General features: G+C 39.8%; 6 protein-coding genes and 1 non-coding gene across 13 annotated transcripts; 2 read left to right on the top strand and 5 right to left on the bottom strand.

Moving 5' to 3' along the window:
- The first annotated feature begins 4,917 nt into the window (after nt 1-4,917).
- Nucleotides 4,918-24,765, top strand: MILR1 (mast cell immunoglobulin like receptor 1). Its single transcript, XM_043464610.1, has 9 exons — nt 4,918-5,179; nt 9,329-9,598; nt 15,554-15,838; nt 17,942-18,052; nt 22,953-23,042; nt 23,561-23,617; nt 23,745-23,813; nt 24,415-24,495; nt 24,630-24,765. The coding sequence occupies exons 1-8, from the start codon at nt 5,002-5,004 to the stop codon at nt 24,465-24,467; spliced, it is 1,113 nt and encodes a 370-aa protein (XP_043320545.1). The 5' UTR covers nt 4,918-5,001; the 3' UTR covers nt 24,468-24,495; nt 24,630-24,765.
- Nucleotides 24,766-52,414: 27,649 nt separating this feature from the next.
- POLG2 (DNA polymerase gamma 2, accessory subunit) lies at nt 52,415-68,266 on the bottom strand. 3 transcript variants are annotated; one of them, XM_043464523.1, is made up of 8 exons: nt 67,568-68,262; nt 63,095-63,221; nt 62,876-62,981; nt 61,900-62,073; nt 60,371-60,511; nt 58,047-58,127; nt 54,417-54,517; nt 52,415-52,618 (listed from the first exon to the last, which is right to left on the bottom strand). In XM_043464523.1, exons 1-8 carry the CDS (start codon nt 68,127-68,129, stop codon nt 52,453-52,455), a joined length of 1,458 nt encoding a protein of 485 aa, XP_043320458.1. In that variant the 5' UTR covers nt 68,130-68,262; the 3' UTR covers nt 52,415-52,452. The 3 variants fall into 3 exon arrangements, with proteins under 3 accessions (XP_043320458.1, XP_043320464.1, XP_043320474.1); XM_043464529.1 differs by lacking the exon at nt 60,371-60,511 and having other exon boundaries at nt 67,568-68,265; XM_043464539.1 differs by lacking the exons at nt 58,047-58,127; nt 60,371-60,511 and having other exon boundaries at nt 67,568-68,266.
- A 2,436-nt stretch (nt 68,267-70,702) lies between these two features.
- DDX5 (DEAD-box helicase 5) lies at nt 70,703-77,212 on the bottom strand. 2 transcript variants are annotated; one of them, XM_043464508.1, is made up of 13 exons: nt 76,866-77,212; nt 75,516-75,681; nt 75,233-75,329; nt 75,015-75,148; nt 74,828-74,893; nt 74,456-74,597; nt 74,213-74,373; nt 73,939-74,111; nt 73,535-73,645; nt 73,234-73,295; nt 73,085-73,144; nt 71,607-71,831; nt 70,703-71,409 (listed from the first exon to the last, which is right to left on the bottom strand). In XM_043464508.1, exons 1-13 carry the CDS (start codon nt 76,907-76,909, stop codon nt 71,006-71,008), a joined length of 1,845 nt encoding a protein of 614 aa, XP_043320443.1. In that variant the 5' UTR covers nt 76,910-77,212; the 3' UTR covers nt 70,703-71,005. The 2 variants fall into 2 exon arrangements, 1 of the variants encoding a protein (XP_043320443.1); XR_006268872.1 differs by lacking the exon at nt 70,703-71,409 and adding an exon at nt 72,331-72,444 and having other exon boundaries at nt 71,661-71,831.
- Nucleotides 77,213-77,631: 419 nt separating this feature from the next.
- On the top strand, nt 77,632-113,772 carry CEP95 (centrosomal protein 95). 4 transcript variants are annotated; one of them, XM_043464484.1, is made up of 20 exons: nt 77,632-77,972; nt 79,694-79,822; nt 81,099-81,206; nt 83,679-83,789; nt 87,754-87,859; nt 89,224-89,339; nt 99,601-99,732; nt 100,433-100,623; nt 102,232-102,344; nt 102,531-102,660; nt 103,267-103,420; nt 106,060-106,199; nt 106,960-107,049; nt 107,862-107,991; nt 108,754-108,923; nt 109,037-109,111; nt 110,662-110,814; nt 112,712-112,858; nt 113,113-113,184; nt 113,441-113,772. In XM_043464484.1, the coding sequence occupies exons 1-20, from the start codon at nt 77,954-77,956 to the stop codon at nt 113,615-113,617; spliced, it is 2,463 nt and encodes an 820-aa protein (XP_043320419.1). In that variant the 5' UTR covers nt 77,632-77,953; the 3' UTR covers nt 113,618-113,772. The 4 variants fall into 4 exon arrangements, with proteins under 4 accessions (XP_043320419.1, XP_043320414.1, XP_043320425.1 ...); XM_043464479.1 differs by having other exon boundaries at nt 100,430-100,623; XM_043464490.1 differs by lacking the exons at nt 77,632-77,972; nt 79,694-79,822 and having other exon boundaries at nt 87,754-87,875; nt 100,430-100,623.
- Nucleotides 113,773-119,676: 5,904 nt separating this feature from the next.
- Nucleotides 119,677-233,772, bottom strand: SMURF2 (SMAD specific E3 ubiquitin protein ligase 2). Its single transcript, XM_043464466.1, has 19 exons — nt 233,181-233,772; nt 165,426-165,464; nt 159,823-159,931; nt 155,895-156,028; nt 154,940-155,005; nt 153,178-153,262; nt 150,681-150,764; nt 148,206-148,408; nt 145,858-145,942; nt 141,803-141,961; nt 136,777-136,969; nt 135,424-135,527; nt 133,036-133,150; nt 131,106-131,284; nt 130,162-130,299; nt 127,059-127,179; nt 124,669-124,870; nt 123,403-123,478; nt 119,677-123,067 (listed from the first exon to the last, which is right to left on the bottom strand). Exons 1-19 carry the CDS (start codon nt 233,230-233,232, stop codon nt 122,968-122,970), a joined length of 2,244 nt encoding a protein of 747 aa, XP_043320401.1. The 5' UTR covers nt 233,233-233,772; the 3' UTR covers nt 119,677-122,967.
- Nucleotides 195,154-197,331, bottom strand: LOC122439435 (low molecular weight phosphotyrosine protein phosphatase-like). The gene has a single exon (XM_043464473.1). The coding sequence runs from the start codon at nt 197,189-197,191 to the stop codon at nt 196,715-196,717; it is 477 nt and encodes a 158-aa protein (XP_043320408.1). The 5' UTR covers nt 197,192-197,331; the 3' UTR covers nt 195,154-196,714.
- LOC122425712 lies at nt 201,428-201,553 on the bottom strand. Its single transcript, XR_006264978.1, has one exon. It is a non-coding gene; the product is annotated as a U6atac minor spliceosomal RNA (small nuclear RNA).
- Nucleotides 233,773-236,667: the final 2,895 nt, after the last annotated feature.

Genomic DNA, 236,667 nt, shown 5'->3' with positions numbered 1-236,667 from the left:
CAGGCACATCCCCCCAAGCCCATGACCATGACTGAAAAATGGAGGGAAGGTGCAGGTGTCTTGCCACCAGATGGACCAAACTCTGTGGCACAACTCACACCCGACTCACCCCAAGGGAGCAGACAGTGGGTCAAGTTCAAAAGGACCCTATTTTTGCTTAGTCTCTTCCCACATCCTATTCTATGTGCCCACCCCCTTCCCTTCTCCTTCAAGCACGCCCTCAATAAACCACATACTCAAGAAGGCTGTCTCAGGCTGTATTGCTCAGGAATCTGTCCTCAGACAGATGGGGTCAAACCCTCCATAGTCACCAATGCGTGATGTAGTTAAAGATGTGAGGGACTTCCCTGGTGGTCCAGTAGTTAAGACTCTGTGCTCCAAGGCTGGAGGTCCAGTTTCAATTACAAGTCAGGGAACTAGACCCCACATGCTGCAGCTAAAGATTCTACATGCCCCAATGAAGATGGAAGATCCTGAGTGCCACAACTGAGACCCAGCGCAGCCAAATAAATAAATTTAAAAAAAATAAATGTGAATCATGTCAATCTTAAAGTATTTTTCTGACAAACTTTTAACTTACCTTCTTTCATCAAACATCAGAGAGAATTACGTATTATATCTCAAGACTTGAGAATCAAGGCAATGAAAATTGGAAGGCTTCTGGACTTGATGGAGAATTTGTGGTGCAACAAACAGTTGCAGTTTGGAAATTTTGAACTCTTACGTGTTCATTTTAATGGAAGTGGTAAAATATTTGGAAAAGTAAATATTTGGGGGAGTTTTATGGTTGATTAGGGATGTGTTGTGCTGTGCTTAGTCACTCGGTCGGGTCCAACTCTTTGTGACCCCGTGGACTGTAGCCCGCCAGGCTCCTCTGTCCATGGGGATTCTCCAGGCAAGAATACTGGAGTGGGTTGCAACGCCCTCCTCCAGGGGATCTTCCCAACCCAGGGATCGAACCCAGGTCTCCCACATTGCAGGTGAATTCTTCACTGTCTGAGCCACCAGAGAAGCCCTAATTAGGGATATTCTAAGGTAAATTTTAATACTTCTATTTATTATATTTTATATTACATTATATTTATATTATATTACATAGATAGATACAATAAATGTTTATTAAATTTGAAGTACAATTGACTTATTATATTCCATAAGTTATTTCGCTTAGCATAACACCCTCAAGGTCCATCCAGGTTTTCGCAAACAGCAAGATTTCATTCTTTTGTGGGTGAGTAATATTTCATTGTGTGTGTATATATATATATGCTACATCTTCTTTATCCATTCATCTATTGACAGAGACAGGTTGTTTCCACAGCTTGGCTGTTGTAAATAATGCTTCAGTGAATATAAGAGTGCTTATATCTTTTCAAATTAGTGTTCTGTTTTCTTCAGAAAATGCCCCAGAAGTGGAGTTGCTGATCTCTATGATAGTTCTATTTTTAATTTTTTGAGGAACCACCATACTGTTTTCCATAGTGGCGGCAGCAATTTATATTCCCAGCAACAGTGCATGAGGGTTCCCTTTTCTTCACATCCTCACCAACGTCTGTTATTTATTGTCCTTTTGATGACAACCATTATGACAGGTGAGTTTCCCTGATGGCCCAAACAGTAAAGAATTTGCCTGCAATGCAGGAGACCCAGGTTCAATCCCTGGGTCCAATCCCACTCCAGTACTCTTGCCTGGAGAATCCCATGGACAGAGGAGCCTGGCAGGATACAGTCCATGGGGTCTCAAAGAGTCGTACACAACTGAGCGACTTTCACTTTCATTATGACAGGTGTGAGGTGATGTTTTACTGTGATTTTGATTTGCATTTCCCTGATGATTAGTGATGTTTAGCATCCTTTCATGTGGAGATTTTTTTTATTATAAATCTATAGTCTTATTATCAAGTAGAGATTTTAATACTGTTAGATTTATACTATTAATTCAATAAATGGAAGAGAAGTGAAAGATACTATACAAAAGAAGAACTATGGCATGATTTCTTCTAATAAAACAAAAATAAATATTAATTCCAAGAGAAAAATATAATATCTTAACATAAATTATTATATTAAAATGCATTTGTTATTTGAGGGCAAAATGAAAATAAATTAATTCTAAAGTCATTTAAATTTATAGAATCCTGACACTACTAAATGGTATTTGTAAAGATATATGGGAGCATATATACTTGGGCTTCCCTTGTGGCTCAGCTGGTAAAGAATCCGCCTGCAATACAGGAGACCTGGGTTTGATCCCTGGGTTGGGAAGATCCTCTGGAGAAGGGAAAGGCTACACACTCCCATATTCTGGCCTGGAGAATTCCATGCACTGCAGTCCATGGTGTTGCAAAGAGTTGAACACAACTGAGCAATTTTCGCTTTCACTTTCACTTTCATGGGAGCATAAATGAAATTAAACCAATGGACTAAATGATTTTTTTGTGATTTAGAAATGAAAAATAATAGAAATATTGGGTATAGGGCTTCCCAGGTGGTTCAGGGGTAAAGAATCTGCCTCTCAATGTAGGAGATGCAGGTTTGATTCCTGATTCAGGAAGATCCCACGTGCCTCAGGGCAACTAAACCCATACACCACAACTATTGAGCCTGTGCTCTAGAGCTGGGGAGCCACGACTTCTGAGCCCACATGCCTCAGCTACTGAGGCCTGAGTGCCCTAGAGCCTGTGCACTGCCTCAAGAGAAGCCACTAAAAGGAGAAACCTCTGCACTGCAACTAGAAAGTAGCCCACACTCTCCACAACTTGAGAAAAGCTCTCGCAAAAATAATCAGCACAGCCACAGGCAAATGATTTTTTTTTAAATATTGGATATAGAAAATATTGGATATAGAAAAACTCTAGCTGAGGAACTCGGGCTCAGAAGTTGCAATGCATCGGCTTAGCAGCCCCGTAGGATGTGGGATCTCAATTCCCCGATCAGAGATGGAAATCTCGTCCCCTGCATTGCAAGGCAAATTCTTAACCACAGGAGCACCAGGGAAGTCCCTGGGTTATATTTATTTTTATCAAGTTTATTGATACGATGAATTTCGGTGGACCCTGATAGTGCAGATTCGTCATGATTTGGGCCCTATGCAACATGTCAGGTCCATGAACTTTTTTCTTTTTCCACTTGAGACTTTGTATCCAATTTGTTGTGTAATCTTTGACAAACTATGATCCTTTTTGGGGGGCCTCGATAAGGTACTCCTAGTAACGTTTACTAACAGCCCTAAGAAGAACTTCCTCCAGTTTTCTCTGCTATCTTTGCTGTCTTTGCTTTCCTTTGTTGCGGTCTGCAGGCTTCCTCCCTGAGCTGAAAGTTCCACATGCAGAAATGCCCCAGACACGTCAGCTTTTCTGAAAGAGCCCCCATCCTCCTGGGCATGACAGTTCTCAAGCCAGGATGCATAAGACACTGGTGGGAAACGTCAAAACCGAAACCTCTGATTCCCTTTAGCAGAAATTCTGGCCTTGAGAGTTATGCCACCAGAGATTAAAGTGGTGGGGTGCTTTCCCCCCCTCTCCTTTAGTGAGAGAAATTGCCACCAATATCACCATATGATGTCACTGAGCGCTGTCTTTGTTGGAAGAGTGGGTGCCTGGGTAACTTTTACTGTTGGGAGGAAATAAAGGCCTTTTACAAACTGAGGGCTATGATTTGCTTCCAGACAGTGGCAGCAGACAGAGAGGAAGTGGGGGTGACGGCAGCAAGCTCTGGGCTCTGTTCAGACCCCCAGTGGTGTGGGGTGGGGCATGACTGACCACAGCAGGCTGGGAACCTGGAGAGCCCAAGCAAGGAGCCCCTGGAGCAAGTTAAGACTGGAGATTGGATGATGTTTTGGAAGAACCTGCATGCAGGCAGGGATGTGTCTCCCCCACGGAGAGGGCGCCTGTCCACAAGAACACAAGAGACCTTCAGGGTCAACCCTGAGTGGCAACAAGAGCCAGTAACCTGGGAATTCCCTGGCCGTCCAGTGATTAGGACTCTGCACGTTCACTGCGGAGGATGCAGGTTAATTCTCTGGTCAGGGAACTAAGATCCCACAAGTTGTGCAGCTTAGCCAAAAAAATACAAATAAATTAAGAAAAGAAAAAAAGAACCAGTAACCCAAGTGGCCCAGCCCAATCACAACCCCCACCACTCAGGAACCCCTCACCCCCTTTCCACTCTCCACTTCATGCTGGTGACAGCAAAATATGCATCCACTTGGCAGAGTCAGGAGAATTCTCGATTGGGTAGAAGTGAATCACAAGCCACTTCAGGGTTGTAATCTAGACACACTGAGGCTGCTGGGGCCCTGGAGAAAATTCAGAGTCCCAGGTTTCATCCCCAGGAAGCCTGGAGCAGGGCCTAGAAGCCAGCGTTTAACACAGTCAGGCATTTCTACTGCCGTGTTTCTCTGTGACTCTCTCTAGACAGTCAATATTGCTCCCCAAGACTAAACCAAACCTTCCACTAACTTCCTTTTGACCCAGGGTGAATCCAAAAAGGGATGGTCAGGTGGGTTTGCATAAAGACAGTGTTGCTGTTGTTTAGTTGCTAAGTAATGTCCGATCGTTTTGTGACCCCATGGACTATATAACCCACCAGGCTACTCTTTCCATGGATTTTCCAGGCAAAAATACTATAGTGGGTTGCCATTTCCTTCTCCAGGCAATCTTTCCCACCCAGGGATTGAATCCGGGTCTCCTGCATTGGCAGGCAGGTTCTTTACCACTGAGCCACCAGGGAAGCCCGTAGTGGCAACACTTTTTTTTCCCCACTGTCCGATTCCCTGCCAGCCTGAATTAGAAGCAACCTGCCACATCCCTCTCTGCCTACAGTGCTCACAGAGGCGCACAGGGTCACACCAACCAGTCATCTCACATCAGGCTAGTCCATACAACTCCGATTTCTTTAACTTGGTCGAAAAAGAGGAAGTTCTCTCTATGATTTACTGATGGGAGGCAGGGTGGCCATCAAGACTCCTTTGCCCTCCTCCCCGATTTCATTCAAGAGAGAATGTGGGGCTATTTAAACAAGCTCTTCTTTGGGGCATTTTTCTTTTTGTCACTTACCATTTCGAAGCTTGAATCTCCAAACCAAAACGCCATGTGGAAAAAGAGTTTTCTCGTGTTCCTTTTCTCTCTTTCAATTCAAAAGGTTGCACTGGATTGTGAAAGAATGAGAAAAACAAACGGTAAGTTTCATTTACTTCTCTGTTGTACTTAAGCCGCTTTCACTGAAACGATGAGACAGTCAGCTTTAATCGTGTGCCGTCATGAGCAGGTTTCTCTGTGCTTTTTGATGAACAACCAAAGAGGAGAGTTTTTCCACTTTGTATTGTTTGTTTAAAATGAAGTGATTTTAGGGAGGGAGTCAGAGAATCTTTCCTGAGACTAAGAAACAAAATGTTGAGATTGTTTTTTTTAAACAATTAAACGGTTTTTTCTTTCTCTGTTGTTTTTTCAATAGAAAATCAACACACAATCGTTGTAAAATAATTCAGGCATCACTAAAAACATATCCTGGGAGGCAGTTTATCATCATAGAGCCAGGCTGTTGTGGTCCTAACCTTGTTTCTACCCTTTTCCAGCTGGTAGTCTGGGCACATGATGAAAACCACTTTAAGCTTAATTTCTATCCTCTGTGAAGGGGGGAAAAATAAAGGCACCTCCCTGGGAGGGCTGTTGTGAAGACTGAGACAAGCCGTGTCCCTCAGCACAGAGCCGAGTGCATGGAGAGCCATCAGTAAATGCTAGCCCAGGTCGTGGTTGTTACTATACTGTAAAAGGTGAACGTTCTGCTATAAATAGATCCCCTCAGTCCCTCTCCCATCTCTGTGTCCAGGAGCAACCACTATTAACAGTCCTTTCTGCTCCAATATCAAAGCAAACAAACTCTTCTGTGACCTGTTCTTTTTAAAATTAACACGTCCCAGACATCTTCCTAAGAGGAAGTTGTAGATTTAACTCCCTTCTTTTCAACAGCTGCATGGCATTTCACCATAGGACTTAGTCATAATTCATTGAACCATCATTCCCTTATTGGCTGTTCCATTTTATTCCTTATCATAGAAACAGTACTGCAGTAAACATCCTTTGTGGACACATGAGCGTGTGAGAGTTCACGTAGGATAAAATCCTAGAAGTGAAACGGCTGGGTCGAAGGCCATGTCCATTTGAATTGTTACAGATAATGCTAAGTTGCCCTCCTAACACGCTGAACTGGTGCATGTTCACCAACGCTGACCACGGACATGGGTTAAGTGTGAGACTCTCACCCTCTCTCTCCCTCTCTCCGACAGTGGATACAACAAATTTTTTACATTTGTGTCAATCTGATGAGTACAAAAATAATATCTCAATGTTGTTTTAGTTCGTGGTTGCCTCATCACTCATAAAGCTGTGTTTCTTCTCATGTTTGTTGACTATGAAAGCTCCAGCATGCCCATATAAAGGACATTTAGGGATGGCAATCTGGCTGGAAAGAGAGGTGAGGTCTTATCTTGAATCTGAACTTACATAAGACTGAGAAAATACTAATTGTCCAGATCAAAGTGTAGATTGCTGGCGTTTTTGAGGGGTCTAAACCCCTCCTCCACCCAAGCCATTCCTCGAACACTATTTCTTCTTCTGGGAATTACCTATTCATATTATTTGACCATTTATTTGATTGCCTTTTCCTTATTAATTTGCTATTGGTTTATGTATATGAGGGCTTCCCTGGTAGTTCATATGGTAAAGAATCTGCCTGTAATGCAGGAGACCTGGGTTCCATCCCTGGGTTGCAAAGATCCCCTGGAGAAAGAAATGGCAACCCACTCCAGTATTCTTGCCTGGAGAATCCCATGGACAAGAGGAGCCTGGGCAGGCTACAGTCCATGGAGTCCCAAAGAGTCAGACATGGCTGAACGACTAACACGTTTATCTTATGTATATTAAAAGAATCCTATGCTTGTTTATGTTTTAAGTACTTTCTTCTAGGCTTTCACTTGTCTTAATTTTGCCATGGAGGAATTTAAAGTTTCAGAATAGTTATTTCTTTCAGTCTTTTCTTTATGGTTCCTATTTTGTGGGTCTTACTTGGAAGACCTTTTCCAACAGATGATATAAAAACATTTCTGTGTATTTCTCTTAATTCTTTTATAATCTTAAATTTTAACATTAGATTTTCTGATGAAGATTATTTCTTCCCTTGACATTTTAAATAATAAAATTCAAACATACAAGCTATCAGAGATGGACTAGGATTGTGGCAAAAAGATTCAGAAGGCCATTTAGAGAGGCTATAAGAATAAAATAAGTGTAATAGGTTGAGACACATCATATACGTTTACATCTATGAGTTCACAATGATTCTTAAACAAAAACAACGATAATAAAGGAAAAACATCTCACTGTTATAAGAGTTTCCTCACTCTTATATGAGGAAACCAACTCATTATTTTTTAAAATTGGTCAGTAACAGAAGAGAATCAAGCATTTATCCTCCCTTTTCTATACAAACCGAACTACAGTGTAACCAAAGAGTTGACAAGGGTATTTCTCTTCAGATAATTACGGGTTATAAATGAAAAAGAACTGGTATAACCCCATTTTGCAACCTCTAATGAAATTATCAGGGTGCACGTGTGTTCTCAGGTGTGTGTCTGACTCCTTGGGACCCCACGGATTGTAGCCCTCTGTCCATGGAATTTCCCAAGCAAGAATGCTGGAGTGGGTTGCCATGCCCTCCTCTAGGGGCATCTTCTTCACCCAGAGATCGAATCTGCATCTCCTGCCTCAGCAGATGGATTCCTTTACCACTGTGCCACCTAAGAAGCTCAATGAAATAATGCTTCTGGGTAACCATTGTCAAAGCCTGCTAACAAACAAAAAAGAGAGATAATCAGACATTATGTGCCTCCTAATGGAAGTACATCTACCCCCTAAGTTGCATTCCTGCTAAATAAAAGCTAATCTGAACTTCATCGAGCCTCGGGACAGGAGATGAACATGGTAACGGAGCACCATGCGAATGTAATTAAAGAAATCCAGACCATGGAAAACACTTCAGAACAAACAACTTGCTATCTTCAACAGATAAAGTGCAGGGGGAATAAAAGAGACGGAAAGATCTATCGATGAAAAAAGACATAAGAAACATTTCAACTAATTACAACAGACCATAATGAATTCTAAAAGAAAAATCAGACAGTTGGGGGAATTTGAACAGTAACTAGATATCTGGTAATATTTTTTAAATATCGCTAATTTTCAGGTGGGATAATGGTATTGTTATTTTTACCAAAGAGTCCTTACTTTTTAGAGATAAAAACTATTAATACGAATGTCCTCCAACCAAAGATCACTGGAGACACATGTGTAGTTGAACAAAGGTGGTTTTGAGGGAAAATGTGTACCATGGGAACAAGCGAGAGGGCATCCTTGAGTAAGATTTGTTTTAGGTAACTTGGAGGAAGATTTAAGGCAGCAGGATTTACTCTGAATTGGATTCTCTCTCTCTTTTTTTCAATTTATCTAGTTTCCTGACCAGGTATCAAACCGGGGCCCCCTGCATTGGGAGCATGGAATCTTAGCCATTGAAATCCCTGAATTAGACTCTTTTAGGAAATGGAAACAGCGACACGGTTGGGCATCTTAGTAATTCTCATCTGATGACCAGTGTGAGACTGATGCATGAAGCAGAGCCCCCAAGGCCAAGGCTCTGGGACAACCTAGACGGATAGGGAGGGGAAGGGGGTGGTGGGGCGTTCAGGATAGGAGGATACATGTGTAAGCTTTGGCCAATTCTTGTTGATACAGGGCAAAAACCATAACAATATTGTAATTATCCTCCAAGTAAGATAAATTAATTAATTCAAAATAAAATAATCTTATCTGAAGGATAAGCAGTGCAGGCAAAAACCGTGACTGATAAAGAAGCAGCTGTCAACCATACTAGCCAGTTTAGAGGGGTATTTGGCCATTTTTGTGTCTTAGACAACGTCCATCTGTGTTCAGACAGGAGTCATCTGGTCTTTTTTGTCTCGATCTAATATGGTCATAGGGGGGCCTTGTCTGGTACACACATAGGGTGTACCAGTGGCCAGTAAGTTCCAAGCCAGAAGAAAAGAGCTTGGTGAGGTCACCCGTCTCTCACTGGAAGAGGCCTCTGGAGGTGCCGAGACTTCCTCACACACTGTCCAGCCTGGATGCGCGGGCAAGAAATGCCCCCCACCTCTGGGAAGTTCACCAGGAAAAGAGGGTCCCCACCACCTCGACCCACAAAATGTGGGTTGACAACCACGGGGTTATTATCATTGTATGGTAACAAGGACTTTCTCTTGTGTTATTTTGTTTTCCAGAATTCCCTTCTCCAAGTTTGCACTCACAAACGGACACAGTCATGCGGGGTCAGAATGTATCTCTATCGTGTTTCCAACAGAACAAATCACTAGAGATCACCTATTTTTTGTTTCGGAATGAGAAATGCCTGCAAACCCAGGATGGAAAAGGTGAACCCGTGACTTTTAACCTAACAATCTCAGAAGCCCAGGATCTGGGCCCCTACAAATGCAAAGTCCAAGTTGCTAACTGTGCAAAATACAGTCATCCATTCAACTTCACATTTGTCGGTAAGTGGAACGCTTGTTACTAGGGGCCCTGTGTTTCCTGTTCTAGGGTGGACTCTGTTCTGCTGGTTAACACTCTCTCAAGATCCTAGCATACATGTCATTGAGATCTTGTTTAAGAAACAAGATCACTTGTTTCTTCATAATTCCATTTCACTTTCTCTCCCAAAGACGTTTAGTCATTTCAGATGATAATAGGCTGATGGCCTAAGACTAAAAGTCTTACATCAACAGTTGAGAAAGTTGTTGAAATCCTTTCTAAATGCTTTACTCTGGATTCTTGTCATATAGGCACACACACAAAAAAGACTTTTTCTCTAAAGATTCAAGTAAGAAGTCTTAGAACCAGTGTTGAACCCCGTGGCAAGGGTCTTCAGAGCCCCAGACTTTCCCCAGCCCCTCTTTACGACGGCCATCGGCCAGCATTCTTCCTGCCCAGCCACCTCTTTCCCTCCCCTTCCCCCGCATTACCCACAGCTTGTGGGATCTCAGTTTCTTGACCAGGGCTTGAACCCAGGCCACAGCAGGAAAAGCCCATTAGGCCCCCAGGGAACTCCCCAAGCACATTTTCTCTCCCATCTTCCCACCCCAAGCCTCTCACAGCCTAGCATTAATGGCCTCATCCATGATAGTGACCTTGACATTGGACTGCTGGGCGAGGGAGAGAGGGTTTCCAGGTAATATGTGTACCTGGAGTCTTCCAAACAGAGGACCCCTGACTTACTGATCAAGTATTTGAATGATTCTCTGGTTCTGTGCTCTCCAGCATGGTAGCCACTAGCCACATGTTGTTATTTAAGTTTAAATTCGTTAGTTAAAATTAGGTGAAATTAAAAAACACAGTTCCTCCATCTCATTAGTCACACTTCAAGAGCCCAGAAGCCATAGGTGTGGTGTGGCTGTTGTATTAGACAACACAGACACAGAACACATCCGTCATCACAGAAAGCTCTATTGGATGCCTCTACTCTAGGTCAATGGTTCTTAGCTTTTTAGGTTATAACCATTTTAACAATGTAATGATAGTGATGGATACCTTCCCTGAGATGTTTTCATGAGACTACCGATGCAAACTTCTGCATAAGACTATAAGGGATGCCATGGACTCTGGGTTAGAGCCATCTCAGGGACTCCAGTGGCACTACAGTGGTTAAGACTACAGGCCTTCAGTACAGGGGGCACAGGTTCATTCTCTGGTCCGGGAACTAAGAGCCCACAGCAGCCAAAATTTTTTTTTAATTAAATAAAAAAAAAAAACAAGAACCAACCATCTTAGGATAAATTTGAACACAAACTCAATTGAAGCCATAACTGTAAAAGAAATGTAAAAAGAAGACAACCATGTAAACAAGGTCTAGGATGTGGTACATAATGTGAGGGCAGTGCCGTAGCTGATAATATTCTCTGATGGTCAGATTCCTGCTGGACTGGGCAGCCTGGATTTGCAGAAAAAGCAATTCAAGGGGCATCAGGGTACCCATGTATACCTCTAGCTTCCTGTGCAAGGCTGAAGCCTTAAATCAATGGATTTGGAAAAAAAACAACCCAGTCTTCATTTCCTGAGCATCTGTCCCACAGATAGGTGTACAGTCTTCCCACATCCTGCCTTCAGAGTAAATGCACTCGTTTCCTGCAATGTGTTTCCAGCAGTAATTACACTGCCTGATAGAATTTTTTATAGATTATAAGCCTGTATCATCTTCATTTAAGTCAGACTAACATCTATTGAGTGCCTATCCCATGTGAATAACTGTCTTGCATGCTGCCAGAGTTTCGATGATACCTAAATCATGATCTTGTTCCCAACTCAGTAGGGATATGAGCCATGAATACAGATTCATTCATCTTTGATCCACTCATCGAATATTTAATGATATGCCCGATGTGCCAAGCCCTGGTTATACATTAGTTCCTGCCTTGGTGGAGCTTATAGTCTAATTGAGGTGGCATGAAACCCAAGTACCCAGTCAAATAAATTCATAATCACAAACTGTGTTGACGGTTATAAAGAAAAAGAAACTGGCACAGTGATGGAGAAAAGTTGGGGGGTGGATGGTGAATGGGGAGTGATTTCCTTAGAAAGGGTAGTTGTGTGCATTCTAAATCAATTCAGTCGTGTCCAATTTGACTATCGACTGTAGCCTGCCAGGCTCCTCTGTCCATGGGGATTCTTCAGGCAAGAATACTGGAGTGGGTTGCCATGACCTCCTCCAGGGGAATCTTCCCGACTCAGGGATCGAACCTACATCTCTTAACATTTCCTGCATTGGCAGACAGCTTCTATTTTTTGACTGCCCAGGAGTCTTAGCTGTGGCATATGGAGATCTAGCTCCCTGACCAGGGATTGGACCCGTAGAGTCTTAGCCACTGGACCACTAGGGAAGTCCCGCCAGATGGGTTCTTTACCCCTAGCACCACCTGGGAAGCCCAGATAAGATAGTTATGGAAGAAAAAAAAAGAAAAAAAGATAGTTATGGAAGGACTTTCTAAGGGGATGGCATTTCAGGGGACCCCTGAAGGATGAGAAATGATTTGCTACAGTGAGAGAAAGAAGGCTCTAGTCAAAGGACAATATCCTGTGCTGGGGGCTCCACCCTAAGGAAGAACTTGGCTGTTGGGAAGGGTGTCATATGCCACTGGTATGGCTGGAGGTCAGATGCGAGGACCGTGACCTCAAGTGAGACTGGAAAGGGGAGGGGAGAGCCAAGTCAGGCCTATGACCCCATTTATCCTCTTTGAAGTTAATTCTTCCTGGGTGGGGCAGGGCAAGGGTAGAGGCTGGGGATTGGCTGGGAGGCTTTTGCAGTCATCCAGGAGACAAACAGTGGGGAGATGGAGAAGAGTGGACAGGGTCAGAACAGACTTTGGAGGGAGAAACAACAGGGCTTGCTGAGTGATTAGGTTTGGAATCATAGGTAGTAAACATGAGGAAGGAGTCAAGAATGACTCTCAGGTGTCTACTGTGATCAGCTGATGAACAAGGAGTGGTGTCATTTACTGAGAGGGGCAAAAATAGAAGTTGTTCAGTGGGTATAAAATTTTGGTTATAGTTAACAATGCTGTACTATGCACTTAAAAATTTGTTAAGAAGGTAGATCTCTACAAATGACCCAGTTTCATTCATTTTTATGACTGAGCAATATCCAATTGTATATATGTGTACCACATCTTCTTTATCCATTCATCTGTCATTAGACCTATCAGTTGCTTCCATGTCCTGGCTATTGTAAACAGTGCTACAGTGAACATTGGGGTACATGTGTCTTTTTGAATTATGGTTTTCTCCAGAGAAGTCCAGTAGTGGGATTTTGGGGTCGTATGGCAATTCTATTCCTAGTTTTTTGAGCAAACTCCATACTGTTCTCCATAGTGGCTGTATTAATTTACATTCCTACCAACAGTGCAAGAGGGTTCCCTTTTCTCCACACCCTCTCCAGCATTTATCATTTGTAGACTTTTTAAAGAAAAATACTTATTTATTTATTTGGCGGCATCAGGTCTTAGTTGCAGCACATGGGATCCTTGTTGCATCGTGCAGGATCTTTCATTGTGGCGCACAGATTCCAGAGCCCCTGGGCTCAGTAGTTGGGCTCCTGGGCTTAGTAACCCGGTAGCACATGGAATCTTAGTTCTCCAACCAGGGATTGAATCTTAGTTCTCCAACCAGGGATTGAATCCACGTCCCCTGCATTGTAAGGTGGATTCCTAACCACTGGATCAGCAGGGAAGTCCCTATAGTTTGTAGAGTTGTTGATGATGGCCATTCTGACCAGTGTGATGGACCTAGAGTCTATCATACGGAGTAAAGTCAGAAAGAGGAAAAAAAAAATCATGTATTACTGCATATATGTGGAATCTAGAAAAACGGTACAAACGAACCTATTTTCAGGGCCGGAATAGAGACACAGAGGGAACAGATGTGTGAATGTGGCAGGGTGGGATGAATTGGGACATCGGGATCGATGGTGTGTGCTCTGCCACGTGTAAAACAGATAGTGGGAACCTGCTTCATGGCGCAGGGCGCTCCGCTCAGGGCTCACCCTAGAGGCGTGGGACCGGGGTGTGCTAGAAGGGAGGTCCAAGAGAGAGGGGCTGTGTGTATACATAGAGCTGATTCACTTCATTGTACAGCAGAAAATAACACGTGCTAAAGCAACTATACTCCAATTTATAGCACAGCGAACCCTACTCAATACTCTGTAGTGAGCTCTATGGCAACTGAGAGAGTGGATACATATATATATATAACTGATTCAGCTTGCTATAGAGCAGAAACTAACACACATTGTAAGTCAACTGTAATCCAATAAAAAATAATTAAAAAAAAATAAGGTAGGTCTCATGTTCTCAGCACAAAAGAACGAAATGAATGACTGAATGAAAACATTTTTTAAAAGAATATAATTTTAATAATGTTTATCTACCTACCAATTGATTCATTAACTAGCAGATTAACTGGAGTTCAGTTTCAAGAGGTTATGCTTGAGGTGGCCAGGAGACATTCAAGTGGATCATGAAATAAGAGGCAGAAAAAGTAATATGAGGATGGGATCAAGTGCTGGAGGAGACAGAAGAGGGAGAACTTTCGACTGGAGGATTTATGAAAAGTTTTATGGGGAAGGTGGCATCTGAAAGAGCCCTAAAGGACTCCTTTAATTTAAAAAACAGAACTGATTTATGGAAGAGTTACAACTCCCTTCCCTTGATCACAGTGATGCTGTGATGCCCTTTACCAGTCCTTTTACAAACTCTGAGGGAAGTTTACATCTTTCCACTAAATTTAGATATCAACCCTTATTCTAGTTTGAGTCATCTTATCTCAGAGAGAAGTCCATGCTCTCTGCTTCATCATGAATACTTCAATTCCTGAAAATTGCAGGAAGTAGATTTCAGGAAGTAGTTTTTCTTAGGAAGAACAGTCTATTGATGCTATTCCCAAACAAAGTTGCTCTTTGAGGCTCCCATCCCTGGGTACCACTCTATCAAGGATGCTGCCACCGGGATTCCTGCTCAGGGGAGGGAGGGATGGAGCAAGAAGACTCTAATTTGTTAGTTTCTTTCCTTTGACTTAGACAATGAAACATGTTTCATTGTTTCTGCACCCAGTTGTCAAATTGGCACACTACTGTTAAAAACAAAAGTATCTGCTTGGGAGTTGGCCCTGGCTCTGCCATTTATTAGCTATGCGGTCTCTGAATTTCAATGGACTCATCTGTGGAATAAGCATAATGCTGTCCACCTTGTGTGCTGCTGTGAAGTGAACCAAGATAACGTGGGTAGTGACCCCAACACATGAAGGATACTCATTATCTTTCTTTCCCTATAATCCTGTTTCATTAAAGCACTATATAACAAATTACAGAGCTGGATTCTCCCATGAAGTATGGTATGATCTGACAGAGCCTACCAGACTCACTCGTTTCTGGTCAAGAATTTCCCTTAACCCTATTTATCAGGGTTACTTCCTGTTTCGGGGAGGAACTGGAAGATAACTGAACAGCTGAATTCTACAAATGACAGTACAGTGAGAAAAGATGGTATTTTTAGATTTCCTTGATTTAAAAAAAAAAACTGTTATCTTACAAGGATTAGGACTAAAAGCACCTCTCAACTACATACTTGAAGCTGGATCTTTGACAAAATTATACCATCAACCACAAACAAATGGTGAATTATGATAAAAGGCAAGCTTGCACTCCAGCTCCTCAAAGCAGAGAGGATGCTCTCCACTCTCTGGCTTTCTCAGAGCCTGGTTCATGCCAGGATACACGGGGTTAACCACATACCTATTGATCTTTCCCCATGGAGCTTCTTGTGAGCAGTTTGACTTCACAAGAAGGGTGTCTTTCATATTTGGGTGAACAGCCAGGAATAGAGTAGGGCTTCCATCCATGTTTGTGGACGGAGTGAGGAAACCCAATCCGCTTAGCCATTTAACGTGCACTTTCATTTTTCTAGACCCAGTGACTGCACCAGTGCTGAACATTAGCGTCATTCAAACAAAAACAGACCGATATATAGCGCTAAGCTGCATCTCATTCAACGGTTCTCTGCCCATCGATTATATTTTTTTTGAAAAAAACATCACCATATCACCAGTTATTTCCAAGAATGTAAGGAAGCCTGCTGAACTTAACATAACCGAGAGTAACACTGCAGAAGTGAAAGAGTACAGGTGTAAAGCTAAAAACAGATTGCCTGACCATGCAAAATACAGTCAACCTGTCAGCATACCCTCAACAGGTAAGGGCTACCTGAACTCGTTCAACAGGGTCTGGATTTACTTCCAGAAACTGCAGCCTCTCCTCTGCCCACCATTTCCCACTTTGCCCACCTGCTTCTAAGTGCTTTTCCTTCCGTAGGGTCCATATGCTCTGATGTGGCTGCTTTCTGCCATAAAGGAACCATAGAAAAGCCTAGAGAGTGGGGCAGGAAGCGACCTTGTAGTAAGACTTCCTGAACTGAGTCTGTTTCCTGCTCAGGTTCTAAGCAATCACATTCGAATTTGTAACTCTCTTTGTTTTCACTTTCTTTTTTTAGGCACTATTTTCATTTATTTATTTATTTGGACCATGCTGGGTCTTCATTGCTGCTCACGCGCTTTCTCTAGTGGCAGCAAGTGGGGGCTACTCTTCGTTGCAGTGCACGAGCTTCTCATTGCAGTGACTTCTCTTACTGCGGAGCACAGGCTCTACGCACGCGGGCTTCCGTGGCTGCAGCACGAAGGCTGAGGAGTTGCGCTGCTCTGGCCTTAGTTGCTCCTCGGCATGTGGAATCTTCCCGGACCAGGGATCGAACATGTGTCCTGTGCACTGGCAGGCGGATTCTTAGCCACTGCACCACCAGGGAAGTCCTGCATCTCTTGAAGCTGCTGGGGTCTCTTGATTTTCTTGTGCTTTTTAAAATCGTTAAAAAAAACACAACTCACTTCTAACACCAGTACCTTCCTGCTTGGCTGTTGAATGCCCTGCTGCTAATGCTTGGTGAATCTAGATTTCTCTACTGGGGGCAAGAGCGGCTCCTGTCCCAGTCTTGTGTTTCAGAAGGCGCTGCCTGGATTCTTCTCAACCACACACTTTCCAATAAGCTTCCCATAAGCCATAGGGATGCCTGCCTGGACCTTGTATCTCTACTTTTCTGTACCTCACTCTAGGTTCCTAGACCTGAATTCCCTACCCCATCAGATCAGAACCCACCTCCCAGGGCCTATGCACGTCTCTTTCCCAGCTCGTCCACCCAAGGGCAGGCCACCGTGAGGATGTGAGCACTCCTGGACTCAAGCCAAGCGAGCTGTTTGTGGGGGTCAGGGACAACATTTGGCCATGCAGGCAGGGGCTGTCTATGTGTTTGTCAGGTTCCTTAGGGCGCGAATCAGAGCCTGGGTGGGATGGGACCAGGCCAGAGCTAGAGCCAGTTCTCTTTATAATGTCATGTTTCAGCACAGAACTCCGAGTCTGAGAATTCCAGATTTAAACCTACCCTTAGAGATGTCCCTGGCCGTCTAGTGGTTAAGAATCTGCATGGGTTTGATCCCTGGTCAGGGAACTGGGACCCCTCATGGTGCATGGCCACAAAATTTAAAAAACAAAAACCTGGCCTGATGAAGGGACACTGGTCAAGGCGGGAGGAGGAAAAGAAATTAGGTTAGCAAGGGTAATAGGCACACAAGGGCATTAAACACCTCATCCTCAGAAGATCAGAGCCCACATCTGGGTGTTCAGTGAATTCTAACAAGTGAGGCAGCCTGTTGGAGTCAGGCCCCAGAGTCAGCCTTTTGCCTACAAATCACTGCCTTCCATTCACTAGCTGTGTGACCTTAGAAAAGTCACGTACTCTTATTTAATTGTAAAATGGGAACTTTACTTAATTGAATCTTATTCTACTTAATTGTAAAATGGGAATAATACCAATGAGATACATAAGGCAATGCACATAAAGTGCTTAACACAATGTCTGCATATAGTCAATAATAAGTGACAGTTGCTGGGTAACATAGATCGTGCCAACATGACTAAAGACTTTGCCTGACAAATGGCCAGGCTGTTCTCAGATTTATGACCCTAATTATGTAGACAACAATCTGTCTGTTAAATGCTGTGCTGATTTTTTTCCTTTGTAAATGACCCTTGGTGGAAGATGGACTTGGTATGACTTTTAGAACTTCATTGACAAGTTAATTCTCAGGTGCTGCAGGTGTCCACATAGGGCAGAGACCCAGGGTTCATGGTATCTTGACTAACTTGGCAGACAGTCATGATCGATCTTTCCAGAACATTCCACAATTCAGTATCATTGGAAAAGCAGGTTGTGCAGTGACCAGTGAATGCTGTCTTCTTCTTCTTTCAGGAGGAGACTGCGGTCCATTCTGCCTGCAGTTCCTGCTTCCGGGGTTATTACTGGTGCTAATAGTAATCATCCTAATTCTAGTATTTTGGATGCTACCAAAGTACAAAGCAAGTAAGTTCCTTAGGAGCTTTGCCATTGTTTTCCCTGGTGGCTCAGACAGTTAAGAATCTGCCTGCAATGCAGGAGACCTGGGTTCAATCCCTGGGTGGGGAAGATCCCCTGAAGAGGGGAATGGCTACTCACTCCAGTATGCTAGCCTGGAGAATCCATGGACAGAGGAGCCTGGCAGGCTATAGTCCTTGGGGTCACAAAGAGTTGGACACGACTGAGCGACTAACACTTTCACTTTCCCTGGATTTTGGAGACAGACAGCAGGGGAGAGGGTAAGGAGGAAGGGAAAGGAGAATCAGAAATGGGACATGAAGAAAATGAAAAGAGAAGGAAAACATGCAAAATGAGAAGATAACGAAGAACTTCCTGAACTGTTCACATTTAGCACAGTTCTCTTTCCTCTGGTGAAGCCTTCCCTATTTAGATTGCTCGTGGGCGTGTTACCTGTGCGTCACATGGGGCCCCGTGCTAAGAAGACATTTTAATGCTCTGCTGTCATTGTCTTAAAATTTGTAATACCTTTTAACCTTTTTTTTTAATTTTTAAAAAATTCTTTTTCAAAATTGTAGTAAAATATGCGTAACAATAGAATTTACCACCTTGGCCATTGTTAAGTATACAGTTCGGTGGCATTAAGTACATTCACATTCCTGGGCTACCATCACCAGCCATCCACTTTTTCACTTTGCAAATATGACACTGTGTGCCTGTCAAACAGTGTAAGTCCCTATTAATTTCTCTCTCCTCCCAGCCCCTGGCAGACACCATTCCGATTCCTGTCTATGAATCTATTTTAGAAATCTCATGTAAGTGGAATCACACCATATTTGTCCTTTTGTAGGTGGCTTCTTTCATTTAGCACAATGTCCTCAAGGTTCATCCATGTTGTATACATGTCAGAATTTCCTTCCTTTGGGGGGACTTTCCTGGTGGCCCAGTGGTTAGGACTCTGTACTTCCACTGCAGGGGACGCGGCTTCAATCTGTGGTTGGGGAACTAAGATCCCACAAGCCTTGTGGTGCAAAAGATTTTTTTTCTCCTTCATTTCAAAAGCTGAATAATCAGTTATATATGTGTGTATATGTATTATACACACATAAGTATATATACATAACACAAACTTTGTTTATCCATTCATTCATCTGTCAATGGACTCTTTCTTCAGAAAAAATTCCCAGAAGTGGAATTGCTGGATTGTTTTTTTGTTGTTGTTGTTTTTGAGACTCTTCCATACAGTTTTCCATAGTGGCTGCAACAATTTACATTCCCACCAACAGTGCATGACAGTTTCCTTTAAGATGCATCCTTGTCAACACTTGTTACTTGTTACCTTTTTGATGGTAGCTATTCTGAGATGTGTGAGGTGGTATCTCTGTAGTTTCAATTTGCATTTCCCTGATGATTAGTGATTTCGAACATCTTTCCATGTGCCTGCTGGCCATCTGTATGTCCTCTTTAGAAAATGTCTATATAATTCCTCTGCCTGTTTTTAAATTGGGTTGTTTGGTTTTCTGATGCTGAGCTCTATGAGTTCTTTGTACATTTTGGATATTAACTCCTTATCAGACATGTCATTTGCAATATCTTCCTTCATTCAATAGGCTGCCTTTTTGCTTTGTTGATAATTTCCTTCACTGTTCAAGCTTAATGTAGTCCCGTTTGTTTATTTTTGCTTTTACTTCTCTTGCCTGAGGAGATAGGGCCAAAAAAAATATTGCTAAGACCAGTATCAAAGAGCATACTACCTATGTTTTCTTTTATGTGTTTTATGGTTTCTGATCTCACATTTAGGTTCTTAATCCACTTTATTTTTGTAGATGGTGTGAGACAGTAGTCCAGTTTTATTCTTTCACATATAGCTGTCCAGTTTTCCCAATACCATTTATTGAAAAGACTATCTTTTCCTGACTGTATATTCTTACCTCCCTTGTAAATTAATTGACCATATAAGTAGGGGTTCATTTCTGGGCTCTCCAGTCCGTTTCATTGATCTATGTGTCTGTTTCTGTGCCAGTCCCATACTGTTTGATTACTGTGCCTTCAAAGGACAGTTTGAAATTAGAGAATATGATACCTCCAGCTTTGTTCTTTCTCAGCATAGGTTGCTTTGTGTTTCCAAACAAATTTTAGAATTTTTTACCTAAGTCTGTGAAAAATCCCATTGTTAATTTGACAGGGATTTCATTAAACCTGTAGATTGCCTTGGGGAGTACAGCCATTTGCAATATTAATTCTTCCAATCCATAAGAATGGTATATCTTTTCATTTGTTTATGCTGTCTTCAGGACAAACAGCACTGATGAATTTCCTTCATCAGTGTCTTGTGGTTTCCCAAGTACAGGTCTTTTACCTTCTTGGTTATGTTATTCCTAGGTATTTTATTCTTTTTAGTACAGATAGGATTGTTTTCTTAATTTCTCTTTCAGATAGTTCATTGTTGGTGTATAGAAATGCAACTGATCTCTGTATATTATTAATAATTCCATATACTGCGGCTTTAGCTGAATTCATTTATTTGTCTCAATAATTCTAGTTCTTTGGTGGTGTCTTTAGGATTTTCTCTATATAGTGTCACGTCATCTGCAGTGACAGTTTTACTTTTATCTTTCCAATTTTGATTCCTTTTTTTCTTCTTGTCTGATTGCTGTGGCTGACTCCCAATACTATTGTGAATAAAGGTGGCAAGAGTGAGCATTCTTGTCTTCTTCCTTATCTTAGAGGAAATGCTTTTGGCTTTTCATCACTGAGTATAATGTTAGCCATGGGCTTGTTATATATGGTCTTTATTATGTTGAGGTATGTGCCCTCTGTACTCACTTTGTTTAGTTTTTATCATAAATCGATACTGAATTTTGCCAAAAGCTATTTCTGCATCTATTTAAATAATCATATGGCTTTTATTCAATTTGTTAATGTGGTGTATCACACTGATTGATTTGTGGATATTGAAATACTGTGTGGTATATCACACTGATTGATTTGTGGATATTGAAATGTCCTTGTATCTCTGGGATAAATCTCAATTGATCATGGGGTCTAATTCTTTCAATGTATTGTTGAATTTGGTTTGCTAATATGTTGTTGAGGATTTTTGCATCTACATTCATCAGTGATATTGGCCTGTGGTTTTCTTTTTTTTCTGGTGTCTTTGTCTGTATTTGTTGTTTGGGGTTTTGTTGTTGTTGTTCATTTTGGCTACACCAGGTCTTAGGTGTGACACTTTGGATCATTTTTTTTTTTTTTTTCAGTTGCATCATGTGGGATCTTAGTTGTACCACGAACGATCTAGTTCCCTGACTAAGGACTAAACCCAGACCCCCTGCATTATGAGCTCAGAGTCTTAGCCACTGGACCACCAGAAAAGTCCCTGTCATTGTCTGGCTTTGAGATCAGGGTGATCCTGGCCTTGTAGAATGAGTTTGGAAGGGTTCCTTCCTCTTCAATGTTTTATACAGTTCACCTGTGAAACCATCTGGTCCAGGATTTTTATTTGTTGGGAGTCTTTTGATTATTGATTCCATTTCATATTGAGTGGTAATTGAGCTGTTCATATTATATATTTCTTTCCGAGTTAGCCTGAGGAGACTGTATATTTTAGGAATTTATCCATTTATTCTAGGTTATCTGTTTCATTGGTGTGCAATTGTTTATCATAATCTCTTACGACCCTTTGTATTTCTATGGTTATCAGCTGTAACTTCTTTCATTTTTTTTTTTAATTTCTTGGACAATATAATATGGAATTTACTTCCATGGAGAATTCTCAGTGAAGTTCTTTAAAAGCATTCCTTTTTTTTTTTTTAACTGAAGGATAATTGCTTTACAATGTTGTGTTGGTTTCTGTCACACAACAATGCAAATCAGTCATGACTATATGTACATCCCTCCTTCTGGAGCCTCCCGCCGATTCCCTACTTCTTCCATTTTTTATTTTATTTATTTGAGCCCTCTTTTTTCTTGATGAGTCTAGCTAAAGGTTTATCAATTTTGTTTGGCTTTTCATAGAACCAGGTCTTCATCAATCTTTTCTACCGTTTTCTTTTAGTTGTTATTTCACTTATTCCTGCTCTGATCTTTATTATTTCTTTCCTTCTAACTTTTCTTCTTTCCTTTGGGTGTAAAGTCAGGTTGTTTATGATTTCTCTTGTTTCCTGAGATAGACTTGTATTGCAATAAACTTCCCTCTTAGGGCTGCTTTTGCTCGGTCCCTTAGATTTTGGATGGTTGTGCTTCCATTTTCATTCATCTTTGGGTATGTTTTTTTATTTCCTCTTTAATTTCTTTAGTGACTCATTGTCTGTTTGGTAGTATATTATTTATCCTCCATGTGTTTGTGGGTTGTTGTTGTTGTTGTTTTGGGTAGTTTTTTTTTCTTGTAGTTGATTTCTAGTCTCATATGTTGTGGTCAGAAAAGATGGCTGATATGACTTCAATCCTCTGAAATTTATTGCATCTCATGCATTTTTAAAACTGGTCTCCTCTTCCTACAAAAATCTGAGGATCTTATAAAAGTGGAATTAATATTCTTGAGTACTTGCCAGGGCTAAATGGAACTCAGTTGGGTAATTTAGTAGCTCTTGCAGATATTAAGACGCTTTTTACAGGTTATTCTTCTCAGTGAAGGAAAGAAAAGATATCTCTGACCATCTCAAGCACAATCTGATAGGCAAAGGGTGTTATTTGCAGATCTGAGAAAATAAATCAGAAGGACTCCTGGCTTGAAGAAGCAGATGCTATGGTCTCCTAGCTGAGCCCACGATTTCCCTTTAATAGACAACACTTTAGGCCATCTGAGGTTATTCTTCCAGAACTTTGGGGAATTCTGCTCCATAGAGGAGCAGGGGGAAAAAAATTGTGGCTGAATTGGTTTATTTTAATGATTCTGCACCAACTTACGTAGGAAAAGCGATGAAAGATAGTGCACCCAGAGTCTATGGAAATACACCCATGGAAGCTGGAATATATGCAAATATCTGTGAAAATCAAGCAGGTAAGAGAATTTTGTTTGAGAGTTTGGTTGGTTTGGGGTTTTTGTCTTTTAAATTTTTTTAAGGTCATACAGACACATGGGTAAAATACTGAAGAAGCTGAGTATAGTGTCTCCCTCCTGCCCCAACACTCAATCCCACTTTAAAAATCCTTCTACAGATATTTTATGTGTGTTTTAGCATCTAAGTAAATGGTAGCAATGGTAGCATGCCATAGATATACCATTCTACACCTGATTTTTTGAGTTAACAACGTATCTTGGAGTTTGGTTTTTTTAAATATCAGTTCAGAATGATCCACACTGCGTTCCAATCACTTTTACGATCACTTCTTAAAGCTGGCATCATTTACTGCTTTATGGTAAACAGACCCAGCGCCTTGGCCAACAGTGAGAACAACCCAGCCAATGCTGATGCTGACTGAGGGCCAGCCTGTTCCAGGCACAGTGCTAAGCGACTTATCTGCTCTGTCTGGTACAAACACCACTAACTCCCAAATGATATCATCCCCATTTTACAGATGAGAAGCCTGTTCCAGGCTTAGAACCAAAGCAATGTGTTTCCAGTGCCCAAGATGGTAAGTACTCTGTGCAAAGTCCAGAAGCAACATGCCATTGTAAGGGTAGCTGACTAAGCCGCTGCCCTCAGGAGATCAGATATTCGGACCATAGACCCAATAATTCTGTTTCTTGTCTTTTACCCAGGGGCTGAATACTCCCAGGAGATACATTATGCTGCCCCCATGTTCCAGCAGGTGGCACCAAGAGATCAGGGTGAGCCACAGTTTGGGATAGGAGACACTGTTGAAAGGGGTCAGTGGTTTCTGTGACGCCGTCATTAGCTTTAGGAACCCAAGGATGGGATGAACGGGGGCAACAGACACACCCTAGGAAACCAATAGCAACCAGCACCACAGCGCCTAATAAATTTCATCAGGAAGTGGGTGGATGGGGAGGAGGAAAGGATATGGTAGGGAGTGTATCACATAAAAAGAAATCCAGAGAGAACAATGCAAGTGCACCTCTAAAATGCTTTCAAGAATAAATCACATAATGTAGTCCAGGAAAGAAAGACAGTTAATACTTGGTTTTATCAGGCCCCCCAGCTACCAAAATAGAATTTTAAAAGAGCTTCTATAGATATATATCCAAGATTGAAGGCAAAAGGAGAAGAGGGCTGCAGAGGATGAGATGGTTAGATAGCATCACCGACCTAATGGACACAAGCTTGAGGAAACTCTGGGAGATGGTGAAGGACATGGAAGCCTGGCATGCTGCAGTCCACTGGGTTGCAAAGAATCAGACATGACTTAGCAACTGAACATCAACAACAACATCCTAAGTTTACTGAATTATTTTCTCTTTTATGTTACAGAAGACAGTAATAATTCTAAAGGTGGATATGTCTATTCTGAACTTGTCTTCTGAGATTTAAAGATGTAGGCTACATCTCAGGGTAAGATGCTTTTTACAAAGCTGATTTCCATAAAGAAAAAGCAAACTTGATTGATACTTTAAAAAGTTTCACCTGGTTACCCAAAGTGACTCACTGTTTTTCATGCTTAAACACTATTCCTTTGGCTTTTGCAGGTACATACAATCCTGTCATCAGACAAGAGTTTTGTTAGGTGGGATCCTGACTGACAGTGTTTACATGCTTTTGCCATTTTTTGGCAAGGACTATTTCCCCCATTTTCACACCATTTAATAAAGAATAATTTTTTGACTACTGTGTTCTTCTTCTTTTTTGTTTTTATTAGTTGGAGGCTAATTACTTCACAACATTTCAGTGGGTTTTGTCGTACATTGATATGAATCAGCCATAGATTTACACGAATTCCCCATCCCGATCCCCCCTCCCACCTCCCCCTCCACCCGATTCCTCTGGGTCTTCCCAGTGCACCAGGACCGAGCACTTGTCTCATGCATCCCACCTGGGCTGGTGATCTGTTTCACCATAGATAATATACATGCTGTTCTTTCGAAACATCCCACCCTCACCTTCTCCCACAGAGTTCAAAAGTCTGCTCTGTACTTCTGTGTCTCTTTTTCTGTTTTGCATATAGGGTTATCATTACCATCTTTCTAAATTCCATATATATGTGTTAGTATGCTGTAATGTTCTTTATCTTTCTGGCTTACTTCACTCTGTATAATGGGCTCCAGTTTCATCCATCTCATTAGAACTGATTCAAATGAATTCTTTTTAATGGCTGAGTAATATTCCATGGTGTATATGTACCACAGCTTCCTTATCCATTCGTCTGCTGATGGGCATCTAGGTTGCTTCCATGTCCTGGCTATTATAAACAGTGCTGCGATGAACATTGGGGTGCACGTGTCTCTTTCAGATCTGGTTTCCTCAGTGTGTATGCCCAGAAGTGGGATTGCTGGGTCATACGGCAGTTCTATTTCCAGTTTTTTAAGAAATCTCCACACTGTTTTCCATAGTGGCTGTACTAGTTTGCATTCCCACCAACAGTGTAAGAGGGTTCCCTTTTCTCCACACCCTCTCCAGCATTTATTGCTTGTAGACTTTTGGATAGCAGCCATCCTGACTGGCGTGTAATGGTACCTCATTGTGGTTTTGATTTGCATTTCTCTAATAATGAGTGATGTTGAGCATCTTTTCATGTGTTTGTTAGCCATCTGTATGTCTTCTTTGGAGAAATGTCTGTTTAGTTCTTTGGCCCATTTTTTGATTGAGTCATTTATTTTTCTGGAATTGAGCTTCAGGAGTTGCTTGTATATTTTTGAGATTAATCCTTTGTCTGTTTCTTCATTTTGCTATTATTTTGCCATTTTTTGGCAAGGACTATTTCCCCCATTTCCACACCATTTAATAAAGAATAATTTTTTGACTACTGTGTTCTTCTTAAGTGCATCCTGGAAGCTTACGACAATCATCTCCCCATCCCCATGTCCACTGAAGCTTCAGAAGCAAACACACAAATCAAAGACCATGCCTGAATTCCAAAACAAAACTCGGTGACCTTGAAAAGGTGTCTGAAGGAAACAGCCCCTGCAGTCACCTCTGGAGAAAGGCAAGATCACTCAACGAGTGATATATTTATTATCCACGACCACTAACATCTGCTCTTCGCTTCCGGAAGCCTGCAAGTTCATTTCTATTGATTCCCATGGACTTTCTCAGTCCTCAAGATTTAGCTCATATCAGAGGCGTGCCTTTGTGTGCTGCATTTCCGGTCAGCTCTGTCAAGAGGACAGCCCAGAGTTGAGTTGGGGGAGAAGAAAGAAATGGATTAGTTTCCCAGGATTCCTGTAACAGATTACCACAAACTGCTGACTTAAACCAACAGACATGTATTTTCTCACAGGGCTTCCCTGATAGCTCAGTTGGTAAAGAATCCACCTGCAATGCAGGAGACCCGGTTTGATTCCTGGATCGGGAAGATCCGCTGGAGAAGGGATAGGCTACCCACTCCAGTATTGGTGGGAGTGACTTAGCACACACACACAGTAGATTCAGGAACTACCGAGATGATCCACGTTGGTCTTATCTTGAGATTCTTAACTTATTAATTACACCTTCAGAGACCTTTTTCTCAAGTAAGGTGATATTCACGGGTTCCAGGTGTTAGGACTTATGGGGGAGCCTCCGTTCAGTCCACTTGAGGGGCAAAAATATTTCTGGTTTGAATCTCTCATCCCAGGAGTTATAAGTGAAGTCCAATAAAGCCAAGAGGCATTTCTGGGGTTCAGGGCACAAAATAACTTGGCCAGAATTGCTCCACTTTGTTCTTCTTCTGGGGGAGTTGCCTGAACCTCAGTCTTAACTATTCTCAACAATGGACTTCTGACTAGAAAAATCATAGTTATCAGCTAATTAGACGCTAACTCTAACATCCTTGGGGCCGGTATTATTAACCTGATTTTACAGGTAAGGAAACTGAGGCTTAGTAATTAGGGGTAAGTAATTTCACAGGGTCATCCCCAGCTTGGTAAGTGCTTGAACTGGGACTTAAATCCACTTAAATCCCGCACTGGCTGCGGGAATGCATATTCAGGGTGCGAAGGGCTATGCTGTGCACACAGGTCCAGACGAATCTGAGGGTTTTGTTGCCATAAAGCAGCATTCATGAGCTTAATTTCCCCTTCTTTCTGTGGATATTTTTATTGAGTTGGCCAGTAAGTTCATCTGGGTTCTTTCCATAAGATGTTATAGAAAACACCAAACGAACTTTTGACCAACCCTAAAGATGGCTGAGCACCAAAGAATCTATGCTTTCGAATCGTGGTGCTAGAGAAGACTCTTGAGAATCTCTTGGACAGCGAGGAAATCAAAACAGTCAATCTTAAAGGAAATCAACTCAATATTCATTGGAAGGACAGATGCTGAAGCTAAAGCTCCAATCCTTTGGTCACTTGATGCAAAGAATTGACTCACTGGAAAAAAGCCTGCTGCTGGAAAGATTGAAGGTAGGAGAAGGGGGAGGCAGAGGATAAGATGGTTGGATGGCTCACCGACTCAATGGACATGAGTTTGAGCAATCTCCGGGACATACTGAAGGACAGAGAAGCCTGGTGCGCTGCAGTCCATGGAGTCACAAAGAGGAGGACACAGCTTTGTGACTGAACAATATTTGGGGGAACTCAGTATATCACAGAGGCTAAGGGTGAGGATATCCAGACTCAGGGCTAATTGTGTGACTCTGTGTAAGTTATATAAAATCCTGGGGTTCAGTTCCCTCAGTTGAGGGGGTGGGGGGAAGAAGAGAGGGACAGGGAGAAATATTACCTATATCATGGAGCTGCTGTGAGAATTAACTCAGGTAATGAATGTAAAAGGTTTGGAACAGGGCCGGGCACAGAGTAAGAACTGAAAAAAAAAAAAGGCTAGCTGTTCATAGTATGCTCATCCTTAGCACGTGTCATACTAATTGGCTGCTCCCCTTAGAAATCTTCAGTCTTTGAGGTCATAAACTTAGTTACTTGGCCACCATTAACCTCTTGATGTAGTAACCTGAGCTCCTTCCTGAAGCAGAGCCTGAGGCAAGGACTTGGTGCTCGTTGTTTATATGAGGGCCCAGGGAGAGTGAAATAGAGAAGCCAACACAAGAGGTGGGGAGGGGCTGGCGAATCAGTGAGCACCCCAGTAACTGGATTTGATCCTATTAAGACCACCTGAGGTCTCAAATTGCCTTGATTCATGGACCTAACATTCCAGGTTCCTATGCAATACTGCTCTTTACAGCATCGGACCTTGCTTCTATCACCAGTCACATCCATAACTGGGTATTGCTTTTGCCTTGGCTCCATCCCTTCATTCTTTCTGGAGTTATTTCTCCATTGATCTCCATGAGCATATTCGGCACCTACCGACCTGGGGAGTTCCTCTTTCAGTATCCTATCATTTTGCCTTTTCATACTGTTCATGGGGTTCTCAAGGCAAGAATACTGAAGTGGTTTGCCATTCCCTTCTCCAGTGGACCACATTCTGTCAGACCTCTCCACCATGACCCAACCATCTTGGGTGGCCCCACACGGCATGGCTTAGTTTCATTGAGTTAGACAGGACTGTGGTCCATGTGATCAGATTGGCTAGTTTTCTGTGATTATGGTTTCAGTGTGTCTGCCCTCTGATGCCCTCTGACAACACCTACCGTCTCACTTGGGTTTCTCTGACCTTGGACGTGGGGTATCTCTTCACGGCTGCTCCAGCAAAGTGCAGCTGCTGCTCCTTACCTTGGCAGAGGGGTATCTTCTCATGGCCGCCCCTCCTGACCTTGAACGTGGAGTAGTTCCTCTCAGCCCTCCTGCGCCCGCAGCAGCCGCTCCTTGGAACTGGGGTTGCTCCTCTCGGCCGCAGCCCCTGAGCCGTCACAACCTGACACTCTCGGTCGCTACCCGACCCTGGGCGAGGGGTAGCTCCTCACGGCCAGGCTTCTGCGCGGTCCGTCACAGCCGGACCTGGAATGAAACCTGGGATGTTAGGTCCATGAATCAAGGCAAATTGGAAGTGGTCAAACAGGAGATGGCAAGAGTGAGTGTCAACATTCTAGGAATCAGCGAACTAAAATGGACTGGAATGGGTGAATTTAACTCAGACGACCATTATATCTACTACTGTGGGCAGGAATCCCTTAGAAGAAATGGAGTAGCCATCATGGTCAACAAAAGAGTCCGAAATGCAGTACTTGGGCGCAATCTCAAAAACGACAGCATGATCTCTGTTCGTTTCCAAGGCAAACCATTCAATATCACAGGAATCCAAGTCTATGCCCCAACCAGTAATGCTGAAGAAGCTGAAGTTGAACGGTTCTATAAAGACCTACAAGACTTTTTAGAACTAACACCCAAAAAAGATGTCCTTTTCATTATAGGGGACTGGAATGCAAAAGTAGGAAGTCAAGAAACACCTGGAGTAACAGGCAAATTTGGCCTGGAGTACAGAATGAAGCAGGGCAAAGGCTAATAGAGTTTTGCCAAGAGAATGCACTGGTCATAGCAAACACCCTCTTCCAACAACACAAGAGAAGACTCTACACATGGACATCACCAGATGGTCAACACCGAAATCAGATTGATTATATTCTTTGCAGCCAAAGATGGAGAAGCTCTATACAGTCAGCAAAAACAAAAACATCTGACTGTGGCTCAGATCATGAACTCCTTATTGCCAAATTCAGACTTGAATTTCCCTACTTGAAGAAAGTAGGGAAAACCACTAGACCATTCAGGTATGACCTAAATCAAATCCCTTATGACTACACAGTGGAAGTGAGAAATAGATTTAAGGGACTAGATCTGATAGACAGAGAGCCTGATGAACTATGGATGGAGGTTCCTGACATTGTACAGGAGACAGGGATCAAGACCATCCCCATGGAAAAGAAATGCAAAAAGGCAAAATGGTTGTCTGAGGCGGCCTTACAAATAGCTGTGAGAAGAGAAGAGAAAAGCAAAGGAGAAAAGGAAAGATATTCCCATTTGAATGCAGACTTCCAAAAAATAGCAAGGAGAGATAAGAAAGCGTTCCTCAGCAATCAATGCAAAGAAATAGAGGAAAACAACAGAATGGGAAAGAGTAGAGATCTCTTCAAGAAAATTAGAGATATCAAGGGAATATTTCAGGCAAAGATGGGTTCGATAAAGGACAGAAATGGTATTGTAGTTAGAATAGGGAAAAGGAATCCAGAATGGCGGTGGCCAAAAGACCTGGAAGGGAAAAGCCTACGAAAATAGAACAAAGGAAGGTCTCAGGACCTGAGTGAGAACCTCAGGTAAAACAAACAACACTCCTGCCTAAGCCCAATTTGCATAGGACAGGCCCAGGGGGAAGAAAAAAACATAGAAAGAGGAGCCAAAGCCCTCTTCCCTCTCTTTCTCCAGCAGGATGGCGCACTCTTCTCTTCCTGTCTTTGGATCGATGTGCCCTCACACCTCGAAAATGGATTTTCCTGCTATCATCTAAATAAAATAGAGCTGTAAGACTGAGCTGTAACACTGATTAATTTAAGAGCTATAACACTGGTCTGTCCAAGGCCCAAGAGCTGTGACCCGCCGAGAGGGCTTCAATGTCCGTCACTCCAAATTTTTGTTGTGACGAGACGAAGAACCGAGGAGCATACACTTGCCTGACATCTATGGTGCCATGACTCAGATTTAACCTGGCTGAAACAACCTCCACGCGGAAGAGGCCAAGCGCAGCAGGAGCCCAACTCAGCGAAGCTCCCGGTATAGAGGCGGAACGCGAAGAAAACCCAGCGCAGGGGAAGGCCCATTGTGCTGGAAACCGCGACAGCAAAAAACGAACTCAGCAGAAAGCCCACGTGGCTCAGCCTCAGATTCCAGAAGACCTCCGGTTAAGGTAGGAGGTCCTCGCTCCTATGGCTGGAGGGACATGCCTAACAATTACAATCTCTCGTTTCTTGTTTTCTCAAACCCCCCCGGGACCAGGCGGGCAGCAGTGGGTGCAACTGAGGGACTCTGGAGAGGCTACTCTTCAGTATGTCCCAAAGGCACTATCTGGGCCCCAGTAGCAGTTACCCAAGCTGGTGGGTTCTTCTGCCCTACTCTTCTCTGTGCTAAGAATCAAGCCAATGGAGACTGAGCACTAGTCAGATATCTAGCAAATTTTCCAGTAGGCTATGAAGGGGATTCCTTGGCACACATCTTTCCCACTGCTTTTTCCTCCTGTCCTTCAGCTCTCTATCCCGGGACTCTAGCCCGGCCAAATGGATTTGTTAGGATTCAGAGAGAAGCACATGCTTCAGGGTGTGGGCCATTGCTGAGGGCAAGGGCTCAGGTCATGAAATGTGGCCTAAATTTTGTGAGAGCGTGGGGTTAATTCATATGCTAATGAGTGGGAGGATCATCCCAGCCACTGGGAACCACCCACTCCTCCCTCTGTTGACAGTGCCTTAGAGCTGTTCTGCCACCTCTGGGTGTGTCTTTTGGCTTACAGATTGGTGATTAAGGTTTACTTGAATTTGACTTGTCCTGTTGGATCCAGTTGACTTTAATCGTTATGCATTATGCCCATGTGCTATGTCATTCTTCCAAAGGTTGTGCTCTGCCCCCCCCTTCCTTCCTGTTTCACGCTCCTTTCCTCAGCCCCATCCCAGCCCACAATGTTGCCTCTACAATCTTCTAGAGGGACAACGAGAAAATAGCTGGCCTTGGGAGGGAAGTACTGTATAATATCCAACCCCTTAGTCCTACCTAGCACTGGTCACGCTGGAGACCTTGGGGACGCCCAAACTCCAGCCCGGGGGTCCCAAGAGGTCATCACGCCTTGACCTGCCTAGGGATCTGGTCCTCGAAATGTTCTCACACCTCAGCCTTTCGGGGATCTGCTAGTCCCAAGGGTCCCAGGAGGCTGTCACGCCTTGACCTGCCCGGGGATTCGATCTCTAGGAGGCTGTCAGGCCTCAGCCTGCCTGGGGATCTGCATCCTGACCTGGGGACACCTGGCTCTCAGGTTGTGACAGTACTGGGTAGGATAAGCTTCAGAAAGCCTATTAGTTTTTTTTTTTTCCTCTTCCTTTTCCTCCCTAACATGACTGTCTTTCAGATGGGAAATAACCAATCCACTTGCCAGCAGATGCCCTTGAGATGCATCCTTGATAACTGGAATTATAATGACCCTGAGCACATCTGGGAAAGGGATCATTTTCTAATCTGTAAAGGCAGGACTGAAAGAAGCCCAGCAAAAAGTAATTAGCTATGCCCGGGTCTCAGCAATAACTCAGGAGCCCAATGAGAACCCCGTTGCTTTTCTAGAAAGGCTAAAAGAGGCCCTCCAAAAGTTTACCGATTTGGACTTAGACTCTTACGAGGGGCAGGTGATTTTAAAGGACAAATTCCTGTCCCAACGTGCATCAGATATCAGAATTAAGTTACAACAGCTACAGCAGCAGGACCCTGCTGCCTCTGCAGATGAGATGATGCAGACAGCCACCAATACCTTTTGTAACAGAGAACAGGAGAAGGAGGCCAAGGCCCAGGAGAGGGAGAGAAGAAAAGAGACAAGGCATGCCCAGATGCTGGCCGCCCTCCAGGGAAGCCCGATGGCACACCCCGAGCCCTTGAATGACAAGGCATCAGGCAAATGCCTAATCTGTAGACAGGCGGGGCATTGGGCCAAAGAGGGTCCTAACCTGACAAGTCTCCTAGAACAGCTTGCCACAAATGCCATCAACTGGGACATTGGGTGTCACTCTGCCCTCGGGACCCAAGAGCCTCAAGGTCAAGCCTTCCCTCATGATGGTTGAAGAGGGCTGAAGCGGGCCCGCTCCAGCCAGCCCGCCTGTCACAGATAACCATCATGGGGCTGGAGCCAAGGGTGCAACTGGTTGTTGCAGGTAGGTCCGAGAATTTCTTGGTCGACACAGGGGCTACCTACTCTGTCTTGATCTCCTACTCCGGAGCCTTCTCCTCCCAAACCTGTACCATTTTGGGTGCTACAGGAAAAGCAACTACTAGAAGATTCACCCAAGCACTTCTTTGTTGCTGGGATGGACAGATATTCTCCCACCAGTTTCTGGTGGTCCCTGAGTGTCCTGCTCCCTTAATGGGAAGAGACATACTCACTAAACTGGGGACCGCCCTTGTGATGGGAAGCTTTTCAGCCCCTAGGGCCCTACTCTGGTTACTACTGAGGAACCCATTACACCTCCAATAGAGAACAAAGACTATGGGAGGACAAAATTAACCCCCAGGTGTGGGACCAGGGGATTCCTGGACGAGCCCACCAAGCTGAACCGGTCATCATTGTCCTCTGAGATCCCACTCGGTTTCCTAACCAGAAACAATATCCTCTCAAAAGAGAGGCTCAGGAGGGACTACAGCCTTTAATAAATAAATTCCTTGCTTGTGGGCTACTGGTCCCCACCAGTTCACCATGTAACACCCCAATCCTCTCAGTAAAGAAAAAGGATGGAACCTGGCGAATGGTTCAAGATCTCCGGATCATAAATGAAGCTGTAGTCCCACTCCATCCCACAGTACCCAATCCCTATGTAATCTTGGGGGAAATCCCACCCAGTGCCAAGTGGTTTACAGTCTTGGATCTCAAAGATGCATTTTTTTGCCTACCACTGGCTAAAGAATCCCAATATCTTTTTGCCTTTGAGTGGGAGGCCCCAGGAGAAAAACACCAACAGATGACTTGGACAGTATTACCTCAGGGGTTCAGAGATAGCCCCCACTTGTTTGGACAGGCCCTTAGCCGGGATCTCCTAGATCTGCACCTGGGACCTAATGGGAAAATATTACAATATGTAGATGACCTACTAATCTGCTCTCCAGATGAGAAAAGTGCCTAACAACATGCAAATCAGGTTCTAAATTTTTTGGCAGAAAGGGGATATAAAGTCTCCTGTGCTAAGGCACAGATGGTCGAGACAAAGGTCACTTACCTGGGAGTTCAGAGTACACATGGGTCCAGGAGGCTGTCCTCTGATCGGGTACAAGGAATCCTCCAGTTGCCCTCCCCCCCAACTCGAAAACAATTGTGAGCTTTCCTGGGGCTAACCGGGTACTGTAGAATCTGGATACCCAACTATGGTCTAATTGCCCAGCCCTTATATGAAAGCTTAAAGGGACGAGATGATTCAATCCCACTAATGTGGGGAACTCCTCAAAAGGAGGCAGAGGCTACACTAAAACAGGCCTTAACTCAGGCACCTGCCTTGAGGTTGCCAGATCCAAAAAAAGCATTCCAACTTTATGTCCATGAAAGAGAGGGAATAGCCTTGGGAGTGTTAACTCAAAGGTTGGGATCTGAGCCCCAGCCTGTAGCTTACTTATCCAAGAGACTTGATCCAACCGCCCAAGGCTGGCCCCTCTGCCTTCAAAATCTTGCAGCTATTGCAATCATGATAGAAGATGCTTTAAAACTCTCCTTTGGGGGCAAACTAACTATTTTTACCAGCCACCAAGTAAAACAACTCCTAAATGGGAGAGGCCATTTATGGATGTCTGATCAGAGAATCCTCAGATACCAAGTAATACTGATGGAAAATCCAGGCCTCACTATATTCCCTTGTGAGGTTCTTAACCCAGCCACCCTCCTGCCTATCCCCGAGGGCTCTCTCCCCTTTCACTCCTGTCTAGAAACCTTGGACCACTGGACAAAACCCCGAGAGGGATTGTCAGAAGATCCTCTGACCAATCCTGAGGAAATCTGGTACACTGACGGAAGCAGCTTTGTCTTGGATGGAAAAAGAAGAGCTGGATATGCAGTAGTCTCCAATTTTGAGATCATAGAGGCTAAGCCTCTGCCACCAGGTCAAGCTACGACATGCAGCGCCAGTTCAACAAAGATATAAAACTACAGCCAACCACGGAAAACATCAGTCACCCTTAGATGGACACCGCTATAAGGACTCTGAGGCCTGAGACTAGCAAGAGGGGAAGGCCCAATACCCTTTGCCATCCCAGTTCAGCAGGAAGTAGCCAGAGAGACCTCGACACCCCTATTCCCGAAGAATTGGGCCTCCTATCCCTTGAGGGGGGAATGTTTGGTAGTTAGAATAGGGAAAAGGAGTCCAGAATTGCAGTGGCCAAAAGACCTGGAAGGGAAAAGCCCACGAAAATAGAACAAAGGAAGGTCCGAGGACCTGAGTGAGAACCTCAGGTAAAACAAACAACACTCCTGCCTAAGCCCAATTTGCATAGCACAGGCCCAGGGAAGAAAAAAACATAAAAAGAGGAGCCAAAGCCCTCTTCGCTCGCTCTCTCCGGCACGATGGCACGCTCTTCTCTTCCTGTCTTTGGATCGACACGCCCTCACACCTCGAAAATGGATTTTCCTGCTATCATCTAAATAAAATAGGGCGGTAACACTGAGCTGTAATACTGATTTATTTAAGAGCTATAACACTGGTCTGTCCAAGGCCCAAGAGCTGTGACCCGCCGAGGGGGCTTCAATGTCCGTCACTCCAAATCTTTTTTTGTGACGAGATGAACCAAGGAGCATACACTCACCTGACAGTATGGACCTAACAGAAGCAGAAGATATTAAGAAGATGTGGCAAGAATACACAGAAGAACTGTACAAAAAAGATCTTCATGACCCAGATAATCACGATGGTGTGATCACTCACCTAGAGCCAGACATCCTGGAATGTGAAGTCAAGTGGGCCTTAGAAAGCATCACTGCAAACAAAGCTAGTGGAGGTGATGGAATTCCAGTTGAGCTATTTCAAATCCTGAAAGATGATGCTGTGAAAGTGCTGCACTCAATATGCCAGCAAATTTGGAGAACTCAGCAGTGGCCACAGGACTGGAAAAGGTCAGTTTTCATTCCAATCCCAAAGAAAGGCAATGCCAAAGAATGCTCAAACTACCACACAACTGCACTCATCTCACATGCTAGTAAAGTAATGCTCAAAATTCTCCAAGCCAGGCTTCAGCAATACGTGAACCGAGAACTTCCAGATGTTCAAGCTGGTTTTAGAAAAGGCAGAGGAACCAGAGATCAAATTGCCAACGTCCATTGGATCATTGAAAAAGCAAGAGAGTTCCAGAGAAACATCTATTTCTGCTTTATTGACTACGCCAAAGCCTTCGATTGTGTGGATCACAATAAACTGTGGAAAATTCTTCAAGAGTGGGAATACCAGACCACCTGACCTGCCTCTTGAGAAACCTGTATGCAGGTCAGGAAACAACAATTAGAACTGGACATGGAACAACAGACTGGTTTCAAATAGGAAAAGGAGTACGTCAAGGTTGTATATTGTCACCCTGCTTATTTAACATATATGCAGAGTACATCACGAGAAATGCTGGACTGGAAGAAGCACAAGCTGGAATCAAGATTGCCGGGAGAAATATCAATAACCTCAGATATGCAGATGACACCCCCCTTATGGCAGAGAGTGAAGAGGAACTAAAAAGCCTCTTGATGAAAGTGAAAGAGGAGAGTGAAAAAATTGGCTTAAAGCTTAACATTCAGAAAACTAAGATCATGGTATCTGGTCCCATCACTTTATAGGAAATAGATGGGGAAACAGTGTCTGACTGGATTTTTGGGGGCTCCAAAATCACTGCAGATGGTGACTGCAGCCATAAAATTGAAAGACGCTTACTCCTTGGAAGGAAAGTTATGACCAACCTGGACAGCATATTAAAAAGCAGAGACATTACTTTGCCAACAAAGGTCCATCTAGTCAAGGCTATGGTTTTTCCGTGGTCATGTATGGATGTGAGTGTTGGACTGTGAAGAAAGCTGAGCACCGAAAAATTGATGCTTTTGAACTGTGGTGTTGGAGAAGACTCTTGAGAGTCCCTTGGACTGCAAGGAGATCCAACCAGTCCATCATAAAGGAGATCAGTCCTGGGTGTTCATTGGAAGGACTGATGCTGAAGCTGAAACTCCAGTACTTTGGCCACCTGATGCGAAGAGTTGACTCATTGGAAAAGACCCTGATGCTGGGAGGGACTGGGGGCAGGAGGAGGAGGGGACGACAGAAGATGAGATGGCTGGATGGCATCACCGACTCGCTGGGCATGGGCATGAGTTTGAGTCAACTCCGGGAGTTGGTGATGGACAGGGAGGCCTGGCGTGCTGCAATTCATGGGGTCACAAAGAGTCGGACACGACTGAGCGACTGAACTGAACTGACTGAGGTCTCAAAGTCCAGTTTGTCCCTGGGTTTCACAGCATGCCCTGAATCAGCAGCCTTTCATTTCCTCTTCGCAAGCTTCTAAAGCAGCTTGCAGAAGCCAACCAACCCACAATCCATATAATTACCACTGCTTCGTGCCTTTCAAGTGCTAGAACTATTGCATAAGCTCGAGCTTCATTATCTACCTCTGCCCTCTTCCCCATTGCAGGGGAAAGTCTTAGTAACTGTGAAGCCATAACATGTAAGGATTATCTCCACTCCCCTTACCACCAGCAACAAAGTCCTTGTTGCTATTCATCCTGGGAGCAAACCTGTTTATCAGGGCTGCTTTCTCCAGCCTTCTGATAGTCTGATAGCCCTGAAAACAGAGCCTGAGAAAAGGCCTTCAGTGGAACAGAAGGGACACCAGCTAACAGGCAAGAGGGACTGGAGGAAAAGCCAGAATGAGGTGTAAGGTTGAGCTGGGCATTGCTGCGGGGAACTGGGGCTTGATTCCACTGGAACTGTGGAGTGAAAAAATGCCTCTCAGAATTATCCCCTTGAGGACAGAGAGTGAGAAGCTCCTATCCATCGGCTCCTTTCCCCCGCTGGCTGAGGGCTGTCCCCAGGAGGTGATGCATGTGGGCGTTCCAGATGGGCTTCCATTGGCCTTTCACCCGAGGCACTGGAAAGTCCCGGGGTAGAAAAGGAGTAATATGTCTTGAACACTTAAAGCAAGAAAGCTGTCAACACAAAGTGCGTGAGGCTGCAGATGCAGCGGGAATCAGAGGATGTGACTGCGGGCTGCTCTGCCATCTCTCAACATCTCCTTTGTAATGACTATGTTGTTTAGTTGCTTGTGTCTGACTCTTTGCGACCCCATGGACTGCAGCACGCCAGGCTTTCCTGTTCTTCACCATTTCCCAGTGTAACGACTATAATAACGACAATAATAATAACTGCCATGGGCTGAGCATATAGCAGGTTCCGGGCACCGTTTAGTGTTTTGTGTACTTCTCACAACACCCTCCTCACACAACCCCAACTTTCTGTGGCCTCCACCTGCACCTATCTGCTGCACAGTCATTGATCCTCAGCCCATGGCTTTTGGACTGAATTGTTTAGGAGGGGAAGGGGAAGAAAAGGAAGAGGAAGAGGATCTATTGAGTTTTCATTCAATAGTTACATTTTTTTCATGTCTAGAAGTTTCCTTTTGGTCTTTTTTTTTGTTTGTTTGTTTGTTTGCTGAGCCGGGTCTTGGTTGCAGCACGTGGGCTGTTTAGTTGGGGCATGCGGGATCTAGTCCCCTGACCAGGGATGGAACCTAAGTCCCTTGCATTGGGAGTGCAGAGTCTTAGCCACTGAATCACCAGGGACATCCCTGGTTCTTTTTCAAACCCACATATTCTTTTTTGTTGTTGTTGTGAAATAGAGTATGCATTATATAAAAATGCATAAAAATATATATCCACAGTTTAATAAGTTCTATTAAGTGGACACTAGCAACAGAATGTTGTCAGCAAACCAGAAGCCCTCTGCATAACTCTTTTCAATCACAATCCCAATTCCCCAACTTAACTACCCTGTTATGGGAATCACATTTTTGCTTTTCTTTGTAGTTTTACCACCTAAATATGCATTTCTAAGCACCATCTTTAGTTTTGCCTGCTTTTTCGAAATTGAATGTAAATGAAATCACATAGCATTTATTCTCATGTCTCATGTCTTTTGCTCAACATTGTGTTTGAGAGGTTTACCCAAGATGCTGCATGTAATTGTAATTCATTTATTCCTCTGGCTAAGTTCAGTTCAGTTCAGTCAATCAGTTGTGTCCAACTCTTTGTGATCCCATGGACTGCAGCACACCAGGCTTCCCTCTCCATCACCAACTCCTGGAGCTTGTTCACACTCATGTCCATCAAGTCAGTGATGCCATCCAACCATTTTATCCTCTGTCATCCCCTTCTCCTCCTGCTTTCAATCTTCCTCAGCATCAGAGTCTTTTCCAGTGAGTCAGTTCTTCACATCAGGTGGCCAAAGTATTGGAGCTTCAGCTTCAAAATCAGTCCTTCCAATGAATATTCAGAGTTGATTTCCTTTAGGATTGACTGGTTTGATTTCCTTGCTGTCCAAGGGACTCTCAAGAGTCTCTTCTGCAACACCACAGTTCAAAAGCATCAATTCTTCCATGCTCAGCTTTCTTTATGGTCCAACTCTCACATCCATACATGACTACTGGAAAAACCATAGCTTTGACTATACAGACCTTTGTAAGTAATGTTTCCACTTTTTAATATACTGTCTAGATTATTATTATCTTGCTAAGTAGTGTTCCCTTGTTTGAATACACTATAATTTATCTATTCTGGGCTTCCCTGGTGGTTCAGTGGTAAAGAATTTGCCTGCAATGCAGGAGCTACAGGAGATGCAGGTTCCATCCCTGGGTCAGGAAGATCCCCTAGAGGAGGGCATCCCTACCCCCTCCAGTATTCTTGCCTGGAGAATCCCATGGACAGAGGAGCCTGGTGGGCTACAGTCTATAGGGTCATGAAGAGTAGGATACAACTGAAGCGACTTAGCATGCACACACACAGCTTGGGACTGTTACAAACAATGCAGTTATGACCATTCTTACATGTCTTGCACATGTCTCCTAGTTCCCACGTGCATGCAATTATGTTGAACATACATAGGAATGGAATTACTGGCACACGGGGTATGTTTAGTTTGCTGATTCCTAAAATGTTGACGTTCACTCTTGCCATCTCCTGCTGGACAACTTCCAATTTGCCTTGATTCATGGACCTAACATTCCAGATTCCTATGCAATATTGCTCTTTACAACATCAGACTTTACTTCCATCACCAATCACATCCAAAACTGGGTGTTGTTTTTGCTTTGGCTCTCCATTCTTTCTGGAGTTATTTCTCCACTGATCTCCAGTAGCATATTAGGCACCACCGACCTGGGGAGTTCATCTTTCAGTGTCCTATCTTTTTGCCTTTTCATATTGTTCATGGGGTTCTCAAGGCAAGAATACTGAAGTGGTTTGCCATTCCCTTCTCTAGTGGACCACGTTTTGTCAGAACTCTCCACCATGACCCATCCATCTTGGGTGGCCCTACACAGCATGGCTCATAGTTTCATTGAGTTAGATAAGGCTGTGGTCCATGTGATCAGATTGGTTAGTTTTCTGTGATTGTGGTTTTCAGTCTGTCTGCCCTCTGATGGAGAAGGATAAGAGACTTATGGAAGCTCCCTGATGGGAAAGACTGAGGGGGAAACTGGGCCTTGTTCTGATGGGCGGGGCAATGCTCAGTAAATCTTTAATCCAATTTTCATTTGATGGGTGGGGCTGTGTTCCCTTCCTCTTATTTAAGTAGGAAGTGAAGTCACTCAGTGTCCAACTCTTTGTGACCCAATGGACTGTAGCCTACCAGGCTCCTCCCTCCATGGGATTTTCCAGGCAAGAATACTGAGTGGGTTGCCATTTCCTTCTCCAGGAGATCTTCCCGACCCAGGGACTGAACCCAGGTCTCCCGCATTGTAGGTAGACACTTTATCGTCTGAGCCACCAGGGAATTTATTTACCTGGAGCCACACTATGGTGGAGGTAATGAAAATAATGGTGACCTCCTTCAAAAGGTCCCATGCACACACTGCTACACTCATTACCCCTAACCCTGCAGCAGGCCACTGCCGACCCATGCCTCCACCAGAGACTCCTAGACACTCACGGGCAATTCGGGGTCAGTCTCTTGTGGGGTCACTGCTCCATTCTCCTGGGTCCTGGTGCACACAAGTTTCTCTTTGTGCCCTCCAAGAGTCTATTTCCCCAGTCCTGTGTAACTTCTGACAGCTCCACGGTGGGGTTAATAGTGACCTCCTTCAAGAGGGTTTATGCCATACCCAGGTCTGCTGCACCCAGAGCCCACTACAGCAGTCCACTGCTGACCCACACCTCCTCAGGAGACCCTGGAATGGGTGAATTTAACTCAGACGACCATTATATCTACTACTGTGGCAGGAATCCCTTAGAAGAAATGGAGTAGCCATCATGGTCAACAAAAGAGTCCAAAATGCAGTACTTGGGTGCAATCTCAAAAACAACAGAATGATCTCTGCTCGTTTCCAAGGCAAACCATTCAATATCACAGGAATCCAAGTCTATGCCCTGACCAGTAATGCTGAAGAAACTGAAGTTGAACGGTTCTGTGAAGATCTACAAGACCTTCTAGAACCAACACCCCCAAAAGATGTCCTTTTCATTATAGGGGACTGGAATGCAAAAGTAGGAAGTCAAGAGATACCTGGAGTAACAGGCAAATTTGGTCTTGGAGTACAGAATGAAGCAGGGCAAAGGCTAATAGAGTTTTGTCAGGCAAATACACTGGTCATAGCAAACACCCTCTTCCAACAACACAAGAGACGGTTCTACACATGGACATCACCAGATGGTCAACACCGAAATCAGATTGATTATATTCTTTGCAGCCAAAGATGGAGAAGCTCTATACAGTCAGCAAAAACAAGACCAGGAGCTGACTGTGGCTCAGATCATGAACTCCTTATTGCCAAATTCAGACTTAAATTGAAGAAAGTAGGGAAAACCACTAGACCATTCAGGTATGACCTAAATCAAATCCCTTATAATTATACAGCGGAAGTGAGAAATAGATTCAGGGGACTAGATCTGATAGACAGAGTGCCTGAAGAACTATGGACAGAGGTTCGTGACATTGTACAGAGGGCAGGGATCAAGACCATCCCCAAGAAAAAGAAATGCAAAAAAGCAAAATGGCTGTCTGAGGAGGCCTTACAGATAGCTGTGAATAGAAGAGAAGCGAAAGGCAAAGGAAAAAAGGAAAGATATTCCCATTCGAATGCTGAGTTCCAAAGAATAGCAAGGAGAGATAAGAAAGCATTCCTCAGTGATCAGTGCAAAGAAATAGAGGAAAACAATAGAATGGGAAAGACTAGAGATCTCTTCAAGAAAATTAGAGATACCAAGAGAACATTTCATACAAAGATGGGCACAATAAAGGACAGAAATGGTATGGACCTAATAGAAGCAGAAGATATTTAAGAAGAGCTGGCAAGAATACACAGAAGAACTATTCAAAAAAGATCTTCATGACCCAGATAACCATCATGGTATGATCACTCACCTAGAGCCAGACATCCTGGAATGCGAAGTCAAGTGGGCCTTAGGAAACATCACTACAAACAAAGCTAGTGGAGGTGATGGAATTCCAGTTGAGCTGTTTCAAATCCTGAAAGATGATGCTGTGAAAGTGCTGCACTCAATATGCCAGCAAATTTGGAAAACTCAGCAGTGGCCACAGGACTGGAAAAGGTCAGTTTTCATTCCAATCCCAAAGAAAGGCAATGCCAAAGAATGCTCAAACTATCACACAATTGCACTCATCTCACATGCTTGCAAAGTAATCTTCAAAATTCTCCAAGCCAGTCTTCAACAGTATGTGAACCGTGACCTTCCAGATGCTCAAGCTGGATTTAGAAAAGGCAGAGGAACCAGAGATCAAATTGCCAACGTCCGTTGGATCATCAAAAAAGCAAGAGTTCCAGAAAAACATCTATTTCTGTTTTATTGGTGATGCCAAAGCCTTTGACCGTGTGGATCATCATAAACTGTGGAAAATTCTTCAAGAGATGGGAATACCAGGCCACCTGACCTGCCTCTTGAGAAACCTGTATGCAGGTCAGGAAGCAACAGTTAGAACTGGACATGGAACAACAGACTGGTTCCAAATTGGAAAGGAGTACGTCAAGGCTGTATATTGTCACCCTGCTTATTTAACATATATTCAGAGTACATCATGAGAAACACTGGGCTGGATGAAGCACAAGCTAGAATCAAGATTGCTGGGAGAAATATCAATAACCTCAGATATGCAGATGATACCACTCTTATGGCAGAAAGTGAAGAAGAACTAAAGAGCCTCTTGATGAAAGTGAAAGAGGAGAGTGAAAAAAAATGGCTTAAAACTCAACATTCAGAAAACTAAGATCAGGGCATCTGGTCCCATCACTTCAAGGCAAATAGATGGGGAAACAGTGTAAACAGTGGGTGACTTTATCTTTTTGGGCTCCAAAATCACCGCAGATGGTGACTGCAGCCATGAAATTAAAAGACGCTTGCTCCTTGGAAGAAAGTTATGACCAACCTAGACAGCATATTAAAAAGCAGAGACATTACTTTGCCAACAAAGGTCCATCTAGTCAAAGCTATGGTTTTTCCAGTAGTCATGTATGGATGTGAGAATTGAAAGCTGAGCACCAAAGAATTGATGCTTTTGAACTGTGGTGTTGGAGAATACTCTTGACAGTTCCTTGGACTGCAAGGAGATCCAACCAGTCCATCTTAAAGGAAATCAGTACTGAATATTCATTGGAAGGACTGATGCCGAAGCTGAAATTCCAGTACTTTGGCCACCTGATGGGAAGAACGGACTCATCTGAAAAGACTCTGATGCTGGGAAAGATTGAAGGCAGGAGGAGAAAGGGACGAGAGAGGATGAGATGGTTGGATGGCATCACCGACTCAATAGACATGAGTTTGAGTAAACTCTGGGAGTTGGTGATGTCCAGGGAGGCCTGGAGTGCTACAGTCCATGGGGTCACAAAGAGTCGGGCATGACTGAGTGACTGAACTGAACTGAACTGGGGTATGTTTATCTCCAGTCCAAGCAGATAATGCCATACTTTCTACCAAAGTAGTTCTACCACCTTTGCATTCCCATGAGTAGTATGATCTTCCCCATTTCCCTATATCTTCACCAACACTGGTGATATCTTTGTTTTGGTTTAACCACTCTTGTGGATATATACTGGCATTTCGTTGTGATTTTAATTTACATTTTCCCTGATGACTAATAAGGTCAAGCACTTTTACATATATTCACAGGCCATTTGGATTTCATTTATAAGGTGCTTGTTTGTGGTACTTGGCCTACTTTTCTACTGAAGTGTTTTGACTTTTTCTTATTTTTTAGTAGTTGTTCTCCTACTCTGTAGCTTGATTTTTCACCATCTTAATGGTACTTTTTGATGAAGTTTTTTTCCTCTGTTTTAGCTTACAGTTTTTATTATAACCAAGTAGATTTACCAAACACAGAATTCAGTAGACTTAAAATTCTATTGCATTATATCATGCAAAACTGATTTCTGGCTTGTAATGATTGGTGACTGCAGATCCACTTTTATTATTTCTACTGAATATTATTTCCCATATAGGCTTTCATACATTTACATATTCTTTTAACTTTTTCAGGACATATCATCTTTTTTAAAAAATCTATTTATTCATTTATTTTTGGTTGTGATGGGTCTTCACTGCTGTGTGAGGGCTTTCTCTAGTTGTGTCGAGCAGGAGCTACTCTTCCTTGGGGTGCACAGGCTTCTCATTCAGCACATATCATCTTATTTAATTCTTGCATTGTTGGTTGGTTGGTTGGTGTAGTTGCTAAGTCATGTCCAACTCTTTTGTGACCCCATGGACTATATAGCCTGCCAGGCTCCTGTGTCGATGGCATTTCCCAGGCAAGAATCCCGGAGTGGGTTGCCATTTCCTTTTCCAGGTTGATGAAGTTTTAAGAACTTGTTGTGCCTGCTGTGTCTTTATGGTGGTTTTTTTTTTTTTGTGAATGTTTGTCCAGATGAATAGTTTTTCATCTTGAGGTCATACAAGCATTATACTACTATCTACTAAAGGCTTTTCTTTTAACTAAAGGCTTTTTTAGTTACTTTCATACTTCAGTTTATATCAGCCTGCAATTGTTTCTGTGATGTGAAATTGGCATCACATTTTTTTTAATGTTATTATTTATTTCCGGCTGTGCCAGGTCTTCGTTGCTTTGCACGGGCTTTCCTCTAGTTGTGGTGAGCAGGGGCTACTCTTCGTTGTGGGGCACAGGTCTCTCAGTGCAGAGACTTCTCTTGTTGCAGAGCGCAGGCTCTCGGTGTGGAGGCTTTAGTAGCTGCAGCATGCAGGCTGTACAGTGCAGGCTCAGTGGCCGTGGCACATGGGGTTAGTCGCTCCAAGGCACGTGGAGTCTTCCCAGACCAAGGATCAAGCCTGGGTCCCCTGCTTTGGCAGGCAGATTCTTATCCACTGCACTACCAGGGACATCCTGGCGTCTCATTTCCCCTGCATGGACATGCCCCGTTGCTGCAGCACTGTCTACTGAAAAGGTCGTCCTTTTCCCCACTAAACTGCAATGTCATCTTTGTCACTAATCAAATGTTCATATACCTGTGGGTTTCCTTCTGGGCTGTGGGTTCTGTTTCACTCTTCTATACTTATCTCTCCTGTGTCAATGCCATACTCAGCTTTTAAATAGATCACAATAGCTGGAAGAGCAGTTTCCCCACCTTGTTCTTTTTAGTCATGTCTTAGCTTTTCTTGACCTTTTACATTTCTGTACTTGGCGAGGCTTGTGGGATCTTAGTTTCCCAACCAGGGATGGAATCCATGCCCCCTGTAGTGGAAACACAGAGCCTTAACCACAAGACCGCCAGGGAAGTCCCTGCATTTCCATACAGATTTTAGTCAGCTTACTAGTTCCTTACAGAAAAAACTAAACATAGTACGGATTTCTATTGATGTTGCATTGAACTTTTAGATCAGCTTGGGGAGAATTAACATTTTTATAACACTGAGTTTTCTGAACTGCAAGTATTTCGTCATTTGTTTGTCTTCCTCACCTCTCTCAGTAGTGGTTTATCATTTTCTATGTAAACAATCTTGCATACTTTTTGTTAGATTTAGTCCTAGGTTGTCAATATTTTGAGGCTATGTTAAGTTGTATTTTTATTTCGTGTGGTGGCTATATAGAAACATAATCACTTTTCTTGGTCAACTCTGTATCCAGCAACCTTGCTAAACTCCTTCTTCAATTTTTTTTTTTTTTTTTGGAGTTCCAGTGGGCTTTTATTGAGATAAATTAACAAATCAAGATTTTATCCACCATCTTTTCTTTCAAATTCAGCAGAGACTCTGGTCAACATATGTGCCCTCTTCAATTTTAATAATTTGCCTAAAGGTCTTCTAATTTATCTGTAGGTTTTCTTACAATCTGGAGACCAGACAACTACTGATGTTACTGTTAGGGTTGTTGCCTTCAGGACAACTGCCTCACCCAGAAACTGGAGACCAGTGGAGTGTGGAGTTCTGCCATTAGAGACACTTGCTTTTCAGCTGAAATCATTATCTCCCTTCTCCTTTCCAGGTCCCATGGACATGCGTCTAATTGGTGGAAGATATTCACAGTCATACCCTGGCAGCAAGGGAATTGCAATTTTTCAGGTTTCAGACCCCACCAAATAGAAGGAAGGTTATGATGTGGCTTAAGAGAACCAACCAAAATAACTACCACTTTAGCCAAAATACCAATCAAGACTGAGGGGAAAATAAACACATTTTAAGACAAAGGAGGTTTCTCAATTGCATTCACACTGAAAGAAGCACACAAGGCACTACATGAAAAAGGAAACTGAATACAGATTCAAGAAGCGTGTGGGGGTGGGGGGTGAGGAGTGAGAGAGAGAGAGAGGTATATAAGGTTTGAAAGCATTATAAAATCAGCAGGGTTTTGAAGGTGTGTTATGGGTATATGGCTAAACAAGTAGAAAATGTAAATATAACATGAAAGAAAGTCCAAACATAAATCTAAATACAGATGAGAGTTTAGTATGTGAAAAATATGGCATTTTAAATCAATGGGGGAAAGAAGGAACATTCAATACAGTGTACAAATTGAAAACCGCATTTAAAAAGTTAGAACTCAACTTCATTTTCTTTTCCACTTCATTCTTTACAACAAAATCCATTCAGCTAGCTCAAATATTAGAATACCTAAAAATCAAGCCACAGAAGTGGAGGAATTTTATAATAATCTTTAAGAGGGAAAGGCTTTTCTAGGTATGACTCGTGATCCAGAACACATAAATGAGTATTAAATTTAGTTAGATGAAACATTTTTAAATTTTCAACTAAATCAAAAGAATGGGGAGGGGAAATAATTTTAATCCATGTCTCTGATAAAGTATGATGTTCTACAATATATGATGAACTCTCAGAAATCATTAAGAAAAAGGCCAGCAGCCCAATGGAAAACTGGGAGAAGGCAGTATATGTATGGTGACACCAGGGCAGCATGAAAACCCTGCTGGGATGAGGAGCTGCAAATAGGTGTGCTCTGACCAGTTCCCTTCAAGCATCTGTCCCTTCTGCTCCTGCCGGTCCCAGAGCTGGGGATTTCAACCTAAGGAGACAGCCTTCTCAGTGCTGCTTCTCCTAAAGGAGATAAAGGGGAGAGCTAACCACAGGAATGATCAGCAGTGAGTGCTTCAGTGATGTCTGAAGATCCTGCATTCTTATTTCTCCTTTATTGCCCTGGAGAGACATGCACTAGTCATTGCCTTTGACCTTCCCCATTACACGCTATCAGAAACAGTAACTAAGATCTCGGATAGTGTATCAACTCATAGGTTAGGACAATTAGACACCTAAGGATTACAATGATCTCCAAGCACATCTCCCTGGCCCCTCACACATACTGTGGAGGAAGGCACAGAGGGGAAGGGCCAGAGCAGGACCCTCTAAACGACAGGACTAAGGAGGCATTGCTACCTCTTGCCAGGTCTAAGGAGAGTATTGTTACCTCTCTTGTCCTGGCCACCATCACCTGGGTACTGTCAGAGCTCCTAATTGGCCTTTCCACTGCCCTTTTACTCCTTTAACATTCCACTCTCCACAGTGAGCTTTTCAAAATAACAGAATGTCCCTCTTCTGCTTAAACTGTGCCCCCTCCTGTCCCAGTGGCTTCCAGGCTCCTTACTGTGAAGTAAGCACCCTGCCCACCTCTCTGACCTCAGCTTCTCCCCTCGGCTCTGCCCCGCTTTATGCTCCTTGCTAGTCCATGCTGCTTCCCTCCTAAGGGCCTTGCCACTTGCTACTCCCTTTTGCTCAATGCACTGTCCCAGATCTTCACACAGCTGGCTGCTTCGCATCATTCAGTTTCAGTTGAAGGTCACGTCCTCAGAAACTTCCCTGATCACCCATGTAAAGCACATCACCCTAGGCGTGATCAAACACACCATCCTGTCCTATTTTACAAGACCATCGCTACCCAGAGTTACCTGAAATTGCCCATGCACCTCCTGGCTTACTGTCTGACCCCGCCTGCCCATCCCCAGAAGGGCTCTGTCTGTTTTGCTCACCATTGCATCCCAGCACCTCAAGTTCCTGATACTTGGGTGCTCAAAAAGCTTTTGCGAATAAACAAAATGAACAGATACATAACACATGTAACAGGCTAGTCTTCAGGAAAAGCACAACTGTCCCTGGCATTTAAATCTGAAATTTCTCCCATGCTTTCTCACAGGAAGATATGATGTAACACAGCAACCATCAAGAACTTTTTTATGGTGGCATGAAAGATGAATTTCATAAAGCTCTTTATTTTTTTTTAACCTGTCCCGTGGCATGTGGGGTCTTAGTTCCCCACCCAGGGATCAAACCTGTGCCCCCTGTAGTGGAAGCACAGAGTCTTATTAATCACTGGATTGCCAAGGAAATCCCATAGAGCTGTTTCTAATAACATCTTTTAATATATATTGGTGTGGTATAATACCTAAGAAGGGTATTTGGTAAAAAAAATTTTATTAAATGCAATTGGGTTGGAGGGAAGTTCTGTCAAAACCATACCATCCAGATATGGAGCTCTCTGATAATTATTTTAAGATCTTTTTTTTTCTAATGTGCACCATTTTTAAAGTCTGCTGAACTCGTAACAATATTATTTGTTGTTTTTTTTGTCCAGAAGGCATATGGAATCTTAGCACTTCCTGCACATGGGCTTCACTATTAAGAGAAATAGTATGTCTGTCTGGGACAGGGCTTGAATATATTTATTTTTAAAAAGTTCCATAGGAGATTCTGATGCATAACCTCAGTCGGACACCTCTGATCTGGATAATCCTCCATAAATATTACTTACCCCGACTGCTGTTTAGATATTCCACGTTGCCAGTTAGTGCAGTCAGCTGACCTGAGACCAGGAATGCAATCCTCCGGTGAAGGCTGAGGCCCCAAGAAGACAATGTACCTAAATAAAGGTACCTGTGGGTTGGACTGAGATTTCTTTAGAAAAATAATTCTTAAAGCTTTTTAGATTTTTACAGTTATACCAAAATCAAAAATTGGACCCCAAACTACAAAAATGAAATTAAAACTTTTCAGGCAGACCTATGGTGGGAAGATTGGTGTTGCAGTTTCTGAGAGTGCTGTGGTTAGGATAAGGCAGGTGAGCAGTTGTATGGCATGACATTCTAATTTTATCTCTCAGTATTCTTGAGAATTGGAGTTCTTGGGGGTGAGATACAGATGTGTGATAGAAGAAGTTCAAGTCAAAACCCTAAAGTCCTAAAGGGGCATGAGGGGACTTTTGGGGGGTAATGGAATGTTCTATATTGTCACATGGTGGTGGTTATTATACACATGTCAGAACTCATAACGTGTACATTTAAAACAAATAAATTTACTGCATGTAAATCATATCTCAGTAAAGCTAAGTCACACACACACACACACACACACACACACACACACTTGCCAGCTCTGAACACTGAAAAGGTCTAGAAAGAAAGACCACCTTCTACTAATGAGCACCCCTGGCACCTAGGGTATAATCTCCAGTTTTCCAACAAAAGGAACCAGGGCTCCTCGGAGAAACTCTAAACTATACGATCTCTCTATTAGATATTAGATACTAAGGAAGCTCTCGAGCACTACTGCAATTGTGTCAAAAGGACTTGAGACAAAAGATAGGACAACTGTGTGTGAAAAAGAATTAAAGAGGGTGAACCCAGCATTTCTCCCACCTTTCCCATACCCCTAAGCAAACAGTAGATGAGATATTTTCCTTCATACAAGTATTCTAGCTAATAAATAAAGAAGGATGATAGAATCAGAGTACCAGCATTTTGATACCTCTTAAAAACTGGCTGATCTGGGCATTGGTCAATGATTGCTGGTATTCCCCCAAGAGAAAAAAACAGACATTTACTGCCTATAATCTTGCCCACCTGCCGCCCCACACCAAAGTGATCAAGCCTCTGGAGTCAATTTCCAATCTATAGGAGATATAGAGGAATAGGCTAAACTAAACCAAGGTGATACAACTTGCAAAATCCAAACAGTAGAAAACACTGTAATAAACGTTTCATAAAAAAGTACAAATGAGCAGGAGAGTGCTCAAATCTATAAGGATAACAACCAACTTGAATAAAGTAGACCTTATTTGGATCCTGATCCAATTATGAGACAGTTTTTAATAGAAACTAAGTGGATATGTGTTTAGTAGTTCAGTCGTGTCTCTTTGCAATTCCACGGGTGATCCTACCAGGCTCCTCTGGTCCATGGGACTCTCCAGGCAAGAATACTGGAGTGGATTGCCATTTCCTTCTCCAGGGGATGCTCCTAACTCAGGGATCAAACCCGGGTCTCCTGCATTGCAGGCAGATTCTTTACCATTTGAGCCACCAGGGAAGCCCATAACTGGATATCTGATATTACAGATATGATTTTTTAAAACTTTTTATTACTACAACCCTCAAATATACACAAAAAGCAGTACAATGAACCCATGTACCCATAACTCAACAACTCAGGACTATCCCTATTTTTCACCTATATTCTACTACTTTTTTAAAACTAAATTTTAAAACAAGTCTCAGATATCATAATTTTTACTCAAAAATATTTAAGTACATGTCTTTCAGATAAGGATTTTTTTTTCTTTTTTTTTTCCATTTATTTTTATTAGTTGGAGGCTAATTACTTTATGATATTGTAGTGGTTTTTGTCATACATTGACATGAATCAGCCATGGATTTACATGTATTCCCCATCCCTACCCCCCTCCCACCTCCCTCTCTACCTGATCCCTCTGGGTCTTTCCATTGCACCAGGCCCAAGCACTTGTCTCATGCATCCAACCTGGGCTGGTGATCTGTTTCATAGACAATATACATGTTTTGATGCTGTTCTCTCGAACAGATAAGGATTTTTAAAAAGAAAAATAAAGCCATAATATCATGATTACACCCAAGAAAATTCTCAATAATTCCTTAGTATCATCTAGTGCTAATTTTTTCAGGCATGAAAATGGTTAACAAAAGATCCTGAACTAAAATGTTTACAAACGAAATGATAGCTGTGACCTGCTTTGTATAATATGGAAGGGTGGTGTTGGGTGGATGAGGTAAGACTGGTCATAGGTTAATGGCTGTTGGTACTGGGTGATATGTACATGGAGTTAATTATACTACCTTGGAGATGTCTTTGTGTTTGAAATTCTTCCCAAGAGCAAAAAATAAAAACCTGCTAGGTAAGGTCAACTCAGACAAGTTAGTCCACCTTTCAAGACATTGTACACAAATTATCAGTTGGGATATCTGCCAAGTTGGCAACGACAACACAGTCAACACAAACATAACCAGCACACAAAAGTTTATAGAATCAGATACTAATATTAGATTATGCCATTTAACATTTATTTTAGCTTGCTTTTCAAAAATCAATAAATGTTCTAATTTCGTTTTAGGTTAATCTTTGATATCTGAGAGTGTGCATAAAGACCTTTTCTTTCCTGATAACAAAACCCATTTCAGAGACTAAAAGACAGTACTATAGCACCAAAGGATAAAGTATCTTTGATCCAAATTAATCATGATATCCTCATGCCCTTGGACAGTGACTGGCCTAGTAATGATCGTGTGATTCAGTTCTGACGAATACAAGTAAACAAGCCTTCTGATTAGGATGTTTGGGAAAGCGTTTACTTTCCTAATTAAAAAGGGAGAGTCGTGGCTCAATAGCTCTTATCTCTTTGACTTTCTCTCTAACTAGAATGTAGCTGAGGTTAGAAACAGAGCAGCCACTTTGTGAGCAAGAAGCAACAAGTAGAAAGATAAAAACCATATACTAAAGATGATGGAAAGACAGCAAGAGCCTTGGTCCCTAACTACTATAGAGGAAAAAATTACACCAGCTCTGGATAGTTGAACCCCTCGATTGCTTGTTATCAGAAAAACAAACCCCAATTTGCTTAATCTAGTATAGTAGTATTTTTCTTACAGTTGAAAATATTCCTGATACCATGAAATACATCAAGAAGTAGCAAAAACAATGAAAAAACAAAGCACCAAAGACATCCACTTCTTAAGTGCAAAAGGGTTCAACAACAACAAAGTTAAATGAGACAACCAACTTAGGAAAGGTGAATATTTATTATACAAATATTGAAATCTATACATTCTTAGCTGATGATATATATTTAGTTAGAAAGTCTTTTACTTTGGATATATGCATCATTTCCTTCATTGTGGTGTCTCTACTTCTCAAATGTATTAATCCATTCTCCAAAGTAGCTTCAGTAATCAACACTGTGAAGAGGATACTCATTTCATCATATCTAAGAAAAAAAAGTAGTTAACCAAAACATATGAGCACAAATATAAATTGGAAATTCACTACATTACCAGCATTAATTACTCTGGAATCAATGTCACTTTCCAGAGCCACAAAACTCAAAGGCAGTGCTTGAGAACTAAACCCAAAAACAGTTTTCTCAAGTTTCTGAATCATTTTCAAAGTAAAATCTTCAGAAAATTTCTGACTTATTGTAATAGCTTGGAAGCCATAAAAGAAAATAAAACATAAGAAATAAACAGTCATTAAAAGAAAAAGAAGAAAGAAATATTGGCATCTCAACACATCATTTGGTATGATATTATGTATGAACCTCAGAATAACCTCGGCTTTTGGTATGTGGCTACAATCCAAGAAAATTATTTTTGACCCAACTCTCTTACACGACTACTATAGTATTAAGATCCAGTGCACAACAAATGATACCAAAACCCGTGTTTAATATACAACTTAGTATGCTAACTTACAGTTTCTAGTTTAGCAATAACTGAATATATTCCACACTGGCCTTCTTTTTGCTTACCCAGTCACACACTAGGTCATTAATATTTCTCTTCTTTGTAGGACTCCACCAGAAATTATTTATTTATCTACTTACTTGCCTATTGTCTACTCTAGCCCACTACAATGTAAGCATCACAAGAACAGGAAACTTTGCTCTCTTGTTTGCTGCTGTATCAAAGTACATAAAATATAGTAGGTGCTTAATATATATCTGGATGGACATATTCTGGGACAAAGAAATAAATATCCTGAGACATAAAGCCTTTGCTATGTAAAGAACAAATGTAACTTGATAGTGTCCTTAAGACTCAAAGGGTAAGATTTTAGATCTGAGAACACTGCAAGGTTTAAGTACTACTACTTCATTTTATGTATGATAAAACCATCAGTTGTTCTATCTATAGAAACCTGTTTTACTTCTGACATCACCTGAAAGGTATATTTAACAAGTTACTAGAGAACTGAGGAATAAGACACTAAGCTTCACAACTTATCACCTAAAAGATATGTATTTGTCACAAAAAGCTAAAAAAATAACAAAATAAACCCAAAGTAAGGGGAATGAACTGTTTTATTGAAAAATAGAAGTCACTGGAAATAGCAAAGCTAAGACTAGAGACAGGGAGATCGATTAGGAGATTAGTTCAATAATTCAGCCAAGAGATACTAGTAACCTTAACTTGAGTAGGGGCAGTGAAGATTGGGAGATGTGGATGTGAGACACATTTAGGAGGAAGACAAGAGTCAGGGATGGACTGGGCGCGGACAGTAAGAAGAGGGATGCGTGAAGGACAATATCCAGGTTTCAGTCTTAAGTAATCAGGTAAACAGAGGCACCGATCAACTGAGAAAACCAGTTCTCTGTTCTCTGGAATGAAATTACCTTCCACTCAGCCTGAGAATGAACCGTAAGAACCAGCAAGAAAAAGGCACTCCACTCAGGTTCCCACAGTCCTCATTCAACAACTGCATCTATTAGGAGTAATTCCATTCCTGATAAACTGAAAACCTCAGGGACACATAGTCCTCCTTCATGGTAGGAGTCTTAAGGTTTCATGTAGCACATGGTTAAATATACCTGATGAGTATTGTTTCCTGCTGTAGCAATTAACTAAGGGTATGTGGTTCTGTAAACGGAACAGTTAGGAATAATTTTAAATTACATTATATATACATATTCAGAAGAGGTTTGTTACTCATAAAGTAAAGAAACATCAGATAATCAAAAACTCTGAATAAATACAATTTTTTTTAGCAACCAAAAAGATAATTCTCACTTTGAATAAAGTTGTTCCAGTGAAGACTGCACGGTTTCCAAATAACCAGGCCACACAGAAATTCCATTCTCTAGTAATTCATTAAATAGCCCTTGACAAACCTGAGGAAAAATACAAAAACTTTGAATATGAAACAGAGAAAAGTAGCTAGAAGTATTACTCTAATTTTATGAAACCACCAACCATCTTTTTCAATCTTTAAAATGGGCATAAATCCCTTTAATTACACAATATTGTTGTACTTATAAACTGTATATTTCTTAAGAACTTATACACTGCAAAGCGTGTTAGTTGTTTAGTCGTGTCTGACTCTTTGAGACGGCACAGACCATAGCCGGCCAGGCTTCTCTGTCTATGGAGTTCTCTAGGCAAGAATACTGGAGGGAGTGGCCATTCCCTTCCCCAGGGATCTTCCCAACCCAGGGATCGAACCCAGGTCTCCTGCATTGCAGGTAGACTCTTTACAGTCTGAGCCATGAATACTAAATGCAAATCTCCAACATTTTTATATTAAATAAAAGAATTTTTATTATTATCATCACTCAAAACACAAAAGCAATACAGATTCTATCAGAAAAAAAGCAGTTAAGTCCATAGGGTTATGTTAACTCATCTGAGACTTGAAGACTGAAGAGAAGAGACATCAAAGAAAAGTAAGAAGAAGCCAGAAAAGTATGAAGAAAACTAGGAAAGTGGTATTCCTGAAACCAACTAAAGAAAATGTTTCAGGAACAGAGAATGATTGATTAGCATCAGTGGAATGCTGGAGACAAAAGTCTGATGGAAAATACAGAAATAATAATGAGTAAATGATAGTTTACTGTTTTCTTAAAAATAGTGATGCAAAAAAAAAAAAAAGAAAGAAAGAAAGAAAAATTTTAAATGCTCATAACAATCCAGAACTAAAAACCCTAAAGCGAGATTTTCCTCACTGGTGCTGCTGACACAGGATGTTTACCAGTATCCCTGGCTTTCATCAGATGCCTGGAGCACTCTTCCTCACCTTGTGACAACCGAAACTGTCCCCAAACTTTACCAAATGTCCCTGGTGGGGAGGGGAGGGTAATGGTGAGTGGAAGGGTCACGTGAGAGCATGTGCTTGCGCTAGCATCAGTAACACCTGGAGGGCTTGCAAAACACAGATGGCTCAGCCTCACCCCAGAGTTTCTGATTCAGCAGGTTTGGCAAGAATTTGCATTTCTAGCAAGCTCCCAGGGAAAAGACCAGAGCAAAATGGGTGTTAAGGTACACAGTATTTTGGGGACAAATGAAAATATAGATATTAATAAATCTTGGAAAGTAACAGGAAAAAGGCTAATATGAATTTTAGTAAGTTAGTGGTTGCCAGCAGAAAATGACCTCTTCATAACAGAAGGTGGAAAAGGAAAGAAAAAGCTCTCAGCATGATTAAGCCCAGGTGCAGACATGAGGAAATGAGAGTCCTCACGCCACAGACGAGTCCACAAACAGGCGCAGCCAGTTTGGAAAGCAATCTAACTGATATAGTGAAATCAAGGCTACATGTTCATTTTATCCCAGAATCTGATCCCTGTAAAAATAACCCACAAAACCTCTTCCATAGTCCAGAAAGTTACAGGCATGAGGATTCTCTCTGTCATAAAGCTGAGGAAAAAAATTAAAAACAGAACATGATACTATTCCTTTGGTAAAACACCTGAGGCACAAAGTAATACTATTATTCTTAAAAACAAAACAGAAAAGGGCCTGCAATGGTCCTTCAAGCAAAAAAAAAAAAAACTCCCTAAGAACTCAGTACCTTCTGGGGTGTTTGGGAAGTCTTCCTCAATCCTGGGGACAAATGTGGAAATCAAGCCATTCTCTTTCCCTTTCCCTGAGGTCATTATCACCACCTTTCCAGACCCTCCCCAAGAGCTCGAGAAAGCCCGTTAATCTTTCAAGAGTCCTCACTCCGTCCTGGATGGTCTGAGTCACCCAGACAGAAATGACTGCTGAAGGGGCCCTGGCTTTTTTAAAGAGTATTTAATTTGACCAGATATATTAGAAAAATAAAATAAGATTGCAAATCTAGAGCTTGTGCTGATACCAACAAGTATCAAAATGTTAAGTTGGCCAATAAACACATGAAAAGATGCTTAACATCATTCAGTATTAGGGAAATGCAAATCAAAACTACAATGAGATATCACCTCACTCCCGTCAGAATGGCCATATTCAAAAAGATCTACAAACAATAAAGGCTGGAGAGGACAGGGAGAAAAGGCAACCCTCTAGTACTGTTGCTGAGACTGTAAACTGATACAGCCACTTTGGAGAAGAGTACGGAGATTCCTTATAAAACTACCACATGACCCAGCAGTCCCACTACGGGGGGTATACCCTGAGAAAACCACAATTCAAAGACACATGTAACTCAATGTTCACTGCAGCACTATTTACAAAAGCTAGGGCATGGAAGCAACCTAGATGTCCACTGACAGATGAATGGATGGAGAAGATGTGGTACATATACACAACGGAATATTATTCAGCCGTAAAAAGGAATGGATTTGAGTCAGTTCTAGTGAGGTGGATGAACCTAGAGCCTGTTACACAGAGTGAAGTCAGAAAAACAAATATTGTGTATTAATGCATATATATGGAATCTAGGAAAACAGCACTGGTGAACCTATTTGCAGGGAAGGAACGGAGATGCAGCTACAGAGAACAGACTTGTGGACACAGTGAGGGAAGGCAAGAGTAGGAACAACTGAGAAAGTAGCATTGACATATAGGACACTGTGCTGTGCTGAGTCGCTCAGTCGTGTCTGACTCTTTGAGACCCCGTGGACTGTAGCCCGCCAGGCTCCTCTGTCCACAGGAGTTCTCCAGGCAAGAATACTGGAGTGGGTTGCCATGCCCTCCTCCAGGCATCTCCCCAACCCAGGGATCGAACCCAGGTCTCCCACATTGCAGGTAAATTCTTTACCATCTGAGTCACCAGGGAAGCACAACAATACTGGAGTGGGTAGCCTATCCCTTCTCCAGGGGATCTTCCCAACCCAGAAATCGAACCAGGGTCTCTTGTATTACAGGTGGAGTCTTTACCAGCTGAGCTACCAGGGAAGCCCATATACAACACTATCCTGTGTAAAATAGCTAGCTAGTGGGAAGCTGCTATATACCACAAGAGCCCAACCCGGGGCTCTGTGATGGGCTAGAGGGGGGATGGGAAAGTGGAGCGAGGTTCAAGAGCAGGGGGCTATGCATATAATTATGGCTGATTCGAGCTGTTGTATGGCAGAATCCAACACAACACTGTATAGCAATTATCCTCCAATTTTAAAAAAAAGTGTTAGAAAGAGAAGAGGTAAGAAATTATTCACTAGACTTCTGTACAAATATTTTGATCACCAAAATTATGCATACTCATTAAAAAAAATGCAATTATGACTAAGCATGACATTAACAGCAAAATCCACACAAGTGTATTCAGTTTCTTTAGTATGCTATATTTCAAATTGCATTAATTAATCACAGTATTTACCCACAGTTCATTATTTAGTTTAAAAAAATTTTAATGAATAAAATAAAACTTAGATGGCAAACTACTCACTTACTTGGAATAAAGGTTATAGTTGAAATCAAGACATTAAAACTTATTTAACCCACCTGTCTTAGTTCCACTGTTGGGCCTCGTCCCACATCCAAAGCAACTTTAATAGGGGCCAAACAAGGGTGAAGTTTAAGCACCTAAAACAATTTAAAGAGCAGGGATAAAAAGGACAAGCACTAATAAACATGAAGCTTCTTAAACAGTTGAAATTTTCTGTGTGAAAATGGAAGCCTGCTGAGGTCATAACAAGTCATGTAAAGATGCATCAGTTATCTGCATTCAGATGCCATAGATTTCTCCACTTAGGCATTAAGCAGAAACACATTCACTTGATACTCTCCCTTCTCCTGACAACTCCATCTTCCCTCAGTCAAAACGCCCTTTCCTGGAATCACTGCCTTCACTACCCAGCCTGTGCCATGTACCTTATCACTTGCACTTTCTCCTGCCAAAACCCATCACTCTACACATTCATTCAGCCATTCAACACTTGGCTCGAGAAACAGTCCTAGGTGGTGGGGACAAAAATCCCTGTCCCTCACAATGGGAGAAGATAACAAAATAAGAAAGTAAGATATTTGAAGATAGGAAAGGAAAAGAAAGTGAAGTCACTCAGTCGTGTCTGACTCTTTGTGACCCCATGGACTGCAGCCTACCAGGCTCCCCTGTCCATGGGATTTTCCAGGCAAGTGTACTGGAGTGGGCTGCCATTTCCTTCTCCAGGGGACCTTCCCGACCCAGGTATCGAACCCGGGTCTCTCGCATGCAGGCAGACACTTTACCGTTTGAGCTACCAGGGAAACTCTATATTTGAAGGTAGTAAGTGCTTGAAAAAAAAAAAAGAAAGAAAGAAGATATGTGTTGGCAAGGGGTGGGCTAGGGGAGGGCTGTTTGCAATTTTAAATAAGGTGATAAGACAAAGTTTCCTCTCTGAGGTGACAATTGAGCAAAGGTTTGAAAGTGGATTGAGGGGCAAGACTTGTGTGTTTGGAGGAAGAGCACTCAGACAAAGGGAAGAACTAATGACATGGCTCTGGGGGACACCTAGCATGTTCTAGAAACAACAATGATGTCTGCGTTGCTCGAGCAGACTGAGTAATGTAGAGATGAGTTCGAGGGCAAAAAGAAAAACGTTTTGTAAAACATTTTAAGGGGCTTGAGCTTTTCCCCTGAGTAAGAGGAGCTTACTGGAGGGTTTAAAGCAGAAGAACTGAGTAACATGTACTGTTCAAAAGGGCCACTTGGTGCAGAGAGGTGGGGATGATGGTGGCTTAGATCAGAATTCAAGCAGGGGAGGTGGTAAGAAAAGGTCAGATTCAGGATATATGTTGGAGACAGAGTCAGAGAGGTTTTGCTGATGGTTTGGAAGTGGGGTATAAGAGAAAGAAGGGATCGCCCTTGTTTGTTTGCCACACATGCCCCATAAATCCCAACTCCCAGAAGGGCCACATCAGACTAAATGAACACTGCATAATAAATCACTAACTGTGCAGAGTGGAGCTACAAGCTCGTGGTGTCTGATGCCAGGTGAGCACTCAACATGTTAAAACTTTTGATTTGGAGCAGCTCCCTGTCAAGTTGAGGGGAACAGGACTATTCTAAACTCTTGCCACTTAAACCCCTACTCCTCCACATTTTAAGCTAACAATCTTGCTTCTGAATTCCCCAAGAAAACAAAGGATGTGAGTAAAGCTTCCTTCAAGGGCCAAACAGTCCCGGCTGCCTATTTATACTATTGTTTTTCCTCCCTGCTGTTTAAAGTAACCCTTTCAAGACAACCCCCTCCCCAACATGTATTCTTGATTCTGTCTTAATCCTTCTTGTTTCTTCCAAAATTTTGCTCCATTAGGCATTTCATTCTCTCCTACAACTGCAACCCCTCCTGTCTCTCTTGACTTTGAGCCCGTAAGAATGCTAAAACTGCACATCCTAAAATAAGCTGTTCCCTTGACCCAAACCCATGGCTTGCTCCTGTGATCCAGTGACCAGCCACTTGGGGTCAGACCAGAAGCTGAGAGGTCAACACCACAAGTTTGGCTGGTCTGTCTTACTCCTATTTAACATTCTGCTTCTGATGTAAGTGGAAGCCATCAGTGAAAAGGCTCAGGGGCTGAGAGTCAGAGAGCTGTCTAGCTGCCCAAGATCAAACAGAAACACCTTTGGGGTTACCCAGTAGGGATTCCTGGCTCTAATTCTGCAAGAACCTGCTTATTATTCCTGTGGCCACATTCTCAAAGAAACCTGAAAAATATTTCAAATACTTGCACTAAAAAAATAATTATTCAGAGTTTATGTTAGAAACCAAGTGCGCTAACATAAAAAAGAGGGGAGAAACCTGTATTTTTAACTTCCCAAGGCTGTCTCTGAAATATCAAAGTACCTTTCTATGAAGATCTTTCTTTCTTGTAAAGGAGTTCTCTGTTAGCTGGAAAGAATCATAGAGGTAGGCCAGCATGCCTTGGTCTAGATCTCCATTTATAGATAAAACAGAAGGAACCACGTTTTTCCGCCCGTCTCGGCCCTCAATAGAAAAGTACAACAAAAATAAAGCATTATTCAGCAGAATAACACCTCCTAAAATCATATTTTAGACTTACAGAATCATAATACAAACTGATCAATCAACCTAGACAGACTGATGAAAAAAATTTAAAAGTTATCATTTTGGCAACCCTCACAGTAATCACTGATTTGGGCAAGAATGATGCTGTAACACAGCAGGTCAAAATTTGGTGAGAAACAGGTTATTTTCACATAAATTATCTGCCCACAAAAGACTTAATTACTTGTCAATGAATAACCTCAAAATACTTATCAGCTTTACAATGGAGAAACCTGGTAGGATCATCTTAGTCAAGTGATAAAAGTTACTATCACCAGTAACAAACTGCTATCACATGCCTCCTGACATGATGCCCTGAGGAGAGGGTAGCACCATTGCTGTGGCATGCCTAGCAAAAAAACACATGAAGGAAACTTCAACCAGGGGACGTTCTACAGAGCAACTGGCCTGTACTCTTCAAAAATGTCAAGGTCATGAAAGACAAGGAAAGACAAAAGAAACTGTTCATCTGAAGGGGACTAAGAACACATGACCGGAGAAGGCAATGGCACCCCACTCCAGTCCTCTTGCCTGGAAAATCCCATGGACGGAGGAGCCTGGTAGGCTGCAGTCCATGGCGTCGCGAAGAGTCGGACACGACTGAGCGACTTCACTTTCACTTTTCACTTTCATGCACTGGAGAAGGAAATGGCAACCCACTCCAGTGTTCTTGCCTAGAGAATCCCAGGGACGGCGGAGCCTGGTGGGCTGCCGTCTATGGGGTCACACAGAGTCGGACACGACTGAAGCGACTTAGCAGCAGTAGCAGCAGCAAGAACACATGACAACTACTTGAAATACAAGATCCTAGATTGGATCCTGGACCTATAAAGGGCAGATTGGAATAACTGGTCACATTTGAAGGGTTCTGTGGATTTGGCAGTAATAGCAGATTACTGTTACTTTCCTGATCATAATGACTGCACGGCAGTTACATAGGTGAGTCCTTGTAATACTTGAGAAATGTATACTAACATATTAAGAAGTCTTGGGCCAGCCACCATGCCTACAGTTAATTCTCAAATGGTTCAGAAATGATCACAGGGTAGTCCAGTGGTTAAGAATCTGCCTTCTAATGCAGGGGACCAGGGTTCGACCCCCGTCTGGGGACTAAGATGCCACACACCGTGGGGCAACTAAGTCTGTGCACCACAACTAAGACCTGTCACAGCCGAAAATTAATAAATAAGATTAAAAAAAATAATAAAATGTACAAGTCAGCGGTTTTTTTACAAAGTACATCTTCAAAATGTTCATGGTGAGAGAATCTGGGTAAAGGAGACACAGGAGCACAAGGGAAAACATACGTGCAATTGAGCCACACTTCCAGGATACGTGTGTAAAAGTTCATGATCTCCTAGATTCCACAGGGTTTCTATTGGCTCCTTTCCCCAGGGAAAATTGTAGTAAAGTTTGTTTCCTTTTCGGCCTGCTTCATCCTGACAATCTCCACTGCTGAAGTTAGATGGACTCACAGCAAACTGGAAAGCAAAGTTTGTCTTATTAACTTATTAAAATAAACATTAAAAGTAAAGTTGCCTACAGCAACTGAATGAAATGGGTCAAGTTCCATATAAGAACTGTTAAGTTTAATTAAATATGAGTGTATATACTGCTAAAAATACTGTTTTTTAATCTGAAAGAATTACAGAGAATAACTGTGGATGCTATCTAGCCTTTCTGTGGTCAATTAAAAAGAAGGGAAGGAACCATGAACTTAGATACAGAAAAAAGTATCACATACCATTCTCATCCTTCCACAAACAGCCTGAGTATTTGTGATCATTTCATTTAGTTTAGGTGAGTATTTGGAGATTCTGAGAGTTAGAGTAATAAGACAACGGCAAGACAAAAATGCTTACTTCAGCTTTTCTCTCTTAGGCTTACATTGAAACCTGACTGTAAATTATAGGACCATTTGACTAATATGGAGAGTTCTTGGAGGTTGGGAGGAAAAGCTAAAGCTATAAGAGTGGGCAAGGGTCAAACTCTATACCAGTCAGGAATGCCAGGTAAGAGAAGTTGAGCTTTGTTTTGTTAAAGTCTTACGAACAAAAGTTTCTGACCAAAACATCAACAAATACTTTACCAAAGTAACTTTGTCTTACAGAATAATGAAAATCACTACAAAGAGTTTTTTTATATGTACTTGTTAATTTTTATAGCTGTCTCATAAATATAACATAGCTACATCAAATAAAATTTCATTTATTACAGAGTATTACTTCTTACTTAGACAATTTGTCTATTCATTATTAAATTAAAGGTTAATTATTGTAGTACCTTTCTCCACCATAGGAGTCGATGACGTAACCAGAAATCAAGCCACTGGCTTGCAGTTCTTGCTGAAGTAAACCATACCAGAGAAGCTTCAGTCTTTTCACCGATTCTTTGGATATCAGAAATATAAGATAATCATTTATTTGAAAATCATATAATCTATCCCAAAGTGAAAGTGACTGTTTAAACACAAGGCCAAGTTATTTGCCATTTTCTGTGTACCTTTTAACACCATCAGGTGTCTGCTTAGTATCAGAAACAGGGTGAAAACACACTCCAATCTGAGCAAGGCCAAAAGGCAGCCTCTTGTTTATCAGATCCAGGTAACTAACATAGTGCTCCAAGGCACCTGTTAAAAAATAAATCAATCATTGTATAAACCCAATCATTTCAGTCAATTTATAGACAAATTAATAATATAATGCTAACACAGCAGTAAGTATAGTAACATGGAGCTAAAGTAGATCTTAGTTGATTACCACTTAATTTCAAGTAGTGCTCTCCAACTTTTTAGTTTGAAGATTTTCAAATCTACAAGAAAGTTGAAAGAATAGTACAATAAACATCTGTAAATCCTTCACCTAGATTCACCAACTGCAAACATTTTGCCACATTTCTTTTTTTTGTTCACCACAAAACATTTCAGCAGGCACCTCCTAAAATTAAAAATATTCACTGTACACCTTTATCACACCATTAATCATGTCATGATTTCATCTAACATATGATCAATATTTTATTTTCTGTCACCCCAAATGCCATTTATTACTGTCTTTTTCTCCCTAATTAAGGTTAATGCTCTGCATTTTGATTAGATTTCTTAAATCACTCTAAATCTAGACTATTTCTCTGACTTCTCCAACTTTGCTTTTAATAACAATGACTTTTGATTTGAGTACAGGCCAGTCACAGATTAATCTCAAATTAGACTTGTCTGAATATTCCCTTATGATTTAATTTGGTTAATCATTTTTAGCAATAATTCTACATAGTTGATATATGTTATGTCTTATGGAATCCTAATAGGAGGAACCTAGTATCAAATGACCCCATTTCTAATGAAACCAGATTTAGATTAACTAGTTAAGACAGTGAATATCCATTACCCACTATCTTCCCCAAAAATCTTCCACCCAATCTTTTAGAATTCACTGATGACCCCTGCTTGAATTATTACATCAAGGATTACAAAGGTAGTTTTTCTATTCTAGCATTCCTTCTATACTTATTGCACAGCTCCTATTAAAACAAACTCTCTTCAACTCCTCTTTCTACCAAGAGCCTTATTTTTTCATTAACTGTGGATTAGATTTTTATTTAATGTGTTCTCATCCATTACCATCAATATTTATTTTAATATTCAATTTGTCCCAAACTTAGCCAGTGGGAATCTCCTTCAAGCCAGCATCTATGTCCTTTTAACATAAACCCACTCCTGCTCCTTGGAAGGAAAGCTATGACATACCTAGACAGTGAATTAAAAAGCAGAGACATCACTTTGCCAACAAAGTTCTGTATAGTATAGTCAAAGCTATGGTTTTTCCAGTAGTCATGTATGCATGTCAGAGTTGGACCATAAAGAAGGCTGAGTGCCAAAGAATTGATGCTTTTGGATTGTGGTGCTGGAGAAGACTCTTGAGAGCCCCTTGGACTGCAAGGAGATCAAAGCAGTCAATCCTAAAGGAAATCAACCCTAAATATTCATTGGAAGGACTGATGCTGAAGCTCCAATACTTTGGCCACCTGATGGGAAGAGCCAACTCAATAAAAAAGACCCTGATGCTGGAAAAGAAGAAGGGGATGGTGAGAGAGTGGGATGGCATCACTGACTCAATGGACATGAATCTGAGCAAATTCTGGGAGACAGAGAAGGACAGGGAAGCCTGGTGCACTGCAATCCATGAGGTTGCAAAGAGTCAGACACAACTTAGCGACTGAACAACAACACTTAGTCTTCTAGTAATTTTTTGCTTTCTAGCACCATAAACTGTCCCAAAGTCACCTTATATTGATTGTCCCTGCCCCAGACCTGGAATGAGCCATTTCTCCAAGTACTGGTTCCATTTAGAAACTTGATTCTAGGTGTGCTCATTGCTATTGTCATTGTTTCTAGGCCTTTTCAATGAAGAAAGCTAGGAAATATGCATTTTTAAAATAAGTTCATACTGATAGTCAATTCAAATTACAAAGTTTATCCTTATCTGCTTTGTATCTTTTTTCTTACAGTGAAAATCTTGGTTCCTAATATATCTATCCATGGGTCTATTTGCTCAGAGTTGGACACAACTGAGCAGGCATGCACAAAATACATGTAAAATAGTTGCAGAACTATAATTCCAACATTTCTAATTAGAATAAATCAAAGTTCAAGATTTCTTACACTTAGATTATATCCCACTAAACGATAACACTGTACTCAACAGTTACTTGAGATTTCCACTTCCTGTAATAACTGGCAAGCTTGTTGACAAGAAAAGCTTGGCAAAGAAACTTTAAAAAATGACACAAGAGAGCTATCAAGGCAGTAAGGACTGAGGGTCCAAGATCTGGAAAAAAAGGAACAGCAGAGAGGTGAATGCAACATTTAGTGTTGCTTTTCCAATCTGAAGTAGCAGAGCTGAGAAGCTGAAACACTGACATCGTATGGGGCTGGTAAGTATAAAAATTGTAGTCCAAAGGTCATAAGAAAGAGAGGCCCTGGCAACACCCCAGCCTTTCACTAGGGGCACCTAAAGGGTTGCCTTCCAGGGGTAAAGTGAAAACGAAGCTGTCAATGAACTTTCTGGATAAATATGCCCTAACTGCCTGCCCAAAGCAAAAGTAATCCCCACCTGCTAGCCCACAGATAGAAGAAAACATCACCCAGAGCCTCAATTTATCTCTATAATTAACACACAAATTACTTAGAAAATCAAGAGAAAAGTCCAAATGAACAAAAGTCCAGAGTAACACAGATACTAGAAACAGACATAACTGAGTTATCAGACCAGACTTTAAAATGTGATCAGTGTGTTCAAGAAAGTTGTTAACAAGATGGGGGAAGTCTAACATATGTGTAATTAATCACAGGACAGAAGAGAATAGGGCAGTAGCGTTCTTTGGAGATATAATGGCTGAGAATTTTTAAAAACCATTCATACTTAGATCAATTCAGTTCAGTCCCTCAGTCGCGTCCGACTCTTTGCGACCTCATGGACTGCAGCACGCCAGGCCTCCCTGTCCATCACCAACTCCCGCAGTTTACTCAAACTCATGTCCATTGAGTCGGTGATGCCATCCAACCATCTTATCCTCTGTCGTCCCATTCTCCTCTCTCCTTCAATCTTTCCCAGCATCAGGGTCTTTTCAAATGAGTCAGCTCTTCGCATCAGGTGGCCAAAGTATTCATACGCAGAGGCTACCACAATAGTTCAGACATGAAATAAAGAAGGCAAGGGCATGGGGCATAGAAAGAAATGGCAAACTGGTACTTGAAAGCTAGAAGCACTAAACAACCAAAAGATTAGGCAAGTGCATGGATTTAAGTTTCTTAAAGAGAATGTCTGGCTCATCAATAAACACTTTGATGAATCTAAGACAGCTATGTTTCATTTTCTCAGGGGAAAGAAAAAATTGATTTGTTTTGGGACATGGTAATGAAAAGTGATTTAACTTCCCCAAAGTAAAACCATCATGAATAATTAAAGTAGTTCAAATCAAAATTGTCAGATTTACTCAACAGTTTAAGTTTGCCTTATTTTATTAAGGAAATCTTTAAAAGGTTATAATATAGGTACTAATTTTCAAAGACCATGGACACTGGTTATTTCAAATTACTTCCTAGTACCGCTTAATAAAAAAAAATGGCAAGGATAACATGTTGCAAAGATGAGATGCTGTGGCAGCCAAGTCTGTCCTATTAAAAAAAAAAAAATCTGATTCCCCCCTCCTCCTCCCGCCCCCGCCCCGGATCTCTACTATCAGGTACTATTTAACTTTAAAGGTATACCATGCCCTACTAAGTTCTGTGTATTCACTAAAGAATCACTTAAAAACTTGATCAGTCCTATTATTCTGCCAATTCAAAAACTACCTTAACGGCTCTTCAAACAACATATTATGCACATAAGTTTTCGTAAGAAAAACTGAGGGCATTTTCTTGTTACTCTGGAAAAACGAGCTCTTTTTTTTAAAAATTTGGCTATGAGGCATATGGGATCTTAGTTCCCTGACCCGGGATCAAAGCCACACCCTTGCACTAGAAGCTTGGAGTCTTAACCACTGGACCACCAGGGGAAATCCTAAAACGAGCTCTTAGTAAGTCTTTTGTGTGTTTAAAAGAAAGAAAGAAAGAAGAGTAACTGTGGAAATACTTGTTAGTATTTTAGTAACAATGAACCAATGATTCAAACACGCGATTTAACTTAGGTCCTAATTCTAGGACTACTCAATTGAACCCCAAAATACTAGGGTTGCCTTGGGAAACTGACAGCTTTACTAGATCCTTGAACCAGATTCTTTAAGAACCAATAACGATCCCATGAACCAGTTGTCTCCAAGGTAGCAAGACTATCAATAAACCCAACTACGTCAAGAAGACAGATTCAGGTAATTTCCTTTCCACGTGACTAAAGGGCCAGTTGCAATTCGTGAAATCGAGCGAGATTGCCTTTCCACCCCGACACCTATTTTGAAGCATGAAATCGTGAAGCATACCGTGAAGAAGGTTCTCCCGTAGTTTCCCAGAAGTGTTTAGTAAGTTCTCAAGAAATGCTACTAGCTGTTCCTTACTCAGCTCTTTGTCTTGCAAGATTTCGCGCAGCGTTTCTGCAGAAACTAACCTGAAGCCATTGTCCACGGGCAGCGAAGGACCTGGTTCACGATGGAGGGCGTCTACCGGGAAGACCTGCTCCCTGAACACCACCACCGAGGACCACCATTCGGCCGCCAGGTTCTTCCGCAACTCTATGCCCAAGGGGCCAAGGCCGGGGTGGCATCCGTTCAGAAGAGAATCTCGGCTAAGCTGCTGCTTGGTGCCACTGAGGAAACGTCTCTTCTGACAGATCGCTACCAGCTCCTCACTCCCCTCACCACCAGACTCGGGGGCTTCTCTCGGCTCGTTTCGGGGTAGCTCCGCTTGCGACCTCACGGGCCCTACGAAGGAGCCGGTCCCTTCCGACAACTGCTCCGGCTGCCTCCCATCTACTTGACCCCGAAACCCAGACAAGAGGCACCGGCAGACTCTCTGGCAGGCTCTGATGGCTGGAGCAGAGCGCATCGCCCTCGGGTGTTAAAGAGCAGAGTTTCCTAGTAACTAGCAGATCCCAAAAAACCGCCACAACAGTGCGAGCCCGGGGGTCCAACTGGGCAGGTGCGACGGAAGTGAGCGTGAGCTGGGACCCGTCCCTCCCACGGAAGTACGTCACTACGTTCCGGCCGCCGCCGCCCCGTCCCTTTCGTCCAGGCGAATACAGGATTCCTTTTTCCTCAAGGTCTAGATCCTTCAGACTGCTGTTCTTTTTTCATTCTTTTTTTTTTTTAATTAGTTGGAGGCTAATTACTTCACATTTCAGTGGGTTTTGTCATACTTTGACATGAATCAGCCATGGAGTTACATGTATTCCCCATCCCGATCCCCCCTCCCACCTCCCTCTCCACCCGATTCCTCTGGGTCTTCCCAATGCACCAGGCCCGAGCACTTGTCTCATGCATCCCACCTGGCAGACTGCTGTTTTTAATCCGTCCTCAGCACCGAAAGATCAGTTATCTTTTTACTATCCCGCTGTTGCCAGTAGAATCAGCTTTATTTGCTTTTGCCAAAATACCTAGGTGTTCTGCAAATTTCCGTTTAAACACCTTCTCACTTAAATGGTAATTTGTATTCTCAACGTAGTGTTACCAAAAACATTTTTAAGGTTGTAGTGGTAAATGTTGAGAGACCCAGGCCTCTCGTGCATCTCTACTAAAAATGCTGTCGCCATCCTCCCTGCCCTCTCCCGGATAGAAGCCCTTGGCCACTTGTACCCATCACCCGGAAACATTTAAAAACCGACAGTGGCCCAGTAGTATTAAAAACTCTCCAGATTAATGCGCAGGTGCTAGACAACCAAGCACTGGTGTACACTTAGGTTGTTCTACAGCGGGCCCTTCTTAAGGCCCTTCCAGAACATACTTGTGACTTAACATTCCCGTTTAAAAAATACGACCCCTTAAAAAACTGCCAAAATAGTGGGAAAGTGGTACAGCCCAGATGAAAGAAAACGGTCGATTTCAAAAAGCATGATAGTCCTACTTCCGACTTTGCTATAAGTGGCTAAGACGACTAACCCAAGTGGAAGAACAAACTACTGTATTCTACTAGAATACCAGGAAAAGGCAGTTTGAGTACAGTCTAGCAAATGAATTGAGAACACAGAACAGTGAAAATTCATCACATTAAGTTAACCTGTTAACAGGTTCGGAAAACTGTTCCATACAAGAACATGTCTGTTAAGAGGTCAGTGAAACAGTATATATGAAAAGCAATTATATTAACAGCAAAGTTGGGCAATATTAACATGTGTTTTCCACTCCCAGAAAACACACACGAGGCCTACAACGCGAATAAATAAAAGAGAGAATGGGGAGAAAAATCACATTTATTAAGACAACCACAGGCTGGACACAACACACATGCTAAAAAGTGGACTGTCTTTTAAAACTTACTTCAAAGGTAAATAGTTTGTTTTCCACAGCCCCACAATCATTCCCGTGTTTACAAATTAAAAGGCCCACGTTAGACATTAAACAGTAATAAGTACTCCAACCTACCCCCAAAAGCTCCTTTTAAGAGTCATTATGAATGACTTATCATGCTATTGAAAACTATTACTAGAGGGTCAATCAGTTTTCAATGTCAGTCCTAAAAATACCATTCCTTCTCTTGTCCCTGGAAAATTCGTGTTTTACATTTTAGAGGTAAGGCATTAACACCAATTAAAGCCTCAATAACTAATTTAAATGAAGTCTCATAAAAACCTATCCTTTCCTTGCAAACATGAGAAGACATTCAAGTGAAGTATTAAAGTTGGTCAGTTAAACCTAAAGCTACCCACCAGATCTTTTTAGCAATGAACCCATGTTGACCCTAACAAAAGGACCTGTATCATAGTCACTGTGCTTTGGGTAATGTGGCTTCCTCTAGCTTAACCATTATATTCGAGGATTTCTTTCATGCTATTTAACATTTTGCAGTCCTCCAGAACTCCCTGAATTATTGGACATTCATGACTCCTAGTTTGACTAGTTAAAAGCCCCAGGAGGGCTATGAAGACTAGCCTTTCTGTACTACACCTGGCAAGAGAACACAGAAAATAATTCAATCTTAGCTTGTGGCCAACCATCTTTTAAGGGTGTAGTCTCTCAGCCTCAGTAATTAATAATATAGCCAGGAGCACAAATATCATCTATCAAAAAGTTATTTGAAGACTTTTTCCAAATTAAAAATTTGCAAAAGGAACAGTCCTCCATGTTCTCACTAAGCAGTCTAAGTTAAGGGTGGGGCTATACCCGTGTTTCCTGTTTTAGTATCTCCTTTCACCATTCTAAGACTATTTAAATGACTCACCTGATTTGGGGAGGCACCAAAAGCCTTTATGCAATTTAGCCTATAACTGCTAATCAATCTAAATCAATTGCATTTTAATCCTTGCAATAGGAATAGATCACTAAGGGCCTTCTGATCTCCCCACTTCCCAAAACGAAATTATAGAAAGGAGCAATTTTAGTTTTATGATTAAAAAAAAAAACGACCATCTAAGCAAAGTTTTACATGACATTATATATGTAAAATAAAGTACCATTTCCACTTAATTCAGTCTTCAAATATTTTTTATTGGAAGGCCATGCATTGCCTTCATTTATTGTATTTCAAATCACTGTACATTTACTTTTGTGAAAACACTGCCTGCATTTTCTAGTACAAAAAAAACCTAAAAATTGTTTCAGGAATGTAGAGAAATATCCAACTTAAATAGCGAAAAAGTGCACCATAATTACTGCTGCACTGCAGTCATTTCTGCATTTCCCATGTTTCTTAAATAACTATCTTGTCTGATAACACACAATATAAAGAGCAATTATGAAAAACAGACATTTACATATACTTCTAAAGTCTTACTGAGAATATCCTGTTGGCATTGGATAACCAATCATAGGCGCAGCTGCAGTAGCAGGATATGCATATGCCTGTTGGTTCATACCATTGTGCATATTTGGAACGTTACTTCCATATTGCTGAGTGCTATCATAACCGTTCTGGTAAGTCCCTGTTGGATTACCAGTCCTAAAACTGGTCTGTATACCAGCAGACACAAAATTACTTCCAAAGCTCCCATTGGTGTAATTCGCAGCACTGTAAACACCATTCTGAGTTTTTGCCCCAAAATCTCTCTTAAGCAGACTAGAGTAACCGCGGTCATAATTTTCCCTGTCTCTAAATGTATTAAATCCACCCCTTTTGCCCGCAGAGTATCTGTCCCGCCGGTCATCCTTCATGCCTCCTCTACCCCTGGAACGACCTGTCAAGAAAAAAATTGCCAAATTGTTATTTCCATGGAATCAATCGTTAGTAACAGAAAAGAATGTGGTAGCTGTATTTGAGAAGTATTTTCTCAACTTCTTTTTGCACTCACCCACCAATCCCATTTAAATGGATTTGTCGACTATCATGTGACCCCCACACCCACCAACACTTCTTACCAAAGGTTGGTCTTACCTGAACCTCTGTCTTCGACCAACTGAAGCAACTTAGGATTAATTGCTTGATTAGCTTCACGAAGCACAGAGATAAGGTCGCTCACTTGCTTTATGTTATTAGGTGTAAAGAAAGTGTATGCTGTGCCTGTTTTGGTACTGCGAGCAGTTCTTCCAATTCGATGAATATAATCCTCTGAGGAGTTAGGGTAGTCATAATTGATGACAAATTTCACATCTTCCACATCTGTAAGGTGTTGCAGTGTGGCAAAATAGCAATGTACAGGGTTTTGCACACCACAACAGCCAGACCAAAAATAAAAAGTTAGACAATTGTATTCCCAAGAAGGTATGGGCTGCAAAAAATACAGTTAAAATGGTTATCCATTCCCTGTAGGAATACCATTGAGGTTGAAAGGGGGGAAGAAAAAAAAAACAAAAAGCACACGTCATCTGTATACCTTATCACCCACCCAATGATGGAGCGTGTCAAAAGGACGTGTGTATTTCCTAACAGTCCCAAATTAGCAAGTCCCCTTACAGATCATCAAGTGACATCTGAATGCTTCTGCGCAGTAGGGCCACTTAAAAGTTCACAGCAACCTCCTCGTGTGCTTTCATTTTGAGGACCTTTCAACAAAAATGTACATGGTCCTTTGTGTTACACACTTATCAGAAGTTCAAAATTCTGGCCACACTGCTTGTCTTGCCAAGACCTTACAACCGCAGCTGCAAGAAAAACATACCTGTCCCCCAAAAGTTGTTTTTATGCACTGTGTCTCGTCTAGGCAAGCGCTTCCAAGAAGCCAGGATTCACTTGAGAATGTGTCTCTCTCTGGCAGGTCTCGACATGACGACTACTGTGTAGGTGAGGGAGGAACTTTCAAAGCACTGCTTTTTTTCCCACTGACTATGTGTGAGAAGTTGCGCCTGCTCTAGATCTTATGTGCCAGTACTCACCAATTTGTAAAAGGCTTTTAGTACCTTTTAAAGCTGCTCTCTCCATTTCAAACTTGAACAAAAATTTCATTGAACATTGAAGTTTGGAAATATTTCTTCGACATTTCAGCAAACTCACTGAAACTCAAAGACCCACAGATCACAGTCAACAGTTTGAAACAATGCTGTACCATGGCAGTCATGCAAAGCATGGGACAGAAGAAATACCACGGCAGTGAACTGTGAGGATAACTTCCATTTTTTTCCCCCGGAGAGAACAGTTTACGGGGCAGAGGTGGTATGTTCTGCCTTTTGAAGATTACTGGCACACTTTCAGCTTTTCACCTCTCTAATCGACTGGAAGCAGCCAGCCGATCACTAGTCCTCCATCCCCCTCGAGTCCTCCGATTGTCATGCCTAGGCCTTGCCACAAAGACTGCACCTTTATATGAAAAAAACTTAGAAAAAATGCAGAGGTTAAAGAAAGCAATAAACTTTCTTTAAAAAAATTATATGGGTATCTTCTGGGAAACCAAGCCATGAATGCGAGTTTGTACTAACCTAGCCCTCTGGAGGCCACATCTGTAGCAATCAGAATAGGAGCCTTTCCATGTTTGAATTCTGCAAAAGAAGGCACATATACCGCCATCAGTATGAACGGTATTCCAAGTGTATGGGGTGGGCATGGGACCCCGCACTTAAATACTTACCATTTAGAACCCAGTCACGTTCCTGTTGACTCTTGTCACCATGGATACCCATGGCAGGCCACCTAAAGTAAAGAAAAGTTACATTAAGAGACTGGCATTTAAAACCTTGTAGATTTTAACCATCTGCTTTAACTGTTTTGGTCACCTGAAACAAGGTATACACAGTCTTTCCCATACATGTATACTACCAGATCATTTCCATCTTTGAAACTCAGATCTATCAACCCTGATTAAACTTTGCCCCTTCTCCTGAACTCAGCTCTAATAAATATCTGCTTTAGTGGAGAACAACCACACATACCCATCTCTCCTCATTTTTCTAGTGAGTTCATCACATCTTCTTTTGGTTTCAACAAAAACAATGGTTTTATTCTCCTTTTCACTCATGATCTCTTCCATTAGACGAATAAGCCTTGAAAGAAAAAATATTCTGAATCTTAAAAAAAGTTCATGGTTAAGAGCGAAACACCAACTTTTACTCACAGGGCTACAAGTTAAAAAGAAAACATCTGCTTAACCTTTTTAACTGTTTACCCTTTATCCTTAAACCATAAAACAATACTCTTTCTGTTAAGGAAGCAAAACAATTTTCAGCATGACAGATTTCAAATTAGCATTTAGATTCCACCCAACTGAAAGTCACTTTTAAGATGACTTGTGAAAGTGACTCAACTTGTAAAATTGTTTTCAGAGTCAGTCACTTACTTTTCATCCTTTTCTACGTCATGACACACATCCACAATCTGAAGAATGTTGTGATTTGCACTGAGTTCTAGTGCACCAATGTTTATATGAATATAATCTTTCAGGAAATCTTCAGCAAGCTGTCTTACTTCTTTTGGCCAAGTAGCACTCCACATTAGGGTTTGCCTATCAGGCTACAGATTTTTAGATTTAAAAAAAAAAGAAAAGGCGTTGTATTGTAAGCACAAATTTACAGCTTAGCTTGAAGACATGACAACATTTAAAGGGCACTCACTCTGATCTGGTCCACAATCTTCCTTATTTGGGGTTCAAATCCCATATCAAGCATTCTATCTGCTTCATCAAGGACAAGGTAGGTGGTTCTTCTTAGATTGGTTTTCCCACATTCTAAAAAGTCTATCAGTCTTCCAGGTGTTGCAATACAGATTTCCACACCTTCAATTAAACACAAATGTTACCATGACATCCAGAACTTTCTGCATAATCAGTGACAAATAAAACCTTTTTTCTTACATACCTCTCTCCAAATCACGTATTTGTGGTCCCTTGGGAGCACCGCCATAAATGCAAGTAGACTTCAAGCGACATGCTCTACAGTATTCAGCAGCTACTTGCTGTACCTGTTGGGCCAGTTCCCGAGTAGGTGCCAGCACCAAGCACTAAAAAAAGAGAAAGTGGAACACCTTTAGCAGAATCCTGAATTCTACTTTTAAAGTGCTAATTTACTATTGCTACACTGGCAGATGATTTACATTGTCAATACCCAAAGCAGCTTTGTCCCTTCCTACACTGAAAACTATATATATAAAACCACAAATTTTCTTTTGCTGTATAGTCTACAAATCTTTATACTTTTAACCAAGTTAAGAGAATACATATGTACACTTACAATAGGCCCATCACCTCTCTCTAGGAATGGCTGATGATTGATGTGGACAATGGCAGGCAGCAAATACTAAACAAGGGAAAAGAAAACAAAAGAAGTCATATTAAATATTAAAAACACTTCTGGTTTAATTCCCAACCCATTTTCTTCAGGACCTGTCACATAACTCAAAAAGGTCCCCCAAACTTACAGACAAAGTCTTTCCAGATCCAGTTTGTGCTACCCCAACCATATCCAATCCACTTAGAGCAACTGGCCATCCCTGAGCTTGAATAGCTGTGGGTTCAGTGAAGTTCTGCCTTGCAATCACGTCCATGACATTTGCTGTAATATTAAGAATTAAATAAACATCAATAATGCCAAGAGAAAAGAATTTTTTTTAAAAAGGTGGGGAAAACTAGTACTTACCAGGAAAGTTTGCCTCATAAAAATTCAGGACTGGCTTTGGGCAGTTATGACCTCTAACTGTAATTTCCTTGCTTCTTCTGTACGTCTCTACCTCTTGCTACAAAACAAATTATAAAAACTCAGTTATATCTCATGAGGACTCCCCCTAACTAAACACACGACCAGTACACCCCTAAAATAATCATTATCTACATTAACATTCCTTTTAAGTTTGTAAGACATTTCTAGTCAAACTTAAAAGTCACTGAGTTACAGGCTGAAGAAACCACATCAAATTACTCACTGCTGTACGCCTAGCCAAATCGGGGTGTTCTTGATAAAAATTCTTCTCAAATTTGGGCAGCTCATCAAGATTCCACTTCTTTTTAACCAGTTTCTCTCCAGGGTTTCCAAACTTCTTTCCAGATAAGGGCCCTGCCCTACTTCCTCCAAATCGAGGAGCACCAAACCTAAAATTAAAGGAAAAAAAAAATTACATTTTCAAACATGTACAGACTTATTTTTTACCATTCCTGCGCACATGCTAAAAATCAATGAAAGACTCTGGAGGTGGAAGTGCTGTCCTCAGTGATGGTCATTCTTTCAAAAGCCACAGTTAATACCATATCTCCCTCATTTCCCGTTATACGAAGTACACACCATTGAAAACAAATCAACAGCCCGGGATTTACTGGGTCGGAAACTGGTCGGCCAAGCTCTAGAAGTTCAGATACAAGGACAGACAACAGCTGGTGGCTACTACTCTTTCCCACGAGCAAAAAATTAAATGCCTAAAAAAGCCAATAAAGTAGAAGCTTAACACCGATGTTATTAGTAGCTGTCCTGAACCAAAGAGCTCTGGTTTTAATAGGTAGCGGAACAACACAGGCAGTGAGAGCAGAACACGGAGGGTGGTCTCGGGGACAGTTAGGCAAGCCACTCGAACTGGGGGATCCCTCAAAACGGCTTCCTACCAAGGTAGCAAAATTATATAACGAAAGGAAAACGAGGAGGAGGAGCCGGAGACTACCGGGGGAGGAGTCCCGGCCCGGGCGGAGTCCTCCGGGCGGCGTTCCCGCTGGGGCGGCGCTTCCCCCTTTGTCTCGCATTTCTCTCTGCGCCACATTTTCTCGACGCTGCCATTTTGAGCTCCTCCGCCGGGCGGGGTAACAAAGGCGCCGCCGCCATGTCCGCCGCCGGCATTTTGTACCCACGGCTCGGCCACATGGCCGACTCCCGCGGCGCCGGCCACCCTCCAACCCTCGCCGCATTAACGGTTTCGGAGGCGGCCCCCTCGTCACCCACAGAATCCCCAGATTCCGTAAAACTCCTGTAAGCGTACACCTAATAGCAGCGACTTCGCCTCGAAGCGCTGCGCTTTCCTTTCCTCGAGAAATGTGCTCGAAATTCTCCCAACAGTTGCCAAATCATCAAGGCCCCGATACCTCTTCCCAAACAAAAAAGAATCTTGAAGGCCGTTAACAAGAAAATTCCAGTTTTGGACAAATATCAAAATGGCGCAAGCCCCTTTCGGTGGCGGAGGCCCAAAAATAGTCTTTAGAAGCCGAGTTCCCCCCGCCACCCCACCCCCGCAACCTTCATCGGTCTCCCATCCCCCACCCACCGGGCCTGACAGGTCGGTTCCCACACTCACCCTCGATCCCGGCCACGGTCTCGGTCACTCGAATAACCCGACATGGCGTCAATGGTTGCGGTTGGCGGGAAGCGAAGCGGAGAGAATCGGGTGCGACGAGTCGCTGGAGGTGGCTCCGGCGACGGCAAAGCCTTGCGGGGGCGGCAGCGGCGGAGGAACGACGATGACAGAACCCAAGGCTGCCCAACAAGAGACCGGTGGAAATGAATGAGGTGCCGGCCGCGTCCCGGCAGCCGGTTTTATAGCCTGGCCCGCCTCCTCCGCCGCAGAGAATGCTGGGAGCCGCTCTATGACCTAATCACTCCGCCCCTGCGCAGAGGTATTAACGCCTGCCGGCGTTCCGGGATTCGCCATTTTCTCGCCCCTCCCCCCCGGGCCCTTAGCCGATTTTTCGCCCCTTTCAAGGATGGGACCTGCCCTACCCCCACCTCGCCGTCCCACTGGGATGCCTCAGCCTGCACTCTCTTGACTTCACCGTTTTCTGGTCTTTCACACTTCAGGGAAACCACTGCGCCCTTTTCCAGGTCTAGCCCAGACAATAAAACGCCCAGCCCTGGTCAACCCACTCGGTCCCCTTGGAGATGTTTACGTCTCCAAAGAGCTTTTACGCCCATTACTAGGGGCAACAGGAAGGCGGAGCCTGCCATTGTCACGTGGCTGCCCCCGCCCACCGAGTGAGCGGGACGCACTACTTCCCCATTTGGCGTCGGCGGAGGAGTACAAGACGAAATAGCTCACCGGAAGTGCCGTGCTAATGCCCCCGGGAAATCTGCCGGGGCTGCTGGGTGACACGGGTTGTCAAGCCCACCCACCCCAGGACCCCTGAGCGCGGTCTGGCTGGTGAAAAATGGTATCTAGAGCTCGCAAACCGCCACCTCGGCACGTGCTGCCAGAGGAAGTGCTCCCGCCGTGACCAATCAGCAGCGAGAAGCCGTTTTAACGTCCCTCCCTCTTTCACCGCACCCCTTCCCGGCACTTTTGTTTGCTTCCCTTCCTGTCAGCGCTGGGTCTGCGCCTTGCGGCCCATTCAGGACGCCGTCCCGCGCGCGCGCCCGGCTAGGAGTCCGGCGGCGACTTGCCTCCGCGACATGGCCGGCTCAGAGGCTGGTGAGTCTCTGCCTGGAGCCCCGTTTGTGTGTACGCTCAAGTCCCTTTTCAGTCCAAGTCCTGAACGCTCCTCCCCAGCTTATCTGAGGCTTCGGGTGGGTCTGGGTTGCCGGCGGGGCTCGTGAGACAACCCGGTCGTAGTTGGCGGGTTCTCTGGCTGGGGCTTCTCAGCCCCGCTCCCTGGCGCATTCGAAGTTGTCGAGCTTGATTTGGGGCGGGGAGACAAGGGCCCTGCGGTGAGGCCTGCAGCACGCGGGCATGTTGGCTGTAAATGATCAGAAAATGTCTTTCCCTAGACTGTTATTTTCTAGGGAATGTGCCCTCTGCTCCTGCATTGCGGGGCCTGAGACTGAGTATTAGCGCTCTAAAAATCTTGTTGTCATCCCAAAGCAGAATAGTGGTGGATTTTCCCGCTTCAGTGCTTTCTACGGTTACTGGCTTTGTGTAGAGCCGTTTTTGGAAAAGCGAGCTGATTGGGTTGTCTAGGACGCTTTCATCTTTTTTTCCAAGACAGCGTTCAAACCAGTTGTCATGGTTTGGTCTGCTGTAGGTAATGGGCACTGGGAGAGGGGGATAACGTGCCTTGACACTCCCACACATACACGTTTATTTCTAGAACATGCTGAAGATAACGTGCACAGTAAAAGAACTTGCCCCTTAATCGCCAGTTATTTCAGGGAACAAGTGTTTCAGGTTTGCTAAATTACCTTTGGTTGAGAAGCCCTTGAAATAATTTGGCTAATCCCAACGAAGGGGTGATACACAGGAAACTTCGATAGGGTTAGTAATGTGCTAGCTCTGAATTTAAAGGCGTTTTTATGAATTTCCCATATCTCTTTTCATATACGTCAAGTATAATTAAAAATAGAACTAACAAATGCAATAGTGTTGGTGCCATTACTCTAGTTTTTCACAGCCTAGGCTAATCACCTATTTGGGCAGCAGAGAAATTCCAACTTGCACAAGATAATTGGGTTAAAAACATGACTAATGCTATGGGGAATTTGAAGCAACATCCATTAATTAGTTTCTAGTAGCCTGAGATTATCATTAACAAACTGTCTTGTTTGTAACATCCTGTTTACTTGTAAATGTGTTGAAAAAACATCTACTTATGGTTAGTAAAATGAGATCTGTGGTAAGTAACTTAAGATTTTAGGTTGCAGCAGTGAAAATTGAATTTGCATCATCAGTTCAGTTCAGTCGCTCAGTCGTGTCCGACTCTTGGCGACCCCATGAATTACAGCACGCCAGGCCTCCCTGTCCATCACCAACTCCCGGAGTCCCCTCAAACCCTTGTCCATTGGATCGGTGATGACATCCAGCCATCTCATCCTCTGTCGTCCCCTTCTCCTCCTGCCCCCAGTCCCTAGTTTTGACTAAATTGAAATTACAGCTTTTTGGAAGTCATCCCAAGAAATTAAATACAGCTTTTCAAAAATCACGCCTAGACCAGTGGTTAGGGCTCCACCTTCCAGCGTAGAGGATGCAGGTTTGATCCTTGTTCAGGGATTTAAGATCCCTTATACTGTAGGGTGTAGCCAACAAAACTTTTTTTTAATTGGAAAAAAATCACTTTGGAGGGTCTTCGAAATTCTTTAACAATCAAATTCCTTATCTTCTGTTGAATTTGGTGTCTGTGTTTGTGGAGGTTATTTTTTAAAGAAATGTGTTTGACTTTTTCTAGTATTGGACTAATCTTTTCCTTCCTTTCCCAAAAGAGTGGATAACTGTTGCCAATGATCTTCTTTTGAAATGTCACATACACCTGAGGATTCGAGAACTAGAAGACTGTGATGCTAATGTTTTTATTGCTCTTTATCAATCCATTTTGGGAGAAAAGGTACCAGGTAAGGATACTTAAAAGCAGAAGTAATAGTGTCTATATCTTAGGCCAGACATTTCTAGTGCCTTTTTTTTTTTCCTGGTTTTTTTTAGTTAGATCTTACATGTAAAATCTTGAGATTTCTCTTTATATCTTCTTTTTATCTAAATAATAGCATTCATTGTCTTAATGAATGTCTTAGGAGACCCACCTATAGTAACTGCCTTGGTCATCAACTGTTTAATCATTCATAATGTCGTGTGAAAGTCACACCTTCTCTGTAAATGTACCTTCATGGGTTCTAAAATTGAGTGGAATTTGAAGACTTGTTGAGTCTTGGTATTTAACCAGTGTTATGGATAAGAATTGTTTGTACTGTGTTCCTGGTTAAGTCTCTCAGAGTCCTTATCCACAGATTGCTCTGCTACCTCTGTATCTTTATATTGTTTACAACCATTAAGCACTAAAGCTCTGTACAGTCCCTCTTCCCTCCATTGTTATGAGTCAGTGCCCTCATCACTTCCTGGAATAATGGGATAGCCTCCAGCTGGTATCTTTGATGCTAGTCTCTTTAGAGTACAGAGGCATGTAGTTATTGAATCAGTCTTTTAAAATACTCATTTCATCCTTCCCCAAGACACTTATCTTCCTCAATACAAGAGGAGAAACTCCAAATTTAAGTTGTTGTTAAAATCTTTCTGCTCTGATCTATACTGATCTTAAAAGCCTTTATGCCAGTAATTCCCAATAGCTTGCTTCAACAGCACATATATGAATCCTCCTTTCACACCTGTTATGGGTTTTTTCCCTCTCACGGAAAACAGCCTAGGGTTATGGGTTAAAGTCCCACCTCACAGGTTCTCTCTCTCGTGAGAGTATTAGCAGCTCCTGGAGTTTATGGATCTCTTTAGCTTTCTTCAGCGTGGCCCTTATTACGGAGCATGTTCATACGGAGCATGTGCTGTGTACGTGTGTGTGTCAGTCACCCAGTCGTGTCCGACTCTCTGCGACCCCATGGACTAGCCCACCAGGCTCCTCTGCCCATGGATTCTTCAGGCAAGAATACTGGAGTTGGTTGCCATTTCCTTCTCCATATATATGTTGATTGACTATATATTCAACCAATAAAGATTCTACTTTGAAAAAAAAAAAAAAGATTCTACTTTGTGGAATTCAGGCTATGTTTATCCGTATGTTATGGCCCACTCTGTTTGGGCATAGCTCAGAGGCCTGGTCAGAAACAGCTAGATGAAAACTTGGACTTGCACAGGATGCAGAGTTACATAGTTTTTTCCCCACAGATCTCGTAGCTATTCCCAGGAATCAAGAGGATGAAGCTCACAATGTGCAAGCAGTGATTGATTCGCTAGCTTTGGATTACCTACAGGTCAGCCTGTCTCACATAACAGGTTGGTATGTACTTACTTAATCATCAGATAATTTTGCATTTTACTAAAATATTTTTTTGGCTAGAACTCAGCCTTGTTTTACCAAATGAGTAAGGTTGTGAAATAGACCAAACAGCAAGACTGAACCAAGACAATTCACTGGTATAGTTAAGACAGCATCCATAAAAGCTTTTCCAGGAGAATCATACATTGAGTTTGGGATAGGTCTCAGAATCCTAGCTGGTAATTTGAATTGTGTTTTGTTGTTACTATATAGCTACCATTGTTTGTTTATAGTAGCTAAAAATTAGAAACACCTGAGTGTCCATTAATAGGGACAGGTTAAATAAATTACTATAGTTTCTTATAGGGAACTACTCTGCAGCTATAAAAGATAATTGATGATGCTCTTTATATGTCAATACAGTGTTCCATATTCATGAAATGATCTGTAATATATATTGAACGAGAAAAATATGATGTAGTTATAATGCTGATTTGCAGAATATGCTATTTGTAAAAAATTCAGAAGTTATATTCAGAAGTTGATTGAATGAAGAAGGACTCTGTAGAAGTACATGTAAGAAATTTAACTCCAATGAGATGAACTGGACAAGGGTGGGATGAGATTTTTCATCTTATACCTTTTGCACTTCTAAAATTTTGAACCATATGAATGTATTACCTGTTCAGAATAAATAAAACTGTAAATTGTTTTTCAGCCTTTTTCCAAAACAGTATCCATGCTTTACATTCAAAAGCCAAACATAACAATTTCATTTGTAAATCTCTGTTTTGGTAGATAGAAAATGAGGGTTATTTCAGGCTAGTGAACAGAGGAAATTCTGGAGACTTGAAACTATACCTGAATCACTAAGAGAAAGTGTATACTGTTTCATTCTTTGACAGTCGTTAAAAGAGATACATCTTAGTCAGGATAGGACATTTATATCTTATTTTGGTAGTAATAGCAACATTTTACAGAAATACTGTCTTTAAGTTTTTTAGTGTAGTTCAAGGTGAGTAAATGTGGTAAATTAGTTTGGAGAAAATTCATTTTGAGAGAGAGTGCTGGGACTTCCCTGTTCTTTGGAAATGGCTTTCTCTCCCAATTGGGCAATTTTTGGTATTTATGTTTACTATATAAACATACTACATACCAAGACTGTGTCTGCGTATAGAACTTCTGGTGTGTGGTGTTGCCTCTGACAACTCATACCCACCCCACAGAAAGTTGCAAAACTGCTTACCTCCTCCAGTAGACTGCAAAGCAGCTTTTTAGTCCTCGTGTGCTGTTTAAAGCAGTGTCTCCTACACTCTGAAGCACTGCATTCTCGCGGGCAGTCTTGTTGCTGGGTTGGCAGAGTATGCTCCCCGTCCTGGAAACCAGAAGTCTTGGATATGTCCTTGGGGTATGCTTGTGTATCTTGTTAAGCCAGAAATCATAGGGCTTAAAAAAAAAAAACAACAGGGCTTAAGATTTCTGTTCAGTTGTTTTAAACAAAAAAACTATCAAACATTGTCTTTACTGGAGTGTTGTAAAACATCATATTTCTGGTTTAGTTTTTTTGGGTTTTTTTTTTTTTTCATCATGACTGAGGTTATGAATGACTGGATTATCTCAAATAGCAAATTTCCACTCCACCTCTCCCATACTTGTTAGAATTCATGCCAAATCTAATCTCCCAAAGGACAGCCCAAGTGTCTCAGGAGTTTTAAGTTCCATCCATACCTCAGGTTGCTCAGAGTCCATTTTAGGTGATATTAAACATGTCAAATTTTCATGATTTTGCAGCCCATTTCTTGTCAACATTTCAGCTTAACATTTATTAAAAATCTATTTGAGCCAGGTACTGTGCTGGAGACTGTTTAAAGGTTAGTTTCTAGGTATTAAGTTGGTATAATGGAAGGTAAGGCTGGAGAGTTGGGGGTAAGGTGAGATTAAAAGGAGCTTTATGTGCAGGGAACTGGCTCAGTTTTTAATTAAAAAATGGTATAACCTGTAGTAAGTGAATAGGAGTTAACAAATTTTAAAAATTAGGAATTCCTGATGAAGGTATCTGAAGTTTGTTTTTGTTTTATATTCTCTACTGCTGTTGTCTTCAGACAAGTCACACCACCATCATTCCATATTCACCAGGCTAATAAAATTCGGCTTAGTTGTTTTATACTTTTGTTTGTTTGTTTTTATACTTTAGCATAAATCTTATAGGATGAAGTTCACTTACTTTGCTTCTTCATAAATGAAGGACTATACCAATGAATTATCACCCATAATGTTCAGGACTACCATTTTTCTGGTAGTCCTGAAATTGATTTTTTTTTTTTTTTAGGAAATTGATATTTTTAATGTTTATACTGTCATTTTTTCTTGAGTTAATTTATAATCCTGTGTCCTGAACACTATTTTTACACTAGTATATCCATTTCAAACTCATGAGGCTTTCAATTTCTTGGTCAATTTTTTTTAATAGCTCTGTATTCTGTGTTCAGGAGAAAATATAGTGAAAGGAGATAAAGAATCTATTAAGAATCTTCTAGAAATATTTGATGGGTTGCTGGAGTATCTTACAGAACACATCAGTGAAACATCTCACGAGAAAAGTAAGTTTAAGAATAAAATTTGGCTTGATTTATATTCTGTTATCTCCCTTTTCATCTTTTTGCCTATTTTTTTTCCTTAGGAATTAGAATCACTAATACACTGTATGTGACAAATTTAATTGTAAATTAAATTTCAGTTCTCACTGTTGAAGTGGTTGAAAACTCTTATCCAATCATCACATCCTTTGTCAACTTGGGTATTGCTTATAAATTACTTCAAAGCTAGTATATAATAAGAAGCTAAATCTAGTTAAAATTGCTTATGGTCCTGTTATTACATGAAATTCCTTACTCAGTAATTCCCATGTCAGAACTGCCATTTTTGTACAAATTTGGATATTGCCAAGGCATCAACAGAAAGAGTTGTTATGTTTCTGTCTTTGGCCTACACCTAGGTTTGTGACAGCTTGAATATTTATTTTACTCTTCAGGTAATTCAGTTCCCCAAATTGTAACAGTTTGTTGTGTGAAATCTTGATTTTATGTTTTTTTATTGGTGAATTATTAATATTTTCCAAAAGTGTTCTGGTTATATTTAAACTGGATCACTAGTGTATAGGAGTTATTCATAATCTTTGACTCCATAAATCCCATTTCTAGGGATTTATCCTGAAGAAATAGTACAGAAGAAAGTTAGGGACTTCCTTGATAGTTAAGTGGCTAAGACTCTGTACTCCCAATACAGGGGCCTGGGTTTGATCCCTGGTCAGGGAACTAGGTCCCACAGGCTGCATTGAAGATTGAAAATCCCAGGTGCCGCAACTAAGACCTAATGCAGCCAGATAATATAAAATAAATTTTTTAAAAAAGAGGTGCTTAGAGGTTTTCATGCACTGTTACCTATCATTGGAAAAAAAAAAAAAAAGAAGGACCTCTATGTCTTACCAGTTTGGATTGATCAATAGTACAAAATGCATACAGGTTTCTCCTGCCTTCTGAGAAACCTATATGCAGGTCAAGAAGCAACAGTTAGAACTGGACATGGAACAATGGACTGGTTCCAGATTGAAAAAGGAGTACGTCAGGGCTGTATGTTGTCACCCTGCTTATTTAACTTATATGCAGAGTACATCATGTGAAATGCTGGGCTGGATGAAGCACAAGCTGGAATCAAGATTGCCAGGAGAAATATCAATAACCTCAGATATGCAGATGACACCACCCTTATGGCAGAAAGCAAAGAGGAACTAAAGAGCCTCTTGATGAAAGTGAAAGAGGAGAGTGAAAAAGCTGGCTTAAAGCTCAACGCTCAAAAAAATCAAGATCATGGCATCCTGTCCCATCACTTTATGGCAGATAGATGGGGAAACAATGGAAACATTGACAGACTTTATTTTCTTGGGCTCCAGAATCACTGCAGATGATGACTATAGCCATAAAATTAAAAGACCCTTGCCTTGGAAGAAAAGCTATGACCAACATAGACAGCATGTTAAAAAGCTGAGACATTACTTTGCCAACAAAGGTCCATGTCAAAGCCATGGTTTTTCCAGCAGTCATGTATAGATGTGGGAGTTGGACCATAAAGAAGGCTGAGTGCTAAAGGATTGATGCTTTTGAACTGTGGTGTTAGAGACTCCAACACCACAGAGTGGTGAGAGTGGTAGAGTCCCGTGGACTGCAAGGAGATCAAACCGGTCAATCGTAAAGGAAATTAGTCCTGAATGTTCATTGGAAGGACAGATGCTGAAGCTGAAGCTCCAGTACTTTGGCCACCTGATACAAAGAGCCGGCTCATTTGAAAAGCCCCTGATGCTGGGAAAGATTGAAGGCAGGAGGAGAAGAGGATGACAGAGGATGAGGTGGTTGGATGGCATCACTGACTCAATGGACATGAGTTTGAACCAGCTGCAGGAGATGGTGAAGGACAGGCAAGCCTGGTGTGCTGTAGTCCATGGGGTCACAAAGAGTCAGACACAACTGAGTGACTGAACAACACCAACATTGATATACAGTGAATAATATATGACTCAGAATAGGTTTACTATTGTGAAGTTATCCAAAACAAGTTTTTAGCTGCCATAGCAATTTATATAAATTCTAGTACAAATGAAGACAAAAAATGGGGGCAGGCTCATGATTTCTAATTCTCACATTGTTGATGCTGATACCTATGACATGATTATAACATCTGAAATTAAGTTCTTTAGAGATAGTTTTCTTTTATCTTTGTTGCTGAAAAGATTTAAAAGCATATAGAGATAAGGCATAGAAGGAAAGTTTGAAGGATGCCCCATACTGTATATTTCTTTTAATTTCAGAAAACTTCAGAGTGTGTAATATATTAATATGTTAAATATCAACCTAGGAACGCTGGGAAGAGTCAAAGCTGCATGCCATATTTATTGCTCTCAAATAAACCTATACTCAAGTTAGGGAGACTACCATAAGTACATACAATAAAAAGCATTGTAAGAGAACTGGAAGGGAGTGAATGACATGCAAAAAAAACCTGACCTAATTCAAGGCTGCCACAGGTATTCGATGCTCTATGGTTTCCTAGTCATTTTAGCAGCAAAAATAAGAGGAAGAAGACTACCTGTAGTAGATTGATTGATTTGAAACCTCCTAGAGACAGCAGTTTTTATGACATAGTACTTGATTACAGGTAGTGGGGGATGATAATGGGGATGGAGAGGAGGACAGAACTGAGAGATACCTATATGTGAGGCTGGTAAAAGATGACATGCTGATTGGGGAATCTCCAGGGGAGGGCAGGAGGCTGTGGTGAGCTTACTGCTGCTAGGAGGGAGTTGCTCAGATGGAGTTGGAGGATGTTTTCTGAAGTCTGGTTCTCAACTTTGCGGGTCCAGATTTATACAGCAGGACTACCTGGAGCTGATCAGAATCTCAAAATGCCAATTAATAGCAGGAAATATTTATTACTAGTCAAGTCAGGTATAGGGCAGTTTCTTCTGAGCTGGCATTATCCTTTACCACTGCAGAACAAGGAAATTAAAGGCAAACTGTGGACTCAGTGCTGCTGCCCACTGTATGACTAAATCTCCACCCTCACTGTATGACTGAACCTTTCTAAGCTTCAGTTTTCTCCATCGGAAATTCTTTCACGGTTGTAGGAAAGGTTAATAGATACACATAAATGGCTTAGTACTGAGCCTAGCCCAGAGTTACTACACAATGAATATTGACTAACTCTGTACTAACTTGTTGAACAAGTTAATTGTACTAACTTGTTAAAATGTTGTTTGGTGAATATAGAAATAGAAAAAAGTGAGAAGTGGGATGAGAATATGCAGACGGGTAGATCTGAAGGAGGAGATTTCACCCACATACCTCTTGAAATCACTCGCTCAGTTACTGCCACTGTGAAAATGTATTTCTCTAGTATGTTGGGGTAGAAAAAAGTTTGATAGTCTTCTCTTTTTTTGGCCACTCAGTATGGCATGTGGGATCCTAGTTTCCCGACCAGGGATGAACCCCTACAGAAGGGCAGAGTCTTAACCACTGGATCACCAGGGAATTTCCAAGGTTGATAGTCTTAGGGAAAATTTCATCCACACCTTAATGTGGTCTCTCTCTCCGGCTAGGGCATTATTGTCTTGGAGCTTGAGTTAGGCTGACACGGCCATGTTTTTCTGAAGCTACACCCTAGACATTCTGCCTCAGACATCCCTTACAGACAGGTATAAAGAATACATGAACCTACCACCTAGCTTAAAGAAGAAAACACTGCTAGTACAACTGTAGACTCTTAGAAAGCAGCACGTGTGTTGCTTCTTTGTTACCCAGGTAATGCATGCTCATTGCAAGTAATGATTTGGTTCTTACTTCACTTTCACAGGAGCCTAGTTGACCAGTAAGGGGTTGAGGGTATTTTGCTGTCCTTACTTCTGTGCCTGCCCTGTAGAGAAATAATTGCATTAACTTGTTTTTTCTTTTTTTAACTTGAGGTGGTTTTTTTTTTCTTTTTTTTTTTGGTATTGTTTTTATCTGTTCCAAACAGGTGAAACTGGACAGGGTTCTAAAGAATCCCATCGAGGAGACCCTTTGGAAGATCGAGAAAATACTAAAGAATCCAGATCATCATGGAAAAGAGTTTCTTTTGAGAGGTAGCTCTCAATGTCTGTGAGTTTAATCAAAACAAGTTATGCTTTTCCTTCTTCTAAGAATTAAAATTGGCACACAGTATACCAGAATGGCAGCAAAAAACAAAGCTAACGTGAATTTTACTAACTTCTCATGTTTTAAACCTCCCTGAGAGAGTTTTAAGCACCTTGAGCTATGTATAATCTCAGCATTAACTGCCTACTTAATTTAAAACATCTCCTTGATCACCAAAACAATTTATGTTCCTTGCAGAATACTTGGAAAGTACTTGGAGTAAAAAAGAAGCAAAAAACAAAGAATAAGATGAACTATATCATTCAGAACTGAGTAACTGCTTATTAACATTTTGTTGTAATTTAGTCTTTTTTTTTTTTAACTATATTTTTCTTTTGGGATTTAGTCATATTGTGTGTATAATTTTGTTTGCTAAATTTTAAAGTTTTAACACATCAAGTCTTTTCCTAACTTGATAAACTCTTTATAATCATTTTTAATCACTGTATAACATACTATGCAAATAGGTGCATCATAATTTACTAAACCATTCCTCTTCAGTAGAGGTAGTTTTTTAATATATATTTACATTTTAAGGTGATACATGCGTTAATTTTTCTTCTCATATATTTAAGCTGTATTCAAAGTCAAAGACTATGAATGATATAGGGTGATTCAAAGTTGCCAAATTACTTTCCAAAAAGGCTGTGAATGTTTATATACCCACCAGCAGTGTAAAAGTGCTGGGTGACTGCCCAGTAGTCACCAACCAGTATTGTTGCCTATTAAATACCAGAGTTTTTAAATTTGTGCTGTTTTCCTAGGCAAAATGTAATGTTGTTACAGGCTTGATTATACTTCTGCTAAGTAGAGATTGAATATGATACTAAGATTTTCTTTCAAATATCTGATTATCATTTATTTTGTGGAGTTTGTCGTGGTTTGAAAAGCACAAGCAAAGCTTTCTTATTTAAATATAGCACATTGTGAAAAATGTGTCTAAAGAAGACTATCAGAAAATAAATTTCTTGACTTAATTTTTCATTATTAAAAAAAGTGCAAAACAATAGAAGGATGTTTAGTACAAAATTAATATCCTACCCAGATTCCCTTCACACCCCTAAAGTAACCAATATTTATTGTTCTCTGTGTGTCTTCTCTTATACATTTAATCCTTGACACTTTATACACTGCTTTTCCAACCATACATATATCAGATAAGCAGCATAAGGGAGAGTCTCCCTTTTTCCTCACATAGTGATGACCAGTCTGAGCATTCATAGGCAGGCCACTTGAAGCAGTCCTTGGGATCCTCACTGGAAGGGCCCCTGTGGTCAGGCCAGGCCATGAGTAAGTGAAGACACTCTTCCAGGTGTTCCTTGTCGTCTGGGGCCTTGGGCTCCTCCTGGGATGGTGATGAAGCAGAATCCACTGGTGAAATAATTAGACTTGGAGACACAGCACACACCTTTTCTCTAAGAAGTAATGGTGAGTAATTAAACTTTAAATATCAGTTATTATTCAGCACACAACTATGAAAATGTAAATAGTTATACCTAGGAGTTTTTAAAAGTTGAGTAGAGAGCCCTAACTGGACATCAGAATTGAAATTCCAGAATGCTACCATTACCCACGAAATATGAACAGTGGTCCAAAATGAGTTAAGTGGGAGTCCCAGGTGCATGGGCAAATAGGTGCCTGCAAGTTTGTCATGTAATATGTGGGGCTTCCCAGGTGGTACTAGTGGTGAAGAAGCCGCCTGCCAATGCAGGACACACAGGAGATGTGGGTTCGATCCCTGGGTCGGAAAGATCCCCTGGAGGATGGCATGGCAACCCTCTCCAGTATTCTTGCCTGGAGACCATGGACAGAGGAGCCTGGTGGGCTATAGTCGCTAGGGTTGCAAAGAGTCGGACATGACTAAAGAGACTTAACATGTATGAATGCACGTGTGGGACTTGATACCCTAGGAAGAAAATTCTGGATGCAGCTTAACAGTCACATTCAGAATACCCACTAAGTGTAGTTTTCCAAGCTGGGTGACTCATTTCTTTCATAGTTTCAACCAAGTCCATACATCCAGTAGCAGTTTTTCTCCCAGGCTTCAGGCTGTAATTCCAACAGTCTACTGCTTATATACAGGCCCATTGAGCCTCTCACCTTGCCGTCCTCCAGCCATCCCACTTCTGTTCTGCTCATCTTGGCTGTCTTGCTCTTTTCTTGTCATCGTATATTGAGTTGGCCAAAAAGTTCATTTGGGTTTTTACATAAGATGGTACAGAAAAACTCGAACAGATTGTTGGCCAAACAATAGTTGTTTTTTTTTTTTTTGACTGTGCTCCACAGCTTGGGGGATCTCAGTTCCCTGACCAGGGACTGAACCTGGGCCACAGCAGTGAAAACCCAGAATCCTAACCGTTAGGCCACCAGGCAGCACCATATAGTTTCTTTTGTTGGAATACTCTTCCTCTTTGTCCCTGGCAGACTCGCTCTGTATTCCTACAGTGGGGTCTTCTTGCCTTATTTCACTAACACCATTCTCAACATTGCACAGTAACTTTAGAGTTTGACATTATGTAAACTGAGTTGCAGGGACAGCAGCCACCTCATATACCTTCAGCCAGTATTTGTTCAGTGCCTTCCCTGTGCCAGGCAGTGGTGATACGGTGCTAAACAAAAACAGACACAGACGCAACTCCCTTCCCTCGCGGCACATATATTCTACTGGGGTGGGGGGGGGGAAGTCAGTAAATAAGACAAATAAGTGAAATGTGTAGTAAAATCTTTCATATTTGTCTTAGTATCCCCCAAATTAGGAAAACATCAGGCCCACAGTAAGTATTTTTTGGAGTTGAAGAGGAATGGTAGAGTTGAATGAAGTACATTAAATTATGGCAGTCAAGTGGCCCACATTCTCTTCCAGACGCTGTACTGGCTGTGTGACTGAGGACAAGCCCCTTCTGTTTTCTGAGCCCGTTTCTTCCAGTGTGAAGTTAGAGAATTCAACTAAACCATCTTTTAAATCCTTCTCCGCTTCAGTACTCTTAATTCCAAAGAACAGACTCTCCTTTCCAAGGAATTGTGTTCAAAGAGCCTGAGCCTGGGAGGTCAGACAGTAGGCCATAGATATCTACTTGCCACTAAGGTGGGCAAAGGAGCAGAATACCAGAGTCAAGTGTAGGTAATGCAAGAAGGTTTCTTCAAAGCAGAGTGTCAGATGAAAGGGATGGTAGTTTTAGAAATGGTATTCTGTGATAGCCAGTGCATGTAGAAAGGTTGTATCTATAAAAAGTGAATTACTTGTTTTCAGATTTTAGCTATTCAGATGAAACACAATTCAAGGGAAAAAGAAAAGGTTGAGAGAAAAGCCAGGCTGAGGTGTTTGGGTTTGATATCATATGGTAGCTTCCTTTTATATTTGGATTTAAGTCATCAGATAAATGTCGTCATACACATTCTTAGGCATCTAATTCAGACTTTAATTCCAGGATTATAAATCTTTATTGCAGTATAATTGACATATATTATTATACAGGTATACAATATGATTCTTTGTGTATATTGCAAAAGGAATATCACAGTATATCTTGTTCAGTCACTCAGTCATGTCCAGCTCGTTGTGACCCCATAGACTGCAGCATGCCTGGCTTCCCAGTCCTTCACTCTCTCCCCGAGTCGGCTCACACTCATGTCCATTGATGAATGATCCCATTCAACCATCTTGTCCTCTGTCGCCCCCTTCTTTTCCTGCCCTCAGTCTTTCCCAGCGTTAGGGTCTTTTCCAGTGCATCGAGTGCATCACTTTGCATCAAGTGGCCAAATTTATTGGAGCTTCAGCATCAGTCCTTCCAATAAATATTCAGGGTTGGTTTCCTTTAGGTTTTACTGGTTTGATCTCCTTGCTGTCCAAGGGACTCTCAAGAAGAGTCTTCTCCAGCACCACAATTGGAAAGCATCGATTTTCTGCACGCAGCCTTATTTATGGATATGGACCAATTCTCACATCCATACATGAATCCTGGAAACCATAGCTTTGACTAGACGAACCTTTGTCAGCAAAATAATGTCTCTGTTTTTTAATACACTGTCTAGGTTTGTCATAACTTTTCTTCCAAGGAACAAGCGTTTTTTTAATTTTATGGCTGCAATCACTGTCCACAGTGATTTTGTAACCTAAGAAAATAAAGTCTGTCACTGTTCCCATTTTTGCCGCATCTATTTGCCATGAGGTGATGGGACCAAATGCCATGATCTTAGTTTTCTGAATGTTGAGTTTTAAGCCAGCTTTTTCACTCTCCTCTTTCACCTTCATCAAAAGGCTCTTTGTTCCTCTTTGCTTTCTGCCATTAGGGTGGTGTCATTTGCATATCTGAGGTTGTTGCTGTTTCTCCTGGCAATCTTGATTCCAGCTTGAGCTTCATCCAGCCTGACATTTCACATGATGTACACTGCATGTAAGTTAAATAAGCAGGGTGACAATATACAGCCTTGACGTATGACGTACTCCAGTCTTGAACCAGTTTGTTGTTGCATGTCCGGTTCTAACTGTTGCTTCTTGACCTGCATACAGGTTTCTCAGAAGGCAGGTAAGGTGGTCTGGTATTCCCATTTCATTAAGAATTTTCCACAGTTTGTTGTGATCCACATAGTCAAAGACTTTAGCTTAGTCAGTGAAGCAGAAGTAGCTATTTTTCTGGAATTGCCTTTTTCTATGATCCAACAGATGTTGGCAGTTTGATCTCTGGTTCTTCTGCCTTTTCTAAATCCAACTTGGACATCTGGAAGTTCTTGGTTCACATACTGAGAAAAAGTATTTTTAAACCTTTTCTAAAATTGAGCCTAGCTTGAAGGATTTTAAGCATTACTTTGCTAAGGTGTGAAATGAGTGCAATTGTGTGGTAGTCTGAACATTCCTTTGCATTGCCCTTCTTTGGAATGGTCATAAAAACTGACCTTTTCCAATCCTGTGCCTGTTGCTGAGTTTTCCAAATTTGCTGGCATATCGAGTGCAGCACTTTTACAACATCATCTTTTAAAATTTGAAGTAGTTCAGCTGGAATTCCATCACCTCCACTTTGTTGTAGTAATTCTTCCTAAGGCCCACTTGACTTCACACTCCAGGATGTCTGGCTCTAGGTGAGTGATCACATCATCATGGTTATCTGGGTAATTAAGACCTTTTTTGTACAGTTCTGTGTATTCTTGTCACCTCTTCTTAAATCTCTTCTGCTTCTGTTAGGTCCATACTGTTTCTGTCTTTATTGTGCCCGTCTTTGCATGAAATGTTTGGTATCTCTAATCTTCTTGAGATCTCTAGTCTTTCCCATTCTATTGTTTTTGTCTATTTCTCTGCATTGTTCACCTAAGGCTTTCTTATCTCTCCTAGCTGTTCTTTGGAACTCTGCATTCAGATGGATATATCTTTCCTTTTCTCCTTTGCCTTTCACTTCTCTTCTCTTCTCAGCTATTTGTAAGGCCTCCTCAAACAACCATTTTGCCTTTTTGCATTTCTTTCTCTTGGGGATGGTTTTGATCACTGCCTCCTGTACAGTGTTATGAACCTTCATCCATAGTTCTTCAGGCACTCTTGTTTATCGGATCTAATCCCTTGAATCTGCTTGTCACTTCCACTGTATAATCATAACGGATTTGATTTAGGTCATACCTGAATGGTCTAGTGGTTTTCCCTGCTTTCTTCAATTTAAGTCTGTATGTCTAGTTAACATTCATTACTGAAAACTTACCCATTTTTTCTTGTAATGAGAACTTTTATGATTCACTCTATTAGCAACTTTCAAGTATACAACAGTATTTTTTCTTAAACCTCTTTTAAATTGAGATACAGTTAATGTACAATATTATATAAGTTACAGGTGTACAACATGGTGATTCACAATTTTTAAATTTTATACTCCATTTATAGTTTTTATAGGTCTTCCCTAGTGGCTCAGATGGTAAAGAATCCACCTGCAACGTGGGAGACCCGGGCTTGATCCCTGGGCCGGGAAGATCCCCTGGAGGAGGGCATGGCAATCAACTCCAGTATTCTTGCCTGGAGAATCCCACGGACAGAGGAGCCTGGAGGGCTACAGTCCATGGGGTCACAAAGTCAGGACATGACTGAGTGACTGAACACGTAGTTATAAAATATTGGCTGTATTCCCTGTGTTGTATGCTATATCCTTGTAGCTTTATTTTATACATAATAGTTTGTACTTAACCCCCATCCCTGTCTTGTCCCTCTCTCCACTAGTAACCATTAGTTTATTCTCTGTATCTGTGAATTTATTTCCCTTCTGTTACATTCACTACTTTTATTTTGTAGATTCCACATATAAGTGATATTATATATAGTGTTTGTCTTTCTCTAACTTATTTCACTAGCATAATACCCTCAAAGTCCATTCATGTTGTTGTGAATGGCAAAATTTTCATTCTTTTTAATGACTGAGTAGTATCCCAGCGTGTGTGTACATAAACCATGTTTTTTCTATCCATCCGTTAATGGACACAGTTTGCTTCCTTATCTTGGCGATTAAAAATAATGCTGCTATGAACATTGGGGTGCACGTGTCTTTTCAAATTAGTGTTCTCTTTTATTTTGAATATATAGCAAAAGTGGAAGTGCTGGGTCATATGGTAGTTCTGTTTTTAGCTTTTTGAAAAGCTGCTGCATTGTTCTCCACAGTAGCTGCACCAATTTACATTCCCACCAGCAGTGTACCAGGGTTCCCTTTTCTCCACATCTCCACCTACATTTGTTAATCTGTGATATTTTTGATAAGCCATTCTGACAAGTGTGAGGTGATAATCTCATTGTGGTTTTAATTTGCATTTCTCTGATTAGCAGTATTGAGAGTCTCTACATGTACCGGTGGCTATCTCTGTGTCTTCTTTGGGAAAATGTCTGTTCAGGTTTTCTGCCCATTTTTAAATTGGGGTTTGGTTTTTGATGTTGAGTTGTATGAGCTATTTATATACTTTGGATATTAACCCCTTATAAGTCATCTCATTAGCAGATGTTTTCTAATTTTAAAGGTTGTCTTTTTGTGATGGTTTTCTTTGCTGTGCAGAACTTTTAAGTCTAACAAGGTCTCATTTGTTTCACTTTCATTTGTTTATTTTTGCTTTTATTTCCTTTGCTTTAGGAGATAGATCCAAAAAGGTATTGGTACGATTGTTTCAAAAAGTGTTCTGCCAGTATTTCCTTTAGGAGTTTTATGGTTTTGGTCTTAAATTGAGACCTATAATCCATTTTGAGTTTATTTTTGTATATGGTGTGGGAAAATGTTCTAGTTTCATTTATTAATATGTAACTGTCCAGTTTTCCCAGCACCACTTATTGAAGAGACAGTCTTTTCTCTATTGTATTTTTTGTCTTGTCATAGATTAATTGCAATTTGTATATATACATGATTGTTTTAAGTTGCTAATCTCTCCCTTTCAAGTCCTTTTTAACAGCCCTGCATTTGTACTCTCCTCCCCTCACAATTTTTGCTTTTGATGTTATATTTTATATCTAATTATTTTGTGGATCCCTTAACTGGGCTTTCCTAGTGGCTAAGTGGTAAAGAATCTGCCTGCCAGTGCAGGAGATACAGGTTCGACCCTTGGGTTAGGAAGATTCCCTGGAGAAAGAAATAGCAACCCAGTCCAATATTCTTACCTGGGAAATCCCATGTACAGAGGAGCCTGGCAGGCTACAGTCCATGGGGTCGCAAAAGAGTCGGAGACAACTCGGCATCTAAACGACAGTTCCTTATTGTGAATATTCATGATTTTGCTACTTTTGTCTTCTAACCTTACTAGCTTTGTGTGTGGATGATTTCCTACCTTTTCTGTATGGTTGCCTGTACCAATGAACTTTTTCATTTCATAATTTTCATGCTTATAGCCTTTTTTTTTTAATTTCAGAGAAGTTCCTTTAACATTTGTTGTAAAACTGGTTTGGTGATGCTGAACTCTTAGTTTTTGTTTGTCTGTAAGGCTTTTGATCTCTCCATCAAATCTGAATGAGAGTCTTTCTGGCTAGAGTATTCCTGGTTGTAGGTTTTTCCCTTTTATCACTTTAAATATAGCCTGTCACTCCCTTCTGGCCTGCGGAGTTTCTCCTGAGAAGTCAGCACATAGCCTTGAGGGAATTCCCTTGTTTCTTCTCCCTTGTTGCTTTTAGTAACAAGAGCAGTTTTTAATTTTTACCCTTAGAAACTAGAGTTGTCTTGTAGGACTTCCTGCACTTCCTGGACTTGGATATCTGTTCCTTTCCCAGGTGAGGGAAGTTTTCAGTTATTGTGTCCTAAAATATGTTATCAGCTCCTTTCTCTCTCTCTCCTCCTGGCACCTGTACAATGGGAGTACTAGTGCACATGATACTGTCCTAACAATCTATTAAAGTGGTGTCATTTCTTATCATTTTTTAAAAATTCATTCAGTGTCACTGATTTCTGCTACTCTCTTCTAGCTGGCTGATCCATTCCTCTATATCCTTTAGTCTACTTTAATTCCTTTTAGTGTATTTTTCATTTCAGTTATTCTTCATTTCTGTTTTGCTCTTTATTTTCTCTTTGTTAAAAACTTCTAGCTTCTCATTCTGTGCAGCCATTGTTCTCTCGAGTTCTTTGATCATCTTATACAATCACTGCCCTGAACTCCTTCTCTGGTAGATTGCCTGTCTCCACTTCACTTAGTCCTGCGGTTTTACCTTGTTGCTCTGTCTGGAACATGTTCTTCTGTCACCACATTTTGCCTAAGTTGCTGTTTTTATTTTTATGTGTCTGGTACATTGATTATGTTTCCCTACTGGAGAAATGGCTTTTTGTTGGAAAAGCCCTGTGCATCCCAGCAGTATGTCCCCCGCTGGTCCCCGAGCTGTGTGCTCTAGCGGTTGCCCCTCTGAGGGCTGCATGGGGCCTTCGGTTGTGGTGGGCTATTCGCTCCGCTTGGTTGGCCCCTGGTCCCGTTGGTTGCCAGGCCCTGCCTTGTGCTGAGGCTGCCAGCTGCTGGTTGGCTGGTCACAAGGTGGCTGACTGTGTAACCTGAGACCCCCGGGGCTAGTGCTGGCTCAGTGGTGGGTGGAGTCAGACTGAAGGCCTCAGAGCTGTTTCCTGCCGGTTGGTGGGTGAAGCCAGATCCTGGCTTAGTGCTGTCTTACACACGGGCAGAGCAGGTCTTGGAGTCTGGTTGCAGAGCCCAGGGGTCCCGGAGCTGGTGTCTGACTGCTGGGTGTGGACAGTTCCTGGCACAGTTGGGTACAGGGTCTGGGGTGCCCTGAAGCTTGTGTTGGCCTGCTAGTGGCCAGGGCTGGGGCCCAGCTGTCCCAGTGAGGGGTCTGGCCTACTGATCCGTATGTTGCAGAACTAGTTTTCTTGTGTCTGATGTCTGCCCCCTGGTGGGAGAAACTGGTCCAGAGGCTAGAGCAGGCTCCCTTGAGGTCAGGGCCAGGGCCAGCGGATCTAGATCTTGGAACTGCTGCATGCTCACTGGTGGATGAAGTTCAGGGGTCTTAAGGCAGCCTGTCGGTTGATGGGTGGGACTGTGTCCCTGCTCAGTTGCTTGGCCTGAGGTGTCCCAGCACTGGTACCTATAGGCTTTGGGTAGGGCCAGGTCTTGGTGCTAATAAGCTAGAGGTTGGATTCCACAGTAATGCTTGCCAGCACCAAGGTCCATGTGGTAGAAGGAGTTCCTCACAATGGCTGCCACCAGGGTCTGTGTACCCGGGGTGAGCTGCAGCTGCCACCTGTCTCACCAGGAGACTCTGAGTTCAGGAAGTGGGTCTGGCCTAGGCTCCTCTCCAATTACTGCTTCTGTCCCCAGTCCCAGAATAGAGACTTTGTGTGTGCCCTTTAAGAATGAAATTTCTTTCCTTCAGCCTTTTGGGACTCCTAAAAGTAATCACCACTTGCCTTCAAAGCCAGATGTTCTGAGGGCTCATCTTCCCAGTGCAGGACCCTCAGGCCAGGGAGCTCACTCCTTTGGGAGAACCTCTGCAATGTAATTATTCTCCAGTTTGTGGGTCACCCACCTTGGGGTATGGGACTTGACTATATTGCAAGTCTGCGCCTCCTACCATCTCGCTGTGGTTCCTTCTTGATGTCTTTAGTTATAGAAGATCTTTTTTGGTAGGTTCCTATCTTTTTCATCAACTGTTGTTCAGCAGATGGTTGTGGTTTTGGTGTGCCTATGAGAAGAAGTGAGTTCAGGGTCTTTGTACTCTGGCATCTTGGCCATCCTCCCTTCCTTATACCTTTTCCGTGAGTAAGGAGAAATCCCTTCTTAAGCGCCTTGTAATAAGATACACAGCAGGATCTCATCATGATGCAAACCTGGCCAAGGCTTGCTGCTCTGTGACTTGAGTTGAGGAGGCGGTAGTGAGGCCTCTGTAAGAGCTGGGTTTGTTTTACAGAGGGCGTGAACTAGACTCCTGATAGAGGAGGCGGCTTCTGGTGCCCAGAGCACTGCCCCCGTCAACACAGTATTAATTGTAGTCACCGTACTGTACACTGGGGCTTCCCTGGTGGCTCAGACGGTAAAGAATCTGCCTGCAGTGCTGGAGACCCAGGTTCGATCCCTGGGTTGGGGAGATCCCCTGGAGGAGGGAGTGGCTACCCACTCCTGTATTCTTTCCTGGAGAATTCCAAGGACAGAGGAGCCTGGTGGGCTACAGTCTGTGGGGTGGCAAAGAGTCGGACACGACTAAGCAACTAACACTTTTACTTACTGTACATTAAATCCCCTGATTTATTTACTGTATAACAGGAAGTTTGTACTTCTATCTTTATTATATAAATACATAATTTTTTTTTGTCTGTGCCATGTAGCTTGCCGGATCTCAGTTCCCTGACCAGGGGTTGAACCCAGGCCGCCACAGCAGTAAAAGTCCAGAATCTTAACTGTTAAGCCACCAGGGAAATCCCTAATTGAAATATTATTAATGTTTACAATAGAGAAGTTCACAATCTCTGCAGTGATAAAACAGTAGGTTCTAAAACAATCTGAAGTTGAGAGATAATTAAATGTGTAGCTTTCACTCTGACAAAAGTTCTTGGTGATAACGAACCATGAGTTTTTAGGAGAAATTCCATCAAAAAAAGGGGAAATCCATTTTGTTTATGGGGAGTTTGTGTATTATAGATTTCCAAGGCAGCAAAGTAGTATTTCCTCAATTTCAGAGCTATTTTAATACAGCTTTCTATGTAATATCATAATATTATAGAGCTGATTCAAAATATTAGCCATTCAAAAATTAGACAAAACTTGTGATTTCCCTGGTGGTCCGATGACTAAGACTCTGCACTCCCAATGGAGGGAGCCAGGATTCATTCCTTGGTCAGGGAACTGGATCCCACATGCCCCGACTAAGACCTGGGGCATCCAAATAAATAAAAATAAATATTTTTTTAAAAGAAAATAATCAGAACATTTGTTTGACCTATAAATCTTTGATTATGGTTCCAACCAAGACTTCTAGCTCAGAGATACACCTATGCAACAGTCGGAGTTTCTACAACTCTGCCCCCTACTTTTCTAAAGCAGAGGAATGAAACATTGTGTAAAACTGCTTTTAAGTTACATAAATGATTCTGGGCTACAAAACTACATATTGCTATTAGTTATGAAAAAGTATTTGGTATTTCAAGCAATCAGACCAACATAGTTCTATGATTTATGTCATTTCTGATATTTTTATCCTCAAGGTACTAAACTTTTAGTCTAACAGCAATAAAAAAATTTTACCTTCAATATTTTCTAGGTGCCCAAGGTCCTAATGAGATGCAGTCTAAAAAATCCTCAACCCTACCATGTTCTAGCTCACAAGAAGAAGAAGTATTGAACCTTCCCTCTAGTTTTCTGTCCAAGAGTAGGACATCCTTTGTTGAAGACAGTGAGTAGTAACACTGAGCTCTTGAGACTGTGGCTGGGAGCTGGAGATCATAGATCGTGAGCAGTTGCTATTAGCCTTTTTACTTTTGTTGCTCTACAGTAAATGCGATTCTTTTTGGTTTTACATGACCTCATTTGTAAATGTTTACTATTAATTATGAACTTGGATGTCTTCTTAAGATGGTCTTTGGTCATATGTTTTGCATCCACTATTTTATTATCTAAATCCTCTCAAAGACTTTAGGACAGTAAGAGTCTCTGATACATTAGTTTATCAGTTGGTGGTCTTCAAATTATATTAACTTGAAAAATATTCTCATTTCATATTATCTCTGGGATTTTCATACAGTTAGCCATTAACTATGACTTTATATAATACTAACTATTTTTATAACATATAGATTAACCATAATTTATATAGCTATTCTTCAAACCATTTAGGTTTTTAGTAATTTTTCATTATTTTTAAATAAATTTTTAGGAAAATATTATAATAAAAATTACATTCTTCCTAATTTAATTAGGTCCCTACTTGTTCATTGAGAATGAGTCCCTATTTCCATTGTCTTTTTGGTGTGCTTTTCTTAAAATCAAGTTTAAAATATATTTCTAAGTAGTGTGTGTGTACATTTGTTTGTATAGGGTATATGTATATGTGAAAGGATTTATGTCTTATCCACTTTAATTTGTCCAACTAGCAGGAATTTCTTCTGTGGATGTGATTCCAAGTGCTAGGAAGTTAGGGGAGCCTATCCGGTCAGCTGTTCCTTTGCATCCACCTTACCACCCTTCAGAGCCTCGCGCTCCCTGCCCCATAGGAAGAGAATACTTGCGTTCAAGCCACTGCTCCCCTCCCATGAATTCTACTGGAGAAGGCACAGCATTTTCTGTGGTAAGTGGAAAAGCTTGCTTTCAGCTGGACCATAGTCTATAGATTTATTTAAAAGGTCTCTGCTACAATAGTAGTCAAGAATACTGCACTAACCAGAGAGCACTGTACTTCTTAAAATTCACCTCTGCATACACCTGCACATTCTTCCAAGGAAGATAGGGACAGGATGACTGTAAAAGGGGAAATAGGATGAGCCAACACATACTGAGTGCTTATTTTGTGTTAGGCACAGTTTTGCATACTTTACAAATATTGGATAAATCACTTCTTACAACACAGCTCTGAAGTAGATACTGTTTTTATTTCTTATGGAGAAACTGAAATACAGGGTTTAAGAATCTTGTCTGAGGTCACACAGCAGTTGTAGAATTAGGATTAGAATTCAGGCATTCTAGCTTCAGAATCCATATTGTATGTATCTAATTTAATAATTGAAATTATTTAACATAAAAGAAAGTATAAAAAATAATCTTTCAGCCATATTCCTGTTAATCCAGCATGAACTACTATTAACATTCTGGCCTTTTCACGTCTACTCTTTTCTTTGAAAATAAAAGCCTTTTTTATACAGTCATCACGTTCCTATTTTCCCAGCAACAGGTATATGCCAAGGTATATGTATATGCCAAGGGTAAATGTATTTTAAAAATGATACACTGTCATTGTTAAAAATTGAAACAATACCAAAAAAGTAAATTAGCATTAGGTGACCGTCATTCTAAACATTCTGAGCATCAGTTTAGATCGGAGGGTGAACGGATAAAGAGAGAAAGGGATCATAGGTTAGTGATTACTTTGAGGGGGCTTGCAGGAGTAGTGGAAAGGCTTCTGAGTTGTTGGTAATACTCTTTCTTTACTGGGTGGCAGTTAAATGGGAATAATTATTTTGAACCTGTTCTTGAGAGGGACACTAACTTCAGTTTTAAAAAGGTTTTTTTTAAATGTGATTATAATATAGGTTTTACTTAAAGGTATTAAGTTTAATTTTCCTTTAATAGAAGAAAAAGGTACTGAAGTGAAATTAAAGAGATAATTAAACATCAGATGTTTCTTTTTTTTTTTTTTTTTTTAGATGTTTCTTAACTACAAGAAATATTTTCCATAAGATTCCCTCCAAAGTTAAGATATAATTAGCCTCCAACTAATAAAAATAAATGAAAAAAAAAACAAGATATAAATTGCTTAAATATTGAATTTATATTCATATTTTAGAGGTTTTGCCTGTTTGTTTTGAACAGTTTCTGTTGACTTCTTCATATGAAAGATGATTTTAATACTTTCCAGTTGTGATTTGATCATTTTTTCACTGTCCAGGTATAGCCATAATCAAGTTTTCATATTTGAGACCACCTCACTTGCCTTTATATTTGAATGACATCCTGAGCCATGCTTTTTCTTTGAGGACAAGTTTACAGACATTGCTCCATTCCTTTGGCATTGGTGATCAGTAGAGTGTTTTGACAAATGGGGTTTTTAAAAAAGCAAAACATGAAGAATAAAGGGAGCTAGCTTTCTATCACAGGTCCTCCCTTCCCATCACACACAATATGTTGTTTTTTATGTCTTCCCTATATCTTTTTCAAATCAACTCTCCTTTGTTTTTAATAGGAACCAGACAATAGAGTTTCCTTAACTTCCAAGTTGTCTGAAGATAGCAAACAGGAAGTGTATTCAGCTCGGCACCAAGGCCCTGGGATAAGGAAACTTCCCAGAGGAAAAAGGTAACAGCACTGCAGGCTTCAGTGTTGACAGGTTGTCCGCAAAGGGATTCGAAGAGTTAAGGGTATACGCTCCAGATTTAGCTGTGAAGGCCAGTATGGAATATTTGGCAAAGCATGTATTACAGTTGTTCTGAACTAAGTAATGTATGCTTGTCTATTTAAATGTCATATCACTTTTTATTACAGATATGAAAACAGAGCTGCAGTCTCATCCTGGGGTTCACCTTTCTCCCAGAGGGCAGGAAAAAGGTTCACAGAACAAGAATTACATGCAGTATCAGAGAAACTGTCTCAGCGCCTCTCTGAACTAGATTCGGCAAGTCTTATTTTTTTCTTATCTGTATTGAGATTGCCATAGTTGGTGAACATTTAAGTGATTTTCCAACTAAGGTGAGAGCTAAGCTTAATGAACTAGAAAGTTAATTTTATCTTAGTTACTGTGAAAATCTTCTGTAAGTCAAGCAGATGGGACATAGGCTGAGAAATTATCTCCTAGCCTTTTATGATATAACCAGATATGGTACATATTCATCTAAATTTTATCAAATTCTGATTAAATAACATGATTACATTAAACCATATATACTTAGTTGCATATGTATTGTTTCTGTTTGTCACTAAAGACATTTTGGTATAAAATTGGATGAGCTCTGATTTTCAAAAAATAAAATACTGTAGTTTGGGGATATCATTGATTAAATATATTAAGTCCCTATGTGACTTACTCTTAAGGTTATTGAAACTGATAGTCTGTGGCACTGATAAATATCCTTTAGAAACTCTGCATAAGCGTCTGAAAACTTGTGTCTGAACCTGTGCCTAATTATCAGAGAAAGCTTTTAGAAGGTTATGTCTGTCTAATCCTTGCAACTTGCATTCTGCTGAAATCAGTAACAGATGTTAAAAAGGATTTTCTTGATAGATGTTAAAAAGTGCCCTGGGTGATCGAATGAAAGAAAAGACTGGCTCCAAAGAGGAGAATATTGGAAATGAAGAGGTGGAAAGTGGAAATGATGAGACACTGTCTCAGCACAGTGATGGCATCGTGGAGTATGGACCGAAGAAGCCAAGGCCAGGTAACGCCTGTATGCATTTCATCAGGATCTGTTTGAATTTTATCTTGTTCTTTTGTTTGGAACATGTTCTACTGCTTCTTCCGTTTCCTGCCTTTGTGTTGGTTTCTGAGCAGTGTGTAGGACAGCCGCGCTCTCAGTCCTGCAGGAGCAGTCTTGCTCAGGAGAGGACTCTTCGCCTTCAGCCCATCCCTCGCTCCTGGTTGGTTCTCAGACCTGTGGTTGTCCAAGCCACTCTCTTCATTCCTATGGCTCCTGGCAGTTGAGGGTGCTCTCTGACCCTTTTTGATGTGGGTTTTTTGTCATTTCAGTCACTCAGCTACTGTCTAGATTCTTTTCAGAGGAAATTATTCCATATGTAGTATATGTTAGTGTCTATGGAGGAAATGAATTCAGGAGCCTGTATATTACCATCTTGAACTGGAACCCTCTCACTCCTGTCTTTTTACTTAAAAAAAATTTTTTTAATGTTTTAATTGAAGGATAATTGCTTTATAGTATGTTGGTTTCTCCCAAATATCAACATGAATCAGCCATAGGTATACATGTCCCCTCCCTCTTGAACTTCCCTCCCACCTCCCTCCCGTCCCACCCCTCGAGGTTGCTCCAGAGCCCAGTTTAAGTTCCCTGAGTCACACAACCAATTCCCATTTCACCTGTCTTGTCTTTAACAGCATTGTGTTACCTGTCTAAATATGCAATTTTTTTAATTTACATAGATACTATATATGTTATTCTGCAACTTTTTTTTTTTCCTGTTAACATTGTTTTAGAAATCTGTTCCTACTTCTGGTTCACTCATTATAACTACCGTGTAACCGAGTTCATTCTTCCTTGGTGACTAAGACGGTAAAGAATCTGCCTGCAATGCAGAAGAGACCTAGGCTCGATCCCTGGGTTGGGAAGATCCCCTGGAGAAGGGAATGGCTACCCACTCCAGTATTCTCAGGGCTTCCCTAGTGGCTCAGAGAGTAAAGGATCTTGCCTGCAGTGTGGGAGACCTGGGTTCAATCCCTGGGTTGGGAAGATCCCTTGGAGAAGAGAAAGGCTACCCGCTCCAGCATTCTTACATGGAGAATTCCATGGACGGAGGATCCTGGTGGGCTACAGTCTGTAGGGTCACGAAGAGTTGGACATGACTGAGTGACTGACACTTTTCACTGATTTCATACAGTGTATCTCATTTATATGTGTGTATTTTTATTTAGGTGTATGTGGATTTTTTTTGCTTCCCGATTTCATAACTACAAATACTTCTGCAGTGAACAACTTCAATATGTGCAGAAGTTTCTCTGGGATCCACATCTACTAGAATTGGTAGATCAGAGGTTTGCACTTTCTTACCATTGCCAAATTCCCCTCCAAAGTGATCACACACATTTGTACTTACATGAGCAATGCATGACAGTTTCCAGTTTGCCACATCCTTGCAGATGCTTCCTACTGTTTGTTCAAATAATTATCCCATTTTCCAGCAACTAAAATTCTACATGTTTTGCATTCATTTTTATCTACTTTGGTCATCCCTTGTTTCTCTAGAAATAGTCCATTTCTCATCCAGAACTTCCTTAACTTTTCAGTTTTTTTTTTTTAACTTTAAGAATACTTTTTCCTTGTCTTGATTATTTCCTCCCTTCCCTGAAATTTGGCTACGGTAATCCCTAGGAAGCCTCATCCTGTAACGTGCGTGTTTCCCTTGGGGTACATGTACATCATATACCATTTTGAAAACACATTGTAAGTTAAAATGTTATGTTTATTGGATCTTCAGTTTCTAAAGAAGAATACATTGTTGGACATAGTAAAAATGTTAAAACACCATTTAAAATAGATTGTGCAAGTTAGTAACTTGAAAGATTTAAATTAAGAGAGTAAAGAGACAAAAGCTCAAGGACACGTCTCTGGAAAATTTTATTTAGAAAGTTATCAAACCTTTCAAATTTCCTTGATGTCAGAGCTGTATTGAATTACTTGCTTTTCCTAAAAGGCACAGACCCCCCCCTCCTTCACAACTAGCAGATTCCTAAGTCTGTCTATAAACAATGGACATAAAAAAGTATGTGGAGGGAAGTAATTTGTTAGATCTCGCAGGCAGTGTGGAATATGAGGGCTGGATCACTAGGGAAGAACAGGACTGCTTAAAAATGCTAAATAACTTCTGTGTATAAGGTGTTGCTTTATAAGGGTAAGGGGTGTGTGTGTGTGTGTGTGTGTGTGTGTGTGTGTGTGTGTGTGTGTGTGTGTCTATACATACATACACACTTAGATCTCCCTTCTCAGGGCCTACATAGGCAAAAGGGTAGCAGACACACCGCTAGGATGGTTTAACTTTTTTTTTTCTCTCTCCACCACCAAGAGTACTAAGTATAGGCCTTTGTGTGCAGCAGGCATTCCACATGTTGCTCCATTTTCAACCCAAAAGTGAATATAGAAATTTAATACTTCTTTGAAACATTTTGAGTACATATTTCTGTGCATTTGTCTGTTTGCTTGGTATGATTAAACATACAAATAGAAATTAGAGGAGAGTACATTTAGTACATTCACAGTCTCTTTGGATTCAGTGAGAATCAACCATTTGGTGCCAGCTTGACATTTCTAGCTCTCAGAAACTCACGGTACGTGTCTCTCTTGTGCTGCAGGACTTGCCATGCATAGAAGGGCACCCTCCAGATCTCATTCACTCTCTCCATCACCAGTTAACAAAAACAAACAATTCCAGGTGGAGAGAAAAAGGCAGCGAAAACCAAAAGAAACAGATGTCCGCCGATTTCAAGCAAAGGTATATCCTATCTCTTGACTGTTACTAGGCAGCAGGTATTACCATTATTTACCCTCAGCCAGATGCTACAGTGAACATGCTGTTGATTAAAGGCATAAAATGCATTTAAGATTCTTGAACTGAGTAGATGACAAAATCATGTGACATAGCTTTTATGTCCCCCATTATAAAACTTGTACTCCTGAAACTCTAAGAAAACTAACCTTATATAACTCCAGTGGACTAAGAAAGTGTATCAGTGTAGACTGATATTTTAAGGGAGAGGTTTAGAAATAAAGAGAACTTGAGGTGGATTAAATGTGACAGACCATTTGAGTTACAGATAGGATGAAAATGCCCAAGACAGGAATGAAAGGAAGTGGTTAGGGTTCAACAGGAGAATGTATGATTACTGAGGAAGACTTTCTGCTGTGAATAGTGATTTTGACATGTAGCATAAACTTAGAGCACTTAAGTTTATTGCTATAGTATGTTTTATCATGGTGAAAACTAATTCAGTATGTAATTCAACATGTAACTTCCATCCAAGGATGTATCAAAACAATTATAAACTGTGGGAACAAAAAAATAACGTTAGGTAAAGTTTTATGTCTCAGTTAGGTATCTGTTAAATAATATATATTTATTGATCAGTAGCCTGAAAGGAACTTTTAAGAAAAGTGATTTGAATGGCAGTCTTAGGTAGATTTTTTTTTTTTTTCTTCATTTTCATTTGTATGTTTTTAATAACTATAATATCACATGGCCTTTTCCCCTGTAGGCAATAACAGAGGCATTTGAAAAGGAACTAAGAAGAAATAAAGTTCAAGAGAATATTGGACCTCTAGGAATAAATGACGAGGAGGAAACAGTGGGTAAAAGTCTCTACTGTAATAAATGCCATTTGATCAAATCAGTGGAAAGTACAGAGATGATCTTTTTAAAAGGAAAAAAGAATCAACAGAACCTTAATCATTAGCCTCTTAGAAAAAAGCAGAATTTCACTTCATGGATGTGGATTTTCTTTTATTCATAGGGTAACCAAGCTGCTAAAATGTGGTACCAGAAACACTAGTATTTTTTCCTGCCTGCCTGAAACTTCAATCAGTTTTAAGGGCTTCTATTGTTTTATCAGTTCACCAAGGCTTTGAAGACAGTCTGGGCTGACAAGTTAAAGAGGGAGAGTAAGAGAAGACAGAAAATCCCAGTTCTGAGCTTGGTTGGAACAAACCCAAAGCATAAGTTTTCATTGCCTTTCAAAAGAATAGTTACAGAAGCTAAATGAAAGCAGGGAAGAAAATGCTTACGCTAAAATGTTCACAAACCAGGATATAGAATATAGTATGGTTATAACTAAACATTGTTTTAGAACTTTTGTAATCTACGTGGAAGAGACTGTCAAAGAAGCAGGCACATCAGAACATGGTCAGTTGTTGTATTTAGGGGGTAGGACTGTGGCAACTACGAAACTTGAATAAGAGTCAGTGCTTTTTCAAACTCCAAGGGCTGCCAGAAACTAAAGAGGTATTTAACTTAAAGTAGGTAAATACTAACCAAATTTTAGAAGTCTGAAGTAAGGTAGTTTGGTTGGAAATTATCTTGACTATTTTTGCTAATATGTAATATTTAAGATGATATATGAAAGAGCTATTAGACTTCTCATTCTATTGTTTTATGTCTAAGGAAAAAATATACAGAGAAGCTGTTCATAAAGGAACTCCAAAACGAAGTCAACCCTGGAAGATTTACTCTAGAAAAACCACAACTCCAAGTCCAAGAGGTGGCTTGCCAAAGCCAAATAAAGCAGTTCCAAGTAAGAACCACAAAATTGTACTTTATGGAAAACTGGCATCCTTTGAAAGTGCACGCTGCCTGCCAAGGACACAGCACTGAAAACTTAACATCTACCAGTGAGCTGGACAGAGTGCCCTCGTCTGCTGCTGCCGTATGCTAAATTTTTGTAGAGAGAGATAAAACTCTTAAATGAGCCATTTCTTTAAAACACTTAAGTATATACCAATACATTGGCACAAAGGAATGCACTGGCTATGACCTGCTGTTCCAACCTCAGCTTCTCTCTCTGTTCACTAAGTGCTGGCTGCCTTTTCTTTGTTTCTGGGAAGTTGGTAGAACCAAGGGGATGCTCCAAAGTAAGCAGAGGGCCTATCCAGCTCCTGTATATTTAGAGTTGGCACTGAGGTGCATTTTCAAAGACCACTGACCTTCTAACTACATCCTAGTAGACACAGACTTTCCTTCCTGGGAGGGTTGGAGAGTCTGTTTGACCACACACAGAGCATCCACCCCAGGCACTGAATCAGCTGAGCAGTTAGGATGGACTTCATAAGACCAGCATTTCCTCAGTCAGAAATGTTCAGCTTATTTTCATCCTTACTAGTAGTTGGCTTGTCCCAATCAGAAAAGGAATGCAAAAGTAATAACATACTTTTAGACTTGTTCTTTTCAGGCTCAGAGCCATATCACTTAGATAAGCTTTGACTGAAGGTTGAATGAGATTTCTTCTTAAAAGCTGTCAGCAAGTTTCTCAGATTAAAAAATTTTTTTTACCTTGCAGTGAAAGTGAATGAACACAGTCTCCTGCCCCTGATGCTGGAGCAGTTTCCATTTCTCTATGTTTCTGGCCAAACACTAAGCAAAATGTGGAAACAGCAAATCGCACAGGTTGAACAACTCAAAAAAGATGCATACAGAGAAAATCGATCAAAGAAGAAACTCCAGGATGAAGTAAGATAGCTGTCAATTAAGCATAGAAATATAAAGCAAAAAGATGCAGGGCTTATCCTTGATAATCTAGTGAACAGAATTATTAACCCCCTTCCCTTCCATCCCACTTAAAGATAGAAGAAGCCTTGAGAAGGCATGACCTCCTTACTGCGCTTATCAAGAAAGAATATGAACATAACAAGAGACTGGTATGTCAAGAGCAAACTGGGTATTATATCTTTGAATTTGTAAGTTAATTACTTACTTTTATTTGTACTAGCTGAGCAGTATCCCTACTGACTCATACCTCCAGCGCTTGCCTGTGGAAGCATTTAGGTCTTTAACCAACATTGATATGAGGGTAAGGTACTAGCTGCTTCATAAACACAGTTTTATTTTTTCTAATTTATTTTTTAATTGGAGGGTAATTGCTTGACAGAATTTTGCTCTTTTCTGCCAAATATCAACATGAATTAGCTATAGGTATACGTATGTCCCCTCCGTCTTGAACCTCCCTCCCTATACAGTGTCTTTATAGTAACACATTAGAGATGTTTTCTGTGAAATGAAAAACCTGAAGTTTTGAAATGTTAACTTGCCCTCAGTCCCGCCGTAGTCAGCAAGGGCAAGTTTAGATTTTAATCCAGGTCTGTCCCTGTGAGCCCCGTCAGGTTCCAGGTGGTTAACTCAAGTGTTTATTTTGTCCTCCCCCTTCTTTCTCAGGTCCCAAATAGAAAGTTGAGGTTATTTATGCCTCCATTTTAATTTGGGCTAAGAATCGTATACAGTATAATGTTATCCTCTTAAGTATCGTGAAGGGAGAGGCCAGAGATCAAAGACGGTAAAAAGCCAGAGGAAGAGACTGAGGATAGAGACAAGCTGCCACTAAGTCACGTCAGGCTTTGCGACCCCGTAGACGGCAGCCCACCAGGCTCCCGTCCCTGGGAGTCTCCAGGCAGGAACACTGGAGTGGGTCGCCATTTCCTTCTCCAGTGCGTGAAAGAGCAAAGTGAAAATAAAGTCCCTCAGTCGGGTCCGACTCTTCGAGACCCCATGGACTGTAGCTTGTCAGGCTCCTCTGTCCATGGGGATTTTCCAGGCAAAAATACTGGAGTAGGTCACCATTTCCTTCTCCAGTAGAGACAAGCAGCGAGAACTGAAACTGAACAGTTCCTGAGAAGGAAGGGGAAGCATCAGGAATTGCATGTGGGACTCTGGCACTGGGGAGAAGAAAACATGTGTCTGGACAGGTAGTTTGAAGGCTTTTCCTTCATGACTTCATTTCATCCTAACCACTTTGCTAAGATATCACCCAATTTCCTTAGTTTTGCATCTTTTGTGAATGCCAGTTTACTACTCCTTTTAAGTGGGCATCTGGGTATTACTTAGGTGACCTCCTGGAGGAACAGGGAGATGAGATGCTTGTTTGAGAGGGGCTCAGTGGAGATGGCTCTTCTTTTTTCCCACACAAATGGCATGCAGGATCCTACTTCCCCTACCAGAGGTGGAGCCCATGCCCCCTGCAGTGGGAGCACAGACTCTTAACCACTGGACTCTGGGGCACCTCTTCTGACTCTGATGATGAACCTACCAAAAAGACTGGAAGGCTTCTGGGGGCCACACTCTCTGCCCAGCCAGCAGACCATGGGCCCTCCATAGCTAGCTTGCTGCCTGAAGACATGGTGACGGGGAGCAGGGTGGATGAGAACATCAGAGTCTGTCTTCCTCTTGTTCTTACCTCTTTTTCCCTTTCCCTTAGCAAGACTTCAAGGACCGAATTCGTAAGCAGAAATTAACCCAATCAAAGATAAAAGAAAATCGACAGCAGATTGTTCGTGCCCGAAAATATTATGATGATTATAGAGTTCAGTTGCGTTCAAAAATGATGAGAATGAGGAGCCGGGAAGAAATGGTAACTATGGCTTTTCTGTCTGATCCATTTAAAAAGATAAATTTTGTCTGTTACTTTTTTGAACCACCTTCATTTTGACTCTTGTCCTAATTTGAATGCAAGTCTGAGATGCTGGCTAGAGTCCAGGCTTGTTCACACCTCATTTTATCACCGCCATAGTGCGCCCCGGTCTATTCTCAGTCTCTACTGCTTGTTTAAAATCAAAGTATAGTTGATTTATAATTGAGTATAGTTGTGTTAATTACCGCTTTACAGCAGTGACTCAGTTATACATTCTTCTCCATTACGGTTTGTCAAAGGATATTGACAAATATCCTATACAGTGGGACCTTGCTGTTTATCCATTCTGTGTATAAAAGCTTACATCTGCTAACCCCAGTTTAACCACTCCATCCTCCCCCTCAACCCTCTCTTCTTTGGTAACCCCCAGTCTGTTTTCTCCGTCCGTAATTGTTTCTCTTTGGTAGATAGGTTCACTTGTCATATTTTAGATTCCACGTATAAGTGATATTATATGGTATTTGTCTTTGTACAGATATGGTATTTGTTTGCACAGATACATGCCCAGGAACAGGACTGCTGGATCATATGGTAATTCTATTTTTAGTTTTCTGAGGAACCCTCCATATTGTTTTCCATAGTGGCTTCACCAGCTTGTATTCCCACCAGCAGTGTAGGAGGATTCCCTTTTCTCCACACCCTCTCCAGCATTTGTAGACTTTAATGATGGCCATTCTGACTGGCATGAAGTGCTACTTCATTGTAGTTTTGATTTGCATTTCTCTAATAATTAGTGAGGTCGAGCATCTTTTCATGTGCCTGTGGGTCATCTGAATCTCTACTGCACTTACCTTAATGTGAAGTCTTAATTCCCTCTGACCTCCTGTGTGTCGGTATTTCTCCAGGATAACTGCTTTAGGGGGCTGGTCGCATGTTCTGAGACAGGAACTTAAAGTGTGATTACATGACCTCAGGTTCTACTCAAAATCAGGAAAGTAATGGATAGGTATGCTGTGAAATCTTTCTACAGGGTACTTGCTATTTCATCCTTATCAAGCTTGTGATTCCAAACTAGCAATAAATTTCATCTCTAGAGTAAAACATTAGGGTAATTCTACTTCATGGGACTAAAGACTCTGAAGGGAGTCATACTATTATCCTCATTTCTAGAAGATACTTAATTTGAGAGGTTTAATAACTTCACACTAAGGTAATACCACTGACTAATGAATGCATGGCTGTACTTTGGTCAAGAACTCCTACCTAATCAGTGGAGGACAAGTGGGCATATCCAGATCCTTTGAACAATTGTTATCTGTGGCCTCGTTAGATAATAACAACGTGGCTCTCAACTATGCACATGTAACATTTACTTATGCTTTAGGGTTATTCTCCTATATATATGGCTGCAGCAAAGAACCTTCGGGACACAGGAAAAGATATCATTAGTCATTGAAGGAATACAAATCAGAACAACAGTGACATAAACTCTCACCCATAAAGATGGCTAAAATAAAGTATTGGCAAGGATGTAGAAGTTGGAACACAGATGCAGGGCTGGTGGGGTTATAAAACGGTGCAACCACTTTGGAATACAGTCTGGCAGCTCTTCATAAGGTTAAACATGATCCAGCACTTTCACCCCAGGTAACCATACACAGATGTTCATACTATAACCACCCTATTTGTAACAGAAAGAGGAAACACTACCAATGTCCATCAGTTGGTAAATTAATAAAATGTGATATCCATATAGTAGAATATTAAAGTATTATTTGCTATTATTTCCCAAAAAAAACTTTGTGAAATACAGTCAGTATGCATACCTGTAGTTGGGCAAAATTTTATTCCACCATGAAAATTCTGCATAACTTTTTCTGACTTAAATAATTAACAGATATTTAAGAAACTGTTTGAAGAAGGTTTACAAATTCAAAAGCAAAGGTTACAAGACCTAAGAAATTATGCCAAAGAAAAGCGAGATGAACAAAAGAGACAGCACCAGAATGAACTGGACTCAATGGAGAACTACTATAAAGACCAGGTGGGCTCACCGCTGCTAGTTTACATTCTGATGTAATCTTGACCAGAGTCTATATTAATTTGGAACTTGTCACTACACAGGTTAGACTGACTGAAACTTAAGATTAAAATTAGCTAGTGCTTGACCACAGTATAGAAGCATATTGCTGATTTTCAGCCTGTGATTTTAAGGTTTTTAAGATTTTAAGCCTGTGAATATATTGTTATATTTGAACTACAAATATAAGGTTTGTTTTTTTTCTTCCCTGTAAACAGTTTTCATTGCTGGCAGAAGCCATATCACAGGAACGTCAAGAGCTCAAAGCCAGAGAGAAATCACAGGCCCAGGTAATAATAAGATAGAAATCATTTATTTACATTTTTGAGAAATAGAAGTGGAGAGGATACTAATAAGATCTACCAACAATTCAAAACCTATATTCTGTGATTTTAACTTTAACTGTTCAGATCTCTGTTAGAGCTGCTGCTAAATTATTAAAATTACTGCAGAAGCTTGATGATTAGGAAAGTAGAGAGGGAATAAAAATAGATGAGGGCCTAGATCGGTGTTGTGACTAGCAAGATGACATGAATTCTCTTTTAGATGTTATATAAGGTGAAGAGGGAGCTGAGATCTAAGATGGAGAAGGAAATTCAACAACTGCAGTACATGATAACACAGAACGACGACGATGCTTTTTTCCGGGAATTGGAAGCTGAGCGCTTCAAATGTCGGCTTCATTTGGCTTCCTTTCAGTACAGTAAAAATCCCTTCCTATGATGCCAGACTTCCTCCGTGTGGACTTCACCAGGGCAGAGCTAGAACTGAGCCAGTAAAACAATCTAAACCAGAAGAATCATTTCAGAATGACTTATCTATATACTGACTAGTACTTTTTATGAAATAACTTTTAAAATAAATACTGTTTTCTTCAAGTTTACTGCTTTGAATTTGACCTAAAAACTAAGAGGTGCATGAAAGCAATTAACAAGCCTCAATTGAGTAGCCAGCTCCTGAAGCCTGCTGCTTTAGGTGAACAAAACAGCACTTGAGGACCAAAAGAAAAAGATCTCTAATTCAGAAAAGAGCTAAAGTGTGGGCTTGTCATTAGAGGTGGGTCTTAGGGTTAAACCTTAAAAATGCGATGGTTAAGTCTGTGTAACTTGGTCACATGGAGGCTGGAAGATGAGAATTATGCATTATGGCCTCTGTCATTTGGGAGGGGTGACAGGTGTAAGATCATCCATCTGTGCTCAGCAGAGCACTCGTGGTTGCAGGTGGGAAGGAGCACACCAGCTCTGTTTCTGGTGAGCAGAGGAGGAGGAAGGAAAACTCGCTCGGGGTGATGTCCTTCCTGAATAGGAGGGCTTCTGAAAAGGCCAGGAGGTGCGCGGAGGCTTCGGAGCAGTTGAGGAAATGGGAACTTTGCTGACCAAAGCCAGAGAATGGCAGAGGGCACCAGAAAAGGATTGGAAGGGAGAAGAGAGGCTCCCGTTAGGGCATGTAGAGAGAAGAATATATGAACAAGGATAGAGGCCCAGGGAGGCCAGCCGGCATGATAGGGTGGGATCTGCTCACCTTGGAGAGAAGAGGAGCAGGTGAACCCAATGCTCTGGTCCCACATGCTGCCCTTTTGGAATGGCAGCTGACAGGGTGGGGCCTCTAGGAAGGCAGGAGTTCCCTGGATAGCCAAATTTAGAGCATCATGAGAAGAGACACGCAGATGGCTGCAATGTATGTATTGCGACGGTCAGTGCAGGTGAGTGGACGGGATGCAGGAAACGCACAGGAGCTGGAACATAAGTTCTGAAACTGTTAGAGGAAAATAACATTAGCTGGATATCCTTAAAATGAGCAAGTCTTTCAGAAGCTTCGGCATGAGTGGGTATAATGCAGTGTAGTCAGTACAGCCTAGATCGAGGGTGGCCTCTATGGCTCAGTCAGTAAAACATCCTCCTGCAAAGCAGGAGACTGTCTGCAATGCAGGAGACATGGGTTCGATCCTTGGATCAGCAAGGTCCCCTGGAGAAGGAAATGGCAACCTGCTCCAGTATTCTTGCCTGGGGAATTCCCATGGACAGAGACGCCTAGTGGGCTACATACAGTTCATAGGATTTCAAGAGTCAAAAACACCTTAGCAACTAAACCACCAAGGTCTAGAAGAACAGTCCCCAGGTGTGACTCAGTGATAGATTATTACACTCACTTTGCATAATATACTATTTGAATTTGTTATAAAGGCATCATTATGCTTGTTTTTTTTTTTTTCCTTTTAATGCTTTAGGACTCTTTAAGTTAGTTCTGCTAGCTCTTTACCAAACTAAATAACTGGGAATAACGAAAAAGAACCGATGAGGGAATTTACCAGGAAAGGGATGGGACTGCTAAGCAAAAGTCAAAGAATAGGAAGCAAAAGGTGCCAGTGCATATTTGAAAAGTAGAAAGCAAATTTATGAAGCAGTAACTTAACTCGGTGGAAGGTCTTACTAGCCAAGTACCTGTGGAGAGGGGATTATATGTGAAGCCAAGTTTGCCCAGAACCACCCAGGGAAAGCTTATTATGATCACACATTTGAAAAGTGACTTAGAACTATAATTTAACTATAACTGTATGGGGTGGGGGTAAGGGTGTTACAGAATGAGGTGGTTTGTGTGAGAAATAAGTCTTTAAATATCCTCCTACTCCATTCCCACCCCACCCCACCCCCCGCCAAAATCACTGTCTTAAAAGTAATGAAGAGCACTATTAACCACCTCATCTGGAAATGTAGAAATACCAGAAGAGCTGACAGAAGGGTTAGGAGTAGTAGCTTCTGGAAAGTAAGACTAGGGATTGGGGGAACAGGTGATGAAGAGTCCCTCCTCTTTTAATGAGATATAATTGATACACTAGCTTAAATTTATACAGTTCACATTATCAGTGATTTGATAAATGTACATACTGTGAAATGATTGCAAGTGTAGTTAAAATCTGTTACCTCAGATTTTTTTTTAAACTGGCAATGAGAATTTTTTAAAAATATGTATGTTTAGCTGTGTATATGCATTACTGTATCATGTGGGACACTGGAGAATTAGCTGCTCTCCTATAAAATGTAGAAAGGAAAAGAAAACCTGGGTCTTAAGTAAGGCAGGAGAACAGAGCCTCTAGTGAAGGAACTAAGGGTGTTAGGGGAAATTTATTCACAATGGAAAGAGGTATCACATTGAAAACAGGGAAAGTCTGCAACAGGGGAATGAGATAGGTAGGGCAGACAGAAGACAGTTGTCATTAAGAGAAATGCCATAAACGGAAGGAATTCCAAAATTGGGGTTTAAGCTGCAGCTTATAGAGTGATCTATTAGATCCTAAATCCAGACATGCTGAAAACGTTGAATGGAATTTCAAACTATTCAAACTCTAACCTAGAATTTGATGGACATGGCCAGTTTCTTCTTAGCTTAAAAAATACACTAAATTTGAACTGCCTTTAAAACTCTGCCCCCTGAAGAACAAAGCTGGCGGCATCAGGCTCCCTGACATCAAACTATATTACAAAGCTGTAGTACTCAAAACAATATGGTATTAGCATAAAGACACATAAATTAATGGGACAGAATTAGAGAGCCCCAAACAATCCCATGGACCCAGGAGCCTGGCGGGCTACAGTCCATGGAGTCGCAAGAGTCAGACACAACTTAGCAACTAAACCACCACCACCATATAAAATCAGTAACAAGTGAGCCAAGAATATACAATGGGGAAAGGACATTCTCTTCAATAAATAATGTTGGGAAAACTGAACAGCCACATGCAGAAGAATGATGCTAGACCACTGTCTTAACTATACACAAATAGTTAACTCAGAATGGGTTAAGACTTGTAAGACCTGGAATCATAAAACTAGAAGAAAAAGGCAGTGAACTCACTGACATCAGTCTTGGCAATGATTTTTTTTCCTTTCTGGATTTGACCCCAAAAGCACAAGTGAGACTAAATCAAACCGAAAGGCTTTTGCGCAGCAAAGAAAACCAGCAACAAGATGAAAAGGCAACCCCTGAATGGGGGAAAATATCTGCAAATCAGACATCTGATAAGGAGTTAATATCCAAAGTACACAGCACTTATACAGCTCAGCAGCAAACGATCTGGTTATAAAATAGGCAGAGGAACTGAAGAGATAATTTTTTCCCAAAGAAGATACTGAGGGTCAACAGTACATGAAAAGGTGCTCAACATCACTAATCACCAAGGAAATGCAAGTCAAAACCACAATGAGATATCATAACTGATTGCTACCAAAAAGTAAGTTCTGGTGAATATGTAGAGAAAAGGGAACCTTGGTGCACTGTTGGTGGGGATGCAGCCACTATGGAGGTTCCTCAAGAAATCAAAAACAGGACTACCATATGACTCAGCAATTTCACTTCTGGTTATTTATCTGAAGAAAATGAAAACACTGACTGGAAAAGATGATCTGCACCCCCATGTTCAACTGAAGCAATAGCCAAAATACAGAAACAACCTGAGTGTCCATTGATGGATGAATGGATAGAGAAAACTTGTATATACGTATACACACATTGAAATAATACTCAGCCTAAAAAAAAAACAGGAAATCCTGTCATTCGCACCATCATCATTAACCTTGAGGGCATTATGCTAAGTAAAATAAGAGACAAAGATCATCTGATCTCACTTAATGTGTGGAATTTAACACAAAAACCCTTCTCACCCTTCAAAACTGAGCTTGTAGATACAAACTGGTGGTTGTCAGAGATGGGGAATGGAAAAAATGGGTGAAGGGTGGCCAGAAGGTATAAACTTTAAGTTATAAGGGCTTCCCTTGTGGCCCAGCTGGTAAAGAATCTGCCTGCAATGTGGGAGACCTGGGTTCAATCTCTGGGTTCGGAAGATCCCCTAGAAAAGGGAACAGCTACCCACTTCAGTATTCTGGCCTGGAGAATTCCATAGACTGTGTAGTCCATGAGGCTGCAGAGTCAGACATGACTAAGTGACTTTCACTTATGAAATAGCTCACAGGGATGTAATGTACAGCATGGTGACTACAGTTAGTAATAACGTAGTGCACATTGGAAGGTTGCTAAGAGGGATCTTAAAAATTCTCATCACAAGGAAAAAAAAATTCTGACTGTGGTGATGGATCTTAAAGACTGTGACCATTTCACAAGACAAGAGATATCGAATCATCATGTTGTACACCTGAAATGAATACAATGTGTGTCAACTGTACCTGACTTAAAAAGCAGAACTTTGTCCTTCTGTCTTGAGGGTTCTCCACTTTCACCGTCTTTGGGAAGAGCGAGTGGTCTCAAGGTTTGAGTGTGATGTGCTCTCCATCCTAACTCTTCTGGGCTGAGAGAAGACTTCATGAATGCTTAGATCAGCAGGAGAAACTTTGGACGGGTCTCTTACCCACCCCTCAGGGTGCTACAGTTGTCTCCCCGCTTCCTTTGCTTATAAAACACTCGTAAGAGAGACTACAGCTCAGACTACTTTGATAACCTAGATAAATCCCAGCCCAAATATCCACAAAAGGTATGCTAGAATCTGAGATGTCATGGGGAAAGGGAGTGGGGGAACAATACCAACTTTTAAAAACCAAAAGGGATTTGAAGCCTTGCTGAGGTGAGTTAATTAATCTCATGTTGTCATCATGACTGACTGATTCGCTGCACACACTCTTGAGTTCTGAGGAACTCGGTTTACACTGTAGCTTCTGAGACATACACTAGAAACACTAGCTTGGAAGTTCAGGTTTTTTTAACCACCATCCAAAGCTGTATCCCTGAAGCTGGTACAGAGCCGGACACGGTAGGAGCACGACAGGTACTTGCTGAATGGACAGAGAACGAGCCACATTTAAGGGAAATACCTTTCAATGAAATGTAACTCTAAAATCTGATTTGTCTAGTTTGCTAAGAATATTATCATGGGCCTTTAAGCCTTTTTCTGTGTAATTACCTCTGCTCCATTCTGCTGCTCAGCATATCCTACCGAAAGCATTTGGGATATAAAGTACAAATAAATGCAGTGGATGGTGCTGAGGTTAACCTTCATTATAATAAAAAGACAACCCTTTCCGGTCACCATAGGGCAGAAAAACGTCACATATTACTCAGACTTTCAGGTAATTTATAGATGATTCTACTACTAAAATCCTTAATGTACTAAAAAGTATATATAAATTTTAGATGACAACCAGTAAACTGGCAATGTGAGGCAAAGCAAAAAAAGATACATTTCAAAAGGATGTAAAAATGGACCAGACCCCATGCCCACTCTGGGAACTTTCCACACAGGACTGCTTCCACTGCACCACCAGCCCCTCGCCCCGCCAAGACATGCCTCTCTGTGTGGCCTATGCTGAGGAGAAACTTACACAGACTACTGTGGGTGAAAAAACACCCTATCCAATTCTCTGTTCACCCATGTAGGTAGCTAGACTTTAATTCACTACATTTACAGAACTGTGAATTACGACCCTTAAAGTCACGGCTCCTTGGGAAAATGTAACTGATTTCTGCTTTTCGAGGATTTTACTGCTCAACACCAAGGAAGCAAATGAGGCCCTGGCCATAGCTCTGCCCTCCAGAGCCTGGGAAGCTGTTAACAGGCCACACTGACCACGAAGGCGGCGCCACGGCAGGGGAAGACGAGCGGCTTCCCTGCCGGACCTTTCAGGAGGCGTCCTGAGCCCTCAGGCTCTGCCACGTGACAAAAACGCCAACTCAGGAAGGCCCATGAACCTTTAAACTTCACATTTTACGGTCTGTATGTAGTCACTCTTGATGGAGCCAGTCAAAGTTCTTAAAAACAATTCATTATAAACTCAATATTCTTTAGAAACTTTGATGCTGTGACAGTGCAAACAGCATTCATTTATTGCTCAACTTCGGCATGGGCACATACATAGTTAATTTTTTAAAAAACCATTTATACAGATGTTATTGATAAAGCTCATATAACAACTGGGTGAAAATACAAAGAATATCAAAGCTAAAACACTCTGTAATAAATACACATACAATGAAAATGATAAAACTTTGTTTTTAGAGTCAGTTTGAGAGAAGAAGAATATTACAGTAAGTGAACTAATTACATCTAGAAACAGAACAACTCAGCATTTGGTACAACCATCATTCTAACGTAAGTACATTAAATACCACAAATGGCAGCCATTGACTGTGCTGCAGCCTAAAGACGAGCAGGAGGAGCTGCTCTATCGAACTGTCAAGGTGACTGGAACAATCTTGTAACTCCCATCAATGCAGCCAGCTCAATGCACTGGAAAGTTCAAGCCAACTTAGTGTTATAAAATAAAGCAAATTACACTGTATTTAAAAGAAGGGAAACTTGTGCTCTGGACTGTAATTACAAGGAAAAAATTAAAGACTTGGTTAAAAATAAAACCCATTCAGGGCAACAAACTATGTGCAAAAACAAAATGTACACTATACACAGCACTATTTAAAAACTCTTTACACCAAAGAAGGAAGACCCTCTGAAACACACTCACCTCTGTATCCACACGAGCTCTACAAAGCAACCCCTGTTCGTAACGAAGCATTCATGATGCAAAGGCAGTGTATGGGAACATGACATCACGTATCTGAAGTAACGCAACTAGAGGAAGGATTAGGAGAAACCCAGCTAAGAGGGACATGTGGAAATAAATATTCACATTAAACATGAGGTGCAAGTCCAAGGTTCAGTGATTCGTTGGGGGGTTTTGTTTGCTTAGCACCTGTTTAGAAGTAATCAGGTAACGTGACTTTGAAAATGAAATCTAAATCATGTTTTTATAAATTATGTTGGTGATACCATAGGCTGTAATGGAGGGGAGTTTCTTTCTTTTAAAGCTCTATTAAGTCATTATAAAGTTAAAAAGGCACTCAAAAAGCAATGGTATTTGCCTGCTCTACTTTGTACATTATTTTGAGAGTAGCATTTCATTATTACTGCATCTGTCAGTTATAATTTCTCTGAAGTGTTCATCATGTACTTTTACTGAAAGATTATAATAGGCACAATTACACTGCGCTAGTGCTTTAATATAAGAGAGAGATGGACCTGCAACCAATAAGGTATTATTGTGAAAGCTGAAAACTACTGATAATCAAACAGGGTATTTCAAGATGTTCTCCGGTACAACTAAGAACGCAGTAAGAAAACAAAGTGGGAAGGAACAGTTCAGCGTAAGCACATCGCCACTACACAGTTATGACTAAACCAGCCTGTGTGTGGCTGTCAAATTTGGCTGAATGGAATAAATACACAGAAGCTACAGGAGCAGTTCTCAACTTTTTTTTAAGCAGCAAATTTTCCACCTCTTGTATTCTACCCATCCCCCCACCCCTCCTAGTCTCTGAAACCTTACGTAAAATTCCAATATATAAAAGAAAAATCAGAGCTGTTCTGGGTAAAGGCGGGTGGGGAGTTCGAGGCCTCTGCTCAAATACCAACTCGGCCTTTCTTCGCCCTCTCTCTGTCCCTCCTCTCTTAACCATGACTTCTGAGGCACCTCTGAGGAAGCCCTTGGCTCCAAGAACACAGGCTGAAACCAATCCATCAAATGAACACAAAGGGCTGATTCACTTGATAATTAAGCTGCAAAATTTAAACAAAGCTATCTCATCAAAATTTGCTGTGCCTGATTTCTCAACAATGTAAAAAATAAAAAAAGAGAATAGTGCAGATTTCTGGTGGCTGAATTTAAAAAACCACTCATGACTTCAGATTTTTCCAAGCTCTCACTCCAGAATTCTGGTTGCCTTCTGGATCATGCAACATGCCACGCACCTTGAAAGCTGAATCTGGATGTTTCAAAATCAAATGCTGATCTTCAACACCAAGGGAACCGAAGATTCCCTTACCTCCAAAATTACTCTTCAGACTTAATGTTTATGAGAGAGTTAGAATCACTTTTTGGTTTTTTTGTTTTTTTTTTTTTTTAGTAATCACATCTCCTGCCCCACCACCCCCACTTCATTTTGTTAGGTAAAAGCAGAGTTTTCTAAGCTTTGCTAAAGAATCTTTTGAGCAGTTTTTCCTTTTTCATAATTTTAACTGATTAAGATATGAGCAGCTAAACAGAGATTCAGGATGATTTACTTGATAGAAACTTACCATAATTAAAATATAATATGAATTAGGTGCACTTGTCATAGGAGACTTTGGTTTACAGAAATAGTATATATATATATATCAAAGATAAGCTGACCCAGTAACAGAATGAAAATCCCATCTCATCCACGTGATCTGAGTAGCTATAAAAATGCAGTATTTCCATTTAAGAGGCAAAGTAAATCCAAAATACCTGATCGTATTCATTCAAGATAAAAAATTAAGCTTTCTGTTTTAAAGTCTCTTAAAGAACAGGGAGCCCCTGAATGCATCATTTTATTGTAGCAAATAAGCTACTAAGTTCAGACTAAATGGTTGCATTAGGAACTTGACAACCAAAATTATATAGCTGTATTTCAGAGAATTCATGCTTGAAAAATATAAAAAAAAACTCACTCAGGCTAGGTTGAAACATATAATGCTTCTAAAATATAATGCTTTGCTATAGAAAAAGGCAATTAAACTTGTAAATGGCTTAAATTTTTTTTAAGATTCTTTTGTAGCCAATTGTTTACAAAGGTAGAATAATTCAAAATAATTTTATTTTATTTTTTACAAAGAGCAAGTACAGGAGCTGTTCAAAATCATGTTTTCAAAATGAAATGTGACTTGTACCGACTGCTGAAGTTGTCTTGATATTTGATAGACTTGAAATCTGTGAAGTGATTTGAATAGGTTACCTTTTATAAAAATAGTAGTAGTCTTTAAGTGTAGAATACTGCCTAACTCTGGAAATGTAGGAAAAGTCAGCATTCTTTAGGTTCAAGATACTAATTTTAAATAGCAGCTGAATGTGGCCTCATGGCAAAGCATAAAGACCTCTTTTTTTCCTTGAAAAGGAATTTCAAAATTGTCCTTTCCCCTCACAGTGTCCTAAAATTTTTTAAAGGGGGGGTTGGGGGGGGCATTTTCCTGTATTTCAGCATTCCTTGAAACTCTGCTGAAAGGAGGCTGTCTGTCCGTCAGGCTATAAATAGAGTCCTGGGTAAATCCTTGGAAGTTGTCATTCCACAGCAAATCCACACGTTTCTTCTATGGCTGTTAGCAGCTTTTCATATAACTTTTCATAGCTTTCATAGGGCGGAATGTCTATTCGATTGAAGCTGTAAATAAGCAAATCACAGTTCATTCAAAACAGGGCAACTGACCTGGCAAGTGTACATTAGTTTACACTAAACTAATATAGCCATATCACTCTTGTGTCACACAGAAAACTACAAGAAAGAGGTTATATTTCTCTCAAGTTGAGATTTACTTGAAAAGCCCCCAAAGGGATTTTCCTATCCATTTTTGGATAATCTTAATCCATTTAAAAGGAATAATAAGCAACTCTTAAGGCTCCATTCAGTAGAAAGAACAACAAATAAAATGTCAAATCTGTTTGAAACTAACACCTACATACCTGGCATGAGGGGAAAAAGCTACTGAAGTAACTCACCAAGTGTGGGCTTTGGGCAGGTTGTTAGTGCAAGCATCGATCTGGTGTATGGTGAAAAGCCGTGGACCTGCGGCACCTGCAGAGGGAGCCAATGTGGGTCAGATCACTGCAGGCACACGTATCAGTCTTCAAAATCTCAGAATAAAAATGGTACATAAACCACAGGGTCTAGGGCTAAGGGAGGACTGGTGACTCCACACAGCTGCCAGAAGGCCCAGGAAAAGAAGCCGGGTTTTTAAAAGCTGGAACTGACCTTGGATAACAAGGCTGATTCCTTGATCTGCTAGCCTTTCGATTTAAGGAAAAGTTCAGGATTGAAACCTTTTGCCAACTTCTATCTTCAATGGACAATCACTGTCCCAAAGGGGCAAATCCAAGGTCCAGCACATATTCAAAAAGATGACAACCTAATGCAGATTTAGGTTTCACTCCTCAGACTTTGCAGAGAGCAAAAGATCAGTCTAGAGAGTAACGAGTCTGCAGAAATACAACTTCACTTCATGCATCTGAGCAGTCTGGTGATAATGAGTTCTCCACATAGGCAATGCAAGGACGACTCGAGTCTGTCTTCCCCCACGGAATTCTGACACGTAGACTGTATGCAGCACTGTGGAGTCATGTACCAGCCTTGCTTCCTACACCCTCAGTCACCAGCAGCAGCAGTTTTAAAAATGAAGAGCTTCAGAAGTAAAGGAACACTGCCACCCAGTGAAGCACCACGATCACTAGCAGTATCCCAACTCATCCCCCAACTGAACAGCTCTTCCATAGAAAACAATTCTTAAAAATGGAATATGGCTGTGAGATGGTCTGATGCCATGCATTAACTAAAAGTGCTCCGACCAGACAAATGGCTTCCACGGCTCATGCTGCCTCTATTAAAAGATTAAAAAAGTAGAGGGGAGAGGCCTCCCAAGTGGGTAAATGTTTGCCAGGCTGAGATGTGAACACGGAAGCAGACAGACTTCCCCTAGAGGAACGGGCAACAGCATTTTAAAGCAAGGTGTCCAGAAAAGGCAGAGCACCAGCACACACGTCTCCGACATGCGGCACTCACTACAACCACAGAGAACCCAGCAGGAGAGGCTCTTGGGAGGGAACAAGGAAAGGAAGGAGAAGAAGGTATCAAGACAGAGTTACAGGTAAGAACTAGAGTGAAAAGAGAATCTGTTTATAAGCACGTTTGTACAGCATTTGCATACACCAAATACTAACCCCCTGCCCCCGACGACGAGACGCCAGACTGTCTGTGCCTCCCTCTCTTACCTTGTAAAGCCTTGAAGCCCTGCAGAGGCACTCGTGATGAGCCGGTCACAAACTGAAGCAACCGTGCTCGTCGTTCTTCATCAAAGAACTCCACAGCCTTCCAGAACCACTTGACAACATTGCTGTCTGGAGTACAGTGTTTTAACCGGGTGTTTACCTTCCAGTCATTAACATCTATCTTTCCAAGTCCACAAATAATGAGCTGTTAAAATATTGCACAAATAATGAGCCAATGGAAACCCAAGTCGGCCAAAAATTCCTCAAAATGGAACTTTAGATTTGCAATGTTGGCTTTCAAATGGTGTCCTTAATCGAGGGTAGACGTCAGAACCATCTGGAAAGTTTTTCAAAATATACACACTAGGTCCTATGCTCATATTTTAATTCTGTGAATCTGGGGTGAATTAGGGTCTGTATTTTTTAAAAGCTCCATGAGTACCTACACACTGCAGGTTCCCTACCCAGAATGTGAGAACCACAGTGATGGACATGACAAGATGACAAGTTCCATAATCTCAGTAGAATTCTAAAAAAAATGATAATGATCAGAAACTAGATTCAGAGGAAATACAGTTTACATATGCCTTCCTTAAGACCTGAATCTACTATTCCAATTTCAACATTTATTAGCTTTGGAATTCTGGGCAGTTCAGCTCACTTCCCTTGGCCACAGTTTCCTCTGCGGTAATAAGGCAGTAGTATCTGTTTCATTACATCCTGTGAAAGCAACCAATAGTGCACGGGCAGTCGAGAAATTGTGTTGAATAAGTGGTACAATCTGCTTAAAGTTGGACCAAAGTACAAAATTTATGAATGTGCTGTTACAGAATTCTGCTTGGCATTCTGATGCAGGCTCAGTGTAAATGATATCTCAAAAATCACTTTGATACTATTAATACACACACCTCCTTAGGATCCAGACAGAGTCATCTTACTGACCTGTGTATAACACTGACTTAGGACAGTGTGTAGTACAGAACATAATGCAACCTGCAAATCCCATAGTTTATAATTGATTATACTAACCCAGTATAACACTAAAATAAACTATATATATATATATATATTTCTTATGAAAAGTTAATTTCATTAGCAGTAGAAATTATACAACAAACCCTAACATTATTGAATAAAATCTGCAACAAAGCTTCTACAGCGTTCCGAAAAATCCTGAATCACAGCTATATGAACAGGTAAATGGTTATCCAAATAGAATTACAGAAGTACTTATAATACTGAAGATACCTCTCAAAATTCCTTTCTTCAGAGGAGTGGTAACTTTAAGGCCAAATTCCTTATTTATTATACGAACAGAAAAAAATGCATCATATTTTAACTTTACTGTCATTCCTGCTGTGTTTTATTCCTCCTCCTACTTCCTTCTGGTCATTTCACTATTGAATAATTCAATCACGAAAAGAATGGGGATGGTATTCAGTCAAACCAATCTTTTCAGGTTTGTCTAACCGATCTGTTAACAGATTTAGTTAGAAAGGACACTGAAGTTAATAAAATCATGTTTTAAATTATGTATAGACTTCTAATATTTATGCTATCCCTAGGCACTAATTAAATTTTGCGACCTCAGGTAGAATAAAATCTCATTACTTTTCAAAGTAGTTCAGTAGTAACTCAGATAGATGTATTTGTTAAAGGTCTTAATTATAAAACCAAACTTAAGGTGCTTTAAGGACTAGCTTTAAAATTAAAAAATGGTTAACTGGTTATTAAAGTCTGTATTAGTAACAAAAGTTTCCAAGGAGACCCAAGATGTTTTGCCAGTCATGGAAAGTCGCTCAGTCACGTCCAATTCTTTGCGACTCCATGGACTGTAGTCCATGGAATTCTTCAGGCCAGAATACTGGAGTGGGTAGCCTTTCCCTTCTCCAGGGGATCTTCCCAACCCAGGGATCGAACCTAGGTCTCTTGCATCCCAGGCGGGTTTAGATGATCCTAAATGTTTCCTCTAGGTTTTTGTCTATCAAGTGCTTTCTTGTAAAGCTTAACGTAAATCCAATTGGGTCTAGGTTTTTATTCCAAATAAACTGCAATACGGTGGAGACCAATTGATAAAGTTTCACTTAACTAAATCAATAGCCATTTAATTAAAGAATAGGAAATAACACTGGAAGAATATACACAAAATACACAAAACCTGTTAAAAGGAAGAATGGAAAATATGGAAGAATAAAGGATAGTCACAATATAAGAGAGACTACTTGTAGAATTTCCAAAACATGAAAGGCTTTTCCTATGAGTTAGAATTCTCACAGCAGCACACAGAAAAAATTCAAAAGCACCAGAAATACAACTCCTCTAAAACTAAGTAACAGAAACTTCTCAACCTTGCTTTGTTATACTAGATGATGTCATGACATTCATACACTGACCTCTAACTCCTTCTCATCAAATGTCTTCAGCAGATGCTGTGGAATTACTTCATTAAATCCTTTCTGCAGGGCCAGGAATTGCGCCTCAATGCCTCGTAAAAATCTCCAGTTCACGTAAAGCCTAGAAACATTGGGCAGGGGTTTTGTATGATCAAATATATTCAGATTTGGTAATTACTATGAATCGTTAGTACATTAGCAACACTGCACTTTACAAGTGTCTAGCGTTAAGAATTTAGTCTAAAATCTAAAAGAATCTCAGATTACTGAAGGTAGATGTATCCTCAGCAGTGAGGCAGTTCAGTATAAATTATAAGCAGTATAAATTAAAAAGCAGTAACCTTCCACTAACAAAAGCAGCATCGCTACAGCAACTCTTCACTTCAGAAAAACTCCTATTAAACTGGAAGTTGGCTGGAGAGCAGATGGGTCTGAAGTTAAAATCTAAATGAAACGATTTTCTCAGCTTCTAGCATGCATGCCAATAACCAGAAAACAGAGCCCATTCAACCAAAAATAACTTTTTCTGATTTCACTTAAAAATACAATCTGAATGTGTTGGGTGTTGTCTTTATATTTTGTGGGTTGTATACAGGGGAAGGGGAGGTAAAGAGAATCCCCATATCCAAAATGAGAAGAAACAGTGAAAGCCACTAGCAAGCACTTTTTGACTACTCGTTTTTCCCTATAGGCTTTAAAAGCCCTGAAAGATGTAATTTGAGCAACAAAAAGTACATGAAACTACATCTCATGTGTAGCTCTACTTACAGCTTTGTTTGGACTTACACTTTCTACATGAATTGCCCTTTTTTTTTTTTTAAATCTATCTTCCCAGGAAAATTTCACAAACCTCAGAACTACTCCTACTCCCAATCTGTCAGGATTTCCTTTCCCAAACTTGGAAGAAATAATTCTCTAAGAAGTAAGTTACTTAATATTAACTGTATCCCTTGGGGGACCTCATTTTTCTTTGTTTAAGGGCACATCAAAACTGCACACCTGTGAAAAGTTTTTCTGTGTAATTTCAAAACTGCATCTGTAAGGGATGATTGGTGGTCGTCCTGTCAGACTCTTGCCACCCCTGGATTGCAGCCTGCCAGGTCCCTCTGTGCATGAGATTCCCCATGCTTCCTTCTCCAGGGGATCTTCCTGACCCAGAGACTGAACCCACGTCTCCTGCGCTGCAGGTAGTCTTTGCCACTGAGCCACCTGAGAAGCCCCAAGGAATAACTACTGTGCCTGTAAACATGGCTGAATCCTGGAAAATGAGCAGTCTGCCAAGATCCTGGAAGTGACCCACTACTGAACTTCAGGGAATTCCTGCTCATCTTTATTATTTTTTAATTGTTGTATGTGTGTGTGTGTGTGTGTATTTTGGGGGGGTGGGGTCACACTGCTTGACATGTGTAATCTTAGTTCCCCGACCAGAGATCAAACTTCAAACCCATGCCCCCTGCCGTAGAAGTGAGGAGTTCTAACCACTGGATCATGGGGAAGTCCCTCATTAAGTTACAAATATAATATGTTTGTTATTAAAAGAAAAATCATAGTTAAAAAATCAAACATTAAAAGTGGAGACAGAGTAAAACCTGAAAGTCCACTCTTTTACCCTCTCCTCTCTACTTCCAGGCCTATCACTTCCACTCTCCCACCCTAGGCAACATCTTATTGGGTAAGTGGTCTTCCTGAACATCATCTGTATGAGAATAAAACAATACAGACTTTGTTCCAAGATATGCTTTTTAAGTGACAGCTTATGCAGAATCTCTTTTTTTAAATTGTCACACAATATTCTGTTTAATGTATCTCATCATTCTCTTCTACAAACATTTTGCAGTTTTCAGGTTTTTTTTACAAGCAATATTTAAACAGCCTTATATTTCTTTAATTACAAATGTGTTTCCAAACAACAGACTGCTAAGAATGGAGCTGCATATGCATTTTCATTCTGGCAGCTGTTCTCAAATTGTTTTCCAACAAAGCTCTACCAGGGTTCACAGGCTATGAGACTGATGGGCCTCATCCGTGAACTGAAACATTTCAGTCAGTAAGACCTGAGGACATAGTCTGTGCAAAAAAGTACAGCAAGCATGCTTCTGTGTACATATGGTGAAGTTCAAACTCCTAAATTTGATTATCATAGTTTAATGCTTAGAAAAACTTCACATACCATGAGCCAAATGATCTCACTTAATACTTCTAGATTCCTCAATCAACAGGTGATTTTACAAAACTTGAACATTTTCTTGATTTTTTTATAAGAAATATAGTAGTACCTCTTATATATCTGTATTTCTTTAATACTTATACTAATTTATATTTAATATATATCAATATATTTCTATTTTCATAAATTATATTTCTATTGAAAACACGTATTTCTTATATAAACCCACAACATCTTCATTTATAAACAGGGTTAAGTCCTAGTAACACAGCGCGGAAGTGCTTCTGCACAGCTAGCTGTGGGAGCTACACTACGCGCGACGCGACAAACGTGTTTCCTGAAACTCGTGCCTTTGTACAGCCCCGCTTTCAACTGAACCTGGGCTGGTATGTGACTGGGCTGGTATTTAACCAAAAGAATACAGCAGAGGGGATGTTGGCCAGTTCCAGGCTTAGGCCTTTAAAAGATCACACAACTCCTCCTTCTGTGCTCTGGGAAGCCAGCCACCCGATAAGAGGCCTGGCTACTGTGCTGCAGAGAGAGGCCTCTGACACCACGTGGGATAAGTGAGGAGCCCAGCCAACAGTGCAAACCAGGAGCCAGATGGTGACCCAGCGTCCACTCCAGCCAGCCCCCAGCCCGCCAAGCCACCCTGGGTGAAACATCAGACATGTGAGTGAAGAGCTCGTCTTAACATTTCCGCCCCAGCTGACACCATGCGAAGGAGCAGTGTGCTGCCCCTATTATCCTCAATCCAAATAACTGACCCACGGGACCATGAGAAATAATAAAATGGTGGTTGTTTTTAAGCCACTTAATTCTGCAGAGGCCTATTCTGTGGCAGTAAGTAACACTACCTAAGCATCAATGTTTTTCTGTACCACCATTCTAGAACATTAAAACAAGTCTCAGGCTTAAGAAGATACAAGTGTTTACCTGACATATTCTTTTTTATTTTCTTCAGTAACAGGGATACTCTTGCCATTTGGTTTAAGTTCATGCTGAATGATTTCACCATAGGCATTATGTTCGACACAGAAGGTGTGGTCCAAAACACCTGTGATATCATTCTCACTAGAAAGGAAAGAAAGGGAAAGACACCTGACTAGAAAATCTAAAATTCAGATCTCGGAGATGTATTAATTGGTGAGACAAATAAAACTAAGGTGGTTTTACGACATGACTGACAGAGGAACATCTGACCCTATGTTCTTTTTACTAGTTCCCATGCCACCGTTCCTACCAGTTGGGGGCAGAAAAGTTAAAGAGCTTTAACCTGCATAAACCCTGGGAACATTTTATGGAGTAATGAGGAAGCCCTGGAAAGCTGGGTTTTACACGGGGAAACCTCAGTTCTGTTTGGCTTTCAGGTAAGAAGTTCTACCAGAATCTCGGTAATCCAAGTGACCAAACACCTGAGGAGCCCCACTGAGAAAGCTACTTGTGTACTTGGTAAAAACAAGCATGGCCAGCGTATCTTCACAAACGAATGACCTCCCAACAAACAGAGCTGACTCTTACAAATACCCTTTTTAAAGTATGGTTTCAGCAATCATCATTTCAGCAGAAATACCTTATTCTCACATATGAAAAATGCAAACAGAACATGCATCATGTTGAAGAAATCATTAAGTGCTTTTAAAAATAGAGTATACTACATTTTCCCCTTTTAAAGTAATAACACTTTTGCTACAGTTTAGGAATTTTAAAAATACACAAAAGCAGCAGAAAGAGGAAAAGTCTCATATGGTCCCATCACTCAGATGATCACCCTTAATATTTTCCGTGCATCATGTTTTATATTTCAAAAAAAGTACATCCATTTTGAAACATGTATCTTTTAAGAGCTCAGATTCTAATGAACAAGACTCAATACATACAGTATCCACACTAAACTGTTATGAAGATCTGGGTCAACTAGCTCCATGTCATCCAAAGTAATGGACTTCCCAAGCAACTGTTTATAGAATGGCAACGTGAAACCACCGTCAATATAGTGTCCGTGGAACACAGCCATCCCCATTATTCGTCCAACAAAGTGGAAGTATGATAAATGTTCCTGAAATTGAAAAGACTTTATGTAAATATTCCAGGTAGGTACTATCCAGGGAATTTTTAATAAAAATTAAATATGTAAGCAACAGTAATTTTTTAAATAATAAGTATCAACTTATACTCCAATTTATAACTATTTAAGTGGATAGGCTATCATATCAAGGCTCAATACTCACTAGGGAAAGTTTCTATAGGGCACACTTAAGATACTATACTTTGCTACAAAATATTGCAGCAGAGTCAATGCCTCTCACAAAGAAAGGGCAGTCACTCTGTAAAATTTATCCTCAGAAATTAAAGTCTAGTCCCTCTGCAGCCTCACTAAATCTGCTGCAGATCCTGTTCTCTCTCCTCCCATCTCCTGCTGAGCTCCTTATAGTCATGGCTCTGTCATGGAAAAAAAGCTTTCAATTCTCTACCTCCCTGTTCTCTTGACCTAACCAGAAACTGAACTTCAAAACATCACAGATTTAAGAGCACAGACTTCATGTCTAACTTGGACTAGAGTCCTGATTTTACCAGTTACTAGCTATGTACACTTGGGCAAACTACTTAACCTCTGTAGAGATAGTTTTTCATTATCTGGAAAAATAAGGGTAATAATAGCATCTAAAAAGGGTCTCTGTGGGTAGTAACATGAGGTGATGAAGCCCAAGGCGCTGGACCTGGCATATGGTAAATGCTCAACAAACGTGAGCTATCATTGCTACGGTGGCAGTAATGAGCTGGTCAAGCAGAATTTTCACCTAAAAATCTCCCCTTTATGAAGAACACCTAGCAAGGAACCTACCATGCCTACCATGTTTAGACAGATTTGGTCTTCCATGTATATTGTTTTATTACTGTTGGATATTTGTATTTTAAACTTCTTTTACTTCTCTGTTTAACATGTTTAACAATCTCTAAGCTCACCTATAAGCCTCCCTTTTATCTTACAAATAGCACTTTTCTTTTAAAAAAGTAGTACCTGTTCACTACTATTTAGAAAATACAGACCAGGAATAAAAGCCCATAGTCTTAACACTCAGAGATAACCACTGTTAAGTATTACACTGTGGATCTTTTCAATGTTCTCACATATACATATGTTTACCAAAGTTGCATCGTTCTATTTTGTTAACTTTTTTAAACCTATTACAAATACTATCTTTACATATCATTATCCATTATCCCACAACATCATTTTAGGGGCTCTATAATATACCCTTGTATGGGAAGATAATAGAAATACTATAAAACCAACAAATGAGTAACAGCTGCTAACTCTTGTTGAGTACTTAATAATATGTAATAGGGTTAATAACGTATAGCACTGTGCAGAGTCTCATTTAACAGTCACAACCCTTCTCTCAGGTTCAAATTATATTTTATCATTGAGGCTTAAGTCAATGAAAGTCACAAAGCTAGTTAGTAATGGGACCAGGATATGTTCTCATGTCTAACTCCAGAGTCTAAGCTCTTAACCATGTCGTTCTGCTTCATGTCATAATTTAATCAACCCCTCTTATGGACAGCAATGTTATTTCCAGTTGGGGCTACTATAAACAGTGATGCAGTAAACCTCCCTGGGCCCAACTGTTGCACACACTCATAATCATTTACCGAAGAAAACTTTTTAAAAGGGGACTTGCCAAGTCCAAGGATGTGACTTGAACAAAGACAGCAAACCTATGTCATAAACTACACTGACACTTAAAGATGAAAAAACATTGTAGGTCCTAAGTTAGTTCATATCATTATAACCACCAATCATACCGGATTAACTGCAGAATCAGGATTGATCTGCAATGTATAGATATCATCTCTTGAATACTGGAAGAGGCCATAATAAGGATTCAGCATTTCATGTGACAAGAGATATAACCACTCCCTAAAAAACAAGATATGCCAAAGGAATTGTTTGTTAATAAATATACTTTTACTAAGATATGCTATTAATTAATGTTAGCAAAGGTTTTTAATAAAACAAAATAAAGCACTAACTAGTTATGTAATATCACTTTAAAAAAGTATACCAACGCATAGAGCTCAACCCCATGCCCCGTGACCACCTAGAGGGGTGGGAGGGAGGTTCAAGAGGAGACAGAACACCTATGGCTGATTTCTGTTGATGTATGGCAGAAACCAACACAGCATGGTAAAGCAATTATTCTCCAATTAAAAATAAAAATTAAATTAAAAAGAAGAAGAAGAAGAATCTACCAAGACCCAAAGTAAATGAAAACCCTTGTTTTATTATATTGAACTCCTGTCTCACTCAATTTTGGGTAATTTTGTGACATTTTAACATCAACAAACATAATAATAATATCCAGAAGTACCATTAGATGCTGCAGCCCAGTGGTCTGTTACTTTTAATTGCTAAACAAATTTGTGATCCATAATAAATATAAAATGAAGGGAAGAATATGGTTTTATTTCAAAACCTCCAAGTGGTCCCATCCATACCACCCTGATCATCTCCAATCATGGCAGTTTTATACTAGTTTATACAATATATAACATTCATATATAACTAATTCATGTATTATTGTTGGTATGGTTTTAGTAAGAAAATTTCATTATCCATTTCCACTATCTGTTTTGTGTAAACCCTAGAATAACCATGATAAACATGTAAGTGGTGAGAAACTACCAAGGCCTTTGGTATAAGTGGGAATAAAAGGGCAGGCCAGCACTTTCTGGGGATGTTTCATCCCACTTCTTGGTTTCAAGCATACATCAGTGTTTTTAAAACCTATAATAAACAGTTCTATCACCTTAAATTTATTAAATCATTTACATTTTTCAAAGTATAAAAGACCACTTTTTGTCTTGGTGAGACAGAAATAAAATCACTAGTCTAGAACTTAAGGTGACGTCCGAGTCTCAAAGCCTGTCATTCCTCAGCTAGGAAAGGCATGTAAATGATATGTTCTGATATTATGGATTAAACAGGGGAATAATATAATTTTAAGAAATGCAGTGAAACACTATTAAAATAGAGGAAAACATTTCAAAGTTTTATCATTTGATGGCATCTAAATCAAATCATTATGCTTAATACTTGAAAAGTCTAGAGATTAAAAAGATAAAGTGAGATCTCCAATAGGCAACCTTCCCACCTAATATGTCTTGTATATTTTTTATGCATATATGTGTTTTTTAAAGGCTTCCCTGGTGGTTCAGTGGTAAAGAATCTGCCTGCCAAGCAGGAGACTCAGGTTCAGTCCCTGGGTCGGGAGGATCCTCTGGAGAAGGAAATGGCAACCCACTCCAGTATTCTTGCCTGGGAAATCCCCATGGACAGACGAGCCTGGCGGGCTACAGGCCATGGGGTTGCAAAGAGCTGGACATGACTGAGCATGCATGCACAGTGATCAATTCTAAAAATCCAAACTAAAGAAGCTATCCATTTGCAAGTAAAAAGGTCACAGAAAAAGTTTACAGGTGAAAACAAGTAATGCCAAATAGCAATTATGGGACCTGGTGGAAACACAAATTTAATTTAGGCTGGATTTAGATTAGGGGAGACAGAATTATCATGATGGTCCTTAAAATGTTTTAACAAAGAAGCTATAATGTTTCTGCTGCATTTATATATAGTGAATTCTCACACCTGGAAAAAAAATACTTGATGTATGAATGCAGCAGAAACATCCTATTCAATGTACTGAAATATTCTATGGAGGATTTATGATATACACACATACTTCCCGACACAAACATTCCTTTAACAAGGTTAAAAAGCATGGCAATGGAAGCAAAGGGAAACAGTATTCAGTTTAGAATACACGTCATTAAAACCTCAAGATTATTCCTGACAATGTAAAGCAGAGGGAACAGCACGTACTGAAGGAGAGAAACGGAGAAAATATCAGGCCTGTAGGCCCTACCAAGAGCCCACACAGGGTTGCAGCTAGTTTTCAGAGAAAGTCTCACTGGACGACATGATCCACTAGCAAGTTCAAAATACTTTACTGGCAGCAGTGCTATACTAAATAACCTCATTATGAATGCATCTACTAGGGTATCCTCCATACAGCAAACATTAGGTAACATGATGTTAGAAAATAAATACCAATGAGAAGGTTACACCACAGAGAGTATCTAATCTGCAAATACAAGGATCTATATGTCATTTACTGACGAGTATGTCTTTACCTGGCAACCCCTCCGTAGTCAAGGCCTTCTTCTCCACGAAATTTTATCATTAATCGCTTCCAGAGATCTTTTGGTCTCATTTTCATGACTTGTCGATATGATTCCTGAAAAAAATGTTTAGTATACTATTATTACTAGGTGTTTTTAACCTGCTGTTTAAACTCTCCTTCCTATTCCACCTACATGTTTATTTAAATAAAGTGGAATGTGTTCAACAATCAAATCAATGGATCAACTCCAAGTGTTTGGAACCTCATGGAACTTAAAACAGAGTTTAATACTACTGAAATCAATTAAAAGCCTACTAAATGCAAGACTCTGTACTTAAGTCCTATGAACTATAGCAATGATACCACTCATATTAAAAAACACAATCTGACAGAAGTACCACATTTTTAAGTTAGTTCACCTAATCCAGGCGACAGATTCCAGCAGAAAGGTAAGAAACAAAGTTTCAAAGAACGTAAGTAATTGTTAATGTGATCCTCACAAAACTGACAACTTTACATTATTTTAAAATTACAAATGACTGAGTACAAACAAGGTCAGAACTGTTCAGAACTGTTCTGAGAGAAAAAAGTTCATCTTTTGGGAGAAGGATTATGAAGTCCCCAAACATCTCTTGCCCTGGAACCCTCTAATAAGTGGGAAAGCCCTGCCTTGGACCTCTGCCACTTACTATGTAAGAACATTGAAGCTGCCATTAGAGCTATAAAATCCAGAGATAAAAGGACATACCAGAAAGGAAGATTTTCAATAAATTAAGGAAGCAGTCCAACAGTAATTGGACAAAACGATTTTTTTTTTTATTTAAGAGTCCCTTACCTTTTGGAAGAATTAGAAAATAAGGGATGGATAATATCTGTGGTCTTTTAAAATTCATGAACAAATCAGTATCTGCAATGCAGGGACCAAGCTGCACCCATCAGAACCTCTTACACTTCATCCCATTCAAATGTTTATCTTATATATTAAATCTCTCCAATACTACTGCCTTTACTCCCCACAAGTAAAAAGAGAAATTAATGAAAATTCTCCCATTTTAAAGAGATTAAAGTGAAAGTCGCTCAGTCCTGTCTGACTCTTTGCAACCCCATGGACTGTAGCCTGCAAGGCTCCTCTGTCCATGGAATTCTCTAAGCAAGAATACTGGTAACCACTCCCTTCTCCAGGGGATCTTCCCAACCCAGGGATCAAACCCAGGTCTCCCGCATTGCAGGCGGATTCTTTACCATCTGAGCTACCAGGGAAGCCCTTAAAGAGATTATGAGTACCTCCAATATATACTTGGAAAACAAGTTATTCACAGAAATTTAAATTTTCTCTATTTTAAAATCAGACTTGCAAGTTTACCTCAAAAATCTCTTCCCTGGAAACCTCAATGCGGCAATGGCCAGCCTGAGGCTGTTGCTGGGAAAGTTCCTGCCGCAGAATCTTTAGTTTCTGAACTAGGTCTCGCTTGTACCGTGGGACTGTCAGACACTCTGTGTCATCAGGGCACAACGACACCACCTGCTGTTGCTGGTCTTTCAATTGGTTCTGCCGACTAAAAGGAAACAAATATTAGTAAAGAATTTTTTTAAAAGATTGCAATTATACATTTAAAATAGCATTGCATGCTAAACCAAGTCTATCTGTATTATTTCAAGGCCTTGTTTTAGTCTTAGCTTGACCATTTTTGACAACAATAAACTGGCTCCAAAGTTTATTTCTTAGAATTTATGGAAGTGGACAATCAGAGTTTTATCCAAAAACCTTTATACAGCTGCTGAGAGCAACTTTCTCAAGTACTGTTTCCATTTTCCTCCACTCAAGTTTACCAGCTCTCACGTCAAAATTCAGGCATAGGCCAAACCGTGTGCCTGTTATCTAGAGTCTGTCTCTCTGAAAGAGACAAACAGTTGGAACTGGCAGTTTGGCAGGACCCCTTCTCCTATGCACGCTACAGTCTAGACCACAGGAATGAGGGAAGTCACAGAGAAATGAGCACTTTACAAACAAGTTTAAATGCTTGATAAAGTGACTATTTTTCTTTTCTTTCCTTTTTTTTGGGCCATGCAGCGTGACATGCAGGACCTTAGTTCCTTAACCAGGGATCGAACCTGTGTCCCCTGCAGTGGAAGCATGAAGTCTTACCCACTGGACCACTAAGGAGGTCCTTACTTTTATTTTTACTGTGGTAAAATACACATCACATAAAATTTACTATTTTAACCATTTTTGAGTATTACAGTCACTGGCATTAAGTACATTTACATTGTCTCTTATGCTAAAGTGACTTCTAACTGCATATATAGTTTACCACAAATACACAAAAATAACCTCCCAAGTACAGCAGAAACATAATTTTTAGAAGGCACATTGCCTGGAGATATACTTATTCTCCTGACAAAAATACTGTAAGCTGCATCTAAGAATTGTTTAAAGAATCTTATGATATAATGAATGAGTTAATTTCAGTAAACTGTCAGGAAATAAAAAGTCAGGTAATTCACTGTTAATGTCTATGCAAATGCTGAATGATTCAGTTGGAATCTAATTTCACACACAACAGACAAGAGTACAATCTTCTAACCTAAGAGAAAAGGACAATGGTAGCTATGAGAAAATAAAAATAACTTTCAGTTCTCTAACAAATGACCCAAACTTACTTTACATACAATGATTCAATAGGTAAAGGCCCAAATTTATACCTAGAACACATAACTATCAAAAAAAATGCAGCTTTGATGAAAATGACAAATCACTATTTATTCTCATAAGCACTGTAATAAAGGTGTTTTTTGTATACACACACATATATAAGTCAAAACAGAATATATTAAAAATACTCTTTAAACAATGGTATTAATCCTATCCCAAAAAAAGAACTTGGGTATATGAAGTTAAAGATACAAAACTTTAATTCAAAGTGGATCAGAGACTTCAATGTAAAACCTAAAGCCAAAAGTCATAGGTGCCAAAGCACAATCCATAGAAAAACAAATGGTTAAAATGAACATCACTTAAATTCAAAGAACCTTTACATTCTTCAAAGGACACTGTTAAAAAAATGAAAAGACAAGTCATGGTCTAGGAGAAAATCTTTCTAAAGCTTACAGATGACATAAAACTTGTATTTCAAGCATCTAAAGAATTCTCAAAACTCAAAACAAAAAAAACTTTTTTTTTAAAAAAAGGAGGCAAAAAATTTCACCAAAGAAGATATATAGATGGAAATAAGCCCATGAAAAGATGCTCAACATCACTAGTCACTACAGAAAAGCAAATTAAAACTTAATGAGAATTCTGTAAAGCAATCATCCTTCAATTAAGAAAATTAATTTAAAAAATTTAATGAGATACCAACTACACATCTATTAGAATGTCTAAAATTAAGATTAACCATACCAAGTGTTAGCAAGAGCAACTACAACTCTCACACACTGCCAGTGGGAATGTCAAATGGCACAATCACTTCGAAAAACAATCTGGCAGTCTCTTCAAAAGTTAAACACAAATCTGTCATATGATGCAGCCTAGGTGTGTGTTTATCGAAGAGAAGTGAGAGCGTGTGTCCACAGAAAGACTTAACATAAATGTTCATAACAGTTTAGTCACAGCCCCAAACTGAAACAATCCAAATATTCATCAGCAGGTAAACAGATTCATAAATTGAGGTCTAGCCACACACAATGGAATGAAAAGAAATTAACTATACAGGCAACAACAGAGATGAATCTCAAATAATTACGCTGGGTAAAAGAAAGCAAACCAAAGGGAGTACATACTGTATGAATGCACTTATCCAGAACTCTAAAAACTACAATGTATAGTGATAGAAAGCAAATGGGTGGTTGGCTGAAAATGAGGTGTGGACTGAACTGTGTCTAAGTAAGTAAGCTGAAGGCCCCTCTGACTGTGACCTTATCTGGACTCGGGGTCTCTGCAGACACTCAAGTTAAATGTCACACTAGATGAGGGTGGCCCTAAACCCAACAGATTGGTGTTCTTATACGGAGAGGTAAATTTGGATCCAGAATATAGGGGAGAAGCTGTGATATAGTAAGAAATATACTTTGGTCTTTGTCCCCAGTTACTGACACAGAACTCTTAAAATGCTTGAAATTTCCTAAGTGGCAGAGGTGACAAGAAAAGTGTACTCTGTTCCAATATTTGGTCTTTGTCCCTGGTACAAGACACAGAAGCTCCTAAGTCCCTTAGAATTTCCTGGGTTTTGGAGCATTTTTGTTTCAGTGAGGTGACTGTTATGTAGTTGCAGGATGGGGCCTGGTTGCAGGAGAGACCACGGCTTGATGAGATGCCTAGAACTTTCAGCGCCATCTCCCCAGCCTCTGGGGAGGGGGGAGAGGAACTGGAGACTGAGTTAATGATCAATCACTCCTATGTCATAACATCTCCATAAAAACCCCTGAACGCTGGTGTTCAGAAAGCTGGGTTGATGAACACACTGCAGATACCCAGAGGATGAAGCACCTTGCAGAAGAATACACCGAAGCTCCATATAGTCCCCAGCCCCGCCCGTGTCCTATGCCCTTCTTCCATTTGGCTGTTCCCAAGTTACACCCTTTATAAACAACTGCTGATAGTAAGGAAATAATTTCCCTGAATTCTGTGAGCCATTCTAGCAAACCGTTGAACCCGAGAGTCATGAGGACACCTTGACTTATAGCCAGTTGGCAAGAAATATGGGAGGCCTTGTTGAAACTGAGCCCTTCACCTGTGAGGCCTGATGCTAACTGCGGGTGGCATTAGACTGAATTCAAGTCCGTAGATGGGGAGAACTGGAATGTTTGAGGAAAAAACTCCCACACTTGGTGGCAGATGTTTTGTGGGTAGACCAGACTGCAGAAGGCCATGTGAAGACAAGGAACAGACTGGAATAATGTTCCCACAAGTCAAGGAACAGCAAGGTTTCCGGAAACCAACAGCATCTAGGAGAAGGGCATGAAACTGATCCTCCTTGAGAGATTCCAGAAAGAACCAACCCTGGGTCAGCCTGGCTCTGAACTCCAGTCTCCAGGACTGTCAGAGAATGAACTTACATTGTTTTAAACCGCCTAGTGTGTGGTATTTTGTTACGGCAGCCTCAGGAAACTAGGGAAGGGGTGGGAGGAGGGACCACCAAGAGGCTTAGAGAGGCAGGAGGAAACTCGGGGCAGTGGGTACGTTCACTACCTCCATTAAGGCGAGGGCCTCACAGTACATAATAGGTCAAAACAAACTGTACACAGGAAGTATGTATGATTTACTGTGTGTCAATTAAATTTCAAGAAAGTCAATTTTAAAACAGTTCATCAAAAAAGTCTACAAATAATAAATGCTGGAGAGTGTGGGAAGAAAGGGGAACCCTCCTACACTGTTGGTGGGAATGTAAACTGGTGTAGCCTCTATGGAAAACAGTATGGAGGGTCTTGAAAAAACTAAAACTGGAGCTACCATATGATCTAGCGATCCTACTCCTGGGCATGTATCTGGAAAATATGAAAACTAATTCAAAAAGACACATGTACCCCAATGTATGTATATAGCAGCACCATTTACAAGAGCCAAGACATGGAAGCAAGCCAAGTACACACACTCTCACTCACACACAATGAAATATTACTCAGTCATAAAAAAGAATGAAATACTGCCATGTGCAGCAACATGGATGGACCTTGAGAATAGCATACCAAGTGTAGCAAGTCAGAGAGAAAAACAAATATAAACTGCTATACATAAAAGATAAGCAACAAGGATCTGCTGCAGAACACAAGGAAGATATATTCAGTATCTTATAATAACCTATAGCAGAAAATAATCTGGAAAAAATACATACTTATAACTGGGTCACTTTGCTATACATCTGAAACTAACACATATTATAAATCAACTATATTTTAATTTAAAAAAACAAAACAGGATACATCAAGCCCGTTCACAAAGATTTGAGAAAGAGACTGTTTCAGTCCTGCAAATGGGGAAAAAAGGATTCAAGCTGGAGGACAAAATTGACAGCAGAAAGTCCTCTGGGATGGATTCAACTCTCCTAGAGCTAGTTCTAGGGCACTTGGGGGGTGGAGGGGGACGGGGGTGGTGGAGAGGAGAAGGACTCCACCTACCCCACAAAGCAGCCTGTCTCTGCAGGTGTGCTGGGACAAACCCTCTGACACACACCCTTTTCCTAACATTTCAGGACAGGTTCCTACTTAAGCACAGTTGGGATTAAAATATCCAAACATCAGAGTAACATTTGGTATACCCATAAAATTATGTTCAACAGAAGTAATTTATAACTGAAGAGAGAAGCCATTCTATCACATTTATTACAAAAAGCATCTATCCGTCTTCTTTTGTTGAGATTCATATTTTAACATGTATTATTTTAAAAACTTACTTTAAAACTAAATGCAAGTTAGCGGAGAGCCGAGGATCTGTAAACTGTGTTGTTCTGTTGTTATGGTCAACGAAATAAACTCTGCCTGTTGCTGTATTCCGGATCTCCCATCCAGGCGGCAACGGACCGAGCTCTTCACAATTGATGTTGCTAAGATCCCTGCAAAAACAAATATAAAATAAAAAATACCTCACTGCTGGGCCTGCTGAGCCAAGCAAGTGTAAATGACACAGAACAATTCCATGAAGTCTGAGAAAATGTATTGTTTCAGAAACTTGAGACGTTGAGCTGGAATCTTTAATTCCCAATGGTTTAACAAACTTGCTTATTCAAAACCCAATCCATAAATGGCTCAGAAACTTATCACACAGCCTACATTTTTAGTGAGTTCATTCCTGGGTTTTAATGTAATTCAGGTTTTAAGTTAATAGAAAAGCAATCACAACATTTGCCAACATAAACTGTACTTCAATACTTGTCTGAAAAAACATTGTTTTCCAAATGTCAGTGATATAAGGAATTAAATGTTTTCTAAAATTTCCCTTCAATTATTTCTTTCTTTACCATGCCATAAAATCTGTGTAAATGTTCATTCCATGATTAATTTTAAGCTCTTCAGTAAAGCAAAACTGGACATGTTATTAAAATTATGATCCTGAAAATAACCACAGCATACATTTTAAAGGATAACTGCTCCATTTTGAATTCTAAAAGCTATAAAGCTAGTGAATGGAGAATCAGTTTAAGACACCTTAGGAAGAATGTTCTAAGATTTACTGCTACGTGAAAAAAAAGCAAAAGATTTTTAATGCAGCAAAGACCCCTGTTTTTATATCATATGCATGCTCACTCAGTCATGTCTGACTCTGTGTGACCCCATGGACTGTAGCCCACTGGGCTCCTCTGTCCATGGGATTATCCAGGCAAGAATACTGGAGCGGGTTGCCATTTCCTCCTCCAGGGAACCTTCCCGACCCAGGGACTGAACCATGTCTCCTGCATTTCTTCACTGGCAGGTGGATTCTTCACCACTGAGCCACCTGGGAAGCCTGTTATTATGTCATACATTCTGTTATACAGGACCAAGATTTATAGGACCTTAAAGAATGAAATAAAAGCAGCATATCTAATATAAATTTGAACTATAGCCAATAATTATAATGACAAATCTCATCAAAATTATGTTTTAAAAGTTAAACTAGAAAAAAGTTTTCCTGAAATAACCTCTTCTTGGCCATAGTGATAATATAATGATGGGTACCCATAGATTTGTACAATGATTTCTGACTTGTGCTTACAGAAGCCCAAGATTTTTCTGCTTCAGAACAACTAAATATTGGAAAGAAGAAACTATTTTGAGACACTGCTAATCTTCAAAAGAGGCAAGGGGAAAAGTTCCAAGAATCCTCCTCAAATTTTTTTTTTTTAAGTGAATTGAGCTGGAGCCGGTACATGAGAGGCAGACAGGTAGAGTGGGGGGCTGCCAGAGAGCAGTGATTAACTGGTAAACTCAGCCTCAGGCCAGCAGCAAGGTTGGAAAAGGAAATCTGGAACTTCCCCACTGAGAACTCAAAGGCAAGATGAAGTGATTCCAGGAAAAATTCCTCAATTCTCACTTTAGGGTCACAGAACTCCAACCAATTAAAATCAAACTCACAATCAAAGATCACCAAACACTTCAGAAAGGAATTCATGGTGACTGAGAGTCAGCAGAAACAAAACCACGGAATTAGATCCTCAAGTACTATCAGAGATCAAAAAGAATAGCTATGATATGCAATGTTAGAAAAAAATAATAAAAGGGAACAATTACAGAAACAAACTATCACTCAGAGATTAAGAATGAACAGATAAGTTTTTAATGGAACTTTTAGAAATGAAAGGCAATTACTTCAAAGAATGAATAATTCTTTTGCTATAATGCAGCATTTGACCTTATATCATTTTATTCAGAATTTTATAGATTTACAGTCATACATGGGAGAACTCTAAAGAATCGGTAAGCAGCAGCAAACTGTAAACACACTATGTGGAACTGAGACATGATTAAAGGAAGATGGTATGGTATCAAGACTACATAGTCGGTATGCCACAGAGTGAATAACAAAGCATCATTAATCATTATTTTAAAGGGAAATACAAAACATTCTGAAATGGGACTTCTCAGGTAAATCTAAGTTTACTGGGTATCTTTAAATAAAGCTAGTCTTAAAAGTGTCTGAGTTACACTATTTTATAATGTCTTTGACTAGTAATAATATTTTAATAGAAACTAAATATTTGTAGTCTGCTTCGATAAAAGATCCTCCATACAAAAGACTTATTTATTAAAGGAACTCCCCAAACAAAAGATATATATTTTAAGATAACACTTTGGAGCATAAAGACTAAAGAAAAGAAACACATAATCCAGAGCATTATTTCTTAAAGTTATTATTCAGTACTCAGTATGAAATATTCTTAAATCCTTATAGAAACCCCTTACTAATTAATGAAAAACTGACTGTTTCCTTAGGAATAAGAACATATTGTCAACTGTGGTGCCAAAATCTCTCTCAAATCCAACTTCTGATGCCGGCTTAACATACTACTCTTTCAACAGGCAACTCAAGATCAACTTTCACACTACTGTAAATTATTTAGTTTTCTTAAGAATCATTTTTCTTCTAAACATTTCCTTACAAAGACTTTAATTTTATAGAAAAGTTCAATATTGACCTTCAACTTGATAAACAGAACCCAAAGCACTTCTTTTCACAACTTACTTATGTAACAAAACTCTTATTTCTAAAAATTAGGCACTTGGATTTTTTTCAGTGAGCTTATTAATAAAACAAAAAATTTCCTCTCCACTATTTTTTTTTTAAATCAACAGCTTATATCATGAACACAGAGAAATGGCCACCTTGACACAATCATCAATGATAACACATTTCCTTGGCTGCCACTCTCAAAAGATTCTAATTCTATCACAAAGTAAAACACGTTGCGAACTCCCTGGCTGCTTAGGCAGTTTTCACTGTTGGGGCACAGGATCAATCCCTGGTAGGGAAACTAAGATCCCACAAGCCGCAAAGCAAGGCCAAAAAAAAAAAGAAAGCAAAACATTTTCATTATAATAGCTTTATTTATAAATAAATAGAGTATCAAAGCCATCCAAAATCAGCTAATCACATCTGTTTTTCATTCAAAAACATGACTCTTGACAGAGCTCTGAGTACAAACTTTATGCAGAAAAAGATCTGACTCTCCATGGGACTTTTTTTTTTTAAGAGAAGAATGTTCTATTTAATATATAAAATATCCTCATCTTACAAAGGTATACGTGCAGCTTACAAAGTTGATTTAGAAACTCACTTAGAACTCAGTCTTTTTTTTTGCAGCTTCAACTAGACTGCTTGGCACTCTCCATCTGTTCATTAGAAAATAATTCAAATAGCTAGTGCCTTAAAATGCATTATTTGATACTAAAATGTACTAGAAATTATGTTAAACTACTAAATTGATTTTGCATCATGTCACCTTCTTGAAGTTAAAAGATAGCTGACATTTTGGTTGGTAAATGCATTCAACAATGCCTGCAGTTCAAATATACAAATATGGCATTTAAAATAAATTTAATTTCTTTTAATTGGGTTATTTTGCTTCTACTTTAAAACCTGAAGATTGATTATACTTACATAAAGCTAAAATAAACAAACCTTAAAAAAAAAACTAACCAGAAATAAAAATATCAATTTACTACCCTTAAGAAAAATGTTTTTGTAAGGTTTCCATGTTTTCCCCAGGTCATTTTTCAAACTCTTAAAAGACTCATGTTTCTGCCTTGATTTTTTTAAGGGGGAGGAGGAAAGGAACCAGGGACTGGTTGGGGGGTAGGGCACTGGGACAGGCCTGCAGAGAAGTAAGAACTTTCAACCAAATGTCAAACTGAAAAAATGATCTGAAAGAGCCAAACTTTTACTATTTTAAGGAGTTAAAGATTAAATAATCAAATAAATCCTCAGTGAAATGGATATTCAGTGGTATGAAGGGTATTCGGAATATGCTCTTACCTAGGCACTCTTGGATCATGCCACGTGCTCACGCCAGTCTGAGTATGTAAGAAATACACCTGCCCTTGTTGCGTTGTCCTCTGTTCTGTAAAATTAAGAAACACTAATGATAAAAACATACTCAGAATATCCAAATCAAAGACAGCTATAAACACTAGGACATGAATAGGTAAAATTTCCAAATTACCAATCTATTTTATTACAAAGGAATTGCCTTACTTGTTCTGAACTCAGAACACATTTCTTCCTGGAAACAATCTTATAAATGATGCTGAGGGTCACAGGCCAGCTATCTAAAATATGGCCCAAATATGAAACATGTTGCAATGGAAAATAGAAAACAAGACTGTTATAGTACCAACAATTAAATGAAACAAACATGAAATTATCTTTTATTTGTCTTAAATGTAGAGACTAAGGGGAACAGAAGGGCTCAGAGGAAGAGGCCAGCAAACTCTGAGGAGATTCTCAGGGGATTTGTAGAAACTTTCAGAGAGTTAACAGGCTGGGAATGCTTTTTAAATAATGCCTAATTTTATATCAAAACTTGTATTTTTTTCTTTCCCTGAGAGAAGTGTATTCTCAAGTCTACACTTGGACTCGAACAGAAGCAAAAACAATGGAATACGAGAGACATACCCTATAGTCAAAAATAGGCAACAACTGAAAAATAATCAAGTTAGAAAGAGAAAGACTAAAGGCAAGTGTGCCTACTAGAGAGAAAGAAGTCACAGGTAAAATTAAGTCAAAGCCCTTGGGAAGAGAGTGAGGAAGCCAGAAAAGAGAAGGAATCTTTGCAAGGGTTTCTCTAATGGGGTTTCTTCAATGGTGGTTTTCAGTCTTCTATTCATTTATGCTTTCCAGCAACAGAACTACTTTAAAAAAAAATCTAATGAAAAATTCCAATATATGAAACAATAAAACTATTGCTAATACTTATTAGTATACATTTGTTCACAAACTTGTAATAAAAATCAATTTAAACGTTAAACTTTTAAATTATAAATGCAAAAATGTTTAAAACTAGCTCTGCATGACAGCTGCAATAATTTCAGCCTTGGAACTCACTTTTTACTCCTATGTTTCAGTTGTACAAAAAAATTTTTTAATTGAAATCACACAAGTATAAAGTATGACTACCCCCACTCCAAGCCGCTTGCCTTATAATCTCAAAGAGAAATGGCAGGCAATACTAGATTGTAATGTCTGAACATTAATAATGACTGCTAAATTTTACTAATTTTAACTTCTCATGAAATTTCATTTATTTCTTACAACAAACCTACAGGGTTGGTACTAATATTTCCCCCTTTTTATATAAGATAAAACCAGAGGCTCAGAGAGGTTAAATAATGTCCCCAGAGTCAAACAACTATTAATAACATGTGGCAAAGACAGGATTTAAACCCAGGTCTGCCTATTTCCCAAGTTCCAAGCTCTAATCACTGTGCTTTAAGTTAACCTGTATGGCCTCACACAATTAATGGGGGAAAAAATTTTTTTTTTAATTAAAGAGTTAAAGTATTTAATAAAGTCAGAATGATGCATTTAAGTTTTAGAAATATTCTAGAGTAAAATTAAGTTAGATCAGGCAATTCCCAGTGTTGGTCACTAGGTGTCACGACCAGCCCATGAGAGCTTATCTAGAGGCTGTGAAAAGGGCAAGGGTGTAATTTGGTTAAGTTTTTAACAAGAGAGTACAGTTGAGTTCATACAAGAGTTCACAAGATGCGATTTATTTAGGAAGTTCTGTCCTCAGCTACAAGAAGACTCAGGTCCTCTTTCACATGGAATTCTAAAATTTAGGAAACTACATAAGATTATATGTTTACACAAACATAGAAGTGACTAAATCATTTATAATAACCCAATCATTCAGATAACCCCAAACTTATAGACAGTACAAATATAATATATAAATACCATCACAAACATGCTATTTAAATTATTTCTAAATATGTAAGTCTAGAAAATTACATTACAGTTCTGATTTCAGACTGCCATTATCAAGAACACTAGCATCTCACTTTTTACAGTGCCTGTGTACAAAACAGTCTCATGCTGTTTCATATGCTCCTCACAATACCTTTGTGAAAGGAGAGGTATTGTTCATCTCATTTCACTGCAATGGAGCAAAAAGGCTGAGGTTAAATGACTAGCCCAAAGTCAAACTGTTGTTAGTCTTCTATCACTTCAGAGACTTATCAGAGTTGGGGAGTTTTACATTTATTTTCATGCAGAATTCCTAAACCCAGATTAATGACTACTTTAAAAGCTGATTTGCTGGCTTTCTTAGCAAGCTTAAGTCAATAAAACACACTTTATTTTTCCTCTGGTAGTTGTCATACCATAGCCTTCTGGTAGGTCTGGAGGAGTATGTAAATGTGTCCTGCTCATGTAATTTCTATGTCGTTGTGACCTGACTCTTCTCTCTGCCAGTCTGGGATCTGAAGACTGTCCACACGTTGCACCATTTGTTCCACTAATTGGAGTGTTCTCATCAACAAAGCAGCTAAGAGGTCTGCCGGGACTAGAATATTCAGATGCCGGTCTATCAAAAAGTAACAAGGAAAAAAAACCTTACTCAACTCAGATATCAGAAGTAGGGTTTTATAGACAATGTGTACTGCAGTAACAATCACTTCCAAGAAAATGGAATGATTAATACAAACATGATGACTTCAAGAAACTCTAAATAAAAGCAAACCAGAAGTCACAAAGCACGAAAGAAACCCAGGTAATAAGCAGATTATCAATTACGGATTAAAATCACTTTGGTGGTGGTGGTTCAGTCACTCAGTCGTGTCCCACTCGTTGCGACCCCATGTACTGTAGCCCACCAAGCTTCTCTGTCCTTGGGATTCTCCAGGCAAGAATACCGGAGTGGGTTGCGATTTCTTCCTCCAGGGGCTCTTCCTGACCCAGGAATCGAACCCAGGTCTCCTGAACTGTAGGCAGATTCTTCACCATCTGAGCTACAAGGGAAGCCCTTATTGATCTTAATTACACTTAAGATGAAATCCACATATATTTGCAGATGTGTGTACGAGCACACAAAGCCCTACTTGGCTCAGCTACAGGCCACCTCAGACTTGCATTTCCACCATTCTCCCATGCTGCCTCTGCCACACTAACCCTCTTCCTCCTCCTCAAGCTTGCATGGCTGTTCTACCTTCAGTGCCAGAGTAGCCCTTCCTCCTATTTAGGATGAGTTTTTCTCCTATTTTCTCTAGGCCAGACTCTTTTTTGTCATTCAAATCACAGCTTAAGCTTAAATGCTGCCTCTAAGAAGTCATTCCTGACCTTCAGATCTACTCACCCAGGCATTTGATAGTACATCACCTTACCTCCTCAGCAGAGCAGTTAATTCTGGTATTTTCCTCATTTGCAACCCTGTTTCTGCCCGTCTTCTCCCACTAGAATATTTACTGAGAGAACAGAGTCTGCCTAGTTACCCACTACATATATTCCCGTACCTAGAACAGTACTCAGCATATATTTAAGAGAAGTAGTTCAATAAATACTGAATGAATAAAGAAAGGAAGATAGTTTGTTACTTCAAAGAGCTTCCAGTCTCTTATAGGTCAACCAAACTAAGAGGATAATCAAGAGTTAATTTTTAAACTAACATGTACAATCAACTTTATACATGTGAAAATTAAAGTCAATTTTATCAGTTAAATGAGGAGGAAAGGGACTTCACTAAAACACTGACACAAGCACACATTTATTTACACTGAGATGTGATAAAAATAGGTTCTTCTGACTTCAATATAATCCTTGGCAGGTTAATACTAGAAATAAACTCTCAAATAAGCATTTTTTAAAATGGCAACATAAGCTAGGCTTTCATCCAAGAATCCCAGTGTAAGAGAGACTTAGTGACTCAATGAGTTAAGCAATTTAATCCCAATAAATGAAAGTAGGTATAGGTATAGCTAATGAGAAGCATTCGATGTTCTATGTCTGGGGTCCTTCCTGTTCAGGGAGAAAAAAAACAGTAGGGGGAGCAAAGCAAGCACTGCGTAAGTACAGGTGGCAAATAAACTTCCTTATTTTCAAAAGTAAAAAATGAAATCCAGCCATTTATATCCTATTCATTTTCAGTTACTTAAAGAGCTTTCCTTGAAGCTTTCAAAAATTACCTTGTATCCCCCTGTCTTCACACATTAAGCTCCAGGAAGGCCTTTCTGCATTATTCATTGTTATAGCACAGAGCCTAGCATACAACAAGTTAGTAAATTCAATGATAGCTGTTACCAGTGTCCTGAACACTTTTCATCCTGTTCCCCCTTACTTGGCTAAATCTTCATATTCTTCAGGATTTTTAGTTCAGAGATTCTCCTCCTTCAGAACTTTCCAAGTCCTACCATTCCCTTACCCCCGACTCCAAGTCAAGTGCCTCTCCAGATGGTCTCAGGCCATCTGGTTCTTCTCTTGATCACAGACCTTACTGGACACATATAATCATCCCTTGACATGACTGAATAAACGGTGATCCCTGTACACATATTTTGTTACAGCCATTCAATAATGGACTCAAAAAATTTAAGAGTCGCAGGAGTAAGATGACTTCTCAAGGTATTCCTTTAGCTCATTTAATAAATATTTACTCAATACCATCACAGGTCATGGAGCTACAATAACAGGATAACCTGCTAAGCACTCTTTATTAAAAATAATAAAGGCATCTGCTATAAGATCTACTGATCTAGAGCAGTTTACACCAAGAAAAGAAATCTGGTAAAGCTGACATATAAACAGAGGGTGACTTCAGGAGGGTGAATAGCATAGACTCTGGAAAGAGACTCATATGTTCTCACCGTGTTGGGCGTTCCCACTGCGTAGTTCTTGTTATGTGGTTTAGGTACTGGATTCTTCCAGAGGCAGTTCGCCTTTCTTCCCAGCTTAAATAAAAATATTGAGAGATAAAGCAGTAATAGGAAGCCAGACATGGAGTGATTTTGGTGCAAGACAAAAGACATTTGTTGTTATGAATCAGCAATGACAAATTGAAAAAACAATACACAGAATATAGGAATTGTTTCAACTTATTTTACAACCACAATATGTCTTCTGGAATTCTGAAGCTTTTAAAATATTTATTCTGAGGAGTGACTATTTTCCATCAGCCAAACTGAGAATTTTTCAATGATGTAAACAATGCTCAATTATTAATAATTATACTAATTCTCCAGAATTTAGTGGGAGGGGAAAAAAGTCCATACTAAAAATAAAAATGACATGTAATTTTAAAAAATTAAATGTAACTAGAAATGTATATAAAAATCTTTCCAAAGCATTTAGGCTACCCAAACTAATTTTTTAATCTTCATATTTTTATTTTCTTTTACATATTTTCTATAAAAAGTTATGAATTTTTAAAAAATTTTAAGTATAGCTGACATACATTATATTAGTTTCAGGCATTCAACATAGTGGCTTGACATCTCCATACACAATGATCACTAAGATAAGTCTACTAACCATCTGTAACCAAAGTTATTACAACATGGACTATATTCCTTATGCTGTACATTACATCCCCATGACCTACTTATGACTGAAAGTTTGTACCTCCCAATCCTCTTCACCTATTTCATCCATTTCCCTACCTCTCTCCACCCTGGCAAAGCAATACAGTTTGTTCTCTGTGTCTATGAGTCTGTTTCATTTGTTTGTTTACGCTGTTTTTCAGTTTCCCCATATAAGTGAAATCAGATGGTATTTGTCTTTCTCTGCCTGAGTTATTCCACTTAGCATAATACTCTCTAGATCCACCTGTGTTGTTAGAAATGACAAGATCTCATTCCTTTCTTATGGCTGAGCAATATTCTATTTTGTGTGTGTATGTGTATACACTACATCTTCTTTATCTATGTCTCTATTAATGGACATACTTAGGCTGCTTCCGTATCTCATCTACAATAAATAATGCTGCAATGAACAAAGGGATGCATATACCTGTTTGAATTAGTATCTTCATTTTCTTAGGATAGATACCCAGAAGTGGAATAGCTGGATCATATGGTAAATCCATTTTTAACTTTCTGAGGAACCTTAATACCATTTTCTATAATGGCTGCACCAATTTACACTCCAATCTATGCCATACAAGTGTTCCTTTCTCTCCACAACTTCATCAACATTTGCTATTTATCAAATTAAATTTTTAAAAAGCAAAAATTTCACTTCTTCTTCAATCTTATTAATATAACAAAAAAATTGGGTAAGTAACTACAGTAGTGTTAATATTCCACCAAGCCACTGGCAAAAAAAATAGAAAATAAAGAGACACTTGCAGGTTCCCCCCCCCCCACTGTGATTACAATTACAGTACAATGATGTAGAACAAATTTAGAATAATTAGCCTTACACTTTTGTAATCTCTCAATATTGATTAGTTATTTCATCCTAAACTTCTCCCTCAAAACTGTGTTCCAGTTCTGCCATTTTTATGTGGCCTTTGGCAAAATACATAACTTCTCTTGAGTCTCAGTTTCTTACGCCTGTAAAATGCATGAGGGTGGTAGCAGGAGTAATGGTAGTAGTAATAGTAGCTAATTATTTGTTAAGCACTTGCTGTCTGTAAGACATTGTGCTACATCAATGATTTCCGTTCATCCTCACAAGTATTTAAGGCATGTGCACTACCATCATTATCCTCTTTGATAAATATAAACCAAAGTTTACAAAAGCCAAATAAATGGATTAAACTTATAAAGCTAGTAAGCAGAAGGGTAAGGATTGAAACCCTAATGGTCTAACTCCAGAATCACATGCTATGAGAAATAAACAGAAGGGTAAGGATTGAAACCCTAATGGTCTAACTCCAGAATCACATGCTATGAGAAATATTATGTATATCATGTAATGATAAATGATATAAAGTGCTAACTAACACTTGTAGGCTCAATAAATGTTACTATGTTATTGTAATTACCATTACACAAATTCTGTATCCCATCCCTTTAAATAGAGCAATGTCTCAGATTCAGTATGTATATGCCATGTTTTGAATAATTTAATCAAACAAAAAAGCTTTTGTTTTGAATATATAATATTTACAAGAGATTTATATCTGTCAAGCAATTTGATTTTTTCCCAGTCAAAACTCTTAAGTAAAACAAATGTAACATACCTAATTTCGTTCATAATTAATTCATATCTTATCTTATTAATCTGTTGTGATAAGATTCCTCACTAATTTTCTAAGTACAAGGAAAACCAGGACTCTGGAACTGATCAGCAAATTTCTAAAGTATAAACACCAACTTATTGCTCATTATTTTAAGGATATTATCAATGAATTTAGCTTACCCATCTGGTAAATCATTATCAAACAAACGACTGCAGTCCACCACTTGTCCTCCTGTGCCTATTCGGTCTCTGGACTGAAGGCTTACTATTAAACAACAAAAACATCACTAAGAGTCACAGAACTAGAAAGAATTACTGCAATTTACAATACTGCTTTTTAAAAGGTATCTGGCTTATTAGCTTATTTTAATAGTTTTTTTTTTAATAGTTAAGAATGAACTCTTTCAGTTCAGTTGCTCAGTCGTGTCCAACTCTTTGCGACCCCATGAATCGCACTCTTTAGTTTCTACTAAATTCTGCAACTTCTTTGTCCATGAGATTTTTCCCTTTAAGGTTTTCTACCTTTTATCATGTTCATGGAGGAGAGTCTAACTCCTTTTCTTCCTATCTTAATGGGGCAACACAGTCCATGCTGCTGCCGTTGCTAAGTCTCTTCAGTCGTGTCCGACTCTGTGCGACCCCATAGACGGCAGCCCACCAGGCTCCCCCATCCCTGGGATTCTTCAGGCAAGAACACTGGAGTGGGTTGCCATTTCCTTCTCCAATGCATGAAAGTGAAATTGCTCAGTCATCTCTGACTCTTAGCGACCCCATGGACTGCAGCCCACCAGACTCCTCCGTCCATGGGAGTCTCCGCGCAAGAGTAAAGTCCATAAGTGCACTTGAAACATAACACATGAAAGGTATACTTGTGTATTCCACATTTTTTAGTTTTTAACTTCCTTTTCAATCTAAGAATGACAGGAGTTATGAATAATGCTGTAGTTTAGATACTTCCCTGATACCCACAATAGGGCTTTTGTTATGATGCTACTCTGGCAACTCCCTAACCATGAACCTAATTCACTGCCTCCTAAATTTAAGCCTTTCAAGTACTTTCTGTAACTAAAACCTCTCTAACAGGTTCATAAAATGCAATTTTTTTTAAAAAAATATATTTTGGCCGTGCCATACAGCATGTGGGATCTTAGTTTCCCAACCAGGAATTGAACCTATGCCCCTGCGTTCGAAGCACAGAATCTTAACCACTGGACTGCATGGGAAGTCTCACATATAATGCAATCATTTTACTCTAAATTCTGCTCTATAATCAGATGGTAAGATTTCAATTGCATGTTTCTTTTTTAAGAAGCTTCAAAGGAGCCCATCTCAGTGTCCTACACCATTCTAGGTATCTTGATCAACCTCGATCTATCAATTCTTAAGAAAAGTCTCAGGAAATTTTATATAATGGGGTCAATTCAAGATAATCCCACTAGTCCAGTAAGCGCCTATGAGTAAGGGAACAATTTTCCCTTTCTCCAATCAGTGCTATACTGCTATTCCTCATCCTATTTTTTTTCAGTTAGTAAAGATTATTTTAAAACCATAAAGTATAAAACTGGCTTTTCTTACTCAAAAACTAGTTTGAGAAGATCTTGACTTATCTCAAAGTTTTATTGTATTTGTATACTTTAAAAAAATTCCTGCCTAAAGGATCAATAGTTCTTCATATTAGGAGCCTATTTTTTACACTATTTATATTTTGTTCCTTTTTAAAAAAATTAAGTTGGCCTGGGCTCTGGATCCAGTATTCAAATAATTTTACATGACTTATTTAATTCATGCCAGTACAATGAAGCTACAAAAGCTACAGTTATTGTACTTTGATTTAAAAGGTATTTAGAGTCTGCTGTGCTAAGTTGCTTACTTGTGTCAGACTTAGAGTTTAGGTCAGCTTAAATTAAACCAAAATTCATATAATTTTCAGTTCCACACTTACCTACTATCTGTCCTCTAACTGTATCATTGTCATTTGGCCCAAGTTTGCAAAGATCCAACCTCTGATCTATTTCAAATCAACAGCAAAAGGAAAAAAAATAAGTTGGTATCAGAGATTCTAACATCTATAGAGTGATAGTAAATTTCTACAATCCATTGGAAATTGGACCAGTCATTTCAAGAATTTTTAAGGTTTGATGATGAAACAAATGTTCAAAATTTTAACTGCACACATAATATTAATATAATGTCTCAATAAAAGCTGACAAACTCAGATTTCAAAAACCATAATACATGGTGTCAACAAGCAGTTATTTTTTCTTCAAAAATTTCAAAACACTTTAAATCTTAGCTTGCCATTTAATAGTTTGGTTCTTAAGCAATTTATCCCTAAGCTTTATTTTTTTCATGTATAATTATAGTACTTACCACATATTAAGGATTAAATCAGATACTTATGTAAAACTCTCAGCACAGTAGCTGGCACATAAGCGTCCAAAAATGTTCATTGTTGTCATTATTTTTATCTAACCATTTCAAATAACCCCCTGCCCCAACACACAACATAAATATTAATAAGAGGGCAACTATAAACTAACAAAAGGGTTTGAGTCAGTTCTGGTACTAATCACTTAGAAGCAACTCACTTCTTCTCTCCTGTCTCATCTGTAAAAACAGACATGACACTGGCCTGACCAGTTACAGTAAGGAACAACGTCAACCACTGCATGCTGGTTTTCCTTTGATTACGGCGCTCGTAACTGAATTCTTAACATGTTTCATTTGTTTTGAAAAAGTCAACAAAATAAATTTAGAGCAGGAATTTTTATCAATGTTTCAAATATACAGGGGAAGTTAGGTTTCAGACCCCTGCCTCCCCCATCAAAATATACATATATGTATATATATTTAAATTTATATATTTGAATTTTTAAGAGCACTTGTTATCTACTTACAACCAGTGTCTTTGAGGCGGTTGATGGCATTGGAAAGAAGACGAACACAACCAAGAAATCCAGCACCTTGTTTTTTATGGATCTTCTTGTGATTCCATACACTGATCGTTACTGAATCAGACTTTCCAATATACCTAAAAAAACCAAAATGACTGCATGAGTAACCTGGCAACTATGAATAGTTAATATAAAAGTTTTCTTTCCTTTTTGTTGTAGTCCAAAGTCACAAATGTTTAGAATATGGCTAGATAGCGCAAAATATGTTTGAATTCAATCTATCCACAGGACTGAATTTTTTTTTTAAAAAGCTCAAAAGTAAAGTCTAAAAAGAATTTTTAATATATTCTTTAACACATTTGCCACTTTCAGATTGAGTAACAATTTTTGTTAATAAAAGAAAATATTTTAGTAGCTAGTGTCACAGAATTCTATAGTTTATGATTATTTCTTTCCAAAAACAAAAATCTTAGAAGAACTTTTATCACAGTCACATTTTAAATATATTTCAATGACATGACCTATTACCTCAGCGAATACTCAGTTCATTTTCAAGGGGCATTGTCAAGGCTGACAGACCAAAAATCTGACATACCTGTTATGTTTTAAAATGCTGTAGAACAAAAGCTGATTGTAACGCTTTTCCCCTGCTTCTTTCCTGTATGCAGGCCTTGAGCGAGCAGGACTCTTGCAGATTTCACTTCACTGCCTGCAGACAAGCAGAGCAGGGAAAAGCGTTACTACACTTGTCTGTGCATACACCTGGAAGTGTGGAGAGCTCTACCACAGCCAATTGTTAACATGGTGTCATCCCATGCGAAAATACAATAAAATATCAGTAGAACCCTAAATTTCAATGACTCTAAGAGGTCAAATTTTTGGTCCAGCAACCTTGACCTTAAAGTGTCATTCAGTAAAGCAGTAATATCATAAAAATTCATCTGGTACATAAAAAAAAAACCTATACCACTTAAGTAAGGACTAAATCTTTTAAAGGAGTAACATAAAAGGCACACTTGAGGCCTTGGATTCAGCTGTGTTAAAGCATGCCTACCCTCCTACACTTTTAATTATGCAAGCTAATACTTTTACATTTTTTATTTTATACTGGAGTATATTTACAATGCTGTGTTGGTTTCAGATGTACATCAAAGTGAATCAGTTATACACATACTCATTCTTTTTCACATTCTTTTCCCATATAGGTTATTACAGCGCCTATTGTGCTGCACAACAGGTCCCTGTTGAGGATCTATTTTATATATAGTAGTGTGTGTATGTTTCATTATACAAGCCAACACTTTTCAAAAATGAAGCCAATTTGAATTTCATTTCTGTGGCTTGCAAATGAAAAAATCTGGACTAAAATATCATTCAGTACGCATGCATCAATTTTCAAATAAACCTAAACAGAGCTTATTCGGTAACTATGTACCTTCATGATGTGTAAAAATTCTAGAATCAGAATCAAGTATTAACCAGATAAATCACCCCAAACCAAACATTAAACAACAACAACAAAAAATCACACTAAAGTCAGTTTCCCAGTTGGCAAGCCTTCTATACAGGTATGCTAAAATACCAGTTCCTTGAGGCCTTAAAGCCTACCCCTCCACTGGCTTAAGCATCCTGTTGGGAGGCTGGATATCAAAGCCCAGAGAGACCTTGGGAACATATATGGAAAACAGGAAAGCTTCTGTCAGCCTGTATCCTTGAATGACTGTCTCTCTCTGAGACTCCCTGAAAACAAGACTATTGTTGTCACCAAGCCCTGACATATTCCCAAACTGTAAGCCTAATATACTCCAATGGTGATGACAAGGTTGAAACAGAAGGAGTAGCGAAAAGTGCTTAAAAGGAATGGAAAGTGTAAATCAACAAGTCAATTTAAAAAAGTAAATCAATAAAAGGGATGGAAAGACCTCCTGAATCCCTTCCCTAACCCAGTTCATCCTCAACCACAGCAGCACTCAGAGACACTAGGCACAGCTGAGGGAGGAGGTGAAATTCTATAATAAAAACAGGGTATTCAGAGGAGGGGTTAATCTAGTGAATGGAGAGATCTCCTAGCATCCTTATGTCTTACCGATCAAGAATACAGCCCCCAGGAAGGAGAAGGAAGAATTCTGTGCAAAAAATGTCACAGTTACTCCTGACTCCCCTACTAAGCAGGTCAGCACTACCCATGGGCAGAGAGTTTCCAATCAACATTTAAGTGCCTCTCCTTGAATATAAAAAGACAGAAACCCAAATCAGACTAACAGAAAACAAAAAAAAGGAAACCTGAGCAGAGAGAGGTTACACAACAGAAAAAAACTACAATTATAAAACTTCTCTCATTAAAGAAAATATTGCTTCCAGGAAATAAAAGTTATGAAAAAAAAGACAGTGAAAAAGCAAAATGATATTGGAAATTAAAAACTGGATAGCAGAAATTATATTAAACAGGAATGCTGGGAAAAATAGCCCAAATATTTTGATGTGGGTTTTAATTTTTTACTAGAACAAAAATTTTTTTATTGTGACTTTTTTTTTAATATGGGAGAAAAAGGACAACTAAATGATAATCAATTCAGGAGAGGTACCATCCAAATAACAGGAGTTCCAGAAAAAGAAAAAGAGAGAAATACAATGGAGGAGAGGGAATCACATATAGATCATTAAATAAACAGAAAAGTTTCCCATAACTGAAGACTCTAAGTATCCAGATTAAAATCACAGTAAATATTGAGCACTATATTTCAAATATACTGTAGGAGAGTTTGTGAAGTGCTCAATGAGATAGATGGAAAACTAAACAAATTGTAAGGTTAGACAGCTATTAATTTCATAAAAAGGTGTCCAGAAAGAAATTATAATCATTGCACACCACATGACTCGGTCATGAATATTTTACATGATCATAATAGCATAAACAAAGAACAATATGATTTAAACAAAAAGGTTCAAATAACTATATATAGGAGGGCTGGGAGAAGGAAAGGGGCATATAGATGCTGTAGGAATGGGATGAGAGATCAGCTGTAAAAGCTAAATGATCTTATATGGTAGAAAAACTAAAAATAATACCTAATACTAGATAAATATATATTTACATTAAATGCTATAAATAAGCATGATACCTAGAAGCAGGTAATTCTATAATGGCCAAAGTTATTGAAAACAGTTATCTTGAGAATTAGAATCAGGAATGAGAATTTTCCCATTAAAAGCCCTAAAGTATCATTTGACTTTTTAAAAACGGTACATATGCTTTTATTAAATTAAAATTAAAATAAATTTTAGAAGAAATCATACATAAAAGAAACAGAGAATGCCTATGTGTATACTCCATTGATGATTTCTGATTTTATATTTATAACTGACCTAACCAGATCAAACCAGTCAATCTTAAAGGAAATCAACCCTGAATACTAGGAAGAAGTGATGCTGAAGCTGAAGCTCCAATACTTTGGGCACCTGATGCAAACAGCCAACTCACTGGAAAAGATCCTGATGCTGGGAAAGATTGAAGGCAGAAGGAGAAGAGGATGACAGAAGATGAGATGATTGGATGGCATTGCCAATGTAATGGATATGAACTTGGACAAACTTCAGGAGATGGTGAGGGACAGGGAAGCCTGACATGCTGCAGTCCATGGGGCTGCAAAGAGTCGGACATGATTTGGTGACTGAACAAACTGACCTAAAGTGAATTAATACTTTATGTGACTGAAGGGCGGGGGGGGGTGCCTGAACTTTACTGTGTATACGTTTTGTTCTTCATAGGCTTATTAAGGACCCCTCATTTTCACACAAGGTTTTGCATCCCCCTGTGACAATCAAATTACACCATGATCAAACTCAGATCATATTCAGTGATTCTTTTCAAAGACTATATCAAATAATATTGAGTCTATGTTTTTATTTCAAATAAACCATTTAAACCTACAGGTCATAATGCTGATTCCATTTTGGATCGAGTGTATTCTTCACAGTATCTGTAGAATGACATTGCCCAGATCCATCAACCACCACCTTAGCAAATGGATCAGGAAGCCCTGTGGGGGGTGGGGGGAAAAAAGGGAGGGTTTAAAGAATATTTTGACAAGAAGATTAATTATATAAAGACTAACATTTGCTACAAAAGACTTATTCCATTCTTCATAAAAAGTTTAACATTAAGCTACAAATGAAAAGTGGTCCATTTTAAAACTAAGATTAAAGCTAATTCTACATTAAGTATCAAAACCTACATTTTTTTTCTTGCTCAGGTCTCAAAAACTCTCACTTAAACTACCAAAGTCTAGAGATTATCTTACAATGTAGAAGTCATCATTCATCTTTACCAGCCCTTTAACCTGAGGGGTGAATGCTTAAAACATACCTGGCTCTCTCAGAGCTTTCCCAAGGTCTCCCTTAGTAGCTCAGTAAAAGAAAGAGCTTACTGAAGTTTTCACACGGGAACACAGGCTACCAAGAAATCAAATTAGCCATAAAGTTTTTTATGTAATAACTACCATGAGTGATGAGAAACTGAAACAAAAAATTTAACACCCTGCCTTAAAAGAGCTTCCTATCTAACTGAGAATATTAAAACACCATGCATTATAAAAACCCCAAGATAAGCAAGTTTTTGACCATAGTGATTATAAAGAAAACACTTATAATACTATATCAGGCACTATTCTAAATGCTTTATGTATATTAAACCTCTTAATCCTCAAAATTACTCTATGGAGTGAATAATACTACTGTCTCTATTTTACTGATGAGGAAACTGAGGCACAAAGTGCTTAATTAACTAGCCTAAGGTCACACAGTAGTAGGTAGAGAGCCAGGGTCTGAACTGTAGACTCAAACCCAGGCACACACAGTCTGGTTCTTAACTTTATGCTCTTAATCATTACATTGTATCATACCTCTCCTTTGCTACCTGGTTCAACAATGAGTACAAGAGCTCAGAAAAGCAGAACAATCTGAGTCTGAACAGTAGAGAAAGGCTCCCCACCTACCCCCACTTTTTGAGGGGACGGGACTTCTCTGTGGTTTAAAAAACAAATGGATTCCCTGGTGGCTGGGACAGTAAAGCGTCTGCCCACAATGCGGGAGACCCGGGTTCAATCCCTGAGTCAGGAAGATCCCCTGGAGAAGGAAATGGCTACCCATTCCAACATTCTGGCCTGGAAAATCCCATGGACAGAGGAGCCTGGTGGGCTACAGTCCATGGGGTCGCAAGGAGTCGGACATGACTGAGCGACTTCACTTTCTAAAGAACAAACAGAAGGATCACCAAGCAGGGTGTAACAATACTTGAAGGGCTTTGAGCAATCTAATAAAAGCCTTTGTGCTAAGTGTGAAAAGTAAATACTGTTGGAGAGATCAGACTGATTAGTAAGAAAGGCGTAAAAGTCAGAAAATAAAGGCTTGGAATGACTTAAGTGGAGAACAGGGCGCCGTTTCAGATTTTTGAGCATTGCTATAAAAATACTGTCGCATCTGTCTACTAGTGGTATCCAGAGAAGGAAAGATTAAAGGTACAGAGAAGCTGTTCTAACTTTCACACAGTAGGATGAGTAGAATTTTAAAATTCAGGGGAAGAAGGTGGACCAAAACAACAATTCAGGTGTTAGATATATTGGGATAGCATAGATTTCCCAGAGACAGCTGAAAATACTAAAAGGAAATACTGGTAAGTGTTGATAATTGCAGAAACTTTGTACCTTGATAACTATGCTAATTTTTTAAGTCAAGATACTAATCTGCCAACATTCAAGGCCAGACAGAAATCATCTAGCCAGTTCCCCAATTCTGATTCTGTGATATAGCAACTTCAAATAAGAGAAGACAAATATTTAAGAGTATTAAGTATTCAAGAAAAACCTTGGCAAGTGAGGGTATCAATCTGTGTAACTATGTATTTCTTGCAGTTTAGCACTATTCATATTAGTACTTCAATAAATCCTAACCATTTGTAAATGTATCTAATGGAAGAATACTTTCCCCTCTACTTGCCAGTAGTATTAATTTTTATAATCCATTTTATCTGGTTCTTTTGATTCTACCATCTAAACAAATAAACATATAAGTGTATGTCTCTAAGTAAAAACAAAACCAAAAAAATCACATTTCTAGCTTTCCCTTTAGATGGTGCTTAACTAGTTAAAGAGTCAAGACTGAGAAAAACAACTTTTCCACACATAAGTCACTAGGTGTGGCTTCGAGATCCTTATTTAAGTATGAAAGTCTGAATCTCACCTTCCTATGTTCCCTTCTGTTATATAATACAAAGTACAAGCTCTTTTCCCTAACAAAAAAATACCTGGGTTTCAACTTACCTGATTATTTTATCCTACAAGAATTTAATGTGAGAGTCAAGTTCCCCTAATGCAGTCAGAAGATAAAGTTTTCACAAGTTAGTGAGACCTCTAGTGGTAAATATAAAGTGTCTATTTTCTATATTTTTTAAAAACTTCTCAATTTTCCCCATCATTTCTGAGTCATATAAAATAGCTAAAACTCAGGAACTTCCTCACTACAGTAATGCACTTAACAAGCTGCAAATAATGAGACAAAATTTTCCACTTAAAAGTGAGTTACTAAAAAAAAAAAAAAGTGAGTTACTTAGCAGAGAAAATAAAGCTTTTTCTTTGACTGGGGTGGGGGAGGAAAAAACATTCAACCAAATGTGCTGGAGCTCAGTGACTTCAATTTGGCCTACAAAGCACCTTAACAAAGTATCTTACACACAAAGATTTTATTTAAATGTTGCATAAAAGACAAAAAGAACTTGACACTAATAAAAACATTCTTTTAAAAACAAAATGAATATGTTCTTTTTTATAGCTGAGTAATATTCCATCCCCTGGTGAAATGAATGGCTAACCCACTCCAGTATTCTTGCCTGGAGAATTCCATCGACAGAGGACAGGTGTGTCCATGGGGTCACAAAGAGTTGGACAAGACTGAGTGACTTTAATATTCCATTGTATATATGCAGAGGCCAAAACAATATTGAAGCAATTATCCTCCAATAAAAAAAGAGAGAAAAAAAAACAACAACAACAGATACTATTAAAGAAACACAATGGATAAATGGATAGATATGTGATGAAGTTAATGACAAAATGTAGATGATGGATATTCACTGTAAAATTCTTTACATGTTCCTATGTGTTTGAAATTTTTTTCTGCCAAAATTTGAGAGGAAGCGGGGGTGTAATATTTTTTAAAGCCAGTAAGCCTTAAAATAGTTCCAAAAGATGAGTTAGCAAAACTTTTCTCAGAAAAGGTAAATTGTCTCAAAGCAAAGGTAGTATTATCTCAAATTATACAAATTACAAAAGACAACACATGTCTGTGCATTTTTTCCTATAGTTAAATATATATAATATCAGCCTATAGTCATGCTTCATATTAAAATTTACATTTTTCATTCAACATTACTTAAATTGATCTACAAGCAAAAAGAACTATATTGCAGTATCAATGATAACAGCATTCTGATCAATAAAAACACAATCTCACTCAAATTTAATTGAGAGATTATTCAACTCTTTCTTTGAAATTGATATGGGCAACCCTCAACATATAAACATATCAAAAATAAATATATCTGTCACAGAGGGAGGACTGTGCCAGCGTGAACCTGGGGTGTTCCATCCCCAGCTGAGTCTCTTCTGAAAGCCTCACGAATGGGTTTCCTATTTTCCCAACCAGGCCATCAAGTGTTTTCTCCATCCTGGGTTTCAAAGATAATCACAAGTTTCCTCTAGTTTTCTTATCCCTGAAGCATCCTCACAATTCAAGGATTTTTAATCAATTTTTATTGCTTACACCAATAAAAAGGGGAAAGATTTCCTTCTTTCCTTCTTTTTTTCACATACAACTTATGGACAGATAAAGATAATGTAATTGGTAATAACAGGCTCTCAGGGGCTTACAAAGAATTAGAGTAAGATTCCTCTAGATTTCCTAGGAAGACTGAGACAAAGATATCTGATGCTTTATTGAAGAAGGTGTCTTGGGACTCCAGAGGAAGGAAAAGAATTTGGGAAGGAAGGCAAGGAGATAAAACTGAAGATTTTGTCTTTAAAACCAGAGCACTGGAAGGGAGGCGGGAGGAGGGATTGGGATGGGGAACACATGTAAATCCATGGCTGATTCATGTCAATGTATGGCAAAAACCACTACAATATTGTAATTAGCCTCAAACTAATAAAAATAAATGAAAAAATAAATAAATAAAACCAGAGCAGTTGTCCTGTAAGTGGGGGTGGGTAGACGACACCTCACTTTCACTCCCTCTTCTCCTTGTCACCTGCTTATCCAATCCTATTGGCCACTCTGAAGTCCCACTAGGATAAATCCTACCTTGGATCAACCTTAAGGAAGGTAAAAGGAGTACACATTAGTTTAGATTATCGGCTACAGGGAAGAAGCGGATAGTTCAGTAGCCACTGTGAAGGTAACACTGACTGGGGGCAGCGAGGAGAGAGGTCACTGGCCTCTCCTCCTGTGACATGCTGCAGGGTAAGAGGAATATGGTACATAAACTGGAAACCACTTCACTATGTCCCAAATTATCCTGTTTAATTGCTTTACCATATTAAGCATACCATAATTTACATAGTTAATGTTATTTTATAAACTTTAAGGTGCTCCTCTAGGAAGAATGAAGTAATTAAAAATTTAAGTGGAATGAATTAAATATGATTTAAAATAGATCAAGAGCTTATTACTTCTTTTAATCAAACCTTGAAAATTAAAATTAAAGTTACATATTAATTAGCATATAGCCAGTTTTTGCTGGCTGGTAGGACCTGAACTTTAAAAATCTAATGAACTTCTCTATTTCTAACTTCAAATATTTTGTCTATCAAATTTTGCTGGCTTAGACTTCTTTTTTTTTTTTTACAAAAAAATTGTATCATTTTTACTCAAAAATTTAAAGCTAATGTGAAGTCTAATATTATAGGGTAAAGATTTTAAATATGTGTGAGGGGCACTTCCCAATCTTCCCTCACAAAACTTAATCCTAAATAAAGCCACAAAAAAATATCACAACTGATAGGCAAAGACACTGCAAATACAGTAAGTAAATGTCTCTTTTGGCGTCTGAGACATTATGAGCTTCTATGATCAAATGAGGCAGGGATTTCTTTCCTACACTCTGGAAATTCCAAGCAGGCTGAATGACTTCACTGCCTTCACTCCTGAAGGCATGGGTAAAATTTCTACAAAATGTTAGGGGGAAAGTGTTTACAAAATAATCTCAGATCTCTTCTAGAAATCTAGTAGTATGCACACCTTCAGTATATTTTACACACACACACATTTCACACAAATATGCTGGGGGCCTCAGTGGATAAAGGGAAAGGGGCTACGGAGCACAAAATCCTCTTTAAGAAATGTGACACCAAAAGGCTCAGTCAAAGAATTCATAAAACAATAAGTATATTTCTGAACAGAGAAATCCCTAAAGCAGACAATTCTGAAAATGCTTTGCAAAAAAATCTACATACAATATACAAGATTTAAAGTTAATTTACTTACGGAAAAAATCCTTTTTCACCAAGTTTTTTGCACAGAGTACTGTAAAAAAAAAAACAAAAAATACATGGGAAGAATTAAAATGGTGAGGCTGCACTGTCAAACATTTTGAAACACTGTGAAATACTAGTGAATAATAATTAAACACTATTTATAGCAAGGTATGAAATACGATCACAATCTTTGATTAAAGCTTAGCAAAAGACAGCTGAACCAGTGGCTGCAACTTCAGCAATGATTACCAGTAACAGGTGAGGGCAAGAAAGTTTATAAATCTGGTATTCTAACAAAGAACCAATTCCTATCTTCCATCAAGATCTAGTCTCAGAGTAGCTTCATAGCAAGGGACAAAAACAGTTCTGAGGAGGAAACAGATAAACTAGGATTAATATACATATATTTTAAGGGTAAAATAATTTTATATTGAAGAGGATCATAAGTAAAATAGAGCTTAAATGATATAGATGACATTTTAAAAAAAATAACATCGTTATTTCTCTCCATCTAAACTCCACAGAAACACTGGCTAAATGACAAGAAAGATCGACTATGTCTTCCAAAAACTAAAAGTTAATATATTAAGACAGATATCCCAAATCCACATTCTCTGGATTACCCTGCATTAAATGATTACTTACACGGTGATGGCTGCACAGCCTTGTGAATAAATCAATTCTAAAATCACTGGACTGCACATGCTTTAGAGGGATAAATTTTACAGTACACGAATTACATGTCAATTTAAAAACCTCTGCCTATGCAATCATTGAACTTCTGTAATTCAAACTTGTTACAAGTGAAGGGAAACCACCAATGTCCATATATTTATATTTTAATTTATAAGATATCTATGAAAGTAATGTGTCACTAATTTCTACCCACTTCTACTGACAGTTTAAATGGTCTGTTCAATTAGTTGCACTTATTGGAAGTTTAGTGTGTAAAATTTCACTAAACAAACCTTGGGAACAAGTCTAAATAAATGAACCACTGTTAAAAGTGCAAATAAAAATAATCTTAAAGACAGATGCCACTGATAAATGAATAAAATTTATTAAGTAAGCACAAGAAACTGATTTACTAGTCAGAGTCTCTTGGGCCCTGTGTTAGAAACAGTTTAGGAACATAAAAACTCAATCATGAAAACCAAGACTATAATTCAGAATACCAAATCAGAACGCTGATTGAGGAGAACACCTCCCACGGGACTTCCCTGGGGTCCAGCGATGAAGACTCTGCACCTCCACTGCAGGGGCTGTGCATGCAAGCCCTGGCTGGGGAACTAAGATCCACTATGCCTTGTGGCATCGTCAAAAAAAAAAAAAAAAAAAAACTTTTTTAAAACAAGAAAACCAAGAACAGGGGTGCTGTTGTCATAGAGAACTTGGAATCTGATCTGATAAAACATTAAAAAAAAAATAAAAAAAAAACCTCAACTTGTGTTATCATCACATAAACTGAACAGAATTCTCAGGATATATACATATACAACACAGGTTGCTGTTTAGTCGCTAAGTCGTATCCACCTCTTTTGCGATGCCATGAACTGTAGCCTGCTAGGCTCCTCTATCTGTGGGATTTCTCAGATTAGAATACTGGCTGCTGCAAAGTCGCTTTAGTCCTGTCCGACCCTGTGCGACCCCACAGACGGCAGCCCACCAGGCTCCCCCTTCCCTGGGATGCTCCAGGCAAGAACACTGGAGTGGGGTGCCATTGCCTTCTCTGTTAGAATACTGGAGTGGGTTGCTATTTCCTTCTCCAGGGGGCTCTTCCCTACCCAGGGACTGAACACACGTCTCCTGCATTGGCAGGCAGATTCTCTACCACTGAGCCACCAGGGAAGCCATACAACACATATATAAATCCACATCATAACCTGCAGTATTAACAAGGTATTGGTAATTTTAAAACCACCCTTCTATGATTCAAAACATAAATAACTGCACATCCTACTTCAGAGAAAAAAATACACGGGAAGTTCTCCAGCTTCTTGTCACCAAACCTACAAACACACTGTTTTAACACTCGTTCTTTTTTCCTTCCTTCCGCTTACAATGTTCACTCTCCTAACGGCATCCTTCCGATTGTGCTATGGATTTCATACCCAACCCATCACTTTCTCTAGAACTTGTGCCCCATTTCCTCTAGTGATGGCCCCGTCCGTATTTACACACACTCAAGTCTTGCCCACGCCTCTCCACTCCAGCCACCATCTTCCCTCTTTTCTTCCATAACGGAACTACTTTAAAACACTGTGTACACTTTGGGACTTCACTTCTTTACCACCCACTAATGCCTCAATTAACTGTAGTTTGGCTTCTTCTCTCACCACTGCCTCTACACTGCTTTTCCAAAGCACTGGGGACCCAATTACTAAATCCATTCAATCGACGCTTTTCATTCTTTATTGCACTTGCCCCTGAGGGGCATTTGCCACTACTGACTAGTCCCTCTTCTGGAACCCCTCTCTACTTTTGGTTTCTGCTTAACACCCAACATAAAATTTACGTCAAGTGTAATTTTTTTAAATTAAGTTATTTTTAATTGGAGGATAACTGCCTTACAATATTGTGTTGGCTTCTGCCAGATATCAACATGAATCAGCCATAGGTATGCATATGTCCCCTCCCTCTTGAGTCTCCCTCTCACCTCCCAACCCATCCCACCCCTCCAGGTTGTCACAGAGCCCCGGGTTTGAGCTCCCTGCATCATACAGCAAATTCCCACTGGCTGTCTCATTTTACAAACGGTAGTGTGCATGCCTCAATGCTACTCTCTCAATCTGCCCCACCCTCTCCTTCCCCGCCTGGGTCCACACGTCTGTCCTCTACGTCTGTGTCTCACTGCTGCCCTGCAGACAGGTTCATCAGTACCATCTTTCTAGATTCCACTTATATGCATTAACATAAATATTTATCTTTTTCTTTCTGACTTACTTCACTCTGTATAATAGGCTCTAGGTTCATCCACCTCATCAGAACTGAGTCAAATGCATTCCTTTTTATGGCTGAGTAATACTCCATTGTGTATATGTACCATAAACAACCCAAGTATAAAATTTATTCTAAGTCTTCTTTGCCAGATCTCTCTCCTTTGCTCCATCCATAAAAGTTGAGGTTCTTCAGAGATGTACCTTACTCAGGTCCTCTTTTACTCTGTAACCTAAGAAGCACGGATGTCCATCCTATAAACCTTGGAATTATATGTAAACTGTTACATGCTCAACAAAATATTAGCAAACTGAATCCAACAACACATAAAGAAGATCACATACCACGATCATTCATGGTATGTGATTCATCCCACAGTCACAAGGATGGTCCAACATATGAAAATCAATCAATGTGATACATCACATCAATGAAAGACCCCAAAAAAGCCACATTATCATCTCAATGGGTGCAGAAAAAACACTTGATAAAATTCACTATCCATTCGTGACAAAAACTACAAAGAAAACATATCTCAACATAATAAAAGCTATTTATGACAAACCCACAGCCAACATAACATTCAACATTGAAAAGCAGAAAGACCTCCTGCCAAAATCTGGAACAAGACAAGGATGTCTGCTCTCACTTCTATTCAACCAGCATTGATGCAGATGACATGATACTACTATACATTAGAAAACACTAAAGACACACATAAAAACCACTAGTACTCTTAAATTCAGCAAGGTATCAGAATACAAGATTATCGTGCAGGAATCTGTCACATTTCTTTACACTAACAGTGAAATATGAGAAAGAACAAGGAAAAAAATAATCTCTTCTGAAATTGCATCTAAAAAAAAAAACACCATAGGAATAAACCTCACCAAGGAGGTAAAAGACTTATATGCTGAGCACTATAAAACATTCATAAAGGAAACTGAAGAGGACTCAAAGAAATGGAAAGCGGCTTCCCTGGTGGTTCAGTGGTTAAGAATCCACCTTGCAATGCAGGGACACTGGTTCAATCCCTGGTCCCAGACCACATGCAGTGGAGCAACTAAGCTTGTGTACCACAACTACTGAGCCCATGCTCTAGAGCCCACGAGCCGCAACCACTGAAGCTCTACAGCCTGTGCTCTGCAACAGAGAAGCCGACGCATGAGAAGCCTGAGCACCGCACCAAGAAAGTGGCCCCCGCCTGCTCCAACGGGACAGTAGCCCCGCTCGCTCTATCGAGCGAAGTCCACACGTAGCAATGAAGACTCAGCGCAGACAAAGATAAAAACAAACAGCAAAGAAACGGAAAGATATCCCATGCTCTTGGATTCGAAGAACACTGCTAAAATGGCCATACTACTCAAGGCCGTCTACAGATTTAATGTTATCCCTATCAAATTACCCATGTCATTTTCCCCAGAACCAGAACAAATAAACCTAAAATTTTTATGAAACCATAAAAGACCCAGAATTGCCAACGCATTTCTAAGGAGAAAGAACAAAGGAGGAGGCATAACTTTCCCAAACCTCGGATAATACTACAAAGTTACAGTGATCAAAACAGTACAGTGCTGCCACAAATACATATGGGTCAGTGGAACAGAACAGAGCCCAGAAACAGACCTGCAAACCCACAGTCAATTAATCCATGACAAGGCAAGAATATACAATGGAGAAAAGACAGTCTCTTCAACAAGTGGTACTGGAAAAACTGGACAGCCACATGTAAATCAATGAAGTTAGAACAGTCTCTCACACCATACACACAAAAAATCTTAAACTGGCTTAAAGATTTAAATATAAGACATGACACCATAAAACTCCCAGAAGAGAATACAAGCAAAGCATTCTCTGACATAAATCATATCAATGGTTTCTTGGGTCAGTCTCCAAGACAACAGAAATAAAGCACAAATAAACAAATGGGACTAATCAAATTTATAAGCTTTTACACTGCAAAGGAAATCATAAACAAAAAAACAACCTACAGAATAGGAGAAAACATTTGCAAACAATGCAACCAACAAGGGCTTAATTTCCAAAATATACAAACAGCTCATAAAACTCAGTAAGAAAAACAAACAAAACAAAAAAACTCAGTCAAAAAATGGGCAGAAGATCTCAACTACTATTAAAGGAGTAGTAATACTACTCCAAATAAGATACACAGATGGCCAACAGACACGTGGAAAGAGGCTCAACACTAATATTAGAGAAATGAAAATCCAAAATACAATGAGGTTATCACCTCACCCCAGTCAGAATGGCCATCATTAAAGAGCCTACAAATAATAAAGGCTAGTGAGGGTGTGGAGAAAACGGAACCCTCCTACACTGTCGGTGGGGATGAAGTTGGTGCAGCCACTATGGAAAACAATATGGAGGTTCCTCAAAACACAGTGTTCCCACATGATTCAGTAATCCCACTGGGCATGTATCTGGAGAGAATGTTAATTCCAAAAGATACGTGTACCCCAATGTTCATAGCGGCACTACTTACAATAGCCAAGACAAGGAAGCAACATGAATGTCCATCAACAGATAAATGGATTAAAAAGATGTGATACACACATACACACACATATACACAGGAACACTACTCAGTCATAAAAAAAGAAAAACTGCTATTTGCAACTACATGGGTGGACATAGAGATTACCATACTTTAAGTGAAGTAAATCAGAAACAGAAAGACAAATACTATATGCTATCACTTATATGTGAAATCTAAAATATGATACAAATGAACTTATTTACAAAACAGAAACAGATTCACAGACATAGAGAACAAACTTACGGTTACCAAAGCAGAAAAGGGTTAGGGGAGGGATAAATTAGGAGTTTGGGATTAAAATAGATAAACAACAAGGTACTACTGTATAGCACAGGGGACTATATTCAATATCCTGAAATAAACCAGAGTGGACGAGGAAAATAAAAATTGTTATATCCATGTGTACTCTTCTGGGGAGAAAGTTCATAGTTATGACAGTTTGACAAAGCTCCTCCTGTCTTGAAAAATAAATTTGAAGAGCCATTTTTCATACATTCTCCCTGGTCTTTACCATTTTGATGACACCTCAATCTATAACCCACCCTCAGCTCTCTCTTGAACTCCAGGTCCACACAGGCACACTAAATACACCCTCAAATAAAAGTCACTATCCCCCTTCCCCTCAAACTCCTTCTCCAGTTAACTTTCTTTCAATAAATATCTTTGCCTTCCACCCAGTCAGAAACCTCCACAGCAACCTTCACTACACTACCCGCTCCCCACCTCCTGGCAATGAACATTTCCAATCAACTCTGCCTCTAAACATCCTTCATCCGTCCACTTCTCCCCATTACCGCTGCCATTACACCTATGCAGACCACCATCAGCTACTGTTTAAGTCATTACAACAGCCTCCCAATCAGTCCCCTGCCTTAAGCCTCAACTGCCTCCAATCAGGTCTCCACACTAGACCTAAAACGATCTTTCTAAAAATATTATTTAATTCCTTCCATCCATTTCTCTTCCTATGACGTTCCAAAACATGTGTAAAACACTCCTCAAAACAGTCCTTCCACTGGTGCTCTGGATCACATACCCAACCCTCCCACTTTCTCAGGAACCTTGTATCTCTTGTCTCCTCTATTGACCTCCATCCTTAGAATACTGCCAAGGTCTTCAAGCCCAAAACCTATTTGGCTTACAAGCCCATCAGACCCTGGTTCCTGCTTACCTCTCTGACCTTGTCTTCCATCACCACCCCTCTTCTTCAAGCATCCAAGTCCAAGATCCAGCCACACTAAACCTTCACATTCTAAAATATATTCTCTCACCCACAGCCTTCATGTGCCATTCTCTCTGCCCGAAACATCTGCCCCAGGCTCCTTCAACTACCCATATTTAGGTCTCAAAAGGGAAGGAAGCTTTTCAGAACATGTTTCTCTCAACCTTTTGCCCACTTGTATTTTCACAGAAGCCCATACTTATCCCCAGGCACTTGTCGCACGTTACTATGTTTTTAAGTTTAGAATGTTGCTTGTAACCAGAGCTGGTAAACTCCATTCAGCATAAATTATGTCTGCATCATTTCTTTACACCCCCGCCCCAAGCAAACACTGCGCCAGACATTCGATGGGCACTTGGTAAAATGCTACATGAGTAAAAACAAACTCCAAAATAATCTAAAATAATTTCATTGAAAGAGGGACTTTTTATACTATGTGATAGATTACCAGTCTGCAAGTAATCATAGTTTTGGCTTATACAATGTTATTATCATTTCCCGCTATTTAAAAGATACTCATCAGATCATATTTGACATATTTTCTTTTAACCACAAGTATGATGTTGCTAATATATGACTAAGTTTTAAAGAGTAACTGAAAAAATCAAAAGAAGAAAGAACTTTAAAGTCAGGTTCAAAGTTTATAAAGAGAAATTTTAGCAACTCTGAGACTAAGGAAAATAACACAAGAGAAACAAGATTAATTTAAAACAAAGAAATATCAAGTCTGGTCAGAGTGCCAACTTTAACACTACATTTCAACAGCTCCAGACAATCTTTTAATTATTTACATCCTAGTAGCAAAAGAGTGCACTTGTAAATCTTCAAACGAAATTTTCAACCACCATTTGAGATTCTGGTATTTATTCACATAAATTCCATTTTAGTCCTTGGAGTCTTTACTGTTCCTTTTCTTGGGAATGTACTCTGGGTCCTAGAACCACAGCCCACTGCTCTTTTCATCCTCGGTACCAACCATAAGAGCTCAGTAAATGCTCGGTGAGGTAATGAATTTCACTAGGACAAACTCCTACTTGTCACTGTAACACATTCTCAACTAAGGAGGTATGCATCAGAATCTCCTGAGAAATATATGTATAATATTACAATGTGTTTTTATATTTGTAGTGTAATTTTACATTCATATTTGCACAAATTTATATCTGTCAATCTATGACTTTTTGTAACAGGAACTATAGAAAGTTGAGCGAAGACTAGGAATTGTGGCACTAGGGAAGGGTAGCAGTGAGGAAGAACTTCCATTTTTGTTTTATAAATGACTATTACAGGAGAAAGGTAAAAATAATGTTGAGAAACACAGGAATTGAGAAATTACAGGACGGGACTAGCAGGAGAGAAATCTTGTAAGGGGGTGTGAGGGCCAGAACAAAGGCTAAAGAGTATAGACTTACCCCTAGACAGATATCAATATTTAAAAGTTTTCAATGTTTAGTAAGTTTTCTCTTGAAATAATTTACAAAGAAAAGTACATAATTCTTAAGAATATAACTCAATGAACTTCCACTAATTTCTGTACTGAAAGATTACACAGGACTTCAGACATTTAACAGCCCTATGTCAATTTTGAGTAATGTGAACTACAGCATTACACCAGCACAGTACCATCATTTCCGATTCCATTAGGGACCAAGTCTCACACAGCCTGTAGGTTTATACTAGATTAATTTTACTAGACTAATATAATCATGCTACTAGCCTTCTCAAATTGCTTCCAAGCATTTCTCACTCCTAAGTCTATACTCCCAACACCTAAAACCTGTTCTAGCTATTCTACTCTTCAGCAGATAGGTGGGTTTGAAATAGAGGAGATAATCAAAATAAGGTAAGACCAGCCTTGCTGGTACACTGGTAACTCCTCCTGTATTTCACATACAAGTAGATGTGACCATCTTGAGATGCTCAATGAGAAGAGAACACTCCTTCATCCACATTTCCTGAACAGCTGCTTGGTGCCAAGTGCGATGACAGATTCTGCAGATACAAAGATAAATAAGACACAGTCCTCTGCGCTCAGAGCTTGTTGGTCAGGTACAATTCAAATATCATGCCATAAATGCCTTTCTTTGTTGCTGTTTTCTCAAGAAATATTTTTAAATTTCACAAAAATCTTCTTTAGTATATTTTATTTGAGGCAGTGATTGGAGGAAACCATGTGCAGAAGTGCAGATGCAATAAATATTACCATTTAAGTTGATAATTCCTTTTTCTGGTTGGAAAAGTTATCTATATGTAACACACCGTCTAATAATACCAGAGTACAACTCCCAGCTGTAGAAACAGAATACCACTGCTGCTCTGACTGAGCTCTGCTCATAATGCACGGCTGCCTATACTAAACCTGAATTAAACTCCCAACTGCTCAGCATCTTCTTGCCAAAAATTCCCCTTCCTCCTCCAGACTGGAGTTGCATTCCAATTACACTGCTGATTGGAATGAGGCTGTTTGAGAGAAAGAAAAAAAACCACTCAGACATCCCATTTTCCTTTGCCCCACAAAAACAGATTTTATAATATAGCACTGTTTGTTCAAGCTGTACAAACTATTTTTCAACAGAGTAGATTACTTTTGCATTTTCTCTGAATTTATGTTAACATTGCAAAACAAAACTGAAGTTGAGGACAGCACTCCTATACACATTCCAACAGGATGGCCTAGTGCTTTAAAGATGTCTACAATATGCACCTTTCCTGATCATTGGCTCATGACAGAAATTTAGATCTTTCTGCTCCAAGAAAACAACCTCTACTTCAACTCCTAAGTACAAAATTTAAGTTCTATTGAAAACTTGTATACAATATAATTTTTATACCTATATGCTTCAGTTTTTTGCTTGAAACAGGAGCCCTACATAAAGATTCATATTCAACAGCATTATTATCCCAAAAAAAGCATTATTACAAAAGGCTATACTTAGCAGAAATATCAAATACAACCATATATGCACAATAACAAAATATTGATATTTATTAAGGATGACAAACAGTATGCTGAAATATAACCATTAAAATTATGTAAATATTTATTGACAAGAAAATATTTTAATACGCTGTTAAGAATAAAACTCCATTTATTCATAAGATGAAAAGGAACTTTAGTAAAGAATACAAAAAGATTGAGTAACATTTAATGAATATTTACTATGTGCAAGTATAAACCAATCATATGAAGTTAAGTAACAGTATTACCTATATTTTTCTTTTCTTTTTTGGCCACACAGCATGGCATGTGGGATCTTAGTTCCCCACTAGGGACTTGAACCCATGCCCTCTGCAGTGGAAGTGCACAGTCTTAACCACTGGATCGCCAGGGAAGTCCCTACTACATTCTAGAGATGAAGAAACTGAAGTTTAGGCATAAAGGACTTGCCAAAGATTACACTGTAAATGCTAGAGTGAAGATAACAATACAAATAGTCGATAATAATCACAGAATCCAAACTCTTAACCATCACACATACAGCGAAACACAGTCTGTCAGGTTAGCTCTTCCTTTTTAAAGGAACTTAATGTGGAAAATTCTTAAAGAGATGGGAATACCAACCACCTGACCTGCCTCTTGAGAAATCTGTATGCAAGTCAGGAAGCAACAGTTAGAACTGACATGGAACAACAGATTCGTTCCAAATCGGGAAAGGAGTACGTCAAGGCTGTATACTGTCACCCTGCTTATTTAACTTTATGCAGAGTACACCATGTGAAATGCCGGACTGGATGAAGCACAAGCTGGAATCAAGATTGCCAGGAGAAATATCAATAACCTCAGATATGCAGATGACACAACCTTTATGGCAGAAAGTGAAGAAGAACTAAAGAGCCTCTTGATGAAAGGGAAAGAGGAGAGTGAAAAAGCTGGCTTAAAAATCATGGCATCTGGTCCCATCGCTTCATGGCAAATAGATGGGGAAACAATCGAAACAATGAAGAGACTATTTTGGGGGGCTCCAAAATCACTGCAGATGGTGACTGCAGCCATAAAATTAAAAGACGCTTACTCCTTGGAAGAAAAGTTATGACCAACCTAGACAGCATATTAAAAAGCTGAGACATTACTTTGCAGAAAAAGCTCCGTCTGGTCAAAGCTATGGTTTTTCCAGTAGTCATGTATGGATGTGAGAGCTGGGACTATAAAGAAAGGTGAGCGCTGAAAAATTGATACTTTTGAACTGTGATGTTGGAGAAGACTCTGAGAGTCCCTTGGACCGCAAGGGGATCCAAACCAGTCCACCCTAAAGGAAATCAGTCCTGAATATCCGTTGGAAGGACTGATGCTGAAGCTGAAACGCCAATACTTTGGCCACCTAATGTGAAGAACTGACTCATTTGAAAAGACCCTGATGCTGGGAAAGATTGAGGAAGGGAGAAGGGATGACAGAAGATGAGATGGTTGCATGGCATCACCGACTCAATGGACATGCTGCTGCTGCTGCTGTTGCTAAGTTGCTTCACAGTGTCCGACTCTGTGCGACCCCATAGACGGCAGCCCACCAGGCTCCTCCGTCCATGGGCCTATGCAGGCAAGAACACCGGAGCGGGCTGCCATTGCCTTCTCCCAATGGACCTGAGTGTGAGTAAACTCTGGGAGTTGGTGATGGATAGGGAGGCCTGGCGTGCCACAGCCCATGGGGTTGCAGAGTCGGACACGACTGAGCAACTGAACTGAACATGCTGAAGCAATTACTGGTGATACAGGTTCACAAAATGGTTAACAGAAACCCAGATTGCAAAAGGACCTATTCCAAAAGATGAGCAATTTTTTTCAATAGACTATAGTTTACCTCTACAATCATATTAGATCTCCTTTTAACTAAATGTCTTACTACCATGCCATTTAATTTCAGGCAATTCATTTCATGCACGTTACAAAACAAACTGGGTCTCTAAGTTTAGCTTAACGTTTTTAGTATCCGATGGGTAACTAATTTAATTAGTATACAGATGATGTACTAAAGATACAGGTTCTACCAAAATGATGTAAATATTCTTACTTAAAGGAAAAAAAAAATAAAGTGTCAACATTTAAGTATTTCAAAGGCAAAAGTGGTTGTTAAGTTAACCAACTGAAAATGACCCATCTAGTTCACTCACATCAAACAACTTTAATTACCTTAAAAAGACTGGAGGCAATTTTAAAATAAAGCTTCTATTACAAACACAATTATCAAGTTTTGGCATTAAAAAAAAAATAAAGGTTCTGCTAAAGCCAAGCAACATTCAGTATGAAATAAATGTAAAGCATGTGGTCTAGGTACTTGGGATGTAGCAGGAATGCTGTAGATGCTGTTACTATAAGAAACTCTCTGGGGACTCCCCTGCTGGCCCAGTGGTTAAGACTCTGAGCTCTCAATGCAGGGGGCCCAGGTTTGATTCCTGGTCAGGGAACTAGATCCCACATGCTGCAACTATGACCTGGTGCAGCCAAATAAATCAATAAATATTAAAAAAAAAAAAAAAGAAAGAAACTCTCTGAAAGTATTTCTGATGTCTTACGCAGACATCCTTGAATTCTTTTCTCCACTTTAGGGATGAAAATACATAGAAGTACTATCCTTCACTCATAAGGACGGTAAATTCACTAAGACTTAAGGACCTCCGATGCAGTCTGCAGACTGAATACTATCAGGCTAGTGCTATTGGAGACAGTCACTGCACCTTCTTGACTGGACACCTTCATTCAAACAGATCCATTTCATAACTGATAGCTGCTCAAGAGACAGGTCTACTGTATCTAAACTTCACCACACAGTAATTTACTTTCTTCATCAAAACGCCAAGAGAAGGAAGCCTTAGTATAAAATTCAAGTATATAGTTGCAGTGAAGCCTGAACATTATTCTTCCTGTAGGGGAAAAGTTGAGTTACTTTCTGGCCACTCCCAAATGTGTCTCCTTTACCCTCTTTCTCTAGAGGTGCGCAGAGATACCATACTATAGTGTTAAGATACAAACATTACATAAGGTTAAACACTGTGAGTCAGAATGCCTGGGTCTGAACCTGGTGCTGTCACTTATTAACTTGTAACCCTGAACAACTACTTAAAGCCTGTTTACCTCAGATATCTCATCTGTTACAGGGAAGATACTAGGAGCTACTTTTTAGTATTGTTTTAAAGATTAAATAAATTCAAACACATAAACACCTGGAAGAGTACCAGGTGCTCAAAAAATATTAGCTATTATTACTCTTTCTACTCTAAAATTTCTAATAAAGTTAATCCCCCAGGTTGCAAGCATCTTAAACAGCAAGAAAGGGGTCTTCTCACAATCTTGTGAGAATTCTGTCTTAGTTCAGGCTGCTGTAATACGTGCTGCAGACTGGGTGGCTTAAACAACATTTATTTCTCACAGTTCTGAGGCTGGCAAGTCCAAGATCAAGGCACAGGCAGATTCAGTGTCTGATGAGGAGCTCCTTCTTGTTTTGCAGGCAGCCACCTTCTTGCTGTATCCTCATACAGCCACAAGAAGTAGCACCTCTCTTGAAGAGCACTAATACCAATCAAAGAGCCTCTTGATGAAGGTGAAAGAGGAGAGTGAAAAAGTTGGCTTAAAACTCAACATTCAGAAAAACTAAGATCATGGCATCCAGTCCCATCACTTCATGGCAAATAGATGGGGAAACAGTGGAAACAGTGACAGACTTTATTTTGGGGGGGCTCCAAAATCACTGCAGATGGTGACTGCAGCCATGAAATTAAAAAAAACGCTTGCTCCTTAGAAGAAAACTTATGACCAACGTAGACAGCATATTAAAAAGCTGAGACGTTACTTTGCCGACAAAGGTCCATCTAGTCAAAGCTATGGTTTTTCCAGTAGTAAATGAGCGTAGGTATTCTGGACCCAGGTTCCACCCTCTTCTACAGACTCCTCATTTGGAGGCTGTCAAGAATCCTTTCTTTCTCTCTCATTAACCCCTCCACGGAAAATACCATTCTCTTTGTCCCCTCAAAGAAGCCCAGGATTCTTGTGCCTTGGCCTTTATTCAAAATACCCTCCCATCCCAAGTGCTGTTATTCTAACTCCTGGGAATTCTTTCATTTTTTGGCCATACCAGCTGGCATGTGGGAGCTTAGTTCTCTGACCAGAGATCAAACCCACACCCCCCACCTTGGAAGTGCAAGTCTAAACCACTGCCAAGGAAGTCCCTATTCTAACTACTGACCCTCAAAATTTTACCCATTCATCACATTTCAACTCCATGTGAAAACTCTTATGATTTCTCCTCCTTTCTCACAATCTGATTTTGATCTCTCTTCCTGTGTACTTCCAGTTCTGGCTCTATTTGTTTTGTATGTCCCTTCTCATTGTGCTTGCATTAAACATACTCACATGATGTCTTACCCTTCCTTTTATGTCCCATTAAGCTGTAAGTTTCTTGAAGACAAAGTTTGGCTTATTTTTATTTCTCCTACAGTTTATTACATACGATATGCACTCAAATATTTGCTGAATCAATGAAAATCCTCCAAAAAGCACTGATGAGGTATAAGGATGAGCAAACTAAAAGGCAAACAATAAAACAAAACTCACTACTTCCTTTAGCCTAATTTTTGTTCAAAAAAATTGTTTCGTTTAAATCAGGGTGGCTTCCTTAACTATTTGTAAGCACTCTCTTTTACCAGAGGGCTCAACTACCTCCTGGAGCCCTTTCCCAATAACACATTTCACTGAGCTCTCTCTCTCATACACAATAAAAAGGTATATGAGAACATGAAGTCATCCAAATTTATTAACCTATTTCCACAACAGTGCAAATAAGGATGAGTTCCCAGGTCTTCTGCATTCTTCCAGGCTCTAAAAAGTACAGTCACTCAATTACCTGAGGATATTCTCTGATGAAGCAAAAGTGCCAAAGATATTTAGTTTCCCAAACAGGCTCCATTTGTAAACACAGGCCACCAGCATAAATAGGAAAGAAGACTGCAATTACAAAAGGTACTGTAGTTACAATAAGAAAATACTTCTTTATAACTTCATGCTTTCGAAATATTTCCAGGGTTCCCTACCAGACCATTAACTCCTTGAGGTCAAGGACTTAATTTTGATCTCCATTGCATGCCCGGAGTCTAGAAAACCATGCACAGAGTACATTCAGTAACTACTAAAAATATCGACATTTTAGAAATTCTGAAGCTCCACAAGAGGACTCAGAATTGAGTCATAATATAACTCACTGTTCCAATGGAATCTGCCTAGATTTGTCATGTTTACACTCCTGTTCTATGTCTAATTCACTGCATCGTCTCACAGTAAACAAAAGCCTTCCTTTTTCCACTGCTCCTCCCTCTTATTTCACTGCAAGCCCAAAAACTATTAAGTATTACTCAGTAAAATTTCCAATGCAAAGGACTAATGCATTTCCTAGATTCTTTGTATAGAGGTATACTGCCATTTACACCTCAGTCTGTCCAAGTTCTATTCAAATGATCATTTAAACTTTCTATGTAGAGTTTAAATGAAAGGCATAATGCCAAATCCTTATCAACACTGGCAGCAGAAGAAATATTATTGACAATGAAAGTTCCCAAAATCTACTGATACGTGTTTACACAAAATACCTTCTTCAAACACCAGTAGGTATGTATGTAAAATAAAGCATCTGAAACCTACCAATATCTTTTTATAAATCTGTAATATCTAAAGGAAAGAGCATAAGCTAAATATATATTGTCCTATGTGTACACAGTTTGATTATAATTTGAAAGAATGTTTCCACAATCCATCCAAACACATGCAAAACTAAGTCAAGATTATAATGACATGGTTCTACTAAACAACTTTATGTCTATAATTGTCTATAATTATCTATAATTATAATATGTCTGTACTGTAATATCTATTAATATAATATTCACTAATTTGGGATGGCTTGTTTTTTAGAGAAAGTTACTGCAGAGAAAAAGAATACAACTTACTACTAACTAAAATGCAAGTCAGAGAGTCCTACTTTATTTTTTTTTTTAGATAGTCCTACTTTAATCTTAACAGCCTATCAAAATGCCATTAAACTATACTACCTCAATAAAATGTAATCTATAGCTACAACATGAGCCAGAGAAGAAAAATATCAGTGGCTGTATTCGTAACGTGTGATCCTGACCACAGCTGACTGGATGATGAGTAGCCACCAGATCCTCAATGATCCAGTTAGATCCTCTCTGCTATGCAACAAGCACTGGGAATTAAGGCCCCTGCAAAGAAGGAAGCATAGCACTGAGAAGAGTTCTAAATGGCCAGAGGGGGTCACTGAGAACAGCTGTCCGAGGCTTTCCATTTCCTGGATCCTGTCTCACCTAAAGCTGGGCTGCACTTTCCCCTCAGGTGTGAAAACTGCACTCCCCTAATGTCTCTTTTTGCTTAAGTTAGTCTGAGTGGGTTGTTTTCCTGTTACCTGCAACCAAAATGTCTTCATTAGAATAAAAGTAATCTACAGTGCTAACCAAAACACTCTTAAAGACCAAAAGGCATTTAAGCAAAAGTAAAAATATGTTAAATCTAGGAGTCATTAACATTTTATAAATAAAAATGTTTTCAAATATTAGTTCCAATCCTAAATGTCAACAAAACAAGATTCGTGTTAAATAAAACTGCTATGCAGACAAGAACATGTGAACAGGCTTGTAGAATTTTGTATTCAACTGATGTCTCTATTCTGAAATCATTAGCAAATTAACATCAGTGTAGATCACATAGATTAGTACCAACTATGCACAGAGTCAGACACAACTAACGACTCACACACACACACACGCCAACATATGTAGAAATTGTATTTGTTAGAGTATTTCTATTCTATCACCTTAAACTCATGGTTCTCAAATTTTAGCATCACACCATGTGGAGTGCTCACTGAAATACAAGGAGGGGGCACTTTTAGAGTTGCTAATTCATTAGGTCTGGAGGGAGCTGCCGGGACTAAATACCCAGGTGATGCTGCTGCTTCTGGTTTCTGTACCACATTTTGAAAACCACAGCAATAGAGTAATGTTCTTAACTTCCCAGGGGATGAGATGATGATGGTAAAGGGACACTTTGAATATCTGATGAAAACGTGTCTTTACACCACACACACACACACACACACACACACAAAGGGCCACTTTGAAAATCTGATGAAAACGTGTCTTTACACCACACACACACACACAAAAACGTGTCCTTACACCACACACACACACACAGAGTAAAGGGCCACTTTGAAAATCTGATGAAAACGTGTCTTTACACCACACACACACACAAAAACGTGTCCTTACACCACACACACACACACACACACACACAGTAAAGGGCCACTTTGACAATCTGATGAAAACGTGTCCTTACACACACACAAAAGGGTTTAGGGAAACTCAGAAGCTCATCCACACTCCTCTTCCAGAGAATTCTAGGTTAAGAAACACATTAAAATAGTAACAATAGGGTCCTTACATATCCATGTTTTTCAAGTACACTTTGGAACTTTCACCTAGTTTATTTCACACATTCATCCTGGTTTTTTAAAGAGCACAGGCTTTTTCATTCAAATTACTAATTAACATAAAGAATCTGTTTTAGAAACCTACCTGCAAATAATTTCACCTTGTCATTAAAAAAAAAAAAAAGACCACATGATATCTACAAAACAGACAAAATTTGAATCTAGATTTAAACACGAAAGAAAAACATTTAGGAATAATTAAATTATCACATGAAAGACATACAAATACAGGTATGTACCAATACAGGTTTGTTTCAAAAACAAACAAGCCAACCACCTCTAGATTATAGCTAACAAATTCTTTTCTATGAACAGTCATCCCAAAAAGCACATTCTCCACTGAGACCTACACGTATACTCTACCATACTAAAGACAAAGCTAAGAAACTCATTCCCTGAAAGCTCACTGGGCCACTGGAAAAATCCAGGTGCATAAGCACTTTTACATACAGTGTAATAATTAGATCACTCATCCTATAAGAGCAGAGAATTTAGGAATTTTGTTTCAAAAGGTTATTAGGTTTACTGTCCTCAAGAGTATCTCTTTCAGTGACTAAAATGTGACAGACACCATAATAAAATCTAAAATATGAAAAGCCATACTGTTTCATTATTTATAGTTCATAAACCTTTATTTCCACATTTGGAAAGTTCTAGATAATGTTTTATTTTTAGTAAAGTGTTCTTTTATGGAAATTAAGATGTTATTTTGGGTATGTAACTTTGATATCGTTGAAAAATGGGTATGTTACAGACTGAATGCTTGTGTCCCTCCAAAATCTATCCAGTGAAACCTAACCTCCAGTGTGATGGTACTTGGAAGTGGGGCTGTGGGAGGTGATTTGGCTCTCTTTGAACTGACCCAGGCCATATAAAGAGGCCATTGGTGGGAATTTCAGTTGAGAGTCCCAGCTAAGCTCCCAGCAGACAGCCAGCTGAACTGCCAGAAATATTACTGAATAAACCTTCAGATAACATAGGCCCCAGCCCTTGAGACACCCCAGCTGATGCCGAGTGGACCAGACAAGCTGACCCTGCCAAGTCCTGAACAAATTACAAATTCTTGAGCAAATTCTTGTTGTTTCAAGCCACTAAGTTTTAGGGTGGTTTACTGAACATCAACTGATAATTAGAACACCATTAGATGAGTTAAGGACAGATTAAGACCCGTTAAACAGACATTTTTCTCTACTAGAACCCTTTAAAAGTCTATACCATACCCAGATTTCTCTAACACCCACACCCCTATATCCACACAACTACTTAAACTCTGATAAACCTTGACCTGGCAACCTCAGTTCAGTTCAGTTCAGTCGCTCAGTCGTGTCCAACTCTTTGCGACCCCATGAATCGCAGCACGCCAGGCCTCCCTGTCCATCACAAACTCCAGGAGTTTACTCAAACTCATGTCCATCGAGTCAGTGATGCCATCCAGCCATCTCATCCTCTGTCGTCCCCTTCTCCTCCTGCCCCCATCCCTCCCAGCATCAGGGTCTTTTGCAATGAGTCAACTCTTCGCATGAGGTGGCCAAAGTATTGGAGTTTCAGCTTCAGCATCAGTCCTTCCAATGAACACCCAGGACTGATCTCCTTCAGGATGGACTGGTTGGATCTCCTTGCAGTCCAAGGGACTCTCAAGAGTCTTCTCCAACACCAGAGTTTCAGAAGCATCAATTTCTCGGCACTCAGCTTTCTTCACAGTCCAACTCTCACATCCATACATGACCACTGGAAAAAATAGCCTTGACCAGATGGACCATTGTTGGCAAAGTAATGTCTCTGCTTTTTAATATGCTATAGAAAAAAATAAAGCAAACATTCTTCTCTACTAGACCACCTTTAAAAGTCTATACCATACCCAGATTTCTATAACACCCACACCCCTATATCCACACAACTACTTAAACTCTGATAAACCTTGACCTGGCAACCTCACCTGATGCCAATCCAGCATCTGAGTGACATAATCTTAACTTGGACATACTACATACAACAGAGGTAGTTTAAGACATCATAATTCCATACCACATGTATACCACAGACTATCTCTAGCTAGTCCAGTGCTTACCAACCAACAAACCTAGATAACACCAGCCAGCAGCTCTTCTATTGTGAAACAAAGATAATGCATGGTTTTTGGCTTTAAAGGACCTACCCTGTTTCTCCTGCCCTGCAGCCATCCCTGAGGACCTGTTTACAGACTCTGGGCTGGATCAGGGTCCAAGCTTGGCAATAAAGCTTGTTCACTTAGTGCCCAATCTGTGGTCTCCAACAGTCACTGTGCTTTCTTTAACACTTTGGAGGTCCCACAGAGATCAAATGATTGAGCCACCCAGTGAAGCTGACAGACCATGGACACTTAAGAACCTATTGAGCCCTGGATTTAGCAGAATTTTGGCACCTTCTGATGGTGGCTCAGCTGATTTCTAGCTCTGAGTTTGTTCTGTCCTATCTCAGAAGGTTCTGTTTATTCTGGCTCAGAGCCATCTGGTTTCTCATGGGTAGAGGAAATTTGGTCTCTTTCTTGAGTGACAAAAAGAGAGGGCATCTATTCTATACATTTTCTGTTGTTAATCCACCTATGTCTTATTGAAGAGATTCCTCAGAAAACTCATGGTTTGGACCAGAATCAAGGACTGCAGGCACTAAACAACAGGGTTTCTTTCAACTGCCGAGGTATTCTGTATACATTTGTCTACCAGGTGGAAAAAGAATCTCCTTCTTGGCATTTACTTAAAGGACTGTCAATTCAAAGAATCAAGTATATGTATATTCATTTTAGTCCATGTTCATATACATGTCTAATAATACGGCATAACTACAAGGATAGTTCATAACTAAAGGATAGTTCATAAAGTAGTAGTCACTTTGGAGAACTTAAAAGATTTCAGCAAGGACTATTCCCAAGGCCATGGTATGCCTTTTTAAACTGGTACACCAAGACATCTAAATGCCTCAGATACTCAAAATTAACTTCCTTGAAAGATTCCCTGGCAAATGCTAAAGCAAAGGCAACTTCTCTGTTCCCAGCTTTCTGCCTCCAAAATTCAGCCTTTATCCCACCTTCCAGAATCCTAATGTACTGACTCCTCAGATGAAGACTTCAATCCTTCTCTCACAACTTCTTTATTATCACAGCTTGCCCTAATATCTTCCTCCCTTGGCGATCACAGTCCTATCTCCTCCCCTGTTGCAGATTATCCACATGAGGGACAGACAATCACTCAATCTGCATTACAGAGTTATCCATCTCACTCTTTAAAAGAAGGTCATAGGTCATGCTGCTGCTTTCAACTCTTGGTCAGAAAGAATACCCCAGCCCACTGAGAACCAAAGGTTTAGAGGAGTTCAGAGTATTTTTAGACGCCGACACACCCCAGACTTTCCAGAGCTTCACAGGCTTATCCAGAACACTAGTTTCCTTAACAGAAGGTTTGAAAAACACAGGTTGGGGTTCTAATGCACTATCACAAATTAGAACAGATTTTAAAGAAAGCTAAAGACACAGAAAACTGCTTCTGGCCATCCCAGATGCCTTTCTTATCAAAGTACAACAGACCAAAATCCAAAATTACAAGCAAAATTATTCATAATCAGAAATTCTAGAAACTTTTAGGAAATACTTTAATATAGACCACTACAAGATGTTCTCAGCCTTTTAATGAATTAAAGCCAGAAATATAGAAAGATGGTAACGATAACCCTGTATGCAAGACAAAAAAAGAGACACAGATGTATAGAACAGACTTTTGGACTCTATGGGAGAAGGTGAGGGTGGGATGATCTGAGAGAACAGCATCAAAACATATATGTTATCAAGTGTGAAACAGATCGCCAGTCCAGGTTGGACACATGAGACAAGTGCTCGGGGCTGGTGCACTGGGATGACCCAGAGGGATGGGATGGGGAGGGAGGTGGGAGGGGGATTCAGGATGGGGAACACATGTAAATCCATGGCTGATTCATGTCAATGTATGGCAAAACCCACTACAATACTGTAAAGTAATTAGCCTCCAACTAATAAAAATAATTGGGGGAAAAAAAAAAACCAGAAATAACCAGATTAGTGAGAAGAATGCCAGTGGACTGGCAAATAGATCACTTAGATGAGTTACAACAGAAAACTGTCTAAGAACTCTAAAAGATTGAAAAGGAAAAAGACCCGCAAGTTCCCTTCAAATTAAACAAGTTACTCAAAATCTAACATTCCCTCCTCTGACAGATAAGAACTGTCGGAGAGGGTTTGCTAGATACATTAAGAATTCAGATGCTAGAAAAGTGACTATCCCTTAAAAACTGAGAAAGGAGTCAAACCAAATTAAAGATGCACAGTAATGACATACCTCTGAGCATCTCAACAATACCCTATTATCCTTTCTGCTGTTACGAGACAAAATGAATTTTCTGTTGAAAAACAGAGCTGCAATTTCCTGGGCACAGGGCCTTCATCTCTATTCTAAATCCCTTTCTACTCTTCCTGATAGTACAAAAAGAATAACAGTAGTGAAAGTGAAAGTGAAGTCGCTCAGCCGTATCCGACTTTTTGCGACCCCATGGACTGTAGCCCCGCAGGCTCCTCGGTCCATGGGATTTTCCAGGCATGAATATGGAGTGGGTTGCTACCTCCTTCTCCAGGGGATCTTCCCGACCCAGGGATCGAACCCAGGTCTCCCGCATTGTAGGTGGACGCTTTACCATCTGACTTACCATCACCAATAACCCTATTATCTTCCCAGTCTCCCAATATTTGCCAATTTCAATTAGTCTATTAGAAAAGGAAGATATCTTCCTAAGTGTAATCTTTCTTCTGGATAATTTACTAGGTTGAGGATTATTATGTAAGTAGTATGTCAAATTAAATGTTCGACAGAAGGCATATGTATTTTAGAGATCACAAATGAAAGGTATACACAAAGCTAAATTATAGCCACTGCAGACACCCATGCTTTCTTGCACACACTGGCTTCTCTTAAACCACCCTTAGATCAGACACCTGTACTCCTGGAGCTAAAGATTTTACTGACACAGGTAGAATAGATGATGCTGACTCTTATTTAAGAGTTCAAACTCTTAAGATTCAGTTATACATTATATGTATATATTCTTTTCAGATTATTTTCCATTATAGGTTATTACAAGATATCGGGTATAGTTCCCTGTGCTATACAGTAGGTCCTTGTTGGTTATCTATTTTATATATAGTAGTGTGTATATGTTGGGCTTCCCTGGTAGCTCAGTTGGTAAAGAATCCACCTTCAATGCAGGAGACCCTGGTTCAATCCCTGGCTCAGGAAGATCCACTGAAGAAGGGATAGGCTACCCACTCCAGTATTCTTGGGCTTCCATCGGGGCTTAGCTGGCAGAATCCACCTGCAATGTGGGAGGCCTGGGTTTGATATGTATACATTAATCCCAAACTCCTAATTTATCCCTTCCCTTCTTCCCGTCTTTTGTAACCAGAAATTTGTTTTCTATATTTGGGAGTATATTCCTGCTCTGTAAATAAATTCACTTGTATCATTTTTTAGATACCACATATAAGCAATATCGTATGATATTTGTCTTTCTCTGACTTACTTCACTTAGTATGGCCATCTCTAGGTCCATTACTTAATAATAAGTAATAAATAGCACTGTCCACACCAGAAGACTACTGCTTATTGAGACATTCCCTTTCTGTATTTGGTGGTACCTTCTCCACTCAACTTGATGTTCGCGATTCTTGTTACTTCTAAGCAACATTGAACACTTCTGTCAACCATCTTACCTCTCATGAAGTCGATTTTTTTTTCACTTTGTGTATCACTCTTCAACTCTGTTCAACACCTAATCATGTAACAATACTGTCTTGTCAGATGATGGAGAACTACATGACTTTTCAGTTCAGTTTAGTTGTGTCCGACTCTTTGCGACCAGATGAATCGCAGCACGCCAGGCCTCCCTGTCCATCACAAACTCCAGGAGTTTATTCAAACTCATGTCCATCGAGTCAGTGATGCCATCCAGCCATCTCATTCTCTTTCATCCCCTTCTCCTCCTGCCTCCAATCCCTCCCAGCATCAGGGTCTTTTGCAATGAGTCAACTCTTCGCATGAGGTGGCCAAAGTATTGGAGTTTCAGCTTCAGCATCAGTCCTTCCAATGAACACCCAGGACTGATCTCCTTCAGGATGGACTGGTTGGATCTCCTTGCAGTCCAAGGGACTTTCAAGAGTCTTCTCCAACACCACAGTTCATAAACATCAATTGTTCGGCGCTCAGCTTTCTTCACAGTCCAACTCTCACATCCATACATGACTACTGGAAAAACCATAGCCTTGCCTAGATGGACCTTTGTGGGCAAAGTAATATCTCTGCTTTTTAATATGCTATCTACGTTGGTCATAACTTTCCTTCCAAGGAGTAAGCGTCTTTTAATTTCATGGCTGCAGTCACCATCTGCAGTGATTGCTGCAGTCACCATCTGCAGTGATTTTGGAGCCCAAAAAAATAAAGTCTGTCATTATTTCCACTGTTTCCCCATCTATTTGCCATGAAGTGATGGGACCGGATACCATGATCTTAGTTTTATGAATGTTGAGCTTTAAGCCAACTTTTTCACTCTCCTCTTTCACCCTTCATCAAGAGGCTTTTTAGTTCCTCTTCACTTTCTGCCATAAGGGTGGTGTCATCTGCATGTCTGAGGTTATTGATATTTCTCCTGGCAGTCTTGATTCCAGCTTGTGCTTCTTCCAGTCCAGCGTTTCTCATGATGTACTCTGCATATAAGTTAAATAAGCAGGGTGACAATATACAGCCTTGACATACTCCTTTTCCTATTTGGAACCAGTCTGTTGTTCCATGTCCAGCTCTAACTGTTGTTTCCTGACCTGCATACAGGTTTCTCAAGAGGCAGGTCAGGTGGTCTGGTATTCCAATCTTCTTCAGAATTTTCCAAAGTTTATTGTGATCCATACAGTCAAAGGCTTTGGCATAGTCATAAAGCAGAAGTAGATATTTTTCTGGAACTCTCTTGCTTTTTCGATGATCCAGCGGATGTTGGCAATTTGATCTCTGGTTCCTCTGCCTTTTCTAAAACCAGCTTGAACATCTGGAAGTTCTCGGTTCACGTATTGCTGAAGCCTGGCTTGGAGAATTTTGAACATTACTTTACTAGCGTGTGAGATGAGTGTAATCGTGTGGTAGTTTGAACATTCTTTGGGATTGCCCTTCTTTGGGATTGGAATGGAAACTGATCTTTTCCAGTCCTGTGGCCACTGCCGAGTTTTCCAAATTTGCTGGCATATTGAGTGCAGCACTTTCACAGCATCATCTTTCAGGATTTGAAATAGCTCAACTGGAATTCCATCACCTCCACTAGCTTTGTTTGTAGTGATGCTTTCTAAGGCCCACTTGACTTCACATTCCAGCATGTCTGGTTCTAGGTGAGTGGTCACACCATCGTGATTATCTGGGTCGTGAAGATCTTTTTTGTACAGTTCTTCTGTGTATTCTTGCCACATCTTCTTAATATCTTCTGCTTCTGTTAGGTCCATACCATTTCTGTCCTTTATCGAACCCATCTTTGCATGGAATGTTCCCTTGGTATCTCTAATTTTCTTGAAGAGATCTCTAGTCTTTCCCATTCCGTTGTTTTCCTCTATTTCTTTGCACTGATCGCTGAGGAAGGCTTTCTTATCTCTCCTGGCTATTCTTTGGAACTCTGCATTCAAATGGGAATATCTTTCCTTTTCTCCTTTGTTTTTTTTGCTTCTCTTCTTTTCACAGCTATTTGTAAGGCCTCCTCAGGCAATCATTTTGATTCCATTTTGCATTTCTTTTCCATGGGGGTGGTCTTGATCCCTGTCTCCTGTACAATGTCAGGAACCTCCATCCATAGTTCATCAGGCTCTCTGTCTATCAGATCTAGTCCCTTAAATCTATTTCTCACTTCCACTGTATAGTCATAAGGGATTTGATTTAGGTCATACCTGAATGGTCTAGTGGTTTTCCCTACTTTCTTCAATTTAAGTCTGAATTTGGCAATAAGGAGTTCATGATCTGAGCAACAGTCAGCTCCTGGTCTTGTTTTTGCTGACTCTATAGAGCTTCTCCATCTTTGGCTGCAAAGAATATAATCAATCTGATTTCCGTGTTGACCATCTGGTGATGTCCATGTGTAGAGTCTTCTCTTGTGTTGTTGGAAGAGGGTGTTTGCTATGATCAGTGCGTTCTCTTGGCAAAACTCTACTAGCCTTTGCCCTGCTTCATTCTGTACTCCAAGGCTAAATTTGCCTGTTACTCCAGGTGTTTCTTCACTTCCTACTTTTGCATTTCAGTCCCCTATAATGCAAAAGACATCTTTTTTGGGTATTAGTTCTAAAAGGAGCTACCCCACGCCCGAGGTCAGGGGCGGCAGCCAAGAGGAGCAACCCCACATCCAAGGAGCAGCGGCTGTGCGGGCGCAGGAGGGCCAAGAGGAGCTACTCCACATTCAAGGTCAGGAGGGGCGGCCATGAGAAGATACTCCTCACCCAAGGTAAGGAGCAGCGGCAGAGCTTTGCTAGAGCAGCTGTAAAGAGATACCCCACGTCCAAGGTAAGAGAAACCCAAGTAAGATGGTAGGTGTTGCAAGAGGGCATCAGAGGGCAGACACACTGAAGCCATAATCACAGAAAACTAGCCAATCTGATCACAGGATCACAGGACCACAGTCCTGTCTAACTCAGTGAAACTAAGCCATGCCGTGTGGGGCCACCCAAGACGGACGGGTCATGGTGGAGAGGTCTGACAGAATGTGGTCCACTGGAGAAGGGAATGGCAAACCACTTTAGTATTCTTGACTTGAGAACCCCATGAACAGTATGAAAAGGCAAAATGATAGGATACTGAAAGAGGAACTCCCCAGGTTGATAGGTGCCCAATATGCTACTGGAGATCAGTGGAGAAATAACTCCAGAAAGAATGAAGGGATGGAGCCAAAGCAAAAACAATACCCAGTTGTGGATGTGACTGGTGATAGAAGCAAGGTCCGATGCTGTAAAGAGCAATACTGCATAGGAACTTGGAATGTTAGGTCCATGAATCAAGGCAAATTGGAAGTGGTCAAACAGGAGATGGCAAGAGTGAACGTCAACATTCTAGAAATCAGCGAACTAAAATGGAGTGGAATGGGTGAATTTAACTCAGATGACCATTATATCTACTACTGTGGGCAGGAATCCCTTAGAAGAAATGGAGTAGCCATCATGGTCAACAAAAGAGTCCGAAATGCAGTACTTGGATGCAATCTCAAAAATGACAGAATGATCTCTATTAGTTTCCAAGGCAAACCATTCAATATCATGGTAAACCAAGCCTATGCCCCAACCAGTAACGCTGAAGAAGCTGAAGTTGAACGGTTCTATGAAGACCTACCAGACCTTTTAGAACTAACATGACTTTTACAGTAACTCAAAACTGAATTATGCCCAGTTCTGAGCCTACAGATACCACTTTTGTCAACTCTGATTTAATATTGTTTGTGGAAGAACTTACCTTAAAAAATACAAAGGTATTCCCTGTGTAGGGTACAATGTTGCCACTGAATATGTAGGCAGAGGCAGGGTCACTGCTTAGTGAAACAGGGGGCCCGGCCCTACCTTCCTATCAAATAGTCAAGGAATTCCTTTCATTGGAAGAGGTACACAGAAACTCTGTAACACCCCTCTCTTCACCAGAAACTCCACTTCTCCCCCAAAGTTTCAGAAACCTTTCCTTTTCCCTAGCCTAAAGTTTTGCCACTATTAATAATGGCCATGCAATTGTTCCCTCAGAGCCGACAGAGACTTTCTTCCTATTTGTAATCATTACAATATGCCCAACACAACTGGGATCCACCTCCACTAAAAACTTATTCAACTTATTCTGTACTCTTACATGCAATTTCACCAAATACTGTCAACGACTAACCTGATTTACCCAGGCTCTTACCCAGAAACTGTAAACTACCTTTCCTCTCTGCTAAGGACCATTTCAGGTCCTCCTGTCAACAGCTACAACAGTCAAACTTCAAGGAGTAGATGCATGGGTGTGTATGTCACAACTGAAACAAGCTCCTAATTCAGACCAGGAGATTTCCATGCCCCTGAGTGACCCTAGACTGAGCCTCATTTAAAAGAACTCTAGAAGCAGATGATTCTAAGAAACAAAATTTGCCCCAAAACCACAGATCAAACTGATGACTACATATAAAGACAGTTTCTACATAAGATATTGGGACAAAACACAGAATGATATGCTCTTTTTTTAAAAAAAACAACTGTTATGGTATTCTTCTGCTGATTTAACTCAAACACCAAGTGACTGTTGTTCTCTGTTAGCATAATGAGACTGACTTTAACTATGTTTAGCTCCATTTGTAGGTACACTGTAAATCCACCTATACTAAGGCCTGTACACTGGCAGCTAGCCACACACTATCATCTCAAGACAGGCACATACATACATACTCAGAACACATACACAGACTACTTCTGGCCAGTCCAGTGCTATCTGACCAACAAATACCTTTATCATCAGCCTATCAACAACATTCAGAGACACTGCTTTCCTTACAAAACAGGTATCTAATACAAAACATGTATATACCTAGGCTCTGTGCTAGATCAGGCTCCCTGTTCGGCAGTAAAATTTCTTTATTCAATGCTCAATTTTTGGTCTCTAATAGTCTTCTCTGTTCTCTGTAGTAACTGTTTCTAGGGTTCCCCCCACTATTAAATTCTGATTCATATCTCTCCCTTTCCTCTTCAATTTTAACAGCACTATCAATCCATTACTTTTCCAGCAGTCATGCAGGAAAGTGACAGTTGAACCATAAAGAAAGCTGAGTGACAAAGAAATGATGCTTTCAAATTGTGGTGCTAAAGAAGACTCCTGAGGTCCCTTGGACTGCAAGGAGATCAAACCAGTCAATCCTAAAGAACCCTGAATATTCATTGAAGGACTGACGCTGAAGCTCTAATACTTTGGCCAAGAGATGCAAAGAGGTAACTAACTGTGATACTGGGAAAGATTGAGGGCAGGAGAAGAAGGGGGCAACAGAGGATGAGATGGTTGGATGGTATCACCGACTCAATGGACATGAGTTTGAATAAACTCCCAGAGATAGTGAAAGACAGGGAAGCCTGGCGTGCTGCAGTCCAGGGGGTCACAAAGAGCCGAAACGACTTAGCGATTGAACCACCACCACCAATTCACACAGTCATCAAGGCAGTTTAGAAACTAATCTTTATCCCTCATCCATACACTTTCTACAGTAAACTGTCTAAAACAGAACTCAGATTCTATCATTACTTGCTTAAAATTCTTCAGTGGCTTGCCAAAACACCTTAGCCACACATGGTACTTCAAAATTTGATTCCCGAACACCATATTCTCCAGCATAACCTCCTATACTCACATGTACCCTTCAACCACTATACTCCTTCAAAACAGAATAACCTCTTCTCTATCCCAGCTTACACACCTGGCTAAACACTGCTGCTGCTAAGTCGCCTCAGTAATGTCCAACCCTTAGCGACCCCATGGACTGCAGCCCACCAGGCTCCTCTGTCCACAGGATTTTCCCGGCAAGAGTACTAGAGTAGGGTGCCATTGCCGCCTCTGGGCTAAACACTACTAATCCTGAAAAACACTTCCCAGCAGAAAGTGATCCTGAGCACCTAACTAGGCCTCTACCAGTCTGGTCAGGTTTGGTTTTCCTTCCTTAGTCTTCTTACAGTACTGTGTTTATTTCTACCATTGCACTTAACAACATATATTGAAATGCCACACTGTAGATACCTTACACATAAAGATAATGTCTTCTGAACACCTATTCTCCTGTCACATTGCCTGATATATATCAAGTACTCAGTAAATATTTCTGAACTAAATGAGTAATCCTCTTGGTACGCTGGACTGTCACTACTTTAATGGTCTGAGAGATCTGGGGTTTTTTCCAGCTTTACTGAAATATAATTAACACATAACACTGTGTGAGTTTAAGATGTACAATGCAATGATTTGATACTCATATATATTGCAAAATAATTACCACAGTAAGGTTAGTTACAGAGCTTCCCTGATGGCTCAGACAGAAAAGAATCTGCCTGCAATGCAGGAGACCTGGGTTTGATCCCTGGGTCGGGAAGATCCCCTGAAGAAGGGAATGGCTACCTGCTCCAGTATTCTTGCCTGGAGAATCCCATGGATGGAGGAGTCTGGCAGGCTATACAGTCCATGGGATTGCAAAGAGTGGAACACGACTGAGCAATTAACCACACAGGTTAGTTAACTGAGGCCCACTGCCCAATTCTTAAAGGGGAAAAAAAAACCCTTTGCTATGTATGTAGATACTTACTATCTTCTAGGTATCTTTTACATAAACTGTCTTTTAGTCCCACCACAACTGCATGTGAAAGTGAAGTCGCTCAGTCGTGTCCGACTCTTTGTGACCCTGTGGACTTTAGCCTACCAGGCTCCTCTGTCCATGGGATTCTCCAGGCAAGAATACTGGAGTGGGTTGCCATTTTCTTCTCCAGGGGATCTTCCTGACCCAGGAATCGAACCCGGGTCTCCCTCATTGGAGGCAGACGCTTTAACCTCTGAGCCACCAGGGAAGCCCACAACTGCATGAAGTGGATATAATTTTACTGATGAAACGGAGACTCAGGGTCTCAAAACAACAGAGTGGAAAAGGAAGATTTAAAATTCAATTCTTTCTCACTACAAAAATCCATACTCTTTCCACTACATTTTGCTGTTAACTTATGGGTAAAATCTAAAGAGAAAGTAACTCCTCATCTACTGTGGCTACTTCATCCCTCCCCAAAACATGATTATAAATTGTAAAGAGTATTTAAGACTCCTTAAGGCCAGTTAGAGCAATTATCATTGCACTGGAATTCAAGGGGCAATCACACCAGGGTAAGACACGAGTTTCTAAAGAGATGGTATTTCCAGGGAAGTCCTGGGAAATAATCTTGGAAGACCGGGACTGATGTTCTGGGTCAGTATCTTGAAGATGACTTTTTTAGTAACACTGCAGTAAAAAGAAAGGCTAGAGAGAATGACAGATAAGTTAGTTTTCAGAAAAGCAGCTGAGGGAACTCCCTGGCAGTCTAGTGGTTAAGACTTGGTGCTTTTGCAGCAGTGGCCCAGGTTTGATCCCAGGTCAGGGAACTAAGATCTTGCAAGCTGCAGCCAGAAAAAAAAAAAAGAGAGGCTGAGATGAAGAGCAGCTTACTAAAAATTTTAAGAACAACATAGGCAAATGAGACTGAAAGCAAAAAAAAAAAAAGAAGGGAAAAAAAAAAAAACTACAAGAACAGAGGCGAGGAAAAACAATCACAAATAAACTATTCAGCCAACTCTGGGAGATAGTGGAGGACAAGGGAGCCTGATGTGCTACAGTCTATGAGGTCTCAAAGAGTTGGACATGACTGAACAACAACTATCCAATACCAAAGAAAGCCTATTCAGAGATCTACAGGAAAAGCTTAGAACACCTACCATAGAAGGTTGTCTTGAGATAAGAGTTTTGACCTAAAATCTATAGGAAATTAATTTGGTGACTTGATGGCAAGAAAAATATATATCCAGAAACCTAGGCTACTAAGCAGAGAAAGTAAAAGCTGAAGCTTAGGAGAAAATGGAGAGAAAACTTATGAAGACATTAACCTCAAGTGTCAGTTAGGTTCAGAAGAATGACCTGAGAAGTCACAAAAGATATTTGGAAGGAGCTATTTCATACTGTATACAAAGTGTCAAGCTGAGAGACATGAAATTATTAGGTTGGTGCAAACATACTACAAATTTTTGCACTGCTGAAATTTGCCATTTGATATTACAATACATTCTTAAATACATGTGGTTATGTTACACATTCATTTTATTTTATTTTGAATCAAAGATTTTTTATTTACTCTTTTGCCAAACACAAAGACTGATTTCCATCTACAATTATTTTGTCAGGTGAGAAACAGCGAATCAGCTAAAGGGAGGGCTGCGGCCTTGGCTCGGGAGGTGACACTGTTGACACCTGACACACGGCCTGGGGGGACGAGCCTGGGCCACAGCAGGATGGCTGGGTCAGCGGACCTTCTCCAGGAAGGCCCTGCAGCACCTCACACACTGCTGGTAGACGGTCCCAAAGTCCGCATCGTTGCCATAATAGGGATCTTCAATGATAAGTTGTTTTTGTGGATCATAGCTCCCGAGTAGTTCGATTTTCGCTCTGCAGTTTTTAACTTGATTACTTTTTCTATTCAGATCTCTCAGATTGCTCTCATCCATACATAGTATATAATGAAAAGTGGCAAAGTCTTCTTTGGTAACCTGTCTTGCTTCATGGGCTGTGTTAATGCCATGATTTCTTAGGCAGCTCACAGCTCTTGGATCTGGTGACCGGCCCACGTTCCAGTCAGAAACAGCGCCACTGTCAATGACCCAATTATCTGAAATGCTTTGATCAGTTACAAGTTTCCTGAAAACCGCTTCTGCGATGGGTGATCGACAGATGTTACCCAGACACACGAACAGCACCGACTTGATCACTTGCTCAGCCATCTTCCCGCGCGCGCAGAGGCACCCAGTAATAACGTCGGAATGCTTCCGGTGCGGCGCATGCGCACTTACACATTCATAGTAATGTGCATTTCTTGCTTTTTTTTTTTTTTTGCTAATGACTTATTACTTGCTATCTATTTTATATTTATTTTAGACTATAGAAATGATGTTAGACAAAAAGTAAATTCAAGTTATTTCTTATTCAAGTTCAAAACGGGTCATAAAGCAGTGGAGACAACTTGCAATATTAAAATGCACTGGCCCAGGAACTGCTAATGAACATACAGTGCAGTGGTAGTTCTGCTACCCAGTTCAAGCTCACTCTGCTTGCCGCACAATAGGCCAATGAATCCAAGAGATGAGGTGTTGAAGCAAAGAATATTACTTTATTCAGGAAGGCAGCTGACCGAGAAGATGGCAGACTAACTTCTCAAAATAACCATCTTGTCAGGGCCTGGATGTCAGGTTCTTTCATGGATCAGAGATGGGGAGGAGGTAAGGAAACAAAATAAAAAGACCATTTAATTTTTGCAAATATCTACTAGAATGGCAAGCCTCAAGGAAGAAGATGTGTTAGTTTCTTTTCCTTACAGTCATTCACATGTGAGCAGGGTCAGAATGTCTCTCTATGAGCTAAGCAAAGGCACTTTAGTTTAAGGGTCAGGCAGAGAGGGCAGGGTTCTCTGAGGCAGGACTTCATGTATGACTATAATAACAAAAATGGCAAAAGGATTAAAGTCGTAGCATGGAGTCAAAATCAACCCTTCCCAGTTACAGTTCAACAAGTTTTGCAAAGGAGACAGTCTTGAAGATGAAGAGTGCAGTGACAGACATCAGAAGTTGACAGTGATCAACTGACAGCCATCACTGGTCCTCTTACTGATCCTCTTACAACTACAAAAGAAGTTGCCAAAGAACTCAACGTTGACCAGTCTATGGTCATTTGGTGTTTGAAGCAAACTGGAAAGGTGAAAAGGCTTGATAAGTGGGTGTCTCATAAGCTGACCGGAAATCAAAAAAGTCCTCATTCTGAAGTGTTGTCTTCTCTTATTCTACACAACAGTGAGCCATTTCTCAATCAGATTGTGACATACGACAAAAAAATGCATTGTATATGACAACGGCGATGGCCAGCTCAGTGGCTAGACCAAGAAGAAGTTCCAAAGCACTTCCCAAAGCCAAACTTGCACCAAAAAAAAAAAAGTCATGGTCACTGGTAGTCTGCTGCCCATCTGATCCACTATAGCTTTCTGAATTGTGGCGAAACCATTACATCAGAGAAGTATACTCAGCAAATCGATGAAAACTGCCAACACCTGCAGCCAGCACTGGTCAACAGAAAGGGCCCAATTCTTCTCCATAACAAAACCCGACTGCACATCGCACACCAATGCTTCAAAAGTTGAACGAATTGAGCTACAAAGTTCTGCCTCATCTGCCATGTTCACCTGACCTCTCACCAGGTGAGAGAGGTTGGTAACAGATGTCTTCAAGCATCTCAACAACTTTTTGCAGAGAAAAATGCTTCCATAACCAGCAGGATGCAAAAAATGCTTTCCAAGAATTCGTCAAATCCTGAAACACAGATTTTTATGCTACAAGAATAAACAAACTTATTTCTCATTGGCAAAAATGTGTTGATTGTAATGGTTCCTATTTTGACTAATAAAGATGTGTTTGAGCCTAGTTATAAATAATTAAAAATTCAAGGCCCAAAAACCACAATTACTTTTGTACCAACCTAAAACCTGTCTTTCAACTATATATAGTTTGGACCCGGAAATGCTCTCATAATATGAAGATTAGCTGTAAATCTGACCTCAGTTAACAGGGAGGTTTTACCAAAGGAGACAATGAATGACAGGAAAGACTAGTCACTTGAGGTGACTGGAGGGAATAATCACCTGCTTTTGCCTCTAGGTGATGAATATAAAGTTAATGCAGACTAAGTGATTAGCAAAGATCCTAAAAGAGTGTTTTGTTTTAGGAGGAGTCTTCATGTCTGCACCAAGTAGAACATCACTTCATCTGAGAGATTATCAGTCAACTGGGAATTTCTAAAAATATACAATATCATTAAAATTAAATGCCACAGAAGAAAGGAAACCTGTTACTCTGCAAGTGTGCAAAGAACCAATCTACCAAGACACAAAAAATTAGTTATCACCACACCCAAACTGGTGTAACAGGTTGGTGTAAGCGGTAGTGCAGAAGTGTCTGTTAATACTGTCAGAGCTAAAAATTTATATTTAAAGGCTCTAGGACAACCATCACCAGAGAGAAAATGGGTGATAGTCCAGCCAGAGTAGAAATAAATTTAGCCCAAATCGGTTTTTTAAATTGTCTTTGGAAAGCTATAAGAACTACCCAGAGTTTGCCTCTGCTAAACTGATAAAGATAAGAACACACTGCTTTGGGGGAGAACTTAAAACATCCCAAGGCCAGCACTCAACCAATTCTAGGATGTCCTTAAATAAGAAATTACTAGTTAAGTGCTGAAGGCAAGAAAGGTAAGACAGAAAAGTCTCCATTCATTTTATCAATTAGGGCACCATTATCTTCACCAAAAAGTTTTGGAAGAGTACTAGGCAAAAGCTGGATTAGCACATAAATGAAAGGTGAGAAACATGGACAGAAATGAGTGGACAGCTCTTATTCTAAAAGTTGAACTTGAAAACCTACAGGAGCTAAACGATATGGACTGCAGAAGGACTTTTTAATATGAGAGGTACACATGGATACTTAAATTCTCAAAGAAAGAGAAAAGGGCTGGAGGGCAAAGTTCCACAACCCGGAAAGATAATTAACTGGTCTTGACTGAGGAGCCCAAGCTTCTATGATATACTCTTTAAATTAAAAAAAAAAAAATTTCAACTGATGCCCTCCAAAAAAAAACCACCAGAGAAATGTGATAAGGCCCTACATTCTACTTCTGAATTCATTTCTCATTTTAACACCATGTTTATTGGATGTAAACAAGTATTCACACAATAGTAATATTCACTGAGTGCTTACTCTTTTACTCTGCTAAGCACTTTATATGGATTAGTTCACTAAATTTTCTGGATTAATAATACTATTCTCATTCTACAGAATAAAATTAAGGTTTAGAGAAGATCACCAGTGAAGCTGTACTTTATTAATATAGGCCTCTCATCTATTAACCACCCTAAGCCTGTGTTTAAAAAGGGGGGAAAGGCAACACTTTCAATTTCCCTAAGTTTTGACTTGATTAAGTTTTGGCACATTAATCACAAATTTCCTCATTAGATCAGATGTCTGAAGGTAGAATGGCCAAAGTACCCTGTGTAACCCACGCCACATGGTTAATAGTTCACCATGCCCCCACACTCTTTTAACATCAACCCTCCCGGGGAACATCTGCCAAATAAATGAAACGAGTCTCCAATCGACTTACACTCAGTCAGCTGTTGAAAAGAGAGATGTGCAGGAAAAAACCAAACTTCTCTTAATTCAAAACACAGCCTATTTGACCCAAAACCTGGTTCTAAAGGAAGTTACAAATACTTCTGTCTTCCTTTTTTTTTTTAAGCTGAAGGGAAAAGTGAGACAAAAAGGAACTGCTTAGGAGAAAAACAAAAACAAACAAAAAAACCCTGTTCAAATACCTCCAGAGCGCTCTGTCAAGAGATCTGAACAATTCAGGAAGACAGTGTAACACAACACAGACAGGAAAGTAAAACACATCTTGTTCAGATTCAAGCTCCCCCATACTTGCTAGCTTTGAACGCTTGGACAATTAATTCACCTCTCTGAGATCAGTGTTTTCTGATGATAATATGATGACAGTATTTGTACCCACCCACTTCACAGAATTACTTTGAAAATTAAATGAGATGATTCAGGTAAAGAATTTCTTAATTCTTGTACATATTAGGAGCTCCCACCCTGCCAAATAATCATAAAGTTTTGTAAAGTAGAAACAGTAAGAACACTCTGTGGTCACAATTATGTGTAATCAATAAAATAAAATTAAATCCCCTGTTCTTTTTTTTTCGCCCAAAACATCCAGGTTTTAATTTTAAAAAATCCTTCGTCACACAAAACATCAGGAACATTTCAAACTAAACAAGAAAAAAAAAATCAGAAGACATCAACACCAAGATGACACTGATGTTAGAATTCTCTGACAAGGATTTAAAGCAGCCATCATAAAAACGCTTCACTGGCCAAATATGAAAAACTTAAATTTTTTTTAAGTTGGCAAAAAACTTTAAAAAACAGTGGTTAGATGCCACGAAGTAGGTGGCAATGCCTTAACCGTATGCGTGCTGTCAGGCCCGAGAGCCTCTTCCATCCTTGTTAAGGGGAGTGCTAACTTTCTCTCCTTTCATACAACACAAAACTTAAGTTTTAAATACAGCAGAGTGTACAAGTCCATCCCAGACTCCCTAACTAACCCTTCCCCCTCTGCAACCATAAGTTCATCTGCCAAATAAATGAATCTGTTTTGTAAATTCCTTTGGATATCATTTTTTAGATTCCACCTAAAAGGGACTGAAGTGACTTAGCAGCAAAAGGGATGTCGTATGATATTCCTCCCTCTCTATCTTACTTCACAAATCTGTTAATTTATTAATTTAATGAAACTCCAATAAAAATACTAACAATCATCTTCTAGAAAAATTGGTACCCCAGGATAGGTGAAAATATCACAAAAGAATATCAAGGAGAAGAAAAGCTATGGAGGAAAGGAGAAGCCTAGATCTACCAGATACCGAAACAAACTACAAAAACTCTACATTTAAAACCACTAACACATAAACAGACATGAGTTTTGGTGCATTAATAGACAGACTGATGGTAAAGAACAGAAAATGCAAAAACAGACCCAATTACTTCACTATTTTACCCATGATATAATTGATATATATCCCTTTACAGAACATATACCAATGAAACATTTGTTTTACATTATTTTTTACCACTGCAGTTATCAACTGATCTCCATAAGAGGAGAGACTGCCTCATTCATCTTTCCATCCATTCATATTGGCACAACACCAAATTCAGAGCCTCGACTGTGAATAGAATTAATAGCAGTAGAATGAATTAATGAATATCCATCCACAGGCAATGAGGATAATGTGTCTCAAGATCAAAAGATAACTGCAAATGCACCAATTCCTGGTAAATATCATGTAAAATCTTTTCTGTCAAGGAAGTATAACTAATTTTCAAAGTGAACTCTAAAGTAACTCTCAGATTATCTGCAGCTAGGTCTTTCTTTATTTTAAACATATTTATTTATTTATTTGGCTGTGCTGGGCCTTAGGGGCTTCCCCGGTGGCTCATCGGTAAAGAATCTGCCTGCAATGCCAGAGACGTAGGTTCCACCCCTGATCAGGAAGATCCCTTGGAGAAGGAAGGGCATGGCAACCCACTCCAGTATTCCTGTCTGGAGAATCCCAAGGACAGAAGAGCCTAGTAAGCTAGAGTCCATGGGCTGCAAAGAGTAGGAAATGACTGACACAACTGAGCATGCATGCTGGATCTTAGTTGTGGAACATGGAATCTAGTTCCCTGACCAGGGATGGAACCCAGGCCCCCTGCACCGGAGTACAGAGTCAGCCACTGCAGGGAGAAAGGGGAGAGTGAGTGAGTGAGTGTGTTTTGTGTGTGTGTGTGTGTTTTTAGTCATGTCCAACTCTGCAACCCCATGGACTGTAGCCCACCAGGCTCCTCTGTCCATGGAATTTTCCAGGTTAAGAATACTGGAGTGGGTTGCCATTTCCTTCTCCAACAGATCTTCCCGACGAAGGGATCAAACCAGTATCTCTTGCATCTCCTGGATTTGCAGCTTGGTCTGTTTAACACCAAAAATGGCCATCCTTCTAGATAGTCTTGGGAAAAATCTAAATGGTCAAAATGAATTTGTTTCTTTTTTAGTTCTAATTATTTCATATTTTGAGAAGGGTTAAACATGACTAGAATTAGTTATTAACCATTTATTTAAGGACAGAATTTCCCCCAGCATACCTTCACAAAAAAATGGTCAAAACTGTTGAAGAGACACAAGTTATGTCTGTGTATGTGTAGAAACCTCTGTTCAAGTGCATAATGATATGCACATTAAAACAGAAAAGATGTACATGAGAAATACTGTAAACTAACTATACTTCAATAAAAAACAAATTTTTTAAAAAAAGAGCCTTCAATCCAAAATGCTCTGAGACGTCACTTTCTTTTTCATGTTTTACCACAGAAATAGGTTTTCTAGGCTTTCTTTTCTCAGAAAAATGCATCCATTATAAATGGAATCAACTCTGTGGGAAAACTTTAAAAAAAAAAAAAGCTATACAGATAGAAATTACTGCCCTCTAAAAGCTGGATCATTTCAATATCATTAAAAATAATCCAAATATTTAAATTACTGTCCTTATAATTTAAAATTAGGAACAAAAGGAGGTCTGTATGCAATTTTATACTTAGAAGGATGATTTTTAAAGTCCATGCCTGGGTTCAGTCTCTGGTCGGGGATCTAAGATCCCAAAGCCACTATCAATCAGTGTGACAATCAATCAATCAGTCTATGGCATAGTAACAGCAAGAAAATGAAACAAAATTACAATCAGTGAAGATTCATCAAAATTTTCTTAAAAAGTTAAAACCTAGTATAATAATTCATTATGTCAGTTCCATAATGCTAGGTTTGATCTTTATGTAGTATTAAATTTGAATCTCATCACAACAATTTTACTATTTAAAAACTTTTGTATGGCAAAGGTTACCACAAAACAAAGTCAAAAGAGAAATGACAGAAAAAAATATAGAACAGAAAACTAATATCCAGAACATATAAAGAACTTCTACAAACCAAGTAGAAAAATTTCAGACAGAATAGAAAAATGGTTAAAACAATATAAACATGGAATTCACAGAAGTTAAAATGGCAAATAAGAATATGAAAATATGACTACGACACTATGAATCAAAGAGATTAAACTTGAAACAAACATTATGGTAGTATTTTTAAGCCACTGAATTGGCAAAAATTTTAAAGATCTGTTAAAACTCAGAATTTTCAGGGTATAAAGAAATAGACTTTTTTTTTAAACTATTCATGGCTATGAATGTAAATTAATTCCTCCTTTCTGGAAAGCAATTTTGCAGTATCTGACAACAGTCAAAATCCAATTATCCTAACTCAGCAATTCCAGGAATATATTCTGTTGAAATACTAAAACATGAACCAAAAGATGAACACACAAGGGAATGCCCCAGTGGTCTAGGGGTTAGGACTCCAGGTTTTCACTGCCAAGAGCCCAGGTTCCATCACTGGTTGGGAAACTAAGATACCACAAGCTGCCTGATATGCCCCTTGCAAAAAAATGCACACACAAAAATGTTCACTGGGTAACTATTTGTAACAATTAAAAATAAACAACCTAAATATTCAGCAATAGAAAATAAGCACCCTCTACTTTTAATTACTGCCTAGTATTTTAGATTATCTATTCTATCTGAAAGTAAAAGTGTTAGTTGCTCAGTCATGCCCAACTCTTTGCAACCCCATGGACTGTAGCCCACCAGGCTCCTCTGTCCATGGAATTCTCCAGGCCAGAATACTGGAGTGGGTAGCTGTTCCCTTCTACAGAGGATCTTCCTGATCCAGGGATTGAACCCAGGTCTCCTGCACTACAGGCAGGTTCTTAACCATCTGAGCCACCAGGGAAGCTATTTTATCTATTCTATGGTTAAAAAAGAATACCTTCAAGACAAATTAAGTGAAAAACGCAAGTCACTGGACACTTGGTAGAGTATGATTCTATTTCCATGTTTTATTAAGAAAAATATATTATGTGAGTGTGTATAAGCCAAATGCACAGAGCAAATCTAGAAAAGTTATACATACACTGAACTATATGAACAGTAGTTATTTCTGGGAAGACAGTAAGATTAGCTACTACTAGGAGGAACCTACACTTCTTACTCCATATATTTCTCTACTGTTTGAAATTTTACAATGAGTATGTAGACTTGTGTAACTGAAAAACAATGATAATTAAATCATTTAACATATACTACTTTCCGTATTTTTAAATAATTTATACTTCACAAATTTGCATTATAAAGTAGAGAACATAGTTGCAGTTTTTAAAAATAAAACCGCCAAGAGTTAATCTAAATTATTATATTTAAGTAATAAATACTTTCTCATTCTGCTGTCTTGTTTAAAAGCCTCTGAACACAAGCTGCCAACTTCTACTTCAAAAGCAGACAGTATCTGCAATTTGATTCAACTTAACATTTGTTATAAAACCAGACAGGCACAAAATCTAAGTATATTTTTGCCACAGGTCCTTAGCGTGTTTGTTTTTATATTACATATGTATCTAATGTTCAAAAACTCCAAGGTGATTAACATAATACTGCAAAATGGAAGCTACTGATTTTTCTGTGATTTTAAGAAAAATATTACTAGGCAAAACAAAGCCTCAAGAATATACAGTATTATTAAACTCAATTGCCGTTAGTATATAAACATAATTCTCAAACACATACACACATCCCCTCAAAAAATACATATTAACTGTGTGTGTGTGTCTGTGTGTGTGCGTGCGCGCTTAGTTGTGTCCGACTCTTCTATGACCCCATGGACTACAGCCCTCCAGGCTCCTCTGTCCATGGGATTTTCCAAGTAAGAGTACTAGAGTGGCTTGCCACTTCCTACTCCAATATTAACTATACTAGTTGGCAACTATAAAGGAAACATTATAACAAGCTATAAACACAGAGCTGTCATAAAACTATCCCTCAAATTGAAATTTCAAACACAGAAAAAAGTACTCATAAAAGTATTTCAAATAGATAACCTTTATAGATTATCTGAACAGAGAAAAATACTCATTATAGAAAGGGGTATCATACTGCTTTTGTAGCCCCAAAAGGGAGGGGCTATTTGAACTTCTGTTTCCTTACAATATAACCTAACCTACAGCTATGAAATTCCATATGTGTGCTTCTATTTCATACAGAAGTATACATTTTTAGGGTTCTGAGAAACATGTTAAAACTTTTCCAGTTACTAAAAAAGATTTAAGTCCAAAAATCAATTGTCACACTAGACTAAAGCATCTCAGCACTATTTTTAAAAATGAAAAGCATTATGGAAGAATTCTAAAGTACAGATTAGACATCTTTCCTGCCCTGAAGAATTTCATAGTCTAGATGGGAAGCCGGGACTGAGAAACATAAAACAACTACTATCAAATTGATGCTGAACAATTAGTTCAAAACTACCAAAACATTTGTAGCCAGCACAAAAGACAGTCCCAAAATAGAGTTCAATTAACAGAACAAGTATTTGTCAAGCACACATGTATATGAAGGCACTGTGTTAGTCACTCAGTCGTGTCCAACTCTTTGCGACCCCCACAGACTATAGCCTGCCAGGCTCCTCTGTCCATGGGATTTCCCAGGCAAGAATACTGGAGTGGGTTGCCATTTCTTTCTCCAATGAAGGCACTATGTGTAGACAATAAACACCGTAACTATGTTATATCATCCAGCAAGGCAGTTAAGACAAACAGGCACAACAGAACGCGTTAAGTGCCTTAAATACAAAGAGTTCTGAGATTCCAGAGGAAAAAACTCAAACTAGCTTCTAATTTGAAGAAGCTCTACAAGGGAGGTATAACTTTAACTGAACTCTAGGCTGGGTATGGTTTTTAACCAATAGAGATGACACTAGAGAACAGATAACCCAGGAGGAAGAAACAAAGATGAAATTTTAAAATGAAAGGGGCAAGCTATATGAGAGAATAAAAAAGAACATCTTTTTTAGATGTTTTAAAGAAGTTCTCCAGAACCAAGGGAAAAGACTAAGACTTAAAAGGCAGACTGGATTAATTATTGGAATGGCTTGAATGACAAGCTAAGAAGTCTGGATCTTATCCTGTCAACAAAAAGGAGATACTAAAGGTTTCTGAGCAGGAGAAAGACCTGATCAAAGTGAAGCTCTAGGTAAGATTAACCTGATAGTGATATCCAGAATTAGCTGCAGGACAAAAGTCTCAAAGCAGAGAAACCATTTGTTAACTACAGCAACCATCTCAGTCTGACGTAATAAGGACTGGATTATGGTAGTGGAATGAGTAAGAATGGGAAAGGAAGGATAGGTTGAGAGATTTCAAAGAAAAAGAGGGGCTTCAGAATGAGGGCTGGGAGAAATGGGGAATTAACTATACAGGAAGTTTCCTAAATACAAATAAGTTCTGTTCTGAGAATGCATTTATAAGTCCAATTTATTCTTATGTCTAAAGTTAGCCTGTTCTTAAGTCTAAAGTACCCAACTAACACAACTAGCTATATAGTATATAGGTTTATAATACTTTTCACACAAATGATACATAAAAACATAAAACATTTTTAATCTTAGAAAACTATAGTAGAGTGCAACAGCAGGCATACAGGGACTGACATCGAGTGAACAGGCAAGAAGAGTTACGGACTGGAGGAGGGAAAGGAAAGGGGAGAGAGCAGAGCTGAAGGACCGTCAGCCACAGGGGACGGAGGAGAAGCTGCAACTTCACTCACACCTGACACTGAGGGAATGCACGTTTGCATCTTTGAAAGTTCACAACTTGAAGATTTGCATGTAGGGAACTTACTGTAAATCTAAAATTTCTTATTTAAAAATGTTTACTACCTATGTAGTAAACATTAAAACTGTCTATCCGACTCCCTATGGGATAAAATCCAGACTCCTTAGCCTGTTACTTAAGTCACTGTACACTCGCACCTCAGGTGCTCCTTTCTTCCCCTCCCGACCCCACTGTACTGGCGTCCCTGGTGCTCAGCAGTAAGGAATCCACCTGCCAATCCAGCACACACAGGTTCAATCCCTGGACCAGGAAGATCCCCTGGGGAAGGACAAGGCAACCCACTCCGGTATTCCCGTACGATAAACCCCGTGGATACGGAGGAGCCTGGCAGGCTACCGCCCATGGGGTCACAGAGAGTCGGACACAGCTGGGCAGACACACAGGGAGATTCCTTAAAAAACTGAAAACAAGAGTTACCATCTATTCCAGCAATCCCACTCTGGCATACATCCAGAAAGGAAAAGAAACTAATTCAAAAAGAAACATGTTCACAGCAGCACTATTTACAATAACCGAAACACAGAAGCACCGAAATGCCCACTGAGAGCGGACTGGACAAAGACGACGTGGCACAGACACAGCGTGACACTGCTCAGCTGTAAGAGAAGAACGAAAGATTCATTTGCAGCAATGTGGATGAACTTTTGATGATCATACTAAGTGGAGTAAATCAGAGAAAGACAAATATCATATATCAAGTATGTGTGGAATCGTAAATGATTCAAATGAACTTATTTACAGAACAGAGACAGGGAATTCCCTGGCAGTCCAGATTCGCTGCTTTCACTGCCCGGCCTGCGTTTGATCCCTTCTTGGGGAACTAAGATTCCCACAAGTCACATAACACAGCCAGAAACAAAACAGAAACAGACTCACAGACACAGAAAACAAACTCATGGTTAACGAAGAGAAAGGGGAGAAAAGGATAAATGAGGAGCTTGGAATTAACAGATACACACTACTACATATAAAACAGATAAGCAACAAGGACCTGTTGCATAGCAAAAGCAGCTATAGTCAGTATCTTATAATAACCTAGATGGAAAGAATCTGGAAAAGTGTGTGTGTGTATGTACATAATATATAAAACTGAATCACTCTGCTCTACACCTGAAACTAACACAACATTGTAAATCAACTATAGTTCATTTTTTTAAAAAAGAAACTGTTTAGGGAGTAGATGGAAATTAATCATTTCCCTGTAGTCTTTTGTACAATTTGCCATACATATACATTTAGCTTACTCAATGTTTTCAACTTCTAAAAATCATGCATAAGAGATTAAAAAAAAAAAAAACTGAGTAACAACCTGTTTCTTCAAGACACCTCAAAATCAATCACAGTATCAGACCAAATCTTAAGCCTTTTTCTTTCCCCCCCTCCAAATTTCGGCCTCACAGCAGAGCTTACGGGATCTCTGCTGACTGAGCAGGCACGGGACCCAGCCACTGCAGGGAGAGCACCACCACCACCAGACCACCAAGGAACTCCCGCCTCCTGAGTCTTGCTTCTTCAAGGTTCAAGCCAAAGAACTACCCCAAGGCAACGCTCATCTTTCTCCTCCTTACTGTGTAGCAAAGTTTGAAACCTTTAAATAGAGAAAAAGGGCAAAGAAAGTCCTTGACTGCGTGTCAATATAATTTTTTTTAATACTTTTTTTTTAAATTTTGGAAAAAGAAAGTAACATTCCCACTAAAACACATTTCTGGGCCACATACTATTAAAAAAAGAAAATGTTTCAATATAATTCCAAAATGTAAGGTAATGTGAGTAATGATTTATTTTTCTAAACAGTGATTTTCTAAATTTCTAAAATGTTTCTGTATTATTTTATAATCAGTTTTTCTTAAACAATGTTACAAACTGACAATAATCTCAACCTTAACAATACATCCTAATGGACTTAAACTGAGGACTGATTATTTAATAAATAAGCTTAGATTTCTCCTTTTATGCTTGATGCAGATTATACAAAGTAAGTCCCTGCCCCCAAGGGGGTTTCAGCCTAGTAAGAGACAAAATATAGCCTAAAACTCAGTAGTTGCTCAAGAGAGAAGTCACAGAAAGATACACTAGTCCTTAAGTTTTATTTCCAAAATCAACTAAAACTTAGGAATGTGTTAGTTGCTCAGCTAAGTCCAACTATTTGTAACCCCACAGACTATATAGGCTACCCACTTCTTGCCTGGGGTCGAAAAGAGTCGGAGAGGACTGAGAGACTAACACACACTTAGGAATGTGTGTTCTACCCTACACTTATTTAAGGCTTCAATGCTAAAATGCATTTAAACTGAAATTCAAACTACAAGAATACAAGACTCCGAAACAATCATTAAGATAGTACTAACCAGGACAGAAAAGGAGATTTACATTCCAGAAAAAATTCAACACAGTAAATTAAACAACCCAAGTTGTCTCCCTAAACATTCATTCAACAACTGCCCCACCTCAAAAAAATATAAAATGTGAGATGCACCCTTTAATCTTTTAAAAATGTTCCTAGAATTTTTATTTTTCTGTTTTTCCCTTTACAAACAGAGAAGTACAAAAGTACAACATTTTATTCTTCATAATGATGAGGACTATTTGAAATGTCTCATTTTAAGTTAGTCATTTTTTTTTATTGCCGTATAGTTGCTGTACTCAGATGCTCAGTCATGTCCAACTCTTTGCACTGCATCCCGGCAGGCTCCAATATCCACGGGATTTCCCAGACAAGAATACTGGAGTAGGGTGCGATTTCCTCCTCCAGGGGCTCTTCCTGACCCAGGGATTGAACCCAAGTCTCCTGTATCTCCTGCATTGCAGGCGTATTCTTTACCAGCTAAATCATCAGGGAAGCGTTATGTAAGTTACAGGTTTACAGTTCAGTGATTCACAATTTTTAAAGGTTAAACTCCACTTATAGCTATTATAAAATATGGGCTACACTCCCCATGTTATACAAAATATCCTTGTGGCCTATTTTATACCTAAACAAACTTCTTAAAGGTCTACATATCCCAGGTTAAAGGTAATTTTAGAGCTTGGTTCTCAGCCAGCTCTGAAACTTGGGTGTTTTCTATCAGCAAGTATTTTAGCATTAAAGCCGTAAGGTAATTGACAAAAGTAAAGAAAAAAGAATCTGACAAATAAAAGTGATCAATGGGACTAACAAAAGACTATCAAGCTCAAAATTCTTTAAATGTGCCATGTCTCTAACCTGCAAAATTGTCAAACACTAAAAAAATTGATAATGTCTGTCATTGGCAACTTTTTTTTTTTTTTTGCAAGTTTGGCTTTTGTTTATAAACAAGAGTCCCAACACAGACCCTCTTCCAAGAAAAAATACACAAATGCTGGATAGCGTCCAGAGTCTTCTTCCCTGGACTTCAGGTTTACTGACTTCCCTTTCTCTCTCTGCCTTCCCCTTTGTGTGCAAGGGCATATACAACCACCCACGTATCACTCTTTTATAGTATGTTCCCTCATTTTGATGGACATATCCTTCAGTAGCTTCCTAAAAAAGGTTAAGTAGAAAAAATTGGCGGGGGGGTGGGGGGGATCTGGCATGCCTCAACATGCAGCTTTATTCTGCTTTCATACTTGATGAGCAAATGGTTCTAGGCTAGAAGTCCTCTTTCCTCAGAATTCCAAAGGCACTGCTCAACTGTCTTCTCAGTTCTGATACTGCCGTTGAGAGTCAGTGCCCCCTCTAATTTTCCACATTCAAGTGACAGTTTAAGGAGTGGTGAGGCCCGTCTCCCCCACCAAGCAACTGGTACCTTTCACTGGAAGGTGTCTAGCAGGGAGACTAAGCTGCTTCATTAGACACTGAATACCAGCATTTATCAGGGCTTTCTCGGGAGCTGTCCAATATTTTCCAGAGAAGACTTCTTCATAAAGGGGAACAGATTTAACTGGGTGCTAGTGTTCGTGGAGCTGAGCAGTACAGGGAGGCTGGGGAAAAGTGTTGCTGGTCCCCTCATTTTCAGGGGAGCATTTCTCCCCTCCCTATCTTCCACACTACCAGGTATCCCTGGCGCTTGGAGTCAATCTGGTTAACTTTCTCCATAAAATGTCTTTAACTTTCTCTGAGGATTGAGGAAGAACAGTCACCAGCTTGCCTGGAATAATGTACAGAAATATAGAACCTTTGACAGATTTTAAATCATTTCTCGTTTTCAGCCTCACATCTCATCCGCACCCCCCAAAGAAACCTGGTGACTCCAATCCCTGAGTCTTTTCATGAGATCTCGGATATAAGGTAGCTGGAATACAGCAACGATTTGGCACGTCCTCTGCAACTACTTTATATTCTACATTCTCAGCTAAATCACCTGCTCCAACCCTCTTCCTTCTGTTTTTTTTTTTTTTTTTTTTTGCTCTTATAGGTGTATATGCTATTTTTACCCATTTACTATCACTGAATGGGGTTTGGGAAAGAACAGAAATAAATGTTTGTTCAATCCCGCATGCTTAAAAAGACAGCACAGTACTTGAATCACTTTTATTTGATGCTAATATACATCCCAGGATCATCCAGGTTTTGTGGAGCCTGGAGTTCATACAGTTTGGGGGTCCCATTTTAGAGTAAGAATACAAAATTACGTATGAAAGTATTCAATTTTGAATGAGAAATCATAAATTTGAACAAGCTGATAAATATCAAACATTATAAAAGCCAGAAAAGAATACTTTTGCTAACTGACAACCCTATAAAATCTTTTTTTCCTAGTTTTTTGGCTGCATACTCACTGAGTACCTCTTCCCCTGTGACAGGGGACTTTCTACAATTTGTTTTGAGATAGCTGTCACATAATATAAAATTCACCATTTTAAACTGCGCGATGTTCCCAATGCTGTACAACCACCGCCCAGATCTAACTCCAGAAGGAAACCCCACACCAGGGAAGCCACTCCCAATTCTCCCCTCCCCCGTCGCCGGGCAACCACCCATCCACTTCCTGCCTTCACAGATCTTCCAACCAGAGTCATACAATGTGTGACCCTTTGTGTCTAAGCTTCTTTCACTCAGCACATCATCTCTGAGGTTCATCCGTGGTGGCACATGTATCAGTGCTTCATTCCCTTTTAGAGCTGAATAATATTCCATTATATAGATATACCACATTTTATCTATTCATCAGTTAATGAACATTTGGTTTATTCCCACCCAACTACTTTGCCTATTACGAATAATGTTACAATGAACATTTGTGTACAAGTTTTTGTGTGAACACATGCTTTCAATTTTCTTAGTTATACAGCTAGGAACGGAATTGTTGAGTCACATGGTAATTCCATGTTCAATTTTTTGAGGAACTGCCAAAATTTTGCCACAGTGGCTGAACCATTTTACATTCCCACCAACAATGTACGAAAATCCCTGCCAACGCTTGTCCTCTTCCCACTTTTTATTACAGTCCCCCTAATGGGTGTGAAATGGTATCTCACTGTGATTTGCATCTCCTCTAGTGACTCACAGTATTGAGCAACTCTCCACAGGCTTATTGTTCACTGGTCTATCTTCTTGGAGAAATGTCTATTCACGTCCTTTGCCCATTTTGTGTTTATGTGTTTTTTATTGAAGTATAGCTGACTTGCATTCTTGTACCAACCTCCGCTGTACGGCAAACTGACTCAAATTTACACATTTATTCTTTTAATATTCTTTTCCATTATGGTTTATCCAGAAAGACCGGATGTAGTTCCCTGTGCTATACAGTAGGACCTTGCTGTTCATCCACGCTAAATGTTAAAAGTTTGCACCTACCAACCCTAAACTCACAGTCCACCCCTATCCCTCCCCACCCTGCCTTGGCAACCACAAGTCTGATCTCCAACCACAGATTTATGTTTATTTATAGACTCTCAATTCTATCCATGGACCTATTATGTCAATCCTTACGCCAATACCACACTTTCCCATGAGTTTTATAATGTCATTTTCTATAGAGATAACAGGAAAATAATTCAATCCTGTCTCTAGCATAGCTAAGCACATTTTTTTGCTGTTATAAAACTTAGAAACTGAGTTTCTTTTAGCACAGGGCCATTATTGGTAATGTTATGTAAACTTTTAGGACTGTGGCCAAACTTGGGGAAACGATTAACTATTCTTTTTCATATGAAGCTTTAAGATTCAGAAGAATTTTTCACGAACTGGCCTTTTGGCATCAAACCATATTTTTCCTTCACAAACTACGTATTTCAGGTGCCAGATGCCACAGGATATACTCAGGTCACCACACCATCTCCAGGACTGCACATTTATGTCACAGTGTCAAATGAGCTAACACAACGTGCAGTACTCCTAGACACTAACCTTGTACTAGTTTGGCTAGCAATACCTTGACTATACATGAAGAGACTGAGAGATTACCCATAAACATATCCCGCTAAAACCCAACTAAATGTATCCCCAGGTCAGTCTCCCCAAAGCCAGATGCCCAAACTGCCTACAGCCATTCCAATGCCACTAACATAAGGAGAAAGCAGCATGATAGAAGGCAAATCAGTGTAAAGAGAGACTGCAATCTTAATTGCTTGTGGTTAAGATATCTTCACAACTTCATACATGACAATGTACAGGAAATACTGTTTCTTGATCTGGGCACTGCTTATATAGGAGTGTTAGGCTTGTGAAAAGTCTTAAGTTGCAAACTTAAAATTCTTGGCACTTTTTCTGTATATATACTAATAAAACAATTTTTTAAAGTGATCATGTGAACTCACTGCCGGCATCTCTCCCAGGCCCTCGGATAGAATCCTGAAAGTTAAGCATCACTGGTTTCACAGTAAGTGAAAGTCACTCAATTGTGTCCGACTCTTTGTGATCCCATGGACTATATACAGTCCATGGAATTCTCCAGGCCAGAATACTGAAGTGGGCAGCCTTTCCCTTCTCCAGGGGATCGTAAACTCACCTCTAAATATAGCAAACTAGACATCACAAGATGTGGTTTCTAGTATGACCCTGGAGACTTTGGTACTGCCAACTAGCCATAGACTTAGAGAAGACACACATGACTTCCCTGAGCGAGTTATTCACATAAAATGGGAAAGAGGTTAGACTATAAACTCGAAAACATCTTTCGGGTAGTAGGTCTTCCAAGAAATACAGAGTAACTCCTAAGTGTTTAGTATTATTCTAGCTGAATGAAACACACACAGTCTCTGCCCTGCAGAAGCTTCCAACCCAGTACTGATAAAACCGAAGGAAATCTAAATAAATTATCAATTTTAGTTACAAATAATGTCTCATTATTGATTAACTGTGACAAATGTAACATACTAACTTAAGATTACTTAGTAATACAAGAAACTGGATAGGGAATATATAGAAAGTGAAAAATCTTCACAATTTTTTCTGTAAATCTAAAACTAATCTAAAATTAAAAAAAAATAAAACTAATCTAAAATTTAACATTTTTACAAAGACAATAAATATTTAAAGATGAATAAATATGAAAAAGAAGTAAATATGAAAATAAATTATAGCAAGTGCTCTGAAGTTAACAGGATACTGTGATAGAGAATAATGAAGGTAGAAATTACTTTTTTTTTGTTTGTTTTTTTTAGAAATTACTTTAGACAGTATTTAGAATCTCTCTGAAATAATAAACTGACAGAAAAAAATCATAAGTAACTAGAGAAAGAAGATTACTAAAAAAAAAAGGGGGGGTTTGCTTCAGGTGGGAAAGAGATTGGTCTTTTCAAGAAATCAAAACACAAAGTCACTAAAGCATAATGAGCCAAGGAGAGACAGGGCCAGATTATACAGGATCTTGTGCAAAATAACGTCTATTTCATTCAATGCATAATGGAAAACCACTGGAATGTTTAAGCAGGAGAGTAAAATAATCCAATTTACATTTTTTTTAATGAAACTGCTCCATGGAGAACTGATTATAAAAGGTTTAAAGAAAAACAATGCAGACCTGATGAGGGAGCACTAAAACTCTTTGATTATTAGTCCTGAATTACAATATTTTTTCAATATAAAACTCATTCCAGAGAATTAAATAATTTAATTCACATATTTTCATAAATTTATTTTATTCAAGTAGTGCCTGCCTTCTTTCTTCTCACCAGTCTGCTTCTGTTTCCATTGAGTATCTGCATCCTTTATAGAAATTTTACCTTTGGATATTAATAACAAATTACCATAGCAAATTATCATTAGCTCTTTTAGAAATTGTTGAAAATTTCTATGCCATTTGTTAAGTTCTCTGTAATAAAATTCCTGGAAACTTCAAAGGCAGAACATAAATCAATTATAAATGCTGGAAAATAGTATCAGATCTAGTCAAGGCTATGGTTTTTCCAGCAGACATGTATGGATGTGAGAGTTGGACTGTGAAGAAAGCTGAGCGCCGAAAAATTGATGCTTTTCAAACTGTGGTGTTGGAGAAGACTCTTGAGAGTCCCTTGGACTGCAAGGAGATCCAACCAGTCCATCCTGAAGATCAGTCCTGGATATTCACTGGAAGGACTGATGCTGAAGCTGAAACTCCAATACTTTGGCCGCCTCATGCGAAGAGTTGACTCATTGGAAAAAACCCTGATGCTGGGAGGGATTGGGGGCAGGAGGAGAAGGGGACGACAGAGGATGAGATGGCTGGATGGCATCACCGACTCGATAGACATGAGTTTGAGTAAACTCCGGGAGTTGGTGATGGACAGGGAGGCCTGGCACGCTGCGATTCATGGGGTCACAAAGAGTCGGACACGACTGAGCGACTGAACTGAACTGAGGATACCAAAGAGCATGGAGTCCAATCCAAAAACCAAAAGTAGCAGCAGCAAAGGTTGCCACCACTGTCACCTACAATAACTTTTTAAATGACTGTAAATTCTTTTCTTCTACTTTTTTCATCAAGAGATACAGTCAATGCTCTTTCCCCTTGAATCTAGCAGAGCTTGTAAGTAACTTGCTTGTAACCAATAAAACGCAACAAGGACTTTCTAAGGCTGAGTCAGAAAAGAAGATGGAGCTTTCCGCCTTCTTTCCTGACAATTCCTCCTGGTACCCTGAGCCAGTCATGTTAGCAGTTACACTGAAAACCACATGGAAAGGCTCGCAGATGACCTGAAGAGAGATAAATGCCCAGCCAGCCACCATCTGAATAAAATACATGACAGACCCTGCACCAACACCACCCAACAGAGCCCTTTCCAAACTTGTGACCCACAGAAATCACGAGAGAGAAAAAAATTACTGCTTGTTTTAGGCCTTTAAGTTTTGGAGTAATTTTTTATGCAGCAATTCTAACAAGCCTTTACAGCAAATAGATGATAATTGGTTCAACTAACTGGGGGGAGGGAAAGAATCTGGCTAGCAACAAGGGTGCGCTTTCTATATAGAGACCAGCTTTCATTTAAGAGACTTGAAAAAGCTACGTAATAACCCAGAGAAAGTCTAATAATAAGTAAGGCATAGTCTACCTGAAATCAATATAATTTTATGGTCTTACAGCCTCTACAGATTCTTTCCCTGCATCATAATTCTCCTATAGCAAAAGAAAGTACATAAATACACTTACCATGCCACTGAGCTCAGACAAATCAGTCTTCTGTTATAATCCTAAATACAGAAGTTATCTATTATGGCCTAAATTAATCCCTGGCCTTTCTTCAATCAAAATGAGTAAGTCAATTACTGCAGAAGCATCAAAACTGCCAAACAAAGCAAAAATTATAGACTTACTCTTCTGAACTAAGAATCAACAACACATTACCACTATGTAGAACAGATCTTTTAAATTATGTATTTTATTCATCGCTTTCTTTAAACTTACCAAATATCTAATAAGCACTGTGGGTAGGCAAATACGAGTAAGAGCTAGTTCATAACTACAGAGAGGAGTTCACAGTGCTATAAGGAAAACATCAATACAACCAATGAATTTTAAGTCAATGTAATAAATGATGCAATGGAGTATGCTAACGTATTCTAGGAATATAAGGGTGTTCTGTGTATTTCTATTTGCTCCTTCAGATCATTCTCCATCCTTTAATTAGCACATAGTATCCTAGGAAGCTGACATTTATGGACTATATTAACTGGCCTCGCTTACCCTTCACCTTCAAAGTGGGTTCAGTAAATGAGAAGCAACAGCAAGGGTCTCTCTGGGTTCCCATGACTACTCTCTCCCTTTCCCTTTCTTGCTCAAAGATGATGCAACTTCCTATCACTGCTAGTCGCAAGGTGCTGCACCATTCCTAGTTGGATTCCTTTAATCCTGCCCATTCATTCTAAGTAATCTCTTAAGGACATTCTCCTTCATCTTTTGTGAGAATGTTATCTGTCTCTATTAGGACCCTACCTGTTAGAGAGGGGCACCTAACTCAAACTGGTAAAGTCTGGGATGACTTCTCAGAGGAGATAATGCTTCAGCTGTCTTAAAAGCCTAGTAGACTGGGCAGAGCAACTAGATTAGGATGGAAATATTGTAATTGTAATAGTGTCTCAGGAAACAGTACCATCAAAATTTGGGAGATATGAGAAAATGTGAAGAACAGGAAAAGAAGAGGAATTCAGAACATGGAATACAGGCATATGATGGAACACAGGCATGACGGGAAACAAGGCTAGAAGCAAACCATACAGAGTTCTCAGATGCAGGTATTTAACAGACCTGGTTTCTATAATAAGCAAATTCAAAACAGAAAGGTGAGCAGGGGTCAATGCCCTATACTTTAAAGGGACTTTAGACACGCAACCAAATACAATGTATAGACCTTTCCTGCATCCTAATTAGAACAAACCAATTATTTCTGGTGGCTCAGATGGTCAAGAATCTGTCTGCAATGCAGAAGACCCAGGTTTGATCCCTGGGTCGGGAAGTTCCCCTGGAGAAGAAAATGGCAACCCACTCCAGTATTCTTGCCCGGAGAATTCCTTGGACAGAGTAGCCTGGTGGGCTACATCCATGGGGTCACCAAGAGTCGGACACAACTGAGAGACTGACACACACACACTTATTCAAAAGGGGGGGAGGAGATGAGGAAAAGAATCAGAAATGCATCATTTCATAAGATGAAGTTTTATTTTTAATTCATTCATGTGTCTATCAATGAATGTTTATTGAAAATATTTTATTTCAATTTCTCATTTTTATAAATTCAAGTGCTAAGAAAGCTTATTTTTATGAAAAAAACTTTTAATGATCAACTAGCAACTTGATCAAGTCCCTAAATTAAAGTGGTTGAAACTATATGACTTGTGAAAAGGTGTCACTCATTGGAGTCACTGCCTTCTCAACAACCTCATCAATATACCGACTTGTCTCTTAGGTGGCCTGGAAAGCCTCTTAACCCAGGATGATATTATTTGGGATGGTCAAGAGATGTGCCTTTCTTTTATAAAGAGAAAGGAAGAAAACATAAAAAAACTAATCAACTTTAGAATATAAAAATTAGGCTTCCTTGAACTCCCTCAAAAATAGCCACAGGCTTTCATTCTTTTATTTTACCCTCATTGCATGTACCATTAACTCTAGCATTGACTGTTCAGTTACTTCATCCATCAAGTCTTGTCTCTGCTTGTTTACACTGCAGATTCCCTGAAAGCAAGATGAGGATCCAAACTCTTCCTGAAATCCCAAAACCTACCCCTAAGGGTAAGTAAGGTGCATGTAAGACTCTCAAAAATGATCACGGAATGAATACATAAATATTTCATCACCATTCCAAGTCCTCTCTCTAGTTAGAGAAAAAAAGATTTAAGATAACTAAACTGGAAATCAGAAAAACTTGAAATAACATCACCAACCTATTTTAAAATAATAAAAAGAGTAGTTCACTACCTAAGTTTTCATATCTACCTAAATTTTAAAAATTTCAAACTAAGAAATAGAAGGGACTGCCCTATAGCTCAGATGGTAAAGAATCTGCCTGCAATGCAGGAGACCCAGGTTCAATTCCTGGGTCAGGAAGACCCCCTGGAGAAGGAAAGGCAACCCACTCCAGTATTCTTGCCTAGAGAATCCCATGGACAGAGAAGCCTGGCAGGTCACATGTAGTCCATGGGGTTTCAGAGAGTTGGACACGACTAAGCAACTAACACACAAATACACATATACAGGAAATAAAAAACTATAATGTATAAGGATTCATATTTCATTATGAAAGACCTTTGGTACAACCAGCCTTACCTCTATGGAACTTAAAAAGTTGTACCAATTGTTTCCTCAAAAAAATCTATTACTATTATCTTTGTAAGATTCAAGAAAAAAAATTTCATCAGATAAATATTTCACTTTCACTGGTTTAGAATATCTATATAGTCAGGATCTGAATAGCAATTAAATTAGATAACAAATGAGAACAAGTTAAACAAGTTAAAACTATAGAGCTCTGAAAAAATATTATCTTCCTAACACTGACTTGTTACATATGTGAATTTCTTAGGTGACACTGCAAAAACAAATCTTTTGCATTGAATATCAGACTGATCTTCACTTTGTAGAGAAGTAAACTTTGCAGAGGATGGTAAAAGATTACTATTCATTAAGTCAAATACTAACCTAAATGAGTACTTCAGTCCTCTATAACTTAACATTGTCAAAATTTACTAAGGCACAAACATCAGTTAATTCAGTAATAACATCACAAAGAGAGACTATTATTTGTTTCAAATGAAGTCCTCTTAAACCATGTAAGCGTTTTTTTCAATTTCATCATTCTTGAATTCACAAATATTTACCGACGATACACTATGTATCAAGTACTGTGTCAGACATGGTATTTTGAATATATCAAATACCATTTTACTTTAAAAAATCTTTTTCATGATTCTTCCTTTACAAAACTCAATTTTTAAAAAAGTTCTTTCAACCTTATTTATAGAATTAACTTCATAGGATTCTGAATAACCAATCAATAAGTTTTCTACTTCACAAGAAAAAGTTAAAGCCTGAAGACATAAGATCATACAAAAATTAAAAAATGAATTAACTACCAATGTTTGCAATTCTAATATAACAAAAATAATTTGGGGGGCTCCCAGGTGGTGCCAGTGGAAAAGAACCCACCTGCCAATGAAAGAGGTGTTAAGAGCCGCAGGTTCGATCCCTGGGTCAGAAGATCCCCTGGAGGAAGGCATGGCAACCCACTCCAGTAATCTTGCCTAGAGAATCCAGGACAGACGAGCCTGGAGGGCTCTAGTCCACGGGGTCGCAAAGAGTGGAACACGGCGGAAGCGACTTCGCACACATGCACGCATTCTTCCTATACATGTATTAATAACATGCAGTTTATATAAGGAAGTTTATCCTAAAGCACGGATTTTCACTAGAAGCCAGCATCACCTTTGATAATTTCTAATTCTCCAACTCTCTTTAAGAACTCTTATTTACAACTTTGAGTTTCAGTTTTACAAGTTTCTTTTACTCACTGTTGATATCTACCTGTGCAGAAATATCTCCACCTACTGGCAAGAGATGAAACTACAGGCAATTTTTGAAAGTATCCTCAAAAAGTTATTGAAGATGATATGGATGGAACCAATTCTCCCATGTCCAAAACCCTAAGCCATTCAAATTATTCTCCAAAGTTCCTCTACTTCTTTAATGTTGTACTTGCTCCTATAAAACAGCATATAATTGGTTATGACTATTTAAAACACTATCTTTGCACACAGTATATATAAAAAATAGATAAACAGTAAGAACCTGCTGTATAGCACAGGAAACTCTACTCGATACTCTGTAATGACCTAAATGGGAAAAGAATCTTAAGAAGAGTGGATATATGTACACCTATAAATGATTCACTCTGCTGCACAGCAGAAAGTAACACAACATTGTAAATCAACTATACTCCAACAAGAATTAATTAAAAACAAAATAAAACACACTATTTGCATTAAAATGTCAAAATACATTAACATAATACTTGAATACAGCTTGAATAGTATTTTTCACATACATTCTTTCTTATCTAGCAGGATCCTAAAATAAATAACACTGTCATTTTAAACGTGTATTTATAACTAAAAAGCATAGGCACCAAGAGAATAAGTGATTTGCTCAGAGATACAAAGTTTATCAGTGGCGTAACTAAGATCTGAACCCAAATTTCCTAGCTCCAAGCTCTATACTTTGCACAACATCCCAACTGCCTCCAACAATAACAGTAAATAGGTCCATGTTGTAGATGTCTGCTTTATGACAGTTTCCAGGAATACACTGTGGTCAAATTAAAAACTCTGCTCAGATTTCAACAAAATTTTCTTCCATATTCAGATGGCCAAGAGGCACATGAAAAGATGCTTAACATCGCTAATTATTAGATAAATGCAAATCAAAACTACAATGAGATACCACCCTCATAACAGTCAGAATGGTCATCATTAAAAACTTTACAAATAAATGCTGGAGAGGATGTGGAGAAGAGAGAATCCTCCTACGCCACTTGTAGGAATGTGAATTGGTACAGTCACTATGGAAAACAGTACAAAGCTTCCCCAGAAGGCTAAAAATAAAATTACCACATGAGGGCTTCCCTGGTACCTCAGCACTAAAGAATCCGCCTGCCAGTGCAGGAGACACAGGTTTGATCCTTGATCAGGGAAGATCCCACATGCCACAGAGCAACTAAGCCCATGTGCCACAACTACTAAGTCTTTTAAAAACTCAGCACAGCCAATAAATAAATAAAATTATAGAATTACCATATGATCCAGCAATCCCATTTTCTTGGGCATACAGCCAGTTACAACCCTAATCCAAAAAGATACACACACTCACTCCAATGTTCATAGCAGTGCTCTTCACAGTAGTCAATACACGGAAATAATCTAAATGTCTATCAACAGATGAATGGATAAAGAAGATGTGGTACATATATACAATTGACTACAACTCAGCCATTAAAATAGAATGAAATAATGCCATTTGCAGCCACATGGATGGACCTAGAGATTATCAGTAAAGACAAATACCATATCACTCACTTGTGGAATCTAAAATATGACACAAATGAACCTAATCTACCAAACAGAAACAGGCACACAGTTGCCAGGGGGGAGGGGGCTGAGGGAGGGAAGGAGTGGGAAGTTGGAGTTAGCAGATGTACTGAATGAATAAACAACAAGGTCCAACTGTATAACACAGTCATAACTCTGTATATGACAAGCCACAATGAAAAGAACAGAGGAGAAAAGAATATATACACACACACAAATATATATATATAAAACAGAATCACTTTGCTGTAGAGCAGAAATTAACATAACATGACAAATCAACTATACCTCAATAAAAATTTTTTTCTTTTGTCTTACAGAAAAATGCTCATAGAATAAAAGTTCTAAAAAAATGTAATTCAACTCACATTTAACAAAACAATTATAATTATATCCTTTCTTTGCTATTGCCACATTTTAGATATATTTATCTTTTATCCCACCTTTTTCCAAAAATTATTTGAAGGGGCTGGGAGCTGTAAATAGCAAACTTTATTAAGTCATGCTTATTGTTATTTACTTTCATCAGTAAGAGACAAAAATAATAAACTTCTTAAAGATTCATAATAGAATTTTAAAAAGAAAAACAGTGAACCTAACCTAGGTTTATTCTGATTTCTTAATACTTCCATTCATGGTATTACAGAATTTAAAAAATTAATGTCTGACACATGTCAAGAAACTGATAAGTATTTGTTGACTAAATAAATGAAATAATGGCTCCAGACCATTACAAGATTCTAAATCATTATGGGATCCTACATTGAAGACTCAATTATGCTTATTAAACTGTTTTCAAGATGTTTGCAAAAAGTTTAATCAATGTGTGAAATCAGAAGACTTATGTTAAAGCTACAGTAATAAGAAAGTGTTAATTATAAACAATAAACTTACAAAGAAAAGAATGCTAGATAAAAGGAACAGAACAGAGTCCATGAAGAGAACATATATGTTGTCAACTGATTTTCAGCCAAGGTGCCAAGACAATTCAATGGAGGAAACAAAAGCATTTTAACAACTGGTGTGAGGAAAATCGGCTATCCATGAGAAAAAAGAAAAAGAACTTGACCCTTACTTATTACAGCAAATTAAAAAATGAACTTTAGGAAGGTCCTAGACCAAAATGTAGGGAGAAGGCAATGGCAACCCACTCCAGTACTCTTGCCTGGAAAATCCCACGAACAGAGGAGCCTGGTAGGCTGCAGTCCATCAGGTTGCTAGGAGTCGGACACGACTGAGCGACTTCACCTTCCCTTTTCACTTTCATGCATTGGAGAAGGAAATGGCAACCCACTCCAGTGTTCTTGCCTGGAGAATCCCAGGGACGGGGGAGCCTGGTGGGCTGCCGCCTATGGGGTCACACAGAGTTGGACACAACTGAAGTGACTTAGCAGCAGCAACAGACCAAAATGTAAGAGCTAATATAAATATAGCAGAAGAAAACACAGAAAATCTTTAGAACTGTGGATTAGGAAAAGATTTCTTATATTCAACATAAAAAGCATGAACCATAAAGAAAAAAACTGATGAATAGGGCTTATTCAAAATTCAAAACTTCTGCTCTTTGAGACACTATTAAGGGGAGGAAAAAGCCACATACATATTAGGAGAAAATATCTGCAAAACACTTATCTGATAAAGAACCTGTATCCAGAATACAAAAAGAATTCTCAAAACTCAGTAAGAAACAATCCAATTTTAAAACTACGAGCAAAAGATTTGAAAAGATATTCACCAAAGATACACAGATGACAAATAAATCTATTAAAAGATGCCTAACACTGTAGGTCAGTAAAGGAATTAAAACTAAAACTATACTTAAGTTATCTCTACACATCAATTAGAATGGCTAAAATCAAAGACTGACAACAGCAAGTGCTAAAGTTCTGGCTAGGGTTGGGAGCAACTGGAACTCTCAGACGTTTCTGATAGAAAAACAAAAATGGTACAACTTTAAAAAACAGTTTAGCAGTTTGATGTTTAAGTTAAATACATACCTACCATATGATCCAACAATCCTAAATATTTACCCAAGAGAAATAAAAACATGATCAGAAAGAGAGGTGTACCCAAATTTCCTTTATGATGGCTTTACTTATGATGGCAAAAAACTGGAAACCGATGTCTAGATATTTGTGAATGCATATGTTCGTTGGAAGGACTGATGTTGAAGCTGAAACTCCAATACTTTGGCCACCTGATGCGAAGAGCTGACTCACTGGAAAAGACCCTGATGCTGGGAAAGATTGAGGGCAAGAGGAGAAGGGGACGACAGAGGATGAGATGGTTGGATGGCATCATCAACTCGATGGACATGGGTTTGGGTGGATTCCGGGAGATGGTGATGGACAGGGAGGCCTGGCGTGCTGCGGTTCATGGGGTCACAAAGAGTCGGACACGACTGAGTGACTCAACTGAAATAAAATGGGGTATGTGTGCACAATGCAAAATTCTTCTGGAATAAAAGGAACAAACAACTGATACACAACTTGGATGGACCTCAAAAGCACTCACTAAGTGACAGAAGCCTGACTCAGAACACTGCAGACTGTTTGGTCCCATTCACACAAAACTGGAGGAGAGGCGAAACCACAGCCACAGAAAGGGAAGCAGCGGCTATCAAGGACTGGGGATGGTAGGAGACTGGCTGTGAAAGGGCAGGAGGAAACTTTGGGGGAAGAAAGAAATGATATTTGTGCAATCATCGATGTAGGAATTCCTACCTAAAATCAGCATTTATTTTAAAACTAAGTTTTATGTCTGCTGTGGATTTTTAATAAGAAACCAGACCAAACTGCCAAACTTAAGACACATGCTGAAATTTCTAAATTCTTATCAAATGCAATTTTTAAAAGTCAATGCCTTTAGAAGTGATTCTAAAATAACTAATATAAAATTCTTCACTTTGTTCAATTCATTATATATTAGTGCAAAAATCCAAACGAAAAGAAAAAAAATTTAGTGTTAACACTCAATTGTAAAAAATGCCATATACTCGGGATTTCCCTAGTGGTCCAGGGGCTAAGATTCCATGCTCCCAATGCAGGGGGTCCGTGTTTGATCCTTGGTCAGGGAACTAGATACCACATGTTACAACCAAGACCTGGTACAACCAATTAAATATTTTTTTTAATGCCAAATACTGATATCTGGAAAACTAGCACTAGTGAAATATTAGTAGGCTCAGTGTTCAGCAAAGTCACTCTAATCAAGCAAAAATAGATATGACTACAATCCTAAATACAAACCAATAACTAAGGTTAGGAAATACAATGAATATGCCACAAATATAGATTAGCTGGAATTACATTAAAACATAGGAAGAAAACTATTAAGCTAGTCTAAGCAATATAAACAAAAGTTCAAATAAACATAAAAACACTGCAAGTTTCTAGGTGGAAAAATGAAATACATTTAAATACCTCCTTTTCCCAAATTAATGGATTCTAATTACAATCAATGAATTTGTTTTTAAATTTAACCATTTAATTGGAGTTAACTTGGAAGAGCAAATAAAAAGAGCAAAAATATTTTTCTGGTACAATGAGAATATTAAACTAAATTATAAGCTTATAATAATGAAAAGAGTATGGCACTGAACAAGAGCTCACCTATTGTAACTAACGTATTAACATAACAAAAAGGTAATCACATCACTATGGAAAGGAAGAACTGGTTAACAAATAATGATGAAATGACTGAATAGCAATTTGGGGGCGGCAATATCTTCCTAAATCATTTTTAAAAACACTAAAATAAAACGTACTTAATATTTACTAAGCCTCTTGAAGAAAAGGGCTTCCCTAAGTATAAAAGACAGAAAAAACAAAGGGAAAGTTGGACAAATTTGATTCCTTAAGTAACAAATTTATTCAAAATCACTTTTATTCCAAAAATGATCAAAATTAAGTCAAATAACAGACTAGGGAAAATGTCTGTAACAAGTATGACAACAGATTAATACCTTTTCTACTTCTCAAGCAGATCACCCAAGAAAAACACAAAGAGCCTAACCGATATCTAGGACAAGACCAAACAAGTCAACAAAGAGAAATAATTAGTTGACAGGAAAATACTCAACTTCACAAGAAACTGTTAAATACTCTTTGCCATGAACTTAGCAAACATTTAAAAAAAACAAGAGCCAATTCTTGTAAAAGAATATTAAGAGGGATATATTTATTCAATGCTGCTCTAAACAGGCACAATTCTTTTAGGAAATAGCCTTAGGAAAAAAATTCATCAAGAACCTAAAAAGATCCACACCCTTTAATCCAATAGCACTCTATGGAAATATTCTAAGAAAACAACCCTTAAAAAAAATTTATCTACACCAAGATGTTTACAGCAACTATCTATAGAAACAAAATTTAGAAATAAAAGTTAAAACAAGAAAAAAACATGAACAACGATGATTGTATAGCATTCTCTTAACTGGTTATCCTAAAATCAGTCTTCACAGTTTCCATTCCAGTCCATCCATATTGCCTGAAGATTAAAGTTTCTAAACATCGAATATATCAAAGCTTAAAATCCTTCAATGGTTCCCACCACTGTAAAAAATTAAAAAAATCAAACTTCTTGGCAAAATTTCTATATAACAAGGTCCTAAAATGGGTTGGTGCTATCGACAGCCTCATCTCTTGCCACTCACACCCAGTGAACTGGCCAAAGAACACATGTAAAAATACACAGAATTACTTCTATGTCTCCAGCATTCGTTCAAAATAAAATGCCAGAAAGCTCTCAATCCATGTTGAAACAGGATTCTGCCTTCATATGAGTTTACAGCATTAACAACACTCACTAAGCATAGATCACTTGAGACAACTCACTGCCTTCTGTGAGTTAGGTCTGATGCTAGAGGAAGACTCTTAGTCACAGAGGAAAGGTCAACACCGGTCAAGGAGAAATTTACGGATAAGGGTACCTTGAGTTGAGCCTTAAAAGATGAGCAAGGATTTCGAGGGACAAGGGTAAGTCAAAATAAATGAAACGGTTTTATTTTCTACACAAGATCTTAGAAGTTTGTAACAGACAACTTGGGCTCTGACATGTACTTAACCTCTCCAAGTTTCTCCTACCTCTTGTAGTATGAGAATTAAAAGTAATAATAGATGTAAACTTAATATGGTATGTGGCGCTTAATAAGCATTCAATACATGTCCCTTATATAGAAACACATAACAATGCTGATTACAACAATATATTTCAAAGGTTTAGCATTCTTAAAACAAACAAAATACCAATAAACAAAAATGAGAGCAAAGAGAAAAAGCTATAAGAACAGGGTTAAACATGCTTAACATGTTTAACAACATACAGCCAGAATCAAACAGTTCTCCCCACACACTATGATGACATCCTCATACTACACATCACAACAGCACAATAACATATTCATAATGATCGCTGTTACTGTTCCATTGCTAAGTCATGTCTGACTCTTTTGCAACTCCATGGACTGTAGCCCGCCAGGATCCTCTGTCGATGGGATTTCCCAGGCACGAATACTGGAATTGGTTGCCATTTCCGTCCTCCAGGGGACTGTCCCGACCCAGGGATTGAACCCGTATCTCCTGCATGGCAGGTGGATTCTTTACCACTGAGCCACCTGGCACAGAATCATAAATAAAACATTGAGTTCTGTTAAGGACAGACTATTCGAAGAGAAAGGCATAGTACATCTCTGAAAGCCTTCAAAATGTTGGAAGATACCAAAAATGGCTAAAATAAAGACCTTGCAGGGCTAAAGCATGGACTTTCATTTACCTTGAAAATGGAGCTAATATGCTATTTAGCATATACTAAATATGCTAAATTATATGCTAAATAAATGTCGGTATGTTGTGATAGTTACAGTTCAACCAATAAGCAAAAAGCAGAATCCATGTTTAAATACACACACACACATCCACACTTTAGTCACCAATGAAAACCAAACTACATTAAGCACCAAGGCAGTTTCAGTCCCTGCCTGAAGGTTAGACTAGAAGAGATAAACTTAAGAGAAAAGGAATGAGCTAAGTCACACTGGCTTCATCCTCAGACACCAAGGGGGAAAAAAAAAATGAATTGGGGACATTCAAATTACTAACACCCATAGAACAAATCATTATGGTGTACAGGCACATTCCCACTTAGAAAACTATGGGAATCAAGTTGTAATTTTTAAAATTTTTGAATCAACAAAGTATGCAATAAGACAATACTAAGATACCAGCATATGTGAAATGAGACTTTTTAAAAGTTAATTTTGCTGGAGAGGGTGTGGAGAAAAGGGAACCCTCTTACACTGTTGGTGGGAATGCAAACTAGTACAGCCGCTATGGAGAACAGTGTGGAGATTTCTTAAAAAACTGGAATTAGAACTGCCATATGACCCAGCAATACCACTTCTGGGCATACACACCGAGGAAACCAGATCTGAAAGAGACACGTGCACCCCAATGTTCATCACAGCACTGTTTATAATAGCCAGGACATGGAAGCAACCTAGATGCCCATCAGCAGACGAATGGATAAGGAAGCTGTGGTACATATACACCATGGAATATTACTCAGCCATTAGAAAGAATTCAATTGAATCAGTTCTAATGAGATGGATGAAACTGGAGCCCATTATGTGAAGTAAGCCAGAAAGATAAAGACCAATACAGTATACTAATGCATATATATGGAATTTAGAAAGATGGTAACGATAACCCTGTATGCAAAACAGAAAAAGAGACACAGATGTACATAACAGAATTTTGGACTCTATGGGAGAAGGCGAGGGTGGGATGTTTCGAGAGAACAGCATCGAAACATGTATATTATCTAGGGTGAAACAGATCACCAGCCCAAGCTGGATGCATGAGACAAGTGCTCGTGCCTGGTGCACTGGGAAGACCCAGAGGAATCGGGTGGAGAGGGAGGTGGGAGGGGGGATCGGGATGGGGAATATATGTAAATCCATGGCTGATTCATGTCAATGTATGACAAAAACCACTACAATATTGTAAAGTAATTAGCCTCCAACTAATAAAAATAAATGAAGAAAAAAAAAGTTAATTTTGCTTTAGCTATAGACAAGGTTAACCACATTACTGCTTAGGATTTTATAAATTAATAACAAGGAACAGTGTACAAAAACATTTAAATTACGAACAGGTCTGCAATAAATGTTTTGGAGAAGTAACCTGTTATTTCTCCATATCTAAGAATTTTAAATATTAGAAACTATAGTAAACTGCTTTTTCCAGCCTTTGGTTTTCCAAAACAGTAATAATATAAAAAATTACCCTCAATTTTTTACCTCAAAGAGTATCTTCTATCCAAACCGTCATAAGAAAAGCCTATGCATAAGTCTAATGTATAAAAACTTACATTTTATAATTAATTTTCTGTACAAAAACTAGCTGAAATTGATAGCTTTACAATATAGCCCATTTTAATGATCAAGTGTTAATGTGTCACAAAAAAAAAAAGTAGTAGTTTGATGGACCAAATCAGATCTTAGCCATCAATGACCTGAGGAATTTCAAATTTCGTATTAAATTAGTACTGCCTTCTTCGCATCAACAAATATCAGTTTGCTAGTTGACTGTAGTCTTAGGAATAACACGTGGAAAAGTCTAATATCTGTTGTGTGCAGAGATCTCATGGTTCAAATATTTTTCCTTTTTCCTTCAGTTTGTGTGTACGTGTGAGAATGTATATATGGGGGGAGGGGTGTGTGTGTGTGTGTGTCTGTGACAAACACCACGCAAAAGCTGTTTACATCTTTCAGTAAAGGAGCAGCTCTACGTGAAGGACAGAACTGAGTAACTACAATTCATGAAGCACCCTGGAATCAAAGACAGTCTATAAAGTTAAAATACTAATATGGTATTAACTTGAAGCAAAGAACAATTATTTTACATCATCTTACAGTTCAAGTATACTGTAATCCAAATAAACATTCACTATGGGATTTGCTCCCCCCCTCCTTTTTTTTTTAAGTAATTTTCCCCTATTATGGAACCCAGATCTAAATGAACTGTTAAACACTTAGTCTAAAGGTATGCCAAACATTTCTTAAGGTCTTAACAAAGAATCAACCTTTTTTTTTTTTTTTTAAACAAAATGAGGCCTAGGTTAAATATTTTATTTGGCTTCTCAAGATGGACTGAAAACTTGGGCACCAGCTCCAGACCAATTCCTGGACGCACATCAAACACAGCCCTGTCATTTATCCAGTCAGTCAAAACAATCTTTTCCATCTAACTCTTTAATGTTTATGTCCTAAAAAGCTGCTAATTGAATCCAGCTCTTAAAATCTATTTGTTAAAATCTATACCATCTAATTTGTAAGTGGACAAAAATGAAAAAATACGTATTAACCTTCCTGGCAAAACAGAAGGGACTCTACCATTTGTAACCAAAAGGAAGAGAGCGAAGTTTTTAATATTTAAATAGTCTTCTCTTAAAATATGACAGAGACAAATTCCCAATGGTTTTAAGAAACCCAGAGTATCTAAAACTGTTTTTACAATTAAGGGGACAAAGTGTATTTAAAATTCCTCAGAAAAATCTAAAAATACAAAACTACTCTATAGATTTAACCCAGTATTCCCTATCCCTCCAAAAAATAAGTGTAATCTTTTCTCCTAACTTTACTCATGAATTTTTATAATGTATCATATGCAGTAAGAAAACCACAGATAAAACATTTTAAGATCTACTGAATCACACGAAAAACCTCAAATTCATTTTATCTGCAGAAAGTCAAAAGCCCTGTTTTCTCCCTCATGTTCCCATCGTGTATATAACCTAGAAAGAATTAAGTAGCCCACCAGCCTATTTCTGATGCCTTTTGCACACCTGGAATCACAGGTTCTTTCCATGACCACTGACACAGGACTGACTCCAGAGAGGAACAGCAGTAGATAAACTAAAACAACAGAGATCCCTTATAAAGGTTTCCATTGATTCATAAGAAAATAAGGAAACTGAATGGGGGGAAGTAGGGCAGACAGGCATCCCCCAATCCAGGTTTTCCATTAAGAACCACTCAGCTAATGATTCTTTGCAATATTCCCTAGATAGAGTAAAACTGTCATGAAAGTAATATATTTTAAAAATTACAGCCAACATACAGTCAGGCTAAATTCTCGAATACCTAATTCACTGCAAGTTTTTATCTTGAAAGTTCAGCCAGTGGACTGGGATGTGACATACAAGCATTCAATTACAAAATTAGTCCATATAAATCTCAAAGTCTAGTGGAGACAAACATAATTACAGTTTATTCTTACACGCGCACCCACACACACACACACACAGATTCTCTAAGGAAAGTCATCTTTCTCATCACAATCCGAATATCAACGTGCATAATTTATTAATAGAGAATAATGAAGCCAGAATTACTACAATGGTTTCATTTACACGTTTCAAACTCCAAATAATTTTTCCCTAAAATGGGGTAACACGACCATGTAAGAATATCAAAAACGTACCTGTAACAAAGATCTAACACACTGGGGATCATAAACACTTTGTAAGAAAAGCCTGCTATCCAGCAACCCCTCCAGACATTCTTTTCCATTTAGAAAAAGGAAGGGGAGGAGAGTGGGAAGAGAGAAAAACTTTGCTTCAAAGTCCGTCTGAGCACAAACTTAGAAAGGGACTCAAAAAAAGTGTATTTTTAAAGCAGGTCTAGAGTTAAAAGTGAGACACAAGTTCTGCGGCCTACAAGGAACAACCCCAAACATACTAACCCTACAATCAAACACTTCCAAAACACAGAGGGTACAATGAGCCCGAGTCGTCGGATCAGGCAGACACACCGGAAAAGTCAACCTCGGTCTCCTTCCCTCCAAAGTCGTGCGTTTCAGGTGTGTGGCACCGGCTGCTGCGCCTGGCAGCCGAGAGGGAAGGTTTTGCACGCGGGCATAAGTGGGCGAACAAGTTAACAACCGGGGAACACACACACACACACACCCTCCCGTTAAGCGCTCCATCTTTAAGGAGTGTTTACTGCGCGCAGTCAGCAGCCGGATTCAATAATCCCCGCCACAGGAGCTCCTCATCCCCTCCACGACCCCACCTGGGCAGCAGCCCAAGGGCTGCTCCCCGACGCCCCGGGAGAAAGTCGTCGGCCAAGGCTTCTGGACCTCAAATCCGCCCGGAATTCCAACCGGGGGACCCCCCCCCCCCAACAACAAAAGACCCCCGAGTCACGCTTGGCTTTTCTAAGAATTTCCCAACGAGGGAGAGCGGTTTTGCAATTACTCTCCCTGAACTAGGCCTTCCCACGTCCCCGACCTCCCACTCACCATTGATCGCGACCCTGGCCCTTCTCAAGGCCACAGGCACCCCCCGCCGGCTCGCCCACCCCGCGGCCGCCCGGGCCTGGCTCCCGCCGCCCGCCCAACCCCCTCACCTGTCAGGCGCAGCTTGACGGGCCCGTTCCTCCGGCCCCCGGGGTTAGACATGTCCCCGGCGGCGGGGGCGGCGGCGGCGGCGGCGGGGCTGCGGCCGCGGCGCGGGGCGCGGGGCCCGGGGCCGGCGGGCGGCGGGCGGGGCGAGGGCGACGGCGAGGCGCGGCGCAGTCACCACAGCGGCCGGGGCTGGGGCCCGAGCAGCCGGCGCCGCGGCCGCCACGGCCGGAGGGTCCCGGATGTGCCGAGCGTCGTCGCCATGAGCCGCGGAGGGAGCGGGACGCCGAACTCCCCCCTCCTCCCACTTCTCTTTCCTTGGCCCGGGCCGCACAACAAAGCGGCAGCCGCGGCCGGCCGCGCCGCCTCCGCCCGCGTCCCCGCCGCCTCCACGCAGCCGCCTCTGCCTTTCCCTCTTCTCGGCTCGGTGAGGCCCAGGAGCCGACGGGGCCGGGCGGTTGAGGCGGGCGGTGCTCGGCGGCGCCGGAGCAGGATTCTGGGCTCGGCCGCTTCCTCCTCCACCCGCCCTCTTGTCTGAGGAAACCCGGTCCTGGGGCCGCCGCCGCCACTCAGCGGCTCCGGGGGGCGGGGTGGAGACGGGGCGGGGCCGACGCGGCGGGGCGGGGCCCTTAGGCGGGGCCTGGGCGGCCGCGCGCGGAGCACCGGGGGGGCGGAGGCGCCAGGCCTGGCTTCGGCCTGGGCGCGGCGGTCCGGGCTGGTGTCCCCTGCTGTCCCACGCAGAACTTGAGGAAGGAGCGGGCAAAGGATCTGGGTGGCGGCGCCGAGCTCTGTGGTGCCAGGAGGGCCTGGAGTTCAGCCCGCTTAAGGGAGAGCTTTTGTCCGCGCAATACAGGCTGCCTTTATTAGACGCCCACCGTGTGCAGGGCGCTTCTCTGAGAGGCAGGGGCCAGCGGTTAGAACCGAACCTGCTGCGGTCCGGATTGAGCCTCGGCTAGGGTGAGGCAGGAGACGCTCTTCCCACACCGAGGGTTCCCGCAAATCCCCAAGGGTGTTTTGCTTCTGGTATCGTAGTTGCCGCCTCCATCCAGGACTCACCTGGTGAACGAGATCAGGTTACCAGCCTGCTTGGGCTCTTTTTTCAACTGTAGCGCAGGGATAGGCGGATGATAATGCTTTAAAGGATAATTAAAAAGATAAGCCTTCGAGAGCAATGTATGAAAGCTCTTCATACAGTACTGTATTTTGTTATCTCAGAAGGAAAAAAATAGAAAATGAAATAAAAATAAATGTACCTTACCCTTTGACCCTGTAATTGCACTCAGGAATTTATTCTTGGTATAATAGTACAGAAGATGTTCTTGCAAAATTCGGTTAATAACAAAAGGGAGACGAGCTGACAGCCTAATGGCGAATTTCATTACATCAATGGGTTTTAATGCCCGCATTTAAGTGACAATTATGAAGATCATATAATATGGAAGAGTTTACAAATAATCAAAGTTTAAAAGCAGAATAAAAAGTTGTATGTATGCATGCAAAAGTATACATGGAGGATTTTTTGTGTGTGCTGTTTTGCTTAAGACTACTACTATTGCGATTTTAAATGTTTAATAAAATCTGATATATTTTAATCCTGTGTCAGTTGTTTCTTTTAATTCATCAATAATGTCATTTTATTCTCCAGATCAAGTTACCTCCAAGAACTTCTCATCAATCTGGATGAAGTGAAGTGAAGTGAAAGTCGCTCAGTCCTGTCCAACTCTGCAACCCCACGGACTATACAGTCCGTGGAATAGGTCTCCAGGCCAGAATACTGGAGTAGGTAGCTGTTCCCTTCTCCAGGGCGTCTTCCCAACCCAGGGGTCAAACCCAAGTCTCCCGCATTGCAGGTGGATTCTTTATCATCTGAGCCACAAGGGAAGCCCAAGAATACTGGAGTGGGTAGCCTATCCCTTCTCCAGCGTATCTTAGGGATCCAGGAATCAAACCGGGGTCTACCGCATTGCACACGGATTCTTTACAGACTGAGAGCTATCAGGGAAGCTCATCAATCTGGACACAGTCCTACAATTAAACTGATGCAAAAATTATATAAAGTTCCAGAAGTCAGAAATTCAGGAGGCAGTGCTAGAAATTCATTCAACAAATGCTGAGTGCCTACTATGTGAAGTAACTCTTCTTTGTGCTACACAAGCTCTGAAAATACACTAAACAATTTCAACAGTGGCTGCCATTACAGTTTAGGACTAGACGAATAATGGCAATAAAACTTAGCAAACGGATGTATACATTACCATTTGCCTTATTCTAATGGCACACACTGTTCCCAACCACCTACTAACACAGTTTGCAGTTTTGTATTAGGTAACAGAAGTTACGACCTCAGAAAACAATGGAGGAGTTGTGGAGATTGCCTGTTGTGAAGTTTAAAGCAATACACTCAAATATGTAAGTGACAATTCAGGAAAAAATGCATACATGCTTAATATGCAGAGAAGGATTCTGTTTAGGCTTGCTTGCATATAAGTTTAAATCTTGTTTTTTTTAAAAAAAGATTCAGATAAGAATACCTTAAAACCATACTATTGAGGAGAGCTAAACTTTCATTAGATTTTATTTCAGCCTTAGACGCACAGCATTTCTTCATCCCTGGAGAAGGAAATGGCAACCCACTCCAGTATTCTTGCCTGGAATATCCCATGGACAGTGGAGGCTGGTGGGCTACAGTCCATGGGGTCACAAGGAGTTGGACACGACTGAGTGACTGAGCATGCATGCATTGCTTCATCATGGCAATGTTTTTAGACATATTTTTGAGAAAAAAGGGGAGGAACAATAACTCTAAGGAATTCACTCTTTTCTTCCTTCCTAAAATAGAAATCTACCTCTAATGTAAATCATACCTGCACATGACTCTAATGGGTACGGGAATTGCAGAAAATCTTTTCAAAGACTTTTTATTCCCTAGTGACTTCTAATTTACTCTCAGTGGAATTGTGTACCTTTTATCAAATCATTGTCCTAGGCATCTGTCTTAAGTATACTAACTCCACCTATTTCATATCAATAAAATATGTCTTTTTCCATGAATGCCACTTAATAGAACCTTCCAATGAAAATGGTTTAAGAACTCATTGCATACCATTTTTGAGCAAAAGTTTTAAACTTTTTTCATTAACTTATTTTAATCACTTCAAGTTGCACTCTTTAGGATAGTATCCTAGACCAGAGGTGAAAATCTACACACAGTTCTAAGAATATTTAAAACCTTTTGTTTAAATATGTTTCTGTTTTCCAAGGCTAATGTTAAATTTGATGTGACTTTGCAAGAAAATGCTTACCATCTGTAGTTGGTATTTTTCTTCTGCTTCAGCCATTAATATATTTTGTACCTAGAAGGGCTGTCTCCAGTAATAAAAAATCTGTCTGAGGTAAGGTTATGTTAATAATGGTACTCCTGTGAAGCTATTTTTGTAGTGTAAATTTCAATTTTAATACAGTTTACGTGCCATGGAAAAAGCAAACATCAAG

Source organism: Cervus canadensis, chromosome 1, assembly GCF_019320065.1.
Source record: "Cervus canadensis isolate Bull #8, Minnesota chromosome 1, ASM1932006v1, whole genome shotgun sequence".
In the NCBI taxonomy this organism is placed as follows: domain Eukaryota; kingdom Metazoa; phylum Chordata; class Mammalia; order Artiodactyla; family Cervidae; genus Cervus; species Cervus canadensis.
This window is presented reverse-complemented; position numbering and strand designations above follow the sequence as displayed.

What these genes read in the sequence shown, in the direction of transcription:
- DDX5 (XM_043464508.1), bottom strand. Translation starts at nt 76,909, where the DNA reads ATGTCGGGTTATTCGAGTGACCGAGACCGTGGCCGGGATCGAGG. An exon ending in TTATGAGGCAAACTTTCCTG is followed by an intron (nt 75,149 to 75,232) that starts GTAAGTACTAGT and finishes TTAATATTACAG; the next exon opens with CAAATGTCATGGACGTGATT. An exon ending in ACGTGACTGGGTTCTAAATG is followed by an intron (nt 73,145 to 73,233) that starts GTAAGTATTTAA and finishes CTTCTTTTGCAG; the next exon opens with AATTCAAACATGGAAAGGCT.
- POLG2 (XM_043464523.1), bottom strand. Translation starts at nt 68,129, where the DNA reads ATGCGCTCTGCTCCAGCCATCAGAGCCTGCCAGAGAGTCTGCCGGTGC. An exon ending in ACACCTGATGGTGTTAAAAG is followed by an intron (nt 62,982 to 63,094) that starts GTACACAGAAAA and finishes TGATATCCAAAG; the next exon opens with AATCGGTGAAAAGACTGAAG. An exon ending in GAAGTGTGGCTCAATTGCAC is followed by an intron (nt 60,512 to 61,899) that starts GTATGTTTTCCC and finishes TTTTCTATTGAG; the next exon opens with GGCCGAGACGGGCGGAAAAA.
- SMURF2 (XM_043464466.1), bottom strand. Translation starts at nt 233,232, where the DNA reads ATGTCTAACCCCGGGGGCCGGAGGAACGGGCCCGTCAAGCTGCGCCTG. An exon ending in AGACCTACCAGAAGGCTATG is followed by an intron (nt 145,943 to 148,205) that starts GTATGACAACTA and finishes TTAATTTTACAG; the next exon opens with AACAGAGGACAACGCAACAA. An exon ending in AACAGTTTAGTGTGGATACT is followed by an intron (nt 130,300 to 131,105) that starts GTATGTATTGAG and finishes TTTCCTTTCTAG; the next exon opens with TGAGAATGATATCACAGGTG.
- MILR1 (XM_043464610.1), top strand. Translation starts at nt 5,002, where the DNA reads ATGTGGGGCTATTTAAACAAGCTCTTCTTTGGGGCATTTTTCTTTTTG. An exon ending in TGTCAGCATACCCTCAACAG is followed by an intron (nt 15,839 to 17,941) that starts GTAAGGGCTACC and finishes TTCTTCTTTCAG; the next exon opens with GAGGAGACTGCGGTCCATTC. An exon ending in TGTTTCCAGTGCCCAAGATG is followed by an intron (nt 23,618 to 23,744) that starts GTAAGTACTCTG and finishes TCTTTTACCCAG; the next exon opens with GGGCTGAATACTCCCAGGAG.
- LOC122439435 (XM_043464473.1), bottom strand. Translation starts at nt 197,191, where the DNA reads ATGGCTGAGCAAGTGATCAAGTCGGTGCTGTTCGTGTGTCTGGGTAAC.
- CEP95 (XM_043464479.1), top strand. An exon ending in AAACTTCCCAGAGGAAAAAG is followed by an intron (nt 102,345 to 102,530) that starts GTAACAGCACTG and finishes TTTTTATTACAG; the next exon opens with ATATGAAAACAGAGCTGCAG. An exon ending in TAAATGACGAGGAGGAAACA is followed by an intron (nt 107,050 to 107,861) that starts GTGGGTAAAAGT and finishes TTTATGTCTAAG; the next exon opens with GAAAAAATATACAGAGAAGC.